Raw genomic sequence first — 288,358 nt, forward strand, 5'->3', positions numbered from 1 at the left:
TGAAATCCAAGAACCCCTCCTGCCTGCATCACATGCACTTTTCAACATTGGCCCCCTGCAATCCAGCCTCATCACAGCTCACCCTGGTCCCAGCAGCTGAAGAGTCACTGCTAGGAGCAGCCTGTGTCCTTGTTTGTGCTGCCTTTCTTCCTCGTGGTAAACAAGAACAAACTGTATCCACTGCTCATCTAGTTCTTTAAGGAAGTGGCTCGGACAATGAAACACGTATCACTAAGGTGCTAAACTGACAGAACAGGCTATGTATTGTAGGATACCAGTCTGGAACCGCTTAAGTGCTTGTTATTTTGATCCACAATTGTTTGCATTTGCTTTACTGAAAATCCCTTCACTGAAAGACAGAAGTATTTTTAAAAGTGCCAGACCTTGAAGGTCTGTCTAGGTTTGTCTCCATGAGGGGCAGATTCACGGAGGAAGCAGGAGAGCTGGATGCAGGGGTGCCTGAGCCCTTTCTGTGCCAGCCAGCTCAGACCCAGGAACCACAACCTGCCACCGCGAGCCCTTGCCAGGCCAGGGGTGCCCCAGGCAAGCGCACTGGGAATATGCTGTGCCCTGCGGAGCTGCAGCTCAGCTGGGTTTTGGCTGGGAGATCTCTGCCCGCCTCTCATTGCACAGCAAGGTGCAAGGAAAGGTAGGGACTGGACAGAGAAACCAATACATTAATCTTTTAAAAATCAGAAGGTGGGAATGTAGGAACGGAGGTGTAGGAGCAGGTGTTCACTGCCTACCTTTAATCTTTAATCCCCAATTTCCACAAGGGCGAGATGCCTCTGCAGCCTGGAGCCCTTGTCAGACTGACTCACCACAGTGGGAGTTGGGCAAAATGAGAGGGAAATAGGGAAGAAACGCTGTTTTCTAAACAAGGGAAGGGGAAATTGCCTCTGTTCCCAGCCAGGGTGGAAATAAGAAGAAACACTATTTTTTCCCCTGGGCAGTTTCTGTTGTCTTCACAGGGCTTTTGGTCAACACAAGCCTTGTTTACCAGTCTCTGTGAGCTAAATGCTCTGGGGCAACAATGCCACAAGGAGAAAACACACTAACAGAGCTTTTAACTAATTGCAAAATGTACCCAATTCTGTCCTGTTTCCCTGCCATCAGTTTCACTTCACCGTAAAACTGAAAGCACTTGCTCTGCCCCGTCAACTGAGCTCAGGACAGCCAGCAACTTGTAGCTTCTTGGAAGTAATGGTCATAGCTGCTTTGTCTTTTAATAGCAATAAAACGCCCAGAGCTGCCACTCTTCCCCAGCAAGGTCCACTGGGATGGCCTCAGTCTGCCCAAAGAGACAGGTGCAGGGAGCAGGGACACTACTGCTCATGGTCCCCATGAGATGTTAGCCCCATTCCAGTACTTCTGGGACAAGGGCAGAAACCTTGCGTGGGAGTTTTCATCCCATAAAACATGGCTCCTTTCAACTTGTGTAAAAACATGTTTATTATAAAAGGGACTTTGTGCAAAGATGTGATAACCTACCTTCTTTCTTCAGGGGTGAAGACCGCCAGTATAGACAAAAGGCTCGCCCAGGCAGCTTCTCCATGGGTTTGCATGAACTTGTTTGCAGTTCAGAGCAGAAGCACTCATGGGTTTGGGCTGACATCTAGTGTCAGTGTGGACGAGGCCAGAGAAACCAGCTCACTCATTTCTCCAAACATGTCAGGGGTGACTTGGAAGGAAGAAGGAAGTTGACATTTCTTTGGCTTAGTGCTTCTAATTTGGTTAGAGACCTGACCCATAAGCCCACAAGTACCTTTGTTCCATTAACTACTGAAGAAAATAATAATAATGGAACACTAAAAAAATATAAGTGAACAGGTAGTTTTAGGCCTGGAAATCATAAAAACAGCTCAGATTGCTTGGGTATGCTGTTGTCTCCTCATTTTGAAGCATCACAAAGACTAGCCACTGGTCTTGAGCAGTAGAGATTGTTTATAGGGAGGGAGACGCTTGATGACTTATTCTTGAACGGTTGGATATGGTTTCAAGGGACTTATCCCATCAAAGGTATTTTTATGACGAGTTTCAAGAAATCACACTGCCGCTGCCTTGATGTGTCATTATTTGCTTGTCAGCCACATCTCACGTGGCCTCATTCTTTTTATCCTCCCTTAACTGTTGCAAGATCTTTCCACAAAAGCCAGCGTACAAGTTCAAGTCAGTTCACCATCATACTGTCTCACTTTTAAGACACTTTCCTTGAAGACCTTCAGTGTTGGTCAGAAGCCATTCGTGGACTGAGCCCCTCCATGAATGTGTGGGGTGTGACAGGGATGGGCATTGTTCATCTGGCACAAGGAGAAAGAGAAAAGCAGCTTGTATGGATACTCAATACCTCTCAAAATCGTGTATTCAGGGATGAACTGAAAAAACCATGCAGCTCAGCTGTGAAAGTATTTCCTGAAAGATGCTTTGGGTGCTCAGGTTCACCCAAAAGCTCAAATTCACAAGACTGGAGGAATGACTGAACAAGTTCAAGGAAGAGACATTAAACGAGGATAATCAAGTGCAGAAAAGGGGCTCAGATAGTCCCTGAATTGTTGCAGGCAGGGAAAGTATCTGGGGGAAGTATCATCAAGTGCTTGCCCAGTTTTGATACTGTTCTGTAGGCATCTGGTTTTGGCCTCTGTCTGAGGGAGGGTGCTGGGCTGTAGATGACCCTTTGGTTGGGCCCAGAAGGGCTGTATGGGTATCACCTTGTATCACCATTTACCTGTGTTTTTTTTAATGTAGGTCTCCTCTAACACTTTCAAATGACACAGGCATTAAAAAGAAGTACTTTTGCCAAAGAAAGGCAGTTTGGGCTCTCTTCTAAATATATCCTTGCCCATGTTCCCATGTGAAAGCTGGATAGGCTCTTTGAAACTGCAGAAACTGGCAAAAGGGGAAAAAAGGGGTAGAGGAGAGGGACACAGGACAATCCTGCTTCAAGTTCACTTGGGAAGTTTGTCTTTATTTTTGCCCTGATGCTATTAGCAGGCATGTCGGCATTTCACACAGAAAGTCACCTCCTGCCCCGCTGCCCTGAGCACCAGCAGAAGACCTGGCTTCAGCTTTGCCCGACTTCCCATGTGCCCTTTGGGGGTCACCTCTCCCATGTGTGCCTCGTTTCTCCTCAATGGTCCCAACAGTGCCACCTTGACCATCCCCCTTATGTCTCTCGTAGATGAAGGCCGTTAGCTTTCCTTACGGTTAGAACCAGGCAGGTTACAACCTGTCTGGCACAGCAGGGTCAAGGTCCCAGTGGCAGCTTCAGAGGAATGACAACCACATCCCACCTGCGGTCACTCTCTGCTCCTCACCCCCTTTTTCCTAGACAGGTTTCCTTTCAGTTGTAACAGGCATTTTATCCAAAGCTGCAGAAACAGGATTCAGGCTTATGAATACATGAAGAAAGAGGAAAATGGTGCTCACGCTCTACTTTCCCCATGTAACTGCAAAGGAGTCTTGTGCAAGAGGGCTGCCTAAGTGCTGTTGGTCAAAGTCGGTGGTGTTTACACAGGAGTCAGCCAGATGGAGTCAGGGAGCAGATCTTACCATTCTGACAGTGCAGGCATCCTGCCGTTGAAGTTTAGAGTTCAGGAAGTTCCCTGCTATTGTTTAACCTTTAAAGACCTGGTCTCTCTTTTCAGATTCCCCATCAAATACATGTTTCAGACAACCAGGGATTTCGTACTTAAGCTCAGATGGTGCAGGACACCTTGTCCAACCAGAAAGTATTTGCTCTGTACACACACTTGAACTCCAGAAAGTACATGGAGATACTTTATATAACTTTGAACCATTTAAGGACAAAGTATTCCCTCATATTGTTTTAGTTATAGTGTATTTTACTTCATGCAGTGTTCAAATTATACACATATCTGCATTTATGGCCACTGTTTATATCTGATACAGTCCCTCTCCTTTTCTTCGTGCCACATTAATGATATTATTCTTTGCTGCTGTCATGTCACATGCAATACTCTTCCCCAGTATAAAACCAAAATAACAGAGAGTTGATCTTGGCATGTAGAAATGACCACTGCAAACAAACCTCTGAAGAAGAACAAGCCCTACACCAACCACTGCAGTTACTGAAAGCATCCATTACTGACAGACCTCCTCCCGGCTCAGCCCTGATGCTAAGGGGTACATTCCTATGATGGTGGATCCCCTGGGGTGAAAAGGGTCTGACATAGCATGAATAATATGCATCAAGGTTAATATCAAGGGTTTGGGGTTTCATAACCCTCTTCCATTATACCAAGGCCATCTTAGCACTCAAAGAATTAGAGACAAAAGCCTTCTTCCTGAGGAGCTCTCCTGACAGGCAGCTGCTGCTGGAGGTGCCCACTTGGGCCAACACTGCCTTTGCCATGGCAAACTATGGCAGAAGGGGCTATTCTGAAAGTGTACCTCAACTATAAAACCCGGTGCCTTGGCTCAAAAGAAGAATACAAAAACCACTTCTCTGTTACAGTGTATGATTTTAGAGCAATTGCTATAAAACACGACTGGTTTCATATTTCGTAAAACCATATAATGCTTTTGTTTTGAGGAAAGGGATACTAACAGCTGCAGAAGGGCCACATAAAACGCAACAGCTTTGGATGAGTAATCATGAGTTTCTGCCTACGGGTGATCCAGAATGAAACTTGGTTCAGAAACTGCTGCTTCCCTTCTCTTCTTCAGAAAAGGTTTCCCAAGCTCTCTTGATCAGTATCCCGTGGATGAAGTTGCTCAGACCAGTGTTTTGGCTGCTGAGAGGTGGCAACTTGCTTCCAGGGCGCTTTTGACTCTTGCCTGTTGGCTGGGGGCAGCGTTGCTGTTGTGGGAGGGACCCCCTGCATGGATAGTTTCTAAGGAAACCATCCCACACTGGGCTATAAGCAGCCTTTCCCCTCCAGTTTCCCATGTTCAGCTTCAGATGTGCTCAGAGCATTGTCACTAGGAATGTGTTTAATGGCTCATGCAACGTATCTTTAATTACTATTCATCCAGTGCCTTCCTGACAGATGCTCATGTCATACATTTTAAAATAAAATGCTTGTAATTCATCTTTAGGAAGTATTGGTCCAATTTTCCACTTGCAGGTTACTCCTGTGGCATATTCCACCGTGGCAGCAGTGCTATTGCTGGTGAGGACTGAATGAGTGGGGGACAGCGCCTGACCCCACAGCAATCCCAAGGGATGTGCCCGACCCCCATGCAATACTACTTCCCAAGTGAGAACGGATATTGGAAATCATCTTCCCAGCCTGTCATGAAGGCAGACCCATGAAGGATGCTGGAGATGCTGGGCATGAGAGATTGCCTGGGGAATGGCATGATGACCAGCAAGGGGCAGTGGGAGCTGCTGGCATATCAGATGAGAGACTGTGTCAGGGAGATCCGAGACAGTGTTGCCCACAGTGACTCCAGTGCTGTGCACAGAGCATGGAGAGTGGCTGGGGCACAGGAGGTGTTTCCGCAGCAGAGCACCATCTCCTGGATTTGGGCCTCGCACCCGGGCATGGAGACCACGGTACATCTCCAGTCCAGCCAGGGCAGAGGCAGTAACATTTGGATGCAGTTTGGGGTGCCCCATTAAAGCACCTTGTAAATCCATGCATGCAGTACTGGAAGTATTCCTGCTTAGCCTGAGACTCTGCTGCCTCTGAGCGGGTGCAACTGTTTCCAGCATGTGAAAGAAACTGCAGCTGTACAGGAGTATAACAAAATAAACCAAACTCCAAACAAGTGGAGAAAACAAGCTCTTAACCTTATTTCTTGGAAAAAAAAGATATAAATTTTCAAACGTTTCTTGCACCTGCTAAATGCATTAGCAGCAGTGTTGTATCTCAAATGGGCAGCTGCGATGAAAGAAAAATAGCTTCTTTGTGGTGATCTGGTGTGCTTGTGACAGCCATTCAGGAGATGATTTACTGCTCTGTGCTGGAAGCTGGACAGCCACACTCAGTGCTCACATGGCATGAGGTTGCTGTCCATCGTTTCCAAACTTCCTTGAAAGAGCTAAGTACTTTGTCACCCATTTTCTCTTTAAAAAAGCTACCAGAGCAGGGTTTTGCAGGTGTTGGCCATGCCAAGGAAAATAAGTCCTTACTGGGAATTGGAGGCAGAAGGCCATTGGCCCTGAAGGTTATTACAGGGTGTCCACTTCCAGCAGCTGACAGCACCATAGGAAATTTTAGAGGTTTTCTTGCTGCCACACAGTGGAATAGAACATCAGCATAATGTCAGGAGGGAAAACATAGAAAATATGAGCCATGTGCTATTAAAACAGATTAAGCAGAGAGCTTTGCTGGCGTCGGGCTGCACCAGGGGACTGGTGCTGGAGGAACAGCCCATGCTTTCCACTTCGGGGCCACCGACTACCTCTGCTCTGCCTATGTGGCCTTAGCCACACTTTTCCACTCTGCTTCATGGAAGATAGCCAGGAATGTGCCAAATGGGTTGCAGTCCAGAGCCTGGTACCGCAGTCCTGGTCAGCCCTGGCCCGGCGCAAACAAGAAGCCATTTTTTCAAATAGGTTTGGACTCAAAAATGTTGGGAGGCCATGGGTACTTCTGACATGGTATCTTCAGAAGAGACAGTGGTGGCCTCGAGCACTCGTAGGCACAGCCATGCTTCCCTGGAAACAAGGTGAAAATTAATTTGGGGAAGCATGAACTTCTCCACAGAGTGAAGCCCCCAGCTACAAGGCCTGGGATCAGACCTTGTTTTGGGTCAGTCAAGCAGCAGAAGTTTCATATTCAGTGCACGATAATCACCACTTTCCCATGCCTTTCTGTGGTGGCTGCTGAGAGTAAATGGCACATTATTTTGTCAAGATGCATGTGCTGTTTTCATGTCCTATTTGTTTTGGTGGTAAAAGAGGAATGATGAAAGAGGAAAGTTTTTACTGGTTAGCCTGAGCAGTGGAAAGGGCACGTTTCCACCTACCTGTCTCTGTCGGTGGTCAGTATGGTGCCTTCCAGCCCACCACCACTCCTTCTTGCCCTGTGTCGGCCTCATGTCCCCCAGTGTAGCTACAGAGCACAGTATGGGACAACAAGCCCCTGAAGCAATTTGGGTTCATGACAACCTTCCTTGCCCCCTGAAAGGGTGTTTGATCAGACAGCTGAGGTTGGAGCAGTCCCAGAAGAAAAGCACGTCCTGAGGCAAAAGTCTTGAGCCAGAAAGTTCATCTTGACCCGCTGGAAGATGGTTGCCCAAGAAGGAGCAAACCTTCCTACTGTTTATTTCTCTTCATTTCAGGTGATCAGAGATTTGTTTAGCTTCTTCTCAAAGAAAACCAGAGAGCCATTCAAAACTACCTACATCCTTAACTCCTCTGAGTCATTCTGGCTAAAGGGAACAACTCAAGATCAGCACACTGCAGTGGCCAGCCACTCAGGCTAAGGGGGCAACAGCATACGAGTACAGCCGTGCTTTACACATGTTCCCCCTTCACTTCTTTGCCAGTATATGGAGGGGCTGATCTGGGCTAGAGGAAAACCTGTGCCACCAGAAGATGTGCAAATAGCACCACAGGCAGGATCCCCTCTGTTGGAGGCAGCGAGGTCTCTCTGCAGGCAGGAGGTGGACCCGGCAGATCAGAGCCATTCACAGAGCAAGGGGAAAAGGAAACTGCAGGTTCTCCAGGTTTCCAGTTTCTCCTGGCAGCACAAAGGGGATGTGGGAGCTTCAGATATTTCTAGGAAAGGTGGGATCAGTTGCAAACATATTGACCTGAGGGTGTCCATACGAAGAGAAGAAAATTTTTATGTTGGGTAAAGTTAGAGTGTTAAAGAGGACCCTCCACACTGGGGACAGATTTCAGGGAAACAAAGGTATGATTTAACTCAAATGTACGATAAGCTGCTTGAACAGAAGAGCAGGATGTCAAACGATGGATTGTCTCCACTACTGGAGTTGGAAGATGTGATTATAAATCTCAGGAATGTGGCAGAAGAGCAGTGATCTAAAGCCACTATGTCGAGGCAACTCAGAAAGAGGATGCAAATATGGCATAGTGAATTCAGAGCAGACTAAAGTTGCTATGCCATGTCCACATCCCACTGAAGTCCTGCTGAAGTCTGCTTTGGGTTGCATTAAGTCAGAGCTAAATGGAACAGGAATCAAGACAATTTATCTCAGCCAGAGACCTGTGAAGTACCCAGGTGGAAAAATCAGATCAGGTCCCCCCAGGGCTGAGGGCTGTCCTAGCTCTTGTCCTCAGATAAAAAATTCCTGCAGTCATTGAGAGCAGCTCAAGCCCTAAGAGATATGTTAGGATTTCCTAACCTGAGCATTCAGCTAGAGAGAGAAAGTAATGCTGACCCTCATGTAAAGATATGACCTTGCCCTCCTATAGGAAAGGACGTCACTGATGGTATTTAGACAGGGATGGGACCTTACCTGTAAGAAAATCTGACGCAGATGCGGCTTTGCTTGAGAAGTTGTAGCTTGCTGATGGAGAAACACCCAAAGCTGGGAAACAGATATCCTGTAAATATTGCTCTACCCAGAGCACGGGCTGGGTTGTAAAACAGCTGTCTCTTCTCTGTGGAAGCAAATTCTCCAGAGGTGACTCAGCAGTCAGTGAGATGAGAACCAGATACCCATTGTTTCTTTGGATGATGAGCAAAGCCGAAACTTTAATATGTGTCCTCCAGGTGAGGGCTTCAACCTCCAGCATAGCCTTATTGATGAATGAGATACAGTAACTAAAAGCCAGGATCAATGACATCAAAAATATGAAAGCCAAAATGAACAAACTGCAGTGGCACATGACAAAAGCAACGGCAACTGTAGGCAACAACTTGGAAACTCTCTACAATACAGGGCATGTTCGCTGCAGGCAGCCTGGCAGAGGCCAGCCTTTGGGGCCTAATTATAAATATTCTCAGGTTAGCTTAAATAACTACTGTCAGAATAAAGGCCTTTTTCTTCATTAGGTCATGCTGCAAGCCCAACTCCCACAGTCCTTAAGCACTGAAGTTAAAGCTGAACTCTGTATAACCTCTGGGCTATAAAGGATGCCAAATGCAAAATATTTGGGAGTTTTAAAATGGTATTTTATCCTAGCCCTGGATAGTTTACTTTGTACATGTACTAAGTTCAAGCCAATGTTGTAAGTCTCTTTTGTGCTCCGTGTAGAAGTGTAGCAGAAAGATCAAACATAGAATATTATTTTATTCTTGGAAAGTAGGCACGTGGGCACTGATTCACCAGATATTTAGCCTCTCAAATTACCCCTCATTTAATGGGAAAATCTGAAATCTGAATACTTTGCTGAAATAGGTCTATATTTGGCTAGCACTAGATGACTGTAAGATTGTGCAAGATTGTTAGACTTTCAGCTCATACTGTCATCTTTTAAGCCTGCTGCTCAGTCAGGGTAATAAACTGGCAGAAACTGCTGTGCGGGTGACTGGTGGACATGCAGAATACCCTGTTGTTCTCTTGGAGGAGCCACTGGCATATGAATGCATGTGTTGAGCTCAATGTCCTGAGGAACATGTTAGTGTCAGGGCACAGCAGGATTAGTAACACCTACTTTATTTTGCTGATTATAATTTTATTTTGTATACTGAATAAATGAACTGATCTTGATCAACTTGCTTAGCTTGCCAAGTTTCCATCCCCACCCACATCATTGCACGTTTCTAGAATAGCAGTAAAATCCTTCACCACAGTCCTCCAACAATACAGGGAAACAACCAGACAGCAGAGCTGAAGCAGAAGACACAGTATCCAGTTACTTAGGACTATCTGGTTTTGCCATCTAGCAAATTTGGCTAGGTGATTTCAGCAAAGAAATACATTGCACAAGGTTTCCTCAATGAGGTAAAGACTCCTGCATTACAGGACACTGGCGTCCAGGCAAGCACCATCTTGGGCTAATTAAGTAATAACATTGCAGGGACATGAGTTAGAAATGTTCAGGAGGTACTGGAGGTGGAGATGAGTTGATATCCAAGAAAAACTCAAATCTTTTGGAAGGAGTGAAGGCTGGTTTCGGTCCAAGACAATGATATCCTCTCCCTGAGCCGGACGGTCCTGTGCTCAGGCTGACACACCACGGGGTGAGGAGGAGGTGGTCTTCTGCCACACGCAGACATGAGATGCCATCACCTGGTGCAGGCTTCCCAGTCTTTCCTGACATGAACTCCTACATATCTTCCAGTGGCAGAGGCTTACTGCGTAGCGAGTTTAAGCCCACTGGTGATGAGCTTCTTTTTCTTAATTGCCTCATGACCACTAGGAAGTAATTTATAAACCTCCGTGGTTCTGCAGGGTTTGAGTTAAAATTGTTATTTCAACCCACACTAGCCATATGAAACATGATTTTCCTTAGGGGCATCTTTTGGGGGTTTATTCCACATGATGTTTGCAGTCTCCTTCCCACCTCAGCCCTGCAGATGTGCAGCCTCTCCTACTGGCAGCAGCAGCTGGCAGATTTAGGGCATTGCTGACCATGTTCAGTCCTGTTGGAGACACGTCACTCCCTGCTGCCATCCCCTCAACCCTTTTCTTCTCTCCTTCACTATGAGTGTCCGCTGCAGCAGTTCAGATAATTTGGATGGTTTTGAAGTGGGGAGAATGAGCTGCAATTACTGCCCAAGAAAAACCATTAAGAGAAGATATGCTTGGAGGCCTGGGTGCTGGTCATGAAACAGCTGGGTTAAGAGAGGTACTAAGCAAAATACTTAAAAGGTTCTCCCACTGAATAAATACTCCTGTTCTTCACTCTTGGTAAGCACATAAAGTTCTAGGACTGCTGGAGCCAGTGGTCTTTGTGTTTCCCAGCCCTGGGTGAATTTTTTCCCTGTGAATTTATCCCACATATGTTTTTAACAGACATGTTCTTCAGAAACAAGGTGTTGCACACCTGAATGGTACTTTGATGTGAAGACCCACCTCCTTGGTTCATTCTAAACCTGATTTAGTTTCATTTAATGGAAGCACAGCCCATTCCCCAAGGAGAACATTGTTGGGGAGCATTCACAGGGAAGGGCAGTGCTGGTGATGATGCACCAAGCCCATGCGGCAAGGAAATTGGGAGACACTGAGGTTCCACAGGTTCGTTATGTTTCTTCAGCTCCACTAGATTTTTCTCAAATAGAAAAGTTATTAATATGACTCGTGACTGTCAGATGGAGTAAGAGATCTGGAGAACTGCTCTCCAAACACCACAATTGCCTGGACTGAGACACTTCAAAGAATATTTAACCAGCCCCTGCCTGTCCATCAGGGCCACCACTGTACCACTTTGATGTCCTCATTATCCAGCATCCAGATGCTTCCAGTCAGGCAAGTCTCATACCAGTCACGTAGGTTAGAGGAAAACTGTGCCTCAATTAGCTGTAAAAGATCACTGCTTTTCTCCAGGAAAACTGGAGTTTCTAGCTTTGAAATGATCTGTAGCTAACAAGTATGTGACTTTATCATACACATCTGTACACGACTGACAGCAAGAGCAACCCATTTCCTATGTCTTGAATTCCTCATGACTGAACTACTGCATACCAAAAGATTGCAGAAATAACTGACTTTATGTTAAATATCATCTAGAAAGATCTGATGGAGCAGCAGATGCCTTGCCTAATGTGCCACGCCATGCAGAAGCATTGGTGAGAATGTACAGTACAGGAGCAAAGAAGCTGATATCAAACTTCTGCAGCAAATTACTTCTACCAAGGTAAGACCTTCTGTCAGCTCAGAAAGCAGATGCATGGCATTGCCAAAGGTTTTCTGTGGAAGTCAGCAGAGGGGCTGGTACCACCTGTGATGTTTTCAGCTTGGTTTTGGTGGGGCAAAGAGGAAGAAGGACCTTAGTCCAACAGAGTTCTGACCTTAAAACTTCAGACTGGCACAAATCCTCTTCCTCTTCTTCAAAGAAATGCATGCAACTTATCATTCCCCTCAAGGCTTTATGCCTGGAGGTGGCCATGCCTTCTCTAATGAGAGAAAAGAAACAACCAAACAAGTAAGTCAGGCTGTGTTTGCTAAAGTGTTCAATTACTACTCTGTGTGAAGGAGAACAGGAACTGAAGAGGAATTACAAGCTGACAGTGAGTCATGTTATGCCTTCTTGTCTTTCTTCCAGAAGTGAAAGAAGGGCAAGCTTCCCCTTTAGATTCTTTAATTCACTGGGGAAAAGGGAAACCATGTTTTACTTTTAACAGCTTTTGTTCTTGTGTGTTGTCCTGGACCTAAGGGCACAGATAGAGCTGCGCTGGTGGGGAGGCTGGTACATCTGACAAGCCAGACTGAACCATCAGTGTGAGCCCAGAGAATTTTCCTTCATTTCTGTCATCATGCTTGTGATTTCTGCAGAACAAAAAAAAAAAGAAAAAAAGATTCAGGGACACTAGAGGCAGTTTGCCAGAAATGGAAAACTGCTTTCTGCCAAGAGGATTTCCTGAGCAATCTAAGTGGTTGAGGATCTTGTCTCAAACAAAGTTTGGATCAGTGGGGTATCTGCTTGAGCACAAACTGGGCTGAGGGATTTTATTTCCTTTATGCATGCTTCTTCTTAAACCTGGTCTTGAAGCTAACTAGTGAGGAATGCTCTCCCTGGACACCAGCTCAGGCTCTGATAGATTTTGTAAGAGCATTTGTATCAAAATATTGTTGTGCTGGAGTCTCCAAGGCCATCTGGGGCTTTGTGCAGACAGGGTGCTTACAAATGAATGTGAACCAAAGCAAATCAACATTGCCTGGCAGGGATGAAATGTATTGCTAGGGTCTGTCTCTGCCAAGCTAGACTGTTTGGCTCCAGTCCCACTCTTCGGGGGGATTGTCTGTCAAAACACAATTTGGTATTGTACAGCGTCATGGTTACATGGCTTACTACTCCTTTAACCCCTCTCAGGCCTTATGCTCTTGTTATTTTTTGAGTGGAAACCTGTGAATCCCAACTTCAAAGCAGACCTCAGGCTCTGGTACCTTGCACCAATTGCCCCTTGTGCTGCTGTGTAGGTTCAGGTAGCACTTTGTACCCTCACATGATGGAAACCTTGCTTCTTGGCCTAACCACCTCAAAAACCTGGTCATCCAGGTGGGAGTCCAGCTTGGATACTTGATTGAATCTCCTTAATTAACCCATTCCTTCATGAGCAGCAGCTGCTGCTTCTGTCAAGCCCTGCTGGCAAGTCCAGAGGCCACCCATCAGAGGACAAGCCAAAACATCAGTGTGAATGTCCTCATGGGTTTGCTCTCCCCACTTCTGGACATGTTTCTGAGTTCATTCAACGTAAGTATGGACATAGTAAATTACCACAGTGGCTTGGTCAAGACACGGCACTACAGGCAGCTCCAAGCCCATTACATACAGTTTTTGCTATAGTGGAAATTCTCAGTAAGCACTGGTAGAAGTGCTGTCTCTGAGCACAGGTTCTGCAGGGCCACCTCACATCCTGGAGGCCCAGTGAGGGGCAGCAGGAGGAGGACGTGCATATTCCCTTCAGGATGCGGGTGAAGAGGCAGATCCTCAGCTGACGCCCTGCCAAGGCTGGAGATGGCCGAGAAGAGTGGTGGGTCTCCATAGGTGTGACACATGGCACGTGCTGTCCTGCAGGCAGGCAGCTGCCTGCACCACTGCCCAGGCCGTCACGTCGCCCATCAGCCTAGCGCGCAACTGCAGCCTCATCCCCAGCGGGCAGGGCAGCGGCAGCCTTGCACAGGCTGGGACGCCAGTGAAACGCAGCCCAGCTGCCTAGGTCACGCAGCCTTGTGGCTTTCCCCTTGCGCTGCAGGATCTGGGTGTTTTCCTTCGAAGCTCAGTCTAGAGCACATTGGTACTGCCAGGTCTGCTGATGTCTGCTCCAGAGGCTGGGCTGTGGGTCTGGGACCTGTTATCATCCCAGCAGACTGGGGACTGCAGTCCATCTGTCCTTCTGGGCTGTACAGATGGCGCCAGGGCTCAGCTGTCTCTGACCGGAGGTGCAGCACAGCTGGGTTGGTTTTGCTGAGAAAACTGCTGCTGCACTGTGAAGAAATACATGAACTAAAGCCAGGTAAGATAAGAAAAGTCAAAACATAGACCGAATTAAAGTTGTCAAGACAATGATAGCTAGCAACGCAAGGCTTCAAAAGTAAATGCTATCTGAAAAGGGATAAACCCCTGAAGGGCTGGTTCTGTCACTATCTTGCTCTAAAGATCCCTGGGCTGGAGCGTAGAAATGCTCCGAGCTCTTGGCTCAAGTGTGAATGATGTGAGGGTACATCCCAAGTGCTGGGCTCCGAGATGGGGGATAGAAAAAGGGGCACATGAGAAAAAAAGGAAGGAAAAGAGTGGCTGGGCAAGTCATAGAGAGGGAGATGTCCACCAGGAGTGCATTTAGTCCACTGGCAGGGAGGCATGAGGAATTCAACTGAGAAGGTGAACACAAGCACAGCCAGCTGAAGAGCCTGAGCATCCTTGCTCAACTGCAGGCTCCCCCTCTGTCCTCTTCCACTGCCTAGAATGACTCCCTCCTACAGAAAATCCCAGCACCCCTTTCCTTGCAGGGCATCTTCTTGCTTGAGCTGGAAGCCCCATGGGAGAAGGGCAGGGACAGCATCTATCCAGCCATGTCCCGGGAGCAGTGACCTGCAGGCAGCTGCTTTGGCTCACGGGCACCAGCAGCCAGTACAAAGCTGTGCAAAAGGCAAGCCAGGACATGAAGGGGTTTTGCACGGGGGTAAATAAGCGTTTGGGGCAAGGGAAGCTGAAAGCCATCTTGCTGAGCTTTCATCAGCCCAGTGTTTGGTAAGAGGTGACTAGACACGCTGGACGTACAACTGGGAGCTTTGTAAGGAGCAAGCAGAGGTTCAGACATTCACGTCAGAGTGGAGGTCAGCCATTGCAACCTTCCCCAGGTGTGACGGGCTGTTCCCACGATGACTGAGACAACGCTATGAATTCCTTTTGTTTAGGAAAAACAAACACAATTCAATAAAGTGAGTTAATATGTAATTATAGCATACAACAGGTGCTGGCATTGCATTAGAGGTATAGTTAGGCTCCTGTGGCTGGCAGGAGAAGCAGCTGGTGGTGACTTGTGACTAAGCTGTGAACAATTTTTCATTTTTAATATGAAATTTGTCAGCACCCAGATCTTAATATCCCAATAATATCAACAGCCAGAAAATAAATGCATAATTTGTTCTGTCTAATGCTGAAAGTTAGATTTTTCTACTAGTGCATCAAGAGCTGTATTAGTCCCACGGCAGCACAGAACAAGTGGAGAGGACAGGGTCCTTTGCAGGGACTCGGGTCCATGTAGACGTGAGTTTGCTCAGACAGTGCTCTGCCGGTACAGCTGTGCCATCAAAATGCCAGACCCCAACTCACATCCTCCACCTCCCGAACCAGGGAGATGCTTTGCCTTAATCTCTGTCTGAGTTTCTATCACAAGCCACTGCCAGAAAGATACGAAGAAAGTGCACGTTCATGTGGCCAGAGATGTAACACTCCCTTTTAAAGAAAGCAGCCCCTCTCTGTCAGACCTCTGCAAGCCTCAGCCCTGGCACGGAGCTGGGCTGGCTGGCGAGACAAGCTCTGCTCTCTGCGAGTGAGCGGCTGTGGGAGCATGGCTGGGGGCTGCGCTCCCTCCTCGCCCAGGGCCAGCAGCCAGTGCTCCCTCCCTCATGCTCCCTCGGGTGGCTCTGCAGAACGTTCTGACAGGCTCCGTTTACTTTTGTGCTGTTTTCCCCATCGCCACGAAGCCTTTTTTCTGTAGCTGGGAAATACTGAGCTCTTCGCTCTGCTCGAAGTTAATCATCTGCTTGTAATTAACCTGTGACCTCCCACGCCTGCAGCTTGCGCGGGGCAGTGCTGCAGCTTTAACGCAAGCAGTGGAAGCAGGAGGGAGGACAGCAGTGCCAGGTCCGGCCCCGAAGCTGCTGCAGATCCCTCACTGCTGCCCAGCCCTGGCCCTGGCAGCGCTGCCCGCCATGGGGAGCCCCAACCTCCTGGCCGCCCTCCTCGCCGCCGCCATCGCCTCCCTCCTGCCGCTCTCCGCTGCCCCTTCGGCCCACCGCAAGCTCCTGGTGTTCCTGCTTGACGGCTTTCGCTTCGACTACATCGACGACAGTGAGCTGGAGGGTCTGCCGGGCTTTCGGGACATTGTGAACATGGGGGTGAAGGTGGATTACATGACCCCAGACTTCCCCAGCCTCTCCTACCCAAATTACTACACGCTGATGACAGGTGAGTACTTGCATTTCTGTGCTGTGCTGCTCCTTGGAGCTGCCAGCTCCCCGTGCTGAAGTGGAGGGCAGCTTCCCATTACATTTTCCTCCAAAGACAATGTAAAAATAACACAAGTCGTGCTTTTAGCTGGGAGTTTAAAAGCACTGCAGCATTACAGCTCAGTATTGGTTGTCTAAAACCTGCTCTGAACTTGGAAACGCCGCTTGGAGCTGATTTTTGAAGTCCCACTTTGCTCTCCCATGGTGCTGCCAGGTCCCTACCTGCTGCCACTGCAGCAGCACAGCCATCCAGGGCTCCCTGGTGGGAACACTGATGGGGGCTATGGCATATAGAGCATAAAAACGAGTGGCAAATGAATGGAAAATTAATACAGAACCTGCTCAGAGCCTTTCCAGTTAATAAAAAGGCGTGTAAACTAAGGGTGGCTAAGAGAAGAACTTTTTTTCAGTCACCAGGTCTGTTTTGGCATGCTCAGTGTTAAATTTATTTTCAAACTTAACAGACTTTCTGCTTTCACAGGTCTCTGTCTTAACTTTGCCCCAAGTCCTCATATCTGTAATAATCTGAAATAGCCAAATAGAAAAACATTAAGGATTTTTGCTTTTGCTCCCCTACCGTTTTTCTGAATACCCAGAAGAGGCTTTCAGAAAACTGAGATGATATAGTCATAGTTTTCATGATACTGAATTGCTTTTAATCTAAGTGGAGTGACACATGACTACATTGACACTGGGAAGGTGCCCAGAGTACAGCTGGGCCATTTCCATCAGAGAGAGACATCCTGGAAACAATGCTTAAGTAAAAAAAAAAAACCAAACAGAAAAGTTTTTCTGGAGTTTCTGACTGGATTTTTCTCCAGAATTATTTAACGAACAAGACCTTCCACCTAAAGGGAAGGAGTAAGAGAATCTGTACTCTCCTATGATATGTGGCATCTTCTACTGTCCCTGGAACAATACAGTGCCCAGTGGATCATATACCGCTTGCTGGGAAAGCAAATAGATGCCATTGTAAGACAAAAATCTGACATCAGTTGTGCCCAGCTTGTTTTGAAACCACTTAACCCCTTCCTCCCTCTCTCTCAAGAGAAACGCCTTGCTCATCTCTGAACAGCAAAGAGTACAAAACCACCACAGTTTCCTTTCATGACTTGGTGCAAATGCATGAATGCAGAGCAAATGTCATGACTGAAAATAGAGTCATCATTCTGCCCCAGACTATGTTCTTTAGGTGTATATAGGCAAACCAGCTTAACACTTCATGTGTGCAAAAAACCTTTGGATGGAGTTGTTAAAGAGAAGAGGGAAAGCAACTGCTTTTACTCCTTACCACATTTAATCATTACTCCTATTAAGTGCATATGCATAGAGTGAAGTCTATAATCAGCCTTTCAAGGAGTTTTGAAAACATCCTATTTTATACTCGCAAAGGAGTGTTGTTTTAGATGATGAAACACCACTACTAGACTTTTCACATTTTTAGGGTATCAGATTTTCTACACCCCAGCCTGAGGCAATGAGACAATCTATGAGACCAAACTCAACTCTTCTTGCAAGTCTCCTGGCCTTCATGATGAGCATCTCAATGCAAATACAACTTAACTGCAAATAACAATTCACCTTCATAACACATGAGTCACAGCAGTGTTAAACAGGTCAGGAACCAACTGAGGACTAAGTTTAGGTGATGAACATGCCCAAAGGAAGATACAAGTCTGCACTTGAGCCCTCGGGGTTTTAGTGTACTCCGTGGTTGCGTCCTGACGTGACAGCAGGGTAAATCCCATGGCTGCACTCTTCTTACTCCCAGTGCCATGGTGCAGTCTCCACAGAAAGGAGATGTCACATTTTAGATGATGGTAGGGTTAAGAGCGTGGGGCATGAGGCAGATGTAGCAGTAGCTGTGTTCAGTCTGCACACGTTTGATTCAGAAAGCTGGGACAGCTTTTGGAAAAAATGCAGCCATGGCAGGGTGACATAAGCATCACACTGTAGCGACCTGTGTGGGGACAGGCAAGTTACTGTCTCCCCATCGCTGCTATACAGGTTGGGAAAGCTTCCATCACATCTCACCGTTTATGTCTCTCTGCTGCAGGGAGAGGTCTGTAACTGGGTTTGCTTTCATTTGCAACTGGGATGTGTGGGACTTAAACGTTGTCACGGTTTCTTCTGGGAAATCAGGAACTACAAGAACAGGCTGTTCTTGTCTTGTCCTGAACTGCTGCATCACAAGCTGTTAAGAAACTCACATTTTAACCACCAAATTGTCATATTTTAGCATTTGTGAGTGCAGTTTCATAGCATATTGGCTTTTTTCAGCTAAATCAGCTTAATTTCTGGCCCCGCCTGCACACTCCCACCCCTGACTTGTTCATTATATCCCACCATTTTTTTAGATAAACACTCCAGTCCCTTCCTTATCTATTTGTTCACAAGGTCTTGTGGCCCCACATCCGTTCAGAAGCATATGTGACTGCCAGGTCCAGGACAGCGTGTGCTTGAAAACACAGCGGTTGGGATGTATTTCTCTCTTGCCCCTATCATTTGTGTGAGCAAGGCCTCTCCTTTCTGCATACCATCCTTCACCCAGTATCTGCCCGAGATTCACAACTAGACAAGGGTAGTTTTTACGGGGGATGTTTTCCTTCATTTCAGTGGCTTTGGAGGAGGACAGTGGACTCTCCTCCTTGGACACCATCACCACTGGGACAGGTCGGTCCCCTCAAATCTGAAGTTACCTCCTTCTCCTGCCCAGAGCTGCAGGTGGAGGTTATGGAGGTCAGCAGCATCTGCCCCACTGCATGTCAGTGCAGATGTCAACCTGCACCTATCAGCCCTGCCAGAAGGTAGCTTTCCCCTGCAACGGGAAACTAGCAAGCAGTAGTGCACAGCACAGCCGCCTGATTATCTGCAGGATTTTTTAGTCATTACATTTTACTCTACTGATTCTTTCAAGAAGGCAGCCTAACTGGATTTAGTATTCATGAGAAATAGCAAGTTTACTGAGCTTTTCAAGCTATAACCAAATAAATGCAACCATAACTGATGATCAAGAGCCATGGATCTAAAACCAACTAACTAATGTATGCTAATGCGAAGCATACCCCGTTTTGCTGAGACTAGGTGCTAGGTGAAGCACAGACACAGTAGAAGGAACAGGGCCCAGCTGAGGTAAACTAAACAGATTAAATTTGGAAAGGAAGCAGAGGGAGGGAGATGGCTTGCCTGTGGTCATGCAGTGCTGCAGGGTGGCCGCAGAGCTCTCCACAGCAAAGCCCCTTCCTACTTAAATCTGCTGCTGCTGTTAACCTGTAAGAAAGTATTTGCTGCAACTTCCTGGAGTGACGCAGAAAGCCTCAGCTCAAAGCCCAGGGCCTGCCTAGAGGTCTCTTCCCTTCCTCCACATCTACAGCAATTATGAGAAAGAAAAGCAGAGCATAGAAACAAGAGAAATGCTAATGGTTTGTCTTCTTCGTGTAAAGTTATTGTTTCAGAGCACGGGGGAAAGTTCCCATCTCCCTGTGAGCCAGGGCACTACATCATGACCCTCTGTTCTGGGACATCCCTTCACAGGCGCCCAGGCTACACCCACCATGCAGACCTAGGTCACACTGTCCTCCTCCAGCTTCCCTTGCTCAGCAGTGCCAGTACCCAAAGACACCACACGTCACAGCTGCCACCCAGCACCCTGCAGGGTCTCCCACCAGGGCCCGGCTGGGGTGGCAGTCACAGCTCAACAGAAAGGCAAAGCACTGCCCTCAATTAGCTGAAAGACAAATGGTGTTTGCTTGAAGAAGCACCAAACACCAGCCAAGTCATTGCTGAAGCAAAGGGATCTCACTGATATGCAACAGGAGATGTTGTTTTGCTACAAACATCTGGTGGTGTGCAAGGCAGCCCAAGGACACACCAAGGGTGTACTGGCTTAAAATCCCACTCTTCTTAAAGCAATCTTCTCTAACAACTTCATTCATGCCACCTTCCTCAGTTTTGGCTTCCACAGTGGTGTAAAGACTGGTTCTTGAGTGGCTGGGTCATTTTCTGAGCTGCTAGGCTGAATCCTATCTGGTGTGCTAGCTCTCCATGCGCCAGTTAGGATATTGCAGTTGTTGACCTGAAAGGCATGATATAAAGTGGTGAATTAGGTAAAAGGAGCTGTTGCTTCTGATACGTGTGTTTGAGAGAGCTTTGCAGGACTCAGTGTGGGCTTGGCAAGGGAGGGAAGAAGGTGTCCAAATACACGTATCCCAAAAGGCTCACTTAATGACACTGTGTGCTGTTTGTTTTGCAAAGAAAGTAATTAAGGCCACAAGCCACCTTGGGTTTTTATTCTGTGGGGAGTTTTTAATTTTTCCCATTCCTTGCCATGGCCTGGCTCTGCAGGGAGCTCTCATGCCAAGCTAAATGGAAAGTCTGAGGTCTTCCCCATTACAGCTGCAAGTACAAGTTATTGCTTCAGAGCCCTTCATGCCATATCTCTCCAGAAAAGCTGCTCATGCTGAGGGGTTTCGGTGTCCCTCACCTGCCAATCTGCAGGTGTTAGGGGGGGGTGCTGGGGGACTCCCTGGACCCCAGCTCTGCTGAAGCAACCCCAGCTCTGCTGAAGCAACCCCAGCTGAGGGCATGTAGGGGCCCCTCACATTTCCAGCCCCAACCAGCATAAACATGGATGGACGGTATCACATCTGAGCTGGAAACCCAGAGAGGATTTATTTTCCAAAATCCTAACAACAAATGAGATGTTTTCTGGCAGGTCCTCCATGCAGATGTGCCAGTCACCTGATAAGCTGTGCAGCCCCATGTCCAAGAGCTGTATTTCTCTTGGCCTCTGTGGGAGGTGGAGGGAGACCCTGCTTGCAGAGGTGGCGGGGGGGGAGCTGCTTGGAGAGGAACCGGCCAGGGGCCCCCATGTCCCTTTTTGGACAGGACCTGATCTTAAATACTTGGCAGAGAGGCTGGGAGGTCCCATGAAGCTTGCAGGATGGGGGAGGAGGTTGAACAGAGGTTGTTTCAAGTCTCCTGCACCCGAGGTGAGGACTGTAGTCTTTGCAGGGTTCTCCCACACTTGCAATAACTCAGTGATGGCATGTTTGAGGCTTCTCTAAAATATAAGGGGGATGTGTAGTGTTTCCCCAGCCATTGCAGCTCACCCTTGCCTGTGCCATCACCTTCTCCTCTGCATGACAGGAGGGAGAGGGGCAGCATGGCAGAGGTCCCAGAGATGGCTAACAGTCAAGGTCTACTCTGTCAGACTGGAGGTTTCACCCATCTTCCACATTTATGCCATCTTTCCTCCATTCCTCACTCTCAGTGTTGGCGTGCTTGACTGCTGAGAGGCTTTGGTGGATGACGCTGCTGTCTGATAAATAGCCAGTCTGCTGCTGTTTTCCCCTGAGCACAGCAAATCTCGATGTATGCCACAGCCAGTTTATTCCATGTTTTCTGGGAGCAAATGTCCTTTGGGCTCCCACCTTTGAAGTTCTTTGGAGTCTGGCTGATGTGTACATGTACTAGTATACTTATTGTGCTGTGAGAGGTCTCCAGGTTTACAGCACAGCATCTCCACTCTCCATCCACTTGGTACCCAGAGGAAGCCCCACCTGGTGATGGCTGTAGCAGATGCTTCTTTTCTGCTGCCCAGTTAATGGTATCCAGACTCCAGCCTGGTCCAGGAAAGGATGCTGGCAATTTCTGTTTAGCAGTTAAGCAAGCTTTTAACTACATAAACAATACTTGCATATTGTCTGAAGCATAAAAAATGGAGGGCTAGGAGTACAACCGGGTGCAGATGAACTGCAACTATCTCAACTTCACTGTCCAAGCCTAAAAAGCCATAAGGACACAGAGAGCATGATGAGTGACAAAGGAATAGGATTTTTTTATTTTTGCTCCTCTTTTAACCACCACAGATGCCAGCAACAGCAAAGATTTAAATGATTGTGTTTGTGACATACAGTTTTTAAATAAATACCCTCTTCTTTTTCTTGGATTCAGTAGCTTTCCATTTCTAAAATTGTGTGTTGGGAAGCAAAAGAGCACAAAGAAGTTTGTGGTAATACTCTTAACTGGCAGGGAAGGGGTACTATCCTAGCAAGGACAGGCTGGAGAAGAGAGTGGGAACCAGGAGGGTTTTTAATTTTCACATTCTTCATCTTGCTTTGTTTACTCGCCGCCTGCAGAAAGGCTGCAATGCCAAGTGCCAAGATTTTTCTCTTTCACACATACACAAAATGTTGTAAAAATCTGTGTTTGCTTTCTACCAGTTAAAAAAATGGAAACACTTTCAAAGTGGAGAACAGAAAGTTTTCTCTAGCACAAGTTCATATGCTACAAATTGAAGCACAGAGGTTTTCCCTTCTTACTAGCTACAACCTCACAGCTCACAACCAGTATACCTGCTACCAGCTATTCGCAGCAGTAAGTGGACATTCACATATATGGTATTTCTTTGCCCAGAGCTGAAGTCACAGCTGATGAACGGGAAACTGCCAGAGGCTCGTACCCTCTCTAGTGGTGCAGGCAGCAGCTTTGCCCATCGTTTTGTTCAGGTCCTCTGTAGTGCTTGGAGCTGCGGTGCCCTCAAGCCGTACCCAGCTGTGGGAGGTCAGGGGTCCCAGCCTGGTCCCTCAGCCCACCACTGCCACTCAGGTCAGGAGATCAGCTGACAGCTCGGAGCATCTCCTCTCCAGGGACACAAGACCTGCCTTACCACACAAGCAAGCACCTGCAAAGCCTAAGCTGGATGCTTTGGAAGCAATTTTCGTTCACCCCAGGCCTGGCTCCATTATGAAAGCATTGAATTAAGAGTTTCACGCTCTTATGAAATGAATCCCCTTCAGGGAAAAAAAATAATGCTCTGTATAGCAGAGATTTTTCTGTGCCTTTTGATGTGATCCTACTTGGATTGCAAAGTCTTGCCCGATGTAGGCTAAGGTGTTTCTGCTCTGGATCTGTCTGGTATAGGAGGTCATAAAAAAATTGGAAAGACTTTGCCAGAAAGCTCTTCTGGGAACATAAACTGTCTGTGCACATCTTGCAGGTACTGTTTTTGCTTGGGGGCCTGCAGATGGCAGGGCCACTTTGCCCAGACCAGCACTCCCCCCCTGACTTCTCATGAGCCCTGGTCTTCTCCAGGCCACTTCAGGTTTAGCACACAGGTTTTGTTTTTTCCCTGTGGTCTTTCTTTTCAAAGCAGGGCAGATGAGACCCAGCAGGGGAAAAGCAGAGCAGGGCATATATCAAAGCAGGCAGAACTGGGCTCTTCAGGATGCTCTGCTCACAGCAGGCTGGACTCAGTCCTTGGGGACAGCAACACCACGATAGTCTGCTTTGGAGTGGGAATACCATGCTGGTGACTTTTGAAGTCCTGCTCTCTTCCTCCTCATGGCAGGCAGCATGAGCAGAACAGGGCAAGACACCCAGCAGGTCTCCAGTGGGGTTGGAAGTGGGGTGAGAAGCTGATAAATGAGCAGGTCTAGGTTAAAATTTAAGTGGCTCTTCAAGCAAGGGAATAGCAGAGGAAAGACACTGGGGAGGGAAGAAAGGGGAGAAAGGGAGCAGCATGTCTCTCTTGGGCTGTTAAATCCTACCTACGTTACATCTGTGAAGCTGTTTGAGCGGAGGAACTTAGCTCTTCCTCAGCCTATATAGCCCCACGGCAGCCTGTGCTTGCATCTGCCCCCCTGGGAGTGGGGACATCATGGTGGGAGGAAAGGTCTCACAGTAGCAGCAAGGCATGCATATAATATTACACAGTACAGTAGATTTAGCTAAATGCATGGACTTATGTTCGTCATCAGGTGGATACCACGTGGGTACAGATTATTGTACCTTTGCTGTGCTGACTAATATACACACCATGGGTTCTATGATAAATCTGATTTGCTCAGTGCAGAGACTGTTTACCTCTGGTTTGTTGCCCGATGCGCCAGGTATAGCACTGCACATCTTCCACATGCTGCCTCTCTTTAAAAAAAAAAAGATGACTGAGTGTTTCAGAAGAGCATTTTCTCTTGTAGATTTAATGCAGATGGTCCCTGTATGATATATCATGCCTACTGGTGATCCTACACACTGTCCTGCAGTCAGTGAAAGACCACCAAAGAAAGAAGAGGTCATTCCTATAGCAAATGCTAGAGGAGCATACGCTCTGGTTTCCAAATCTCACATACGGTTAATGTAGGGTGCACAGCACTCAGCATTACTGTGCTATTGTTGTGGGTGGTCAAGTGGCTGCATGTTTTGTTGGTTTTCTTGGCTTTTTTTTTTTTTAATTTCATCTTTGTTTTGCAGAGATTCATTTGAATGCTGACAAAAGTGCCTGGAGACATGGGAATGTGCTTTAGACAAAGCCAATGCTGTAAGAAGTGTAGTGTCCAAGTAAGCTGTAGCACGCAGACTTGCAAATGCTTTTGCTGGCTCTCTTCCAGAAAGATACAGCAGTTATCATATTCCTGGGAACTATACCCTCTTTGTTTTCCTCTGTTGCTTGAGGAAAGGGTGCTTTTTACTACAATTGCAGTGAGGTTAAATAATGACATCTGTATGCTGAAATTGCTTTTTGCCCTGTTTCTACTTCTGAAACTCTTTAAGATAATGTTTGATTACAGAGGAAAGCTGCAGTAATGGAAGCAATAATAAATTCAGCGTGTTATGGTGTCTGTCTAACACCATGTTGCTATTTTGATAATTGTTAAAAAGGAGATCACCAAAAGATCATTTTCTCAGGCTGGAGAAAATAAGTTACAACAGGGGATGTAAAGAACTGGCGTTGTACATGTGACCCAAAAGAAATTTGAGAAGTGACCTTAATTCTGTGTATAAGTGTCTCTGGGGGGGCAGAAATGCCAGCTATTGCAGGGCTTTTTACTCCGGTGAGCAAGGCACAGAATAGCCATGGTTGAAGATTAACAAAAGTCAAAAATAGAATTGGAGACCAGACATATTTTTTGAACAGTGTTTACTGATGATCAATATTGGGACAAGCAACCCAAGGAAGAGATTGATTAGTTGGTTATTGATGTCTTCCAGGGAGGTCTGGGGTCTTTCTGGGACACAGACTTTAGGCAAGCAGACACGGATGGCTCCAGACACCATTAAATGGTCATGTCTTTTGGTCTGTCTGCTCATCTGATCGTCCCTTCTGGCCCTGTGAACCAGGAATGTCTGCAATGAAAATCGATGCCTTATAGTCTCTAGGCCTCTTTTTCAATATAAAAAAAGGAGAGTTGGAGTCCATAGAAGAATGAACTTGCCTGATGTGTAGATCAGAAGAATACTGTCCTCTGTATTAGTGCACAGTGTTCATTAAACTTCCCAGCAACTCTACAAAGAACAATCTCCATTCTGTTCCTTAGAGAGGTGGGCAAACTGACAGCAGACCTTAAATCCTATAGGGAGTTCACATCAGTAGCAGCTAGAGCTCATTGTTTTTATATGAAGACTACACTATACATCATACAAATACATGACCTAACATCTTGAGCACCAACCTGCAGGTTTCCCAGGCTGGCACCAGTTGCCTGCCTGCAGTTTAGCAGGTTGGTATATGCTCAGGAGTACGTGGATTTCAAGAAGGTGAAGAGACAGGGTTGTCCTCTAAGTAGGAAGACTGAGTTTTTGATGCACTATAGAGGCTTCCCTCTAGCTCTTTGAGACTTACAACAAAGAAAGCACTTGGCAGCCTAAAGAGGACAGATTACTGCCCATCCAATCTACCAGTTCTCCTATATTAAACCTGTTTGGTTTAATATGGTAAATAGTGACTGCCACAAATTGGGATTGCTTTTCTCCACTTGGGGGGAGGAAATGTTTTGCATAATTGAAATACTTTGTAGTAGGGAAGGAGAGTTCAAAATCCATTTCAAGATCACACGTGCCCAAAGTATACAGAGTCCTCTGCTCAAAGTGACACCTTTTCAAAACAAGCATACCACGGTTATTTCAGTTCTGATCACCACACTCGGTTTCACAGTAATCAAAGCCTGTTATCTGGATCCTTGCAGTATCGTGAGTCATCAGCTAATGATGACAGTGTCTCACATATGCATCAGTCATTGTTTTTTAAGGTATGGAAATCATGAACTCCCAGTACAACTTATTCTTCAACATTTCTTTTCCCATCTTTGGTTTATTCACCTGCAGATTAACTCTTAAAATACAGTATCTTCTCCTCTGACAGTAACAAGAAGTGGAAGACCTCTCTCAGCTATTATATACTAGTGCCTTGTAATATAAAATTGCCCAAGGGCCCCCAAGATGCAGTAAGAGGGCTGAAAATGTCTGATGAAATGATTGCTGTTCCCACAACCAAGAACAAAGTGTGTTCATTTAAAAACCAAGCAAACAAACAAACCATAGCAAAAAATAAAAGTAATATATAAAGGTTTTAGCCTAGTTTTTGCTTGTTTGTGGAAAAACAATGGGCCCTATGGCTAAAGGAGAGGGAAAATGTGAGTTTCCCAAACTTTATTCTGTTTCCAGATTGTGCTCTTATCCATTCCTGTTCATAGACTGCTTCTCGCAGCCCTCTGTGTCTGTGCACTGGTGGGTACCTTAAAATGGCCTTAGACTTCCAGATGTTGTGTGTGTAGAAGGAGCCAGGCATCAGACAAACATGTGGCACCCGCTTGGGCTGCCGCTGCCATGGGTTTGTGTGTGTAGACTGGGTACGACATGTTGAGCAGGCCATGGGGTGTTGGATTTGTTTCTTCTGGCCTCAGCTGTCTAAAAGTTGGCTGTATGAAGCTAAGTGAATGATCTTTCTCTACAATTAATAGGGAGAAATATGCATCTCCAGAGGATAACTCCTCCCGGATACCTTAGATGTCTATCTTAGGATGGCATGAATTGCTTTCTAGAGATGCCTCTTCTTCTTCATTGACTGTGAAGGGAACACAGGTGGCTGACAAGCTTCAGCAACTAACTTTTAGGTGGCTGAACTGGGGGTGGATAGAGAGCTACCTAGAGGACCTCAGTAAGAGGTAACAGAGTTCAGAAAAACGTATGAGTGGTTGCAAAGTAAGAGGTCCCTGAGTTCAAATCAGGGCTTTTCAGCTAATTTGCTGGATGATCCAGTGGTGGTGCTGGTGGTATCCTTCTGCTGGAGAACACCGATCTGATTGTGTTGATTTTTTTCTCTTCCCCCAAAGGTCGCCACTGTGAGGTCCATCAGATGATTGGAAACTATATGTGGGACCAAAAGGCAAATATATCTTTCGATATTGGTGTGAATAAAGAAAGCCTGCTGCCTCTCTGGTGGAATGGATCGGAGCCTTTGTGGGTCACAATGATGAAAGAAAAAAAGAACGTTTCCATGTACTACTGGCCAGGTTAGTATGCCAAGAATTGCTACTGTCTTAACAGTGCATCTTTACATCTAAGCACTCCATACGCTGTAGGATGACTCTTTAATATAGTTCTGAAATACAGACAAGAATTATGAGTGCTTTGCTAACCACTCATAGAAATGAATTATCTTTTCTTAGGCCATGACAATTTGCATATGCTTAGAAAGGAAAAGACTGAAGTGTCACTGGAGGTAGCTGTCCACTAAATGTTACCTTCAGGGGGGTGCTGGCTTGCAGACCATCCCCTCCTCCACCAAATTCTCGATCCTCTTGCCCACCTGTAGCTTCTGCTGTGCTGAATCGTTGCTCCATGAATGGTTCATGGAGCAACACTGTAGACCATGACACTGACCAAAGTTAAACAGTAACCATCCTCCCCCAATGCTTGGAAATTAGCAGCTGAGAGCTGAAGACGATCTACTGTGTAGGGACAGCAAAATCCAGATGAAAGCAAAGTATCCTTTGGTGAGCTGGAGTGAGCACTCTTGTCCTCCTTCATCATTAACTCAACTGGGGTCCCGGTTGCTCTGAATCTGAGCCATTCACTTGGAGGGACTTGGCCTTTTCATTCCTCATTTGTTGGATATTGGACAACTGAAATCACTAGGGATGTATAATAAAAAGTCTTTTTTAACAAACAGGAGTATACCCTTAGGCTGTCCATTTAAGAACCCACATGGAAATAAATGTTCCATCTGTGCAGCCAGACCAAATCTCTTACAAATTACCAAGCTTCTCAACTTGATCTTTAAACTCTGCTACCTAAGCAGCACCCCAATATCCTCATACGTGTAACTGCAGGCTAGAGGACCACATGTTAGAAGAGGTGTACTGAATACAGCCAGTGCCAGCGGGTAGGGCAGCGGCAGCTGACTCACATCGCGGGCTCCTGGCCAGCTCTTCTTCTGCATCCCAATGCACATGTGCCTGGTCACGCTCTTTCCATGCAACGTGTCTAATGGCATCCCACAAAAAAGGCCACAGTTCTCAGGAAAGGGAAGAAAGAGTGAACCAAGATGAAAAACATTGAAAACCCATCCAGACTGTTTCTACAGTACTGAAGAGGAAAAAGATCTGAGGGTGACAATATTGCATTATGGATTCAAAGGCAGTCCAAGGGATGGGAATTGCAGACCAGATATAATGGTTTGGATCGGCCCTCAAAAAAAAAGCTTCTTATTGGAGATCACATAAGTGACCTAACAGCAATGCAAATAGTAGGATATAGAAATTATACAAGAATGTAGACATTCTTCTAAAGATTTACAAAAACACCTGTTTCTGTAGACTATTCATTTTTAACTACTAATGTAACTGCACTGAATAGGTATAATTATATACTGAATAGATGTAACAGGCTACAGAGATCTACTGAAATCCAAAAGAATAGTATCACTTCCATTAAATGCCTTCAGATTTTACCTAGCTCCTTCATGTTGCACTTTGAGCAGTATCTCCCAGGGAGAAGACGTATGAGGTGTATATGTATGTATCCTGTATACATATGTGTACCCTTCACACGTACGTGTCTACTATTTCCAGTGAAAGTTGAAAGGAACAATAGAGCCTCCCTTTTCCCAGTGCTTATGCTGCCAAATGTATGCATCGACTCTCTTACGAAACAGAGGGGGAATTTTTTGCGTGAATCTGGTATTTTAGCTGTGAATGTGTACATCTGTCTATCATTAATTATTTATCTCTGACAGACAACCTTTGGCAAAGTCATCAGTGCCTCAGTTCAGCAAACGCATAAGCACATGCTTATTTTAAGGGTGTTCATGGTCTCAAAGGACGCGTTGGCCATACAGGGTCAGGCACAGGGCAGGAAGCCGGGTGAAACATAGAACTATTGAACTAAAACACAGGGCAGTTGGGCTGCAGTAGGACTCCAGGTGTAACTGGAGTAAACAGAAGTCACATCAAATGCGATAGTATTTATTACATTTTCCCTATATAATTTTTTGAACAGTTTTCTAGTTCCATAGTAAGGATGCAATCCTCTCTAAAAAATCTACATCTATTGTTTTAAAGCTTTAATTCTTAACAAGGCATTTGACTGTGGAGCAATGCCAAACAAAATGAAAGAAAAAATAAGGGTTTAATAACCAAGGTGGGGAGAGGTCCCACTGACATTTGCATTGCATATGACCTGCTATTAGTGATTAGCCTTCCAGCCTGAGGATATACTGCTGCTTGGTAATGAATCTTGCAAATTTGATAAAGATCCAAATAGGAAATGTTTGGGAAACTCTTAATAGGAACCGCAATGTACAGCCAAATTCATCACACTTTGTTCTGGAAGATGCTATTTTCTCTCTAGCCAGCGGTGAAGACAAATGAGACCGATCAAATGTAGCAGAAATGCACTGTGAATGCCAGCAAGCTGATTCCCAGGGTTAATTTACACCACTGCCATTTCCTTCTCAGAGCCAGTTCCAAGCTTTGCAAAGTCTGAACCCAAAATCTGCCACTTCATATTCTTCCCTGTGTTCCTCTCTCCTGCATAGTCAGTGCTTAAAGGAAGAAAATCCAGACCCCAGCAAACAGGGACACAGATCAGTAGGGCTGCCAGATGCGAACATCCATTCATCACAGCTTTATCTCTGAGCCCAACACAAACACAGCAAAGACAACTCATGGGCAGAATTCATCTGGGCTCTCCTGCCTCTAGAAGCAGAGGACCCAAAATACCATCGTGCCGGTGGTCCCTACCACCACTTCTGCCAAAATATAAGCACTTGGCTTGTAAGGACATTTTTCTTCTTTCTTCACAGTGTTTATAAGGCAGTTTCTGTTCTTCAAGGCATTCCTAGGGAAAAAGTCATGTATACTCCGACTGTTTGATTCCTAAGTGTAACAGGTAAGGCTGTACGTGGGGTGAAATGCACAGCCGCACGCCCAGGTTGCCTGTCTGAAGCACTGCAACTCCAGTGGATGGAGCAGCCCCAGGGGAGTGAGAGAGCATCCCAGCGGTACCACCAAAGCCAAAGCTTTATCGCACTCCTTATGGTCAGCCTGGTGGGTGATGTTACCCCAGACCCTCAAACTCTTTCATTTTCTGGCAGCCTATGCAACTGCTTCAGCTGAAGTGCAGTGACATCCTTTCTAAACACTGAAATGAGAGAAAGGGGAAAAAAAGGACCGTAAATCCAACTTTTTGCCATTTAAACACAACATTTACCAGACCGTAAAGCTAGTCTGGGAAGTTTTCAAAATCTTCTGTTATGACATGAAGTGTCCAACTGTTAAATCAATGTTTAGAAATGCAATTTAAAGTTGGCAGAGGTTTGGGTCTCTATGTCAGATAGATAAAGAGGAGCCTACATATATCACTGTGAAACAAGTCCTTATTCCTGCTCCAGTAGTTCAGGTTTTTAAATAAAGGTTTAGCGTAATACAAAACTGTGCAGAAAGGTATCTAACATTACATCATAGTAAATACAGCTCATCTATTTGTAATTTAACCAAGAAAAACTTAACATTCCCTTTGGCTCCAAATCTTTTAAAATTTTCTTTCCCATAATATTTAAATGAGAAAATTTACCATCTGTCCTGGCCTCTACCAAAATTAAATTTAAATATTTAAGGGTCTTCATGGCCAGTATTTTGGAACTGTAACAAGCCTTAACATCAAAAATCCAATTTTAAGTTCTGTTCATCACAAAAGATTAAAAAAAAAAAAAAAAAGAAAAAGAAAAAGGAAGCCCTTGTTATCTAAGCAGTCTGAATTTTCAGTGTTACTGCCAATGAACTGCACACTTGAAGACCAATATTTAGTGGCCAAAATTATTTCTAACTGTTGCTGCCTCTGTAGCCTTTTATGTCATGCTCATCACTTGACAATCTAGAAATAGCAAAGATATCTCAGCAACTAAAATATCCCAGATCCCCAATAGGTTAATGCTTCCAGTTAAAATTATCGCTTGAGTAATTCTGAGGAACATTATCTGAGAAAATTATAATCTGATGTCAGTATCTGAAGAGGAAAAAAGAGGCAAAATCATCATATTAGTCATTGGCTATGAGCAATCATCCACCCAAACTAAAATAATAGGCATTTCAAAATGCATACTTAACTTCTTGCCTGGCTTTGGAGCCAATCTTTCCCCAAACTCAAGTGTCAGAGGAGAAATTGGATCCGAAGTTCCAATTCAGTCCTGAAATACTAGCAAAGCCCACAGAGGATTACTGCCTCATCTCCAGCATCCAAGGTAGCTCTGAAAGCCCATGTTTTGCTGCTGGTAGCACCCAGGACATCATGCAAAAGACTGAAGCTGCATGCCCTCAGGGCAGGGGGCAAGGGCTCCTGCTTCCTGGAGATGACTTTAGGTCACTCATGGAATACATTTTTTGGATGATTTGGTTAGGTAGCAGCTGGGACCTGTCTCTGTTGTAGAATGTGATTTCTTGAAGGTACTGTGTACAAATGTATGGAAGTTTTACTATGGGACAGTATGGACAGTCAGTTCTTGTCAGGTAATCTGCAGTCTGTTCATCCAGGTTGCAGATTACTTTCACGGTGGGGAGATAAACACTGAAGTATCTCCATACAGAAAGGGGAAGACCAAGTCATATAAGTTTGGGGCAACAGGGGAAGAACAAAAAGTGAGCACCATCACACACTCCTACAATTTTTATTAACAAATAATTAGATAGAGGTTCAAAATTATCTAAACATGTTTTTACAGAAAAGTAAATTAATTGACTACATTTTATGTTTATTATTGCAAATAATTAATTCTTACAAACAATCATAATAGATAGAGTCCCTTGAAACACACAAAGAATTGGAGACCTGAGACCTGCTACCGTGGACCACTGGGTGAAGAGACTGAATCTGCCATATGTGCTAAGGCTCTTTAACTTTTGGAAAGGGTAGCCTCCATCTGACTTATCTGGCTTTCTACAAATCAGTGAAGATTTTTAAAAATTTCATAAGCTTAAATAGTTAAGTTTTTCTAACCTTTCACGATATTCCTGAGAAGTCACAATCAGAAGTCTCTTAGCCAGCTTAGCCTGCAAGCGGTGTGCTTTTCCCTGTGTCCCAGTCCTGAACCTCAGTGATGTCAGCCCATGCAGGCTGAGATGCAAGACACTGACAAATTCTCTTTGCTGAGTGTCCCACTAAGCAAACCACTGTAAATCATCTCTGAAGGCAGCTCTGCTTGCTCTGGTGCCCTCTCTGTACTTACACCTCCTGTGTCGTCTTCTTCACCCCCAAGAAATGAGTCAACTTATGACAGTCCTTAATGCTTATTCCTTTCATCCCAAAAGAGAAGCAAAGGGACCCAAGTGTGGGCAGATTCAGGCTATGGCTTAGAGTTGCCTTTTTGACCTAACTGTATTGCTGTATACAGAGACCATTTTGCAAGAGATCTCTTTCCTTTTTTTTGTCCTTGCACCCCAGGAGTACACCAGAAAAAGTCTAACTGTGATGGGAGGGCTCTGGGGATCTCAAAAGAAAATCTGCATGAATCCAGTGTTTCTGAAAGCACACTTCTTTTTAAATATTAATGTTATTCAGCAGCATAGTAACAGGAGAGCAAAAGGGCAAGAAAAACCACAAAAACATGTTTTTGTGTGTTCAGGGCCATGTTCTCCTGTAGGATTTGTTTCCATAAATTTCTGGGCCACAAAACAGACTGTATTTTGCAAGGAAGGCTGCAAGTTACCAAGAGAGTTAATTGGTTTATACTGTTTTAATAAGACGTCTTGGGAAAAAGATTTAATACTGAAGTGCCAGTATCACATAATAAAATATGGTTTATAGAGGATATTACGACGTAAGATACAGCGTGTCTAACTGGAAAGTATTTGCTGAACTTTCAGGGAACAATATCTAAATCTATTATGTTGGAAGCCTGGAAATGAGGGTATGTGGCCGCAGTAGTTAAAATGCAAACAAGCGAGTGATTTAGGTGGAAACCATCTGCCATGAGGCAATCCAGTTTTATTGTGGGAAGGTCACACAGAGACCTTCCTTTTAGAGAGGGAAATAAAATGATCCAATGTACAGTTTGCTACAAGCACTTCTCAAACCAATCTCTCTCCCCTTTTCCCTTCCCAACCACAAGGTTTCCTGCAGAGAAGGTGTAAGGTAAGTAATGTCACAGGGAATTTACAAACCTGAACCTGGACCCCACAGTGTGGGGTCTGTGATCAAGGTGAAACAGAAGAGCTTACCACATTTTTTCCTCACAGGTTGTGAGGTCGAAATCCTTGGAGTCAGACCAAGTTATTGCCGTGAGTACTTCAGTGTCCCAACAGACAAAAACTTTGCGGATGCTATCAGCGATGCTCTCCAGTCTTTGCGGTATGTCACTAGACTTCTGCAGTGTGGGGTTTCCTCTCTCAAGGATGAATATTTGGATTTACTATCAGCCTTGCTCTAGGGAGATTTTCAGGATTGGCTCCCAGGTAGGAAGATGGTGGCCAAGACTGCTTTATAGTACTGTCATAGAAACATCACTATAACAGAAATAGGCCTTTACATTAAGATCGGGGGAAAGATGTGCTCCTCTTTTCACATGTAGGTTACAACACAGAGGAGACATCCTGACTTACTATTTTTAATTTTTTGTTTCAAACAACTTCAAGATCAGTCTGTGAGTATCTGTTCACTGACCTGCAAGAACAGACGTTGAAATGCTTGGATTTAGAGAGAGCTCCTCGGAATGAGGAAATTCTGAAATTCAGCTCCAGTCACTTGTTTACCAATGCTTTGGTAAACCAAGAGACCAATGAGACCAATGCTTTGGCCCTTCTGCATTTTACAACATCTCAGGTGTGATGATTTTGAAGCGGGTGTTCATTTTGTACAAATATGAATAGAATAGAATAGAATAGAATAGAATAGAATAGAATAGAATAGAATAGAATAGAATAGAATAGAATAGAATAGAATAGAATAGAATAGAATAGAATAGAATAGAATAGAATAGAATAGTTCAGCTGGAAGGGACCTACAACGATCATCTAGCCCAAGTGATGGGAACAGTGGGAATACATCTCTCAGACAACTCTTAGGAAAAACATATGCTCCATGCACAGCTTTCCAGTTCCACCATCTCTCATCCAAATATTACCAAGGGACAATTCCACATAGGTTATAAAATCAGGGAAGATGGCACCACCACATGTGGAGCCAATATCTTACCTTAGCTATAACTAAGCTTCCTGTTTTAAAACCTTGTTGGCTCCACAGTTTATCCGAGCTCGAGAACTGCCATAGCGATATTGCTCCCAGTTGCTGAAGCCTGCTGTACAGATGCTCACAAATAACAGTGGTGTTCATAGCATGGGGCTTAGAGGGAAGCTGTCTCAGAACATGTGAGACATTTGATCCTGAAATGACTTAGTTTAGATTTTAAGAAAGTTATCTGCATGTGACATGAGGAGGTCATATGTGCCATAGGAAGCTTTCCGGAGCGTCTGCGACATGTCTAATTCAGCGTACAAAAAAGGGAATGGAAAACTGAATACAGACACCAGCTCTGACTTCTGGTGGAAACCCAGAATTACCATGGAAAGCTTTTTTGGTCAGGTATCATTTGGGAATGGGTCAATATATGCTTGAAGTTTCCTGCCTGGTTTCTATGAAGCAAGGTGCATAAGGTTGTTCAGGATGGTTTGCAGCTTTGTAATTGTGAACATGATTAAAAGCAAGGCACAACCTGTTAAAAGCTCCAGCCCTTCAAGCTGCTCTTTTGGATAGCTGGAGCCCATTGGAAACATTTCAATAGCTAATTCACCACAAGTCACAAGGCTGCTTGCTGCTGCCTTTGGTGGAAAAGAAGAAGAGGGCAGGGACACAGCAGTATTGGTGGGGCAGCTTGCAAGAGGCAAAAGCTGGTGATTTCAAGAAACGAGCCAACCCCTGCCACCACAACGTCTGCCATAAACACCAGCTACAGCCTGCTGAGGAGCCCAAATCCTACATATCGTCCTGGAGCTGCAGGAGGTCTGGTCTCTGGTGTCCATTTACACACCATCCCTCTTGAATTTCTGCCTAGGTTCCTTTTCTTTAAACTAAGTGCCCTGGCTGCAGCAAGGCAGGAAAGAGGAAAAAGGAACAATCACTGATAAAATTAACAGTCAGTTGTGGGTCTAAATACCGCAGGGACTTACAGTAAGAAAGGAGGGTAAGGAATTAACAGATTAAAAATCAAGTAGGTTTTCCTTACCCTTTCTCTCATTCATTCTCTTTGTCTAGTCCTTTAAAATTTAGCAAACAATTTTAAGTGCTGCTGGGCCAGCCCATAAGTAAAGCCTTTATTGTAGGCATATTCATTTAGCAGGAGTTAGCATCTCTGGGTGGAAGAGTCTTGAGATGGGTTTTATTGTCATCTAAATCTTTTGCAAGAGCTTCTGACTCTTGAAGCTGTTCAAAGGCTGACAAATATAGTGTGTTTCCTTTCCACACCCAAACTGATTGAAAAAGCCCATTAGGCTGAGTCTGGCACTAGCAATCTGTGGGAAAACAGCCTGTGGCAAGGGCACTCTGTTGCCTGGAGCAGTGCCTTGCTCAGTTGCCCTAATGACAGATAGTAGTAGTTAATGAACTGCACTTATGCTCCCACCATTAGCAAACCTTACAGGGACTTCAGGGTAGAGAGAGTAAGACCTCTATTGTGGCTTGGTGGCCTACAGGTTAACTTGAGTTTGGGTATGGGAATATCCTGACCCATCTTAACTTCACCGGGATCTAAGGGAGTTTTATCAATGCCCTCTGCAGGGGCAGGAGTACCTAACTCATCAGGGAGCCACTGAGCTCCTCTTGCAACCAAAGGAAACCATCCTTCAGGAATATTCTCTGGTCTCTTCAGACAGGTGCTTGAGACCATTATTTAGACCAAAAATATTCAGAACTAAGTCAAGCACCTGTTTTTGTCAAGTGAAACTAAAACCTCCCTGATATCTTTTCCATGACTATAATTTAAGGGCTGTTGTAATCTACCTACCTTCCTGGACAGGTGTCATGAAGTTTGCATGGTACTTGAAAAGTGTGTTGATAAAATTTAAAACCCTTTTTGGTACTGCCATCGATGCCATCCAGCTTTCTTCAGCAAGACTTCATTAGCCATTTCTTTTGAAAGTTACTGGTGATGGGAGAAGACAGGACTAACACAGTTAGAAAGACAGATTACTTCTCCCATGCAAACCATGATCAGAGATGCCTTGTTTTCATAGGCAAAAAATGGAAACAAAGTCAAACTCAGTCTTACAAGCGCTGAATGTGCTGTACCCAGTCCTGTAAACTCCTAAGCATACTGCATAACTGGAGCTTGTCCCATTGAAGTCATGTGCAAAGATGAACATTCATCCTTGCAGCACTGAGCCCTTGAGAAATCTCACCACAGACGAAATAAGACCACTTGTTTTGCACAATAAATTTTTTCTTAGCTTCTATTGTGATCGAAATGATCATTTAGTTACAGGTGAGAAGGCACAAAGCAATCTAAGTAGCTAATTAATACAGGCACTACAGCAGAAGAAAACTGTTTCAAAAGGTTCAATGAGTGTGTATGCAATATAGAAATTACAGGGTTAAATTTTAGAAATTAATTTATGCGTAATACAGATGGAAAATAATGCTTAAAATGAAATTGGGAGGAGGGAAGGGTTGCTTTATTTGAATGATTTTTAAATCATGAGAAGTGAGAAAGAACACTGTTATGCAGGGCCAGCGGTGGAGAAATTCCCACCACGGCAGAGACCTTCAGCTTCCTACAGGACTGCTCCTCTGAGGCCTTCAGCAAATTTACAAATGCAAATGACAAACCCTAATCCATTCATTTAGTCCCTCACCTCTGATTTTTTTCTCTGCTGTCTCACTCATTACACCAGACTACTCAGGTGTCTTTAATCAAAGAAGCTAGACTTGGCAGGACATCACACAGTCTTTTTGTAGGGATCTTGATCTGGGTGAGGGCATGTATTATGGATGGCATGCCTGGTCACATATTAAGTACAGTAGAAAACGACTGGGTTTGAACTTCATGAGCTCAGATTTGCGATTTTATCCACACGACTGCTCTTAGGGAGCTTACAGTGAACTGTAAAGTGGCCATGAAAATGTAATTAAGCACTGATGTATGCACAATCCCCACTAATTAGTCTGAGGCCATTCAGTGCAGAAACGTGTGATCAGCTAAACTTGTGTAACTCTAAGACTACCTTAGTTTTCTTTTGGTCATATTCCTGAATAAAAACCCATCTAAAATCTCACCTCAATTCATACCACTGGGGATTTTGCAAGGTCATGGAAAAGCACGTCCTGAGTTGACCTCAGTGGTTTGGAAGACCTCAAGCAGGAGAAAGCCAGAAGTGCCAAACTTTAATTAAAGCACATTTAACTGGTAATTCCCACAATACTTTTAATAAGGGCATTCAGCACAGAACTTAGTATTTCTTCTGGGTCTGTGTTTGTCATTAAAGGAAAAAACCTCCTTCCTAATTCAAAGAGGTAGTAGAAGACTGCCAGGCCAGCTTGTGTTTGCACATGGCAGTCTCTACCTGGCACCTCTGATAGGAGTCTCAAGCAAACCCAGGTGACCCCGAGCATGAATAATGAGCCCAGCCATGCAACAGCCAGTAGGAAAGCCCAGACTGGAAGCACAAAATGTTCCTCTGGGGTTTTGTGGCTCTACCCGCTGGTGAGGACAGTAATGCCAGCAGCCAGGAGGTGAATGCGCCCAGGTGGTCCCCATGTGCATCAGCCTCTCATCCTTCCCCTTCTTCCACCTCCAGCAATGGCAGCGCCGAAATGGCCGCAGTGTACTATGAGCGTATTGATGTGGAAGGCCACCACTATGGCCCTTTGTCCCAGCAGCGGAAAAACGCTTTGAAGGAGGTGGACAAAGCCTTGAGCAACATGATCACGCTCATCAAGGTGAGTGGCATCCAAAAACCCAGCTCCTGGGTGCATTTGGAAATGGCTTTTAAAACTGATCTTTGTGGCACTGCTGAGAGCCTATTTAATGCCTGCTAATTGGATGCATTGGCTGTAAACTTTTATTTCCTGAGCAACAAAGGCTACCAAGATCATGTGGAAGTTAAGGCACCATTCCCCTGATTTTTATTTTCATCAATGGCATTATAATCCTTCTAGTGGATTATTATACCGATAGCCCCAGGAAGCCATAAACCAATATACGTGTTGCTCTGTTTATAACTTGTGTTGCTGACTGGGCTTTGTAGTAGGTGAACAAATCAAAACTGCTCCTTTCCTAAGGTTTGTGGAATCAGACAATTAACTTTTATAGTGTTTTTTATGGCACCATTCAGAACTCAGTTCTTTAACCTTTGTTTTAAAAAACATTATCTAAATGATTTTGTACTGAGAAAGGAGAATACCAAGCTTTTGGGTAAATGTCAATTCTGTGAATATTTCTGACAATGATAAATGTGTGTTGGAGTTTTTCATGTGTTTCAATGAGGAGTGGAGTATGAATTTCCAATTTCACTAAAGTATAAAAGCTCTAATTCTAAGTGCTTGTGTTTGGGAAGGGAAAAGAGAAACACCCCTGCCACAGGTGGTACCATAACAAAGTTGCTCTTCCCCAGCCATTTTGGCCTACAGATGAAGAACAGTTGGATAAAATCCTGTCTAAGACAAACTGGGACTAGGATGTAGTGCCTGGTTATTTAGCAGGGGGGTGGATTTATTTTGGCAAATCTCTCTTTGGCACTAATTTCTCAGACTCTTCCAGGGTAGTGAGAGTGGACGTCCACCACTATGGATGGTGGCAAAGCACACTGCAGGGTGTTTGTGACAGTGCTCCTTCTGGCCCACTTCTACTCAATCAGTGGAGGTTAAACAGGAATTAAAATTTGCCAGCAGACAAAATGAAGTGCTTTCCCAGCCATAACAGCTGTCATTCACTCGCTTCACAGAGCATGGGCCTTCAGCATGACATCAATGTCCTCCTCTTCTCTGATCATGGGATGACAGACATCTCTTGGGCAGACAAAGTGATTGAGCTGAAAAACTATATCAATATGAGTGATACAATACAAATGAAGGACCGAGGTCCTGTTGTGAGCCTCTGGCCAGCTCCAGGAAAGCATGCAGAGGTAAGTACAGCTTATTCATATTTATTTAGTTTTGTGTTTCCTTGGTTTTTATGACAATTGTGTCTTTTGTTTGCTCGTAACATCCAAATTCCGCTTTCAGAGATGTGTTTAAAAATCATCCTGAGGCTCTTATTGGGAGTCAAACTTGGATCATGCTGGTTTCTGAAGAAAAGTCACACCAGGCAAATTAAAAAGCATGAACTTTCATCATCCTTTGGCACAGATATGTGCTTTCAAACCTCACTACTATGTGCTTCTGACAAATAGCTAAAAGATTTTAGCTCAAAATGCATTTTTAGGATTTTATATATATATTAGTTAATTTACTGACCCTCTAGCTAGGATTTTCAAATGATCTGGAGTAGGTCAGGCACTCACATTCCAGTAAACTCCCATAGAGTTTGAGGAATTAACTCCATTAGACCAAAATTACAAAATCTCCTTTGAAGAATTTTGATGAATAAGCATGTTGGATTGAATCAACCATAAAAGCTCAAGGCTAGAACTACAGGATTTTGAGGGACAAATTAAAACAATACATAAAAAAATTTGGAAACCACTTGAAAAGAATGAAAATGCACCATCTGTAACTAATAGACTAGTACATTATAGTTTAACCAGAAACCAATGCTTGAGAAGTTACTATTGCTGTCCTCAGAATATAGATGAATGGATGTACAAAATGGGCAGTCCATGCTCCAGGTGAGTAATTTTGTTTTCTATATTATATTTTAGCCAGTTCCGGATTATTGGAGCTTGTGCAATTTTTTTAAGAGAATATTTGCTAATTTTCACACCCAAACAGGCTCTCCAGGAATTGTATAGCTGTGATATTGTGACCGTTTCACATTAATGCCAGAATTGAAAATTGTCTTGGAGGCATGCATAAGCAAATCACTCAGGGTGCCTGCAGGGGATCACAGCGTTTATATATGCTCTCCTCCACTTTAACTCAGAGGTCCCTATTTTTGTAGGCCAGACCTTCAAACAGGGGCAAGTATAAGTTGGGACTTCATGCAGACATGGGGCTTCATCCGACAAAGCTCTTAAGCATATGCTTCTCCATTAAACAGCCTAATATCCCTAAGGAGAATAAATTACAATGCCTCATACCAGGGTTTTGTTTTCTTTCTTCACTTCTTTTTAGGACTGGAATGATGCTTTTATAAGTGAAATAAAGTTGATTTTCTGTTTCCCAATAGCCAGATTCCTTTATTCTGAATTCACTTTAAAGAGCCATGTTTAGGAATTAGATCGTATCATAACATAGTGGTTATCACCTTTAAGAGTTATGCCGTTTTGAAGCACCAGAAGTACTGGTGAAACACCAGGACCACTCTTTAGCCCAGGTCATGGTGGGAGGGTCTGGCTGAGTCATGCCATCACACCCTGGTGCTGTCCTTATGGCAACTGCATATCAATGCAAATCAATTGCACACATATACACACACAAGGGGGACTTAGCTAAAAGGCTAGTGAAGGACCTTTCATTCTTTGCAGAATTGAGCTGTTTATTCCTGGAGATTACTTATATTTAAGCAAAAGAGTGATATACACTCTGTGGACTCCAATAACCTCTTTCTTTATGGCATCTGAATATCTTCTTCAAGCATTTAGAATATTTTTCTGAATAATTTGGGGTTTAACTACATTTGTGTGATTATATTCCAGATGGTATGATTAATATTAATAAACCACTTGTATGGTATTGTGAAGCTTCAAAGCCACAGGCATTGGCTGATTAATCTCATGGCATCTTTATGAAGCAGAATAACTAAATACTATCAATCACTTTAATAGGGATTGACTGATTAAGTGTAAGAAACCCAGGTGAGATGACATTAATTGTTCACTTAAGAGCACAGAGAGAATGAGCGACAGAGGACAAAAGCAATATGCCTTTTCCGCATCTGTACCCACTCCACATGATGTCTTTGAGCATCAACTTACTTTACTGTCTCCTGTGATGGTTTTGTTTCTGCTGGTCTATCTCTGTAGGTTGATATAGTCACATGCATACATTTGTGAGTGTGTATATTATATATAATACACAAATTCATGTGTTCCTGTGTGTTTATGATCCAAGTTTTCAGAACCTTCTAAACTACATAAGCAGATTTTGCACAGCCATCATCTTTGGACCAGCGAAGCCCCAGTTTTAACATGCAGATGATTAGCCATTAAAGAGGATTAGTCATTTTACAAATTCAGGTGTTTCCATGTACCCATAGCTGTGTATATGCTCTTTACAGCTTATGGTGTCCTAACATTTGTTTTCTTTGCAGATATATCAAAAACTGAAAGCTGTGGAACACATGGACGTTTATAACATACAGGATATTCCAGACAGGTTTTTCTACAAAAAAGGAAAATTTGTGTCTCCACTAACTCTCGTGGCTGAGAAAGGATGGTTCATAGTAGAGGTAAAGTATAGAAGCAAAATACTTAGACATGAATGTATGAAAACAGTAAGAAAAATGTACAATTCTATGCTGGGCATTGAGTTAAAGTGTTACGTGATTTACTTGGGCTGACTACAAAACTAATGTCAAATATTACTGTGCTTAAAAGAGTCTAAAGGCATGGCAGCTATGTTGAAGGTAGACGAAGTTAAATAGTCAAGACTGTTCTTTTTTCTGTGTCATCATAAAGCAGGAGGAGTTTTAGTATTTCCCATTTCAGTTCTGTTGCTTTATTCCTTTTCCCCCTGCCCATCTACCTTCATCTCAGGCACAAAAAAAAAGTGTTTCCATTTCAAGACTTTACTATCCCTCCATTCAGCAGTACTTTGTGGCAACTTTTCCTTCTGCCTGGCTTCCCATACACCAGACTGTCCAAAAAATGCCCCATTTCTCCCAAGCCCTCCAGTCTCAAAAGAGTCAGACTGGGGTTTACTCCTCAGAGATATCTAGTGCACACACTGAAATCTGAGATTTTTCATACCAACTTATTTTGTTGTAACAAATTATTGTTGTTGTTATTATTTTGTACTTGTATCACTACTGAGCATCTCCACATTACAGATATTAACTGCACCTCACCACAGCTCAGAGGGTGAGGCAACTTATATATCTTCTAAGTGGGTAAACTGAGGAGCAGTACTAAGTGATTTGCCCAAGGCCATACATTAAATTGGTAAATTGGCAACAGAACCAAGGAGTCCTGTTTTTTTTCAGTGTCCCATCATAGCCATTGCCCATCACTGCCTTGCAAATTATGGCAATTCAGTTGAGCATCCTCTTTCATGACTCTCAGACCTATTGCTCACCAGGCTTTGCTCAAGGTGGTCCACACCACATTTCTCACTAGCCAACCTGACTTTAGGATAATAATTTCTACAGTTGAATAAAAATTCACCTCTAAAAAAACTTGATTGCTTTTGAGTACGGATGGGTGAGCACCACATTTCTGGTTTAAAAAAAAAAAAAAAAGTAAAAAAGCCGGAGTTAAGATTCAGACTTGTAAAGTAGGAATCCGAAACATTCCTGCCAAAATTATTTTTAAAAATTACAACTAAACTCTTTTGTACAGAAGTTCAACACAGAACATTTTTACATATTCTGTAAAAAAAATGCACTTTAAAAAAATCATTGAAACTCTGACAAACCTTAATAACAGTGCAGCAAACACTGCTGCTATGGTAATTATTTCTGTCTCTCTGCCCATTCCTTCCCATTGTTTCTGATTTTCAAAAATGTCCTCTCATTAATGCTGTCAGATTTTCCTTCTCCTTGGTACATTTTCATTATCTGTGAATGGGATGTGAAAATGAAAGTTTCCTGTCATATTTTTAAAGCAATAATTGAGCCTTCTATTATACTTCCTGCCCAAACCACTGAAGAGAGAATGTTCAGCTCTTCCCTATCATGCTCACAGGGTATTTTGACTCTGTTGGCTAACGGATAGCTATAAGCTGTTTGAAAAAGGGGTTTTTTTGAGAGACAAAGAGGATGTATCTGGAAAGTTGGTTTTTTTCCCCAGCAAGGAGCATAGGAACAAAAGCCCATCCACATTTTGGTTAAAGCAGGATGAGGAGGGATTTCGCACACCTCCAGCTGTACCGAAGCTAGTCTACTAGCATTATCTTGTTCCCTCGGCACAAGTGAGTGGTCCCCCTCCTTTGAGCAGAATTTCCCCCAGCTGCTCTCCTGCATGCAACAACGGTGTTAGCCCTCAGGGCTGTGTGATCACCCTGTACCCATCCCAGTGTACTTGCCCAGGTTTTAGGGAACAATTGCTGTACAGCTTCTAAACATGCACATGCAGGGAAAAGTTCGTCAGCAGTCCCAGACATGCCTGCTTCATTTGAGGAGCAGCGCTAGCCCAGGCTTAGGCTAAGCATGAAAAATTAATGTCTTGGTTGAGTCCTCTGTCCCATTTGGGTTTGCCAAGGCAGGCACGTGGGGGTGCTGCTGGCATCCTGGCCCCAAAGAAACCCCAGGGCTTTGTGGGGTTTGCTGTAAGCCTAGAAGGGTGCTGAGCTGCTTGCACAGCTCTTTCCCTCAAGCTACTGCTGTTAATGGCTCCATTTCATGAAGTCTCACTTCAGATGCAGTTGTGAAAGAAAGTAGTATGTTTTCTGACCCAACTAGCAGCAAAAATAATGAAAATGACTGCACCTTTGACTGCACATCTAACCGCGAGTAGGTATGTCCTGGTGCCTGGGTGGGTGATAGAAAGGCACACTACCTCCTGTGTTTGACATTCCTGGGGAAGCAGCTGAGTCCACAGCATCTGTCAGGACCATGGAGGGTGTAACTTCAGCAATGTCATGATACTGCCAAAGAAACACTACAAATTAGATGTGACTTGGCTTGTCTGGAGCTGATGCTAACAAATGCTGTACAGGTTGCCTAATGGTAAGCAGCCCAGTGACAATTAGTCCCAGGGAACCACAGTAAGCAGAGCCACAGCGTAAGGAGGTGCTATGGTAGGAAGAGAGGAAGGAGTCTATTTTCTCTGGCTTGCTCTGAGCGCTCTCAGTGAAATAGATGGGGACCAGGAAAGAGATTTAATTTGTCAGCTAAATTTGTTTAACTATCTGGTACATCTGCTGACTATTAGGTACAAAGAAACACAAGGGATACTCCGGGGGTTCCCCTGGAAAGCAGTCAGAAGAGGTACACACCAAAGCATCATCACTGCTGTCCTCAGCACTCCTGCACACGGCCAATTTTCTTCTTGGGCAGAGGACTAAAACAAAAATCAAACAAAATAAATTGTAAAGGGAAAGGGATCCTCAGTCAATCTGCTTCGCCATCTGCAGGGGTTCCAGCACCACTCACCCAGGGTGGGAATGGGGGAGACTCTGTTGGGGCATCTTCTGTGCTCCTGTGACAGCATGCGAAGTCCAGACCTGGCCACTTTAGGGAACTGTAGCTCCTTCCCTGCAACCATCAGAGAAATTAATGCCAGGGGCCTAACAAACTGTTAGCTGATGTTCTTCATCTAAGTGAAATTCCTGCCATAGTTTTGGGGATATCTGGAATGTAGTATCTGCTGCCATCCCTAGGAAGTATGGGACAAGAGAAACTCATGGAGAGGGTTGGTCCAGCATTCTGAGCAGCCCTAGGGTCTGCTGCTCCTGAGGGGGGCCAATAAATGGCACTATTGTAGGTAGTCTCTAAGAGCTGTAAATATGGAGCAGGAGAAAGTAAGGAAGGAATTTAAAAGTACAACTTAAGTGCAATATGGGTAAGGAAAAACAAGAATTATGATGACAAATTATTAAAGCATGGGTCCACTGAGCAGGGAGAGAAAACTGAGAATGGTCTATGCAAGGGAGAGGGGGACCCTCTTAGGCCTGAGCCTGTGTTCCATGGAAGGAACCTCATTGCTTTAATACTACAACAGGCATGGAGAATAAAGAAATAATAATTAGAAAGTATATAGTAGGGGTGATATTTGTATTGTTTAGGCTGACTAGTCAAAGGAAGCAAAAATGGATTCTTTTTCTATGGTACTAATGGCATGTCAGACAGAACAACACACCATTAAATCCACAGGACTGCGTGGCGCTGGATGGGAGATCACTGCTGCTGGCATGCAACAGAAGAGGGACACCACCTTGCTTACATGTGTCACATATGGTTGTAATACTTTGTGCTCACGGCAGAAATTTAGATGAGTGAGAGGCAGAAGGTTGTCCTCCCCGCTCAGCTGAGAGGTGGCTTACTTGCTGAGATGGCAAAGCCGGGGGTCACCCCTCCTGGCGATGAGGCCCTGTGCAGCTGATGGCACGGTGCAGGGGCCTGATGGAGTGGCACAGCACACAGAGACACACTGCGGCACCCCAGGCACAGCCTGGCAGGCGGGCACTAACCGCGCTCTGCTGTTGTTGCCCAGAGCAGGGACAAGCTACCCTTCTGGGAGAACGGGACGGGGAGGAAGGAGGCCTGGCAGAACGGCTGGCACGGCTATGACAACGAGCTCATGGACATGAGAGCCTTCTTCCTCGCGTATGGGCCAGGTACAGTGCCACCATCCCCAGTGTCCCATTACCCCCACAGCCCCATGGTCCCTGCCCCAGCATCTCTGCAGCCCCTCGCACGTCAGGACCCTGATGTGGCACTCTGCGACGCCCAAAGATTACAAATAGATGGCAGGATTTCCTCACTACAGCTGGATGCGGGAAGGTTTCTAGTTCTCTATCTGTTTTGTAGCTAGAGAAACAGGGCAGATAGATGCGAAGGGATTTGGTCAGCCCCTCTCCAACATCCCGGCGCAGCAACTCTTTGCCCTATTTTCCTAATTTTGGCCTGAATTTTAATTCTATTTGAAACAGAGGAATTCTCCCTTTGTTGGTGGATTCGAGCTCACTAACACAGAGCACTTTCTTTGGGAATGTTGCAGCATACCTCACCCACCTGTCCCATGGGCAGACACAAAACCCCTGGTTTCCACTTCAGCAGGCCTTTTAAACACTGCTGAGCACCAGGCTGCAAGTACAGACAGGAGAGAAAGCAAAGCAGAATATGCAATACAATTATTTCAAGCTATAAAATCTACCAAGCATACACAGTAAAGTAGCTCTTGTACTTAATAATTTTTAAATTTTTTTAGTTTTTAGAATAAAATTGGGCTAGAAGTAAAAATAATAAATAAAAACATTTAAAATGGCTTTGCTGAGCTATGTTGTAAATTGTATTGTGTGCCACATTCCAGCCTGCTGGGTAAGTCCTGGCAAAGGCAGAGGAGGCCTTGCCCCACAGCACCCTGTGTTTCAGGACCTCAGCCCCAAGTTGTATGACGCCAACTCCTCTCTTTTGCCCATTTTTGCTGCAGATTTCCGATCCAACTTCCGAGCACCTCCCATCAGATCCGTGGATATTTACAACATCATGTGCAGCCTGGCAGGAATACAGCCGCTGCCCAACAATGGCTCCTGGTCCAGGGTGGAGTGCATGCTCCGAAACACGGCCCCCGTGGCACCGCTCCTCCCCTGTGGCAGCTGCGCCCTGGCGCTAGCTCTGCTCTCCCTGTTCGCTGAGCAGATCTTACTGTGATCCCCAAACAATGTCAGTCAGTGTCACCAGCAACTCCATCTTTCTCTTTTCTTTTAAAGTTCTTCATTTGAATAATAGCTTCATTAATAGAGTGCTGTCCCCCACTCCTCCACTGTGCTCCACCAGGCGTGAATCTGACCCATCCTGCATTTACAGTGGTTATAATGCGAGGCCAAGTTTTCTGCTGCTCCAAACACAGTCAAGGAAGTCGGTGTCACTACTCTGGATTTACAGCACTGGCAATGAGAGCAGAATCCCGGCTGGCTATCTGGTGGGTGCACATGGCGACCTCTGAGCATCAAATGCATCTTACCCCAGCATCTTTAACGGAACCCTGGCTCCCGGTACTGAGAAGCTCAGTGGTGCATTTAATTGGGTTCTTTCTGATTCACTCCTTCATCTCCAGCTCCATCACCAGCAGAGCCCCACCTTCCCCTTACAGTGCCAGCCAAGGCCCATCTATACCAACCCGCCCTTCAAAGAGCCAAGCACTCTGCTGAGTGATCATAAATGCTGAGAGAGGTGGCTTGTTGGGAGAGCAGTAAGAGCATCCTACTTCTCTCAGCCTTTCCTTCTTCATTTTCCCCAAAGGGAGCCCTGGCCCTGCACACCTCCAGGGCCAGGCTTTCCTCATGGACCACAGCAGGGGGGAGGGTGGGGAAAGGGGAGAGTGATGGATATCTTCCACTTCAAAAACAGGAGGAAAGTGAAAAAGCATCTGGACACACAGGGGTCAAGGAGAAAGTAGGATGAGGAAGCCTAGCATTTTACAGCCTCTCTGCTTTTCCTGGTAAAGATAATATCATCTGCTCAGGTTTTGGGGTTTTGTATCCAGTTGCATTTCTGACGTTTTTCCAACACTTACTGCTTTTCTACCAGGTCTCGCTCTCTACACCTCTACCCAGTGAGCAGCATGTTCCCCTTTATTCTGCATCAGGGAGAGAGGTCTACACTGATGGATCTTCCACCTTCTCAGTTAATCCTATTTCCACCACGGGCTATCAAGCCCAAAGAAAGTTGTAATGGTAAAGTTAAATAGCAAGAGAGGATAGAAGTGTTGTCGGAGGTGCCTTTGGGAGTGCTCAGCACTATTTCTGATATACCTCTGAACCAGGAGCTTTCAGTGATAAACTGCCTTTGGAAGGATTTAGGTCCCTCCCCATGCAAAATAAACCTCTAGGACTTACTATTCTTATGGATCCAGAGTCAAGCACGATTCTGGTATGTGTGGTACAGTGAGTTTAACGGTGAATGATTACACCGTGGAAAAAAACCCAAACACCAAATTAAACTTGACAAAAGACTTCTGTAATAGCCGTAAAGATTTATGTAATGTGTTTTTAAAGCTCAAGTGAACCATCAAATCAATTGGGGGAAAAAAAGGGAGAAAATCAGTCTTTGTTATTAGACTGTTGAGTATAAAAGGCAATTTAGTGCTTTCGAAGCATTTGCAGTAGCTGTAAAACAAGCACCTATTGTTCAGAGTTCCCTGTTGCTCTTTAATGGACCAGGCTCAATGAATTCACTGGAGCACATTTTTAAAGCGAAAAAATTATCAGTATACAAGATAACCAAATGACTAAATTACCAAGTTTTGTTTGAAAATCAACAGGATAGATAGTCAGTGCCTGCTAATCCCTTCACAGCCTGCCATTTTAACTCTTACAGTGAAAAGAACCCAAGGACCTCTTACAGTAGAAAAGATCCTAAAAATATAAGGGTATATTCAGATTCTCAATTATACAAGCAGAAATTGGAAATAACAAATCAGATCCATTGAGTCATTCCAGGGATGGGCCATGACACATGAAAACAGCATTGCTCCTTGTGAGTACTTTGTGTAACTCATTTTTGTCACTGTCCACATGCAAATGCTGCAGAGTAAATCTTCTAATTGCAATATGATTTGTTTGACCTTAATGCCAGCATTGTGTGTACGGCAATACACCTCAAGAGATACTTGATCTGTAAAAGAGAAATCTGATGGTTGACCTACAAGAAGCTCTTTAGCTTCTGGAGAACTACAGCTGATTATTTTTTGAGAAGTGCATGTTTCTTTCTCAGAAATGTACCTCTGAATCAGTTCACATTCTCATTGAAAAATCAAGTGTCTTGACTCTTGCCTATTTTTCTGTATACTATGCAATGGAGGTGGGTGTATTTTAAAACTTATTTCTGAATGATGTTTTTATACAATGACTGATTGTGAATGAGTGAATAATTCCAAGAATGGTGTTAGAAAAAAAATGCATTTTTTTGTAAATACTGTAAGATTTTTGAAGAAAAAAAAAAAAGCCACCCCTGTAACACCTTGCCTTTCTTATTTGATTGCTGCATCAAAGTGTGATAAACAGTGTTTGAAGCTTGTGCCAGTTAATCATCAGAAAGATGAATGATAACATTGCTTAGAAATGGCGAAGTTGTCAGCACGTAAATTAGGGACATTAAATACATCACATAAGACACTGTATCTTGTATACGCAGTCCTTTTTTCCAGATGTATTTCTGTGTTTAACCTTTTGAACATCCATCCAGGGACAGGTAATTGACACTAGCAAGTGGACATGACAAATGCTTTTGCTCTCCTAAGAAGTGAGGTGACCCCTGGATGCTGTCTCCAGATCCACTTTTTCAAGCTCACCGTGTTACTGTCTCATCAGCTGCTTGCACAGAAGTCAGAGGTGCATTGTCACTGGTACCAGGGTTACCAGTTGGTTCAGGCTTTCTGGAGGCCTGATGATACACCCCACTTCCCAGCACAGGAGACACTTTCCCATCGGCCTCGACACTGGCCACATTCCTCCACAGGACTTCACAACTAAGGGATGAATTAAACATTTTATGGTGCTGGCCACCTTCCTTGTCTCCTAACTGCTCAGCAGAAGTCAAAACATCTGTCAGACATTAAACTCCACACCTCAGGGGCAGATGCAGACCAAATGAGCTCTGGGCACTGGGAAGTGAAAGGTATTGGAAAAGCTCCACATAACATTTCCCCCTCCTCTTTTTCCCTGTAAGGCTGCAGCAGAGAGGGCAAGCGGCTACAAATCCAATGGGAATTTTTAAAGAAAACATGGCCTAATGAAGGGAAGAGATTGGAACCCTCCATTTTAGCATGATGAGTCTTTAATAGTTGTTTTGAAATACAACTTGGAAAAACGTTTTCTGTATAGGTACTGAAACACATTTATGTTAAGGGAAGGTTGTTGTGGAGTGCTCAAAAATAAGAACGTTTCAGAAATACAGTTGACACCGCCATTCTCGAGCTTCGTACCGATGTTTATAGCTGTATAGATTATTCCAACAGAATTTGAATTACATGAGAGTCGCTATGGACTTGCAAACTGGTATGACATCCCAAACCTGGCAAGTCTGGACCAACGGCACCGTCTCCGCTTTACCAGCCCAATTTACCAGCCAGCCACCACGAGCTGCCCGCAGACCTGCCCCGCTCCCTCCCTAACCCTGCCCGCTGCCTGCTCGATGGCTCCCGCGGAGCGAGGCCAGCGCCTCGCCGCCACACAACCCCCCCCGCGGGGACGCCGTTTCCCGCGGCTCCCGCCGGCTCCCTGGCTGTCCGGGAAGTGCCACCCCCGGGGCGCGCAGATAAGCTCCTGCTTAGGAAGGCCCCGATCAGCCGCAGCACGGACATAACAGTATTTTCTCTGTGGGCCGGGCGGGCTGAGGAGCGGAGGCGCGGAGCGGCCCTCGGCGGGGAACGGCCCCACCGCACCTGGAAGTGCTGATCTCCCCACACGCTGCTTTTACGGCCTTGTTTGCCCCCCCCCCCCCCCTTTTTTTTTCGTGTCGACAGCCAGCAAGGCGGCGGCTGCAAAGGTGGCAGCCTCATAAATCGCGGCTGGGTTTGCCGGGGCAGGAGCGGGGGGGACCCCGTTTGGGGGGGGCGGCTGTCAGCGGGGACCCCGCGGGCGACCCCGGCCCGGCAGCGCCCCCTGGCGGCCGGCGGGCGCGGCAGCCTCAGGGCCTGGTGGCGCCCCGCCGCCCCCCGGAAGGGGAAGGGGGTGGGGGGCGGGAAACGCGGCCGTTCTGTGGGAACGGGGGGGGTGCGAGGGGGCAGCGCTGGGGTGGGAGGAATCAGTAAATGTCAGGCAGGAGGGCTGTAGTGAGCAAAGTAAGAATTGGGACTTTTCTTTCATTCTGTGTTTCTCATTACAGTTGTTTGGTTTCTCTTTCTCCCCTTTAATTCTCTGTTACCCTTGACTCCCTCCCACACCACCGAGGCCCCCCCCCAAACCTGCTGCCCCCACGTAGTTTCCTGAGCGAGCCTCCTGCCCTGTCTCCTGCCTGCTTCTGCCCTAATTTCAACAGGAGGATGAGTGGCCTCAAAGAGACCTGGGTGTTTCTGTGGCCCTTAATGATCCGTGACAGGAATCAGCTGGATGTACTTCCAAATACAGAGGACTTGGGCTGCATCTAGAGCTGCTTTTGTTGTTATTAAAGCCTGATCCCACTAGCTGGAAACAAAATATGCATGCAAAAGAGGGGAGCAGAGGGTGGCAGGGGTGAGCGGTGCAGCTCCTTGCTCTGTTACTCGTTCTCACAGCTACACTCTAGGGATCCTCCGGTTAGGCAGTCCCAGCAGTGCTGCTCAGGAGGACTCTGAGCCTTCATCAGATCAGGGGGACTCTGATTAAAGCAATAAAAGACAGCAAGGAAACAGGGAGGAGGGCTGAGGGGGCTGAGGCAGGGGAGACATGGTGCCCACCTCCCACGCCAGCATGGATCAGGGCTTAGCTGAACTCTGGGGAGCTTGTTTCGTTCCTCCCTTGGCCACAGCAAACACAGCATTTTAATATCAGGATTGTAGCATCCTTTGGGAACAAGGGGCACTGGAGTGTGCACAGGAACTTCCCCTGTGTCCCACACCGAGGGGTCACAGGCAGCTGGCCCCCAGATGTCAGCATCCTCCGCCGGGACTGCGTGGGCATCTCCCGCATGACCGCTTTTCTGTGATTGCAGGAATGGGCACTGACGGCTCTTGAGCAGCCTTCTGTTGTTCTCAAGAAATTAATAATATGTTAAAACATTACTCAGCACTTACATATATCACTTGGTGAATACTAACTGAGCCTCAAAATTGGCTGGAGACACTGGCATTGCTTCGTTTCCAGATAGAAGAAGGGAGACTGTTGCAAAGGCTGTGGAGTGCAGGCTGGGCTTGTGGGGTATCAGCCACAATTGCCACCAAATGCCCAGCTGACCTGCCGCTTGCATTGGGCTGCCTCTGTGTGAGGGTTCCCACCATGTAAATGTATATAACCGAGCCATGTGTCCATAACAGGTACTTTTAACCTTTCTTCAGTGGTCCAATGTGCTGCTCACCCTATGGCACTAGAACCACCAGTGCATTGGCAATCACTGTTTTGTGCTCCCCTCTTCAGGTTAGTTTTGCCCCTGCAGGCCATGGCTGTACACAGTAACAGGAGGAGCCTGCTACTGATTTCTGAGAGCAGCTTCCCGCCCTCTACATGAGCCCTGGGCAGAAAGAGGCTCTGGCAAATTCAAAATTAATTTTTTAAAAGTGCTTACTTGCCTGCCAATGTATCCATCCATCCATCCATCTGTAAATCTCTCTCTTCTTTGCTACTCCTTCCATGTCTTCCTCATATTGGTGGGGCTTTTGGGGGCAAGAGTTTGTTTCTTGCCAGAGTAGGTAGCACCATGGTTTTCAGCTTGCAGCTCACTGATTGTCCCTGAGGATCTGAGGGGTGGAAGAGGGGGTAACCCCAGCTGGCCACATCCTGCACCTTGGACACATCTGGGCTGAGAAGATGCTTTAAAAGAGAGGGGAAAGCACCCCTTGCCTAGCCATGGAGGGCTTCTCCAAGCATGGATCCAATAAGGAAATCACTTTGGGCTTAAAAATAAGGTTTTAAAGCAGCCTTCCCATAGCAGCTGTGAAGGAGGACAAAAAAAGGCTTAGTATTTTTTAAGGTGGAGTTCAAGCAGTTTATGAGCTGGATTATACAACCTGCTTCAGGGGCTGGATGGAATGACCTGGAACATCCCCTCCTGCCCTAATCTCAAATATTTCCTTACAATAACAGTTTTGACAAAGAAAAATAACTTTTTTTCCCCCTCTAAACAGAATAAATTTGAGAGAGCCCTGAACTTCCTTTGCATTTCATACAGCCCCTTTCTGCAAGGACAAATGGGATGAACAAACACAAGTCTCACTGACAAGATATTTAATATCCATGATGTGAGGAGCTTTCCAGCAAAAGACAGACTCTGTTTTATGCAGAAATAGCTGAATGCAGCCTGTAAAGGCCTGGCAATTAATCATGCATTTGAAGAAATACAACACAGTCATAGAGGCTGAATTTTAAATGCTTGCTGCTCCAGTTTGGACAGTGACAAATTAAGGCCCATACAAAAGCAGGTGTGGCTCTTGAAGAAGCCCTCTGAGGGCAATTAAAAATGGGAAACCAGCTGGTAAGTGTGCAGATGTGACAGCTAGAGCAGCTTAAGAAATTAATACAAAGGAGGATGATGGAGGAATTAATGGTGTAGGAACTGAGGTGAATGAAACAGGACCTGCTCTCCGAAGGGGGTTGCTCTGTGGTGGGTGAAGGGCCTCGTCACGTGGGATGGGCAAAGTTGTGACAGCCACGTGTCCCCGCTGCCCTGCAGAGCTGCCCTGTGCCTGCCACAGACAGGCTCCAAATGAAGCCCCCACCAAAGAACCTCACAAACTGCAGGAGCTGCTGCCCCGTGCGTCCCACAGCTTCCCCTGGTGCCCAGGGGAGAGCTGTGTTTGGGGATGTCTGAAGCTGATGGCCTGGGCACCTCCGAAAATATGTGTGGTACCCCGTGAAAAGGGGCTAAGATCAAGGCTGGATTTTCCCAAATAAGCTCCAATGAGAGACAGGTCTGCTCTGATCCAACAGGCAATATCCAGCCAGGTTTCACACACAGTGCTTCATTGTGTCCGATCAATTCAACGTCTCCAGTGTTCGCTGTTCTGAAGCAGTCAAGAAAATGGTTATTTTTCCCATTGAAAACACATAAAATAATTCAGATACATGTCAAATTATGAAGGATTTGTAATTTGCCGTTAGGGTTACCATTTAGGAAGTGTTAGCAGATTTATAAATAGTGCCATGAAAACAAACTATGAATCAGTACAAGCCAGAGCTCCTCATCCTGTTTGGAAAAGGATGCCACCATGATTGTCATCACAATTTCTCCATGCTGTTCTTCCCACATTTACTCCTACCTTGCCTCTCTCCATACATCCAGTGGGTGTGAGGTATCCCTGGGGCAGCATTTTGTAGAAATTGCCCTCTACCAAAGTGTAGACTGGGGGACTGGTCTCATTTGCCTCATCAAAGTCTGTTCTTCCAAAGTAATTTGTTGATACAAATCTCTTTCCTGCTGTGAATTATATGGGCTATTTCTCAGAAAAAGCTGTCAACACAGATTACTGTAGATGACTTGTTTGATTTTTCTCCCCCCTTGTCCATAGGAAAGGATTGCTTCCACTAACATAAAGCTTTGGCATACAATAATCCTTCTGGGAAGCTGAGCACAACAGTGTTTCATTTGAGGCTGCTGGTAGCATGGCAGAGTGGACAAGGTCTTTACCAGTTTCAGCCTCTAAGTAAAAAGAAAAAAATTTCTAGTGAAGAGCTGCTCAGCCCTCTGCCTGTGTTTGTGAGGCTGAGTATTTAAGCCACCTCTTTCTTGAAAAATAATCTTATTTTCATTAGCCCTATTTCCAGCACAGTGTTGATGAAGCATGGGAAATTTTCAGTGTAAAAGGAGTTCTTTTTCTGCATTCACCCCCACACTAGCCTTGCTGCTTGCCACCAGCATGGGTAGTAACAGCCCTAACTGTGCTGTCCTAGCCAGCATGCTAAATAATAAAGCAGGTGAGCAGCTTCATCAGGGGAAATAGCCATTCACAGTGCCTCTACGCTTGGACACAGATAGTCATTGCAGCACGGAGACCCAGTTCGGCCTAACAGCTTTCAGATTAAAAAGCACATCCTAAGACTGAATAATTTCTCTTATAATGAGCTCGACATCCAGGGCCTCGTCCAGAGAGAAGGGCCCCAGCCAGCCAGTAACAAAGTCGGCCACAAAATGCAGTCCTTACCAAAAATCTGGCAAAGGTGGGAAAAAGGAGGCAACCAGAGAGCCATGAATGCAGCCTGAGGCTCTACTGAGCACATAAACAGAATCTGCAGGGCAGAGACAGCCTCAACCAGTGTTTTTCTTCTGTTTGAAGGGATGGGAATGGGCTAATTTGGAGCTGGCAGTAGGTAACCAAAGAGAAGATATAAGATGAATCTTATATAATGATCTGAAACTGTTCTGCATCCCCCTTCTAGTTCCCTGTGACAACCATGGATAGAAACAGACGCCTCCGAGTGATGTTTAAAAGGTTTCATATACCAGTGTGGTAAATAGAGCCAGTGCCAAAACTTCCCTGACTCTGACAAGGGGCATGAGGAGAAGCAATTACTCATTGCTTATCCATCACCCTCCTGTCATCTGTTGTGTCTGGAGACTGCTGCCACGTGCAAACATCTGGGATGCATCACGGACTTTCTCCTGCTGGAGAGAGGAGATGGTTTTTTGGACACAAACTAAGATTGGAGGCGCTTTGCAGCCTTTGCAAGGGAACAAACAGCAAGTTACTGCACGTACAATAGGAACAGAGGGAAAGAAGGAAGAAGGTTTTATTCGAAGATGAATGTGAGAGCCTTGAGGGTGAGCAAAACCTTCATGAGCAGAAACCTCCTGTGCACATGGGGAGGGGGAAGGCTGATGGGCTGAGACAAGCAATTATGACTTGCATTTTAGGGGGCTGCCTGAGCAGAGGGGAATACCGCCAGGAGCACCGAACACCTCACTGGTTTTGCAAGCTGTGCCTAGTTCCTACCTAGAGGGTGAAGGATAGCAAGTTGTTCTTCAGGCCAGGAGTTAACCAGGAGTAAGGGAGGGCCATTGCTCTTGGACAGCAGAGAGGAGGAGCACCTGTGGCAGCGCTGCTAGGCAGGCCCTGCTGGGATCCCTCTCCATTCTCTTCCCACAGGGCTTCTTCCAGGATCCCACTCTGCCTGCAAATGGGGCACCTCCAGGGAGCCAGCCCCAGCTGCCCTCAGCAGCTGAGCTCCGTCCCAGCTCCTGGCTGGGCATCACTCAGGGACACCACTTCCTTACAGCACAACCACAGACACATGTTAGAATATTCCAGGATCAGTTGCTCTTTATTTTAGGTCTGTATAAACCATGAAGGCAGGCACATGTAGTTCCCCACCTCAGCTAGCTTTTGGGAGCCCAGGATCTTCAACCTCCATGTAATGCAAAGATCTTTTTTCTTCTGTCTTGAGCTGAAACCTTTCTTCTCAAACTGCTGGTCCCAACAGTGACTCCCCTGCTACTGAAGTACACCCTCACATTTCTCTGCCCTCTTTGAGCTTTCCTCTTTGTTTTAGTGAAATCTCTCGATTTTTTAAGCCCTGTTACTCTGATTCCCTCATTCTCCTTCTGGGAAAAAGCATCTACCCTCCTTCTGTTCCCCTGAAATTGCAGAGACTCCAATCTAGAAGAAATCTGGGCAGAAGATTGCTGGTTGCCTACTGACCCGCCAGTTCATGGAGACCCACAGCAGGGTTGCACCACTGTCCGCATTATCCATGGCACAAGGCAGCAGTCATGAGACACAGAATTCACGCACTACATGTCACTATAGTCTAGAGATTATTTTCTTCTTTTTTACCAAAAAATAAATGCCAACAGTCTTTCTTTTTAGCCTGACATGTGGTACTAACTCAGTCGCAATGTCTCAGTCTTGAGATTGAAGCTGGTGGTCTCAACTGGACCTGAGGATTAGTTAACCCTGCTACTAATCAGTGTCAAAAAGGCAGCTTCCTCCTCAGCAACATCCTAAGCAGCTCATTTTTAGAAAGACAAACAGTTCTGAAATCTGCAGTGGTCTAAATATTTTAAGATAATAGTCTTTTATTAGTTTCTGGTTCAAGGAAAGTCCACTTGTCTCCAGGCAAACATTTTAAACATAGTGAAACAGCTTTTCAAAACTGTTTGTCATTCTGTAAGGCTTTAGTTTTCTGCAATTTTTTTTTTTTTCACTTCTGTCTTCAAAAATAAGTGGGTTTCTCATTTTGGTTTTTTCTGTACAAACTGTGATTTGGTGAAACTGTTATCTCCTGTCTAACAGCAAAACATGAGAAATACTGTCCATACTGGGTTATAGGTAATAATAAAACTGTAACAGGTGAAGGGTCTGCCTTTAAGGAGGAACAATAAATACATTGGCTGCCTTAGGTCTGAGGACTCTTGAGTTTATTCATCGTGAATGAATAATAAATCTCCAGGGTCTGCTGGTGACTATTTACAAATAAAATTCTATGGTTGGAAGATAAAATTACTCTCTTCAGAAGTAAGTGGGGAAGAGGAGACAGGATGCTAGTACTGCCCGTGCTGCTGTGGAGGGCTCCCAGGGGCTCCCAGGCACAGGAGACAAGGGACAGCAGAGCAACAGCAGAGCTGAGGAGATTTTTGGGTTTCTTCTCCCACTGTGTGGGCTGTCTGTGTCCTTCCCCTCCATGGGATAAGGCAGACAGCCTGGGCTCTGATCGGGATCCCTCTGTGGGCTTTGTTCACTCCTCAGGCTGGGCAGCAGGGTGGCCTTGTGCACTTGCACCACGATGGCCAAAGTGGTCCCTGCCCCCCTCCTCCTCATGGTGCCTCCCCTGACTGATGCTTCTGCCACAGACTTTGGCTGACAGTGAGACCTCTGCCTCAGCCCAAAGTTTCCTGGGAGGTGTCAGGCAAGGTGTCTTGACACTCCTTTAGAAGAGAAAAAAATGTACTGAATTGTCTAGGGTTAAAAAAAAGAAAAAAAAAAGTGGTTGCTCTGAGCAGCTGAGTTTTACTGAGCAGCTCTACCAGGGCCATGCCTTAGATGAAGGTTATAGCTGGCCTGGTTACAAGCATATGAAAATCATCACCAGCTTGTGTCCAGCAGAAGCACATTAAACTGCAGCAGCTGGATGCTAAATAGGACTTCTCTGGCAGGTTCACTTTGGGCCCGAGCCAGAAGCAAGTGCTAAACTGGACAAAGAGCCTCTCCCCCCATGGCCTCCCCATGCAGGGGGTGAGCAGCAGCAAGGGGCTGGGGCTCTATAGCTCACCAGGGAGGGAGCCGAGAGCAGGGGTTCATTTCAAGGAGACTGGGGTGGGCTGGGCAACTGGCTGCAAGGAGCAGCTTTGTGGAGGGAGGAGGGGAGGCCTCCCTGCAGAGTCAGGCACGGCATTCGCCTGCTGTGGTCAGAAAGGCAAACGCCTTTCTCTGCTGTCCCCATCCCGGTCACTGCCCACAATCCTAAGGCACACCTAGCTCTGTGGTTTGCACTTCTGGGTCCTCGAGTTTGCAACCTTGATGGCTGCTCCTGGCAGTCACTGCCCTGCGGTACGTGTGCAGTGGCGTGCATGTGGTGGAGACCACGGCTCATGGGACATGGTTTGCATTAAATCCCTTCAATGCACCAGCTGCCCTGCAGAATTAGTTGCCTCGGTCCTTATTTTCCAAAACCCCAGCTAATAGGACCCAAAAGGGCCGCAGTGCCGTGGCTGTGCTCCTGATGTGCATCCTTTGGTGCAGAAGTTTTATCAGCAAGGGGTGCAGCCTGCCTGCACCAAGACCACTCTGCAATAGGAACTGCAGCACAGTGAGTGAGGGTGGGCAACCAGGAGAGCCCTTGCCAGAGCACAGTCCCGCTCAGAGCTAAAGCACTCACGCTGGTGTACCCTTCCACTTTTGCATGAGGAAAGCCTACACACATGGGAGAGGCTGCTGGCTCCTGGTTGTTTTCTCACTACTGAGTAGTGCAAAGTCTGAATGCACTGGAAGCTGCTTCTTTTGCAGCTTCCTACCAGACTGACCCTCTTTGGCACTTACTAGACAACCAGTCCAATTTTACCAGCGACAAGCAGAGGGACAAGAGGAGAGAGATGCATAAAAGTCAAAACAAAAGGCTCCAGCATTCCCTAAGAAAGCAAGCAAGCAAGCAAACAGGGTAACTATTCTAGTGTATACACAGACATGCTGGTAGATTTACTTACTGTGTTTGCTTACTTTCAAATAGCTGGCAGCATAGGGTTAGGTTTTCTGTGCTTATTAGGATGAGAGATAAGAAAAAAGATGTAAAAAAAAAGTACTTGGGATTTCCTGTTCCCAGGCCCCATTCATCACTTCTCTGACAGTTGGGCTAAAAATACTTTGTTAATCATAAGGACCTAAAGGCGTAGAAGGAAATTGCTTGCAAATGCAAGCTCAGCCATCTCAACACAAAACCACTGGCAGCTACTGAAGTCCCAGCATCTTTGACTTTGCTACAAAACCCTTCTCCCTTCACGTACCAGCTACAGTGAATGGCGGTGTCAGAGCAGTGGGCTCCCTCCTTGCAGTTTAGGAAAGGCTAGTAAGATGAGGCCATTTTCCTTGTAGCCAGTTCTGAGAAGCACAGCTGGATATTTTTATAATTGCTTTTCTAAGCATTTACCTGGGGCCTTGCTTGGTGACCTGAGGAAGACAAACATGACCTGTTGTTCTAGCGCTGTTCAGGGTTTTGGATCTCCTCTTTGAGCTCTCAAACCAGAGAGATGCTGGGCAGAAACGCACATAATCAAAAAAAGGAGCAGCAGTCAAAAGAAGGAAGAGAACAGACGGGACTAAAAGCAGGGGCATATTTATACTCCTAAACTTTTTTAAAATCACAAACCTGGAACAGCATGGCTTGAAGGGAAGTGCTGACAGGAGCACCTATCCTGAAGCAGCTGACAACCTTTTCTTCTCTGAGGTCTTTCTGATGAGCGGACAGAGCAAAAAAGTAACGGAGAAGTGGGGAAAAGACACTATAGGATTAGGATAACATTTTGAGAGGGGAGGGTGAGAAAAGGGGCAGAGGACATCTCATGTCAATTAATGCGAGGGAAAAAAGCCCAACCTGAAGGAGAAAAAACGTCAAAAAGGAGCAGAAGAGGAGGGGATTCTGAGAGATAGAAAAAAAGATAAAATGGAAGAAGGACATTATGGAAAATGAGTTGAGAGGAAAAAACTGACTCTAAAGAAACAGTGGAGAGGCTGATGGAGGAAAATTCCAGAGAGAAGAACTTTCAAAAATGTTGTCTTATAGATGTAAGATATCTGTAGATAGAGGTACGAAAATCCACGGTTTTGACTCAGTGCTCTCAGCAGAAAGGCACGATCCAACAGCAAGAGAATAGTTCTTCAGCCAAGTACTGGCCCTAGACACTTTAAGTATGTTATAGGCCACATTTCACTAAAAAGATGTCACTTGCTTACGATCTTCAGTTTCCCTGTTAACGGAACAAGTATAAAGAGAATTCAAGGCAGGTGTCTAAGCAGGTTTTGAAGTGCAAGGTGCGATGCGTTTGGACAACAGCAGTTTCTTTCTAGCTAATGATCAGCCTAATCCTATGGCCTGAAATACGAGCCCACCATCAGGACAGAAACAAAGCTCTCTGTGAGGGGGAAACAGTGCTGGCAAACTTCTCCAGAAATACTGAAAAGGCCTTGAAAATCTGAATCTGACCACCACCCACAACTGGCTTTGCCTGTGCAAGGCACTAGGTCAGTGCTGGCATAAAGCCCTAACCAAACCCTGCCTGGCTTTGGCTTTCTTCCCCTCTATAATTCAGAATTCACAATTTCAAGGAGATGGATTACAAAGTGAGAAGATGGATGAAGGGGAACCAGGCAAGACTACACATAGCATGGTAGTAGCATGTGCTACTAACAGGTGACAAGCCAAGGTGCTTATGACAGCACCTACTTCCAACAGACACTGCTTAGTTTTTTATCTTGTAAATCTTGTGAATACTCATAGCCAACCTTGGCAAACAGCAGTTCTCAAAGCAAAACTCTGGCAAAGCTCCTGGAGCCTAAACCTGCTCAGAACCTTCTTCCAGGTGGTGGTAGAGGGCAGGAAAATGGCACCTGCATGTTACACTGTCCACTGAGACCTTTCCAATCAGCTGCTGTCACAGTATGGAAAAAAAACTCGAGTAAATATTTTTAAGAATGTGAAAAAAACCTCCTTGCTAGAGCCCTTTCTCTTGGGTGTGTGCACCAGGTCCTCCTTTGGCTCATGAGGATGGAGAGGAGAGGAAAAGAGGGACCTGACACCTGTTGCTCTTGGCATCAGGATGCCCTAATGGACTTCTCATTTCCTGGAGCTCGGGTGCATCTCAGCCGGGTGCTCACGCTTTCAGTGGGGATCACACTCCCCCTGCACCCATCATCTTCACGTCCAGTCCAAACCAGGATGTTTCAAAATCAGTGAATTTTCTCCCCTTGTGCTCTTACTAGAATGGCTCAGAGACCTTTTATGAAGCGTACATGAACATAGCAAGTTGTTATGACCCTTGTTTTTCCGAGATTTCTTGTTTGTTGTGCAAGGTTTCCTAAGTGAGGGAGAGAAACAGTGTGTTAAACGGAAATGTAAGTATTTTCTCTAAAAACCACTGATAGGAGCAAAGAATCCACTTAAAACATATAACCAAATGTTATTTAATATCTTAAAAAGTAACACAATCCAAAATGGATATTTCACACAACACTACATAAACAACATGAACACAATATTACCATATGGAGGGACTTTCAAATATAGACTTACAAAAATCCCTGTCCTTTTTTTTCCTTTAAATTATTATACTAAGCATGACAAGTAATCATCATTTACAATATGGTACACCGACACAATAAAAACCATGTTACAAATGTGCTGTTATAAATCAGTAACGTTAGGGAAGACATTTCATGAACTGCAATTATTTCATATGAAATACTATACAATATAAACAGAACATCCATCTTGGATGACCTTTACAGCAACCAGAGACCAAGTAATTTTTAAATTTTTTTTTCAGTGCAAACACATTTATACAAGGCAGTCTTGGCTGCAAAACTCCCTTCTAACATACAGTAAGTCCCACTTGCATTTATTAACTCATTTAAACCTAATGCAACAGCCACATTCAGTCACTCACAGAAAATTACCTGCAGAATTATGATCCCTTTAAACTTAAGTCTCCTCCACCTATAAAAGTAACATCTGTGCCAATTACTCCAAGGGCCTTTTCATACTTCTGGGTGGGTATCCTTTGGGCGGCTCTAACTGCTATACAACGCAAGGGCAGCGTACCGCACGGAAAATCACCCTTCCGAGGTGGGGAACGCGTGGTGGCTGTCGCAGGCATCCCGGCTGTGCGTTTCACCAGGGATTCAACCCAGGCTGCCCCTCCAGAGCCAGGTGCGTGCGCGTGGCCTTCTGCTCCTTCTCTGCATTTAGTGTCTCGGGGCAGGGGGAGGAACACGGAAACCCTCAGCTCAGAACTGAGCTTCAATGGAGTTAACGACCCACTCCCATCTCCATCAGATCCACGGGAGATCAGGGGAGTTACGCCAGATTTACACCCGCATAACTGAAACCAACGTTTAGAGCGCCGCTATAAAAGAAGCGTGATAGTCCCATTTTCTTCTAGCACCAGCGTGGCTTTCGGTGGGTCCACTGCATGCTTCTCATGCAGTAATGATGCACTTTACTTATGCTGGGGGGAACATTTTAGATATATACCTTTTTTTTAAAGAATTTCGTAAAAAATAGAACTTTTCTCTCTAATACTGTACAGTTTTCTTCAGAAGAGCAAAGAGAATTGTAAACTGTGGGCGTGACACCAGATTAGGAGTGCTATTTGCTTTCTCAGCACAACCATTTGAGCAATTATGTTGGGAAAAGCTCTGTGAAATGTATTTGAAAAACAAATTTTTAATTAAAATAACTGTTTCTAAACCCACTGCTAGCAGTACTCATATGACTGAAAACTTGGGTTTTGGCACTGCTAATCCAAGAGGCTCTGCAGGACCACAAAGTAGTTTCTCTCTTATTTAAACAAACTGCACGCATCAAAAGAGAAACTTCAGAGTATAAACATGGAACACTTTGGTTAGCTATTAAACTTATTCCAGTAACTTTAAGAAAGCAACTGGTTAATCAATTAAGTCTGCAGACTCTTAGCCTTCATTTTTTCCAATGTGCCTGGACATGAAGCAGGATCAGTGAACTCTGCCTACCTCACGGACTCGCGAGGCTTAGCTGGTACCACGTCAAGAGCTTCGAGGCCCTCAGGCAAAAAGGAGTGATTTAAGTGCAAAGTATTATCCATGTTTATGATGGCCTCTGAATACTGGTTTGCTTGTTCTCTTTTCTAAAAACGACTACTGCTGGCAAGCACTTAGGCCACGGTTTTCATTAAAATATTTGTTTTCCAATACATTTTACTTTTTAAAGTTGAGGGAACATTGTTTCGTGTATAACGGACATCTTACAGTGGTGCAAGGAGTCAAATGGCTAATGATTTCTTACGATTTTTAACTGAAATACTTAAAATGTCAAAATTAGCTCAACTGATGATTGTATATTAATTTGCATCAGGATAGTGATACTAGGTTTGCTGAAAGAGGTGTTCAAAAATCGGGATTTGTATATAAATGTGATCTGCTTCGGTTCAACTGCCACTTTCTTCCTTTGGTTTTTGGAAGAATCCTTCTTTCTTCCCTCTTGAAAGGTGGCTTGTTGCAGCTGGCTACTTTTCAAATGCCAGCTTCATTTTTCTTGGAAACTCGCCCATGTTCTTTGAACAATAGGCACGTACCTCGAGTAGGGACCCTAATACTGCTCCCAGTAAAGTCAATTAAAGGCTGTTGGTAATTTCTATAGGAGCAAGTGTTTCAGATGCACACAATCTGGAGAACAGAGTGCGTATCATTAAAGGAAGAGCTGTTTTAACACCCTTGCCAGTTCAGAGAAACCACGACCTGAAATGTTGACAAAGATGGAGGCAGAATAGGGCCCAAAGTATTTGAAGGCTGCCAAGAAAATACCCAGAGTGTCTTCTGTTAAACCCCAAACTGTCAATCATATTTCACAGACTGTAGATGTTCCTAATTTGCTAAATTACAAATACATTTTCAAGTTCTACCAGGCAGAAATTTTAGCAGTAACTGGGGAGAGGATGGAAGGTTTCAGCCTCCCTTTCACTTTTATCCCAATTATGCAGCCTTGTCAAAGTCTTTAAGTCTGAAAGCCAGATTTTTAGTATTGTAGAAGGAAATTGTGGCAATGGAAACATGATGACTTCATACGCAAGCATTGACACACAAGAGAACGCCATGACCTAATGCTTCAAAGTTTTTAACCTTGCTTTGTACAATACACTTTTCATGTTGCTGCATTTCATCAAATTCATGGAGGTAGTTATATGTGTAAAAAAAATTACCATAAAAGTAACATGTTGTATTATAATAATACATATTAAGTGTGCAAAATGCCGACAGATTTGTGTTGACCCTTTACAGTTGAACACAACACAGATTCAACCTAATCTAACTCTGTAAACGTTAAATTGATACATTAGAAGAATGATAGATAAGCAACCATGTAATACAAGGCTATGATTTCATCAAAGGATTAGGGTGACATAAAGCACTCAAGCTCCACTCTTGTGGTTTTGTTACCAGAACCTCAAGATGGAATTTCCTTATATTCCATTGTTGATTTTTAAAAGAAAAAAAAAATTCAAGATTAGAACGTTTCTATTTGAAACTTCTGTTTACATTCCATATTCCAAGAGTCACATTAATATTGGTACAGTGCCATGTCAACATTAATATGACATTTATGTTGTCTGCTGGTCTCTGGGAACTTTAGGAAATAACATACTACACAGTTTATAGGTATGTACTATCATATTTTGTTGGAATTATGTCTTCTGTACAACCAGCTGCCTGCATAAATTCTGATTTGTTTGACAAACAAGTATTTCCCCCAAAGGTGAAATTTGTTTTTGCTGTTCATATTTTAATACTGCTGTTAGTACTTCAGATCATCACTGTAAATTTTATCGTTTCGACATTTTTATTTACTGAATTGATACATACTACTGATGTCAGAGCTCATCTCAGAAACAAAATCACAGTCAGCCACTGCATAGTATATGACAATTCCCCACAAAAACTCTGACTCTACAGTTCGCATGGAATAAGTACGGCTGGAGTTACATACTGAATAATAAGATGCGTCATGCAAAGCATTATATGGTAATTAGAGCACATCTTGGAAGGTATGATAAGGCAGAAGGCTAAAGGCCAAGTGACTTTGATAACCAACCAAAAGCACAATAATTTCCTTTATGTGCACTGAAAGGTCTTATTGCTCCTATGAAATGGAAATTATACACTGAAACCAAGGAAAACAGACCTGTGCATCGACTGGGTGTTCTTGACAGAACTGGAAACTGATTGTGTCCAGAGTTAGAGAGCTGTTTTGTAAGTAAATGAATTATATCCAACTGTGTAACATAAGGCTGAATCTTCAGTAAAGACTTCTGATGACAACAGAGAACATGAGTGAAGCTCAAAGGACTTTGTGTACAGAGTAATACATGTCACCAGAACCTGACGAACATACTGGTTTTTAGTATGTACAGTTGGGTTTCATACCTGTGTACTACAAGAGCTAGACAATGTAAATGTCCCTTTTCTATGCAACAATTTGGGCTGTTGAACATTTTACTACCTCTGTTATTCTTCCACCAATTCATCTGTTCCAAAAAAAAAAAAAAAAAAAAAAGAAAGAGTTAAATTTGGAGTCAGTTTGTTGCGCTACCAGGCTGCATGAGTAACAGAGCAGAATGTGGCCCTATACCTAAAAATTACTCTTGGAGTTTAACTATCCTTAGAAGTTACTCTGCAGTAATTAGCACAGTACTAATTACTTTGAAGTAACAGTTTAGGGGAAAGCAATTAGGATATACCATACCTACAGAATTCAGATTTCTACTGCCAACCATGTGGACACGTTTAATTTCTAGAAACTAGACATGTCCATAAAATGCTAAATTGCAAATAACATCCACTGAATAAAAAGGCCAGAAGTTTATAATTCTCTAAATTTTGTTCTCTGATAATCACTACAATGTATGCTATTTTTAATAGCCTAATTTAGGCACTCTATTTAATAAGCTACATAAAATAGATTTATGTCCTTCCACTAGAAAGAAATCAATTCTTCAGGCCATACTTGTCATTTATATCATAAAGAATATTTTTGTTCCAAGAAATTAATTATCCTGATTCCTATATTAATGGCAAGTTGCAATACCAGAAGTGACACAAGAATTAGATAATCTTTTTTAAATATTTGATTTATACTGAAGACATTTGTTATATTTTGTGTCACTCCATGTTGTGGCTCCATGACAGTTAAAACTTTCCCTTCCCTCCCCACTCCCCCCCTCTACGCAAAGGTCCACCTCCTCATTTGTGACTATGGAAGGTCAAGTAGCAAGTCTCAGTAAGTAAACGTCTCTCATACTTTTGAAACACAAAAGGAGAAGCCACCTCCCTTCCCACCCTCCATACTTAGAAAAAAATAAACCAAAACAAACCCCAAACCTCTTTTTACTCGCTTAAATGGGTATTTGCAAAATTGTGTCACAAAAACGCACAGTGAAAATGACTGATTAGTATTAATAATTCACAGATAGAGCTGAGGTCATCACTTATCATGTTTGGCATTGTTTTTCCTCATGGTGATCCTGGCTGGTTACTTTCAGCAGTGGCTCAGTTTTTGAAGTAAAAACGATCAACTCTGCAGCAGAGTTTTGCCTCTGACCAGGGGCATCACACATCTGTGGCATTTTTTTAAATGAAGTTGGCAACTGCATGGACGTTGAAAATGCAGATTACACTTACAGTGTCTAGACTTTCATATATGTGCTCAGTTACAATTAAGTGAAGCAAAAAGTGTACATATTATCCCTACTGCTATTCTGTCGCTACAGAGCCGCAAATGTGAAAAGCAATACCTTGAAATAAAGATTTCTTTGTTGCCCCTAGTCTACATAGCAGCACAGTTTAAGTAAACACTAAAACTGTGGTTGAGATGCTTTTTTATTTTTTCTCCAAAGATGTAAACATCAGTCCCAGTGTCGTAAACTTTGCTGTATAGGATGAGACAGACGATCCGAGGCAGGATGACTATCAGACACTAGTGACAGAAGCTTGCAGGCAGTTAGCAGGTTTCTGCAGTTTCTCAGCTTCACTGGTCGGCGGGTCTGCAGTGGCTCGGAAGTTGAACGTTGGGCCTGCGCCACCATGTGCGGGGCTCAGAGCAGGGTTCTGACGTCTGTTGCTTTCAACAATACTTGAAGTATTGGATGCCAGGCTCTCACGAGTACTAGAATGGAAAAGAAATATATATACACACTCATATATGACATGCCTATGTATCTATCCACCAGACAGGAAACGAGAATAGAGTGTTTTGTAACAGGCTTCCTGTGTTTGTATGTAATGTCACATCAGTGAACCATCTAATTTTGACGGTATACACATGTTCCTCCAAAACAGATTCCAGAGGTACTCAGCAGCCACCATACTGTAACACAGGTATAGCACTAAGCAGAGCTGAAGCTGTCACACAAACTGTAAGCTGAACCAGTATCAAGCATCTGGATTTTTCATTCAAGGAAACAGCTTCCATCTTGCAAGTGGAACATATTAATTTTCTTTCCTGCCTGGTGCATTTTTGCACAAAGTAACTTCATCAAATCAGCTCTGTTGACTAGGCAGAGCTAGAAAAGCAATCATGTAACACAGCTTCCTCTGTTGTCTCCTCTTCTACCTGTCTTTGTACACAAAATATTAACTCAAAATGCTACTTTACATTAAACCCACAATGTTTCTAAACACAAGGCTTCAATTTAGCTTTGCAGCTGAGACAATTGCAACTTACAAGACACTGAGAAATCTTAACTGCCTGGTCTGTGATCATGCCCTAAACAACTAGTGCTGCTATTTTATTCATAAAATGGACAACATTCCTTCAGTTCTAACGTATTGTTTATCCATGGCAGTGACAGGACACTGAGCACTTTTAAAGACTAAGCCTTTTAATGACACATCTAAATACAAACACAGAGGAGCCTGTGTTTTAGGCTACAGCTTTAAAAAAACTCAGCCAAGATATGCTAAGGCTAGTTTTGCCACTATTACTCATTTTGTTCTCTTTCCGCTTTTAATAATTTTTGATTTCCAAATAATGTCTTCATGTGAAGACAGAGGTTTGGGTTTTCAAATAGCCATGTGGCCCCTGGTCATGTACCCTTCACCTACATCCCTACTTCTTTGCAAAATGACATCACCACTGGCTATGGAGATGTTTACAGAGGACATCTAGAGGACTGAATGGGTTTATTCAATAAGAGCTAGAAACAAAGACACTAATGACAGAGTTTCATAGTCAGTTTAAAGCCAACCTAAATTTACCTGCTACTGAAAGGGGCAGCTCTTGCCTGCCTTGTGTGGACCTGACCCTGCCACATGTTCCTGCTGCTTCCCTGATGCTGAGCCTTGCAGCCAGCCACATCAGGGACCGCTCTCAGTTAAATACTAGCCCTAAGAAAAAAAAAAAAAAAGATTAGTGCTAGCATCAGGGGAAGAGTAGGAATATACAGCTTTGGATGTGGCAGGGGAGAACTGTGTCAGTGCATAGCATGGGAAGGAAGAAACACCTTGTGCAGTTGTAGGGCAGATTTAAATCATCTTAAACTGACTGAATCTGAAAAATCAATGTTGTTACGAAACTTGCATAAATCTTTTAAATTGATTGAAATCGTACTGATCATCTTCTGCCAATTATCACCTTATTGTCAGTAGTTCCTAACAGCTGTGATGGGTGAAGCACACAGTAAGAGATCTCTCTGAGCCGCAATGATGTATGGTGCACTTCTGTTGCTCATTTTTTGATTCCTCTCCCTCTGCTTTTTAATGAAAATAGATGCAACCTTTGTTTTCCAGATATTATTCGCTAATTGTATCATTCTTTATGGGATCACCAATTCCAGATCTTCAAACATTTTCAGTTCTGATATTACAAACTGACCATTACAACGTGTATACACAAAGACTAGTGAGAATTTTGCATGCAGAGTAATGCCAAAATTAGCTCTTCCTCTAGGTGACATAAGAACAGCAGTATTATATAAGCTATAAAAATAAAGGAATAAAATTAATATTGACAGCTAACATTTACTAATTTGCATAAAAGCAATGAACAAAATACTGTGACGCTGCTTTCCCAATGGTGATGTGTTCACGAATTTCATACACAAATTACTTTTGAAGTCAAATGACCACTGCAAATCTCTAACTACATCCTGTGAGTTTTTTTTAAATGCCCCTTTTTTCAATTTGCCACACTTTAAAAATATACTTTTTCTTTCACAGTGTGGAATTGGTAATCTTGATTCCCCAAGCAACACTGCACACTTCCATTTAAATGAAAAGATACCACCACACCTCATGAAGTTGAGAGTTACAACCTCAGTGGAGGCTAGAAGAGTATACCTGAGGGATATCACTACATGCATGTCCTGTTCTTATACTCTTCCCTAGGCATCTGCTAACGGACACTGTCAGATCTAGGTGAATCTTACCAGATGGATGCTGGATGTTTTTTTCTGTATTTCCTGGAAAAGGGCTGTGGAGTACATTTTTTGTTATAAGGTAGGAAAGTAATAACAGCATGGTAATTATAGCCAAAGGGCTAAATTCACCCTCAGTTCAATTTATTTTTATAGATTTATACACCAAAACTCAGCAAAATCATCCAATTTAATCATCTTGAAGCAAAACTCATTAAAAAGACTTTGAAATATCCAGACTATACACTGGTCCTGGTCTTACAAAACAAATACACATGAAAACCCTGTGGAACGTTGACTACTTTTTTTTTTTTTTTAAAGCTTACTTTATGTGGCCTTGCCAAAAAAAAGACATTTGTTAATAAGTTTCGGGTTTTTTTAAAAAAACGGGATGTGTGGAACACAATCATTATTAAAAGCTGCTTATCTATTTCCCTTTTGATCTAAACAAAGTGGTATAGCAGCACTAAATCCAGTATGCTCGCCATATTATCTTCTCTTGCTAGCTAAGTTTAAGATTAACATCAACAGAAATTTTAGCTTTTGTGTAAATAATTAGGGAAGGAAAGTCTGCCTTTGTGTTAACCAGAAACACAAGCTTGATATACAGCTAGCAAAATAGTAGTCTTAAGAACCGATTTTTATCCAGTTGACATCCTATCCTGAAGGTGAAATGCACTCTGCGGGGTGAGACAGTCTGAGCAAGAAGCAACCACCACCTTATACTCCCCCACAAAAACTGACTGCAAGTATAGAACTTCAACTAAAAGAAGAGATTACATTTAACAAAGAACAGCACAAATAGCCTCATACAACAATTGTATGTAAGAAAGATGCCAAGAATCTGCAGAACAATCGACAACAGGAACAAATTCAAAACCTTAAGTTTCTTTTTTAAGCTAGACTCAGTGTAAGTGGTACAATTTACTCAAATTATTTTTCAAATTTTTTACTCAGAAAAATTATACGTATGTTAAAAGCCTGCTCTAGTTTAATAATCACTGCATGCTCCAACAGGCCCAATAATTGCTGCCTTGTCATTAACATCAAGTGGGAGTAGCCATCAAATCCAAAGGAATTTATTCCAGAGAGACATGACTTTAACTGAAAATGAAGTTTAGCCCTGTGTAGAAGCAGGAAATCCTTCACATGCCTTTCTGGGAGCCTTTGCTATAGATTAAAAAAAATATGTAATTCTGAGGAATAAGAACACCTTTTACAGGGGAAAAAAATGACAAACCAACACAAAACCCAAAAAACCCCATTTTCTTTCACCTAATACAAATCCAGTCTTGGAGGTTTTATTTTTAAACACAGGCAATAAATAATTTAAGCTCAAGTATGACACTATAAGAGAACTACTACTGTAAATGATTTCTGTGTTCTTAGAGTCATTGTTCTGAACTCTGATGGGTTGCTATCCAGGGCAAACAAAACCAGTCAAGGTCCATTCCAGCAGGGACCTAGGACTGTCAGAGGTCAGAGAGAGAAGGAAGAAGGCTGAGTGAAGGATTCTTAACCTGGAAATGAGCTTGTGAAATCTCCAGGGCAGGGAACACACCAGCAACTCTCTCATCCCTACACCTGCAAGATTCCTAGCACACTGAGACTTCCATGATGTCTGAGATCCCTGGAATGGAAATGACTAACCAGCACCACCACTTGCAAACTTTTCCCAAGTGTATTAGGCAAGGCACCTCTCTCTCTGCTGATGCAGTGCTGGGTCACCTCTGAAGTTCAAACATCCTGAGCACTTTCAGCCTTGTGGGGCGAGTGGCTGTTCCAGTCTCACCAGTTTGGAATGGTGATAGATACACTTCAAAAATTTTTGAAGAAAACAAACAAAAAAGCCCAAACCCCCAAAAAATCACTTTTTTTTGCTTGTTTGTTTTTTCATCTGAGCCAAGGATTATGCCACCTAGTCATGTCTAGTCTTCCAATTAGTCTTGTTGATGGTATTTTAGAGGGAAAGGGAAGAGGGGGGGGAAGTATGCAGAAGCTCCTCTCTTCTATTCTAAATGCAAACACAAGTTTAATACAGAAAAAAAGGATACAGGAAGGTTTTCAGCAAACAGAAAATGAACTAATAGAGAGTCAATGCCGCACATGGTCATTGGTTTCTTACGGTATGTTGGGAAACCCACACATCTGGATAGCTGATTCCAGAGCTGTGGAAAATAGTCTGAAAACATGTGAAATTGTTTAATACAGCCCTACGTCCTGTCACCAATATCACACACACATTACTATAAATGGAACTTTCTAGTCTGTAAAGCTGCAATGAATGTGACAGTCCTACCGTGGAGAGTTGAACCCGCTGTCCACAGTAATGCTGCTGCTGTCCATGCTGTCCAGGCGGGCTGAGTGGGTGGCTCTCTGGTTGTTGCTATTTTCTGTTTCCTTCGGGGTGAGAAGAGTAAGATTTTTCTCAAACTTTCGCTGCAGATCTCTCTCCTTTTCTCTCTCTAGGAGCCATTGCATCGTACCAACATCATCCCTGTTCTTTTCTTCCTCAGCATTTTTGTTGGTTCCTTCCTCTGAGTCGTCGTCGTCAGACACATTGTAGTAGTCGAAGGAGGCCTCCTGGTTCCCAGTTGTCTCTTGCTGTCTCTGTGAAGCGGGAGTGACTTGTGTGACTGAGGTTACTATCGCTTGTTCAAGTTTCTCACATCTGACTGGCAACGTGTCAGGGGGGGTCTTTTGATGGGGCTTTAGCAGGGGTGTGCTAGACTTATGGTAACTATTCACAGAAAGAGTGTTGTGCAGGGGTTTAAAGAGTGTATCCTTGCTAAATATTTCTTTCCTTTTATCAAGGCTGCTTGACTCAGCGCTATGGTGTTGAACCAGCCGCCCGTTTGCAATCACCTCTGGAGTTTGGCCAGCAACCGCTGAACCACCGTTTGGGCCCTTTGGGGACTCCTCTTTGTGCACCCCAGGCTCCCTAGCAATATGTTGAGTCTGTCTTTCTGCAGGAGTCATTTTTTTGAGCCCATCTGTCCCTGTCAGCGTATCATGATCCTCTTTATTCTTTCCCAGTGGTGATGGAGCGGTAAGCACAGTCTCACTGGATGTGTTGCACTGAAAATAGTCATCAACTGCAGATTTTGTTGTGCAGGAGTTGAGCTCGCTATATGATGGCAAATTCTCTGCAGGCTTGCTTTGTTCCAATAGGCTACAAGAACTGGGGGTTTCTACGCTGCCACTAGCGATTTCAGGGATGCAAGTCTCTTTGTAGCTTGCAGATGAAATCAGAGCCCTTTGATGACTGAGAGACTGAGATGGCCTTAAAGTACTATCATCAATGTAAGTTTGGCTAGTCGTTTGGTCATCTGGGCTACAGCCTTCACCTATATCTTCAGGTGTGCCTAAAGTAGCTGAGCCCAGAGGTCCCTTGGAGTTATCCATGGATCTAGACCTTTCTTTAGCCTTACTGGACCGCTCATTCCTCGATCTTCTATCCTGTGTATGGCTGTGGCTCCGATGGACCTTGGAGTGGGAGCTTCCCCTGGAAGGTTCAGGGAAAGGCATTTCAGTTCTTCTTTTGGCCAGCTCACCAGACACGTCCCACTCTGGTGTCATGGGAAAGTGAGATTCAATCATGTTAGGATTGCTGTGCATTATAAAATTATCTCCCTTGTGTTCTATTATAAAACAGCCTTCCCGTGGGGATCGAGTCAAGGGATCATAGAACTCATACTCCCTTTCAGCAGGTATATCCAAATGAGAGCCATCTGATGGGTCTCCTTTGGACACCCGAGTCTTGCTGTGTGACCTCGATTTCCCATGAGACTTTCTGTGATTCCTGCTCTTTTTACTTCGTCCACTGTGGTGAGCTGAAGATCCTGCTTTGCTTCGTTGAGCTTTTTCTTCTTCAAGTTTCTTCATTAGTGCAGTGTGCCTCATGACATTTTCCACAGTCAAGTCTGGGTTAATGCGCCTGATAATCTCCATTTCTACCTCTCTAGGTATAGTGGTAGGGGTGTCCTCATCCCTTAGCGGCCACTCCTCTGGAGGAAACTGGGCAGAGAAATTTGCCAACTGTTTTGTCTTGTCCTTCTTAAAACTTAATCGGAATAATTTGAGTCCAAATTTCTTAGACTGCTTTTCTACATCCTTAGGCTTTGTGAGTGTCTCTGCTTTATAAGAAAAATTGACAGTACTTTTACTTTTCTCAGTAGGTGGGACCTGACATAACGAAGGAGGACAGTATGAGTCTTTACAGTCTTTTGCTGATTTCCTCTGTAGAGTAGATGCATGCATGCTGTGCATGTCTTCTCTGCAACAATGGCAGGAGTCGCAGTGGTTTTTGGGTAGTGTTCGGTCCCTGACGCATCCCGAGGTGGAGGGAGTTATAGTTCCTTGTTGTGGAGAGGTACATTGAGACCTGTCAGGTATCCTCTCATCCAAATGGTACCATTTACTGTTAGTTCTTATGAGAGATGGTGTTATGAAGTAAGTCTGTGGGGTTACAATGAAATAACCATCCGGAGTTGGGTATATTTTCCTCTCCCGCACAAGCATATTCAAGGTATGTCGAAGGATTTCTGGACTGGGTGTTGGAACTCCTAGAAATGACAGTAAAAACATATCAGGGAGTGCATAAAACCATGCAGGACTCTCTGGCTCCCCACTCCCCAGCAAAAAGCTGTTTCTTCCAATGTGCAAACTGGACTATGCTGAACAAACAACTTCAGTAAAGCACTTTGTTAGGCATTCTCTTGTCTGTTTTTCCACTTATCTCCTACACTTCAGACATATCAATTATTAATTAAATAGAAAGAAGGCCATTAATGGAGTATTTTTAAAAAAAAAAAAAAAAAGAGAGAACTAGTCACTTCCATTGCACAGGTGACCTTAAGCTACAAGATGGAATCACTGGAAATCAAAGGGTGTCAGGGGAAACATTTCACTTTTATTCTTCTTCCAACTAAATATTTATATTCCAATTCACCAGAACTATTTATTATAATGCCCAGTCATCTATAAAACAGTGGTTATTTGTATGCCTAAGTTGTTTTTCGATGGAAGAGTACTACACAGAAAAAAAACCATACTCCCAAACTGCCCCTTTATCACCAACTCGATTGAACTGACTTGCTCTCCCATTAAAACACGTTTCAACTATATCAGCTGCTCCAAAAAAGACATGCTTTGAATACCACAGTACATCTTACCCAAACAGACTTTTCCACTATGCTGGAAGTTATATATTTAGCTCCTAAAAATTTGCTTCTCAGAGTTCCTTGCCCTTTGTGTGAGATGTGAGGGACACTGCTTAAGTGCATATATCACATACCGAGAGAAGGACAAATATGACAACCTTCATCAATGCCACATTAGCCACATGGTAGACTTGGCATTGTGAGCCCGGTCCTTTCCACTACCACTACTCCTGCCGGCTTCAGCGGTGCAGGACCAACTCTTCAATACTTTATTGTATAATAACCAAGTTAGCATGCTGTGCATAGGAAAAAGTTCCATCTAGAGCTAAGGAAAGAAGTGGTTTATAGTTCACAAGCTAGTTAAAAAAAACCTGTTTATGCTGAATAAGAAATAAAAATCCTTCAAAATTTTCAGTGGAAAAAGCTATCTTCAATCAATACATTTTGTTGAACTAAAATGCATTTTAATTTTAATTTAATGCTGCGTACTGACCTGGTTTACATTTTTAGAACTAGAGAAATATTCTTCAAAAGTTTGGATGGTCTATTTTAAACTAAAGCTAATATTATTTACTCTGGTTCTTAGTTTTATTTTCAAGGAAACTGATTTAGAAAAAAAAAATAGAATTAGAGAGTAACTTAGGTTGAAAGGGACCTCATGAAGTCATCTGGTCAACACCCCTACTCATAGCCAGGCCAACTTAGATCAAGTTGGTCAGAGCCTTGTCAAGTCAAACTCTTGACTATCTTCAAGAACAGAAATTCCATGGAATCATGCATTCAAAAACATTTCAACAAAGTATATGCTTTTACAAAAATACTTCATGGAAAAATCTCAACCAGGTGTACCTGCCACAAACACAGTATCTTCAGTAGCACAATAGTCTCTGGTCACCAGTTCTTCTCCCACATGTCAAAGGCTGGAGCCTGCAAGCTCACCGATCTCCTTGTCTTAGCAAACATGAGGATGACAGCAAAGGCTCTGGCACTATGACCAACACTCCATCAAAAGATTAGCAACAAGAAATAGAGAAGTTGTACTAATTCCTTAACTCACCCTCTTCCTTGCTACTGGGTTGCAGGCAACATAGTAAGTATTCTTATGTCTGGCTTTGAATGTTGTTTGAATTTAGAGACATGACCATACTGCTCACATCCAGTAATATCTGTAACTAAAAATCTTACAATGGAAACAGCAAAGTGTTAGGAATAACATGGACACATGAGTGAAAGCAGTTACAACAGAGAAGGTTCCACGGAGGATTACATAGGGGCAGTAAATATATTTCATGCACAGTCCACAGAGCTGAAAGACTGGGGCCAATCCAGACAAAAGAAGTAAAGGAGATAAAGAAAGGATATAAGTTGAGAGAATGACACTGAAAATTGGAAATAATATGCAAATGAAATGGAGAATCAGGAATGTGCATTTTCTCCCTCAAATGTGGGTGTCCTCAATTTATGTGATAATTCTGTTGAGAGCAACAAAGACCCCCAGAACTGCTGGATGAGCAAACATGCCAGAAATAGCAACAGATGGGAAAAACTGAAATCCAGAGAGCTGGGGCAAAAAAAGGCTACCCCTCCCTAGCCCAGAGTCTCTCTGGACTGAAATGAACATGCCGAGCTTCCTCTGGATTGTGAGGCAGTGGCAACTGGAGAGCAGGCTGCCCTCCACATGAGCTTTCAGTAAAGCACAGGAAGATGAAGAGAGATTTCAATTTCCATAACAACCAGCAGTCATCATCTAACCTCTTCTTTCCTGCAGTAGAGCTGCTGTGTCTGCTTGGGTAACACCACCCCTTTTACATTATGCCTTACATCACCACAAGAAGAAGATGACCCCGAACTCAAGCTCACATACTTCTCCATCCTGTGCTGCAGGGTCCAAACCCGGTCCAACTGAGATGCACTTGCTGTGCAGCAGCCAAACTCTCTGCCTCTACAGAAACAACCTGACTGATCCATTGTATCTTTCAGGAGCTTACATGTAAATACGTCAACACATACTTACCTTTGTCTGCAAGAACTAGGTTCTTCATCCTTACTTTACTTAAAGACTTTTCTTAACATACTGTTTCAAGAACATTGGAACAAAAATAAAGGAGAGGAAAACATTCTCCTGGGAGTTCACAGAAAACTTAGGGAAAGAGATTGAAATGGGTCTTCTGATGTTCTACATTAACTTAGGCAAAAATGCATTGCAAATACATGGTAAAAATAACGATATGTATTTTTTCACCCAGTAAACCATAATGACTACAATGTGGTGGGTAAATGAGTAAATCACTGGATGCACAGTAGTTACATTAATTAAGTCCTGTGAATAGAGAATGTGCAGATAAACACCAATTAAAAAAAAATAGTGTGCCTGGGCAGTCGATGATGCTGTAAAGTTAATTGTGTCAGCCTTCTCCCTGGAGTTGGAGACTATTCCTTTTATCACTCCCAGCATACAGTACATCCCTGTGGTTCACTAAGCCAGCAGTGACGATGGCAGATGCAGACCTCTGGAGCACAGCATTGCCAGCTAATGCTAGCTGTGGGTTTTGTTCAGATTATCTTTCAGGTACTTAGAAAAGCAGAAACAGACCCAAACTTGAATTAGGCTTTCCTGCATGGTAGACAGGAGCAGTGACACTACTCTGGCTCCCATTGTTGCTATTTTAAATACAGATTTCCTGGCTTTCTCAAGACCTTTCCCTTTTCAGCAACCCGTCCACATCATGTCTGTACCTAACCTACCCCACTGCATTCAGGAGTCTCCTTATGGTCTCCCTTCCTCCATTAAATAGGAACAAGAGGAAAAAAAACAGTAGTTTAGAGACTCTAGCATTTAAAATATTGCATGACAGCAGTGGTGTTATTTAAGATTATGTAGTGGTTTAATAATTCAAAAGCAGAAACTGTCTGGACACTGAATCATCAGACATGTACATTTTCTGCATCTCAAGAGAGTCTACTATGCCATCCACTGAGCTTCCAGACAGAAGATTATGTCTTGTTTGCTGCTCACAAAGAAGACTGACCTAGAGTGAACTCAGTTAATGTAAGACACTTAAGTGCTACATATACATTTCACATATTTAAAGAGTGAACAGTTATAAAGGTGAACATCAGAGGAATTTGCCAGCTTTCAGAAAACTGTTCACTTCAAAAGCAACCTAGTCCAATACACACGTATTTCCTACACTGAAATTTTGAACACCTTAAAATGATTTTAATAAGTATGTGGGCAAAATTGGGGAAAAAAAGTCCTTACTAAAGGCAGCATAGACTAAGGCTTGATGTTTTCTTCAGCCAGGTTCATACAGATAAGAAGGTCTGGCTGCCATACACAGGAACAGAGGTTACATTCTTAGCTCCTTATACTAGATTTCAAAGATTTACATTTAATGTATAGGATTTAAACCACGGTCAATAAATTATAAAGTAGGGCTGTACAAACATCTCATTGTTTAATTCTAAGTTAGAATAATGGGAGCACGTGCAGCAGGAGTCCTCTTGCTTTTTTAAAAGCCTGACAAATAACAAAAGCCACAAATAAGATGTGCATTATCATTACAAACTTTTTCAATAAAATAAATTCATGAAAAATACATCTGAAGTAGTATTTAAATGGTGTTAAATCTGCTAAAATGATTTTCTCCTGAGCTGATGCTAAGGCTTAACAAGGGATAAAAGAAATACTCTGATTGGCTCATGAAATACTAGTTAAGGATGTGGAGTGGTTGCTATGTGATGTTATAAATAATTAGCATACCTTATTTCAGATAGAGCCGTGGCCCAGATTTATGCCTGCACAATGGCTCAGCAAACTAGAGGGCTAGACTGCAAGTGTAAGACCCTGCACTGAGGAAAGAGGTTTATTATTCTTAGGCAGTTTGAGAATAGCATCTGGGGTCTTAGGAAATTTACACACGCCACAAAACGCAGTGAAGCATCTGTTCATTAAAAAACAAACAACACAGGCAGACAAGTGCTGCTACAGGGTGAGATACAGAGAGGTTATGTGACAATGACAGATACATCTACACTGGAAATGCTCTCCTCTCTCTCAGAGCATCAGTACCTAATTTGGAAAAATAAACTATCAGAATATGGGAGGACATCAGATGTTTTAAAATAGCCACAGTGAATACAAGGGCTCAAAAAGTCATAGCTGATTTATGAGAGACTTTGGGCAGACAAGTGAAAAATATCACTCAGCACAAGAAGAGATTCTGTTTATTGGAAAGGACAACTTTTTTTATAAACCTCATACACTGGGACAACATGTATGTTTGCTATGTTAAACATGTCATGGCTGGGAGAGAAAGGCATTTCTCTAGAGAGGAGAAAAAATTGGACAACAAAGGGCAAGTTATTTATTTTTTCCAAATAATTTTCTTTATGTTTTGGGAATTGAAGTAGATAAAACAAGGCTCTCCTTTTTTTAATCTCAGACTTGAGAAATGCACATGTTCATGGCCAGTGGAAAAAAAAAGAGGCAGCAAGAGACTGTACTAACTTGCCTCAGGCTTCTGAGCAGAGTCTACACAATAATCCAGCCTGTTGAATTATTTTTGATGTATGGTTCTGTCCAGAAAGAACAGCACAAGACACCAAGTCAACTGATAATCACACTATCAGAAAACCCAAGGGATGCCACCAATAAATTATTGTTTCCACCATGCCATAATGTTTATATAAAAATATTGATAAATAATTGGAAAAATACTTGCTATCTATGGAACTCTTCTAGTACATAGCTATATAGAAAACATGACTTTGGAAAAAATCATCAAAATGAATTAAACTAGAATTATAATTGTGAATTTTGCTTTTTTTGCTTTCTATCCCTTACAGCTTTTACCACCATTTTCAAAACCAGCCAAGCATACTGAAAAATACCCCTGAAAAACAAAACCACAAATTGGAACAGAAAGCCAGTATTTAGAAACTATACTTGCAGTAATTTTTTCCAAAGTGCAAATATTAAATGTCAGACAGAATTGTTTATTCTGAACACAGCTCTCGATACAGAATTATATTTTAAAATCTCAGAACTTAGTACCAACTATAGCAAAAGCCATGTAACCTTCAAGGTTTTAAGTAACACTTGCTCCGAAATGTAAGCAAAAAAATTCAAAACATCAAAACATAGCTATGCTTAGGCTGCCTAGATGAGGCAGATGCATCAGTAGTTTTCCTACTGAAGCATGTTTAATTAGCTGCTTTTTACAGCTATAAAAGAGGGACAATAGAGTAGCTTGTTCAGAGAATTGTAAACTCAGGCACAAAATAGTTAAACAACTTGCCCAGGATCATACAAAGCACAAGTGAAAAAGTTGTGCTCTCCTGAGCAGTAAACCTCTGCCCAATGCTTTTACACCACATCTTGTCTCTACAAGATGCATTTTGCATGATTCACCAACTCCAGATACAGACTGCCAGTAGGGAAGTAGCATATTCAAGAGTACATTCTTAATATAGGTTTCCTTTTTTTGATGTTACAGTATCTTTAATCCAAGACGTTTTTGTTTTACCACTTAATAAATACTATCAAATGCAGACAAGAATATCTTCTGAACAGTACACCAGCATTTATGAACACAGCATGTGTATCTATGGCTCTCCAAACCTTTTAGTCATGGAGTTACCAAGTTTTTAAAAAAACCCCAAAACAACCAGATTTAAAGATTTTTTTCAAGCAAGGGCGGTACAGAAGCAAAACCCAGAACTGTGTCCAAGAAGGTTCTTAACACCCCTGGAAACCAGGCTGACAACCTCCTTTCAGTTTAAATATAACTTCTCCCTGAAGCAGGCACGTCATTGCCATTGGACTTTATTACTTGCATCAGGCCACAGCAGTTTTGAGAGCGTGTGCTAGGTGGAGGAAGACATGCAGTATGTAGAACACCTGCTCTTTAAGAGACAATGCTCTACACAGAGACATACCTCCATGAGGTTACCTCTGTGGATACTGGACAATGACACTTGAAATGATTGAATGATGTCAACAGAGCTCTTATGAGTTAGCTTACAACTGGCTTGAAAGCCACAAGGTGGAATAAGTCTGCTCTGGCTATGATGCATGCTTTGTTCTCTATAACTACTAAAGAAGTCCTAAACTCTTTAGACTATGATGATAAGGAAGGTTATTTTTTGAGAAAATAACAAAAAAGCTTATTCTGATACCAGTCTGAAAAAAAGAAACAAGCCAATACAGTTTGCTGTTTAGTACCTCAAGTAATTTTTAATAGCTACATAAAGTCAGGAATTAACCCTGCAACATGTATCTCACATGAATGGCCCTGTCAAAGAGAACTCAGTTCTATGTTTAAGAATAAAGAAAAGGTAGGATTAGAATCCTAAAGCCTCCTTTTACTTTTGGGTAGTATCCCAGGACTAATCAATATTCCCATGCAGAAAAGTGAAGAAAAACAGACTACCAAACACAAAAACTCCCTCTTTTAATTAAGCAAAAAAAATAAGCAACCTTTTGGGTAGGGATTGGGGATTCTTTAACTGCCCTTTTACAGACACGCACCCACCTGACCAATGACTCATTAATGTCCAGTTACCTGGGAAGCAGGTTGTTAGGTGCTCCATTAGTGCTTCTTGTGTGACTTGTTTCCGGGCAGAGTTCATTGCTGAGATGGCCAGGCAAAGGATTTCACCAAGTGGAATAAACTGTGACTGACTGATGGGAGACATGCTGATGGGTGATACATCACCTGGAAAAAGACAACAGATGTGCAATGAAGCGTGTTTAAAAATCTGCTCATAGAACAAGAATGCAGAGATACAATTGGAGAAGATGCACACAGGTCAGCTCTGTAGTTTTTGTACTAGGCTGGGAATAAAAGTCCTACAATGGAGAACCATCCAACAGCTTATTTCAAAACTTAGACATGGTGAGCTTTAGAAAATGGGAGATACACACTGTGCAGACATAGTTTCTCAAAGGGTACAATAGACAGATTCAGAAAAATGCCAACAAATTAACACTTACAGTTGCAAAACCTTTTGCTTGAATATCCTACTAGGTAACTGTGCAAACAAAATAGTTGCATGTATTTCTCTGGACATAAAAGGGGAGATTACATTCCCCTTTCAAAGGTTAGTAGTTACAGATCACCCACCATTTCCACTTGATAGAGTATTTTTTCTTAATAGTAACAAAGATCAGAAAAAAATGTTGCTAAGTTAATGAATAACATTTTCACTCTGGTGATAAAGTGCAGAACACTCTTTAGAGGCACAAAAGCATCAAACACCTTAAAATTGATACCCTCAACAAATCTCTCCTGGATCTACATGTCAAATTGTACAGACTACGTATTTATTAGAAGTTTTAACAGTTTCAGGATGGCTTGAACATTAACTGTTGTAACTTTTCTCATGTTGTCTTTAAAAATAATTCATTAACCCATTCTTTAAAAATTCATTGAAAGATCTTAAAAATTAAAGTTATAGGAGAAATTACAATTTGATAATACAAGCATGACTACACAAATACACATATATATGTGCATTTTAATGTACCTTATATAAATACAGAAATGCTTTTAGATTCTGCTCTGTACCTCCTCTTGAAGTGGTAACAGTTCCCCAATGATCTCAAACAGAAAGAAGCAGCAGGCTAAAAGATTTCCTTTGCCAGCGGAAAAGGAATAATAAAAAGTAACAGACAGAACAAGGGGTGCTTGACTACGAATCCTCTTCTGGCCACAGATCAGTCAATAGCCAGGGATTAAATTTTACCTAAGTGGCTTTGAAATCTCAGGAAAATCCCCCTATTTCTGCTGTCACAGAGCAATACCTTGTGATCAATTCAGGAACCAAACTACTGGAAATTAATTCAAATTCAAACTTTCCTCCACTATTTAGAGAATCTAATATTTGCCCTATTAATTCTATATTCCTATTATGTCTACTAGACAGGAACAGCAGTTTCTAAAACTGATTATCAAAATGCATTTAATCTTGCATTATACTTAGCACTTTAGAAAAAAAAAATTGGTGGGAGTAGCAAATCGCGTAACTGCTTCAGTGAGATTTATGAGCAATATTTTTCAATACAACAGCTGTACAATCTATTGTACAACAGTGATACACATTACCCAAACCACAGTGATTTAAAATACACATTTGTGCTACGCTGTCTCCTGATTGCTTCTGCTTCATCAGGCCTGACCAGATCAGTGCTGCAATCCCAACACAGCAGCATCCCTCCAGCTTCACAGTGCACCCCAAGATCCTCCTCACTGCTATCTGACCACAGAATGATGACCTTAAAATATAACCTTTTCTGGACATTTTTATTCATATTCACCTGAAAAATTCATGCCACGTGCTTTACAGACAATGGTAATCAAAAAGATCATAGGCAGCTTACAGGGAAACATCAGAGATGCGCTTTCACATGACTTGGGAGCAAACACCATTTGTCCCCTCATCATTTGAGAATGGATAAAGAACACCACAGTTATTATATTACTATTTACTAATTATACCTGCTATCAGCTTAAACTTGGTCATAGATGGATCTTTGTAATCAGCCAGACACTCAAGTTTACCAACTTCGATCACCAGTCACCATGCACTTTGTGTAGGAGATCAGTTGCTTTAATGATTAGTTTCATGACTAAAAAGCATCAAAATTATGATAAGAATTATGCAGATTTAGCTAAGCAATTTAAGAACTTGATGTCTTTTACACAGAGATGATCTGTGTCATGGGTATCTTTGTGAGCACTACTCAATTCAGTTCACTGCGATGTCATATGGATGAGCACATATTGCCCTCAGTTGAGGTTTAACCCTATCAGGTTCACTGGGCACTTAAATGGGCTCCCTGGGTAGCTTTAGGGGCATCCAGGCGAAAGAGAAGTAACTTCCTGAATGGTTTTATTTGGATCATCAAAGACCTGGCAACTTCTTAAACCAAAGCACCGTGGCAAGAGTATACTTGTGCCTACTCCCAGCCACATGCTCACACTGCCACCTACGCCGGCACCAGGATGGGAGAGCAGGAGGAAGACCTCTTTCTTTTCCTTACACGTGGAAGAATGATATTTAGGATGTAAGGAATGGGCCTTAATACCATAATCAGCTTCCTGAGTGGGAAAGGGACTTGTGGAGGGTTATACATGAAACCTAGTAAGTGCTGCTAATTAATGCAGGTTTGCTCTGCAGCCTCCCAGCTGGCCCCGGAAGGAGGCCTGGACAAGAACCCAAACCAGTCACTCTGCTCACCTCCAGGAGCAGCCCGTCCCTCTCCCCTGGCTGACAAGAGCCTGTGGAGATCCACCTCTGTGATGACTCACAGTCACGACTTGTTAACTTAAAACTGGCTAAGTACAAGTTAAGAAATAATAAAATTTACCTGGATTTTAGTAACCTTGCACTTTGCACAATCTTTCCTTTCAAAGCAGGCCTCCAGCATGGAATTGCTTTTCTAGGTTAGTGTGCAGAAAACATTCAGTCTGCACATTTGACCGCTGCCAGTTGGGCTCCTGTCAGTAGGAACAAGCCAAGACTTTCCACTGAAATACTAACTATACTTACCATAACTTATCAATATAAAACATTCAGTATCAGTTCCTTAATGTTAACACAATCTCTAGTGAAGCATGTTATAGTTAGTGTATGCCAGGGTAACACACATCCTGTTTGCAAATATTTGAGAGCTTAACAACCATTTAATTAACTATAAAGATGACTATAATTGCCTATAAAATCATAATTTAAAAGGCTTTAAATGCAGTAGAAATGACCAACAAATACTGGTTTATGAGAGAGTCTTTCTTTCTGTTTTGTAAGGGACTACTGCCAGTTAAGCCTTACTCTTCTCCACTGAGTGCTTTTCAACCTTCTTCACTATGACAAGGGAACTCTTGTTTCACCTCTGTTGTGCCAGAATTACCTCCATAGCTTGTCCATAACTATCTGCTGAAGATAATTACTGGCTCTTGGTTTAAAAAAGCTCACACATATCTGTAAAACTTTCAGCAGACCTAATGATGGAAAGCCAAACCCCCCTCACTCAGGGAGGCTCTAATTTGCCAAGTTTTATCTTAACTACCCTGTGGCTCTGGGAAATTACAAGCACTCTGTGGTTATAGTTAAGTGAACAAACTTCTTTGATGCACAACAACAGAATATATCTTGTGTCTACAAATTAATATATTAACATCAATTATGTGCATAAATACTGTTTAGCCTGTTGAACAGAAGGTTTACTACAACTTCTTTAGGAAAGATCTGCTTAAAAAAATCAAATATGCTTTTCCTAATTTTTCTTTTGAAGACCACATCACTTACATAAAACATCTAGCATATGGCTCTTGTTAGCTCTGACTGATGCTTGTCTCAAGCAGCTTTCTTTTGAAATCAAATTACTATCCTTGATTTTCATATGTTTATGTTCCCAATTAAATGAAAACTGGAGCTCAGAAAGCAGTTTTCACCAGCTGACTGCATGTTTTGTTTAAATATGATATATTTTTTTAAATTTTACATACATTTATTTTATATATAGTTTTAGCTCTGTTTCTGCAATGTCTTTCCAAACTTTTCTCTAAAGAATTTTAAAAAAACAACATTTTCTAGACTTCTTGTTTTAAGTGGCACTTAATTTTCAAAAATGTCTAAGCACATAACAAATAATTAATGGGATTTGTCCTCGTTTATGCCTTAGGGATTTGTAGCGCTACCCTGTGGGGAAAAAAATAATTATTGTTACTTAGAACAAAAGATTATGTAGCACATAAAATCAACACATAGCTCTTACATAGCACATTTCTTCAGTGGATTTCAAAACATTCTGAAAAACTGGGTAGCCATAACTATCCTTAACATACAGATGAGAAAGTGATAGTCTGTAACAGAGCTGGGAATGAAAATTCACAAATCCTGAACCCATATCAGCCGGAACCTTTCCTGTGCCAGTTTATTTAGTGTCTCTGTTCTCTGAAAGTCTGGGTACCCCCATCTTGGGAGAAAATGTGGTAGACTACATTCTACACCATGTATCATCAATTAAACTATCAACTACATACTGATGACAGAATTTTTATTAGTGATTCTGCTGCTGGAAAGAAGTGACCTGGAAGCCAAACTCCCTGCCTCATGAAGTTTGCAAGAAGATTGAAAATTCACCTCTTGACTTATAAATGGAACCAATTCAGTCAAGTCACTGTGAAGGAAAATTAAGGACATTACAGTGCAAAGCCACACTATATTAGAATTTATACACACAATTTCCCTGAAATGGGGAAGAGACCCTCTGATTACACTCTGTATCCTGTAAAATATAGGAAGCCAAAGCCCAGTTTCTCTTCTCCATTCAGCCTCTCAAAGCCTTTTTAACCTTTTGTTTCCTATGGATCAAGGCAAACTTTAAACATGATTTTTAGCCTGGTTTCCACAGGAAATTACACTTGCACAATCACAGTCTGTGTGCATGTATGTGCCAGACAGGTCGAGCCTCACTAGACAACAGAGATTCTAAAATGAGTGTTTGCTATGCATGCTCCATCTGCACAGAGCTTCAGGCATAGCCACCTCCCACTAGACAGGAGAGAATCCAGTCAAAAGACACTTGTCAAGGGAAATCTGACTTTACTACTTTTACTGCTTACAGAACTATGCTATTAACCATAAAACATCAAACTAGAGTACAGTAACTTCACAGCACCTCATGATTATTTATAGTGGTGGTTGCAACAGAAATCTCCTACAAAAAATTTCTTGCCAACAGCCTCTTCTGGTCAACACTCACCTAATGATTTCACTCAGCAAAGAACTACAGAAAGGTCCTTTTCAAACAGAAGGTAGCTAACAAAACCAAAACTACTGGTAATGGGAAAAAAAGGGGCTCTTCAGCCGAGAATATTATCACTTTTTTTCCAAGAAAACTGTAAATGAAAAGCCTCTTCTAGTAAAAGCACATTTTCAGATTTACTTAAAGAAGGAACAGATGCTGAAGAAATTAGATGTCTGGCCTGGGTTGCACATTACCCCTTTTTCCCCCAAACCCCAATGTGACTGAATCACTCTAATTATAGAATACTTACATAGATGTAGCAACAAAACCTATCTTATGTGAACTCACAACAATGATATATAATTGCCATTTTAAGCAGACGTTTCCACCTAATTAAACAACAAGAGGGAACAGGAAGAATATGCAGATTTCTGTGGTATTACCCAGATTACTCTGAAATACCTTGAATCTGCACTAGCACACTAACACAGAAAAGAACACATTTTACCAGCAAAATCTGAAATAAACTAGAAGGTGTGTTGCTTGCACTGTTCTCAGCCATAGCTAAATCATCCTTTTAAACCACATTTCCTGGAGTATTTTATGAACAAACCTGCAGGTTGTGTTTACTAGACAGTTACACATATCAGAGGACTGTTAACAATAAGAAGAAAATACATTAAAGATTCGTCCATTTATTCCTGTTTAAGAGCAGCTTAAACAAAGGTTTGACAAATGCAGTAACACACATTCGCTAACCAGCAAGCTCCTTCTGCACCTCTGCAGGCACACCAGAACATAGCTTCCCTTGTAGACACAGATCATGAACACTTCAAGAATGTGATCTGGCAATGTGACCACTCTGATTCTAACCAGCCCGAATAAAAACCAGCAACCTTAATAAAAACCAACCATATGACAAACGCTTGCCTTTGAACAAAGTTCTAGTCCCTTGCCAGTTACTAACTTCAACCATGTAAACTGATCATTTTAATCGTTCGGACCCAGCTAAAATCATGATTTCCAGGTTCACCAAGTGGCACTAACTTTCAGAAACAGGTGCTAAATTGCCCAGTCAGCAGACTTGTCTTACATGCATTCATCCTGTGTATTTCCTGTGATTTAAATTTCCTTTTCTTTGTTCATGTCCTGTGGCCAGCTGCCTCCTGATCCAAAGTGATATCCCAGCACATGCTGCAACCATGATCGTAAAGTTTCTGCTGGAGCACGGAACTTTCCCAGAGGATTCAGTTGAGATTTTGGTGGCGTTGCTTATCCTGGAAAGGAGGGTGGGACTGTGTTTTTTTAATATATTGTGTGCTTTAGAATGTGTTTCCTCAAACAGTATTTCTCAAATGCATCTTTTTAATAAATACCCATGTCTATATTCCTGGCACACAATATGTTAAAAAAGGGGGACTTACCTGAACCCTTATGGTTTGGTTCCATGCTCCAGTACAGTATCCAGAGTAGCTGTGATGTAACAACAATGTGCATACTGGGGCTTTATATCACTGTGGAAGGTGGCTGGCTGCAGCACAGGTCAGTGCCACAGGTCCTGAAAGAAGAAAAACAAAGCATGCTTTTAGGCAGTAATACGCTGAACACCCACCTCTTAAAGCAGGAAACCGGGGCTTCCAGAAAATAAAAAATAATGCAGTATCTATGCAGGTTCACTGAAAGGAATGCTATTTCACACAATTCTCACATAAACACAAGAAATAAATGGTTAAGAAATGACAGGGGAGGTGGAGGTAGAGAATCTAAAAGGGACTACAAATAGAACTCCCACACAGTGTTTTGAAAACATCTCTCTCCTTTTGCCCTACTTCCACGGAACGGTTGGAATCACGTTCTGACACCACCCCCTGTTCGGAAGGCACTCACAGTCTTCGCAAAGCACCTCTCCACTGCAGTGCCTCAGGATTCTGCAGTGTCACTCCTCTTCTCCCTGGCTCTCTGCAAAGTGAAGTCATAGGAATGGATCAGCCAACCTGACTTCTCACTACCCTGCCCAGAATCCTTTGTGAACTGAAATGAGTCATCGCTCTGAAAAAATCCACGGCGCAACGTTCCAGGTTTCTCCCTCCGTCTGCACTGGCTTCTTTGTCTTTGAAACGAAGTGCCTCTGCTTCTGGAACGATGCCCAGCTGCATTGTACAGGATAACAAGCCAGCCTCCTCATTAAGTGGACAAGAAAGCTATTTACATGCATTAGCAAAGACAAGTTAAAGCTTTAACCCTCTAGTCAAGACAAAAAAATTACCCCAACTGTATCTTCCTGATGTAATACACAACCCCCCAATACACAAAAACACAAATGCACAGACATACGTGCACACACACACTTACACAGAGCAGTATTTTCTTAAATTATTCACTATTTACCATGACACTTACCAGTTTTTACTCTTTTGATTAAAAAGAAAGATTTATTGTTCTTTGTCAGTCCTGAAGAATGCTGCAGACCTGCACGTAACAAACAGCTCTGCTGTACACTGGATCAAAGTTGTGCTGCTGCAAACTGTTTATCGAAAAATTAGCAGCAGTGGACAAGTTCTTGCAAGCTCATTTTTCATTCACCATTTGGGCTCACAACAAAGTGAGCCCTGAAACCATGCCAGACAGAAAATGTCAAACTGCTCCAAGTGCCGAGAGCCAGCAGAGCTGCTTCAGCTTCTGCTGCTACTGACAAAGAAGGTAATGCTCAGAACGAGGTCACTGTGTCAGGATCTCACTCCAGTGCTAGGTTTTCCCTTGCTTGGTGAGGATATGCTATGCTAAAGCATCAGGAAAACACAGAAGAAGAGGTAGGAATAGCGTGTGGTGAGAGACAGATGCTGCTGTTTTGGAGAAGCACTGTTAGTGGTTTGGGGATTTTCTTTTAAGAAGGAAACACTTTAAATTGCCTTTACCGCAAAAGAACTATTTCTAGTTGTGATCTAGTCATCAAAATGAGAAGACCGATATGCAGAACCGGAGGGGCAAACAAAAAAAGGAGTGCAGCCACGAGGCATTTCTTTAAAGGTTCCTGTATCCTAAGCACTCTGTAATAGTTTGGAGCATAATCCATAAAATCCTGAAACACAGCACTTTTAGGACTCACCTGTGCTGTGCTGGAGCAGGCAGTTCTTTTAGGTTCTCCCCTAAATGAACACACAGGTGTTGAGAACTAAATGAAATACAAAGGTCACCACCTCCCTATGCTGCAAGCCCATGCCTTACAACTACCCTGGCAGTGAAAAAGAGCCAAACCCAGCCTAAAACAGGTCGATGTGAGTGTTTCAAGAGGACAAGTAAAATAACTGTGTTACACAACTAACAAACATCACTTTTGTTTACAGGCCTATGGCGATTGTTACGTTTGTAAATTAGCCTCTTTATAATATGGCTTTGTTGCATAAGGTAAGCTGGGTGCTTTGCTACACCCATAGTTACACAGTAGCCAAGATGTTAACATTAAAAGCTGGGCTTTTGCTATACACACAGTCATCAATTTCTGTGTTCCCTGAAAGGCCTTATTCCAGGAAATCTTCCTGCAACGTTACAGGAGTTTTGCCTTCCCTGGGGCTGCAGGATCAGCCGCAAAGCCTCTAATGAATCCAGCTTGGCATGTGCAGTGTTTGGGTCCCCCAGGATCATCCTGCGGAAACTCTTGTTGTTTGTCTGCTAAGCCCACACCCACTTTACAGCAACGAAACTAATTCCAAGAAGAAAAATTTCTGTGGGCTTAAAGGTGAATTACCTAAAAGCACCTACTGAAAGACAAAAGGAGCGCTCCGATCTGCTTTTCCTTTCCACCAGACAACATACGTCCAAAGCTAAATGGCTGGGCTTCAGCATGCAGTGCTGTTTCACACACGTGCACAAGTTCTTGCAACAGTACTCATGCTACTGGCACCAAAGTTAAAATACCGGCAGAAGAAAGATGCAGGTAATACCACAACTCAAATACCCTTTTCTCTCTAATTTCTCTAGCACTTGGAACCCTAATTATATACTCAGGACCAGCCTGGCTACTCTGAACAGACTAATACAACTGCAAACTCTTTGAGTGAGACAATTCTTCTTGGACGTGTGATGCCCCGCAGACACCTAGAATGCACTGAGCGTGCACATGCACATACATCTTGTGTGCACACTCACCCAGGCATGCTCAATTTCTCAAATTCATCAGCACCATCACACAGTCCTTTAATCAGTATTGAGAACACCAAGAAGTGCCTGACACCTCAAGCATGGCAGAGAGCAAAAGTGAGAGACCAGCAGCAGGGAAAATGTAAATGAGAATGTTTAGAAGAGCTGAAGTGGATGCATAAACCAGTGCTGCCATCACCAGTGATGTTACTGCAGCATGACCTCACAGGAGGCAGACCTAGCCAAAATACCACATGCACTTCCCAATCAAGGCAGCTACTCTGTTCCTCCAACCCACATCTCCTCCCCAGCACATGGCAGAAGTTGGTACTGAAACAAAAGCTGTCTTATTGACAGTGTACGGCATGAATACACCATATACTTCTCTCCGTATAATTCCATGCATGCACATGCATCTGAATAGACCAGTAGAGAATACAGCATAGCCTGAGATCGATCTCCATCATACACTGAGAAAGCAGATGATGTAAAGATCCCATTTTCTTCCTTTGCACATGCATTGTGTTGAACACAGACTCCTTGTCAAACTCCACATTAGCCTGCATACATCCTTGAGCCCTCCTCCAAGCCAGGGCCTGGGATTCCCTCCCTTTGCCATAGCCCTTTCACCATCACCAGAGTGAAACTCAAGAGGAGAAAAAGAATCTGCAAGGCAGGAGGTGGGGGACAGAGAGCAAAAAAGGTTAAAAAAAAAACCAAACACATTGCCAAAAGAAGCCAGGAAGGTTATCAAGAGCATGAAAAAATTCAGACTAGCCTGTACCAGTTTCAGTGGATCCTGAATTTCAGAGGCTAAAATCAGCCATCAGCACTCAGCATTCAGAGTCTGTAGCTGCAGCGAGTACGGTCATCTACCATTATGATTACTTCTACAAGAACCAACTTCACAAAGCAGGAGGCACCGAAACACCAGACTGGGAACACAACCTGTGAACCCTGTGGCCCCAGAAGAAACCAGACTAAGGAACATCAGAAAGATACAAACTTACACTTACATTTCTTTAGGAAATCTCTTCATACTAAAAATTTTGACATATTAGTGCTCCACTAATAACAACTTACTTGCAGTATGCTAATAAGTTCCACTTGGCTTACCTGAACAAATCTCCTGCTTCTTTAAGAAATCACTTAGGAAAACACAAGAGGGACCATGAGCAGGGTATTAAATTCAGCAATATCCCAACAAGTAATGCCCATCTGTTTTCATGCTAATGTTTTCTAGGAACTTAAATACTCTTTCTTTTTCCCCCCCCAACTGCTTACACCCCAATTTATTTGCAGAGAACATACCTCCCCTCCTTCAAATTTCATTCCACTGGCTTTAAAAAAATCATGCTCTTTTCATGTTCTTTCATATGTCTGTCCCTCCTGTCCCTTTAATCTTTATAGAGGAGTCTTCAACATTTACTCTAACTTATGTAACTTTTCTTTAAAAAGCAATAACCAGAATTCTGCACCATATTCTCGTGCTCCAGCTAACCTCTCATCTGCATCAGGTACAAAAAACTGAAATTTCCATACTTTTAGTGGAAATACCCTGCCCTATATATAAGAATGAAATCTACTTTTTTTTCACGGCTGTGCTACACTGGTGGTTCACTGTCACCCCACAACTGGACAACCGATTCCAGGTATCTTTTTTATGCTGGCTGCAACTAATGAGTTTGAAGCAAATATTCCTGGGTTTGACTCCCAAGACCATGATCTTGCCCATGATACTTTAACAGCTCACTCTGTGGATATGATTAAGGATCTCTGACCATCCAATTCTTATTTGTTATCTATTTTTTAAGCATCTCCACTGTATCACATGCTAAAAAGTCACAAAAACTAAAATGAAAAACAAACAATACTTTAAATGCAGAAAAGAACCATAACCCAGTGCCACACATGCTAATACAACTACTCAGTAAACTGCATTTGAATGAACCCATCAAGTCTTAACAGGAAAAATAAAGCAACCCACAAAACTCACTCCCCCAAAAGCCCAGTAGCTAAAATAATTGTGTTTTAGAATTTGACTACTGAAAGATGGTTCTTAAAGTTATAGTTCACTGGAAAATATGTGATATTTTAAACCACACAGAAGAATTCTCTAACAGATTTTGCAGCTAGGACCATGGGACGAGAGGGGAGAAGGGTTTGGTTGTTTGGGGTTTTTTTGCATAGAAACCTGTTACTATTAATTTGATTAATGTTAAAGCTATATTGTCATCGACCACACCACCACTCTACCCCCTCAAAAACAAAGCCTGCCTGTTTTCTGGCAGCAAACAGTAAATGCAAGGTAAGATAGAAGCATTAAAAAAAAAATCTGATACTAGAGGAGATTTGGCAAGAGAGTGCGCACATGAGAAACAAAAGAAAAAAAACCAAACAATGATAAATCTAGATGTTTTCTTTTAGTGTGGAAATTTTATAAAGACAGAGAGAAATACTCCTTTACAAACACTCCTGAAAGCACAAAACATGGCTGTTGAAACATAACAATCAGCCTGTCTTAGCCACATGTTCTTCACTATCCTCTTCAGTTTAGCCAGAACACATTTTCAGTGTGGCTGGGGATGCAGCAAATATTCAGCAAGAGTCTAGTCAGCAGCTAAAATTCTTGAAAGGTGAAGGGATGATTAGCAATAACCCAACACCACAGTGCGCCCTCTCTCATTTATATTGACTGCTGTAACCGTAGAAGGATTTTCAGCCCAAAGCTGATACTGCAGTGGTTACAGCTTTTCAAACAAATAGTGATGACTGGCAGGTAACTTCAAGTTAAAATAAGAACCTGCAACACTGAACACAAGTCCCATGGTACTGCAGCAGCCTTTAACAGCCCAGTTTTTCCTGGCTAGGAGAGAACTGATGAAAAGGCCAGGCATGGAATCAATTAAAATAGTGCCGAAGTAGTTTTAAAAAGAAAAGGTTAGACACTCCAAAGACTTAGCAGTTGAGAGTTTACTGGGTCATTTTTTCCCCTGTGGTGGAAAGCAGAGTTTTCACTATGGCTGGAGTACATTTAAGAAGATGTACTTTAATGCTTATGACATCAAAATATCTTACACCCTAACACATTAGGTAGCTATACTAGAATATTCTGCCCCTATGCTCTACTTGCATGGGGTAAATGCAGTGGGCCTGTTTCCTGCAGTGGCTCAAAATACTTCCAAATTCTGTCCTTTGGTCTCCCCTGTGTGGGGATCAGCTGTGAGGATGGGAACATGGGAAATGCCATGGCACAACAGTTCAACAGTTCACAAAATCTGCTGCATCTCTCATGCTCATTAAGCATCTTAGAGGAAGCATCAGAAAACCAACTGCACACATTGCCACTAGTGTATACTGCATCTTAAAGGGAAATGCCCTTGTTCCAGACAGAAACTGTTCTTTTGAGATCCTCAAGGACCGGCAGCTTTTCAGTTTTTCTCCCAATTAATATGACTATCAGCAAATGCAGCGATCAAAAACTACCTCCCCAAATAAATGACAGTACCTGGAACCAGGGGTTCCCACAGTTCAACAACTCACTAGATTAAATGTTTCCTCCTATTCATTTCACATCGGTGTTGCTTCTTAATTTTATTGAGCACTCGTTTTATTACAGGAAGCAGTAAACCAAAACCCACAACAGGCATTTTACTGCTATTACAACAGTAACACCTCCCTACCTCCTGCTCTTTTCTTTTTTAAGTGAAATTTCAGGAATCTCCCTGAACATCTCCCTCTACATGAGCCATAAAACCAAACACAGTATCCAAAACAAGGATAAAATTATCAATTGCACAGACAGAGCATATCTAATTTACACAGTCATGTTTAGATTTTTAATTACCACCCCCCACTCATCTAACACGTTCACCACTGACTCCAGCAATGTGCAGGCCATGCCCCTAAAAAAGTATGAAACCTAACATATTTGAGCACGTTCTTTTCAGTGTTCACTGCAACGCCTTACACTACGTTGCTGATGTCACCATTTTGCAGAATTGCTCAGCTGTTTTACTCAGCTGTCACTGGTGCCTTCTGAAGTCCTCCTCAGCAGTCTTAATGAACCTGAACAACTGTGATCTGACAGACAGGGTTACCACTTCATCCTTCCATCCTTCAGATTTCTAATATAGCTATTAAACCCCAAACATTTGGTATTGATCCCTGCTGCACAGAACACTGCTAATCCTTTCCAGGGACCAGAACTGGTTGTTCATTTTTCTCCTTTGTAATCTAAACAGCTTGACAAGACTTTTCTCTTGGACTTTCACCAATCATTTATAAAGCACTAGAGCATGGAAGAGTCCTTGTGCTCCCCAAGTGTCGCTATGACCCAGTTTTCTGAAAGATGAGAGCACATAAAAATAGTTGTGTCTTTGCCCTCTTATTCAGTATAGAGAGACCTAAACTAGGCTATCAAGACTAGATTTCTGAGACAATCTCAGAAGCTGCTGCTGATCTCAACTTACATTGAACATAGCCCTTACATTGGGATAATTTCTTGAACAAATTTGGCAAGTAACTACTGGACACACAGAGAAAATCACATATTACAAGATTTTGAGATCAAAGCATAGGGGATGTATAAATCCAAGCTCTGAATGACTACTTTTTATGCCATAGCAAGATAATATTTTATTAACACACATTAAAACAACAACAAAAAGTCATTCCTTATCTTGTCATTATGTTGTCATTCCTATTCTGGACCATAAGAAAAAAGAACTTACAGTCACCGCCATATTCTTTCAACAAGCTACTCCCACAGGCAGTACTTTAACTCACCAGAGCTTATGGGCCCAGGGGCATGACTCCTATTTAAAAGGACAAAAAGTGTCTCTGTCAGAGCCAGAGCTTGACACGGCTCTCTGATTCAAAAGCATTTCTGTTCATCAGTAAACACTTCATTGCATATGGTGAAGGGGATGGTGCATGCCCCTCTCCTTACCTGGCCACACGCTTTCGGAGGCTGGAACTGCTGCACAGACCAGTCCTTGGAAATGCCTACTGGGGATGCAAATAGCCCTAAGAGCATTTTTTGAAACCTCTGCTTTTCCTCCTGCCTGTTTGGTAGCTACAAGTTTTAGTCTTAAAGAGCTGATATAGGGACTACTTAAAGAAAAACCTAGGCTATAAAGATTGAATTAGCAGCAGCAGAAAATTGGCAATAAAACCAAGAAACAACATAAGAAAGAAAAAACACAGGAAATTTAAAAGGAAATGTTAAGAAAGAGATTATTTTTGTTTGATTCCCAAAGCAGGCGATGCAGCATATGTGATGCTAATGATGAAAGAAGACTTGTTAAAAGAATCCAAATGCTTAGAGGGGCTAAACGGAAGCGGGACTAATAACCAAATGATAAATAAAATTAGTACCTCCAGCTGTAGGAAGGCTGGGAAAATACAAGGGTCTACAGGGTTGCTGGAATAAGCAAAGTGGGAACGTCTGCATGTATCAGTGAAGAAAGAAGTGAACAAAAGGACAGTTGTTTTGTGAAGGCCAATCTGCATGTGCTCTGCATCCACTTGGTGCTTGCCTTTGTTTTGTTTTCTAGGCTGACCTTCACCCCACACCACACAAAGGATTCAATGAAAGCCTACGTTCAAAGCCTCAATGAAAAGCCTGAAAGAACAAACATATCTTGCACTGCAGCCCAAAGCCTGAGCCCAAGTGCCAGTGACCCAGTAGCAGGAGCATCCCCAGCAGCTCAGGCATGAGCCAGAGCCCCTGGCTCTGGCCGAGGGAACCTGTATCGTGCGGTGGCTTTGAATGAGCCCTCCCAGTTTTTAGAACAGGCAGAACAGCCAAGAAGAAACATTTAGCTTGTTCTCCAAAGGGTTGCTCCTAAGCTTTTATGATGAAAGATCAAAGCCAGGGGAAGGATGGGAGCTTACAGGACAGTAAAGAAAGTTGAGAGTAAATCAGTAGTGTGCATGCTGATAAGGCACACATGCAGCATCCTTCCACTGAGGGAGCATGCTAACAGCTTGGGTAGTTTGAACCAAAACATGTGAAAGCAGTTAAGCATGTCATCACCAACACTGTTTTTAGAAGTGTTCTGCTGCTTTATGAGAAGCAGTTAAAAACACACACGCACATGTAGTTTCATAGAAAGAAGGTGTAATCCACAAGAACTTGAAAACGCCATGCTGCCCAAAGCGCATCCTGCATGCCATGTGTGGTCTGCAAAGCCTCTACATAAGGCTTGTGATGTTTTTCTTTTAATTGTGGTATTGTATTTTAATTCTGGTACTACATTTAATCGAGGTATTGCAACGTGGATTTGTTATGCCGCATCCAGTTTGGTACCCTCTCTGAACATAATTTGGGGAACATCTGTGTAACAGGGATAAGATGAAAACTGACCTCAGGGCTTTGGTCTAAAAGTAATTTACTGCCAGAATTATCTTGGTGTAATTATACATATGTAAATCCCCATTTATTCTGGAATCAGATAGGGGTTTTTTTAACGTGATTTAGTTTATACAACTTCCAAAAGTTGTATCAATGGGGGCAGTTGTACATGCATAATCCTGCTAAATTCCTCTGCATGACCTTTCATACACGCATTAAAAAGTGAAAATTAAAAATTGAATAATCAATAGTAAAAATAAAATACTAATTTTATTAGCAGTAAGAATGTGTCTTCCTGTTGTTCAATCATATGCTCCCTAGTGTATTCAAAAAGTAAATATTAAAACAAAGGAATTATCCTTTTCTTTTACTAATATTTTTTCCTGGGTTCCGATAGCTTAACTCTTAAAGAGTAGATAACCACTGACATTTAGAGTTGCAAGTACTATTTCTCTAAAAACTTCCTGTTATGGACAAAGGCAGAGATATTAAAGGAGCCAAATTTGGTTCCTATTGCCATATGTTGTTTTTAATAGTCACAGCTTGAGTTTCAAAACTGATGTAGATCTGCACTTCCCTTTATCTCCATTGAGTGCTGCTGTACTCTCAGTACTTCTGAAAATCAGGACAGTTACTTAGGAGCCTAATTTTAGGCACTCATTTCTGGAACCTGGCATAAAAGCTCTGACTTGAAAATGTGAAAAGAATCCATACACATAAGCTATTTAGGAACAACTGAAACTCTTGGACACAATGCTTGAAGTTACGTATCTCCTTCATGCTTCCATTTATAAATAAAATCCTAGAAGTCTACTTTAGGGCATAAAGATTTGAATGTGATTTACATGTCTTTTGCCTGGCCTCTGACAGATTTTTTTCGATGCAAGTTTTCATATAATTAGCATTTCCAAGAGAAGTTTTGGGTTTGCAAAATTATACTCTTAAGATGAAGTAAAGAGGGATACAGAGTAAAGAGTTCTTGGTTTTAGAGAAAATAGTTCTGGTATTCAGAGTCATTTCCTCATGGTATCTTTGGAGACTGAGGATGTAAAAGCCTTGTGTAACTTCCCAGCGACATTTTCCTCCTGATAACATAACTTCTTTCAAGGGCAGGAGTAACCTTGCCAAACATAATCACCATGAATTTTCCCCTCATACGCAGCCTCTGACTGTATCATTCATCACCTACGCAGACAGACATTATGCAAGCCTGTTTGCCACACACTGCTCCTTAGGAAGTGCTTGCAGAACACCAGAGGTACATAAACTCTCCCCCAGGCCTCCAGAGAGTGGGCCATCTCCTTCAACTACCGCTTCCCCCAACAGTGAAGTCACAGTGCTGGCTTTGTGATATCACAGCACTCTCCATAGCAACAGCCTATGAGGTCACAAATAAAGGATTATCACTTTGCTGCAGGATTAAGGGAACTAAGAAGCTGGTCTTCAGGAAGATGGATTTTACTTCAAATAATGAGAATTAGGAGAATACTGAAAGTAAACAGGTTGTAAATTGTCTTTGTCTGGTATACACCTTTTTTTCAACAATACTGTAAAATAAGATATTGCTTTGTTTGACAGCTCCCAAGTAATGGAGTGAACTGCAGGCTGCCTCTTGAGCTATTACATGAGAAATGAATCCTGAAACAACTTCCATATCTCTTGACTCCTCAGTCATTTGATTTTGCAAGTGCAGACAACACTCAGACCACTCTCCTCTCTAACTGTCTGCTGGTTAGCTCATTCACAGGTGTTCAAAGCAGGCAGTAAGTTCCAGAAAGTTACCAAAAAAACCCAGGAAAGGAAGTCTGGAAACATCTTGCCTTAGCCCACCTTACTGTTTAGGCAAAGATTTGTGAAACCAGGAGTCTATGTTCCTAAGAAAGACTGAAAAAAATATGCATTGTAAGTTACTGTGCTTCAAAATCTTGTTTAAAATGCAAAAAAAAAAAAAAAAAAGTGATTATTTAAAAGAATCTTCCCTGCAAAATATACTTCCAGTTATAGGAATCTTTACTGCAAACATTCCTGTTAGAATAAAACACTTGTACAAATAATTTCATGACACTCTTAGTGGTTCATTTTTTTTCAACAGTATCTGGTTTAGTCCCCAGTGAATACCCTGTTTAAAAGTTTTGTAAAATACAGAATTCCAGAATCTGTTTGTAACTATTCTAAAACCTTTATCTCCCCACTTCCCCATCATCGAGCAAATAAAAAATAGCACAAATACAATCACTCGACGAATGCTTCCTGGCCCCTCAAGGAACCGCTGAGGCTTCCGTGCAACCATCCAGAGCACAAATTAAAAGTTAATTTGGTTTCAGCTTTTAAAGGGAGTTATAGTCCATCAGGGGAGGGGGGAATGAAAGGAAGGGTGATAACAGGTGAGAACAGCCTCACTACATTATTTGCAGAAATCCTATGCTCCAAGCACGCTTGCACATGAAAACACTTCACCCGTATTTTTGAAGCAGTTGCCCACTTTTCCAGATGCCTGGCAACTCAGGCTGCCTGATGTCTGGAAACTAGCTACTGCATGCATATAGGCTCATCTCACATGTGCAGCAGGTCCAACACATCAGGTGTACTGTGCAGGCATAATTTATCTGTCAGGGACTGTCCCAGATTTTAAGATTAAGATCTAAAAAATCCTAAAACAGCCTGGTTTGTAATAAAACCTGAGCTGTGATACAACCATCAAAGCAGTTGTAGTGTGAGAGCATATCGCAACTTCAGGAAAATTTTGAGTAGCTTACTAGAGCTGGATGGAGAGACTTCCAACGTTATGAGTGCAGGCACTAATACCAATTTCCATTCCAGGACAGGACGAAAACATTGGACAACTTTGCAGTAGCTGATCAAAACTTAACCTGAAGCCTCACCCACCAGTCTGGAAAATTTAGATCTCTATTTTGCGGTTAGACAACTGTTAAAAACGTCGAGAAAAAAAATAAGGTAGGCAGACTGATAAGATGTTTCACAGTGTTTTGAATATGCTTTGAAATTTTGTAACCTATTTAAAACATTATTTCTTTGCCCTCCAGCAGTAGCAATAAAGAATCTCAAAGGAAGTGCTTAGGTATACCAGATTTACTCGCTTTGCCACTAACCTCTACAACGCTCTAGGCCTGTAAATAACGGCCGAATTCAGCCGTGCTGTAAGACACTACCGCCTTCAAACGAACGGTGTACTTAGGCCAGAGCCGGGTTCGACCCGGACCATCTCGTTAAACCGGCACTGAAGAGAAACCTTCGGCCTTTACCAGAACGGTAGTTTTCTAGCGGCCCGCTACAGCACAACGCATGCTTAACCGCCAAGACACCCCGTGCTGATCCCGAATACAAAGGGCAAAGCACCATCCACGCTTCCCGGGGCGGAAGAGCAGCCCCGCCGGTACAACCGGCCCGCCCGGGCCCTCCTTCCCTCCCAACCGACACCCCCCGTGCCAGCGATGGGGGCGCGCAGAGCGACCACCCACCGCCCCGCGCTGCCGCTGCTGACGAAGCTTTTATTGTGCAGCAAAGCGGGTAATCGACTCAAACGGAGAAGCAACGCGGCCCGGCGCGGCGCGGCACGACGCGGCAGCCTCCCGGCGACGCCGGTACCTCACCAGCGGCACCTCCCGGCGGCGCTGAGGCGCGGCCGCCCCGCCCCGCCGCCGTCCCGGCATGCCCCGCGCGGGGGCACGGCCGCCCGTCGCCAAGGCAACGCGTGGCGGCAACGTGAGGGGCTCGTCGCCAGCACCTCCCTTCCTGCATCTCAAAGGAAATCTGGCAACGTTGCAGGGTCCCCAAAACAAGTAACAAAAGCAGTATATACCCAGTTCGAAGATGCGACATTACTCCTACCTTTGCACTACACAGTTTCAACCAAAACCGGAGGCAGGGTTTTCCTTCAGCAAAGGCCACCTGCACCCCTGCCATTTTGGATGCTGGAGCAGTTCCCACGGGACATGCACCTCTGTGTGCTACTGCTGCCTCAGGAACCGCCTGGGTCCCAGCCAGGTGGAGCTCAGAAACAAAAATGGTTTTTGTTGATTGGCTTCTTTGGGCTTGGGGTTGTAGAGTTTCTTTGTGTAGTTGTTTGAGGCTGGAGATTTTACATGGTGGTAAAGCAGATTTCCATCTAATTCCCCTATCGTCACTCTGTCCTCATGAGAAACCTTCCCACCTGAAGCAAGGGCGTGGCAGGGGCTTGGTGCTTAAAAAAGCACAAAACTCCCTTTGCCTCCCCAGGGGCAGTGTGACGGGACGTGTACTGCTGATGCCAGAAGTAAATCTGAACAGTCACTGCTATCAAATCCACCCTCTTCTTCAAAAGGCTAAACCCTTCCAGTATTTTATGGAACTTTTTAACTCAACATGACTTCACAATTGATCCAAGGTTTTTGTTGTTTTGGTTTTGAAGTTTAAGAAGGTAAAACAAAGGACCACAGCAAAATACTCCCCCCTGGCTGCTACTGAAGTAGAATCTAAACTTGTACAGAAGCTCAGGCCAATTTTGCACCTTCTTAAAAATAAGTTGTTGTCTAAAAAAGACAACCATAAAGGAAATGTTTTTGCACAAGAAGGGTAGAAAGACCCGCTAACTCTATCTTGAATAGAAGCAGGAGCTTCTAAGACCCAAACATGCTTTATAAAGATAGTGACTAGCACACATGCTGAAAACCAAAGCTGTAGAACAAATCAGAAAGCTAAAACAAACCACATTCTCCATCTCTCTTGATTCTGCTTATTAAATGATATCTGACTATATAGTCTTAAAAAAAAACCCAAAAGGAAATATCAAAAGCCATCAGGACAATTAGTTTATAAAGGCAAATCACAGAGTAACAAAAGGTTCCTGCTGTGGATTCTGAGGATGAATTTGAACTTTTAACGTGGGCTGAAGGCTCTCTTCGCAAGCGTAAATGGGCATCTTGTTTTTTAGGGCTGGTGTGTCTCATGGTCCACAGGCATCAGCAACATGTACAGCCTAACCACACCAAGCTGATAACTGTTTACGAGGAAGCTAAAGCAGTATTTGTGTCACAGTAACACTGTGTTTGGGATACAGCTGATGCAAGCGCTGGTAAGACATGGGAGGTCTGCAGCATGCTGTGGTCAAGAATCAGCACCATGACCTCATCCTTCTCCAGCACTCTGGCCCAAGGGAAGCTGAGATCAGAATAGCAGCCAATTAACCACTGATTCAGCCTGCATTTCAATGTTCTCCCCTTTATGAGCTCACTCATCATTTGAATTACTTAAGGAAGCTGCACAAATGTTTTTATTCTAGACATACAACCCATTACTGGAGCTGGCTAACTTGAAAGAAATGGTAACTTTCTGCTTGAGCAATGGAAAAAAAGATCAAGAAGGTAATGCAGCAGAGCAATACCAATTTTGAAACGGAACTGCCACCACTCTAAGCAAGACGGAACTGCTGCATGGCAGCACAAGTGCTAGGATCTCCCTCGCCCTGCAACTACACACTGGAAATGCACACACAGTCCACAAGACTACAGGCACAGCCCTTTCATACTAAAAAAATAGCTGAAAGAGTGAAAAACAAACCAAAACAAAACAAACCCAAGCTGCTATAAATCCTATTCTCCCATGCCAGGCAGTATAAATGCTGGCAATCGTCTTTCCTTCACTAATGCCACTGAAGCCCATCACTTCCTCTACAGGTCAGGTATGAGGAAATGCTTCTTTAGCGGGTGACATCAGCAGTGTCTTGCATTTTATAAGATCTGGAAGAAGACCGGCCCTGCCCCAAGGAGTTCACAGCCTAGTTCAGACAGAGACAACACGTTTCAGATACAATCTATGAGGCCTTGAAAGCATGAGATCACTTCCTCCTTGTGATCTTCAGCTTTACATACTTATCAATTTCTTCTATTTAAAAGGTTCCTTTGAAAAAAAAAAAAAAGTCTCATAATGATTTTATCAGTTTTACTATTTGGCTTTGGGACCAACCATGTACCTTCAGTTATTAAACATTCATTATTCCCTTTTCCTCAAGTACAGGAGGAAGAACCTGGCAAACAACCAGTGAAGACAACATGACTGACAATAGCTTACAGCTAAACTAGCAACTGCTCAACCAAATTGCACAATCCATAGAAGATGTGCCATGACTATTAGCTTAAGGATGATAAGCCTACAATCAAAAGCCATCCTTTCTATTGGCATCTCCTGTTTGTATTTAAAGAAAATAAGGAAAAATCTGGTGCTCACATATTCCTGCCATATCTGAAAGCAAAGGATTCCTTAGGTTTCTCCACATAGTTTGTTAACTGGAAGCCTGGAATGATGTAACTACTACCTCCACATACAGGATTTGCCGAGATACTAAAATTCTGCATTTGTGCTGGAAGCTTACAGATGTTTTTGCTCTTCTCTCCTTCAGTGCTAAAAAGGAAAGATTATAGCAAAGACTAAACTAGGCTAGGCACTCAATTTGTTACGACTTCCCACCTCTCTCAGATGCAGGTTCAAAAATGTCAACCTGAACTGAACTAACATGATCATCAAGCACATTAGTTACAGCAAGAACCAAATTTGAGGCCCTGCACTGACCTCACTGAGTAAGAACTCCAGGAGAAGATCCTCAAACAGCACACCCGGATTCTTCCAGCCACCAGGAAAAGCTCCAGGACAGGTCCAGCACACCTAACTCCTGCAGGCTAATCATCAGGATTCCCTAAATGGCACCAGGAAAACAGCTTTGATTCAAAAGCAAGGGGTGGTCAAGATCACAGAATCATTCAGGTTGGAAAAGACCCTTGGGATCATCGAGTCCAACCATCAGCCCTACTCTACGAAGTTCTCCCCTACACCATATCCCCCAGCATCTCATCCAAACGACCCTTAAACACATCCAGGGATGGTGACTCCACCACCTCCCTGGGCAGCCTATTCCACTGTCTGACCACTCTTTCTGTGAAAAATTTTTTCCTAATGTCCAGTCTGAACCTCCCCTGTTGCAGTTTAAAGCCATTCCCTCTTTTTCTATCATCAATTACCTGTGAGAAGAGACCAGCACCAACCTCTCTGCAATGTCCTTTCAGGCAGTTGTACAGAGTGGTGAGGTCTCCCCTCAGCCTTCTCCTCCTCAAACTAAACAGTCCCAGCTCCTTCAATTGCTCCTCACAGGATTTGTTCTCCAGGCCCCTCACCAGCTTCACTGCCCTCCTCTGCACTCGCTCCAGCACCTCGATATCTCTCTCGTATTGAGGTGCCCAAAACTGGACACAATACTCAAGGTGTGGTCTCACCAGTGCAGAGTACAGGGGGACTATCACCTCCCTACTTCTGCTGGTCACACTATTTCTAATACACGCCAGGATGTCGCTGGCTTTCTTGGCCACCTGGGCACACTGCTGGCTCATGTTCAGCTGCTTGTCAATTAGAACCCCCAGATCCTTCTCTTCCAGACAGTTCTCCAGCCACACCTCCCCACGCCTGTAGCGATGCATGGGGTTGTTGTGGCCCAAGTGCAGGACCTGGCACTTGGCCTTCTTGAAGCTCATCCCGTTAACGGCCCACCGACCCAATCTATCCAAGTCTCTCTGTAGAGCCTCCCTGTCTTCATGCAGATCGACATTCCCACTTAACTTGGTGTCATCTGCGAACTTACTGATGATACACTCTATGTCCTTATCAAGATCATCAAGAAAGACGTTAAACAGAAATAGTCCCAACACCGAGCCCTGAGGAACACCACTTGTGACCAGCCTCCAGCTGGATTTAACCCCACTGACCACCACTCTCTGGAACCATCCAGCCAGCCAGTGCTTGACCCAACAGACCGTATGCTCATCCAGGCCATGAGCAGCCAGATTTTCTATGAGAATTCTATGGGGAACTGTGTTGGAATGGATGATGGAAAGATGATGGAAAGCTACCTGACACATTTGTGGTGTAGTCAGTGCTGTGACTGTAACTGATAGAAATGTGCCTGGGTCAGCTTCACACTACTCATATGGGGAAAGTCCCTGACCATTCAAATAGTTTTCACAGTCTGTGTGAAACACTGTGTTGCAGCAGTTACACTGCTTATGTTGACAGAGCTGACTAGGTCAGAGTTAGCTCTGGCCTGCCTATACAAAATGAAGTCATGCTTACAGCCCCTAGTACTCAGCATATCCTAGATATATGCTTGGCCCTTTTAGACTTTATTTTATTTTGAAATCTAAGCATCTGGAAAACCTTACTGAATAGTTTACGCAAAATGGTCTCTCCCATGTCAGAAATCTTCCATTTATAACAGAGAGATAGGGTTAAACAGGCAATAAAAAACCCATACATACCCATATTGCCCTTGAAACACTCATGTCAAATGCATACATTAGAAATTATATACTCTTGTCTGGGCTTAAAACCTTACTAGGAAATCAGGTGCTTTTAGTAGGCCAAACATGTAAGTTGGCAGTAGAACCAGAACCAAACTCCCTTCAACAGCCCTGGAGAAGCTGAGCCACATGCTCAAAATTGGCTCACAGCACTCAACCCCTGTTCAGCCACACTGCCAACAGGTATGTTTGGGTAAGCCTCAAAAAGACCAAACCATCCCAGCCTGACCTACAGCAGAAAACAAAGTCACTGCTAACAACTATTTTCAGCTAGATCCTCTAGATTTATACTGAAAATGCTGTTGACTGTATGTCATCACTGCTACTTCAGATGGCATGAGGAATCCATCACCACGCTGGTGACGTTTTGTGGTACTTCTCCTTTGTTCACAGCAAACAGGAAGCCCTTAGACAAGTCATTGTTTGTCAAATCATTCATAGATGCCTAACTGCACAATAAAGCTAACCAATCTAAAGGCTAACCATTGCTATCCTCACCCAGGACAGTCAGCATTTATGGTTGACCTTTCCCTGTGAGTTAGTTTAGGGAGCTAACCCAGCAGAAGGCTAGTCCTGCCAAAAACCCCTGAATATTTTATGCCAAACCCTGACTGGGTGCCCTGTTAGGACAGAGGAGGCCCTGTCTCAGGCCAAAGTAAGAGGCAGTAGCCCACAGGAAATGCAGGTATGGAGAAGGAGGACCTGCTGCTCTGGGGGCCACTAGTTATATGTAAGAACTGTTCAGTTATCATGAAACTGCATCCACTCACCACAAAAATGACTGACACAGTCACCACTCTGACAGCAAGTCCTCTGTGACAGCTGGAATTTTGAAAGGGCTTTAAAAAGTCTTACTAAATTCCATCTGTTTTAATGGCAGCTGGGTTCAGGTGTATCAGCACTGGTTTTATCTACAAAGGGCAAGTTTTGCAAAAGCAAGCATGGTTTGTCATATCCAACAGACCATCAAGACTTGAACAAAGTAAGGACGCATAGCTGGAATAAACAAGGATATAAGTACCAAGCACACATTCCAAGAATGTGTTTAAAAATAGTGCTGTTCTGACAGAGACAGCATGTACCCATTTTCATCAGTAGTACCAAGGATCTGTTAAAAACGATCACCAGCAATGACTGAGTTTTCCAAGGAACATGGTCTATCGGACATCAGATACCAACCATTCTAGAGGAAAATAACATGCAGCAGAAGACAGGCAGAATCCTGCATTTCTCCACCCACTGAGTATGTCCCCAAAACACAGACAATGCACAGACAGAAAGAATGGCTTCACATGAGTGATGTCCTACTGTGTAGAATACAGCTCCACTTATACTAAAATGTATCAGAAAACCATATTGATATTGTGAAATATTAATTTTGTAGAGGGGGGAAAATATTTTTACAAATGTCAGAACTTCCTGTTACTGCATTCCTACATGAAGTGTTTCCTTCTCTCCCTTCAAATGTTTGTTCTGAAAGGCTGCATTAGGTAGCGTATTATTTAAAACATTTAAACAGTCAAATTTGAAATAAAACAGTCTGACCCTGCTGGAATTATTTCATCTGATCTAAAAATACGGGGTTTAGGATTTTCTTCCACGTGAAATTTGACTACTTTGGAGTTCTGCTTCAAATCAGAAAACGATTTCCTTAGAATCCGAAAACCTCCACAAAACAGAGCTTCTGTCTACTAGTCAACCATATGTAAGCCTCAAGTTTTACAACACAAGTTTCAGCATATGTCCTTACAAGAATATCCAGTATCATGTATTTCCTCATGCGAAACTTGAGAATCTTAACACATTAGTTTCAACTGAAAACTTTCATTCAGTCTGAGCAGGATTTGAACTTGAAGCAGTTTTGCCTTGTTCTGCATCTCAATCCCTGCTTTCTTAATTTATCTTGCAAACGCAACACTTGATTGATTTACATGTGTTTATAAATATGTATGTGCAACTCAGAGTAGGAAAGCAGCAACACTATTACATCAGCCTCAACACCTGCACCATGTTGACTAAAGCAGATTTTTCTTACTAATTTCTTATTAATGTCTAACTTCCCAGTCTTACAAACTCTTTACTTCTCTGCCAGTAACAGAAATCATGCTGATCCTGAATTGTAATTTCCAGTGTGACTAGAGAGGCAGGTCTTAAAGAAAAAAAAAAAAAAAAAAAAAAAAAAAAAAAAAAAAAGAAAAACAGTGAAAATATCTAACAAATATTCTTACAATTTTTATAATGACATTTGCCCCAAGTGCCCATTTGTGTGGAAAATGTTTAAATTGTTCCATTTTAAAAAGTCTACAGTCCTAAGGGAGCTTTTAGACTTATGTACAAAACATTTTCATGCAGATTGAGGGCATTAAGCACTTCATGCATGCAAAAAAAAAAAAGCTTGAAGAAAAGTTTCAAAAAGAAAGCAGGAATATTTTAAGTCTGAGACAGCGATCTTGTCCATCACGCTCACAGAGAAAACAAAACTGCAAAGAAACCAAAAGGAAACAGCTGATGAACTACAGAACAGATTCCTTCCAAAGACTTAGTCAGCATCTAATGTAAATGACTGTCACAATAATTCTTCTTCTAATCTAAAATGTAGACCTTAAAAAACAACTCATTTGCACAACAGAATTTTACCACTCTTTATGCTAAGCTATGTGTTTAGACAGCAAGGATCCAAGAGAGCCAGCGCTGGGAGAGACACTCACCATGCATCACCCAGAAAACAGCACTGTTTCAGCAAAAAGAAAATTCAAACAGGAACTGAGATTGCTAGCCATGACAGCAGTGGGGTAATGGCACAGCCTTCTAACAGAAACAGTAGGGACCAAATCCGGTTTTAAAAGGGATCTAGAGTCATTTGTGAAAACGTTTCACAGTTACTTGCAGCAGTAGCAAGAGATGGGACTCAAAGACCCCAAATGCACCTGTCTTCAGATTCAGGCCCCTACCAGCTGTGGGAACACTGCTAGCTGGAGAAGCATCTGAATACCTGGAAGACAGGCTACAAAGGAGCAAGCATTAAGACAAACTCCTGCAGCGCAGCAGGACTGCTTTGGAAATGTTTATTTTTAATTTCAAATCTTGATTCTGAAGTGATAAAGACAAGCCCCAAGCAAAGGAACCAGAACGGCAATGTCTAGAGCATGATTTCATTCTCCCCACCTTGTGAATTGCTTATCAGCTCGGAAGGACACTGTCAAGCTTAGCAGCCCAGGCTTGCTGCTGGAAGAATGTGGAGCTAGCAGGGTTTTTCAGGTCAGGCTGGGGCCTGGTACAAGGCTGCAGATTTAGCAACTTGAGTGAGTGAGGCAGTAGTCTCAGGAGCAGACAATTTGCTCCTAGAAATAAGATCTGGAGTGCCTAACCAAGCATTTCTGTAGGAAGAGATTGCCAGTCCTCAGTTTGTTCTGACTTTGATGTTCAAGGGATCAGAAAGAGTAAGCTTTCTGTAAGTGAACAAATCATACTAAGAAAACATTCTGTGTCACCAGTTTCTAATACATACAAAAATACTCTGGAAAAATGAGTTTTAGTTGCTGCATGGCAAAAACTCCAAGACTGTCTTAAAGATCTGCTACTGTTTTGCCTTGAAGCTCATCAACACTCAAAGCCCATGAAAAGCTGGCATATTCTCACTGCTAGTGAACATATCAAATAGGATTAATAAACAAGCATTGTGAAAAGAGGATCTAAGCGGTGGGCAGGTTCTTGAAACCTGGACACAACATTCAGGCAATTTGTCTGTTGTGTCTGTGATCTTATGCCTGAGCTCTGTGGTCAAGAATATAGATTATTTGCAAGGCTTTCTACTGTCTCTTATTGGAGGCCCAGATCCTTAATAGCAACATTTAATATTAATCATCTATTACCAAGATGTAAATAAGCAAGTCCTACAACATTCTTATTGCCTGTCACAAAGACAAGCACCTAACACCAGCTGTTTTAAATGGAAATTTAATGATGGATAGTGTCTCACAAAACAAGGTAGACATACCACTGGGAATGTCCCCATGCCTCTGTTGTATAGGATGCATCATTCTTGTAACAGTCGGAGCTATTCATTAACCAGCTACTAGTGGAAAAAAAATAAAGCATCCATGAAAAAGTAATGCCAACTTTTTGAAAGTGCAGTAAACTAAGACAGATAAACTTTAAGAGGCAGAAAAGGATTTTAGCTAGAAATTTCACCCTGAACTACTTTATCTAACTGTATCTCATACCTTGTAGAGAGCTGCCACAAAAATCCAGGTAGATTCTGAGCATGTGGAAAGGGAAAAAAAAAAAAAAAGAAAATTATGATTCAGGAATACCATGGATGAAGCCATGCAGCTTCTTCAGAAGAGAATCCCTCATCTTGGAAGTTGATTTTGTGCTGCCTTCTATTACAAACCCAAAGGATGCACAGAAAACTGTACAAGTGAAAGTGATTTAAAATGTGTTTCTAATTATGCTGGAATGAGGAGCTGCTTGTGGAGTTATTCACACAAACTATTTCCGTTTGTTAAAGCCATTATCCTGATATTCTGACTACTCCCCCCCCTTAAAAAAAAATCCAAGAAGACTGAGAACTATTTAAACATTTTGATATGACAAATGCCAGACTCCAAAACACGTAAATGTGCTTGAACAATGCACTTAAAACTCTCATCCCAGTACCTTACCTCTTCAAATAAACCTCCCTGAGCTCATTCAAAATGCAAGCACTTTAAACATGCAAACAGCTTTCTAGCTCTCATAAGAAGATAATGAATCACAAAGTTAACTTTTTGCTTTCAAGACAACTCTCAATCATTGCTTCAGTGATTTTGCTTTCAGCCTCACCCTATCCCGAACCTGGTGTGCTCTGCTCCAGAACACACACAGAGATCAGAAAGGCTTTGCTTAAGATTCAGAAAGAAGATAAAAAGTATGAGTGATTACAAGTGTGCTCTATCCTGCCTGAAAGGATGGGGGAGAGATGACTGTGTTGGGGGGGAGCAAAAGAGCACACATGATACAATGAGAAAGGGGAAATGTTCTTCCAGAATGAGATGGAAGATTAAGAAGGGGGGGGGGGGGGGGTTAGATCTGAAGAGTTATGAAGAAAATAAAGAGACAAACTGGCAGTTTTTAAATTCCTGGGAGAAAGCACATCCACAGCATTAGGGAAAGGGATGTATTTTTTTAAAATTTAAGCTAAAAGACAAAGAAAGATTTAAAGGAGAAAGTGAGAGAAAGATACCTATCCTGAGGGTGTTCCCAGCAGACACTGACACCATGAAGCCCTGGCATGTAAAGGGGAAGGTATCTGGAAAATGCTTTTCCTCCAAAGAAAAACTGGACAAGTCTATGATTGGGGCAAGCAAACAACATCAGCACAATGGGCCTGTTGGCTATTCAGACCAAAAAGACAAAACTACCAAGCTCTTGACCACAGGAAAGGAAGGGGTGGCCATTTGGGGATGACGCATGAAAACCACAGCAGAAGCCCTAGGCTGACCCACACCGCTAAGTAGGCTGAGCATCCTGAACACATTTTCCAAGCATCTACTTGGATACAGGCCTGGGCTGCTGGCCTGGGGGATGGCAGGACTGAAAGTGGGGTGGAACCCACAGCCTCCAAATGCTGCTCAGCACTTCCAGTCGCAGGACAACCTGGTGCAGAGAGGAGGGATTTCTACCCAAGCTACTGCAGAAGTCAGAATACCTTCCAGGCAGCAGCACCCTCACTTCATCCCCACGACCTGCCATCCAAAATCAATTCCCAAGAAGTCTTTTTTGGGTTGGTGGTTTGTTTTTTTTTTTAATTTTCTTTTTCTTTCTTGGTTCATTCTTCATTCTCAGCATGTAATTAAGGTTCAAAGTGAAGAAAGAAGGGGAACCAGCTCTGTGTCAGCTATTAGCTCAACATCCTGTTAATATCCACCCATAACCTCTCCCAGTCTAGGCATGTACCACCTGAGAACTCTTCATTAAGAAGAAGCTCAAGACAGTTTATGAGACCCCAGGTAGATAAATTTTCCAGTAGTGACTCCATGGGTTACCAATCTCCATTTCGTGTTATACATTTAGTTATACAGGCAAAAAATAACGTCTCCTGTGAATACATAACCAGGTATTATACTTTATTTCCACAAACCCTATCCTCCTCATACCAGGGCCTGTACCCCCCACATGAGGAATATAAGCTCAGTTATGAGAAGCTTTGTTTTCCCATACACTAGGACATCGTTTATTTTACACATTTAAAGCACAACACAACTGAATACAGGCAGCTAGAATTACCTCAAAAGTTTTATTATTTTTTTTTTCCTTACAGTTCTTTTACTTGTTAACAAATTGGGTTAGTTTCATGGTCTACGGGTGTCAGTGCTCAGAAAAGAAAGAAAAGATCAGCAAGTTACAGTCACAGCTTTTAACAAGTTCTTAAAGTTCCTTAAAACCTCCTAAAACAAGTAACACGTCCCCATCACCTAGCACAGTGATCTGTATTGAACATGTGCCACAACAGCATATGCACACCATTTCCCTTATAGCACTGCTCACTCAAGTCAAGCTGACATGCGAGAATACGGTACCCCACATTTCCATTTTTTCCCCTCTTCCCAGCCTCGGTGATGACAGGTAGCAGGTCTGTAACCCAGCTTTGTCTTGAACATTCCCCAGGCAAACACTACTGAGTCTAGCCTTGAAGACGTCATGGAGGACTTCACTAGCCACTGAGGCTATTTGGGTAGCCACAGTGATTTAGAGGCAGGCAGGCAATTCCCAGTTTTGCCTTCTGCTTTCCCAAGGTCTTGGGAAAACAAGGACTAATATCAAACCACTAGAGAGAGGTAACCTAAATGCTAAAAAACATACTACATCCTTGATGCTGACAGGACTGCTCATTTCAGAATGGATGGGCTCCGTCTATCTTCCCAACATTTTTTTCCATGTATATACATACTCCCTAACACACACAGAGGTTCTCATCATAAGAAAATGGTTGAATGACAGAAGGTTAAGAATCATTCCTATCTCTTTTTTTTCTTGTTGATATTTTTTAAACAAAAATCAATTCAGTTTATGCATCATTTATGGAGGCTGTTTTTAATTCCACTGTTCTGCACGTAACTACAAGGATAGGGAAGGTAATGGCCCTGCTGCAAAAAAGGGAATAAAAGCTCCCAGAGGATGATTTATTCCACACTCCCCAAATGCCAAAGTGAGATCTTCTTGCAAACTATAGTTAATAATCTGGATTCTTCTTTGCTGCATTATTATTTCACTGACAGAATTTACTGGCAGTATAAAATGTAGAATATTTTACTCTGCATATATTTTTCGTCTCCATCTTTTTTTGCATCTTACTTATCTTTGAGCACATTGTTTAGAGCCTAAGGCTTCACAGCATTTACAATCCTTTATTTTCTGTGCCCAGCACAACGGGTACCCAATTGCAATACAAATAAATAATTACAATAAGAATAAATCGACTTTTTCTCTTCAGCTGCACACCAGGCATGTGAACTTCAGTGAAGTCTATGTGCTTGCAGAGCCAAGACTTGAATTTCTGGTCATGGGCAGGTCATTGTCAAAAGAAAGGGAGAGCTGTGTTGGGTTGGGATAGAGAGGAAGGGTCAAGTCCAAGACTTACCCAGCAGAGGTCAGGCTAAACCAAAATTTCACCATCATTATGGGTCCTAAGAAATTGTCTCCTTAGGTCCTTCCCACTGTTTCCCCTCAGAATCAGCCAGTAAGTTATTTCTACAATGTGACAGATACCTACAAGTTACTGTGAGAAGTTATTTAAATCAGCAAAGGCTCAAGTTTGTTGGCCAAAATACTCTTGAAAAAGACTGAGACCAAACTATCCGACACCAAATATTTGAAGACCTCAACATTATTGTTGGGAAAAAATGTATCAATTCAACAAAATAAGAATGAAAATCTATTGTAGCAATATCAGTAAAACATTGTATTTGATCTCTAAGAATATTTCAACTGCATTTTGCTCAGAGACACAAAGCATAGTAAATGCTTGTAAAAATATGTATTCATATGGATATTCTATTCATGACAGTGTTCACAGGGAAATCATGAAGGGTCTCAGAGTTTGGGAGTCATCTGTCCACAGAATCAAAACAAGAGCATCACTTATGTGATTTAACCCATAGCACAAAACAAGGAAGACAAAAAACACTTAAAGCAAGAATCATGGAAATAAGAGTAAAGTAAGCCTGCATAATGTGCTCATATGCATGACAAAGAATCTATATAGGCCCCCACAGCTTTCACTTAAAAATGTAAAAACACCACAAAAGTCTAACAAAGCAGATGTAGACCATGTTCAGTACCATAGTACACCGCATTGAAATAAACTAAATGGTATAGAACAAAAAAACCCCACAGAAAAGTTAAAAAAAAAAGTGCAGAATCAACTATGTCTGTGAATTTGTGATATACATACATACATGCAAACATGTATTATTTGTTGAATAAACTTTTCTTCTACAGACAACATAAGTGCTGGGGGAGAGGTTTGGAGCAGGTGAGAAAGACTCTAGCATGGGTAATATGTTCAGTACCATTTCTTATGACAGCTAATACTAGAATATTGCAGACAAAGCTAATCACACCCTGAACATTGTTTAAATCAAGGGGTTTGACACATCATCCAACACTAAGTAGGGCAAGCTGCAATATCGCATTTCACAGGGGAAGACATCAGAGCTGTTACGCAGCTGCTACCTTAGGTATGTAAGGAAGGAAAGCACCATAAGTTTGGCTTGGGCAGAGTTGGTGGGCAGAGGGTTGTTTTATGTTTAAAATGTGTAAATTTACAATCCAGGGCACTTTTCTTGTTGCAGCACAGACATCTAGCACACTAGGTTATGCTCTGGTCTCCTCTCTGCTGCCTACTGGAGAACACCTGGTGAAGGCAACTTTGAATCCCCTTCAGACTTCCCACCCTTGCCCTGGCTCTGTGGTCTCAGCAGGGTTTGATTGTAACTGTCTCCCTGAAGCTCCATGGCATGCAAGTCTTATCCAGGAATATACCTTCTTTTTTTCCCCAATAGTCACCCTATTTAGGGCTTGTGTGCTGTCCTCTAAAGGCATCCCTAAGACTGCTTTCCAGTTTCTGCACTGAGAACAGTTTTCCTCCAGGCAGATCAGGAGCTTAAAAAGCTGCCCCTCTATTCCTCTTGCTCTACATTAAGGGGATACGTACAGTCTAAATGTTCCAAATGACTACATTTAAAGCACAACTAGAACTGACTTGCAACCCACCTGTATTGATATTTACACTTTGATGGAGGGTTGCATTCAAGCTTCATCTGTGCAGGAAGTTGAAAAGAAAACGACCCCCCTTCAAGGGAAATGTATAGTGCAATGCAAAGTTCCAAAATCACTGCTGCATTATTACAGGGCACACAAATAGTTTTATCCATGTAACATATGCACAAACCTTTCAGCTCTGAGTAAGAAAGAAAAACATGGTTATGTAAGATACTGCAGGGATGCCAGAAATGGTTCTTTTCTAAACAGAACCCACACCGTACGTTTCTTTAGCGTGCAATTCCTGCAAAGATGGAAATGACTACATGCAAAGTCCTAGAGAAGTAACTTACAAACTGTTATATTTATTAGTCCAGCAACAGTTTCAACTGAGAATGAAATGAAATACAAAATGCGTCGTGGAATGATTAGTAAATACTACTGTTAACCTTTAAATACCTCTTCTGCAAAGCAAGAATCAATTACAGTAATTGCAAAAGCTGGAGCAGTCTCTGACGTGACCTGAAAACCATCTACTAGAACTTGGGATGAAGTCAAAAGGGAGACACAACGCATGACATGAAAACAAGACAGACACCACCACTGGTCCTCCAGACACAGCCCATTCATCTGGGCATCCAGCAGACAATTTTGTTTCTGACTGCTATGCCGGTCACCCTTGTTCCATCTCCCAGCTAGTGATTAATCACTCTTCTGTGCAGCAATTCATCCAAGGCAAACCTTGGAAACAGAAAGGCACTGTGGGAATCTTACGCTTCACTTTTTAAGTGCCTTCCTCTACTGGTGAAACTGGAAGTAGTAAAGCCATGTGGTATCACAAGATAGTATTTCTGACTTCTGAAAGATATCCAAGACCTTGTGGTAGAGAGAAAAAAAACCAACCCAACACATTATGCGTCTTCATATTAACTACTTAGTTGCCACTGAATACTTACTACATCATATATATAGTTCAATGAAAGTTTCTTCAATGAAAGAGAAACACTTTTCAAAACCAAACCTACAACAAACATGTTGCACAAGTAACACTCAGTTTTGTGACGATGTGTGCTGATATCCCAGCTCAGCCCTGGCTGCACTTTGCCAGCCACAGAGCTGCCTCCTTATACTCTGCTTTTCCAGTCTGGAATTCACTACACTGCTGCTATCACCACTTTGTCGTCCTCCTCCATGCTCTTTTTGACAGCTCTTGTTAAAAACTAGCCAAAATGTAAGCTTGGCTTAGACAGGCAAATTACCTCACTTGTATGAAGGCAATCACCAAGCCTGCCTCAGTAAATTAAATTTACAATAATAATAAAACAATGAGAACCATTCTTATGGGCACATCTGAAATCTGGTGCTAGCTATGAGACGCAGCCTTGGCTAACTAGCACAGGTCCACCTCAGGAGGCAAAATGCACAGGATGTGAGAACAATTTTTCTTCCTTCTGCTTTGTTTATTCTTGATAATGTCACTACATACTTTCTTGGGTTATTCCATCAACTGGACACAAAACTGCACAAAAAATGAGAACAATGATACAGAAGTATTATGTAATCAACAAAATCAGTATTTGTGCAGTTAAAGCAAGAAATGGCATAAACCAGACCTAGATTAACAAAATACACTTCTAGGTAAGATCATTAATGACAAAAATGGGTAGCCCCTGAATTAGGAGTACAGTTTATTTTAGCATGGGTTTCAAGCTTTTGCTTAAGGACAGTATGATTTTCATGTACTATTCCCTAACAAAATTTACTTTCATTTAAAAGGCATTGTTTGTGCACAAATATTCAACTCCACTTAAGAGAAACATCCTGTATTCAAGATGAAGAGGTTGGAATATAATCACCTGAGACCCCTTCCACTCTGAATTTTCCTCTCATCTTGATCCTCCAGGTGTTCAGTTGGATGCCAATTTGTACAGGCTACTGGGATGATTGGAGTCAGGGTCTGGAATCCAAGACCTGCACACTCCTACTGAAAATACATATCAATTCTCATGCTAAACTTTCAATGCATGTCATGCAACAGTCAACAGCAAATCAGTATCAGGTCTCAAATTTGCAAACTCTGATATACCTGTATCCTGTGACTCATACCATCACCTTGGATGTGTTAGCAACACTGGTTCAATTAACCAAAAGTGTAGAATCTGGGCCTTAATGCTATCAACTTATGTATATTTTGAATAGAATATTTATAATGAAAACTCAACAGTCAAATTAAGTAGAGTTCTTGTTGTCCTTCCTAATGCATCTTTAGATTTTGCTGATGATGTTAAAGGGTTTTGTGCATGTTTCAGATTTTCTCCTTTGTTCTGCTGGCAGGACCAGGGAAGTCCCAGAGCTGAGACTGGTGGAGAAGCAGTGTTCCCAAGGACTGTACAACAGAGCAGTGTTTCCTAAAGTAGGTTATGTGAAGGACGAGCAGAAAGGCACAAGAGGGAGGGGTGACTGTGGAAAATATGGATGATGTCATCCTTAGGATGAGCAGACCTTTGAAAATATATGGTAATGATTTATTTTCCTAGTGGGTGCTATACTTCCAAAAGTTGGGGAAAATGCAGACCTATCCCAGTGTTTTCTTGTTTAACTGAATCCTTTTAACAAAGTAGTTCTGGAAATGTGGACAACCTGGTTATAAATGGCCACATGCTTAGCCTTTGTCTTAAGCCTATGCCCAGATGACCCATTTTGCACATTTCAACCAAGAATAAAGTGACCTCATTTTCAGAAGTGCTGAGCACCAGCTGTTCCTATTGTGTTCACAAGCTGCACTATAAGTTCCTGTTTTCAAATTCTTGACCTCAAAAGAATTTTGAGGCAGCGGAGTGATTATATGTTCTTCCACTTGTCATATGCCTATTTATTTGAGTTCAAATATACAAGTCTGACTAAACTACTTTAAAATCCTGAATGCTCTGAATTAGAACAAGTATTCTTGCCACTGGAACATAAGTGCAACATAAGTGAGCCACGTGATTTAAAAAAATTTTTTTTTTTTGCCCAGAAGAATGACTAGATTAAAGGTCAGGGTATTTCAACCTTAACTCTTAAGTTTCTTTTTTCTTTTCCTTCTTTTTAATGAATGGCTTAAGAATGGAGGAAAGGTAGCATCCCAGATCATTTAACACCTGGGTTTATATTTCAGGGATGAAGTTTCTTTGCTACCTGCTATATAGTTAAGTCAACAAATTCAAGATCATTTTACTACAGTTGTCAGCTAGTGACTTTTACACAACAAACATGCATTTGCCTCTAAATAGTTTTAAACTGTTACTTCAGCATACCACTGTCATGTTGGAAGCCAAAATATCTTATTGCTTGTGCAAAAAATAAACACAATTACCTTATCTCTGCCCCCTAAACCCTAAGGCTTCAAATCAGCAGAAACAACAAAACTTACCCACAAATAACAAAATGAGCCATGCCAATGATCAGTGTACAATATTTGGTTTTGAACTTTAATTTAAACTCCTTTTTAATAAAAAGGTAGCAAGAAAAACTCAAAATATATCCAATTTTCTACAACTTCTTGTTGTGTCTTTGCTGAGAAGATGTTCTGATTTGCATTAAGCTGAATGCACTCTACAGATCACAGTATAACATCCTGACTAGGTGTGAGGGAAGTACCAATACTTCTGGGTGCAAGTAAATGTGTCCATATAAAGAGAACACATATATACACGCCACCTGGCAATTAAAAAAATCATAAATATTCTCTCTCCAATTACAGTATTTAATATTCACAGTAAGTAACTTGAAGAGCAAATGCTTGTAGTCAAAAATCCAATAGGTCTTGATACCTTGCTGATGTTGACTAGCCAGAGCTCTGTTTTGATTCCTCTGTAAAAACAAACTTGGTTTTGCTTCCTGAAACCTCCAAAGCCTCACACTTCAAGCTCTGCCTACATGATACGATAGCAGAAAGTAAAGTTGTGTGAAGGGACCTTTCCTGAAAGCAGGGTCATTGGTTGGGGGCAGAAAGCCCCAAAGAGGTGAGGGTGAAATAAAGGCAGGAGGGTCTTCAGGGTAAAGGCCAGGAGCAAAAATGTCTTGCTGCTGCACAGATGGACTCTCATCCGAGAGAGCCGGAGGTAAAGCAGATGTGCTGGTAGCTCTAAATCAGTGGCTCAATCTGGGTTTCTGAAATTCTCATACTTGCCGACATCTTACAGGTCAAACTTCCTACAAACATCACTATCTGAGAGCTGCTGGCAAAGTGCACAGGAAGAGGTGAAAGTTTTCTTTTGGAAATAACTCCGAATAGAGCCATTCACTGTCAGGACACCAACAGTCCTGAGATGTTTGAGGGTGTTTTAGAGGACACCTTAGGATATCAATAAAGGAAATAAATAAAAACGTAGTCTCTTTCTCTTGGTGACACAATCTTTGAAATGCAACTTGCTTTCTCAGTGAGAGGAAGGTTTGTCAGTGTCATTTTGAGAAAAAAAATGGCTATAAATCCTACAAAAACACAGCTTATAAATCCCTCGATATGTCAGTGCTTTCAGCTTCAGGGTTCCTGAGCTATTTCTCTACTTTCATTTGTCTGACTGCTCCTTCAAGTACCTCAACTCAGCTCCTTCCAGGCAGACTCAACTCCCCTTTGTAAAACAGATGCTAAGCTATTTCTCTCAAGAGTTAGGGGCATGATCAAAATTTCTACAACGTCATATTGGACCTGAGGTTCCACTTGACCAATGTCTGGAGAGGCAAGGCTAGAAGGGTAGTAAAAAAAAAAAAAATCACAACACGGAAGCTGGTGAAGTACTGTTAAATGTGGAAGGTGGTATTAAGAAGCTAGGAACCAGCACTTGAATACCACCAAGTTGCTGGGTTCCTTGTCTCTTTGGCTACAAAGTACCACCTGCTTCTTTGGCTTCACTGGTCCCAATAGGGAGCAAAATTTAGGAATTTTGACACTGAACTTTCTACTTATTCCCAACTGCAATTATGGAGAGTGAAAGGAAAGAGTGAAGAGACTGAGAAGGGAAAGGAAAAAAAAAAGTTAACCTTTGATTAGTCAAGATGAGAAGAACAGGAACTTCAAGACTGCTAGATTTGAAATCAAAAAGAAACCACTTAAAAGCATGTGCGCTTACCGTTAAGACCATAAAAAACACACTTCCGCTTGTTCCGTACTGCTGATGCTTTGAGAACCACCAGAAAGCACATCCCACCTTTGACCTCCAAAGCCAGACTGCAGTATTTCCGAGGTTTGCTCTACTGGTGAGCCACAGGGTATTTGCTAATGTCACATGAAGAACTGGCTGGTCTTGTTTGATGAACAAGAAGAAAAGCTATAAAGCCAATATTATTTTGTTCCCTAATGTTATTACTCCATGTAAACTATAGCTGCAATCACAGTGAAGACATCATTGCAAACAAGAGATCATATTATCTTCTATAATCACAAAAGTGAGGACAAGCAACGTAAGAATCCAACTTCTGTGGTTCACACATGAAAAGAAAAAATCTCTGTCATTTTAAACTACACAGCAAACATGAATTTATCGGAACGCAAGCTACAAAATCAGGTTATGCCTTTTGCTCTTCACAGAACAAACACAATAAAATAAATGCACATGTACCAAGGAAGATCTGAGCGTAACTACAATTTCTAGATCTCTAAAAACAAACCATGCCTCGCTATATTCTCACTGCTGCTCTGAGCTGGTTTCAGGCAGCTTTTACAAGTATACAGCAGGAGCCATGAGACATCCAACAAATTAGCTAATGGTATTCCCATCCATTCACAAATGCTTGGTCAGACAAGCTTGGTGGCAGGCCATCAGCTCCTCGTCCTACCACTCTGCCCCTGACCACGGAAACAGCAACTCCACTGTTGTCAGAGCCCTCTGTCACTCTGAAAGAGGTGACGAGATGGGGGTGCAAGGTTTACACTCATACGGTATAAATATTTCCTTCAGAAGACTTCCAAAAATGGCAAAGTTGAGATGCAAATGCTAAAGAGAATGTTTAAGTGCAACTACAAACATCAGCTCTTTGCAATTAAACTCATTAGACTTTGGTCTTTTCCTTCCGACTACATTATTTTTGTGTCTTCAAAGATAAAAGTAGTCAGGCAAAAAAAAAAATACCCAAAATGCTCACACATAAAACCCAGCTGCTTAGCATATTTCATTACCACACTGACTTCAAAAATACTGAGCCATTTAAACCTGCAAGCCACTTGGCTTTAGCTAGAGATAAGTGCCTGAGATAAGAGAGGTATAATTGTTCAGTGTAATACTGTAGCATGTTTTATATAAACATTTGCTAACACTGCACTTCATATATTCTGTTTCAGAGTTGTGAAATGCTGCTGAATGTTCCAACTTTATTTGTGGCCTGTTCCTTTAATATCTACACATCCAGGGTTCTCCTTGATCCTGAATTAAACGAATTATCCTATACCCTAAGTAGAAAGGGGCACTTACACTTTGCAACAGAAAGCATAGCCTACAGGTTTCTAGCAGTTACCCAGATTTATTCCTCTCCATTGCTGAAGAGGCAGAGGGAAAACCTTAAAAGAATGTGTTAGTGAAGAGCTCTGAAATTGGGATTAACAAGACCTTTTGCTCTAAATAAAATGCTTAGGGTTTAACCATAAATTTTCTATAACCTAACTATTAAGTAAATACTCTTAAGTTAGGGCCCCCATATATTTCTAGACGACATGTTTGTAGACTTTTTGGGGTGTCTGGTTTCACGATGGAATGTGTGGTGTGACACTGCTGTCTCTCTTTGCCCTGCACTGTCAGTTCTTCCACATCATAACTCTTGGATGGTATCAAGCAAATTTGACAGAGGGGGAGCAGTCTCAAAGATCTTATATGTTCTCACAAGTTTTGGTGACCCATCACAAGGTGTACTGAGGAAAGACTGAAACCAAAGCTCAGCCATACAAAGAGACATCAGAGTACCCACAAGGGAGAGAAGCTCTATGAAAGAAAGCAATGGGAAAACACAGCTCAAAAACTTCCTGGCTTTCTTCACTTTAATAGGTAGTTGTGAATAACTACTGGAGAAAGCCCTGCAGCCTCCACTCAGAGGAATCTCCCTCTGAACACTTGAGCTTCCTACCTGCTTCACTCTTGCTTCACTTAAGTATCAGCTTAAGTATTAAGCTTCACTTAAGTACCAAACTTCCTGTCCTCCTAACTATCCGTAAAATCAAGGGGAGGGACTGTCATACTGCAATGACAGCAAGTCACAGCTCAGGATCACAGAAGGGAAAGGTAAACTCCAGGGTGTCACACCATAGCACGTTTCAGCAAGGCATGACATCTTACCACAAAATCTGGCACCTTGCCCTGATTTTAGCATTGTCTGCAAGTAATACTCAGCAATAACTGCTTCAGGCTCCAGTTCTTCCCCTTCCCTCACCTACATGTAATCAATTTCCTGTGAGAATCCCAGTGTTACACAGTGGTTAACAACACTTCTGCAGATGAAACTAGAAGTGACAAATTCAAAGACTGCTGAGAGAGAATTTTTGAATTTTTTTAAACTAAAATCTATTACTAAAATTTCATCACTTTTCTATAACTTTTACTGGTTTGCATTCTATGTTTTCTACCATTTGCATTGTTTTTCCAATGTTTATATTTTAGTCTTGCTAGGAAACACATCTGCAACATCAATTACAATTACTAAAAGCATGCACATCTAAATTAAACACCTGTGGATGTACACAAAGCATAAACAAAATACCCTCGCACTGGTATATAATATAGTATCCCCAAATGGAGTATATGAAATGGGTGTGCTCTGATGCTGTATTAACAGGAGGAATATCAAAACTTCACCAGAAGGGTGAAGATTAAAGAGAGCAGTCTTAAAAAGAACATAAGGTAAAACTATATATAACCTATATTATATAAATATATTATGACACTCAGCACGTGCAGTAAAGTTGCACATACACAGCAAACATGAGTCCCATGAGTGTCACTGAGTGTGCATACAGTGTCCCTTGGGAGGGCTGGACCACATGTGGTGCACACACAGAACATCACTGGAAGAACTACCACATGCAGTTGTCTCCATCCACGTTTACACAACACACCTGAAATCTATTTCAGAAAACATATTTCTATGATGCTGGTCTATGAATTAACAGGGCTTGAGGACATAAGTTTGATGGATGCTTTGGCAGCTCTGCAGACAGATGATGGCAACCAGACAGGTGCTCAGCTCTATGTTCCGCCATCATTTTCAAAGGCAGCCTATTTGCCAAGCACATGGATGGAGTCAGTTCAGGCCCAGATGCAAATCCAGGTATGTGGATTCTGAAACCTGAACAGTCAAATTTAACAGCCTTCAGAGATGGAGCTCCACCTGGGGATGCATGAGGAGCCAACCGAGACCTCATGGGTCACAATTAAAGGCAGGGCAGGGACAGGTGGGGATCTGCTATACTTGATCTCATGAACAAGGAGGGGCTGGTGGGGAATGTGAAGATCAAGGGCAGCCTTGGCTGCAGTGACCATGAAATGGTGGAGTTCAAGATCCTTAGGGCAGCAAGGAGGGTGCACAGCAAGCTCACTACCCTGCACTTCAGGAGAGCAGACTTTGGCCTCTTCAGGGATCTGGTTGGCAGAGTAGCATGGGATAAGGCCCTGGAGGGAGGAGTGGCCCAAAAAAGTTGGTTAATGTTCAAGGATCACCTCCTCCAAGCTCAGGAGCGACGCATCCTGATAAAGAGAAAGTTGGGTAAGAACACCAGGAGGCCTGCATGGATGAACAAGGAGATCCTGAACAAGATCAAACATAAAAAGGAAGCCTACAGAGCATGGAGGCAGGCCTGGGAGGAATACAGAGAAACTGTCTGAGCAGCCAGGGATCGAGCTAGTAAGGCCAAAGCCCTGTTAGAATTAAATCTGGCCAGGGATGTCAGGGCAACAAGAAAAAGCTTCTATAGGTATGTTGGTGACAAAAGGAAGACTAGGGAAAATGTGGGCCCTCTCCAAAGGAAACGGGAGACCTGGCTACTCAGGATATGGAGAAGGCTGAGGTATTCAATAAGTTTTTTGCCTCAGTCTTCATCAGCAAGGGCTCCAGCCACACTGCCCAAGTCACAGAAGGCAAAGGTGGTGTCTGGCAGAATGAAGAACTGCCCACTGTAGAAGATCAGGTTCGAGACCATCTAAGGAACCTGAAGGTGCACAAGTCCATGGGACCTGATCAGATGCATCCATGGGTCCTGAGGGAACCAGCGGATGAAGTGGCTGAGCCACTATCCGTCACATTTGAGAAGTCGTGGCAGTCCGGTGAAGTTCCCACTGACTGGAAAAGGAGAAACATAACACCATTTTTAAAAAGGGAAAAAAGGAAGACCCTGGAACTACAGGCCAGTCGGTCTTACCTCTGTGGCCAGAAAGATCATGGAGCGGATCCTCCTGGAAACTATGCTTGGGCACATGGAAAATAGGGAGGTGACTGGTGGCAACAAACATGGCTTCACTAAGGGCAAATCGTGCCTGTCAAATTTGGTGCCCTTCCACGACAGGGTTACAGCACTGATGGATAAAGGAAGACCGAATGATGTCATCTACCTGGATTTGTGCAAAGCATTTGACACTGTCCCACATGACATCCTTGTCTATAAACTAGAAACATGGATCTGATGGATGGACCACTCAGTGAATAAGGAATTAGCTGGATGGTTACACTCAAACAGCTGCAGTCAACAGCTCAATGTCCAAGTGGAAAGCAGTGATGAGTGGCATTCCTTGGGGGTTAGTACTGGGACCAGTGCTGATTAACATCTTTGTTGGCAACATGGACAGTGGGATTGAGTGCAGCCTCAGCAAGTTTGCTGACGACACCAAGCTGTGTGGTGCGGTCAACACGCTGGAGGGAAGGGATGTGCCATCCAGAGGGACCTGGACAGGCTTGAGATGTGGGACCGTGCAAACCTCATGAAGTTCAACAAGACCAAGTGCAAGGTCCTGCACATGGGTCAGGGCAATCCCAAGCACAAATACAGGCTGGACAAAGAGTGGATTGAGAGCAGCCCTGTGGAGAAGGACTTGGGGTTCATGGTTTACGAGAAGTTCAACATGACCTGGCAATGTGCGTCTGCAGCCCAGAAAGCCAGCCATATCCTGGGCTGCATCAAGAGCAGCGTGGCCAGCGGGTTGAGGGAGGGGATTCTCCCCTCTACTCTGCTCTCGTGAGATCCCCACTTGGGAGTGGCAGGGTCCAGCTCTGGGACCCCCAACATAAGAAGGACATGGACCTGCTTGAGTGGGTCCAGAGAAGGGCCATGAGGACAATCAGGAGGCTGGAGCACCTCCCCTATGAGGACAGGCTGAGAGAGTTGGGGTTGTTCAGCCTAGAGAAGAGAAGGCTCTGGGGAGACCTTACAGCAGCCTTCCAGTACTTAAAGGGGCCTACAGGAAAGATGGGGAGGGACTCTTTATCAGGGCATGTAGTGGTAGGACAAGGAGTAATGGTTTTAAACTGAAAGAGGGTAAATTTAGATTAGATATAAGGAAGAAATTCTCTACTGTGAGGGTGGTGAGGCACTGGAACAGGTTGCCCAGAGCAGTTGTGGCTGCCCCCTCCCTGGTGGTGTTCAAGGCCAGGCTGGATGGGGCTTTGAGCAACCTGATCTAGTGGAAGGGGTCCCTGCCCATGGCAGGGGAGTTGGAACTAGATGGTCTTTAAGATCCCTTCCAACCCAAGCTATTCTATGAGTCTATGTTGAATGTTTGGCTCCTGCCAAAAACAGTACTTTCACTGAGACACCCAAGGTGTCAGAAGCTCAGGAGGCCATGCTGGAAAGTTATGGCCTTTAGCTACTAGCTGAACAATTACCTCTCAACCAAGATTAATCTTGTGAGCCAGTCAACACCTCCAAAATAAGGAAAGGGGATACCTTGGAGACATGAAACGTTAGGATCCACTTCTGCAGTATTTTCTCAGGACAACTCTGTCCTGAAACAGCAGTTCTGCCTTATTAATAAGCGAAAGACTTGGAAACAACTAGTATCTCGGCACTAGATCCTGTTTGCAATGTGAATCGGAGTTGACATTTTTGGAATGTCAAGAGTTGATATAACAAGAAACTCCTGCTTAATGTAAGCCTTTAATCTAGGCACATGTCACTTTGCGATGAGAGAGCTCATGATGCCCAGAATTCAGAGGGGAAGGAAAGGGAGGGACTAAGGGAATAAAACTAAGTGAAAGAAGGAATAAGCAGAATTACAGAAATAATTAACAAATGTTTCTTTCATGACTTCAGAAGAGGATGTGTGATGACGTGAATACTATTAATATCCCAGTTATAGGAATCTGGAATTTGCATGTGTTGTATTTGGAGAGAGGGGATTGATGTTGCCTCTCGACCTAACAGCTGATCTTCCACCATCAAAAATACCAAGAGCCTCAAAACCTTCTTCACATGTGCGTATATTCGTCATTAGCACAAATGCTCCAGTACAGGACAGGATAAGACCTGACGCCAGTTTAATATTGATAATGCACACAACTCAGGGCTGCCACAGGGCAGCTCCTCATATACAAGGTGAGCAGTTTTCACTCCCCTAATATTCCCACAGGTACCACAGAGTATATCTGCAAGAGAAACCTTTTGAGGACTAAACAAACCACACTGCCCAAACCAGCTGGAAGTGGGGAAGCACCACAGGCACTGGCTCTCTTCTTCCACTTCCCTGGGCACCTGTTTGTGGTCACAGTTGGACACAGCAGAATAGGCAAGAGAGATCTGGGTCTCAACTGGCATGGGCACTCTTGGGTTCCCATTTGTGGTAAAAAAAGGAAAATTTTCCACACTCCTTCCAGCTCTTGCCGGAAAACTGTCATCAAAAACCGTCATTGCATAGCAACATATACCAGAGCAGCTTTTAGATTTTTTTTCTCTTTGCTGGTCCCTCATAACAAAATAGCCCTCCCAGTGTTATGCATAGCAATCACATACACACATCCACTTAGGCGTATAAAACACAGATTAAATGCTCTGATCTGAAAAGTTGGGTTTGAAGCCAATTTGCTACCAGAGATAACATTACAGTTCCCAAGGGCAGCTGTGCTGCCAGACAATTTTGCCACACCTATCATTGACAGAGCTTGGTTTGACACCAATCCATGAGTAAAATTCAACATCAGCATCATTTTGTATGCTTTCTCATTGCTTGGAATACACTGTCCTATTCAACTGCCCCATTAACTAGGGAATGAATTATGATGACACAGGCAGATAAAGCTTTCTTCCCCTTAACTTTTTTAGCTTACCTTTTCATGACTTAACTCTAAATGCAAGTTACAGTGAAACACTTCATTTTACTGTAGTACACTTCTTGAAGGTGTGAAAAAGGGAACTGCTAGGATAAAAAGGGATAACCATGAAAAGCTGAGTGCACTGTATTGCTGCGTGCCTATGACTCTATTTGGAACAATCAGCACTGGGATGAAAACTGAATGAGACTATCATCTATCTGGTAGGCAGAAAAAAGTTGCATCAATTATTAGCTTCTGAAATGAGCTCAGACACACACAAGTGAAGGAGCGATGGTCCTGATGTAAATCCAGTGAGCTAAATGACTTAAATTGAAATCTAAGAGTGAGCTGGGGAAACGTACTTCTCGTGGCCAGGATGCAAGAATACAAGCCTGCTCTGGCAGAACAGCAACTCTGCCTACGACTCCTCTTTTTGTTCGCTGCCATCACACCCACCCTTGTTTCTGGAAAGCCTGCCCCAGTTTCTCTACCTGTCCAATCTGTAGTCCTTATTCAAAGACAAACTTCAATTAAAAGGGAGCATTACTCAGCAGTTACAGCTGTGCCCTCCTCAGCCTTTCCAATTCCCTGATGTAGGCAAAGACTTATGTGAAGAGAGATGGCTATGTGCATCGTTCAGGGAAGCAGCACTGCTGGGAGTTAAGGTTTCCTACCTGAACAGTCAACCAAAAATGTGTGCGCTTTTCCCACTAAAGAACAGAATTGGACCCTTGGGGACTTAGTGTGCATTCTCATGTTTAAGCTTTCGCACACATGCACAGAGCATGGGTTTGCTACATATAAAATTTAATAAACTTACATAAACTATGCTTTACTGTGCTGCACAGGGCAATATGGCAGACCACGTATCTAATGAAAAGTTATCACCTGTGGCTTTAAAATAAACAATACTTTACATAACTACTTCACCCTCTTGTACAAAGAGGTAGTTAAGAACATGGTTTTTAAAATAAGGTTTCCAAAAGATGCCTTAATTTTACACTCACGGTTACTGGATAATATTTCTGCAATGAAAATAATTACACAGACTGAACCCAAGATTGACTCAAAGGAAAACATCTCATGATTTTAGGAAAAAAAAAAAAAAAAAAGTTTCATTTAGAGATGGCTATACCTCTTTCCAGAGGAATCCTAAAAAGTTGTTCAGAAACTGAGACTTCATTAGAGCAGGCTGGAAAAAAATGCAGAAAACTGTTCTTTGCTCCTGTATTCTGTGAAAATGTCCCAACCAGATCTATTCTTATGCAGACATGCCATGCAAATATGATTTCAAGATTTCACTCCTGAATTTCAATGCCTATGGAAGAACGCTTGTCCCATACAGAAGCCCAAATGCTTTTCACTGAGCCCTGGTCTCACAGCACATCCATACAATGATCCTATTGACTAAGTGTATACATATGTACCACTCCTCATAATTTCCCTAAGATTTTTCAATGTTTTCATCACAAAACAATGTAACATGTACAACTAAAACATTTGTACCTAAAGAGCAAGAAAGTAACTACATCCATCCACAGTGAAAGCAGAGACTAAAGACCTAGTAACATATTACAAACCCCTGAATATTCCCCCAAAGATGGATTTGCTTTATTCATAATTTTGGACTGGACTAGTGCAAAGGGAGGGAGTGAGTGCATGAACAAACAGCAGTGAGCCATGTTGCTCCCACCCATGATCCCGTCTCTGCATCAGTAAATCTGCCCTTTAGCACCAGAGGCTGAGGGACCACTTGGACCTTGGGTGAACTTTCCGTGGCCAGTGGAATCTGCCCTCCATTTCTCAAAAAAGATGTGCTGCAGACATGCCCAATTTACATATGGGAGTCGCAGCTGTTTCAAACTTAATGTTAAAGCCAATAAACCTTTTCCTCTTAAGTTTTTGTTCCCTCTATTCACCCAGCCAGCCATGCAGCATTTACACCTAAACACACACAAATCTTAAGAAAAACTTGTAAAAAGTATCTCCGTTTCACCCTGTTTAAAAAAACATTTAGTTTAAGGCTTATGTGTAGTAAAACAAGGTCACTGTATGATCCAAGAATGTAAATTCTCAGGAGAGCAGAATTTAGAACACCCTATGAAAATGAAGAATAGTACTTTGCTCTAAAACGCTGTGAAAATTTAAGAGGCAAAGTTAGTTAAGTACCACAATGAAATTTAATACATCATCTTTACTGGCTTATAAGATAAACGGTCCAATTTATAGCATTTAAATCCTTATCACATATGGTCAGAAGTTCATCTTCTGAAACTAGGTCACAGGTCATCAACAGGAAATTCATAGGAAATTATGAAGGAAATTAAAAAAACACAAATGGGCAAGAAAACTAGTTTATATAATCTAGGTTCTCCCAGCACAGCTTCCTGTGTTATGATGAACTCAGCTTTCATACTGAACTTTGCCTTTTCCAGGCCACATTAAGTAAGTATTTCTGAATTGTCTATTATACTCTTTGGATCTCAAAATGTTGAGGTCAACTTCACTACAAAGGGCCATTCATTTTTTTTCTTTAAACACTACAACTTGGAAAGAAAATAGTAGCTGGAAAAGGTGTTTTGATATCACTAAATGCAGATTTCTACTTGTTATCAGCATCTCAAGAACGTGTGTGTGAAATGCTTCATGGACATGCATACCACACTGAGGAGAGCACCCAAATTCAAGAAGATATTCTTGTATTGCTTCAGTCCCAGCATCCCAGTCAAACTACAGCTGCATTCTCCATCACGTTTGGGAAGATCACGATTAGTGTCCAGGAGCCTGTTCTACTCTAATGTTAGACATACTTTTCAAAATAGAAGCCCTGGTCAATAAGGCATAAGAAAGAGGGCTACAGTTCATCTAGGCTATCTGGACAACTTTGGTAAAGAAAACCTGCTAAACAGAAGCAGTTACTGCTTAATTGTTTCAGCTGAAAGCCAAAGCCTGCCACGTACTGCCTAGCTACCAATACCTCTAACAGATCACAGAGAAACAAAAGTTAGGAGTAACTTTACAAGACAGATACAAAATGAAAGACTTGCAAGATGCCTCTGCTGTCTCTCTTCTTGCTACTTTCATTAAATAAAAAGACCTAGTATAAATACGTTCAACTTCTCATTCATTCTTTTTCACAATACCTGAAATCCATGTGCAATACACTGGCCATCCCTGCTCTCAAGAATCAGGTCCACATAAAAGTTCACAAATTAAAAGCAGTTCCTCAAATAAATTGTTCATTCTTTCCCTTTCGTGTTCTGCTTCCACACCCTATCAGATCCAATAAAACCATTGAGATGTTTTTTCAACACCACAACTTGAAATTTCTAATAAATTCTGCATTTGTAGCTATCTCGTACAGATAGCATTTCCCACCGAAGCAACAAGAACCACTCCTATGCTTTAAAAATTATAGAAATCACATCATCTACAATTTGATGAAAAACAGAACTTTCTTTGGGTTGTGAGGAGTTGGTTGACAAGGTAGAAGTGATAACTGTACTGAATAACAATCATTCCACATCATTTACTGCTGGTATTATAAACAGGCTTTCTTTTTCAGCTTGCAGGAAGGCGAGATGGAAAATTCTTATGAACACCGTGGTGTGCAAAAGTTGATCTGAACGCTGGATTTCACTTGCAGAATGAGGACTGCTCTGTTCACACTGAATACACCTGGTTTTGGATGTTCATTCTTACCCACTGTTATCAATTCAAAGCCTGGGTTGAGATAGGACCTTTTTTGTGACGGGCAACATTACAGTACAAAATAAAGGAGACAGTTCTTCTACCGAACAGATTACAATCTGAGTGTAGGGAACTGGAGAAACAGTTAAAAGTGCCCAGGAAAACAAAGATGGCCACAACTGGGAACACCTCCCTCACCTTCTGACTTACCCAGTAATTTTAACCTCTCTTTGGAGGAAGGAAAAGGAAAACTTGCTATCCTTTTTATAATGAATTGAAGCCTGCTGAAAATCAAGTTTTCTTGTTTCGGTTACCTTTTGCAAACTGCTTAAAAGCTGCCAACAGAGCCCAGGGCTCTGTCTAAACTAGACTGCTCTACCCACTCCATCATGTTGTACGCCCAAATAGGCTTCCTGTAAAGCCAGGTCTTCCTTTTTTCTTTTTTTTCCCCCCTCTCCTCCACAGTCTATTTGAGCAAGATAATTCCAGCACCTATATGTCATCCAAGAGTGAAATACAAAACAGCATGAGCAGAACAGCCAACTCGATAAATGTGCTGAAAAAAGCAAATCAGCAGCTATAAACAACTTTCATACCCTCCTCATAGCTACAGGCAATCACTTGGGAGCAACAAATGCTGGTTTGGGAGAGTTTTGCAGCTTCCATATTCAAGCATTTTCCCTAGGACTACTCTGATTGCCACTGGCCTTGATACCAAAAATTATTGCAAAGACAAGTACAGAGGCACACAGAGATTTCTAGAGAAGCTTTTAAGCCTCATTTCTGCTTCCTGTTCTCATATTTAATCTACCTAGAAAAAAAATAAAATACCTATAACTGAAAGTGTTCTGGTTAAGTTCAGGCATTCAGGTCTCAGTTTCAACAGTCATTACTCCTTTTCCTTTTTCTGGTGACAATTAACCCCAATGGTTAGGCAGAATTGCATGAAGTATTCATTTGATACTTCTTATAAAAGGCAAACCATATTTCTAGGCTCAGATTTACATCTACTCCACCAAACCCATCAAATACCCAGTTTTGATAACTTAATGGTAGCTTTATCATTTAAAATCATGTAATGTATCATGCTTTTGAAGAAAAAAACCCACACAATTAATATTGTATTATTTAGCAATTCTTACACAAGTTCTAAATTAGCTGACAACTTTTGATCATGGCTTTAATACTGCCTGGCCTCTTCCAACCAGGTAAAAGCATGCTCAAGAACAGTCAAGAGTAATTGTATCTGAAAATTTTTTTCAGCACTGCTTTACTTGACTCATGGCCCAGAGTTAGGTGGCAGGATATTCATTCAGTTTTAATGCTGTTCACAGAGATATTCTATAACCTGCTATGGGTTATGAAGCAGTCACGCTAAAGAAGCTCCCCGGAACACTGAAAAGAAACCCCCAGTTTTTGGAGGACTTCCACAATGGGCTTAGCAAAATATCACCTTTTTAGTCTTCATACCCAATTGTGCTTATACGTCTTTAGACTGTGCAAAGAACATTACAAAGATGGTAGTTTACTCTGGGATGAACTCTCCTGCATACAAATGAAGGCCTATTGTTGCTCACAACTGAGCAGGTCACTGGGTAAACCAAGGTGATCCACAAAATCCTCACATTTCAGCCTCCTCCAACAAGTAATGCATTTTGCAAAGACATGGCTGCTATTCAATTCCAAAATGGCAAGATATTCAACACCCTTTGGGTTTTATCAACTGTTGCCAACAAAGACAGAGTATAACTTCTACACCTGTGAAAGACTGGGAGCTATTTGTGATGAATCAGTACTGTGTTTGTTCTGAATCCTTGTCTGTTCTAGGAAGAGGAGCTTCCTCTATCTTCAGTAGGCTATCGTGATGTCTAGTGTACACATAACAATCACAAGACTACTGGAAAACACACCTAGAAAAGTATTTGAACTCAGACTGAAACCGCTGCGCAAACGCCAATGAGAGGACACCCTTTGATGACCTGATCCTGGAGCACTTCTGTGCACCCCGATCTGACTGAAGGTCCAAGAAACCAGCAGAGAGAACACACGGACTTTGAATGCAAACAGCAACAGAGGCTGGGGAGGAAAAACAACCTGAAATTTAGCTCTGCAGGGAAGAGTGCTTTGAACTGAGATAGAAACGTGAACAGGTCTAGGTAAGACAGGCACACACAGAGACTTCTGTTTCCTATTTTACTAATGCCATGAACAAAAACGCCACTCTGGATCCCCTTGCTCATAGGTCACAGCAGCCAGGAAGAACAGCAGGTACTCAAATGCAGTTTGGTCAGCTGAATGCACAAGCAGTACACAGGACATTGTCCACAGCTTGGTCTAAAAGTGAATTTATGGATATGCAGAAAATATCTTGGTATCTGGTGGGAAAGGACCAGGCGTGGAGACACTGGCTAACACACAGGCATGGGCACAGCACTGTATGCGAGTTAATAGTGCACAGGCAACCACAGGGTTCAACAGAAGGAGGAGAGAGAAGATTGTCTTTTGTATTAGTTTAGGCAAGAAACCAGAGGGAAAAACAAAATGAGATAGAAACTGTGCCAAAAAGGACTGGTCCATGGACTTGGACCAAGTTTGTGGTCTGCAGACAGAGCACACTTAGACCCTCCTCCCCGATCAGGATGCAGTGAAAGCTCCTGTTTCTCTGTCAAGGTAAGTGGATGTCCCAGAGGCCAAAAGGGACTGAAAGGCACAGCGAGCCCAGGAACAACTTCCCAAGCAATAAAACAAGCATAGCCCCTGAAGTAACTGAAAAGAGTGACCCACTTGGGTTCACCACGTCAGCACAGGCTGAAGTAAAGGAGACAGAGCATGAGCCAGGAGGCAAAGCTAGCCCTGCTAGCCACTGACACCTACACGCTCTCAGTTTTTACTGTCCCACTAATGGGTCTGGTCTAAGACAGCCTAAAACTACTCTGAATTCAGGGAGGCAAAGAGATCACATTACTGTTAAGCAGATGAATTGGAAGGTGTTTCTTAACACCACACTGAGAGAAAAAGAAGGTGATGCAATACTGATTATACCATTAAATATTAATTACAATACAGCTACTTTCAAGCTAGAACATATTTCTTTAGATAACTGAATTAAGGGACAGGAGAACTGAACGAGCTTCAAGGCTTTGCATGTATCAGTCATTTCTCAATTATGTTAAACTGAGTTCTTCATATCATGCATTGTTATCTCCAAACACTAATTTTTTTTAGAGTTAGAGGTTCAAGCTTAAAAAAAAAGAAAAATACGGAGGATTCCCAAATTTGTTCAGAATGACTCCCAAGATCCTTCTTACTGTTCAACGAGGCTGAAGAGGCAGTCCTAGACCTTCCATCAAACATCCTTGAAACTGAGAATGAGGATATCTTTTCCTCCTACAAATATTAATTTGCACACAGATACCATCAGTTGGATAGCAGTGCTACATGCTTCTCTCCTTTCCCTTCTGCTTCAACTTGGTAATCAAACTCCAGTAACACCAAGCAACATCAAGACTAAATTTTACCCTTCAACTTTGGAGCGCTGAAACCTCTGCAAGGAAATTTTATAGCAAAGAGCAATAAAGTAACTGCAAACTTTTCAGAAGGTAACCTGCAAATAAGAATGCTTTGGAATTAGATTTTACCAGTGTAGAAAGCTCTTCAGACATTCCTTCATGCTGCCTGTGTTGGACTGTTACCCTACACCACCACCAACTCAAACTGACACTTTACCTCCAACACCAAGATCTTCAATTAAACGTAGCTCAAGAAAGGCTGCGGAAAAAGTTATTTCTTTCCAGAGCACTACTCAGTTCTGGTAACATTTAATGGCTGGGTCAAACACAGGGTGCAGTTCCTCTCTCCACTCAAACAAAATCCAGGATTTGCCTTTGTTCTTTAGGAGGGAAAAAAAGAAAAAAAAGCAAGAAGCTTCCAACATTTCAAAAGCTATACATATTATTTTGTGTGACTGTTTGAGGCCCTCCTAAGCTGTATCCTGCTTGGCAGTTTCATACGATTTCTTTATTTTCCCTTCATTTAAGCAGCAATCTATCAAAAACTTCAAGTATATTTCCCCTTTTTCAGTAACATATATGAATTTTATAGGATTCCAACTTTTCAACATCTCTTTTCATGCAAGGTCAAAGCTCTACATTGTTGTAGTTTTCTTTTTCAGTGTTTTTTCTCCAAGACAGTCCTCCAGTGGGAAATTAATATTCCACATGAACAATGAACTCCTTGCACGGCCTTTGAACCTAGTGGTTGCTAGGAGGCCTAAAGAAACCCTGGAGTACAAACGATTTAATAGCATGTATCAAGAGATTATTCAGCAGTAAAAATGTGTGATTTTCTAAATTCCCTGCTTTTTTCCCTCCTTAATTCCATCTCCCTTCATCCATCAAACAATCTTTAATTTCAGATGAATTGCATCTGCATCAATTTTCTATAATTATGGGCAGTTTGTTCCCCAAGTATTGAAAACGTGACTGCCAGACACCAATGCTGCTACTAATCAAGCAAATATTAAACTGGTCCTTACTCAGTTTTACTGAAAAGGCTGCTTAAAATTGGGTGTGCTTCACTACTCTAGCATGAGGTTTGCACTTCCATTATAAACATGGTTCTGCTTAGAGACTGTATTTTACCCAAAACACCACAGCATTGACTGCAACACCATTACTCAGTATTTTTCTGTGCTGAAAGAAATATATATACAATTCTCCACGCCTCAGTCAGGCATACTTGAATATTAACTTTGCAAGCTTTTTAGCATCTTGACTGTCTGCTTTTTCATATTTCCCCAAGCAGAGTAATTGAGGCAAAACTCCAAGGTTTCTTTCCCACCCTCCACCCCCTCCCAAACAATGTAGCATTTAATTAAAAGAGAACCACAACAGTGCTAATAGTGATGAGGTTAAATGGTTGGATAAACAGAATGCAGTCCTCTGAAAAGCCCATGTGTTTCAGGACACTTTCTCCCATACAACGTTCTGGGTGACAAAGAATGCATTTGTGTTCCTGATCCCCACAACTTTTACACCAGAGGACTTCCTATAGACTTCCTGCAAGAAAGAGAGTTTCCTTCAAATAGTGAGAAGTGTTTAGATACAGTAGCCATTCCTCCCAAAACTAATATTTGGAAACGCAGTGGACAAGGATCCTTTAAAAATAAATGAATGTGGAAACTATCCATCAAGAGAGAACAATTGCATTTCCAGCTAAAAGCCTAAGTTGTTTGTTTATTTTAATTTTCAATATATTCTCCCTCCAACAACTTTAGCAAATTACTCAAACTAAACATGACATTTGTCCTTCAGTTGTTGCAATTGAAATCAACATGCTGTATATTCATAAACACGGTATTCTGAGGGTCTGGAGATTACGTTAAAACATGTATAGCAGATTACAGATCTATCCCCTCCCCACCCCCACTGAGGACACAGGTATCTGCCAAAAAATGCAGGGTGACACATCTGATTCTGCAGATCTGTGCTGGTGTTTGACCGTCTGGTTGGATTGTACCAATCTTGCCAAGATCAAGCTTTTACAGAGCCAGACTGCTTCCCTGAAGAATTAAAAACAAGCAAAAAACCACACTGCTTGGCACAAAATGCTCACGTGAGCTCCTTCTCTTTTAAATATGGGCTTCCACACTGAAAGAAAGGCCTCAAAGTATGAACTTCAACAGAACTGACACAGTATATCTTACAGTGGGAATATCAGGACGTTCATGCAGAACAACAAAAATCTTCGCAGTATGGACAGCTTTGGCTTTCCAGCCGCTTTCAGGTACTGCAGCAGCAATGAAACAAAACAACTCCTTCACCAGCACCATTCTCCTCTTCTTCAGCTGTTCAAGCATAAATTATCGTTGTCATTTCCTCTCAATATGTGGCTTCCCAGGAAAGGGAAAAATCAGAGTGGCTATTGCCAAAATAGCACAATGTTCTTACACAGGCAGATTTTTCAATAAATGCATATTATTTCCCTTGTGCTTGGGCATTAAAGAAAGAACAGTCACAAGACATTTTTTTTAATAATATGAGAAACCAAACCTGACTAAAGAAGTATGTTTATTAGGGCCAGAGATAGGAAAGTGAGCATGTAACTGACAACCACAATCTTTGGCTCAATCTTTGCAGCAAAAATGAGGGGGGAAATGGGGCACAGGGCTGGAAACGTTTTCAGTAATGCAAAATAAATACCTTCATTTTCTCCCTTTCCTTCTTTTTCTCCTTTAAAGGAATCTGTCTACTCAACCTAAATTGAGCTTCAAAGGGAAAACATGCCTTTATGATAAACTGGAATTTGCCATCATAGTAATGAAACGTTATTTCCGATCATCACAATAAGCAGGCAGCAGAACAACAAAGGAGGTTTCCAGGATTTTCCCCTCCCCATCAGCATATTCCCAAGTCTTTTTTCAGGTGTTTATGAAATCTCTGAATTCCAAGGCCATTAAGATGCATTTCAGGATGGAGCAGCTTCCATTAACAGTACCGAGGCTTTCCGAAACCGCACCAGCACTCCATCAGAGGCCAAGCCTCTCCTCGATGCCTGCCTTTCCCTGCGCTGTTTTTTGTTTTGTTTGCGCTCTTTCCCATGCACAAACATGTTGGTGCAGTGTCCATTATTTCCCTACAGCCTCCCTTGAAAGCAATCGACAAATGAATATACGTGCACGTGTGTGTTCCCCCACATACACAGGTCTGGTCTCCTTCTACACCTCGAATAACAAATGCAAATGTGTTTACAGTCATTTTCACCAAAGCGTGCTTTGCCTCTGCAGAAACATGCAGCTGAAACCCGGAGAGCCTGTAACAAGGCGAGAGCACTTGCAATCACAGGTGATCCTTTTCCTTTCCAAAATGGAAAAACACGAAAGCCCAATGAGTTAACTAGAGTTAACTGCATTTAGAGGGGAATGTGTGGGGCAGCAGTAAATATCCAACACATGCTTTTACGCACAAAAGGAGCAAAGGGCTCCATGCTCTGTGCGCCCAGTCATTTTTATCTGCCTTTCCACCACAGAGAGACACGACCGTTTTCCTGGTACATTTATTTCACTCGACTAATGGATTTTAAACACCATATTGCAAGGGCCCCGCTGTGAATCTTGCAGAGGTACAAAATGGTGGATGTATGCTTTTTTTTTTTCATTACTCATAACAACTTAGGCTCCCGGTGGCAGGCTCCCCTCCGTACCCACCAACACAGCGTTCCCGGCCAGACACGCATCCCGCACCAGCCTCGCAATAAAACCCTCTCGCACACACAAATTACATTACGAACCTGATGTCATGTAGCCCCGTGACGCCTGGGAAATAAAAGCTGGTGGGAAGTGTTTGTGCAGCCGGTAGTCCTTCTCGCTGCGGGACCTCATGCGGTCTGAGGCCCGGTCGGAGAAGTCGGAGCTAGGCCAGGCCCGCCGCAAGGTCGTACTCCGCGTCTTCTTCATGCTGAGGCTGCCCGAGCCTAGTCCTCCCGCCGCAGCATGGGTCAGGCCTTGCGGCTCGCCGGGTGCGCGCTGCCTGGCATCAGCCGAGCGCCGGTATCGCCGGGGCACAACCTGCGCGCATCTCGCCGCTACCTCTTCTAGGGCGCCGGCCGCAGGTCCCTTCCTTTTTTTTTTTTTTTCCCCTCGAATGATCCAATTTTACACACGTCCCACAATGCATTACACTTCATTTGCAATCGGTCCAGCTTACAGCTCCCAGATTCGGGTGGAGGAAAGGCACGTTATATGGCTTCTCAAGCAAAAAACGGGGGGGCGGGAGGGGGGCGGGGGTGGGGACGAGAGATGTGCAGCGTAGGAGCTCGGGGGTCCCGAACAATGGCCCGATTCAGCCTGGCCGTGCTTAGCCAACTGTGAGCCGCGACACAAAAGGCCCAAACAAACGAGGAAAACCCCGCGGCCGCCGGCTGCGACCCCGACCGCGGCGCGCCCGGCGCTGGGGAGGCGGCGGCAGTTCCCGGCGCGGCGGGAGGAGCAGCGAGAGGAGGAGCGACGGGAGGAGGAAAAGAGCAGGAGGAGGAGGAGGAAGAGGAGGGAGGACCCACAGGCGCCTCTCCCGGCCGCGGGACCGGCGGAAGCAGCCAGGACCCCCCCCCCGCCGCAGCCCCCCTCAGGCCCGAGGCGCCCGGGCGGCCGGCAGCGTCCCGCGGCCCCCGGCAGCGTCGCGCCTCGCCATGGCCGACCCCCGCCCGCCCGTCCCCGGGGCTGGACCGCCGCCGGCTTCGCGCTAGGGGCGGCCGGTGCGGGGCCCGAGGCCACCGGGGAGGCCGCTGGCCGCCCCGCCCGCCTGCCCGGCCCGCCCGCCGCCCTCCCTCCGCCCCGCCGCGCCGCGAGCAGCTGCTGCTGGAGCGCCGGGCGCCGCGCTGCCGCCTAGGCGCATGCTAGTCCCGGCACGGCCAGCGGGTCCCGCCGGGCTCCGCGCCCCCCCCTGCGGCGCCGACCGGGGCTCAGGCCGGCTCGCAGGCACCCGCGTACGAAGCCCCGTGCACCGCGGGCGGGCCAGACCCCCTCCCGCCCGCGTCCGCTCCGCCTCCTTTCCGTTCGTCCGTCCGTCTGTCCGTTCGTCCTTCCTGGCTGTGGCTCTTGCGGGGGAGCCCCGGGGCCGGGCCGGGGCAGGCGGGCGCTGGGCACCCTGCAGCGCCGGCACCGGGCGCCGCCCGCGGCAGCCAGTGAGGAGGGGGCAGCGGCGCGCACCGCCCCGAGCGGCGGGAAGGAGCGGGAGGGCGGACGTGGTGGCGAGGCCCGCTGGGCCTCCTCTCCCGGCTCCTTCGGGCACCGCTCCCGCCCCGGGCCAACCTCGGGGCGAACGGATACAGCGAGGGGAAGCGTGCCGGGGGCGATCTGTATCCCCGCGCACCCCTGCGTGGGGCCGGTGGGGTTCAGCCACGCATCCTCCCTCAGGGCGCCTTCTTTCCCCCTCAGTGCCTGAAGGGCCGCCGCTTCTCGGCTCCCCCCGGGAGGGCCTGGTCACTCACGCCACCATGTTAAAAAAACATTGCACCCCACAAGGACATCCAGGACGCCCGGCCTACACACCTGCCCCTGGGAAGGAGGTCGCCCACCCTCCCGCCCCTGTGGCACCTGTATCAGCGCCCAGGGTGTGCCATCTTGAACCAGGCCAGGCCACCACAGAAGTAGTTTTATGAACGCTAGTTAACCAAAACTGCAAAGGGACTCAGTGTCTCCTCTATGAGACAGCTCTGAGCACACTTGATGTCAGGTGGTGCCAGAGTTACCAACAGAGACAACTGCAATGCAGGGATTTGAAAATGTTGCTAATAAATTACTTGCATTTACATTTGTATAAGTATTTAACCTTTCTTACTTTTCTAAGAGCATGGAAAATCAGAGGGCTGTGATTTTGTCAGTAACTGAAAATTTTCAATAGTGGTGAACCAGTAAAAGGATGACCGTTGGTGAATTAATTGAACAACAAAGCCAGTGGACCTTGAGACATTATCCCTCTGCTGCCTTGCTGCACAGCTTTGGGTTAATCACTTCAGCACCCACCTCAGCTCGCCTGGTTCTACTACTGTGGGCAGAACACACACCAAAGACTCATTCAGGATTTCATACGCAGCCATCCCTTTCACATGAGTAGAAATTATGTGAATGAAACCCAGCAAGAACATTGAAAATTAAATTCTATGGGGTCCTCTCTCATTCAGTCTCATCTCCTTCCAATTGTGTGAAAAGCCATCAAGCATGACATGTTTCCATTGATACTCTGTATACTGGTAGCAACAGGAAAAAGTAAGATGAGCAAAAAAAATGGCCTGGAGCTCCACTAATAAAAATATAAGATACTTTCCATCATGCAACTTACTCATCTAGCAATTTACTCATCAACCTACACAAAGCTTATAATAGAGCACGTTTTCACCCTCAGACCAGAAAAAACTTCTAGAATTGTTCAACTTTTCTCATCAAAGGTTGAGACAGATTGGTTAGCACTACCTAGCTAAGCCAAACCTAAAAAACCTACCCATTTTACCAGATATAAAAGCAAATTAAACTCTACCCAGGAGTGTAAACTCTCATTCCACTGTCTGAAAGTTGAATGAATGATGGCTATGCATTTCCAGCTGTCAAAAATTGGTTGGATATAGCTGGCCAGCTAACTTCAACCTACAGCTGAACTAAACTCAACCTTTCTCCTAGTCTAGACACAGCCCTAGATATCAATCTGTTCCATTAAAAAAGACATGACGCAAGAGACAAATAGGAATAAGCAATGAGGAGGAAAAATGAGGTCAAGAAGTAGTAGAAAGACAGAACAAAGCAGGGACATATACACACACACAAGACCACAGTGATCCTTACGCTGGCTTTCTGCATAATTATTCCCAACTAAAAATATTTGAGTCTAGTTTCAGAGATATTCTAACAAATACCAAATCAAAAACCAGGGCATAGCTATGCAACTGTTGGGTAAAGCAAACATATCCCAATTCTTTTTGAGCAATTTGCTGTGCACTAATGAACCGGTAACCGTGCACAGAAATCTTTCAAGTACTTTTAATTTATTTCATTTGTACACTTGCAGGAATTGTCATGAGAGTAATACAGTACATACGATTAACACATGGTATCTTCTGCTTATTGATTATAGGAATCAGACTAGTTCATAGTTTTGGGCACAGATAACAGGATTCATTTTCATTGTGTGATAATTTTAAGCAAGTAATAATTTGCTCCTACAACTATGAAAAGTTACTTTTATATTAAAATGGGGGGAGAAGGGAATCACAGGAATAAGCAATCCATCTAGCAAGGTCAACTTTGCCTTCCCAAACGTGGGGAGATTTGTTTAAAAGCAATTTTGGAGGCCTCCTCTCAGTACTGAGACATTGTTCCTGTGGTCAGCTAAAACGCTTTGTATTCAATCTTTTCACAGTTATCTTATTCAGTTTCAGCTTAAAGTTTTCTGACATTGTATCTGAAAGAGTTCTTCTCTTTGAAGAGAGGAATTCAGAGCAAGTTTCCTCCTGCTTTTGCACTGTTTGAAGTCAAGTGTTGTTACTGGGATGAATCAAATACATAATTAAAGACCAAGTTTAAGTTTTGGCTGTTTTCTTTGGAAAAAGAGCTAGAATTGCGAGTACAATTGATTTTTTGCTTCAGTGGCCAAACTGAAATAAAATAATTTTCTTCATATGAACTAAAAGCTAAAATTTGAGGGCTTTAAAAAAAACCCCAACATTTTATTCTTAGACATTTAAATTTTTTTTTTTTTTTAATAAAAGAAAATAAATGTCTGGATTCATATGGCTATGTTAGAGCAGGGTAAGGAAGTAAGAGTTCACAGCTACAAATGGCTGTCCTGCTTGGTGAACAATAGTACAGTACCCTTATAAGTACAGTTTGAAATAAATAAAAATACGCTGTTTAATCCAACAGTTCCAACAGGGGCAGGGAGGACCAATTTTCTTTGGCTGAAGCCACTGGGAAATTCTGCCTTAATTTACAAATATTTTTGCCTACCTGTTACACAGTTGTAAAGTTTTGCCCAATTGTAAAAAGAAGTCTGGATATAGTCTGATGGAGCTTGCTAGGAATAAGGAAAAATCATAGAATCACAGAATGGTTTGGGTTAGAAGGGGCCTTAAAGACCATCTAGCTTCAACCCCCCCTGCCATAGGCAGGGACACCTTCCGCTAGATCAGGTTGCTCAAAGCCCCGTCCAACCTGGCCTTGAACACCACCAGGAAGGGGGCAGCCACAGCTTCTCTGGGCAACCTGTGCTAGTGTCTCACCACTCACAGTAAAGAATTTCTTCCTTATATCTAATCTAAATTTACCCTCTTTCAGTTTAAAACCATTACTCCTTGTCCTACCACTACATGCCCTGATAAAGAGTCCCTCTCCAGCTTTCCTGTAGGCCCCTTTAAGTACTGGAAGGCTGCTCTAAGGTCTCCCCATAAGCTTCTCTTCTCCAGGCTGAACAAGCCCAACTCTCTCAGCCTGTCCTCATAGGGGAGGTGCTCCAGCCCCCTGATTGTCCTCATGGCCCTTCTCTGACCCACTCAAGCAGGTCCATGTCCTTCTTCTGTTGGGGGTCCCAGAGCTGGACACAGTACTGCAGGTGGGGTCTCACGAGAGTGGAGTAGAGGGGGAGAATCCCCTCATTCAACCTGCTGGCCACACTTCTCTTGATGCAGCCCAGGATACGGTTGGTTTTCTGGGTTGCAGATGCACACTGCTGGCTCACAGTCGGTTTTCCGTTCACTAATACCCCCAAGTCCTTCTCCACAGGGCTGCTCTCAATCCACTCTTTGCCCAGCCTGTGTTTGTGCTTGGGATCGCCTCAACCCACATGCAGGACCTTGTACTTGGCCTTGTTGAACTTCATGAGGTTTGCACAGGCCCACCTCTCAAGCCTGTCCAGGTCCCTCTGGATGGCACATCCCTTCCGTCCAGCGTGTTGACCGCACCACACAGCTTGGTGTTGTCAGCAAACTTGCTGAGGGTGCACTCAATCACCACCCTGCTTCAATCCAAATTCATATGGAACCTGAAGGCTTCTGGAGAAGCAATTTAAAATCTTAGCTTCTGAAAACCTTCTGTGCTATCTTTTAAAAAGTGAGAAAACATATATTACTAAGGATATCTATTATATATGATTTTCATAAACACTCATTTACTAGTTGCTAAGCAGGTCTGTTCCCATTTTATAGATGGAAAATGGCAAAAAGAAAAGGATATAACTGGCCCAGAAGAGTGTAGCAAATCAGTGGCAAATACATTGTTAAAACTCAAGGGTCCTAGCTTCCACTTCATGGTTTTATTTTCCTCAGTTGAAAAATAATAATTATGTAGCAGAGTACAATATGGTGAGCTCTCTCTCTATATATATATATTTCTCTGCATGTGTGTGTGTGCATGTGTGCTTGTGCACGTGTGCATTATATGGTAATTGTTCTCGTGTAATGTGGTATTTCAGGTTTAAGTTGAGGCTACTTCTTTTTTCTTCCCCATGACAAACAAGTTTTCATAGGGGAGAGCAGCAGGCTTCAGTAGCAGGGTGGGCTGCCGTTACCGCCTCAGCTTGACAGGCTTGGGGACTGACTGCGTAAGGTTTTCAAATGAAATAAGCATGCAAACCAAACACTAAAATAAAAATGGCAAAACAATAGGACACACAAGGAGGAAGGCAATCCCTCTCTTCACTAAGACAAGCTACACCTCTAAAATCATCATCTCTCAAACTATGCATTCAAAGCTTGGGTTCTCCCTTACTCTGTCACTACCTTGCCTGTTGCACATAGTTAAGTGGCTGCCTCACAGGGAGGAAACTAAAAGGGCTTCGCTTTATTGTTGTCAGCTGAGATGGTGTCTGACAAGCACCCAACACCACCAGAAGAACCAACACTGTCAAGATGCTGAGTGCTCAGCACAGAGCCTTGTGGCTTTACTCTCTGCAGGTCTATGATGAGTCCTTTCCTAGTCCCCAGCTTCAGAAACAAAGACTACAAATAGTGTTGATATTACTGGGACACAGGGGAGACTTTGCCCTAATGCAGGCCACAGTCACCGGCAGCCAGGTAAAACAGGGAGCACAGGGTCATTTTGTGGCCTATGAAAACAAAACCATCAAATTCTATAACTTTTTAAAAGGTGGAGAAATGATGCTGCAAGATGCTTGGAAGTGAGAGAGGGAGAGCAGAAAGGAATAAATAGAAAATGAAGAGGGAAAAAAGCCTGTAGTACAAATAGTTGAAAAGTAGTAAAGCAGAGGGGAGAAAGGAAAGTTGAGCACGAGAAGAGGTGGAAAAAATGTAATTAAGAACTTGGGAAAAACACCAAACTCGGACATAACATCACAGGCCTTGGCAATATATGGTTTTACTAGATCTACAGCTCTGCATAATAGCATTCCTGAGAAAATACATTACCTGCATTTCTAATATTAATAAATAAATCCATGACAGGAGAAAATTGTCCACTGCATAAGCTCACCATTTTCATGTGTGGATTCTTTTGTCTCTGTATTACAAATGTGAAGAACTCAGACTCTGAAAAAGATAGTTTTGTGCAATCCCTTACTGGTTAAGGAGGTCTGGCAACAAGCTGCAACTGTCCTTGGCTGTAGGAAGCACTAGTTTTCTCTTCCAGGTCTTTGTAACTGGATATACTGGCAAGAACAAAGCAGAAAATTCATGATGCAGCGCATCCTCTTTCATAGCAGCCCTTAAGACTTCTGACACTAACACTATTAATTTGTCTCCTCTCACTAGGACTCGTTGTTACTCAAATATGCAGAAACCAAGTACTTGTAATCCGTGCTTGTGGTCCAGGTCACAAAATAAGGCAGCCTCTCTTGATGGATTTATTGGCAAGGGAAAAGTCGGGCTTGATCAGACAACCCTCTCTCCTTGGAGAGAGCATTTGAGAAACTCCACCAAAAAGGGAAAGAAAAATCCCAAGTGCAAAGGTGTAAGTGAAAAAACTTCCAAATATAAAAAAAGGAAAATGTTTCAGAGCCTATCACAGGCAAGTCTTCAGTCTAACTCCAGAATATTATCAAGTTGTGTTATACTATGGTAGTAATCCTGGCTTAATTACAGCACCTCTTAAACTAGTTTCGGATCATATTTCTCCCACTGTTATGCTTTGGGAATGTCTGATGACAGGAACGCAGTACTGCTGCTGCACACATGCTGTAGCTCACCAATTCATTTTTCTGTGTGCTGGCTTATGCGCTGTGGTATTTATTTTAACTTGCATGACTTTTAAGAAAAACCTGACTCTGTTATGAGAAGAAAGGCTCCCCTGGCTTTTTTTTCATGCCAGACCATCTGACTGCATTTGTGCTTCCTCTGCACGGAAGACAATTGATGCAGAAGGGTTTTAAATCTGGGTACCCAAGACTACTAAAAACACACCAAAAGGAACATAGGCTGTAGGATATACAGCCTTCACTATGATGCATGCTTTTCCTCTCCTATTATCACTGACTCAAAGCTGGTTAGTTAAAACGGATGGAAGCTAGGCTTGTAACTCCTCAGTGCACAAAACTAACTGGGGAGGTAGGCAAGCCATGAGTCCTGCACAGATTTTCACACAGTCAAGCATTTATTAAACCTCTCACATATAACAGAATTCAAAAACTTGGAAAAGTAGAGTTAGGGCAACTCAATTCATTCACTGACTGCTCTTCCAAAGGATATAGTAGTAAAAGATGTGCCAAAAATGTTGGCCTCAACTTTCTTGTTTTCCACTGGTGTCACATATCGTTAGTACCGTGGTATTTAAGTAACATACTGATATATGGAGGCCAGCTGTACTGTAAGTTAGAAAGACAGACTATCCTTCTGCTTCCAGAGTTGAAAAAACAAAGAGCGATAAGTAGCCCATTAAACCCACCAGCAGTAAAAGCCATTACAGATTATGTTTTTAAAAACTAATTCATATATCTCTGTGTCTCTTCTCGTTCCTCCACAGAGCCTGTGTTTCTGCTTTACGCTCGTGTAACACCTCACGAGACTGCGAAGATGGCACTAAGCACAAGCAGGCCTTGGGCTCTGCTGAAGCTCCTGGGTGCTACAGCAACACAAACAACAAGATCCTGCATGTCAGGTAGGTACCTTTAAAGGAAAAATCCATTGAGAAAGAAAAGAAAGCCCTTGGCTATAGCAAGTGGGCCCTGTTTTGCATGTTGCATGGCTATTATTTATCAGTGTATATTGTATCAGTATATTAACTCTAAATTCTTGTCTGGAAGAATTACTTGCCATACACAAAACTGAACAAAGCACCGCAAACATGTTGCAAACAGGACAATGAACATATTTGATGGGCAGTCCTAAAAACTGAAGCAGCATACCAAGGCAACTAGATCCCAGCAGCTGGTATAACTCCACAGAGCATTTGCTGAACAACTCAGTACTAATCTCCCTCTCAAAATTCTTGCTTATACAGCTGTACAATATAGTCAGTATATTTTATAGATGTGTATATATAGCATGTATAACAGGCAGAGATCTTAAAAACCTTGGAAAAGTTGGGAGGCCTGAAAATAGGCTACTCCACCCTTTGTAAACAACCTCTTGTCATGAATTTACTTCCATATGTGCATGAAGCTCTGCCTATATTAAAAAGGCTTTCAAAATAGTGGTTTAGCACTGAAAATGTATGGTTCCCACCCATCAGTTTGAAGAGAATGAAAGCAAGAGACAAACCCAAGAGTGAAAAAGCACTGATTCATCACCTCACAGAAAAGTAATTCAATTACTTGGATATTTTATTATAGTCTTAGATTCAGAGGCTGTCTCACTGCCATATACTGGTATTTGAGCAGGAAAAAACTCTAGAGAGAAATCATAAACACAGACAGAAATTAGATGACTCAACACATGCCTGACCCAAAGGCTTCCAGAAAATCAATGCAAAACTATCAGCCTGCATGTTCTCTGGACCAGACTGCAGTGTTGCAGAGTCAGTTTGTTCCCACGAAGGTGGTACTCTTTAGGCATTGGTTTTCAGTGGGACCCTGGAGCTTCTCTGTTCTCTTCTGATGCCGCAGTAGTGCCGATCAGAAGGAAGACTCCACTCCTGGGACAGATACCCTGCCTATTCCTGGTTACCACAGCTTATCGCCACCTTCTGCTTGGCTTTTGAAGCTCTGACATTACCCACCTGTGTGCACCCAGAGACAATTTCCCATTGCCCTGTTCAGATGAAGGTTTATGCAGGCACCACTTGCACTTGCCTCTCTGTAGAAGTTGTTCTGAGCATTTCTCCTGAGTGCAGAGATTTTTGTATTCTAGTAGAGGAACAAGAAAAAACATTTTATAGTACTGGGTCTCAAACTTCTTCCATCACCTTGTAAGAAAGTTGAATTCTTCAGCTGGGGACTAGTCCAACAGAATAATTTTTGTCTAAGTGATGCCCTACATAACAGTGCAATCTGTTAAAGCAAATGTATCAACCACAGGGAGCTCTACTACTTTTATCTATCTATAGATACATCCTTCTATATTACTGGGTGGCTGTCAGTTGCTTTGTTATTAATTAATTTGTTTTTAAATATGAAGAGGGACTTAAATCCAGCAGAGCACTGTTACCTCCTAGATTTTCTGAAGGTCAGTTCAAGGTCTTTAACTCCTGTGTGGAGATAAGCAGAAGGGAGCAGCACCCAAAGCCTCACCTTAGCAAAATGCTTCTAACATAGCACTTGAGTGTCACACTGGATATAAGAACAGTCTCTGGTGTGAATTCTTCAACCTACAACTTTCCTACTAGAGTCAAGGCTGAGAACAAGTGAAACATGTAGATGCTATGAAGAAAAATATCCCCTATTACAAAGGAGTATCACTGCAATAGCCAAGTTGAAATAGTGAAATTAAGTAAAATAAAATCAAATTAGAAAAATAAAGAAAAAAATCTCCTCTCTAATTCTGAAAAGCATACTCCTCACTCCCACCACACAAGCGTACTTACAACCTTTAAAGCATGTGAATGGCACTGACATAAGATAAGGTTTCTTTCAAAATGCTTTTCATATTATAATGAATTTTTGTAAGGCATAGAGAACCACTTATACTTAATATTTCTGGAAATCCAAAAAGATCTTTTTCAAAAGAAACAAACTTCTTAAGTAAGTCAATTTACTTAAGTGAAGGTGAAATTTCCTAAGCATTAGAATTCTATTTGAAAGAATCACGTACAAAATGAAGAGCTAGAAAATCTTTAGTCTTTATTAAAACTGATCACTATTGAGCTGAACTCAATACCTACACAAGCCAACTGTGGTAAATCTTATTAGTTATGGTGCTCACCTCGGAAACTCTTGCAAGGAGTCACCATGTTTCTACACATAAAAATTTCAAGTGCTCTTTACCCCCAGCTATTCCAGGAATCAACAAATACTCAGAACAAACATTTCTTAGGTTCTAGCAGAAAGTAAAAGAAACGCCATATGCAAGTGCTCAGCGACCTTTGATGTTTTTCTTGATGGGGGAGATGTTTGGTAACCTTTCCATCTCTCAGACATGAGGTAGATCAGGCAATCTGCCTTCACAACTGGCAGATTTCAGATTTGTCAGAGCATGATGCTAGTGCCAAATTGTTTTTGTCTTCCTTCCTCTCCAAAGATGGATCTTACTATTACCCCAGCTGATGGAACCAAGACAAAATAACCACAGACATCCAGGACTGAAACAATGATAAACTATCTAAGAAGGCATTCAAGTGCCCTCAGTTGTCCAAGAAGTAAAAAGTTATAAAAACAGGTACTTCTTTTTATTGCCCCCATCCCCATATCATTGCTGTGGTACTTAAAAAACCACAAACCCTATGGATTTCTACCCACCACACAGCAATTACTGAAATAACAAAGAATTGGAAAAAAGTATTTCCAAAGCCTGATGCTATTACTGCGCTGCCAATGAAAAAACTCTCACTAACACTCCTTAAGTCTATCCTTCTGCACTCCTAATCTGAACACAAAAGGTTGGGTTTAAACACACACACACACACACACACACACACACACCCCCCAACCCAAGATTAAAACCGCCTGCAGTTTTCAGCTTCAGGCCAGCAATGACAATACTTTAAATCCTTGGCTACTGGCTTCATGAAGACATAGCCTACAGACAGTCCCCCAAAGTTCTTTGAAATGTTAAATACAAAGCAGGAGGAGGTCATAAAGGAAATATTCCTTATAAAAGGAATGGATATCATATGCAGGCTTTTCAAATACATTTCTCAGTTGTTTTGCTTTCAGCCACCATATTCTCAATCCTGCATTGTCTGAAGCTTTTGAAATAAAATTCAGGAATTAGATGAAATACACAAATTAGTGCTGTAAACAGCTGCCAATATATATGTTAGCTCTCATAAATCTCTCCAACGTATATTGTATTCTACTTATCTGGAAAGACTAATTATTTACCTAATAAATGGACCTACAGCAATTATCAAAAACCCTGCCACTTAAAAGTAACATATAGGTTTTGTTCCATAATCTTCTGTAGCATCTGCCCAATTATTTCAATACAAGCCAGTGTGGTTCCCTGCTGCACTGGAAATCCAGCTATCTTTCTGCCAAGAGCCTTCCAGTACACACAAAAGGAACGAGGATTGCGAGAGATCTGTTTTATCCCCTTTTATCCCATAAACTAACAGGCCTTTTCTCCGTTGCAATTTTTCTCAACAAATATAGGCAGGAGGATGGGATTTTCAAGGTAGTTAAAAAAAAAACTCAGTTTAGCATACCAGCTTTGACAAGCACTGTCAGCTTAAACTATGAGAGAGTCGCTTGCAGAGTAGGGAGCAGGCAAGCACAACAGTGTCCTGCCACTGACATAGGCCCCAGCTGGAAGTGATGAGGTTTGCGGTTCAAAACTGTTGGTAGATGGTCAAGTATTCCTTGCATTCCCCTGGAGGTAAACAGGGTGGTAGGAGTTTTATTTCCGGCCCCTGCCCTACCCTGAACACTCAGTGCCTCTCCTTCCTCATTTGGGTATCTTAAACTCAGTGAAAAATTAGTTTTATATTCATTTTGAAGAACTTGTGTTTGGTTTGCTTGTCTCGTAAGGTCTCACAAGCCCAGTCCATAGCCTAGCTTCTGGCTAGATGCTCCACTAGACATCCATAGAAACATCCCTGTCCAGATTTACAGATTGTGTAGTTGAGGAGGAACGTAACCGGTTGCCACAGTGATGTCCACAGTCTGAGGAGTCCTTTGGACTTTCTGTCTCATGAAAGGTACCAAGAGTTAAAAAATCCCTAATTATAGATGAAGTGGTTAATGGAAGCAAGCGCTCCAGCCAGCTGCGAATGCGTGTTTAAATCAGTGGTGATCCTGAAGAACCAGGCTACTGCAGTTTGCAAATTAGTGTAGCCCAGCCCACAGAAACTGCCATTGCTGTGACTGTGCATGTTTGACAAGCTGCTGTCCTCTGCTTCTAGACATACTATTTGGGTACCTTCACAGAAATATTCCAGCTACAGAAAAGGCCTGAAAGGTTATAGCAAGCTCAGGAACATCACATGCTTTTGGCAAGGTGAGATGGAGGAGGATGAAAGGCAAAGGAGGGTAAGCAGAAGAATTATTCTTCCTTGATGATTAAACAAGCACAGAAACTATGATTACAGATCACAGACATCTTTTATAACATGCCAAACTAGCACACAGAAGAATATACCTCAATAATTCAGTTGCACAGGCAGTATTGGCTCTCCACAGTTTGAAAGCAGACGGGGATCTTCTGAAACTGCCTTAGGCTAGTGAAGCAGGACAAAGCCTTTGAAGTACACTGGAGAACAGGCACTGCTGGACATAGCCCTGGCAGGCAAAAATGCTCCTGGTATTCAATTCTCATTCTTCATGGCAGGAATCAACACAAGATACATAGTGATCTCTGCCTGTCTGTTGGACTCCTTACCTCTATAAAACAAGCAAGAACAAACTCCAGATAGTTGTAACCTGCACCTAGGCTTCAGCAAAGTGTGCAGCTAGAAAAATGTCCCTAGAGGAACCCTGGTAGGTAGGTAGTTCATTGTTGGAGGAGATCAGGTCCACAGAATTTCCTAGGAGTCAGAAGCAATGACTCACAAACACAGTTCGGGCTTGCCTTGACTCACACTGCTTGCAATATCAACTACAGTCAGTCAGCCTGGCTTGTCCAAGAGAAAAAAAAAAAATCAGTATGAAACAAAAATATTAGTATTCTCTGTCCTCAACTAAAGTAACCAACCACCCATTAGTTGCAAAAGCATACTGATGATTCAATATTAATATATTTTTTAAAATGCACCTATTTTTGATGAGTAAGATTTCTTGTCAATTTTAATGAGACATACATTAACACTATAAAAGTATAAATTTTTTTTCATAACTATGCTATCAAGAATTCATTTAAATATTTAGTTCTACTTCTTGTTTTGGTGTAACCAGTTAGAGAAGTTTCCAACACATTTTACTTTTTCCCTATTTAATGAAAAAAACCACGACAAAAAACCAAACAAGAACACTGATCTTTGACCACATGACTACAATAATGCAGACTCCTTTTTTAGCAAGTTGAGATGTTGAGCAGGCCACTTCGAAAGAGGTAAGATCTTGATTCAGAGGGTGTCTGAACAGATTCCTATTATTACCACTTCGAAAGAGGTAAGATCTTCATTCAGAAGGTGTCTGAACAGATTCCTATTTATCTGTACCACTTCAGAAAACTGCATTCTCCCTGATTGCTACGCCCTGAAAAACAATGCAAAGCCCAGCGATTTCAGAACAAAGAGACTGAGAGAAGCCATGGCTAGAAACACAAATTTCACCATATCCATCTTCTAATAACAATATTCCACCACCTCTGGAACAATTCGGTAAGAAATGCAAACCTTCTAACTCATAAAATAATGTCTAAGAAAAGAAATCTGAGCTTACCAACTGTGAGAAAATCCAGTGGTCAAAAACAAGCACAATTTCAAGAAAACTTTCAGACTACCTTTGCCCTCTCAAAGAAAAAAAAAAAGGTGACATTACATACCTTTAATGTAAAGAACTGCACAAGTCCTTTCCACAACAGGATGCATAGCTTTACAGTCAGTTATGGAGATGTATCCAGCAACCTGAATACAAATTACTACAGGTACTACAAGCAGGAACATCTCCCAGGTGATGGAGGCAAGTTATTGGGTACTGAACGCTCCTGAAGAAACTATGTTTAACTATGTTTGAACCTATTCCCGCACAAGCTAGTGTTCCACATTCACCCAAAAGGGTAATTACTGATTTTAGATTAAAAGTAAATAACTTCAGTAACAAAACAGTAATTCTGACAAACTGGATAAATCATGTTCATCATTCATGTATGAGTTCATGGTTTGCTTGACTTTTTTGGAAGTCAACTTTTTCTTGGATATGATGATTTTCATGGTCAGAAACAAAACATAATCACCCATCATTCCCAAGGATGACTGCAACAACTGAATTATCTGAAGATGACAAGCTGAAGCTCTCTGTGATACATTTTAGTATCCGAAAAGCAGGCAAGGAAAACAATGTCGCAGAGAGAAACAGATGGCCAATGAGTTATCACTCTCGGTCTGATGACTTATGTGGGCTGAACTTGTTTATTTACTCACATATTTGCAAAAAAGAAACTTTCCTTATGTTAGCGGCAGCTATATTATATATTATGTATAAGTTATATACACAGTACATACCACTACCTACACACAACGTCAAAGGATCAAGTATATACCCTCAAATTACCAAGTGTTCTCCTGCAATGACAAAAGTCACAGTTGACCCTTCCCAGGGCCAGGAGTTAAAAACTGGTATGTCTAACACCACAGCTCAAGAAAGGGTTAAAAGGGGATCACAGAGTTACAACTGCCCTGCTCACTGGCTTGGAGTCAGGACAGAAGTAGCTTGGAGTTTTCCAGAGCAAGGAAGTGAGCCTTTAATTACTGGCTATACTCTTTACATTATCCAGGAACTGCTACATCTGCCTGTTCACTACCCCCTCTTGATGCAACCCCTGTGCTAACCCTGCATGATGCATGATGAAACCATTGTCATATGGTCCTGAAGCAACAGGCACTATTTGTGTGTCAGCGAGCCCTGTCATATGAACCAGCCTTGAAAATACAGATTCTTAGATCATCTCACCTCCTCTTTAGGATTGTTCTCATTATCTTCTGGGCATAGAAAAATAATGCAGCCTTTCTAAGCACATAATATCCAATTATGTATAAATACAATGTTGGGAAAAGAATTAAAATATTTTAGCTGACAAATTAGCTGCTGAAAATCAGGAAAGAAAGGTCAGTGTGTGACCATTTAACCCCCTGAAAATCACCAGAAGTATTTTCTGTCTGCAAGTTACAGTTAATGCTACTGCCCTCAGCTACGGTTAATAACCAGCCTTACAACTGTAAGGTCTATTGGTAACCACCTCCTAGACCGTGTTTTCTGGACAAAGAGCTTTTACATTATTTTACCACTAGCAAAAGTTTCACTGTGTTCTTCTACTGCAACTAAAGTGAGTAAAGGATTAAAAGTAGTTGGTGTATTTTTACATACTGGCAAGAGTCCTGAAAGTACAGCAAGACATTTTTCAGTAGATTATTTGAATTACCAGGATATAAATGTGATGCAGGATGTACTTATCGGCACCCTCACAGATCAGTATGTGCTGAAAAGATCCACACAGGACGGCTGCATGTATCAGCCAGTTACGGATCAGATCCTCTTCACATTTTCACATCCATAGGTATATTACCATGGGGATGGACAGGGAAGCCTCTCTGAATAAACTACTGAGCTCCAAACAACTCCTTTTGCAACAAGTACCCATGCAGTCCCGAGGACTTCAACAGGACCGTGGGTACAGCAGATCCCACAGCAGCAGCCCAGAGACAAGCCCGAAAGAATGAAGCAGGTATGGTGTGAGAAAGCCAGGCTCCGAGCAGGAACACTCACATCTGACCCATCAACATCTGGTGCAAGACAGCCCAGCGATGTCTCTTGTGCAGCATCTGAGCCTTTGTGTCAGTGTAGAAAAGTCTACCCCCATCCCTCCACCCACTCTGTGGTGTAGGAAGTGTTACACAGACAGACTCATGAACACCATCTGCTTAACTGTAGCATTTGACTCCCTTCCTCCAGCATATAATAGTCTGAAATGGTCTAGGTGCACTAACACAATTCTACATTTTCCACTTCTATATGTTGTGAAGAAAAAAAGTCAAAACGCACTTTTCATCTCCCACAACATTGCTCTTAGTTTTCTAACTGAATTTGCTTGCACTGTTTCTTTAAAAAAAAAAAAAAAAAGGAAACAAATTCTGTGGGAGCATGAAGTTTAACTAGAAGAAACTCTTACTGCAACAAATATTAACAGGCATAAATATGCACAATACTGACATTTGTACAGGAATGTAAAGTCTACACAGGAAACAACTTTTTTTTTTTTTTTTGGTGGCATCTTTATTCATTCTACTATGAGGAAAGAACACTAAATTTCATGCATTAATCCAAATACAATGAAAACTTCAATCTAGACCAGGAAAAAACCCCTTCTTCCTAAATATGTGAAATCACTAGCCATCTTTTTCCTATTCATATCCACATTTTAAAATTAAAAGAAAAAAAGAACAAAAGTATTTCCAAGTACTTGGGTTGTCATGTCATGTGGGGTTTATTAATCCCACATGACAGTGCAGTCAATTAATTACAGAACATATTACTGACAGCATTTCTGTAGTTTGGAATACAAGTGACTGAAATAGCCTCCCAGCACACTGGGAGATATGACAGCTAGTTAGACAGAGGCACACAATATAGTACTCTCCATTTTTAAAAGCTGTCCAGTGATTTCACTTGCCTCATCTTTCACAGTGAAAAGGACGATAGTTTTAAATTTATTTTTCACAGAAGTCCAAAGTCCCACAACTGCAAATGCAGCCACTTGACTCTCACTGGGCTTCCGCATCCCGGGAAAAGACAAGGAAAAAATTAGTCCCCAGCAGGCTCCAACCAAGAGTCCTAAAGGGGAACATGCCGGCACGCTGCTTGCTCTCCAGAGCATCCCAGGGAGCTCACCCAGCACCACACAGGGAGCAGAGTTAGAAACAACACTTGCATCTCCTAGTGCCAGCCCTGCATCCTAACAAGAGATCAAAAAGGTGTTCCTCATGCACGTATTATCTGTGGGCTATATGTCAGCTTTCTCTAAACTGACATGCATAGGTAGGACAGGGTAGCTTTTGAGACACACAGATACAAATGATCCCGATCTTTTAGTTATCTTTAATGCTAAACTATCTGTACAATCTCCCCTGAAAAAGACTAATTAAAAGGATTTTATTTTTTTGCTCAACTCTAAGATAAAACAGCTTTGTCTGACGTGGGGAACAATGGCATAGGAAAAGAGAAACATACTTTAAACTTAGCAGTGATTTAAGGCAGGAAGAAGAATGAAGACTGCTCACAGGGCTCATTACCACACCAAAACCTTTCACCTGTAAGAGGAAGCCCCACCAGCCCCAGGCTCATGCAGCGATCAGCTTACATCTGAAAACTCGTTCTGCCCCACCTCAGCCCAGTTCCCAGCGGGCATGCCTGCGTGCCTCTAGACCATCCCACCGGTCCCACCACCGGCACTTTCTGCTCAGAGCTAGAAAGAAGGGAAAAGCAGAAGGATTTGAAATACTGATGCTTATCTGAAACCATATACACAAATAACCAAAAGGGCCCACTCCAAGCAAGGGGGTTGCTTTTGATTCTCATAGAAGACTGCAGTTGCCAAACTAAGAAACATATGAAATGTTAAATGAAATGCAAAAGGATGACACAATTTGATACAGAGTATTTGCATGTGGACAGGACTGGCTTGTTTGAAATGATTAAAGCAATGCAGATCAAACCTCGGAGGGTGTACTTCTGAGCGCTCTCCCAAGCCTGGGCAGGCCAGCCGGCCACAGTAAAACGCAGCCAAGGGAAAAGCTGTTCCTCCAGAGGCTGGCAAAAATACAGCACGCACCACTCACCAGAAGCTAGTGCTTGCTTGCTCCAGGCATCCACAGCATCTTGGTACCCCCTGGCATTTCCACACCCTGCCCTGTGCCCAGCTCTCCCAGGCAGACGCGGGGAAGATGAGCCCTGCTCAGGCAGGGGAACGTCCCACCAGCAGGCTGGTGCGCCTCATCTTCCTGTGCAAAGCCCTGCATGACCCACAGCTGCGATGAGATGGGCTCCCCCTGCTCAGCAAAACCCCATCAGTGCAGGGTTAGGAAGATTACATGGCCGCTAAATGAAAGACTCCCTTCAAAGACGTTGAGCCTTGCCTTTGATGCCGGCAGTACTCTGCTGGATGGAGATGCAGCGAGTGCAGGATGTGCAGTGTAATTACCTGCTGGGACTGGGTGCCTTTCTGCTAGAAGACAAGACTGGACTTACTACTGTGGCCACAGGACTCCTATAATGAACACACATTAATTTAGTCCAGAATTCTACATTTCGGTCATTTGAATAGCAGATAGCATTTGTAACCTGATCAAACACTTGACTGTCAGGATAACATGTTAAAGAAAGCAACTATTCAACTTAGTATTCTAACATCCTGCAAACTGGAGATCTATTAGTAGAACCGACAGAATACAGGAGATCAGTGGGAGGAAATATTAATATCACAACTATTCAGTTGATACCATTTTAGTGAGCTATTCAACAACAAAAAAAAAAAAAAAAAAAAGAGAAGGTAGCATTTTAAAACAGTTAGAGAAACACATTCTTAAGTGAGGCCTGAAAGCCATCTGAATAAATACAGCAGAAGTCTTCCACAGGTGTGGATTTATAACTATGATTTATATTCTGATAGCCAAGCAATGAATGCAGTTTGTCAGGCACCTGAAACTCCTTTATATTTATGATTCATTTGCACAAGAACTGCTTTCAACAGCTTCATTTTTTAAAATCTGAATTATAAGACCACTGAAATAGAAGAAAGCACCCAGCAATCCCCAATACATATTGAGACCAATATTCAGCCTTCTAAAGAGGCCAGAAGTGCACAGCCAGGGAAGAATAAGGCAGCATTCATACCTCTCCCTAATAATCTCTGTGTCTCCCTGCATTTTCAGCTCAAGGGAGTTACTGTCCCTGCTATGATTCCTCTATCAAGTAGTCTCTGTGAGACCTCCCTGCCAAGGGCTTGCCCAGTCTCCCCATCAGCCTATGTAAACTTCTTGCACCCACAGCATCAGTCAGCCAGAACTCCTGCATGTTACTCCATCTGGCATGAAGAATCACCGCCTCTTTCTTTCGAACCCAGCTCCCTTCATTTTTATTTCCCCCCAAAATTATTTTGGCCATGACAAACAGTACCTGGATGAGCAACATCTTTAATGTGTATCACATGATGCATTATGGCTAGAAACTGAAGCATACATGTTGTTGCACCTTATGATCATGTCGTCTTTATATACTAGCACAGATTTATACAACATTATTGACCTTATCTGATTTGATGGGATAGTGGCTACTGGGCACTTCAAAGAGTTTTATTTTTTGAGGATAGAATTGCTCTCAATATAGAAAGAATTCAGCAGTGGAATTGTTGAATACTGGAATTTATAACCAAGATTGCATGCACAAACATGCATGACAAAGGCTGACCACAATATGCTCTTTCTTCAGAGAAGAAACAGTTCACCTCCTCATCTCTTACTGTGAAGAATGTTTTCATCCCTGATGTGTTGTATTTAAATACAGTGGACTCTTGCCTTATTTTAATTTATTTCTGAACCAGGCAAGTTGAATGTACTCAAGAGATGGTAGTGATATAAACTACTTTTTAGTGTAGGGTTATGAAACTTGCAGTGAACCATCCCACACACTTTTTATATCAGACAGCTTTCCAGAAAAGTTATTTTAGATTATTTTTCTGTTGAAAAGTGGTTATGGCATTGCACAAAATATCCTGCCTGTAGAAATAATGAAAATATTTCAGTCTGCAATCCTGTAGTTGTTGCTCTAGGTTGGCAAATTCTTCAAACTCTAACCCTTTTTTTTTCTAGGAGTTTACCTACACCATCATTGCAGGATGAGGGATCTGTCTAGGTCTTCCCCAGTATCATCACAATTGTGCCTGGAAACTTATAAGGAGTCACAGTGACAGGGATGACTGCAGGTGAACTCAAAAAATGAGTATAACGTTTGATTTTTTTTCAAAACATGTAAAACTGCTGACAGACTGCCCTTGCATAGGCCATTTCTCCAGATTTTTTGAAGACACAAAGGAAAAGAATCTGACAAAGGCACACAAAAAAGTACTAGACAATAACTGAGACACACAAGAAGTATTCTTAAGACAGATCTCTGGGTAATGAAGGAAGAAAATGCAGAATTTTGCTGTACTTTAAAAGCTGAGCACCACATAGTGCCCTCTGCTGCATACAGAGGTAATAGGCGAAGCACCACTGAACAATGATATCATTTAATATTAAACAACACGGTATGTTGTATGCACGACAAATATTTATTTCCTTAATTACATTTGTTTTTCTAAAAATACTAATAAATTATGCAAACATCTTCAGTACCAGCTTAGAGCAGATGTTTTTTTACACACTCTTCCCATCTAGTATCCTGTGTTCTGTCTGCGAGCAAGCTGTCAACTCGCCTCCCACACCTACAGAGTGGGAAATTCATACTGAGAGTGAGCCGAGATGCTGGGTGACTGGAGGGGAGTAGTGTACAGCACCCTCAGCATGAGACTTAATCACGAGACACTCATGATGGCTAAACAGCTCAGTGGGACATGGTCTACACACTGCCCTCGCCGCTCCCCCTAAATTCAAGTGAGCCGGAAGTGCCCATCTCTCCCTACTCTCAGTTAAAAGAAACAAAACAAAGAAAAACAAACATAAGGGAAGGCCAAACCTCTGATGTAATTTTCAACTTCCAAATAAATGTGCATTAACAGTCTATAAGAGGTCCTTCACGCACAACATGAAAGAGGTAAATACAGACTGGAGGAACCACAAGCCTGAAGAGGATTTATTGATTGTCACACAGAACCAGGGAGGTCTCCTAATGTGGAATACAAATATTTAATCTGATTCTGAAATCTTATCTGCTGCCTTTAAGAAGATTAACAGAAATTGTCTTGCAGCAGACTATGAATTCTGATCCACTTCATGAACTAGGAATATTTTCCAGAAGCAAAGCTGATGCATTTAAACTAGTTTATTAGGATTCTACTCAAAATCAAATTCAACAAAGTTGATCAAGATAAAAACCTGTTCAAGGAAGTTAGGTCATAAAAAACATGTTATTTGCATGTATACATGTTGCATGAAACAGGCATGTCACATGCATGCACAGACATGAAAATGTAAGGTATCCTATTTTACGAGACATGAAATATTCCAGGTCTCCACACTGATCTTGAACAAACAACTGGCATGAAGATGTTATGGTAGAATAATTCTTTCTAGAAAAAAAAAAGTTTTCCCAAACTGATAATCTCTGCTGGAATGAAAAGAGATATTGTGAAGAAGAGGGAAGAATTCATACATATGTCCTTTTTTCTGTCTTGCAGACAGCTAATATCATCTCTGTGCTTGGTTCTGCCCTATGAATCTATGTAACTGGCCAAGTTTCAGGCTTCTCCTTCATTTTTCCTTTAAATAAAGTGACAAGAAAAGGGAAGTACAGCCAGCTGGCTTGCTGCGGCTGCCTTCCCTCCCCCGGAGGAAAGCGAGGGAGCTGTCCTTCTATTTCTTTCATTTCTGCCCATAAGCTAAGATGGCAATGTGCCAGATAGCCCAGTCCTGAGTTTTCCATATGTTTTTCCCAGAAATCTGTGGGCTCCAGTAGGGTCTATCTGAAGTTAGAAGAGCACGGTAGGCACTACAGTGGAGGAGGGGGAAGACCTCTGCCATCTCTCCCTCCTCCTACAAGTTCCCCCTGACAATCCCATGTGAGACGAGCTGTTGGGGCTCTGCTTCGTGGTCACGAGCCACCCCAGCCAGCTTGTCCTGCAGCCCTGCTGAATGCACAGCATCTCTGCTGGGCTACAGGAATAACGCGACAGTGATGCCAAATATTCATTTAGAGAAGGGCTGAGAAGCATCACACGTCAGGCAACCCTCGAGCATTTGGCAGGTCTGCTTTAGATCTGTGTTGGCTGGTTGAATTCAGCCTGCTCCTGTTTAAAACAAGCTAACCTGCATTTCATCATTAAGTAGGGCTTCAGCTGGGAGCAGTCAGTGCAATGAAACCAACCCAGCAGCATGTAATGCCAACATTCCTGCTTTTTTCTCAATAGTCAATTCATAGTGAAGCTACCAAGCATCGGTTGAACATTATCTCTTTGCTATTAGCCCCAGGGCTTTTACCTGAGATGTAAAATAAGTCAAATAACCTTGCATTTGTCATGAGCAAAGAGTATGCACACAGTTGCAGCACCTCATCTAACTCAATCTGAGCCTTTAATCTAGATGAGACCTTGATTCAAGGGCAACCCAAATCAGTCCTCAAGTACAACACTGTGTGGGCTTCTGCTTGCTACCCAAGAAGGTAATGTAATGCACCACTTGTATGTGTGAATGCCTGTATCTTTCCTGTAGTCAATGAAAAATTTTAATTATATTTTCATGATGAAAAAGTCCAAAGGACATTGCTCTTTTAAGACTCTATGTTAATTCTTTACATTACCTAGAGCAGAAATACCTCTCTCTCACACAGAATGGTACAGGATCACAAACACTTGGGCCTGTTGCCTCCCAAGCTCATGGGAACCCTATGCGCCAGAACCATCAGCAGGGCATGAGTACTTCATAACCATTATTTTTGCACATAATAACCGCAGTCACAAAATGAGTCTCCCCTACAGCAAAAATAAAGTGTTTAACAAGGATCCTTGCATAATGTCAGGTAAAGCATGTTAGTTTCCAGAAGATACCCAGTTGGTGAGAAGATGTATGAACACCCGAGGCAATGCAATAATGCCACAAGTACACTGCCATAAGACACCCTTCCTAGTACAACAGCCCAGATTCAAGTGGTCCTCACTGTATTTTCCCACATACACCTACTTTGTAGCTAGAATGAAGCAGAAGTCCTAGGGAAAAACATGGTATGTGGTCATATATTCTCTCCTGCTCTCAGCTCTAAAATGCCAACAGTAACACATACTTCCCTAAACTTCTGTGATCATAGAGACAGAAAACAGTCATGTATGTTCTGGTACAGAGATAGTGAGGTCCATACACATACCCCAAAACAGTCTTTGTCCATCATAACCCAGATGCAGGAGAGTGTCAAAACTTAAGGTTGTACCAGAAATTTTAAGTTTGCCATTTCTTAAGCTGAGAGTGGTTGCCTTCAGAGTTTTAACTTTAGGTTTCAGCATATAAATTCCTATGGGATCTTAAGGAAAATAGGCTGCTAATTAACGTGCATATGCACACCCTACACTATAGGTGTACAGCCCTAAATATCTGCTTTCTTACATTGTGGAAAGCCATTATTCCAGAACATATTGCCCTGATGGGCTTCGCTACTGAAAGCTAATGTCACATTACCTCTATCACTGCTGCCACCAAGAGTACCTTGTGCCAAGTTTACAGACTTTAAAAGTTATTCTTTCTTCTTTTTTTTCATCTTCAGCCAAAACACTAATTTTCTGTGCGATATACTCAGGAATATATATACAGAATACTTGATGGCACCAGCAACTACTACATGACACTCATCAAAAACTATAGCAAAAAAATCTTCAGATTAGACAGGTTACATTTGGATGTTGCCTGTTGAACTTGATCCTGAACTTCAGCACACATGTTCTCCTCTTAAAGCAACATCAGATGATAGGGAAAGGCTGTGGTTACTCTGGGAGGAAGCAGGAACAAGATAGAGCTGCATCCCCAGCACTGAATGTAGGGCCTGGAGGGTGCTCCTGGGCAACTCCCAGCTGGAAGATGAGAGACTCTTTTATCACTTGGTGCCCTTCAGCAAGGTACTCCGGGTATGTGCTGGGAAGCTCTTCTTCATCTCACTATTTCCTAGGCAAACCCAGAGCTGTTCTGGCTGCTGCTCCTTTGAAGGCTGCATGGCCAGACAGAGTACATATTTTCTGGCACATCTAAAGTTTTCTCAAGGGATGTAGGCCATGGTAAGAAAATTTTCACTTTCTAGCTCTCTCTTGGTAAGAGCAGAACTTCCCAAGTCAAAGAAGAGATGCTGCCCTAAGCAAAAGGCAATATATATGCTGGTGCAAACAAAACCAGTTTTAGAGTTCTTCTCCCCCACCTCCTGCTTCCCCTAAAAAAAATGAAAAAAAAAAAAAAAATTGTACATAACGCAGTGCATTTGGTGGCCTAAATATAGGTGTTACCAGATTCCCCACTGACGCAAAGAGGTCATAACTTGAGAAGGTGAGAAAACAACTTAAGCTTCCATATGAAAAATCGACCTGGAACAATTAACCTGAGAATGGCACCAGGACGATGTCCCAGAAAGCTCATTTCCAAGACAAGTTTCTACCGGGAAAAGTTTACTTTTCCTGCGGAGAGTAAGTTCTCACATTTACACTTGACTCAGTGAATTCATTTGGACATGCAATACTCTCAGAACCCATCTGAAAAAACAACTGCTTTTTGCTACCATGTTCTTACATCATTTCCTAACCTCCTTTTACAGATGCTAGGAATAACATGCCACCATATCCAGTAGTATTGGCATCTGCCTCCAGTATAGAGAAAGGAAAACTTTGTTACACACTTGCAAAACCATTGAGGTCCCTTGAGAAATATCCTTGCCTTCCAGGATACTGCCTGCTTCTCACACTGATACCTAATTACCACGCACCACTCCCGATCTTCTTTACAGGTTTTTGATACACTTAAAAATGCTTTCTTCAACTATAATCAGTGTTCTTAACACTTCTTTTTCTTAAATGTGAGAAGTAAAACACCATACTGTGTTCTGTCCTTCAATAAAATTGCCTACACAACTACTTTTGACCTATGAGTGCTTGTTCTCTCCCAATTTTCTCTGTAAACCCACACACATAAGACAAATAGATTATTTTTTTTTTTTTTGATTAGCCGTCTGCTGGATCTATATTAACGCAGACAAAACACATGAAAAAGTTATAAACCAAAGAAAGAGAGGCATATAAATGGGCTTTCACTAACCTTTTGTCAGGGTGGGGAAGCTGAAATGGCCTGCGAAGGTTGAGCCAAATTTGCTCCCATCGGCTGGTGAGCAAGTGAGCAAGCAGGGAGAGCTAGTGGCAGGGAAGGGAGGAGGAGCGTACCAGGGCAGATGAGTGGTTAGCTACTAAATTAGAGAATAAGCAGCTAGGAATTGCAAATAACTGTACACCGTCTGGGAAGCGGAGAGGAAGAGTTATTTTCTACCAAACTGCCCTGAACTGTCAAACATCTGCATTTTTCACTCTGCAAGGGTCTCTGCCCCCCCTGCATGCCAGCAGAAGGCTTCTCCACAGCACCTGCAGAACATGGCTTTTCACTGGGAATACCAGCTCAGTTTGCAGGGAAGCACAGGGAGCTGGTGTGTGTGCACACACCTCTGACCTACACCTTTGCTACCCAATTTTCTGTTAGAACATACCTCTGATGACTGTAACACCCTAAAACTTGTAACTATGAAGCTGAATGCATTTTCATCATGGATGGATGGTTGTGGGTGAAGTAACTTTTAAAAGCAAAATGGCTAGAGACCTTTCACAACCAGAATCTCAGATGTCATTTGAAAAGCCAAGAGGATTCAGATTCAAACCCAACAGATTCAAACCTGATCAAGATTGTGCTAAAGCCAAAACAGCAGAGACCTTAATTTTCCAGTCAATTCTCATATAGGAGAAGAGATCGTGAGGGTTGCCAGTGGGGGCAAAAAACTTCTCATAGTCCTCAAAACATTTCTGGTTTAATATAACTGAAATCTGGTGAGAATAATCAACCATTATTTATGGCACTTTTTAGCAAAATCTTGCAGGATGTGCTCACAAGATTGCAGCGTCACTGAAGCAAATTAATCATGGTCTAGCCCCCAGCCCACATGAAAATAATACCTCCTCATACCATCTCTGAGTAAAATTAATAGCCTTACAGCACCCCATCCTACTTTAACTGCTCTTTTTATTCCCATTTCCATTCATAGAAGTAATACTTAAACCTCTTTTTCAGCAGACTGTTTCTTCCTTGTTTTCTGTAATCATCATCTACCTCAAATTGCATTACAAGGGAACAGGTCATAGCATCACCATGCCCCACTGCCTCCTCCAGCAGCGTCCTCTGCCCTGCATTGTACATGAATCCTTGCTTAGTGGTTAGCATTAAGCTTTCATGTTAGTGACTAGCCTATAGCTCTGAGAGTCTTCGGTGCCTTGCCCAGGTTTAGCAAATAATTACATCGTTAAGTGTTTCTGCTTTAGTTGATCCTAAGACTCAAATTCTTTTCTCCTAGCAGAAATGCAAATACATATTGAAGTAAAATGCATCTTTTCCATTACAATTTCTAGCTGTGCCATCTTCTACCAGTTGGTTCCAGTATTTCTGTTTCCTGGGCTCTTTGTAGCTGACATTTCTCTTTAAACCCCTACAGTTCTATAGCATGGGAACACCAAATTTATTTCTACACTCCTCTCGGACCATTTTTGATGGCAGAAGTGTTACACGCAGTCTTAACACACCTTCAGTCTGCAGCCCATCTATTCTCTGGATATTAAGGGGGACTTTGCTTTACAGTTCAGTCAAACCAACACGTTTAAATGAGTAAAGGGAAGTAAAAAAAAAAAAAAAAAAAGGATAGTTCTATAACATAATTGCATACTTATAAATAGCATGTTTTCCATGTGTGTCAGATATCAAATAGCTTAATGACAACTGATAACTGGCTGATTTCTGCAATCTGCCATCAGCTGCTATTTTCAAGAGAACAGAAGCTATTCCTAATACCACAGTAGAACTCCACTTAGTTGTGTAGGAAGCTTACATTTTTCAACCAGATGGCAGGTATATACTATTTTAACCAAAATCCTGTTTTAAGAACAGCGGTCAATATAATGACAGTGCTTGACAAGCCAAGAGGCATACGAAAGTAGATAACTACATAATATCATTTAGTATTGCCCTTTAAAAAAATAACATACTTATGAACGGCAACAGATGGGCCAGGCAATCAGGCTGCATGACCTCATTTACCGGGAAAAAAAAAAAAAAAGTGTTTTGTTTGGTTTTTTAATTAAACTTCAGCCTTTATTTCCAAAATATACTTTGTAAAAGTTGGATGTGATTCTTCCCATGCATGTATCAAGCCAAAAAGCCTCTGCTCCCTGAGTCAAGCAGGGACAAAAGCTGTTCAGCTGCATTATAGTGTGATTAATCCACATGACTGCATTAACACCCAATAGAGGGAAAAAGCCACCTCTAGAATACAGGGTTTGATATGATACAAATAAGTCGTTGTTAAAGATCTCTGTCATTAGAGCAATGTCTACCTTACTTACACCAGCATTTCTATTGCAGCAGAAGACATTATCCTGTTCTGTTTTGCTGCCATCTCTTAAATAGCCACAGCAAAGAGTAGCTGTGAAATCCAGTTTACATCTTGCAGGAGCAAATAACTCCACATTTTTAATAGGCAAGAATTCAGAACTGCCTTAGCCTGCACACATCTTCTCTTCTTTCCCCATTCTGGTAACAATATCAGCCCCTTTTTGGATCTGACCCACTGCAGCCTCATATTGCTGCCCCTAACAAAGAACATGGTTTGCCCCTCTGTACTTACATTATGTCTGGGGTCCTCTCTTCAAATACAAATGAAGAATCAAGAGAAGTAGACTCTGGGTGACTAAGCAGCACACTGAAGAACCCCAGGTGATCACCGCAGCTTCTCCTCTCTTTCGTGTCAGAGACTTCGCTTGTATTCAAAGCTAATTTGAGTGGAGAAGATCCAGTGTCCTACCAGTGAAACACACTGAGCCTTTGAATCCTCTAAAGCCCTACCAAAGCATTTAGGAGTAGCTGTCTGTATATTTACTTTTGCCTTTTTTTGGATGCATGCCTATGCGAGAAGGAAGCAAACTCTCTTTATATTTCACACCCATTCACACTGCATTTTTTCAGGGTGTTGCTAAAAGGAAAAAAAAATCCCAAGCTAGTTCAGCTCCAAATGGCCAACCACACAATCATTTATTTTCCTCTGGTTATTCTGACTGGATTATTTTCCCACACGCTCCTGATGTGGTGAATGACTTGTCTAAGCAAGCAAGATAATGCTTTAGGCAGCACATTAGAAAATGCAATTGCGCAGGGAGCCCAATAGGCACCTCCTGGCCTGCATCCTGCCCGGCGAGGCTTGGCTTTCCATCCCCAGCTGAGGCTTTGGGAGGTGCCCACCTCACCAAAGGCTTACGCTGGGGATCTTGGGCACAACATGAGGTGATGCTACAACACCCCCATGCCCCAGCCCTGTGTCCAAAGGCAAACAGCAAGAATTACTTCTGCCAGCAGCAGACACCAAGGTTCAGCCCTGCTATTAACCACATTGACAGCTACCACGTCACCAATCCAGGGCAGACTATTTCAGTCAGGACAGATGTATAGCTTACTGGGGAGAAAGGAGGACAGCCTGGGAGCACCACAGTCCCTATTCTATCATTTAGATGTGACTGTGGCAAAAAGGTTAGGGAAAACCATGACAGAAGGGGTTGGACTGTTTCTCGCCCCCCTGGTTGGCAGGATGGCTTTGTTTGCCCCACACCTACCCCCAAAAGAGGACAAAGCAGGTCCTCATCCCTCACACCCACCTCTTCATGGCAGGGAGTGCCATGCAGAAGTGTCCCAGGCTTGTGGGGTCATTGCTTACACTGCCTCCTAAATGAAAAGAGTCTCAGGAACATCTTCTACAGAGCAAGAGAATGATGGCACCTATTTACCTCTGACCAGCTCTGACTGCTCCAAGTGCCAGGTGGTAATGAACAGCAAATTACCAAGAGTGTCCTGGAACAGGTTTCCCAGCAGGGCGGTGCCATCCACATCCCTGGAGGCATTCAAAGACCTGATGGGATCAAGCCCTGAGTAACTGGGTCTGATCTCACAGCTGGCCCTGCCCTGAGCAGGAGGTTGCACCAGAGACCTCCTGAGGTCCCTTCCTACCTGACTTCTCCTGGGATCCTCTTCTGTTTGACCTTCTCACTCAAACCATTGCACTGCTGACTATCCTGTCCAGCAAGTTCTCACAAGCCCAGCACCCTCACCAGGATTTCAGGGCCAATTCACTACAAAGGCACAGCAAGGTACCCTCCTCCAGCCAGGAAGGTCTCCAGACCAAGGTTCTCCTAATAGCCCCCACTGAAGAGCTCCTAACACATACAGGGTTGGGAGCCAAGAAGTGCAGAGATAAACAACGTCTCAGCTATAAAGAAGTATTTTTAGATTTCTCTTTAAGCTTTTACTTTTACTACTTTCTCTGTAAGCTTTTACTGCTCAGTTTACTTTTTTTGCATTAAAAAAAAAAAATCTGTATGGATCCAGAAAGAATAAAAGACATCCCTTTTTAGTATTTAGAAAAACTGTGTCACATTAAAATCTTAACTGGAATTGGGAGTGAGTTTTACAAGTGGCAATAATGAAACAATGCTGAGAAGGAGCACCCTGACACCTCTTTTCACAGGCTCTTCACTTGAAATTGCAATTCCAGTGATCTAGGTATGAAGACAATTCTGACATTAAAAAAAAAAAAAGTTGTTGTAATAAAAGAAAACGCTGGTTTCAGGTTTTGGGGAGATCCTGAATAACAGGTATGCCTGAACCACAGAGTACACCCCAGCAGCTGGCAGGATGGGTCTGTCACATCCCACCGCTCAGAAGCGCAGAGTGGCTTGGTATCTTCTCCTGGGCAGGAGCACAGTTAGGGGCTATGGTGAGGTAGGAACACAAGCTAGTCCTGCATCCCAAGAGCTGCAGCATCTCACAGCGCCAAGTCAATCTGGCTTCCTTCCATCTGACTCATGCCCACGTACCAACGCAGCTGGTGCATGGCTGTGCAGGGAGGGAAGCCACATTTCTGCCCTAAGGGAAAGCTTGATTCATGCTAAAAGGTATACTGGTCTGGATCTCAGGAGAGGTATCTGCCCGTTCTCGTCAACACTAAGGTTGTTTAGCTCCTTCCCAGTGCCCAACCCAATAGCCTTGGCAGTTTGGGTACATCACACCTGAGCAGCAGTGGTCCCACAAGGGGCAAAGTGATTTATGGACCTCAGATGTTCAGAGGCCCCAGATCCCATTTAAAGTTTCACAGCAGGAGAGGAAAGGGAAAAAGAGATGAAGAAAAAATACAGACAGATAGTAGCTCTGTTATCATTGCTGAAGCTCGTTTAAAGACAGTACTTTTCTACACTGCAGTCACATTTCCAGTTCCTTCGCAGACCTACCTGGAGGGACGAAATAATTTGCATCTATCTTTTCCCAACATTCCACATATTATTTGCATTTATCGTGAAAGGGTGGAGAATAATAGTGCTTAGTGCAAGAAATAAATACATTTAAAAAACAAATCAGTCAGCGCTGCCAGTCAGACAGATGCAAAAGTTGACAAAATACAGCCTTTCATTATTTTTTCATTCCAACCAATGCACAAAATACATGAAATATAAAAGAGTGCCTCACACAGATTTTTCCAGCTGAATGGAGCTTTGACAGTCAAGAACACTACATTTTTCACATAATAAAATGTGATTTTCCATCAATTGTACCAGTAATGAAAATGTAACATACAGCACAATCCCTTGAAAGCCAAGAAGTCAAAGCCAAGGGTGAGGCTGAAAGTTGCAAAACAGGGAGCCTCAAGGAAAAAGAAGCGGGAGATAGAGAAGAACTGGTCCCCCGCCATTCATTTACTCTTCTACCAATGCCCCCCCAAAAAGGGCTCCCCCTCCTCCCGTTCCTGGTGTTCAATGGAAGAAGCAGACAGACCAAAACCATCCATCTGGTTCCCATCACAGGAAAGACTGCTTAGGCTAGCTCCTGCCAAAGCCTGTCATTAGCAATCAGCATGAGAGAGAGCATGAGAAAACACAGCACAGCTAAGACAACAAACCTAATAACTTTTAATACGCTAATCATAACAACAGTACTCAATTTTGCTCTTTATAAAAATATACAGGAGTCCAATGGGTCATCCCAGTAGCCTCATTTTATCAGAGAAATTAATGTAACAGGCAATACAAATGTTATTTTCTTCTGGCATGGTATATCCATCAGCACCTATTAGAAGCATCTACAGAAGTGAAATATGGCAAAGAAAGATGATTTGATTAAGCGGGTGCAAAAACCTTGCTACCCATTAATATACTTTGTCTCCTTTTAGCCACAGCATAATAGACATGGCATTTAAAACCTGATGCAGCCACTATAATCCAAGATCTACTATTTTATGACAGCTGGAGAGATGACCATCAAACTGCCCATGTTCTCTTGCCACAGAAGTTCAGCACAACCCTTCCCACCTCCCCTAGCCTAGCCAACCTGGCAGAGCAATGCCAGCATTTCCACAATTTCCACAAAGACACCACCCTTCTTGCATATCATCCTTTAAGATCTATTTTATCACTGTTTCATTTCAGGTGACCAGGAAAAAAAAACAACAAAAACCAACCCCACATCCACATGGTCTATAGCCATACCTCCCACAGCTGCTGCCACAGGGAGTGAAGACCTGCAGAGGTATTAGGACCTTGTACTGCTGGACACTGCACACAGATGAAGGCAGTGCTGCCAGCTGGACTTTTCAGCCACAGCTTTTCCCCCCCCTCAGGAATATAATCCCACACACCCTAATTACTGAATAAGAGTGTCTGTCAATTACCTATCCAAAGTAAGTAAATCTGACTGGGGTCAAAAACGATCTGCCAGTAGGGAACAGAGAGGGGCAGCAAGCTCTAAAGCCTTTGCAATTCTCCAAACCTGCCTCAAGCCTCAAACCAGACCCTGCAGGAGCTCATTCTCCTCCCCAGAGGCAACACAGACTCCTTGATCAAAGCATTTGTCCAGCTCTCTATGAGCCACATTTTCCCCCTTCACTTCAACAACAGCTGCCCTTGCTCCACTGGCTCAATCCTGTCATCATGGAAGAGCACATCGGAGCAGATGAACACTTTGGGATCTCCTGGAGAGCAACCTGAGATCAACTCTGCATCACAATGCCTCCCCTGAACTCCCTGCACGAGAGTAACGGCAACATCACGGCAACATCCCGACCAGCACTTGCATAGCTGCAATCAAAGCTGCCGAGTTTCTTTTTAAAGACCCCCCCTCCCTCCAGAACCCTGTACTAGGAGTAGGGGACAGAGATGGAAAATGGGGAAGAAGCCTCCTTCGTTAAGAATTTCCATGTCTCTGCCTAAAGATGACATGGCTCCAACTCCCTCAGGACTGTCCCCATGCACATCACTGTCACCTGGCTTGCCTCTCAAGCTTCCTCCTTTTGTTAGGCTGTTCCCACGCAGATCTAAGAATATCCTGAACAGGTAAGTGAATACAAATAACAGCTCTTTCTTCCTCCTTTCAGGAAACTATTTCCCCATTTTTTTCTCTCATCTTCCTGCTGCGGTATTTAGCTCTAAATGTTAATGACCCATTTAAGAAGGGGAAAGCGTCTTCTAGGAATGACTTGCCCTGGGCTATTCCATGGGCTGCTCAGAAGTGAATCTCATCATTTACACCCTCTTCAGTCGAAGAGGAATATTCCCAGGACCAAAGGAAAGCACAGCTAGACACAGATGTAAAGGGAGGGGAGATTTTCTTTGTCTCATTCTCTCTCGCACGTTTTGCTGTATTTATTATCCTAGTGCTTTAGAAAGTAAACATCACTGGGAGATCAGAGCTGAGCCCCAGCCCAAGCCTGCTCTGACTTGCTGCCAGATAATCAATGAGAAACTTTTCAAAACGTCTTTTTTCTTCCCCTTTGTGGCACAGGGACATTTATGTCTCAGCCCTCTATGCTGAAGCTAACACAAGCCTCCAAAGGGTCAGACAGGCATCGGTGCCACAGCCCAAGGTGGGACCACAGGAGAGGGAAAGGAGGCAGCACCACTGCAGGAGCTGGGCCAACGTCAGTCCTCATCCCTGACCTGGCTGGGCTCCATCACACCTCCTGCTCTTCATTGCTGCTGTCTTGACTTGACACTGCACGCTCACCTGTGGGTTGGTAAAAGGCTACGTGCCGGTTTGACTCCTTCAGGTTGCTCACTGGATATCGGGGACCATTCCCCCTCCCAGGAATGAGGTGCACAACTGTGGGACACAAGTAGGAACCAGCCACAGGGCACTGCATGTCCAAGAGATTTGGCGATCAGGATGAGATGGAGAATGAGGACAGACAGCTCTGTGAAAAGCCGGAGGAGCAGCTTTGATGAAAGAGATAGGGTAGAAACAGAAGTTGACCCCTAAAAAGGAAGAACAAAAAAGGCTGTGGAAGAGTAGCCCAGACGCTGAAGACCCAGCAGTTATGATGGGGGAAGAAACAATCAGGCTACTGCTGATGGATGAGAGTTCAGTTTCTCTCCTAGATCTCCCATCATAAGAAGATGGAAAAGGGTGTGTCAAAAACCCTCAGGAACAAGAGCTAGTAGAAATGTATCTTCCTTTTACCCCTAAAAGTCATGGATCAAGAAAGCTTTGCCTCCCTTTCACCATTCTTCTCATCTCTGAAACATTTTCCTGCAGTCTTTCCACTCTGTAAACTTTTACTTTACAATAGCAGAAGATACTGCTTATAGAAAGCTAGCCTGTTGTTTAGACACAGTCGTTCAAACCTAAACAATATAAAAAGGAAAAAAAGCGGAGAGGAAGAGACAGGCAGATGGCAGTGAGCTGTGCAGACAGGCATTGCAGGCCGAGTGTTATGGCAACATGCTGCAGCACGGTTTGCCAGAACTTCTAATTCCCTATTTTTTACAAGCCTAAAAATGCAAATACAAAGTCTCACTGTGAGGCAAAAAGTTGGGAGCTCAAGTTTCATCTCAGAACTACATTCCTAGTGCTGTCATACATAAGATTATAAAAATAATACAACTATATTGAAAAATCTGATTTGGTGTGCCTCTAAATGAAAAATAATATAAAATGATAAAAAACAAAATAATAAAAAATAATTAAAAAACCCCACAAAATAATAAACAATAAAATAAAATAATAAAACTAAAATCATAAATAATAAACAAGATTAAATGATAAAAATAAAATAATAATAAACAATAAAATCATAAACAATAAAATAAAATATACATTTTGGAGAGGTAAAAAAGGGAAGAAAAGTATAAAACATGCTTTTCATCAATTGACCACATGTTTGTTTTTAAGTGATTACATATATATCATTTTCACAAAAGTGTTCACCCAAAATTCATTAAAGCTTCTGAATGTGAAGGAGTACCTTAATACTGTTGGGTTACAATACATTTGAAAAATTGCTTTGGACAGTTTTTAAATGCATAATGCTTGCTGTTATATACACTATATGCACTATGCTTAATAGGATAGCACTCAACAACTGTAAAAATATATCCAGGGATATTCACATTAGAAAAAAAAAGTATTTCTCTTCCCTTTCACTTGAAATTACTGAAAGCCCCAATGGGGCAGGCTGCAAGGAAAGGGCAAGCACCCAGAGACACCTTCCCCAAGCATGCCAAGCATCCAGGCTCCACAATCTGAGCCCTCCCCAGAGCTCAGCTGCCATCCGGGCATCTCAGCTGTGATGAACTATCCTCATTAACGGTGAACTTCTTTGTTTTGATGAGGTAAACGAATAACTATGTTTGTGCCCGAAGTGGACTATAAATCACCAAGGCATTTAGCCACTTAACTCAGTGCTGTCAAATACACTTTGCAATGGCCAAACACAATTTGTATGATAAATTTATGCAGCTGAAGTTTTCAGACCACCAGTAACTTCTGCCTTAAAACCCTCACAACTGAGAACAAAGATAAGAGAGAAGGGACAAAAAAGAAAACAGGGAATAATATAAGTACCAGTGACCTAAAGTGTCACAGATTTCCCAGAGAATGTGATAAGCAGAGGCAGAATAAAATAATTTAGAGCTAAAAAGGCAGAGGTAATACTTTCAACTTAGCATTTCTGCAATCTTGTGCTGTGTCAGCAGAAAGACCAGTGCTCACAGAAAATGGTGCAAAACACGGGATCTCTTGAGGCCAATCTGATCCAATCTGCAGATCAGATTTGGAAGGGGATCTGCCTCGGTCCCCCGCTGGGGCTGGACACGCGTCCATCACCGCTGTTTCAGCTCAGCTTGACTCATGTGGGGCTTGTCCGCGGAGCCGCCGCACGGGCTGGTGCCAAAGATCAAAAAAAAAAAAAAAAGAGCGCCACGGCGCATCGCCTCCCTCTTCCCTTCTACTGAGACGATTTTAACCTTCAAAAAAAAAAAAAAAAAAAAATGGATCTTTCTCCTCTGCCGGCCCAGCCAGCAGAGACCACGTCTGTGGGGAAGCCGATGAACCCAGGGCTGCGCCATCCCCGCGCCTGGAGGGGCCTCTAGCGGCACCCGCTGCCGCACAGCCCCCCGGCCCCTCCACCCCGGCAAGGGGCTCCCCGACAGCACCCCTCTCCCCACCCACCCCAACAGCAGCTGCTCCACCCGATTTCTGCTTTTTAAGCAGTTATCACTCCCAACCATCGCTTTCCCTGCGTCAGCGATCCTGCTGTTTTTAAGCAAACACCGAGGATGCGAGAGCTGTTGCTGCTGGCTTTGTGAGCTGCGCACGTCATCCATATTCACCCATGCAGGGAATGCGTTCACAACATCCCCACGCACTCCACAGACTTCGCTTTCCAGAACTGGCCCCTGGAGTTGGTGAAAATGCAACTGCAAAACGAGTCGGTGCTGGCGAGGCTGCAGATCAACCGACGGCTGCCACCCAAGCTGCCGACACCAGCCCCAGGACCACTGGACACCGCAGCTCTTTCCACAGCCTGCTTGCCAAGGGCTCGCCATCTCGCCTCCCCCCAACCCCTGACCACTGGAAGAGGCACCCCAGCAACTGAAGGGCCAGCATGCCTGGGGTGAGCAGGCTCCAGCCAGCACAGAAAACCTTTATTTTATCTGATTTTTCTTCCAGTTTCCTGCAATGAAATCTGGATTTGCAACACAATCTCGGGTCAAGTCATATAGTCTCTCAATGTTCACCCATCAATTTGGGAAAGGGGGATAATGGTGAAGCTGAAGGGTAGGATGACTTCAGGGCTGTATTTCCTGCATCACAGACAACCACCCCACTCGCCCTCCCAGTCCTCCCCCACAGGGATGCAATTAGGCAGGCAGAAGTCAATTGCTTATGGAAACATTTGCTGCTACAGGATTTCCCACTAGCACCAAGTTTAGCACAGTCACAGTGGAGTCCCTTTTTTACTCCCATTTAGAAGTGGAATACCAAAGGGAGTGCCAGCTCAGGCCACACTACACACTACTCCGAAGGCCATGTTTATGGGTAATGTCACTAAATAAGGTTGTTCAGGTGGGAAGGGACCTTGGGAAGTCTCCAGCCTCCTGCTGAAAGCAGGGCCAACCCTGACTTGACGTGAGGTTGCAGAGGGCTTGGTCCAGCGAGGCCTTGAAAACCTCCAAGGACGCAGCTCCTAGACCCCCTCTGGGCAATTTGTCAATGCTTAATTATCCTCATGGAGATTTTATTTTTTTAATATTGTCAGAAAATCCCATTTCAGTTTGCAACCATCGTCCCTTGGAGCCTAGCTCCATCTTTTCATTAACTTCCCCATAGGCAGGGACAGGCTGCTGTAAGGTCCCCCCCGAGCCATCTCCTCTCCATGCTGAACAAGCCCCTGTCCCTCAGCCTCTTTCACAACATGTGCACCAGGTCCCTGACCATCAGATAACCCAGTAATTCGATTGTTTTACATGATGCATTACTCATACTTTATAGAAACTAATGCAAATGCTAAAACATGTGTGAAGCCACATGTTAGAGATTCAATAGTTCTCTAATAAAACAGCAACAAACTTACCAACTATGCATTTGCTAAAGGGAAGGCAGACAGCAGAGATCATCTATAGTTTAAAAAAGGGGCAAGTCTCCTGCAAGGCAGCAGAGGGAACCTACTTACCATTTTTCACATGCCTCACTGAAATACACATGAATATACTTAACTCCTTGAAAACTTAATGCCTTCAATATGAGTCATGCTCCAAAATGCTAGCGTGTTTTATACCAAAACAGTTTGCTGATTCACATACCAAACAGGAGTGTAATGCTCATTCGATGCAGGTAAATTATTTGTAGCAAGACAGATGTCATATTAGAAAAATACACGCTGTGGTCCAAGAGACGGTGTTCAGTGCCCAGCACTTGAGGAAAACTAGAATGATTAGCACCTTTGTATACATTGACGGAAATGGCAATAATTAAATATTATGAGGCCTGAATAAAACTCCCAGGTGAAGGAAGCACAGGAGGTGTATCTGGCCAGCCTGAGAGGTCACTCTGGCAGCAGCCCTCCTCCTCTGCTACAGCCACAAGCCACATCCATAGGCAGAGCTGCTACGAAGTGACAGCCGGAGTGAGTACTGCACCCCAGCCCAGTTTGTGTACACATTCTGGTGCCCTGGCAAGTCATTGCTGTATACGTGGGAAATTCAGCCTCTGTGCAAAATTACTTCAGCACCCAGTGAGCTGCCACTGTCAAGAGCTGCCACACAAAAGTAGGGACAAACACAGCACCCTGGCTCAGGGACACCAAATAAAACTCACAGATAGTTGCTTTTCTGCAATCCAGGAAGACAACACCAAAACCACCCAGCCAGACAGGTTAGCTGGCTACTCTGCTCCCCTGCATCAGAATCAGGATTTCCAAGCTGGAAAGATGAGTTGTCACCATTTCAGAGCTGCACGGAGACATGATGAAATCACCACCCATCGACCTCAGATAACCTCACCCACACACCATGACAGGCTCCAAAGAAACTTGACAAAGACAAAAATTAATACCACCCTTATTCTGGATGCAAAAAAAAAAGTTATTGTTCTTTTTCTTTACATTTCTGGGGACATCATTTGGAAGCTTATCTTCAACTAGCAGCTAACCACTGATGTTTTTCCCATTGGTTACATTTCAAAGAGAAAAGCATCACACTAGTTCAGAACAAGGAGGTATCAGAACAGTGAGCCGGACAGGCTGTCTGTGAACTACAAACCTATCGATCTGGAAGACACTTTCAGCTGTGATCAATTGCTATTTTTCAAACTAACCAATGCAGAAAAAGTCTCCATTACCATTCAGCCTGCCAAAGCATACTCGAACTGCTCTGACATGTTACGCTGGAATTAAAACAAAGAGTTATTTCTGGTTTGTTTTATTTCCTTGCTAATGTAGCAGCTGTTTTAGGATCCTTTGCTGAGAGCAGCTACCTTTTGCTGAGAGCTAATAAAGTTAACATCAAAAGCAGTTGTGCCCTGGACCAGACTGATGCCAGGGGTCAGGTGGAAGCTGCAGGGCTGAGCAATACAGCACACTGTGTTCAGCACTGACATGCTGTTTAAAGCATGGACAAGATACTATAGATTCTGTACTAACCAGAAGTAAGTTAAAACTGTCAGTACATTTGGGAGGTTGCTTACTGAACAAGATAGGCTTCCCCAGGTTTTAAAGGCTGCTTGTTAGCTACTTTCTGCTTGGCTACCCAGTGGGGGCGTATAGAGGTTAATAGCTGTGCCTACTGGCAGCGGGTCACTGCTAGACCAGTGTTAACCACTACCTGTCTATCTCTGTTCCTGAGAGCCTTATGGGAGAAGTCAGCTAGGCATAAAGCAAGGTTACAAACGGGGAGCATGTGAGATGGATGCTGATGCTGTGTCCTGGGACTGTGGGGGTAATCTGCAGTGCTGGGGAGTAGCAGGGAGCCCTCCTTCCTCCAGCTCCGGGGATCTCTGCAGTCCAGTGTCACACAGGTTGGATGGCAAATACACCTTGCTGATCCTCTGCCACCCCACAGCTCTGAGCATCTTGGGGTACTTCGGGAAGGAGGGCGTGAGGCACCGATGCCCTGCCAGCCTTGGACGGAACAAGCAAGAGGTAACGAATTCAGTGTTAAGGGCAGCAGCAGGCCTGGGGCAAGCAAAGATGAGTCCCACCTTGTGTGCAAGAGGCTACCAAAAGGCTTTGAGAACAACCCACTGCACCATGGCAGGACGAGGGTCTGGACACCAAATGCCACAGAACAACAGAGAGACTCCCGCCGGCTCGAGCGTGTTCGCAGCATGAGAGGCATCGCAGCACCCTGCCGGAACCAGGACCTGGCTACAAAGGGCTGGCAACCAGGGTGCTAATTCATAATGCATCCGTAAACACCTTTATTTTTCTGGAGCTACATCAAGGTCTGGAAGCAGAAAAAACAGTTACTCCAAACCAAAACTTGGCATAGTGTCCCTGCTCGTGATTATTTAAGAGCCAACACATTCCCAGGACAGTTAATAGCACTGTGCTCTGCTTAGAAAGGAGGACTCCACAGAAACAAAAGTGGAATAAATGGGGAGGCAGCAGTACCACCAAAACACCGAAGTTGCAGTTACAAAGGATTGCAAATGGGTCAGGGGTCAATGACACACAGCTTTTGCAAAGACCACCAAAGCAAGGACTTGGGGGATATCATAGGCATAGCTTGAGAGGCAGCTATTTCTCTCTGCTCAGCAGCTGTGGGTCTTCAGATGGAGACTTTGCCCAGCCTGGGAAATAACCCTTTCAGAAAAGGGTGGGCACCTTTGGGATAGAGTCCAAGAAGCAATCAACAAGAGCCAAAAAACATCTGGAGACTAGATCTATAGGTAAAAGCTCAGAAGTTTAAGAGAAGGTTACAGAGGTGGCAAATACATCCTGAGACCAGATAACTGTATGAAAAGGATAGTCATCAGTTGTTGTACTGCATGAAGAAGAACAAAACCCTACTCTACACCTAATAAGTTTTGAGGGTATTATGAAAAATCTTTCTGACTACATGGGGAATAAAGGCCTGGCACAGGATTTGTTGATGGGTGGTGAAATTACCCTCATCAGAGGTTTTGAAGATAAACATCTATCTTTCTTGGGGGCAAGTAGATAGATTACAAGATATCTTGAAGTCCCTTCTGGACCTGAATTTCTAGAAGTACTCCAGTTCCCCTTTCTTGTCAGTAGGCACTGATTATTAGCCTTAAAAAAAAATAATTAAAAAAAATTAAAATCTTATCCTTCATTTAGTTTTGTGATGCTAATTCTCATTTTCTCCCTTCTTTTTTTACTATTTTATTGAGTCATTAGACCATACCTCTGTATCAAACCTCAATGAACAGAATTTCTTGTGTTCATATGTATAATGAACATGGTGGATACAGAAAACATCAGCCCTGCCAGCTTTATAACCAAATACATTGAATTACTCCATAGCAGCATACCCTTGAGTCTTGCACAATACCCAAAGATACTGGCTTATCAAAAACACATAGAGAATTTTGCTGAGCAGTGGAAAGAAGGTCAGAGGTGAGGGACAGCAGTAGATAATTCAAAGATTTAAAACAAATATGTAATAGTCAAATCTGTTTCCTGTTTCCAGAGGTAAAGGAATTTCCTGTTTCCAGCACTGGCTATTTAAAGAAAATCCTGACAGCAGAGGGGTTGGGGTTGTTGGTTTTTTTCTGATAATGCCAAATAAAATAAATTAATAGGGCCAGTGTTCCTGAGCACATTCTTTGAAGAGGAGTGGCTGCTCGTTTGTGAGCCGCACAGATCACAACGCTGCCAGGTGCCTCAGTGGCTGGGCTCTGCCGCAGCACCAGCAATGGAGGAGGAGGAGAAAGGCTTAGCAAGCACCTGCAGCCTCTGCATAAGGGCTCTGCCATCAGCCTCTTCTTTCAGCCCATGCCATAAACACTGAGGTCAATCCAGACTGACTAGTAGGTACATGGGAACAGCAAAGGGGCCCTACAGCCAGCTCCAAATCTCAGCTGCTGCAATTACTCAGCGAAATACCCAAAGACTTCTCTTCTGCAAGCATGAAGCTGGATGCTTTTCATTCCAGCTGTTTTTACAGATTAGTCAGTCAAGGAGAAAGGAAAAAAAAGAAATCCTAGATTGTTCACTTGTGGAGTATTTCTGCCATGTTGTCATTTTAGTGGTTTTCATCTCTGCTCCAGGGCAGTTCAAACAGGTTAAAAAAAAAAAAAAAGGGGGGGGGGGCAGGGAGAGAGATATCTCTTCAGTTCACACTAGCAGTTGAATGTATGCTTTAGTGTAACATTTAGCAAGGCACTATAGGGAGAACGTTTGCTCACTTTCAAACCAATTGAAAGGTACAGTCCTGATGATAACTGCAGGAGACCTCTGACCTCTCCGCTGTGAGAAAAAGGTTTGAAATTGGAAGTACAGTTGTGTTGTACACTCTGCATTTTGAAAACTTGATTGTCTCAATTTTACATAGTTATAGTTGCCTTTTTTTTTAAAAAAAAAAAAAAGAAAAAAAAGTTACATTTGCAGGTTTTCAGCACTTAAGAAGTGAAATTCTGTCCAGGTCAGTCCAGAGGAAGAAAAAGCTTCACGGCCATTTGTAATGTTTTGCAGCAGGATTTCATAGTGATTTGCAAAGGAAAATCAAACCAGTTGGGTTGCAGAGGGGTTAGCTGGGCCCAAGACTTACATGCAGGAGATCATGAAGGTAGAGGGAAGTTGGTGCTACTTTTGCAATGGGACAGAAATGGGTGGTGTGACACCCACCAGTCTGCTCAGCCCACATGCACACAGGCTTGTGGCTAGGAACCGTGTCAGGGTGGTAGAACAAAAAATACACAATAAGGTATTTTTAGTGATGCAAGGCAGCTGTGACCAGCCTTCTCCTTCCTGCCCTCCACGGGCCCAATTTGTTCTTCCATACCTAAAGTGACATGGGGCTCGTAGCTGCACAGTTCTAGCCTTCATCTTGATCAAGGAGCCCAAAGCAAAAATGTTAGTGCTCTGCAATTGTCCTGATCAGTCTGAGAAGTTCCACCAGTCTTCATAACACAAGGGTTTCCTGAGGGTCCTCTTATTCCTGACTTCACAGGAACACATAGACTTACCCATCTACCAGTTACGCAAAGCACGTTTAAGCAGGCACAAATCTGGGGGAGAGGAAGGGAGTTGAACAGGATTGCCACTAACAACCCTTCAGCTCCCTTGCATCACTCCTGTGATTAAGGGAACCAGAAAGATTTGTTATGGGGAAATGTGAGGAGTGTCCAAACCGAAACAGGGGAGCAGGAGGCAAAGGCAAATGGGTAAAGGAAAGGGGCTAATGCTTTCTGTAGCTACCACTTCAGGCTACACATAGTGCTGGCTTGGCAATGGTAGCTTTGGATGGGAGCAATATTCAAAAAATGTTGCTTCAGATTTTTACAACATTGAAATTAAACATTATTCTGTTATTGACATTATCTCGGCTGTGAAATATTTGGGGCATTTGAGTTAATGCTCAGACAAGTGTCCAAGGGATTGAAAGACCAGATTTCCTGCCATTTTGCACGGAGAAACAGATGCTGAATGGAAACACACCTGCTCACCCCAGCTGCCAAAACCCAAACTGCCTATTGCAAAAACTTAGTGCATTTTTCCTGGACACTTTTTCCAACTGTTTCCTGGTAGGTAATGACATCCAGCAACATCACAGGAATAGCAGTGTTTAAGGGTCATGGTAATAGCACCACCCATACGAACCAGTGCAAAATTTGTACTCCAGATCCATTCCCACGGGGGATGCTTTTACCCCACTGCACTCCCAGTTTGCAGGTTTTCTGCGCACAAACAAAAGCCATCCTCAGCACGAGCAGTCTGCAAGGGACAGCCTTCCTGCGGCCGGCACCAAGGAGGGCTGGCATAAAGATCAGCAAAATGGCCTTGTGGCAACACCGTCTTGCTGAGCCTGCTCAGAGGTGGCCGGTCCATATGATGGTTTACCTGAGAGACTGCCATGGGCAGCCCTGAACATGGAAGCTCCTGGTTTGACGTGAAATCCTCTTTCTAACATCCTTGACAGCCCAACGCTTCTGAGCTGGACTTTCAGAGAGGGCCAGGCATAACCAGGCTAAGGAGACCCAGGAAGGTCTGCAAGAACTTTTTACAGTGGCATTTGATTTTCTTTCCACAAGTTAGAAGACCTTCTTGCAGCCAGTACCTACCACAGGGCTTGGTCAGAGTTGTAAAGCCATCGTGTCCATCCAGCCACTCAGGAGTTGCAAACATTATTGCATGCATTTCACAGAGACTATGGTTTTTGCCACAGTGCCGTAGGACTCCCAGTGTGCAACCACAGCAGCACTCCCAGGATCTCAGGGCCTGAAAAGGCGGTGAGCTTGGGACATGTTCAAACAGCTCCAAACCATCACAGATGCTAAAAGGCAAATTCTCACCTCCTTGCTCACTCTCCCTGTAGAGGAATACCAAGCTAGCCGTGTCAATCCCCTGACAGTATCGCCAAGAGCCACATGAGACATTTCCTATCAGAGAAGGACCAAGCTGCCTCCTGAACAAGTGTCCCTCAGAAACAGAGCAGACATTGAAACAAGCCTGCAGAATTATGCCCAAAAGTCAGGATAATACATCACAAGTAGCAGTAAGTTAGTCAGTGATCTGAAGCACCAAACCTCTGAGACCTGCAGTCATTCAGGAAGTCTGGAAGAAGGCAAAATTAACTCTGATTTCAAAAGCAGCAGAGCAAGTGCAAGCTTGACAGCAAGCACTCTACAGCTCCTGACCTTCTGAAAATATTGGAAAAAGTATTACGCAGGGGGAAAAAAAAATATTTCAAAAAACAGTACATGCTTAGACTGCCTCTACCCTACCATTTTACAGCTGAGCACTTCCCAACATACCTCTCCCATGAGGTGGAGGTGGCTGGCAGGGCCAAGAAAGGAGGGCTCCTGAGGCCAGTGGTAATGACCTAAGTGACATGACTAATGAGAGCAGGAATCAGTAAGCCTTGCTTACACGCTCCCCATCATCACTGCTAACACCAGTGGGAAGCATCTGCCAAGAAAAATCTGGTCTAGACCACAGCAAGGCATGGAGCTGCCTACCAGCTGGGGAGTGCAGCCACAGATGCTTCCAGTTCCATTTCTCATTCACTCCACCAGACTACAACACCTTGCTTCATTGGGAGAAAACATATGCAGAGGAACCAGACGTGATGTTTTCTTTTCAATGTCAAAACAACAGACAGGAGCAAGTTTCTCCACTTCTTGGCATATAGACTGTGTCACACAGAACGCAAATGATGACACCAGGTATTAAATTGAGGGCTTGCTGAATGGGAGTTTTTAAGTGTGGCATGCTGCAGGGTTTTCCTCCCTCACCATGTACAACTAATGGCCTGGATCCTGCATATTTCTGGCTTTCTGCACTGTGATTTAATGCCACAGTGACTTCAGTCTGAACTAGTAAGACAGCTTGCACACCAAGAAAATATTTAACTAATATTTTAAAAAAGTTCTGGGTTTGGGTTTTCAGCATAACTGAAAAAAAAATTAAAATCGTGGTTTGTAGATGAGGTGCTTGAAAAAGTTATTGTGAGATATTCTAACACCATTCCTGCAAAAACTTGGTGATCATCATGAATTACTCAGTGCACAGATAATTCTCCAAACCTAGGTATCTGCAGACCATACGCATTAGCAGAATCTAGATCAAAGTTATTCAGGCCATTCAGATAAACAAGCAATTGATTATGGCATCAAAACCAAGTACAGGGTCACTTTCTCCTTGTTCTTTTACAGCTAAAACAATTTCATTATATGTACTTAAATTTTTAAGTCCTGTTGAGATACTATTTACCTTTAATAACTTCCATTTCACAGAGGAGCTGTGGAGGTCAGTCAGCTCTAAGAGACAAGAAGATAGGGAGCACACGGAGGGAGGGTGGCAGCTTACACATGCAGAAAAGAAACATCATCAGCATCATCTCCACACAACAGGAAAGCAAAACAGTAATGAAACTGGAAAAGGGGAAAAGCAGTGGAGGAAGCAAATAATATGTCACATAGGCCACACTATGCAGAAAAATGGCTAGACTGAAACTAGCTCACAAGACATCAGCAACACTCTGATACTGAGACTTTTTTCAGACCACACCAATGAATTTATATTTCACCTACCTCAGAGAAAAATCAGGGTTCTCCATTTTATCTGAAGGACATAACTTTGTTACTGGAAGATACCACTATTGGCATACACTGGATAAGCACAACGAAATCAAATAAAAGATGCAAGGCAACAGGACAAAAACATGAAAGAGAGAGTGAAGATTTCATCAGTTGCTGGATGGCAAAGCAACTTAGGGCTTCTCAGTGTTAGGGGCACTCTGAACTATTTATACTTGATATTCATTTTACCTAACTGTGCTCTCATATTTATATCTATGCAAACCTTTTGGACCACTACCAGCTCCCCAAACTTTTCAGGGAGCAACGTGCGACCCCGCAACCAGATTTCTCCTTGAAGACATGATAAAGATTGACTTTCAAGATCAGCTCCAAATCCCTTAAAATTTCCTCATTGATTGCCTACTGCTTTCAGGCCAAGCTGCCTTAAATCAGGAGACTGAGGAATAACTAATAACAACAGGTCTTACATCTTGAAACTGTCTCCTCCTACATGCAGTTTCTACAGTGAGACCAGGACGCACCATATATTCCTTAAACCCAAGGCATAAGCCTTTGCCTATAGGCTTGGTATAGCTGGTGTAACGCTACAGCACAACATAATCCTTTGTACAATTGCTTCATATTACACTTTCTTTTAAGTTACTGGTTTATTTGCAGGGTTTAAACATTTACTTTTAAATGGGAAGATTTAAAATATACATATAATATCTAATATACATACAATATCTATACCTATCCTCACAAGATCACAACAGGTCTGGATAGCATACTCATCACTATCAGCCCTCTAGGGGCTGGTTTAGCCTGCCTCCAAAATTTCAAAGTCCCTTCCAAAGCAGATTCCTCCTGTACAAAGTTTAATACTGTAAAAAGTAGTAAAAACATGCTATATGTGTTCACAGAGTGTGTCTTAGGACCCCAAATGTGAAAGGTCATTCACCTGCAATTTATTAGTGAAGGAGAAATTACTATTCCCATTCCCCATTCCCACATCATGAAGGGAAATGGAGGCTCCAATATGCCTTGACCGAACCCCAAACAGCAACTTCTCAGGGCTGACGGACATGGATTTCACCACGTACCTATGACAACAGTTTACATGGATTAGATGGTTTGACTCACTTCTCTTTTGAAATATTAATACAGCTTCAAATTCCCTAGGAAGCAGCACTGCCCATGAATTCCGGCTCCCTGGTCAGAAGAAGAAAATTTTGCTTTATTCAAGTTCAAAGCATGCTTCCTCCCCTGCAAGTTTTCACTCCCTTCTCACCCTTTGACGTGGCCAGCTGGCTAATGCCAGCTGTATTTGCCAGCTGGCCATAGGTCATGGCCCAACTGGGCAGGCTAGCACCACTGCCTGGGTGCTGCCCAGATAGACGTGGGAAGCCCAGGTTTCCCAATTACAGGTGTTCCCATTGTATGGTCAGACAAATTGAGTACAAGCAATAGGCCAAATAATTAAATAGCAAGCTCATATTTGGTGCTTTTCATCTGTATGCTCCAAACACATTAAAAGAGAAGTAGTGTATTATTATTGCCATTTGCAGTATGAGGAAACTTGAGGCATGGAGAGATGAATTTCCCTACTATGTTCACATAGTGGGTTGAAACAAAGCTTGGGAGGGGACCTGTTAGCACAAGTTTGAACCTAAATAGCAAAGAAAATGAAGTTGTTATCTGCATTCCATCGACTGCTGTACCATATGGTTAGACATGGGCACGAGTCCAAGCTAAGCACCCAAACGATTCCTTCAGCTCTAATGTAACAAACAAAACCCAAAACTCGCGTCCTCGTATTAATCAGAGTAATCCTTTAAGCTTTGTCTGCGTTTCTGCTGACACTATGTTATGAGGACCTATGCTGAAAATTTAACTAAGGATAAACTCAGCAGATGAGCATAGTCTCTAACATTACATATACCTGATCCCATCTTTCCAAACTTCTCAGCTTCTGAGAGGAGGTTTTTTTACATGTCTACAGGCTCTTTCCATTCCTGGTAAGATGGTATTTTAAAGTATGTTTTAACAAAGGTCTTACTAAGAGCAACTTGGTTCCTGATTACATCTCTAGCACATGTCAGGAAGATACTGCACACGCTAATTACTCTCTAGCAAAATCAGAGATTCTGAGATTTAATAATTGAGTGTCTGCGATACAAGAGCTAGCAAGTCTTTTATTATTAAGTATTGTACAGTTTACCAAATAGAAGAAAAAGGAAATGAAAGCCAGATATAAACTGTCTTTATTTCCTTTGAAAACTGCTTTGTTCTGCTGCCCCACTGCTTGAAGTATATGACCTCATGTACACCAAGAAATGGGGAAAATGAACCAGGGGACGAAGGACAGGAGAGGGAAACCTTTACCTGGGTGCCCTGTGCTGACAGGCTGGATATGCAGAGATTTTTTCTATGTTTAAAATCACACTTCCTTGGGTTTCTGCTCTCAAAACTAGGATCAAGTCATCCTGGGTTGCAAACTCTGCCCTCAGAGACCTGCCAGAGTGCCTCCAAGGAAAAGCAGGGAGAAAACAAAGGGTGATACCACGATTGTTCCAATGACTCTGAAATCTGACAAGCATGTCCAAGACAGAATGAATGCAGCAACGCTACTTCATGCCTCACATCCAGGGGCTTTTCCTCCTCTGTATTTTAACAGTTCAGGCATTTAACCCAAGAAACAGCAGTGACAATGTTCACTGTGCATCTAGAGGGGGGGAAAGCGGGTACATCGACAAAAGGCTGTTTCTCCAAGAAAGCCTACTTTCTTTTTATGCCTTTCATAAATTCACAGACACCCTTGCAATTAATTTCCAAAGTGCCCCTTTTTTTTTTCCTTACAAAGGTCAGTATAAGAATTTAACCTCACTGACAGGCAATTTAACACCAGGGATGAGTTCACTGGAGTTGTTAATAAATAAAGAACCGAATAGGATGCTGTGCACTTCCCAGGACAGACTGAAATGTGGAAGCACCCTTATCTAGAAGGGTGCCTGCCTGCCTTAGACCACAGGAGAACTAAGGGAACAACAAAAACAGAGTCATTATTGTGAGGCTGAGCATTCACAGGGGGCAGGAGATGCTGAAGAAAAAGTATCTCCATGCAAAGGTTATGAAGGTATTCAGAGGAGGCAACCACCAAGGGTATTTCAATATGGCAAAAGTAACACCCAGCTAACCCAGAAAGACACTGCAGATACGCACGAGTGAGCCCTTCCTCGCCAGCTTGACAGGGAAGGGTAACGTGGGGGACGATACCTGGCTCAGCAGATGGAAGGAAAATTAGGAGGAGTCAGGAGCAGCTGAAGGAGGCATGCCAAGAGGCAGCGACAGCAAAGATCCAGTGCAGGTGATCCGATGGTTGCACAGGCTAAAGACCTGGGGGAAATAGGGATGCTGTATATGTATGCATGTGTGCATGTGTGTCTGCGTCAGGTAAGCCAGCAGGAAGGAGGTCTCAGCGATGACGACGAGAGGTAATTACAGCCTGCAAAGGTCTGAGCTCGTAAAGACTGAATTAGATTTCCTCGAAAGTTTGTAACCAAAGATTGTGCACCTAGTCCGGACGCATGGGATGAGCAAGAGCCAGAGACTGAAGAATTACTCACTACATGCCCAAATGGGATGGGGCAGGCAAAAATTGTGGAGGGATTAAGAAATGGTGTTTGGGAGGGAGGGTAAGGAGATGGCTCATACCACTAGTAAGCTACACACAGAGGAACGTCACAAGAAAGACAATGAAAGGTTAAACAGAAAGAGATGAACAAGGGAGAGCAGGCAAGCAATATGGAAACAATAGCCGAGACTCTGGACAGGCTGGTGTACAGCAGGCAAGGGGCCTGACTAAACAGAGAGCCAACAGGAACATGCAGGACAGCCCAGAAAAGGGGCAGAAAGAACTGAACCAAGGAGGTGTCGGCAGGACAGCCAGAGAAGTCAAAGAAGATCACGGGATAAGAAAAGAGGAGAATCGAAAACAAAGCACCCAAACAGGGATGGTGAAAAGTACTGACCTGACCAAGAAAGGGTCGTGAGAGAAAAGATGTGAATGTAAAGAAGAGTTCAAAGAGAAAAGGTTCCTCATGCCCAGGAGAAAGAATATAGCAAAAACAGAGGAAAAAAGCCTAAAAGTTTTATATAGTGTTAATACCAGAATCCCAAACAGAGGTAGCCCACAGGCACAGAAGTTAGGAGTTTATATAGGTGTTTTGCCTTCTGCCTGACCCTGAAATACTTCAAACCAAACATACTCATTTTGCGTTTAAACTCTGCTCACCTTCCCACCTCTCTGCAGAGGAAAACTAAAGCCTGCCAAGATCCCTTTTACTTCATGATTTCCTTTCTCATTGCACCATGGGGCTGAACCAGCATAGCAACAAGATTCAGAGAGATCCATGTTTATTTCCGTATGCCATGTAGGGCGCAGTCCAATCAGAACAACGATGACAATTGTTTCCTACAATTATTACCATGTTTCACACCCTTTCCTCTGGGTTATGAAAAGCAGCACCCCTTCCTCAACAACAGCTTCAGCCAGTTTCCTTCCTCACCAGAGACCTGCAGATGTTCAGCATCTTTCTGGGTTTGTCACTACTGTCCCAGCCCCCTTCCCCCTCACTAAAGAAATGGGTTTCATTTTCTAACAGAAACAACTCAGTCCACAATTTCATTTGAAGAAAATAATTCACTTGGCACTTGTTAAAATAATTTATAAAAACATTTCAAAAATCTCATTTACACCATTTTCGCCCCACTCAGAGTCAAACTTTGGTTCTTCTTTAAGCCGTTACTAATTTCTGGCAGAAAGCCGCATCTTGCCTGTCACAAGAAATCACAAGGTTGGGTGTTTTTCTGCAAAGCAAAGGGCACTGATCTCCTGCATGCCTTCGGCAAGGAAGGTTTTGGGTTTAGCTTCCTCATCACTTCAGGATGCTACAACATTTACTACTCCCTTGATGACACTACTAGTTATTTTTAAAAGAATGGTCATTTTACCACTACAAATAAATTTCCAAAATTTCAAATGCACTAATTTAGACAGAAGGGATTTCCTAACCTCTTAATGCAATTCTGCACTTGCTTAGTGTCCTCTATCCATAGATCTTCCAGGGATGGATAAACAGGGAGCCAGAGAGCACCAGCCATTTTCAATAGCTCTCCAACAACATCCCTATCAAAGTCACTCCAAGGGAAAGCCATAACAATAGAAGGGCACGCAACAAAGACTTCAACTTTATTTTAATTTTGTAGATGAAGGAGGTTGAAACAAAAGACACAGTTTGTTTCCCTGAGGCCTGAAAGGTCAGTCACAGCTCACAAGGAAAGCTGTGGATTGTGTGAGATCCTAAAATAAAATACTTCAAACCAAGCAGACACACTTTGCAGGCCACATTTAAAGTCCGTGCACCTTCTCACCATTCTGTAAGTGAAAATAAACAGTTTCATAGGAGAAAAATGCTTTATCTCAGTTAGACAGAAACACCCCATACATTGATGGGGATGATTTGAGGAGAGCTAGGCAGAGGTTTGCACCAAGTGGCAAAAAACCTCTTCAAATAACAGTGTAAATTGGATGTTCTGGGACCAGAAATCTTCTTTTTCAGTATAAAGGTAGTCTGATAGCTAAAAGACACTTACAGGCACCATCTTTGCCAGACATTTCGCATCCACAGGCCCAAACACATCCCACCTTGGATCTGGCTCCAGCTCCAGCTTCCTGACCCACCTCCTCTCACTCCCTTCCAGGTAACACTCTCTTAATTATAACCGAGTTAAAATAGCTAAACGGCCACTAGCAGGCTAATAATGACAACACACCTACGTGCCTAATTTCACAAGATTACATCAAGCATTCCTCGGCGAGCTGAAACTGCTCACACAACTGCAGGGGGAAGATGGTGGCAAGTTCAGCTCTTAACCAAAAGTTGTGTATTTTACAGGAGAGAGAAAGCAGAAGGAGCAAGGTCCTGTAACACCTTTAAATGAGGTCACAGGAGCAAAATATGGCTATTTCTTAGCCTTCGTTACCTGTCAGATAGGTCTAAAATGCAGCCCAGTTTGACAGCAGCACTTAACCATCCTGCATTCTTCACCAAGATAATTATGCCCATAATAACTGAACCTCAGCTCTGCACTGCGTCAAAGGGTTTTACCTTTTGTAACATAAACTCAAGAAATGTCTTAGAGCAAAATGAGTTAAGCTTTACCAGTCAGCCAGCACGACGCACATATCTCCACTTCCATAAGGCAACTAATAAGCTGGACAATGATAGAAGCGAGAGAGAGGGCAAAACCAGTATGTTTATATACATCAATGCATTTTTCTAGATTGCTGCCCTGTAACAAAAAAGCTCACCCAAAGCAAAGATAAAGGCCCTATTTCATAAAGCTCTGCCACTATTTTAGAAGCTTAGGTTAGTACCCATAACGCCAACAGAACCACACTGGGATAAATTCTCTAAAATACTCGGCAAAGCAACCCTACACAATGGCAAGGAAAGCCACTGGATTCCACACTAATACATTTTGCCTCATCTGAGCTTTTTAATGGGAAAGGAAAGTTTGGATGGAAAGAGGACTGAGAACCCAAAATCCAATGATAAAACCCATCTCCTCAAGAAGCCACTCCTTGCCTATTCTGTTCAAGTTTTGATCATTAAATACTCCATATCCAATATTACATTAAACTTGCAAATTATGTCTAAATCTTCAAGACGGGGTCTTTTCAACATTCTGCTTTCAACATGAAGGCTGAAGCACTGGAACCTCAGCTACATCAGGGCATATGGCTACCACCACAGCACAATATACACACATACATGTACAAGACCCAGAGAGTAACTTGCATTGGCTTTCCTCTCCAAATAAATGTATATCCCAACTGTTATTTTCAGTTTTACTATATCTGTCCAATTCCTTTCCTTCCATTCTCTCTTCCCTCTGTTCTCCATAACACTGAGTTAACAGTAGACATGTCCCACACAGAGATGCTGTCTCTCTGCCACCAATCTGGCTGGCTGGGCCAGCTGGGTCACACAAAGGACTAAGCTCTGACATTAGGATTTGCTTCCAAAAGTTTTAGTTTTCTTAAGCTTGAAGGCTTGATTCCCTTGCATGAAAGTTACAGCATAAATCCTTTTTAATATACAATCCTACTCTGCTTTTACAGGTATCGGTGCAATAAATGCTCTGTCAAAAATCTGGTTTTGTGCACTGCCCAGCAGACTGAAGCATAAGGGAGTGATTATCTCAAAGCACCCCCTGGGATTTAAAGCCTTCTCCTAGGATGCGGTATTTCACAAGGCATGTTGCCACGGTAGGACGTGGTCTGGGTGAGCCACACTAGCAGATGCAAGAAAAGAAACAAGGGTGTGATTTTGAGAATAATATTCAATCACGCTGAAGCCACCACAGCAAAGAAAAGTTATTGCGAAGGACTAATTATTCAAAAATTTCTTCTTTCTCCTCAGACTGCCATGCCAACATCAGCAAGCCTTGTTCCTAACACTGTCGTCAGCCTGTCTTGCACACAAGCACAGTGGCTAAGGGGGCAGTACCTCACATGCTCAGCTTCCCCTCTCACTACCCCAACAAATTGTCAACACCCTATGTGGGCTGGGCCTTATGCCCCGATCTGCAGGAGTGAGCCCTTTCTCCGTCCCCACCACTCCTGATTTTTGCCACGTTAAAGATGTGCATGGCTCAGCTATTTGTTTTCTTTAGGGCTGGCAAAGCAAAGCAATTCTTGGGGACACCCCATTATAGGGGTCAACGCAAGGTAAGTTGCAGAAGCACGCTGATGAGCTCTTCATTCAGCTTGTTGCAACCCCATGAAACCACCCCTTGAGCAGGTCTGTGCAGAGAAAGATTTCCAAATAACTACTTCTCAAACCACCACATAAGATGGTGTAAGAAAGGCCTCTCTCAAGTGAGCGTCTAGTTACCTGGTGTTCCCTATGTTATTTATAGAGGACCCAGCTACTGCATTCCTTCCTACTACCTGTTAAATATAACCCTATACAATAAGCCAAAATTGGGAAATCATTCTCATTGGTGTACCCAACCTTAAGGAATAATACCAACAGAAAGCAAGCCCACTATGACTGTTTCATGCTATGTTATTTGCCACACTCAATTATTCCACCAGGAACATTAAAAAACAAACAAACAAAACCCCAAAACCACCTAAGCAGCAATCAGAAATGAGCAGAAATCCTAAATGAGACCCTATGTGAAACCCTATGTTCCACAAGAGTTCAGCAGGTATATGTTTACTTGTCAAATAGTTTCACTTTTTTTTTTCTTTTATTGGAGGTATTAATGAATTGTGTTATCTTTGTTCTGCTTGTACTTTTCAAAAGAGGTGACAAAAGAATTCTCCCCACCTCCCTACATTACACGTTATCCCAAATGTTTGTACTTTATGGTCACGCTATGGAAAATATTCACATGAGTAATCACACCAAAGCCATTATAACTACCCCTATGAAGAAACATTTAATCTCCTCTTCGGGCATTTGCAGAGATCAGGACCCAAAAACCACTACTGTGCTGCACTCAGTTTGTTCCAAGCTCAGCATTTTTAAGTAAAACAGTCCATTTTTAAATGAATACCCTGACACCAAGAACCCCTAGCTTCACGTAGGTCCTTACAACTCTATAATAAGCTCTTGGGAGGTCCCCGGGTTTTTCTTTCAGCGACAGGGTAAATTCCACAGACTCACTTTTCTGGTCCTCGAAGCAAATTATCAGATGAAGAAAATGATGTGTCTGTAAAAGTAGAAGGAAGATCGTATAATAGGTGGCATACCAGTGCGCTGACCCCCTTCAACCCACGATGGGGAATTCAGACGCAGCATTTCCAGGCTGGGATCTTTTGCCCAATGCAGCCCGTGCTTTGGCTTTCAGCGAGAAGGGCTCCCTGTCTCCAGTGCCTACTGCCCACCTTCTCAGCCAAGTCAAACCGTGGATGGCAAACTCTCACTGCTCTAAGACCACAGGCAAGGTACTTTCACCTGGCCCCTGGGACTTAGCGACCACCAGCACTACACAGAGCAGAAAAGGGAGCGTCTCCACACGTGACTTCTCCTGTGAACTCTTCTGGGAGCCACCTGTGGCTACAGAAGCCAAATCTGGGTTAGTCACAGGGGGAGCTACGCAAGGCCTGACAGCACACAAAGAAGTTCTTGTGTATACCAGATTTTTCTTCTGTGACTGTATCTATTTACTTTTGAACAGAAGAAAACTTTCAGGTTTTGGGGTAAAAGGTTGTTTTGTTAGGATTTGTTTTAGTTTGGTTTTTCGTTTCATTTTTTTAAGAGAAATCTTTCATATAAGATATAGAGGATGCTAAAAGATTAAAACATTACTTTCTCATTGTTTTACTATGTTTTCTGAAAAAGTAGCTCATTTGTTTCAAGCTTACCTCCTACTAATTTAATTTCATGCTCCCAAATCCTTACATCAGAAAAGACAGAAAAACATCATTGTTCCACTCATTTTCTCCACAAGACTTGTAATTCAATCAGCTTCCACAACACAGCTGCTCCATGCTTTGGAGCACACTTGCTACCTTTCATTGCATCTTTTCTAGTTCTCTGGCTTTTCTCATGTGCTTGCTTTCTTTTTTTTTTCTTTGGTGGTGGGTTTTTCCAACTTGGGGAAACAAACCACGCAGCATTCAACATACCTATGTACCACAGTGGTTACACATTAATATCCTATCATCTTCAGTTTTATTTTCTATTTCTTAAACCATAAGTTTATGGAAGAAAAAAAAAAATTATACATTAAGTTCAAAACAAACTGGTAAAACACTATAAATTTCAAAAAATCAAAGAGGAAGCCTAAGTTCCTGCCTTTGTTTCTGCAGTTTTCTATTTACCTTTGTTATCAACTCGAGTATGTTTTTCAAATGTTTTTCTATCCTTTAGACAGAAAATTCTCGAGTACTTGGGCTGCTGCCTAAAGAAGGCTGAGCAAAAACCTTTGGTCCAGTTGTCTTTTCAGCCAGAATAAATACAGAAGAGCTCCTCCAGTGGAAAAGGTGTGACCTTCAAAAAAAAAACAAACCCCAACTGTAGTTACAAAGGTAATTCACACCCTTGCATTTAAACATACCTAACAAACATGTTCTTAAAAGGAACAAAGACATTTTAATTGTGTTTGCTGTGCATCTGAGTTGTTAGTGTTGTCCAGTCATCGGCATTGAACTCCCGGTCAGGAGTACCAGGAGCGTGGGATGCCCAGCGCCACCACCATAAACAATAATACACTCACTGACACCCAGCACAAACATGGGATGTGGAAGGGAGAAAGAGTTCATTTAAATGAGTGGCAAATGGACTAAGAGAAGGAAATACAAACTGCACCAACAATAATCCTTTTAACACAACATCTATATTTTTCCCTTACTTGTATACAATATGCAGTAATAAATTTCAGAAACTTCCAAAGAAACAGGATGATGCTTTTATTTTCAAGAAGTCAGGAGCGAGCAGCATGAGATAGCTTGCCCAGTCACTGCTAGCTAGTCAGAAAGAAAGAAAAAAGATAGGAGTCTATTCTTTGATCAAGTCACTAAAGCTATCTAATAAAGCCAAAAAATAGACTCCTATCTAACAAAGTCAGGCGTGCCCTTACCAATGTCTTTGTCAGACAGGCAGCTTTGGATTCTACATTTAGAAAATCTTGTATATAATTGCCTGGGCTTGCAAATGCCACTATATGGTATTTCTAACAATGCTTTGGGCAGCATATTTTGTATGAGTTATACCATCAGGAAAGGTATACAATCTCATTCAACTGGCAGCAAACTTCACTTACACACACACACACTTTTGAACTGTTTAAATGTAAAGCAGAATAACTGGAACACATGAGTAAAGAATTTCTTGGGTTTATCCCACCGTATCTTCTACAATTCACCTGAAACCAGCCACTTATGGCACTACAAAGAAAGCTAGTTTGTTCAGAAGACAATATAAAAATGTATTTACTCTTGCTAGCAACTAAATAACATTAATATTCAACTTTACCAGCAGCCTTCATAGTTAGCCTGGAGTAACAGTAAAAAGTAAACAGTAAAAAGAGAGGAAATAGGTATTAGAAGAAAGGGTAAGACAAATCACAAAATCTGTGTTTTCATATGTTCTTTCTCTCCATAGCTTGAGCATCTCTATTTCTCATTTTACTAGAAACACAATCTAACTCCTACTGTCACTGGAAAATTTGCACTGATGGAAAAAAAAGTTGGATCTTTTATATAAGATGGGATGGGAGGTGATACAGAGAAATGATTACTTGTTTTAAGACTTATTTACTTATAGAAAACTGCTTAGCAACTTATTTACTTACTTATAGCAACTTACAGTATTACTTATAGTATTTTTTAACATTGCTAAGAATCCTGCTTGCCCAGATTGTTCTGTGGAATTTTATCAAGGACTACTGTGTCCACCAAAACAAAGCAGTTTACTGTGAAAATCTACCAAGAACTGCAGTGTTCAGCAAAATATCATGTTTTTGTCCTTGAGGAACAGGTGTGCTCTAACTAGTTGGGCCTCGGTAATGAGTAAAGATAGCCATATACGGGTTGTAGAAGTTTCATTGGTTCCCTTAAATAAGATAGGATGAGTAAACCAGCTGAAAAACATTTTTGTTGTTCAAGAAATTGGCCAAGAGAATCTGCGCATGCTCCGGGGCAAAAACAAGGTGAGAGAGACTACGAGCCTTCCTCCCAAAGACCCCCGGAGACGCCCCCCAGGAGGCAATGCGCAGGCGCAAAGATAACATAAACTGCTGACACCAGCCTTTCGAACTAACCCAGCCTTACTCATGCATATGGATATTTGTGTTATGTAATCCAATGAATATGTATATCCACACTCTGTAAGTTTTGGGTAAAAAGTGCTGTTGGTGTGCAAGCTTTGTGGAGAAATCCCCTTGTACCCCGGCCGGAGTAAAACATACCTGCTTTATAACTCTATTTCGAGTTGTAGAGTCTTTTTTCCGCAAATCTGAGGCTCTATAGTTATCAAGCTTGCCTCCCTCCAGCAACCCACGAGGGTTTAGGTTACAGCTCCTAAGCACAAGGGTCATCCATCTACTTGGTTTCTTCCTTTAACTAGTCCCTTTCCAGATCCACTGTGGTGTAGACACCCAAATCTGCTGACCAGCCACAGTGAACACAACCAGTCTTACCCAGCATCAGGACCAGATTAACAGATCTGTTGTATTAGGAATTGTAGTAGATGAGCCAAAGAGCTTACAAACGTTGTATGTTTTCTGTGGGTTTTGTGACATCACAGTTTAAACAAAAATACATAACTAGTTTCTTTTCTTTTTTATAATTTATTCAGAAGATTAATTCTCTTCGAGTCAATGAAGCACGTATTTTCATAGCCCAGAGGGTATCCATCAGGCTGCAGAAACCCTGAAATTAAGGTGTGAATGGTCAATGTCTCCTCCTCCCCTCTATTCACCAAGACCAACTTCAAGGCCCGCAGCCCCCATTGAGTGCTTTCTGTTAAAAGGCTGAGATAAGAATGAAAGGAAGGAGATAAGAAGGAAATGCTCACTAACAAGAGTAGTTTGTGAGTCTAAAGCTAGACTGAAAACATTTAATGAGCTGAGTAAAAAGGCTGTGGTTGCAAAAGGAGCAGATCAACTGCACTCACAAAAGAAGTGGGAAAATGAGGTTATGAGAGAAAGAAAGAGCACTTGGTTACTTTGTCTTCTATAACTTCCATTTACCGAGTCATTACAACCTAATTTCTCAGCATTTAAAATTAAAGAAAGGGCAGGCTTACTGGCCATTTCAAAAGATCTACCACAATTACATAAAGCAGCTATTGCTGGGTTTCTGGTAAAAAAAAAAAGAAAATTAAACCATGGATTAAGTGGCTGGCAAAAAAAAAAAAAAGTCTTTCGCAAGAACAACCAGTGCGGTGAGATCCTCCTATAAAAAGCCACTGACTACTATATGGCTCTGTCGATCACCTTAAGGATCTGTCAAAAGACAAATACGGCTGAGGCAGGACATTTTGTGCGGGCTTTTGTGCTTTTGGTTGGTTGGTTGTTTTTTTAAAGAACAAGCACATTGCAACCGAAGGCACCAGCTGCCTCATCCTGTTCATAGCTCTGCATTCAAGAAGGTATTCCATTTGCCTCAAAGAAGCCGGTGTCCAAACAGCATGGGTGGAAGAGCCAGCCAAACAGAGCTGTGTGCTCCCAGGTCTCCCATTACGCAGAGCAACTGGAGGCAGGAGGACCAGGGGAACCTGTTATGCAGGAGCCAGTTACAAAAGGACATGTCCGCAGCAAAACATGCAGGAAATGTGGAAATCGTCCACGAAATCCACCAGAGTTGCTGTTAGCTGCTGCCATCTTCAACAGAGCATTACATGTTAGATGAAGGGAACAACATGGCCCAATGTCATGACTGTGAGCAGAAGGTTGGACCAGAGGTCTCTGGAGGGCCCTTCCCACGCAAATTACCTTACCATCCCACAAATATCTGTCTGCAGACTAATGCAGAGAAAATAAATCTGCAGGTCCACAGCAATTTAACCCAATCCCTCTCCCCCCCCCGCCACCGCAGGTCAGGTTTTTGCCTTTGAGCTGGCTCACTGTGGCCTCCTGTGTCAGAATAAAAGGGAGAGAAAAGGCTGGGAGACCTTCCTAGTGCTGACCCGCCCCAGCTCAAACCACTGTGGCAGTGCAGATACAGAGGGAAGTTTGGTTCTTGCTAAAAATGATAAAGAGGGACTATACTCCTGTAGTCAAACATTTGAAAATGGACCTGCACCTTCCTCAATGAAGAGGAAGCAGAGATAAAAAAGCCAAGTTAGGGACAACACTGGTAAAGACTGACTCAAGCACTTTCCATGGCTACCCTGTTAGGTCCCAGCAGATGGTTTCTCAACCCTGTTGCTCCCACACTGTTTGGCACCATGCTTTGCCTTAACCATCTCATGTTTTTAAGGGTCAAAACCATGCCATTTACAAAACTGTGGTCTGACTTCAAAGCAAAATAGCACCATATCCACTCCAAGAGCCAACTTTTGAAGGCTCAGCCACAGCTAGGACCAAATGCAGCCAATGACATTTCTGGAGCCATCAGGAGAGACAAGATGTCTCCAGGGAAGGTGGAAATTGTAGAAGCAGCTAGAGCAGAGCCAACAGAAGAATGACAATGCTGCAAGCAGTGAGGTGGCAGGTAGGCTGGGAAGGGACAGGCTTTTATCGACACTTCATCAGGCTGGTGTGATCCTGGCACAAAGCCACCGGTGGAGAGGAAGACAAGAGCTTGCATGCTGTCTCAAGCTTTTAAGCAGAGAGATAGCATTGAGAAAAGGTCAGTCACAGATAAAGGTAAAAGCCACACTTGCTAAGTTCACAGAAAAAGAAATTAAAAAGGCAGGAAGAGAAAAGCCCTGAGGAATTCACTGCAACAGCTCAGTTTGTAAAGGAAGGTTACATTATCCCAACGCTGCAGTGTAGTCTAGATAAACCTGAGTTATCTTTAATCTAAGGATTTAAGTCACGGCAGCAGCTCATCAGAGGCTGCCTGAGCAGCAAGGGTAGTTAGCCACTGCTGAAAACCATAATTATTGCTGGAGTTGAAGAATGCAAACCATACCTGAGCTGGCTAGCTCAAAACTAGCTCAGATACATTTATGTTCAGCTGCAACACGTGCAGGAAAAAAAACAGGGAGCCTAACGATGAAACAAAGCTTGGTCATCTTGCAAAGGAGCTGAGACCTGTGGTTTTAGGAAGGGAAAACTCCACAAGATACCACCACCCTTGCTTTTCCAGGATGACAATAGGTCACTTCCTCAGATGTACTTCTGGGTGTTGCCACAGAGAGAAGAGAAACAGACAGTACTGTAAAACGTGCTTCAGTAGAAGATGCAGAGTTGCCTTCAGGTGCAAATCTCATCTTTTTTTATCATAACTAGGAAAGAACAAGCCTGCGAGAAATCATATACATTACTAAAACCTGTAAGAAACATAACATGAGAATCATTATTTTGCAGTTTAGTGAAAGAAACACCGTATAAACCATTACAGGCTCGAGTTCCCTTCTGCAATACAATCACTGCTGGCATTTTCACAGCATATACCAAGAGTGCAAGACTACAGACTGGGACGGCCTAGTCTTACATCCACTGACTCAATAGGCCCTGCACTCATTTTCCTAATGAACAACCAGAGCAAATAAAGTAAGGATGGCCATTTATGAAGTATTACGTGTTTATGGCTCCAGACTCAAGCCAAACACATATCTCAGTATGTGTGATTGCAAACTCACCATAGCTCTACTAAAGCTTTCAAAGACTTATGTATGCAACGCATTCATGAAGCAAGCTGAGGGGTGCCACAGCAAGTAATTACTACAGCCCAAGCAGTGAGAAAACAGGTAAAGCAAATCCAGGCAGGTTTTGAGCAAGAATTCTTTGCCCAGTTGCCTATTTACAGATTACCTCTCATTCATGAGGAACCTCGTATGCGAGTGTAATTATCTAGGGGTTTGCACTGTGAGAGTACCTACAGACTTCAGCCCCGGGTCAGCACTGCAATGTCCAGACATCAATCTGACAGAGCCACCAAGTTTTCTGCCCCAAAGCACTTCTGCTGTCAAACACAAGACAAGAAGCAACTTTTGGACCAAGCTTTCCAGCATGCAGCCCTCGAAGTGCCAGCCATCCCTGTACACGGTTAGGCAGGCTGCTCCAAAAGTTACCACCGCAGGTGTCCTCGAAGCTAAGAGAAGAGGAAAAGGTGCAGAGCAAGCACTGAGGTTCAGGGTAGCTGCCACAGATGATGAATGGTGAACTATGAGAAGGGAAGGTTTGATGAAGTCTGCAGCACACTGGTAGGGGAGCACAAGCTTCAGTTGCACAGGTACCTGCACACTCAGGTGTTAAATGGTGGGCTTGGTGAGGTCAGTGGTTTTCAACTTGGAGTCCGCAGAACCCCAAGTGATCTGTGAACTCCTTTCCAAAAGGTCTACAGAAAGAGAAAAGTGAAAAGCGCTGCTTATATTTGCTGCATTTCCACGAAAGTCAGCAATCTGCAAACTAAAGAAAGCTGAGTACCATTACACTAACGGTTATTGCTCACTGGAACAGGAGGCAATGTAAATGATTCAAAGCAATGGAAAATCCTCAGGAATTGGAAATGGGTGCACAAGCCACTGAGCAAAAGAAACAAGAAAAAAATTAAAATAGCATGTCCCAGTTGTTCAACATTTTCCTAGCTAGTGGGAAAAAAGTTATGTCAAAATTATTTCCTTTTTACCGCCCGTCACTCATCACAAAAATCAACTCAAGTCTGTAGCTCACATTTCTTCCATCTCACAAGATGATTGGTGTCTAGTGGCTCCCAACAGGCAGAATATGTTTTGGCCTCTCTCTCAACACAAACATTGAAGAGATTGGAACGACGGCACTGGGATTAATTTAAGTAACCACTGAAACACAAAGCCCAACAATTATCTGAGCAGAAAAATTAAGACGACTCATATGCACTGGCACACAGATAAATCTGCTTTCTGTCTTAAAGATCAAATATGTCATTGAATGAGACTAGTTATTGACAGAAAAAAGCAGAACAATGATAGATGTAGTAATTCTGACACTAAAACATTTTACAGCCATACTACACTTGAAAGGTAGCCAAGAAGCAAGTTCCTACAGACCTTCCAACAGCTATTCAGCATTAGCTTCACTGAGGAGCTCTAGCTGTACACCTCTAACAAAGACAAACTAACAATCAGAAAATATCTTGGAAACAAAACCAAAGAACTTGAATTAATAAGAAATCTTTAAACTAAAGGTTACAAGCTAGTGCCATAAATAAAAATCACAAGATGATAGCCACTAATTCCAGCCCAAGGAAAGAAACCAGAATGACTGTAGCCTACTTTTTGTGACTTCATCTTTACTGACAAAGTATTAATTAAGACTTCCTCTTCATACTTTTATTGAAGTAGTATTAATTAAGGCTTCCTCTTTGTACTTTTCCTGAAGGCACCTACAGACCCTGGGTGAACTCTTCTGCTGTTTATTTTTCAAAGGATTGTACACAGTAAAAATAAAAATGCAAAGAATACTAGTCCTGATTTTACAAGCTTAATTCTCAAAGTGCTCCCAGCTTAGATGCAGATGACCCATGCTGGGATTAACCAGGAAAAGATTCCTCTGGCTCATCTCTTAACAACAGTCAGGCAAATACAAGAACATACAACATGCCTACATTTAAAAATGTGAGTCCTCCCACCAAACTCAGACTTAACTTACTATGTGAACATGTGGGCATCTGCATCTTGTTGAATCAAGACCAGTCAAAGTTATGGGAAACCTCTGTTCATACAGCACTTAAAACATTAGATACACCCTCACACACATATCTATATGAAGGAAATCTAGCTGAAAATCGCCCTAAGTGTCTACTGTGGAATGCTTAAGCACACAAAATTTATTTGAGAAACACTGCAAAGCTTCACAGACCTACGAGTCCTATATTCCACCAACTCCACCTTACAGGCACCTCCCAATCTGCTGAAAGATGGAGATGATACCATGTAGCTAGACCTCCCAGGAAAATGCATTAGGTACTGTCAAAGTCTCCACTTTCAATAGAGCAGACCTGACACCTATCAGACTTGCTTCCCTACCACCTGAAGCACTACATCCAAGAAAGATTATCTGTTCATGTCACTAAAACCATGGCCGACCTCCCTTCTCTTTTGGTCTCCCACTCCTTCCAGATGTTCATATTCATAAAGGAGGCTTCTCTACATGGCTAATGTCTGGTCTGAAGATGCCAGTTTGAAAAATATACTTGTTTCTAGAGCATCTAAAGTTGTAGAGACTGGAAGTTATTTTCCTGCTCCATGTTTACCCACTGTTTACCGCTTTGTGACGTTGTTCTCTGCAGCTTCTCACAAAACCAACGTTTTCCTCTTTAACTGCATAGGATTTTTCAATCAATAACACCAAGAAAGCATTTCTTTTTAACCAAAAGGATAATTGTGACAAATTAGCAATGAGGGCAGGAAAGCTCAGTGTCCTCAAAGATTTTTTCAGCCCCATTTCAGAAACAGTGGGTGAATGTGCCCCTTTAACATCTCTTTTCTCAAATTAAACTAGGGAGAAAATTCCCACCCTTTTCTTTAGTTTTTTAATAACCCTTCCTGCTAATAATGTCTACAATGTTAGATACTGTCTTTGCTTTAAAATAGACCTTAAAATCCTGCTTCTCAACTGGTTAAACGGCCTTGTGAACATGTGGCTAATTAGCACATCCCTACAGCCCAGGCAAGTTGCTGACTTCTCACAGCACAACACCAGGAACCTGAAAACCTCTGTTCAGGCTCATCCTACTGTCCACAATTTGCTCCTCCTTTGACTTAAATAGCCATATAAACACCAAGTATGTGACAGTACATCAAGACCTCCTTCCTCTACTTTCCTTTGCAGCACTATGGATGTTTCACCCTCTTCTTCTGTCCAGAGCAGCCTGAACCACCCTGCTGGACAGGAGCCATTTGCAAAGCCTCACCGGGAGGCTTCTGCTAGCAGGCAAGCTGAGTGGATGAAAATCTTTGCACGGGTGCTGACCTACTTCTGGCTTCAGAAGCTACAGCATCTCAACAGCACCCTCAGATTAAGCAAGGTGTACGGGTTTCCCTGAGCGGAGATGGTGGAGACAAAAGAGGCCCTTCAGGGAAGCCCAAAGAAAACACTTGGCTTGCTCTTAATGCCAGCTATTGTTATTTCATCTGTCAATGAAAAGGGAACTTGTCTGGGCACTAACCCTGCAATACGCTCAATCAGGAGAGCAAACATTTAATGCCGGTCTGCCAGAGTGGGAGGCAAGGGCAAAGTCCACTCCCACACAGGCTGAGGAAGGGCTGGAAGGCTCAAGGGCAGGCTGAGCATGATTGGCAGCTAAATAACACACCAAGAATCCTTTGATTAAAACACCCCCTTAAAAGAAAGGGAAAAAAAAAAAAAACAACAACAAAACAAAACCCCCAAATCCCCATCCCCAGAACAAAAAAAAAAAAAAAAACACCACACCAAACGTACAGAAGTTCACTGCAGCATCACATGGAGCTTACAGGACTTTGGTTACCTCTCTAGAATTTAAACACAATAAATTAACAGGCAGTGATAAATCCCATTTATGTTGGGTTGATCTCTTTGGGAAGGGCATCAGTAATGAACTGTATGCGTTGCTACTGGCACAGCTGCAGGGCTCTATAAACTCATTGACCCAAGGATAGAAGTAAGACAATGTAAGTAGACACAATATATTTATTAGGCTATTAAGTCTTCCTCACCTGGAGAAAGGCTGATGTATCCAGAAAACTATCTATTTCTTCCATATTCTTTCCATATAGAAAGATATCCATGCATATTATGACCAAAGTAGAAAAAACAACTACAGCCTGAAAGAATGAATATTCATTTGTCTTTCTTCTTAAGCTAAAAGTTTCACTAGACTTGGTATAGTCCTTTTTTAAAGGACAAAAAAAAAAGTTCCCATTTTTAAAATACTCATAGCCCCATAATAATACCTAAGACTCTGCTGCCAAAGCTCGAACACACTGGCAGCACCTAGCTTCTTCTAATGCTAACACCTTGCAAGTTCTACAGCTGCAGTGTTAAACATGATCCTTGCAGTCTCACTCCTCGAGAGCCTCCGAACACCCAGTGAGAGGTGCTGCGTTACTGCACACACAACTTCAAGGTGGCAGATAAGCAGGAGTGACTGGACCTGCGGTTACTGGTGAGGATGGACACAGCGAAGCGCTGCCCCACTACCAATGCAGGGACCAAGCCACTGCTCAGCCACAGTCCAGCCCCAGGTCTTCCCCTCCCAAAACACACCTTTCTTCCCCTTCTGTTGGCACCAGGAGGAGGAATCGGCCTCCCCTGTGGCCAGCCTAGTCCTGCTGACCACTGCATTTTAGGCCATGTTATTGGGAAAACCACTGGGACTTGTCACCTTCCAAGAGCCCTCCTCCGCTCTTTCAGTGAGATTCCCTGTACTGGGGACAGCAATGGGCCCTTTGGCATCCTCATTCTCCTCCAAAGGCAAGCATGAGCTAGCATATGTACCTTCTGAAGCACTAACAGCTAGCAAAAACTGCTTTAAAACTTCATGGAGGTACCCAAATCATGCTCTTCAAATAGCAACATTTTTCACTGTCACAGTGATTTTGTAAAGAACCAAGTTTGGAGTCATTTCCTAGAGTTTAAGTGAATTGGTTTGCCTTTCTTAAAGAGCAATCTTTGATACACCTGCATAACCCTTTGTTAATCATCTGATAATGGCATTCAAGGTTAAGCTAAAGGGCTGCTGTATTTTACTCAGACTTCTGCTGTTTCAGTGTCCCATCCCACCCCCCCACAGAAGAACAACAATGAATTCTCATATTGCATGGGTTAGAAGTATATCCAGCTCCAGAAAACACACTACAGAAGTCATTATATTGTGCATATTTACGTGCACAGTATAGTGACTTTCTTTCATAAGAAAATGAAAAATAGGCAATATTACAACCATGGCTTTTCTGCTACAGAAAAAAAGCAACTAGAAGAACCACTATGCAGATTCCCTGGGTAGTTATCAACCTTTGAATGCGTGCTCTATTGCTATTGTGGCTCAGAACAGGAGCCCAATTAAAAAAGGAGCTGTGAAGACCTGCTCAAATGTCAATGGGAAAGCACTTTGTTTCATCAAAATATACGTGTTTGTACATTCTTAACATTCAGATATTTCTCCTCAGAGGTCTCAGGTGAAATCCCAGGTCATAAACTGAGGGATCAAGTACACCGGACAGAAGAAAGCATGTTTACATATTAGGTGAAGGGATTTTATTCCAAGAAGAACATAATAGCCTTAAAAACCTTTCCAGAACGGGCCCACCCAGGGAGCAGTTTCGATACTGGAAACTGGAGACTGCAATAACATTTCCAGCCATCAACATCATTAGAAAATAATCAAAACATTTATGCTTTTGTATTTAAACCAAAGAAACAAAGTTTGTAGAGAGCTTGAATTTTCAGAACCCCATTAAATTTCTGCTACTGCTACAGAAGTTCCTCCCATCCCCACGTTTCACAGCCACAGTTTCTGAAGGGGAAACCACCATCTGGTTGCAGATTTTATTTTCTTCGAACACTTCAGCCTTTCCTTGACCACCAAAAGAAAAGAGAAGCCTGGCCATGGTATGTTTGTCAAAGCCAAGGGAAGGTGTGATGTTGCTCAGAAGGTAGTTTTGGATGCCAAGAGTCTTGGAGGACACCCAATCTGTCTGGGTTGCATCTTTGCTGCTGCCCTCTCTAAACGGATGTCTTGAATGCAGACGAGAACGTGGTAAAGCTTTAGCATGCCCTACCCAGGGGACAAGCTGTAATTCTGCTGGCCAGCAGAAAGAAGGACAGGTTCACCATCCGGATGAATGGCCTGAGGCAACAGCACCAGAAGAGCTGGGAGAGAGCGCCAACTTCATTACCGCGCCATTTACAAAGGAGTCGAATCAAAAACCTGTCACTCAAGCCCAATGATAGCAGTGATTTCATACACAGCTGACCTTCCTGTAGCATCGCTGCCCTAAATGCACATTTCTCCAGGAATCAAAACAAACCCATTTCAAGCTAAATTTTAAACTGTGGGAACATGTGTAGAAGGTGTGAACTTAGCCCACTAAAATCATTACAAGTTGATAATCTGATAAATAAAATATTAAGCAACGTGCCTCTAACTAGCAAATTACAAAGACGGGACAAAGTTGGGAATGCATTACTGAGTTTTCGTGCTGCAAAACCACAAAGAGGAGCAGGCAGGACGGGGGTGCCTGTGGCTGATGGCCCTGTGGCCATCCCTTGTCATGGCCCCCAGACACCCCATCCACCTCAGCCTTTTTAAAACCAAAAATTACTATGTACAAAAGAGGAGCAGGACAGATGGAAAGGTGATTTAGCGAGCGGCCTGGCAGCACATGATGCTGGCAGCTCAGGAGCCCATTTAAGCACTGGGAGTAACACCTGACAAGGGCTTCATTCAGTGCACACCCTCTGCACCGCTCCCCAGCAAAGACAAGGGCCCTTTGAGGAGGGAAATGAGGAGTGTTTAATTAAAGACCAGACCCTCACTCACAGATAAAGAGATGGAGAGAGTGAGGGCCCTAGTGCCACTTGTGCTTCCGCAGAGCCCCACAGCTGAGGGCTGCTCTCCTGCTCTCGGCCACCACAGTTCCCTTACAGCATCACTACTTCGTACGGAGTGTACACTTAACTTGCAAGGCTGGATGACTTATTTGCTACCAGGAAGTACTCTACCATACAATGGCAGTCTTTGTGGGGTGGAAGGAGGTGGGGAGACAGTACTAGCTGGCCATTAACTTTATACATCCTTCCCTTGAGTTGCACAATGAATACCATGCGTCAGTTTGACTTTTTCAAGAGAAGCTTCTTCGAGAAAAAAAAATAAAAAGAAATTACATTTAATAGGTCATATCTTTCCTTCCTGTGTTTTTTATTTTCACAATACATTTTAAACAACCTGCATTAGTCTTGCAGACTATCCACAGCTTTCTTTAAAGAGCAAACAGCATTTCTGACTCCTAGATTTCACTCTCCAAAACACAAGCACAAACGACATACTGAGAAATCAGGCACTTTACATGCAGTCCATACTCATTTAGCTCTTGCCTCTTTCTCCCGAGTTTCTAAAAGCTGCTTTTACAAAGTACATTAAGGGCCCAATCCGACACTTCTGAGCAGTGAAGTTCTTTGCTCAAAGTTGGGAGTAAATTCATAAGCACCTCTGCCAGGCCATTAGCTTAATTTTACCTTCTGTTGGGGTTTTTTTAAGGCTGCAGTAACCACCTCACAAATATAAAAAGTGCTTAGTGGATCTCTAACCAGCTCTAAGTTGGGGTGGGACAGAAGGAGAAATTGTAGTTTACATCCCCTGAAGTTCCCATGGTAATACCACGAGGCATACAAAAGGTGTAGATGACTGTGCAGTAAACTCATCCTCAGAGGTTTTATTACTATGAAACTTAATGCTCCCTCACTGAAAAGAAATTTTTATTATATAAAGGAGATAATTGGGAGGAAAAAAGACAATTCACGGTTTATGACTGGGTATAGATGAATAACATTTAATGTCCAACAGTCTACACTGCACCATAATCATCCGCTAATGACTGGAAAACTCACGGTGAAAATTACTGAACCTAAACTGGTGGGGTGTTAATTTAATTTTTGGTGGCAAGAGAGAACATGGCAGGGAGAGAAAAGAAAGGGAGCACTTAGCTCCAGCTCCCAGCGCAGCAAAAAAACGTTTCCCCGCCTATGCCTGGCCGAGCAGGAACAATGCACAACAGCCCGGCCCTGCCGACTTTGCTGAATTATAACTCCTGCTAGTTAGTTTAATTATTGCACATACATTTCTTGAAAACTCCATTTGAAACATCAGCTTCTAATTGGAGAAATTGCTCTGGGCATGAACGAATGGTTATTATAAAGTTTGGTCACTTCTTTTCAAGCAATCATTAGAAAAGGGCACGGCCCTTCCATGAAGCGTATGAAAACCTCTCAAAGATGCCCATTGTCCGAGACTCAGAATCAAGTGCAAAAGATAGAGAAAGAAGTCTCAGCTGGGAACACAAAAGGCAATGAAGACACGAAAACAAGGTAGAGCATCCTGCTACACCAGCAGCGCCTTGCGTGGAAGAGCTGAAAGGGGAAAAAAAAAAGCTCAGCTTACAGGATGACAAATATTAGTGGGTGCAAATGGAAGGTGTGTCAAAGACAGAAATCTTATTAAAATAAGAACGCTTATTAAAGACTTAAGTTGCAAAAGCCTTGCAAAGTTACAAGAAAGCTTCAAATCACTCTTACCAAAGACAACGAATTTCATCACGGGACCCACAGGTTTGCATAAGGTTTCCTTGACCCTCTAAATCAGCATATTTAGCATGCGCTGGTTTGGGGGTTTTGTTTATTCAAAGACTGCTCAGGTTTCCCAAAGCTCTCTCTTTAATTTAAAAACCTAGATACACCCACCAGTTTCCTAATACCTGAGTAACTCTGATCATCACAAAAATGGACACTGAGCAAGCTTTTATGGTGTAACCATTTAGTTTAAGAAAACTAGCAAAGAAGTTTTAAAGTCACACATGAAACACTTTATCCCCTGTATCCTCAAGCCCTGAGCTGTCAGCACTAAAGCAACTTTCTGATGTGCTTCATATTCCTGCCCTATTTTGTAGTAGGGCCTAATTTTACAGTTCAAGAGTTGAATCTCGACACTGAAATCCCACGTGGATTTGAATCCATTTACTTTCTGGCCCAGATACACCTGCACCAAGCATATTAGGACTGTCCAGTCTCTGATAACTACAGATTACACTTTCATGAACTTTTCATTATCAAGCCAGGGTGACTTAAAGGTGGGAAAACTATTCAGCAACGAGTCTCTTCCTGGTTTATATTTTACAATCCCAGCAGCAGAAAACACGCTATGCATTTTAGAGGTTTAGTATTCCCTCCTCCTCACCAGCTACTTTTTCCTCCAGTTATTATCTCCATGGCCATCACAACCCATTAGTCATCAGACTAGCTGAGCCTCTGGACCACAACGAACAAGAAATGTCAGAAACACCAAAAGTCAGGCTGCAGTCATAACTTCTGGGTCACATTAGCACTTAACGATGCAAGTGAGGGGAAGCATTGTTCAAAAGTCTCCAGTACCTGTGCATAGAGGTCATGCAGCCAAGAAGAGGAGGCATTTCTGCCCCTTGCCAGGCAGCAGTGGGATGCTGGGACATGCTCCCCACACCGCTCTGGGGCAGGCAGCTTGTTGTCCAGCTACCCCAACCCAGCCAGGCTGCAGGGGCAGGTGGGGCAGAAAGCCATCCCCACCTTTCTGCAAGCAGCCAGACAACCCAGAGAAAAGGCCAGAACTGACCCCATGGTCTGCCACAGCATTGCCCAAGTACCCCAATGGCTCTGGGGTGCAGAGCTAGAGCCCTCTGCTCATTCCCATGCACCCCCTCACTGCTATGCTCTGCCATAGCACCCCCCTATTCCACTACAGCGTGGGGCCTACAGGCTGGGCCAGAGCAGCAGAAAACAGCAGCTTCACTTTCATCAAAAATACCATGCCACTTTTTCCCCTTGACCCCATCAGTTATTTATTAACAGTAGTAAAATATTACTGTTCCTCACCTCCCAGCCAGGCAGGGTTTCCTCTCAGCCCAAGATACCCACCAGTTTTTTTAAAAAGCTGAAGAGTATGGAGCCTTTTTCTTTTTGTCTGTAGGTGTACTGTTCACTGCTTTAATGCTGCAAAGTGAAGAATAAAGTGTGAGAGAGCTCCTAAGTAAGTCATGGCCATTTACACGTTAGGCACCTAATTATGTTGAAAATACAATTACACACATTTCAGCAGATGATCATGCCCACGGGCCAGGCCCGTTACTTTGATTCTTCTTTAACTACCTAACTTTACAGTAAATGCAAGTTGAATCTACTTAGATAAAAGACCTGAATTATCAGTCTGGGTGTGGAAAAAAGACAGTGAAAAAAATTTAAAAAAAAAAAAAAAAAATCAATGTTCCCATCTCATTTAACACAGTTAAGGACACTGCACAACAGGTCCCTGCTCTTCTTTCATACCCTTTAATCAAATACTGAGAGGCATTTTCTATTTTTAAAGTCAAATTAAAACTTTTGGCTCCAGTCTTTTGTAAATTCATAGTGAAGATAACCCCCCAAGGAATGCATATTATTTACACACCAGTGAGCTTACTTATTAACGCGGACTTCTAGCAAAAGTTGTGTTTCCGTATCTTAAAACAGGCCACAAAGACCTGTTTACATTCCATGTCTGGCTTTAATAATATCAAGGTCAGAGCGCACCCTTCAACGGTCCTCCTGTGCAGTGGCCTGAGGAATGTCGCCCAATGGGTAGGGTCCAGGGACACCCCAAAAATCAAACACTGACCCTTACACTCCATCAAGCAACGGCACCCATTCGGGAGCTCTTCCTCCTCGGTCCAGCTGGAGCCAAAAAGCCCACATGAGCTACACTGAGCAGCTGGCACTCACCGCTGCCTGCATCTCTATGCTTACCACCACACTTTGTTCCAAAAGGAAAAGCATAAGCATTTAACAGACTTGGGTGGAAAGCACATGCAGGTTCTCTCCCCTTGTTTGCTGGCCACAAATAGCAATTCTATCCAAACCTCAGCACAACCCAAGTCCACTACCTGCCTATCAACTTTTTATTCTCCTCTAAATATTGGTGGGATGCAGAAAACTCTTCCATCACCAGAATAGGATTTACCACCTGCTATTCAACACTCATTTGTTGTCAGAGGTTCACAGGGAATTCCTCTACAATGAGGAAAAAAGGTCCATCAACTCATTTTTAAATGGGCAACTTGTCCTGAGCGTCCCCCTCAGCATGAAGAAACTGTAATATTCAAATAAGTTTGATGGGGAAATAGTGAGTGACAGCAAGTGTCTGAAAACTGTGTGAGAAGCAAGACTGCAGATGAACAGAAGTGATCAGACTCTGTTCTGCCTATTCCAGAAGGACAGCGACAGCTAAATACATTCAAAACCGAGATTAAAAAAAAAATAAACTAAGACACACCAAATATTCAAGCTCCATTCTTTGCAGAAATTTTACTCAGATCATTTTTTAAAAGAAATTTATGAGAGCATCCTGTTTTGAGAATCTGAACCTCCCAGTGCAGAGCAAACATCTCCAGCTCTGTGACATGTTCCAGGTGCCTGCCGCATAAGACACAGATGATAGAAGTTGTCCATACGGAAAAGGCACCGTCACCACTGCAGCAGCTGTGGGAAGCAACGAGACCTTGACAGCAATAAAACAAACACTCACAATTTGTCTTCTCTCCATAAGAGAAGGTTGACGTTTCAAGCTGTGAAGGCTGAAAGTTACCTTAAATCCTAAGGAAAACTTCAGGTCTGTTGCTCTTCACGACTACCCAGTATATACAACAAATAGCCACAGTTTTATTTCTTGTTTTGGTGGGGGAGGTTTTTGCGTTAAAGTAAGTGCTACAAAAATTTTTTCTGTCCATGCTATTTTTTTTCCCCGAAGAGATATGCACCTTCCTAGGCCGCACTGCACACAAGCAGGACTCCCGTGGGGGATCACACCGTAACTGGAATCTTCAGCCCACTGCGGCATAACAGACTTGCCATTTACTGCTCCAAAAGCCACCTGTCCTGCACTGCAAAAGAACCATACATTCCTCATCTCCCACTCCTGCTTCTTGTTGTGGAAGGCGCCTTCACAGCAATACCGTGACACAAGTTCGAGCTACCAAGCTGATCCAAATATAAAGTGAAATAATTGGTTTGGCAAGCCTAGAAATGCTAAAATGAAGTTTTAAAATTTCGAATGCTAGAAATTACTATTTTTAAGGAACTGATTATAACTCTAATTAAAAGCTTGCACTCTTTGTAAGTGTTAGCAGTTACTCCCGAATTGTGTAAAGGTCCCGTAGCTCAGGAGGATGCGGGACCCCTCGGCAGCGGAACGCCCGCGAAAAGCATGCCCGAGGAGCGAGCCGCCAAAGGACAGCAGGCATCTCCCCCTGTTTCCAAAACCTACAACTTATGGTTTTAACCTCGCCCGCCGAAGGAAACGGGGGAACGCACCGCTCCAACCCGTCCATACAGCTGCCGCCCGCAGCTCTTCCTGCGAACCCCAGCGACTCGCAGCGCATCCTCGGAACGCCGCCGCTCGCCCCTTCCGCGCCCATCCACTTTTGGGGGCGCAGATCCCGCGGCGCGGCGGGGCCGGGCCCCCCCTTCCGCCCCCCCAGCCCCTGACCCCGGCGGCGGGCGCTCCGGGGGCAGCTTCTCCGCGGGGCCGCCGCCGCGCTCGTCCCCGGCCCGGCCCTGGGAGGGGGAGGGACACCACCCCCCCCCCCCGTCCCCCCGGCGGCACCTACCCAGGCACTTGATGTGGAAGCCGCTGGGGGGCTTGAGGGAGCGGCGCGCCCAGCCCTGCCGCAGCACCTCCAGGTGCTCCTCCTTGCCCTGCACCAGCAGCACCTGCTCGTCGATCCAGCCCAGGAAGAAGGTCTCGGCCACCGCCGCCGTGGCCCGCCGGTCCCAGAAGTGCTGCATGTTCTCCCGCTTGAAGTCCGCGAAGATCTCGTAGCCGATGCGGTGGCGGCCCAGCTCCGCCGCCGGCCCCGCGCCGCCGCCGCCCCCCGGCCGCCCCCCGGCCGCGGCGCCCAGCACGATGGCCAGGGAGTGCGGGGCGATCTGCAGGCACCGCTCCGCCCTGCGCGGCATGGCCGCTCACCGCCCGCCGCCGGGCAGGGGCAGGGGCAGGGGCACGGGCAGGGACATGCCTTCCCGCAGCCGCGCTGCCTCCCGCGGCCGGCTGTCCGCTCTCCGCGCCGCTCCGCCCCGGCCCGGGCCGCTCCGCCCCCGGCACACCCCCGGCGCGGCGCGGCGCGGTCCGGCACCGCCGGCGAGGCGGGCACGTTCTCCCGCGGGTGCCGGCCCCTCAGCGGGCAGCGGCCGTCGCCTCCCGGCGGGAAGCCCACGGCCTCTCCCGCCCCCCCAGCACGGTAGCGGCAGCACCGTCCCCGCTGCGTGTCCCGGCTGGCGGTGCTGGCTTCCCGGCACCCTCCGGTCCCGGGAAACCTCACCCTTCCCTCCCCGGCGTGAAACACGGGGGCATCCCGCAGCCACTTCCAGACCATCCCAGCGAGTCTCACGGTCGTTATATTTGTGCTTCTTCCGGCGGCCACACGGCTGTGGGTAAAATACACAGCGAGCAGCACTGACCCCGCTGCACCCAAACGTCCACAACCACCTTCTGCACCCGTAGTAATCCTGTGTCACTTTGTGTCTGAGGCGTACTGAAGTCTGATCGTGATAGAGCCAGTGCAAGGTTCGCTCTTGACTTTGGTGACTTTTTTCCAGCAGTTTAATATTTTGCCTCCTTTGTGCTCCAGGTCACCGGCTGCCCGTGAGGCTCGAGGGAGAGCTCAGCAAAAATGGGCCATGCACGAGCAGAAATGGAGGGACCCAGGTCCTTCCCCACAGAGCCCGGCCTGGGCCGCGTGTCGAGGTGGTAGGTGGTTGCTGAGCTGTAGGCGCCAGTTGCGCCAGTTACACCTGACGGAAAGCGGATTGAGGGACCTCACCAACATCTCCCAAAGACCACAGCAAAACCAAGTCTCTCATCGCTGAAAGTGGCGCTCGAGTTCCTCAACTGGCTGTGACCGTTGGTCGCCTTGGCACTGGGCGGACCACGCGGACCATGCGGGTGGCTCCGGCAGTGCCCTCGCCTCGCCCCGGGGAGTGGGGCACTGTGGCACGGAGCAAACGGGCAGCAAAGCATGGGAATGCACCGGAAAGGCGAAGGACGCAAGGAAGAAAACTGCTGTAGAGAAGAGGGGCAAAAGCAGAGGCAGAGGAGGGGAGAGCGAGAGGAAAGAAGAGGCAGTGGCCACTCTGCTGGGCAGTGGTTTAAGAGCTGCAACTGAAGAGGCTACAGCCACCACCGTATGCTGTGCATGAGCTACAGTGTTTTACTGAGTGCACTCACAGCAACATCCCTTGGCACTTTTGGCCTCCTTAAACTGCCACCCATTCGGTTCTAACTTCATTCAAATCCCATGGCACTCTCCATCTAGTTTCATCCATTTCCTTCTCCAGGACACAGGCTCCTCTGATATTCCTGCTCCCTACTTCTTGGGTTTCATCCAGTGCTGTCTAGGCACTGTACCAAGGAAGGTCAAATTTACAGCATCCCGAAAAGATTTACGAGGAAGAAAGCTGGAAAGTTTCTTATGAAACCAACTCTATCAAAGGGGAAATCAGAGGTAAAATGAATTGTCCAGAATCACAGTGAGTCATTTTGAGCCAGGAACAGAACCTAAGCTGGCTAGCAAGTTTCTAACCCCTTCCCAAATGTCCAGCACAGCGAGATCTCAAAATGTCCCTCACCTCAGCCAGCAATAGTTTTCAAAGGAGCACTTTCACATTGTCATTCAGCCCTAAGCTTTGCAAGAAGACCCCCGGCATCCTCATTGTCCTCCAAACTGCTTCCCAAAGTTCACCTGAGCCGTTGATTGCCTGTTAAAAGAGCTAGTCTTAGTTGTTGAAACTACTGTCATGATCTTGTCATACTCGTGTTATTCTTACCTTGTGCCTTCCTCCTCTCTGCATTATATCAGTCTTTTATCTTGCCCATCATACTTGCATTTCAGTTCTCCTGGGCAGGGCTCACCTTTGTGTTGCCTTTGTGTGGAGCTCATCACTTTGACATCTCAACCGCTGATCAGAGTCACCAGGTAACTTAAGGGCTTGGATGGGTTTTCAGTTTTTATTCCTAACTGCAAGAACAAAGGAGCCAAATTAAACCTTTTGGCTGTTTTTAGGTTTCTGCACCAGATATGTACTGAGTGCTTAGAAGCAGGGCCCCACATTTTACCTGCAGCCCCCAAATCCCAAGTGCTGGCTCAATCTGTGATCCTTCTGCTGTCTCTGGAAAAAGCGCATGTTCAGCCTGGCGTGCCTGGCAGCCTTCAGTCATGGCATTGGCGTTGCTCTCTCCATTAGCTGAGCTCCTTTTCCTTTCAATATTAATTTCTGAAGCAATTGGTATGGCGAAACAGGCCACGCAGTCATTTTCCTCCCCCTGCAAGGGTTTTGCAGTAACACTTGTGGGCTGTCAACATCTTCCCTAATTCCTGGCTTGTTCTCCTGTAAAGGCTAATCCTCAACCTGCTGATCCTCTCCCACCCTGCTTTCATCACCTCTTCCCTTGCACCGCTTTATGCCTCTCCCCGGCACTCGCAGGCTGGCCCTCCCTCCCTCCATCCACATGCCACCCCTCTCTGCAGCTTGCACAGATGTGATGTCACACACAAGTGTAGTGACAAGGTAATGAAAGAGAGTATGCTATAATTTGTCCATGTGGCACAAATCAAAACACCGTGCACTAGGGATTAGGTGCCATCCCCATAAAAGCCCATGCCAGGATTGCCTGAGCCGGACCTTGAGGTCCCGGTTAAGAGCCTCCCCTTGTTTCAAGGGTCTGGGGAAAGGCTGTGGACAGCAAGTATGTGCTGAGTAAATTGTTCATCATTCATTATTCCCCTTTTTTTTTCCCATCTCATTACTGATTCAAATGATTTTTTTCCTCAGAATTTTGGGGGGTTTGGCATATTTACATTTTGTTGCTTGCCAGTTTGGCGTTGAACAGCATCTCCTTCCTTTTCATTCACTCTCATTTCAAGGGAATTCTTACAAGCAATGAAGATCTATAGCCAGACTAAAGCTGATCTGGTATTTCCCAGTAGAAATACAAGCAAGAACACAGCCTACAATCTTCTTAAGGCCAAGTAATGAAAGCAGGTGAAGTGGAACTCCTAAGCGCTTCTGAAGTGTTTGGAAAGGCAGAAGTTTACCTTGCTAGCGGGGCAAAACCCCTGAAGATATAGACACGTCTCTTTGAAATGCATCAGCAGAGGCAGGAGGTCTGCAGCAAATAGTGTCGTTTATTCTAGGTAGGAGCAGAAAGCTGAACAAACCTGAGGGAGCTGTGTTCTCTGGCTGTCTGTACTGATCCAGGGCTCAGGTGTGGTATCCTGACTGCTGCCAACGTCACCTTATTAAAAACTCTCTGGGAAAAGAATAGTCCCCCAGAATTCATCCAAGGCCACAGAATGAAAGAAAGGAAAAGAGAGGCTGAGGTGAAATATATATATTTAATGGTGGTTGTGCATCCTTAGTTTGTACGTAGTAAGGCAAGTTACACAGTTTCACAGCTTATGTAGTATGTCAGCAAGTGATTGGCTTCAGATGCAGTATTCAGGCACCAAGTCAGCAAATGCCTTACTCAGGATTTCTTCTGTGAGAGGTTTTGAAAGAGTATTTCCTATCAGAAAACTATTTTTAAAATCCCTCTATTGGTTTTATACAAGAAGAAACAATACCTTCCCTCCTCACTGTCTGTCCAGTGTTGCTAACTGGCGAGAGAGTCCTGCATGCTTCCCAGCCAAGTGACCTCCTTTCCAGGAAGAAGCTACTCTTACCATTACATGGACTTTCAGGTGGCTGAAGTGTGTTTGGCAAGAAACTGCCGAGACATTGCAGAACTACCAGCTACAGGATGCCTGGGCTTTTTTTGAACATAGATGCATCATGTGGAAGGCTGACGGAAGCTGGAGACTCACACCAGCGGCCCAGTGACACAGAGCTCAGTGCGACTGCCATTGTCAAATACGGCATTTACCACAGCCCTGGCGAGACCAGAGCTTACAGACCTCCATAATAAATTTTGAGAAGAATTTCCCCCTCCTCCTACCCGAGTCAAGAGCTACATGAGCCCGGCCGGACTTGCTTGAACACAGAGTCGATGTAAACTGACTCTGGCTTCTGGCTTTGCTGCTGTGGATGTGCAGATAGAAGGGGGGCCAGGAGCAGGTATGTCCATAACACAGGGGCCAGATGCTCTTCTTGTCATACCCTGAGATAAACCAGGAGCAATCTCAGAAGAGTGAATGCTGTAAAACAATAGAAATCATGAACAGTGATGGTGACTTGCATCTAAGAAAAGCAAGACTATGGAAGACAGGTGTTAAAACTCTTTCCTGAAGTGCAGCAGATTTTGTAAGTAAATAGAGCTTTCCATTTGCCTGGTTTACATCACGTTGAAGACACGGATTTGCCGCCAAGAATTCCTAAAACAGCACTTCATTTAGCTTTACCTTTTTGCTTTGGTAAACAGTTTTTGTAATACTGGGATAATACTTCTCACATTTGTGAAGTCCCTTGAGACCTGCTATTAAAAATCATCCCAGGAATGGCTGTTTGACGGTCTCTGCTCTGGTAAGAGCCTAGTATTTCTGTGCTTGATTGTGTCCTGCCATCCTTCATCAGGAAGCCCTGCTCAGAAGTCCTTGCTTAGGCAAAGTTCCCAGTGAAGTCAATGGGAGTTTCCCACGTGAGGAGTGATGAGCTAGGTCTAAACTAAACACCCAACTAATAAGCAGCATAGGAAACAGCTGACTGCATCATTTTTAAGCTCTGCGCTTTCACCTGATTCACACTTGCTGGCATCAAGAAGGATCCCGGGGGCAGGATGCGACCCAAGGGAGGAGAGGAGATCCCTGGCATAGCAGGCGTGCCTATCTTCCTCTTCAGGAGAATCTTTGAGAACGGTATTAAATCTTTGCAATGAGCTGACTACTGCTTGGATAGGTGAGCTGGTAGGTAGACAATTATCTATTATCTGCTTAACAATAGCCTACACATACTGGTGAAGTTACACTGATCAGGAGAAAAATCACTTCCTAGCAGACGTGGAAAACAAGTTCCCACTTTGCTCACAGGACACGTATAATACAGGGTATAAGTCTCTCACATTCAGACTCAGGTGCCTACATTTAGACACTGCACCAAAAGCCTCAGATTGCAAAGACCTTTGATTGTATTTATTTATGAGGTTGCAAAGAGGGAAATAAGACTTACAGATGTTATGAAGCCAAAAAGCTGCTAAACAGCTCAACACAACAGTGCAGGTAAATGAGGCCAGAACAGACTCCCTGCATGGGAAATTCTTGGCTGGAAATTAATAAGGAGGGAAGAGAAGGGTATGTTTATATCTTAACCCTCTAAATATATTTGTCTAGAGTAGAGAAATTTTAACGTGCCTTCCAACCTATAATTGTCTCTTATCTGCTATGACATTGATGGTTGCTTTTGGGCCAGATTACAGTCAGACACTAAGGCGGGAGTTTAGATGATGTATTTGACAGGGACAGGATTTTACTTCAAACTCTGCAGTTCTGCTCTGTTGGAGCCATAAAGGACTCACTACTTGCAGGTAAGATACAATTTTAATTTTGGAAATGGCAAACCAGTTTTCCTAAATTATCTGCTTGTGGCATTGCCTTGCAAGACCTGCTGGAAACACATTCAGGCAGCTCAGGTGCTGATATACCAAAAGAACTGGGTTTTGGTTTTATGATTCCCCTACCAGTAATGGAAAGAAACTGTGAAGGAAATGGCCATTAATTTTCATGAGCACTCTGGAAGAAAGAGCAATAAAATCTATTTCTCTTCTCCTTTTCATATTTCCTCTCACAGCCCATGGCCTGAAGCATGGGAGCTCTGCTGACTCCTGACCCAGCCAAGCAAAGGTGTGAGGCTGATCCCAGGCGGTTCTCACGTTGCCAAGTTAATGACCCCAAAGTCAGCCCAAGGAGATCAGAAGGTCTCCACCAGCCATGGCATTTTCATCTCAAATTTCTCTGCTTTGAATAGATGTGTTTTCCTCCTACTGCCCCTTCTCATGTAGTACAAGGCAAGTCCTGTGAATAAGTGCTGCAGGCAGTGCAGTTGCACTTGGGAGAATGAAATTACAGTGAAATATGTGTACCCCTAAGAGTATGAAGATGTAAATGGCATACATAGGCAAAGCGAGGTAAAGGGAAATCCTTGTTCATGTGACATGCGTAGCCGAGAGCTCAACCTGTATTGGCTCGATTTTCCTGTAGGGACAGGGACAAAAAGCAGAGAGTGCTGACCCTGCACTTTCATTTTGCAAGTATATTCTGAACCTAAGCAAGAAGGTGAGGTAGGCAGAGCTGACCACATCTAAATGAACAATTGAATGAACTCTTCCACCTTCTAGAAGGGTTTAAGCAGGGGCTGCTATTGTAATACCCCTCTGGGGGGAAAAAAGAAAAGAAAAAATTAAAAAAAAATTTGAAAGATAACTCTGTGCAACAAGCCACTCTGCAGGCAGGGTGATCAGCACACAGGGTGCAGGAACCAGAGCTGGTCATGGGCTTTGAGAGCAGCCTTGGCTTGGAACTGTAGGTGATGAGTGGGCATCAGTCTCAGTAAACAGCTCTGATGTGGGCTTGAAAAGGTTAGGAATACCAGGTTTCTAACCAAACCTGGAGCTATAAAATACTTCATTGGTGGGAACCATACAGTCCATCCCTGCAGGCAGGGGTGAGGCACCTTCACCGGTGCCCCAGGCATGGGGGAAGCTGGCACAGGGCACTGGAGGACTAGTTGATGCATGTTGGCTTCTGAGAGAACCCCTCATTGGCACAGATCTGGGGAGGCTTTCCCAGATCAGAGGATGGGGAAGCTCCATGGTCATTTTGGCACAGCATTTTTTGGATGACAACGTCTCCTTTCTGACTGGGCAAAGGAAAAGTGACCGGTGTTGCTGACTGGGTAAAAGCCCCTTGAGAATTTACCTTGCCTTTCAGGCAAGCACCCATACTGATAAAGTAAATCAAGACACAAAGAGGCTTCACCTGTGCCAAGACACTCTTGCTTTTCCTGCCAGAAAGCACAAGCTGGCTGGCGGGCTCACTTTCTGTAACCAGCTGGTGACATCTTCCCATTGTCTGTGCATCGATCCACTGACCATGACTCAGTTCGGAAAACGTGAACCAGGCTCATAGCCTTACTCTGGGGTCCCCCAAACGAGGGTTGTCTCTTTCCAAACCCTAGAGCTTTGCAGGAAGAGGATTTTTGCACTCAAGCAAGAAAAAAAATGCCTGTGTGAAGGGGGACTAACATCTACCACCGTCTTTGTGCTTAGGGGAAGGCTGGATGTAGCAAAGGATGTTGGATGACGTGCCTGCCTTGGGTTTTAATTCACTGCTCTTGCTCGCTGCTTCTCCAGCTGCTAACATCCTACCAGCGTGTGTTTAACACATCTGTGTCTTTTCTTGATCAGGATACCAATTTTTGATGTTTCTTTGCTTGGTACAGATGCTTCTGGAAAAGAACAACATAGCTCTGAGAAAGAAATTCCCACCATGTGGGATTTTTTTCTTTTTCCTTTTTACAGAAATTTCTTATTCAGTTTGCTCTGTTCAATATTCTTCTCTCTTTTCACTTCACTTCAGGCCTTAAGTTTCTTGTCCTCAATGAGCTAGTTCAGTCAAAGCCATGCTTGGTTTACAAGTATGTAAGTAGCAGGCAGCTTAGAGCTGCCTACAATAAACAATTATTACTTTAAAAAACGGTCTGATACCTGTTATGATGTGGTTCAAATCATCCCCTTTTGCTCTTTTAACTGGTGAGGGGTGGTGAAATAGCCCAGCGAATGCTCATGTGCATGGGAAGGGAGGTAACAGCCACCTTCTCCAGCAGGACCAGCTGCAGCTTTTCCAGCACTGGTTTTGTACTTGTTGGGCGAATGCCAAGAACTGGCACACATCAAGATTATGGTGTCTGCCAGCCATTGGCTAGCTTATCCGCTCCTCTATCATTTTCCTTTCACTCAGAGCAAAGAGAGAAATATGAAGGTTGATGAGCTAGATGCTCACTTTCAGGTCCCCTTTGGCAACATGGAGTTAGTGAAACAAGTGGTGGGGTGGGTGTAAGAGAATTTATTCCTTGTTTAATAGCCCTTCATTATAGCTGAGCCTTCTGTGTAAATGGCAATTTGACTCCCATCTCCTGAACACTGCTTCCTTGTATTAGACTTTTTATAATAGCTGTAATTATAGATGCAAGCTTTGCTTTTATTTTATGGGAGCCGAGGTAAACCAGGAGTCTGGTGTCACAACTGGTGATCCTCAAGTACAGCCAAGTCTGTGAGGCAGCATCTCCAAATGGCGGGGTTTGATGGGTCAGTCATGGCAAAGAGCTGCGGGTTTCCTTGCTAGCTCTGCCCGCGCTCGGGACTGATCTCTCTCACAGGCATCTTCAGCAGCCATCCTGCTGCTCTTCTGCCTCTTCCCTTTGCCTCAGCTTGTCAGGATTAGACAGTTTAACCAATGACCCCAGCTGTCATCAATCTCAATATTGAATGCACTGAGATAATACAGGCAATTCTCTGCTCTGTGAAGACAGGCATTTATGAAGTATTTGTGAAACCATTTTAGCTAAAGAAGACAGACAGCTCTATTTTGTGCCTAATATTGCCTGACAGGTGTGGACACACCCTGGGATAACTCTCTTGTCATCCCAACTGGAAGGTCAAGAGTCTACATTTGACAGAGAGAATCGCCTTTGGCACTCCAACAGAAAAATGAAAACAGAGCAGCATGCAGAAAAAAACAACAAACCCCTTTGTAAACCAGGTGTGCAGATTTAATATTTCCCAGAGCTTAATTCCTTTTAAATCTTGTAGCTCCTCTTTGAAGATTATCCATGGGCCCAACACCAGACTAAACCAGAAAGTTTAGCTTTTGTTCTTTTGTTAGCCATTATTGGCTTATTGTTTTAAACATCTCAGGCATGGTAAGCAGTGGCTATCTCTCCACTACGCTCCTCTTTTCTCCCTTCCTCCCCATGCAGCACCACCCATCTTCCCTCCTCTGCCTCATTCATTTTCATGCTTTCCCTAGGGATCTCCATGTGATGCCACCCCATGTTTCCCTGTCATCCCCAGCACGCAGCAGAGGTCAACTGTGAAAGAAGAGAGCAGGGACTGGCCTCAGTCACCATGGCTCCTGGGGGAAATCCCAGCCCCACAAGGATGCAGAGGGTTGGCTCAGATGGAAAGTTCACCAAGACCTCAAGAGCTTGGTAGCAGGGCTGTAAGATGTACCAGGAAATAGACTGAGTTCTCCTGGGTTATTTCTTGGGCTGGTGCAAATTTCAGCAGCTAAATCTGAGCCCACTTCATTGGCAAGTGTCAGACCCAAGAGAAAACATAATTTCCTGCTAAAGTAGTAAAGGTGACTTTTATAAACAAATTTTGTCTTGGTTTTCATGAAAATGAGGTTGTCTGTTTATAAAAAATGGACACATTGCTGCTTCATATTTGTGCAGAAGAGAGTTACATGATAATAGCCAAAAATCAGATAATTTCTTTGCAAGGAAGAGGTGGGAATGAGTAATTTTTACCATGGGTTTTATGGGAGGAGCTTTGCCAGGGTATGTGGTAGATTTAGAAAAAAACTACTTAGGCCTTTCCTTCTCTTTGCTGTAGGAAATGCTGCAAGTTAGAGAACCTAACAGCCAGCTTTTGTACTCCTGCTTCCACATCCTGAAAGAGCACATTCAGAGATGCTGCAGCTATAGACCGTGGTCAGCCCATACTTGACCTTGTGGTCCTTTTTGAGGCTAATCTACTGTTGCTCTCAAAGGGTGGATGGCTTTGGGCGGTTCATACCGACACGGGCATGAAGAAGGCATGAGTTTATTGGAAGGGAGGAGGAGGGAGGAAACTTCAGGGTTTCCTTATTTCCTTTTCAGCTCATGCTGCTTTTCTGTATGAAACACTCTAGGCAGTGCACCTGCAAAGACCCCCATGGAGAACAGAGCTGGATGTAACCCTGCTCCGACTGGCTGGCAGCTGTGGCAATCCCGCTTCAGCAGGTGCCACCAGACAGTGCTGTACAGAGGGCATCCGGAGCAGTTGGGTTGACTGCTGCTAATCTCAGCCTCCATGACTTCTGTTTTCAAACTTGTCATCTTTTTGACATGCAGAGCAATATGCATGGAATATGTGGGCACCCACAGGGCTCTGGCAGAGAGTCCTGTGCCTTGCCCCACACCCTTACCCATGGGCACCCTCGGGGGAAATCTGAAAGCACAGAGGAGTATAGCTGACAGCAGAGCAAGAATGGTCGCACATGGAACTCACTGAAAACCAAGGATGGAAGAAGTTCAGCTGACAATGTTGGGATAATGAGGGACCTAGCAGACGCACTGCTCCACCAGAGCTGGTGTAGGTGGCCCCTGGAGCTTGGCCTCCATTCCAACATCTTTCCCTTCTTCAGGGCCAGAGGAAAAGAAGGGGAAGAAGGAGGTGGCAGCCAGGCCAGGGTAGAGAGGAGATGGCTGGGCCATCTCTCTTCCTGGGGGTCAAAGCCCTGAGCAAGACTTCTTCAGGCCCCAAAGCAGGCAGCAGTACTTCACAGCTGGTGGTCCTCACTCCTCCCCATCTTGTGCCTTCCACTTTCCATGGCCTATCAGGTTTTTCTTTCACACTGTTTAACCATTGCAGCCCCCAGCATTCAGGTTTTCCCATAGCGCTGCATTAATCTTTCAACAGATCTGGTCCTTTATCCCCCATTTAAGAAGATTTATGAACATTTTACTGCTCTTATTTTACAGTAATGTCCTTCTTTGCCTCAGCTGAGCTGAGGTGTGATTACTTCCACTTGATCCCTGTGCAAACCTGGGAGACAGGTGTCTGTTTCTGCTTGGGAGCACAGCAGATGCCCCCTGGATTCCATGGCAGCATGCCTACCAGGGAAGGAGCAGCAGTATATGTTACCATAGGCATCTTGATCTTGTGTCCAGCCCTGGACTGGGCTGTGGCCATGGCTGCGTGCCTTGGCAGTATGGGCATATTCCAGATGTGCATGAAGCCTTGCCGAGGGCTGGTAGGGCAGAGTATCTTGCTCATGTGCATTCTCTGAATGGCAACCGCTTGATTGCAAGGAAAATACATAGGTAAGTCCTTAGCAGCACCTGGTTCACCCCTTCACCAATCAGCCCTCAGCAGCAGTGCTCCAGGCTATAGCACTCACGTTCATACCCCATCATGGCTTAGCTTGAGGAGGAGCTGGGGTTCATCCCTGCCAGGGGTCAGGGAAAGCCCCAAGGGACATCGCCTGCCGCAGGGGATGTGAGGCCGTGCAAGGGTTCAGGGTGGCCTGGCTGTGGCCGCTGGTGCGTGCTGTCTGCAGGAGCCCCTACACCTCCCTCGTGCAGTGCAAACAGCTCAGAGCACACTAGAAACTAAACATGATAGAGAAGCAGAAAAATACAAGATTTATGTAAGTTTTGGAGGCTTGTCTTGCTGTAAATAGCTGTACAAAATCAATCACGGATGTGCATATACCCTTAGGAGACTTTATAAGAGAGGCATCCCTGCAGCACACCCCCTCCTTCCAACAGCAGTGCAAACTGTGGCTCCGGGACACAGCAAACACAGAGCATAGCTCACCATGCAGGACCTGTCTGTTCACCACACAACCAGTTCCTGTTCTTGGTGCTAGCTGGCTTTCCAAGGCAAGGGCAAGGAAAATACCCAGCTGATTTGGAAATGCCATGTGGTAACTAAAATGTAATTTCATTATTTTGCAAGTTATCAGCAGAACAGGTGAAGGTCAGTACAATGTCTGAGCAACAGCACAGGGTGGGAAGGGAGCCTGGGGCATGCCTTAGTCCTGTGGGCTGCAGATTGGCTTGACTTCCAACACAAATCCATAGCGCAGACCAAGTGCACCAGTGCTATTGGGAGAAAGACAGTCTACAAGCAAGAAAATGAAGTTTTAATCAAGTATTTACCAAGTGTCATTAACCCAAGGAGAACTGAGAGCTTCCTAGAAAGTTGTTTCTGTGAGGCTTAGTGGAGTGCAAGTGGAAAAGACCATCCTTTTCTTTTTTACAATGAAAAAAATCACCATACTTAAGAAACTGCAGCATGGGCTGTAGCTGCCCCAGGAACATGTGCTTGGGGAGTGCCCGGCAGCTTGCTCCTGAGCGGGCAGGAGCAGTGTCTTCCTTCCAGCCTGGGGGTAGAGGAAACTCCAGGAGATCCAGATCCTGGTTTGCAGGGGACAGCCATTTGTTTTAGAGCCTAAGAAGGCATGTTACTTGCAGTAAGGCCATACAGCAGAGTTCAAACAGCCAACATTTGTTGATCTCCTCATATGGATAAATTTACAAAACATCAAATTAATTTACCTAGAAATAGGACAGCAATTGCAAGCCGAAGTTTACCACAATGATTTGCATTACAGTAACAAACATGAAGCTTAATCACACCTGTACATCTCTGTTTCCCTATAGAAAATGCTATGCCCTCTCATCATCATGGGTAGCTGCTAATTGATAGTGCTTGTAAGTAATGCAGTTTTTCCCCTAGCAATGAAATCCCAGGTAAATCCCACATGCTTTGCTCGGCAGTACACATTTCATCCCATGGGGTAACCCTGGCACAAATAGAATCATGCCAGATTCCCCCATGTGCAAAATAGGCACAGCTCCTTTCTGGTCAGTGAGGCAGCATCAGGTCACTCCTGCAAAGAGCACAGCCTCTTAAGGACATGTAACTAACCTAGGAAATAGAAAAACATTTCTGTTAAAATTATCCTGTGTACTCAGCAGTACCCGGCTGAGGGGAATAAGAGCATTACTCTCTCACTACTTAAAAACTCCTTCACTGAATTCATTAATCATTCTTATCAGCATCCCCTTCGTTCCTGGGCTATAAGCATATTTGAACTAAGAACTTCTCAAGTCCAAAACCACCCTAAGTATCATGAGTATCTTCAAGGTCATAAATTAATGCAGGCAATTGTTATGTTACCTACATAAAAGTCTTCAGTGGAGGAGCAGTGACCCTGAGAGAGATGCTTCATTAAAAGATAACATTTGTCTGACCTCTCTGCAACCTCCTGGCCAGTTAAATGTCTTATAAACAGGCTATTTTGTAGCAGGTAGAGAACAATTAACATTTTCCTTGTTATAAAGAGGCTGGTAGTTGAAAACTGGACTAAAATATCTTTGTTTTGGTTTTAGCTTTCTAATGTTGGCCCACAGAAAACCACCATACAAAAAGCCAAATAGTAAGAATTCTAATATTTTCAAGTCATTTCTAATTTCCTTCCCTCTGTGATTACCATATATGTTTTGATATTTATTACAGCTGTTTGCTTTGTCACTTGTGAACTGTCTTGAGAGAGCACAGCTCTTACAGGGAATCTGTTACTGAGCACGTATGTCCGGGTACCAAACTTCCAGATGTTAAGGTGGGATTCTCTGATGTCAATACAAAACAGAGGATGTCTGTTTATATATATATATATATGCACACACACACACACGTGTGTGTACATATATGCTTACACCAGGCTTATAGCTGGTGACTCTGAGAGAGACAGGGTACTGGCTGCTGTGAAGCATCTCCATGGTTTTGCTTACTGTTTAGGGCTGAAGCAGGCACTTTGAATACCCCCAGCTGAGGCTGCAAGGCAGTCACTCCTACTTCTACCGTCACAAAAACAGGTGGCAAGAAGATTTCTAATATGGCATCATGAAATCAAATGGTGCAGAAAAATCAGGCTAAGTTCATCCCATGCAGCAGGCTAATGGAATATCTTCTGTGCAGGTCAGGGAACTGAAATACAAAGGGTTTTATCCTCATTTGGGTATTCATTGCTTTTTTACTGGAATTTATTTATTTCACTAGCATATATACATTTATGTATATATAAAAGTTACATAATAAGAACCATCTAGATTCAATACATTACAATAATTACTTATTAAAATAGTTTGGGAAATTAATAATTTAAGTACTGGTGGTCAAAAAAATATTCAAGTATAGGAAATCAAATATTTTTAAAAGTTCAAGCTTCTCCTTTAATGACTTTATTCAAAAAACCACAGTAATTGCTAAAGCGTGCAGATAAGACAGAAAAGCTAAACATTTACATGCAAAATGGTTTACAGGGAGAAAGTACGTGCATGTTCTAAAGTAGAAATACTGTTTGAAGATGAAGAGTTAAACTTTTAGAAAGAATAATTGAAATGTCAGCCTGAAGGTCAGCTTCAAATCTCCCAATGGAATCAAATACTATGTAGCAACTCCTAAATGCAGGCAAAAAAATGACAGCTACGTGTTTACATTTACTTTCCAGGGAGAAATTTTTGACTTCCAGATCTCCCTGTCCCACCAACAAGTTCAGACTATGGTAACTAGCACGCATAGTTAACATAGTTTTGCATTGATACAACACATCCTATCAGCATGGCTATACAAACTTCATTGCCTTTGCACAATATCATGTTCCCCAGCAAATTATCTAGAGATCTGGCAAGGAAATTTGACATAATTTTCTTGAAAAAGCTAGAATAAAATATTTGCATTCTGTTCAGGTGAGGGAGTTTCTACTGTCTTGAATAAATCTTTTAGGCATTTTAAAATTCTATTTAAATACATAAATGCCTGTGTTTAGTTATCCAACACTTGACATCTCTTTGGAAGTAAGAAAACTGACAACACTGAGAAATGTAGAGTTTTGCTTTCTTAAATTCTGATTTGTTCCTATTAGTATTTGTGACATATGCTCCTTCCTCACCTCCCCCAGAATTAAAACTGCTTCTGTAAGGCTTGCAAAGACAAAGGACAAACAAGATTAATCAAGCTTATTCTTTTTCATTTAGCTTATCATGCTCAAGTCTACCTAATGTGACACGCTGCAATGTGAAATGGTCTTGCCTTTCATGAAGTTTCACTGGCAACAAGACAATGAACGTGAAGCCTTCTGCAGTAAAAGTCGAGGAAGATTAGTTACTTCTAACATGAGGGGCTTTAAGATATATGACCAAATATGTGTCCACCAAGGTGGGAGGCTTTCCCAGCTCTGGATGACAGCCCTTGGGGTGTGAAAGAAGAGGTGGTTCAGAAACTGGATAAAAAAAGGAACAGAGCTCTTTTGGATGAATTGTCTAGAAGGGTCAGAATTGCTTTCTCCCAGGAGGACTTTGAAATAGAGGAGAAAGAGCGAGCTACCATCTTTCACATGCCCATGTATGTGATCATGCACGCAGGTCACACACCATGAAAAAGCCACAGTTAATTGGTAGGTAACCATCCTTTCTCCTGTGAGCTGCTGTCCCTATGCCTAGTCACGCTGCAGGGGACACTGACTGGTCTCCACTGGTCTCTGCAAAGGCAAGTCTCAGAGCTACATTAAGACTGGAAACTTTTCCACAGCAGGATAGTACCTATACACATTCCCATGCAGGGCAATGCCAAGCAGTACTCCCTCCTAGTCCAGAGACTGGGGGAGCTCTCTCAGAGAAGGCTTTTATCACAGAAATCTATGAGCACAGTCTCACAGCAGGTCCCAATGCAATCTGCAGTAGAAACAAAATAAGGGTTTTCCCAGGTGTGCTTTGCCCTGAACAAGCAGAAAGCTAAGACATGTCTGGCATCCAAGGTGCAAAGGACATTTTAGCTGTAGAGTTCTGGGATCCAGGAAAGGCAGCAGACGAATTAGTTCCCTGACTAATTGCAAAAATCAGAGCTCATTCTGGAGAAAGCTTGCAGAACTTTGAGAAAAAAACATATCAGGAAATACAACAATATAAAGGAGATCAAACAGAAGGTCACAGTGATCTCTGGAAGCAAGTACTACCTATCTACACAGGCAAGCAAGCAAGCATGCTGCCTGGGTTTGAAGGGAACCTTCGAGTGATCTTTTTGAGAAGCATGGACCTCCCTCCTGCTGACCCCCCTCTGCCAGCAGAGGAAGGGCAGTCATGTTCTGCCTGGATGGCATCTTTGCCAGTAGAGAGAGATGACATCTCCGAAGCAGAGCAGAACAGCTGGGATAAGTTTTGACAAGTTTGCATATTTCAGGACCAGTGTGTATCGATATTATCTGAAGTCACCTTTTTTTCAATATCTTTTTGATATTATCTGAGGTCACCAATTGTTTTTGGAGACCACACAGAGGTGTAGCCCAGCATACTAGCCCTTGAATTTACCAGGATTAAACAGGTTGCAGGTGGCACATAGGGGTTTACTCATCCTCATTTAAAAAAAAAAAAAAACAACAAACCACCAAACCAACAAAAAACCTGAAAAAATACTAGGGTTTACTTAGCAGAAGCCTCAAAGCAGTTGAAACTTTTTTCCTCTTATCTAGTTTGATGAGACTACAGTACCCAGAACCATCATGCAGAGAGCTCTAGAGAACCAATTCTCTAAAATGATTTTATATGCTATATAAACATTTTCTGAATCTTCTTTAAGCACAATGGCTAATTGAGGTATAACCTAATTTTTATTGACCATACAACTCACTTTCAGCAGCACTTTTACAGCCATTCAACAACCATGTTCCTGGTGAGATGTGTTATAGTCATGAACTATTTTACAAACCAGGTTAGTAGAAGCTGCCTCAGTACCCCACTGAGCAAATGTCTGTCAGGGCACACCTGATACCCTGAAAACTGAGAGGTGCAAAGCAATCTGCGTAACTATCCAGAATTTGAGAAAGCTGAACACAGTCACAAGTCCTGCACAGGTCTCCATCCTCCACTTCAGTTAACCAGGTGAAATGCTTAGTCCTTGGAATAGAGCAGAGACTACTGCTATCAGCACTATCAGTCTCTTGTCAAAAGCATCCCTGGAGGAGGACTGGAAAGGTAGGATACCCACATTCACTGTTGCTCTCCTTTAGCCTAACTTCTTCACTGAAAAGACATGAAGGAGCGGGAGCTCATTGTTTCTCGGAAAAGGAAGTAGCAGAGCAGGTTTAAGGAATGAGGTGCTTTTGATATGGTTGTTTCTTCTTCCTACTCTACACATGGCAACATCAAAGCACTCAAAGTGACTGATAAGGCAGAAGTATTCCTACCTAGAGACTTCCAATTTCCCAAGTAAAGGCAGAGAAAGCATGGAAGCATCTTGTTCATTAGGACATGCAAAAAAATGAAAGCTGGTAAAACCTCCAAAACCCCTGTATAAATCAACGATCTGAGAAGACATCATGCAAGATGCTAAGAACTGATCAGGAATTAAAATCCTTTCTTTTAATCTTTCACTTCTCCTGAACTTCTTATAACTAGAGTTTAGTGGTCACAAGCGATGAAGAAGTGATAGAGTACCTTTCTTTGCTCCAGACTTCAGTGTAGGCCAGGAGATCTGAGGTGATGGGACATGTTCCTCCCCTCTCACGCACTTGGTAGCATAAAAGGGGAGGAAACAATACCGCTAGGGCTCAGCCTCCAGCTCACTAGCAGTCTGAACATGTTGATCTCAAACTTTTTTCACTGAAAGCTATTTTTAAACTAGTCTAAAAGTAGTTTCTCTTTTCTTTGATGCTTAATTAGTTCCAATTAAAACAGACTATGTTTAAATAGTATATGTTCAAGTTTGAATGGTGCTCATCAAAATACAGTAAACGATAAAAAACTGCACTTAAAAAGGGCATATATATTTCAGTGTATCTCCTCAAGACTTCCAAAGGGATTTGGGTTATGAATCACAAACATTCCCCTCAGCATTAGAGTCTTATGAGTCAGGAAGATAGTCATCGTTAATCACTTCTCAAGCATTTTTAACAAGGTGGTTCCTGCTTGCTGCATGTTTTCATTCACGTCAGTCATTTACATAGCATAAAAGGTGTGCCTAGCACTTTACAAACAACTAAGACAAAAATCTTTGCTTTGTAGTGTTTACAGCTACAATAAGATCACACAGAACAAAAGATTCTCTTTGCAAATGAAAAAAAGAATAGAAATTACAACTATGGCAAAGTAGCAAGTAATTTTTTTTTCCATGGTGTTAGATTAAGTTTGCATTTCTGTATTTCTGTACTATTTTTATACAGTTCCTACTTTTACTACTCACCATTTTAAGTAGAAACCTATTTACACAATTCACTTAAGACTTTAATATCATTGTAACCATGAAAGCATTTTATGCCATCCCCTTTCTCAAAGGAATGCAAATCACTATTTTGCTGTTAGACTGTTTCAGGGGAGGAAAAAAGGCACCCCAGTTCTCCACTGAACACTTACACCACTTGCATCAACATGTCTTTTAAGAAGCAGGAGCAGAGATGCCAGAGTTGCTGTAATCTGAGTGGCTACTCAGAAGAAGGAAAAAAAAAATCTGGAAATGAAACACATTTTCCACTTAAAAAAAAAGAGATAAGACACTTATTCCATGACTGCCACTTAGTTAATGATATTTAGGCAAAGAATAAGGAAGGTTTCATTTGATCTTCCCAGCATGGTTTGTCAGCCGTCATCTTTTCCCCCACTATACACTGAACAATCATCATAATATGACTATATCTGCACTCCATGGAAAAGCTGTATACGCTCATGCATATTTTTTCAGGACTGCCAATTAGCCTACAGTCCTTTCACTGGTAAGGAATGTTTACATGCTTCTCTAATCCTTCTCTCCAAGTATTACAGCTGTTATTTTGGACTTCAGTGCCATAATGAATGTATCAGCCTGCAGGACAGACCAGAGTAATGAGACAACAGCTGTGAAAACAATGCAATTAAGGACACAGTTTCAGAAGTACTCTGTTACAAGCTGTTTATTAGAACTTCACTTTGACAATAAATAAGGTATTTCCCAAGCAATCAAAATGTAATTATTTAGAAAGTTAAACAACTGAGGTTTTCACAATGCATTTTTATATATACATGATTTACTGTATTTTAAACACCAGTTCATCCAGAGCTGTATGACAGTAGGATGTCCATTCCTTAAATTCACACAGCAGGAGACTACCAAGACATATCTTTAATCTGGAAGCTGTGTGTGTAAAAATAATTCAAAATCATGTATCAGCTTCAGGTTGAATAATCCAACTGTAATGAATTAATCTCTCTGTTCATTAGGCTAGCTGCTGAATTCAAATTTGGATGTATGGCTTACATAGAAGAAATAGTGCCTTTTAGATTTATGGTTTTAAAGAACTAGTAAGCCACTCAATTCCAACAGTACAACGTAACCATTTGTAGTTTACTGTGCTACTGCACACCCTGTTCTGCCCTCAATAGAAGTGGCATAGAACAAACTTCTGTAAATGATGGTCATTTTCAATGTTGTAAATCTTGGTTAAGTACAACCTTTGCACTTCAGCTTACTGTTAATTATGAAAATTTTGGTTTTGGTCACATGAATTAGCATTTCTTCACTTAAATACTCAAGCCATTTATATGCCTTAATAATACTTTTAGGAGTTTGACATTCAAAGTTAACTTCAAAAGAATGTTCCTGTTAAATAAAGCACCAAGTTTTCCCCATACATTTATTCCTTAAAGAAAGTCTACGAAAGACTAGGTTTTTTTAAAACATTAGTTTGCTAAGAGTTGTAATTGAAAAATAAAATTTAATTCTTATGGTTTGATCAAAGCCATGTTTCCAAAGTGAGCTTTACATACTCTGTGCAACATCCCATTTTCTTTAAGTGCAGAGGTACAGGCGTCAGTTATGCAGCTGCAATCGAGTTATCATCTGCTTGACGACCCTGAGGCTTTAAGAAAATAAAGACAGAGAATTAAGAAAAACCCAAAACACCACCTCACACACACAAAAGACTAAGGCTGTTATAAACCTCACTTTGCAATACACTGTGTTGATCAAAGTAGCTCTGGTACACAAGTGTACCACATCTTTACTCCTAATGGTTTCCAATAGTAGCACAAACACAGAGGACATCTAACTTGAAGTTTCAGTTTGGCCCAGTGAGCACTTGGTAAAGGCCTCAGCTCCTTACCTGCCCTATTAAATGCCAAGAGCATCTCTGTACACATTTGGACAGCCTAGCACAAGGCCTGGCTGATCAGAGTTCCAAGTATTACTGCAGTATGAAAAGCTGATAATTATCAATGCATAAAACAGGAATGAGACTGACAGTTTCTTGGAGGAATTTTAAGCAGAATCACTAGATATGGAAGAGAGCAAGGAGGAAGTTTTATAGAAGAAAGGCATCCTTACAATAAGGTTTTTTGAGGTCCTGACAACTCCAAAGCAAAAGCAAACAATTGTGAAGCCTGAGAGATTCCATAGGAGCATTTAAAACACCATGCTTTTGAGGAAAAAAGCCTTTTGTATTGACTTAGGAGAACATCTTGACAAGCAATCTAGAAGAACCATTGATTGACAGCATATGCAAAAAGTAAATTCTGCCTATCTTTTTTGGCTAAAAAAATTGAGAGAATGCCAGGCCTGTTTCCTGGAAACAGGATTACAGATGTCTGAACAAGTCTATCTCAAGTCATATAAACAAACTCTTCAGGCTCCTTGCTTGCTAAGAGTCTGACTAAAAAGTGAATACAATATTCTGGAGACAGCAGCAGTGGAATGAGAAAGCATTGTTTTTAGGCAACTGGATTGAAACGATTCTTAAAAAGTCAAAAGGAGCCTGTGATCTATTTTTCATTACATGATTGAATTGTCTTCAATCATACCTTTTAAAAAAAATCTGGACTGATCAATTCACTGAGAGGATGTGTTTTTAGAATTTCTTTAGGGAGGTGTGGGATGCTACAGTGTTTCTGAACATAGTTATATGGGTTGCTCAAACACTTATTTTCAGAAGTGCTACAAATTATGGTATAAAGTCTTTAATTACATTTAGCTCACTCCCTTGTGGTCAAAATACAGACAACTTTAAAACTCACTTTACAGAGTAAAGTCATGGAGTAAAAAGGACACGCTAAGCACATTCAGCTAATTTGTCTAATGGTAACTAAATACCTGTTGCACTTAAACAGATTTCATAAGGATTTTGACAACACCAATGCAACCCAAGATTTTTCAAAGCAAGTAACTCTGTTACAAGATGGCCATTTGAGTCTGCTTAGAAACACTCAAGTTTGAATAGAGCTCCCGTGGTAGACCCTAGAAACTGAGGAACCCCACAGGGAACCTTTAAACACAAGGCACTTCCCACAGTCTTACCTTTACAAAAATGTGTGTCGGTATGAATCGTCTGAGCAACTGATTAGTGAAGTTTGGGAATCGCAGCAAGTTAACATGAAGAGATGGTAACTGCTGATATCCAGCCATCAGAGGATAGAAGTTATACAACATTTCCTGCTGTGTGCCAGGAAGGATTCTTAATCGGATCTTAAAGAACATAAAAAAAAGCCACAAACATAGTTAAGTTCTGTGACCAAAAGTACTTCTCTGTTCACTTTCCATTTATACACTGTTTACTTTCTGAAGTTGGAAAGAATGCAACTACTTTCCTATTCTAGTTAAACTATTACTTCTACACTGAACCACCATGTTACCCATAAACAATATGACAAACGGCTCCTAGTCAGGCTTCCATTTAGCCCTTCTTTAAATGGAGCCTGAATCCATGTGTTCTTCCAGACAGAATTTACCATACTTTAAACATCTAAAAAACAGTAAGTTTGTCCTCTCTGCACATCACTAAGTCTAATCAATGCATTCTTCACTACCAGGTAAGCCAGCAGGATCCGTAGATGTGAGAATTTTGTACCTGTTTAAGGCCAGAGAACATGAAGGCATCACTAGGTTCCACTGACACCTCCACATCCTGGACTAAGTTGGTCTTATTTTGCAGGTGATATCTGACAGGTAGGGATTCTCGGACTCGACCAAACGATGGCAGATCTTTAGGAAAAAAAAAAAGTAATCAATCTCAAATACAAAATACATTTTAAAGTTCCATCCCAAAGTCTACCGCAAAGAGCAGTGAAGAGTTTGAAGATACAATAACTAGGCATCTAAAGCCTTTCTGACAAGGTTTTTCAGAAAAAGATTAAAGAAATTTATTACAACTTTTCAATTATACTTCTTCAACATCTAGGTACAAAACCACTAACTGCTAACACTGTCCAGGAATGCTAGTTAGGAAGTCACTTTGGTTGCTGCTGAGCATTTTCAGCTTACCAAAATCTTGTCAGATACTGTCAGGAAACTCCTTCAAATTGTAACAGGAAAAGATGGTGGAAGAGTCTCAGTACAAATGAACATGAACGGAGGAAAGCACAGGAATTCTGTGCATTCAGCGAGCTCTCCAGTCCCCCTCTGCTCTTGTGCAGGTGAAATGCTAGAAGAGAAACAGTTCACCTGCCCGCAAGCAGCTCCAATTCTCCAGGCTGTTTCTTTCCTGAGATGCAGCCAGGTCGTGGGCGGATGGAACAATTCCTGCCATAGGTGTCTAGAGAAACCTACTGGGAATGTAGCATCAGCAGAAATAACTCTGGTCTCTGTGCTGCCATGTAACACAGGTTGATCTATTGACAGCTTTTAAGAGAATGCATTCGTGTAACTACCTTCCAGTCTTCCCTTGAGTTGAAGAGGGTAAAGAGGAGCAAGACTCAAGGCAGTCTAAGTGATTATACAGTTTCTTTCACTAGCTCCATAATATCCAGCACCAGTTTTCTGTCTTTTGCTATGGTAAATGCAAGCTCCGGACACTGTAAAACTTTGGCAGTCTTTAAAAACCAGAAACTCTAACAGGGACATATATGTTGCCAAATTAATATTACCTGCATTAACATGGAGAGGAATGCTCTCTACAATCACATGCGGCAGAGTGATGACTGTATTAACAACAGGTACACTTTCCACAGGTGAACTTCTGCAGGAAAAAGTCAAACGCAGACCACGTTGAAAGTTAAACAACAAAGTATCAAGTGAGTACATCAAAAAAACATTACTTATATGTGACTAAACTAAAATTACAGTCATTTCAGTCAAGGAAAGAAATCCTAAATCCTTACATTGGATTGTTTGAAGTGAGAAAAAGAAGTGCCATGGAGCTAAAATAGCAGAGGTGAGCGAGAACACTAAACAGCTCTAAAACTAAATAAAAGCAAACTAGAAGAAAGATATATGTCAACATTTGTCTTTGAAAATTGAGTGAATACATAAACCCACAATCTAGGGTGGGAAAACAGTTAGTTTTCCCATTTAAAAAGTTTTTTTGTTTCTATCACAAAACTATTCCTTTGACTTGGCTTCTCAAGTGAAGTATTTCATGACTGAAGAAAACAGGGAATAGAAGGTGACAAAACAGCTCTAATTGACATCAGATCTTACAAAGACAGCTTCATAGAATGTTAAAACCATAGCCACATAATATTTATCTCTTAAGTGAAATATGTATTTATTCAGAAGTCTAACAAGCTAAGCAGGAATTAGTAAGGTCCGAATTCTAGACAGTGCTTGCTACAGGAAGATCCAAAACTAAAAAAGCCAACACCCCCTCACAGCCCTCAACTCATCATCACCCCTAAAACCAAGTTAACTTATTTCCTCTCCCCATCCAGGCCAGAGATACTTACCTCTTCCAGGAGATGATATAACATCCAGTTGCCACTCCACTAGCATTAGTAACTGGAGGACATCGAAGGCAAAAGCACTCACTGGCACTCTCACCTGTCTGTAAAACAACTATCAGCAAGATTTTGTTAAAATCAAAGTGTAATCATTCCTGCAGAAGCCACCCAGTCTAAAAATCCAATATGACACTAACACAAGTGTTCACGCAGAAAGGCCTTTGAAGTGTTCTGCAAACTATACAATAAAGATTGTGAAGTATCCCAGTATATAAAAGGGTGACATATACAAATATCTGACAGTTTACTTTTTGAACAGCATTATGAGATCTTTCATGTATACACAGAATAAGTCATTGCAAATTTAGAGTTCATGCACCAAAAAAGCAAAATAACACCAATTCAAATTTTACACTTCTCCCACAGCAAATTCCAAGACATAAGCACAAATGTCTCTCATGTTTTAAAATTAAAATGAACACAAACATTTCTCCTCTTCCACTCAAATGGATGACAGGTGGGGAAGAGAGGGAACACAAGAAAAACCTACTGGCTTCCAGTTTTCACTTTTTTTTTCCCCCCACTTCCCACCCCCCCCCCACCCCTTTGAATGAACTAAAAGAAGCGCCTTTTCACTTGGAGTGGGTTTTTAAAAAAATACTAATAAGTGTTTCAATCATTCAAAATAATAATTAATATTTATTAAGTCTTACAAGGAAAAAAATAAATAAAATCAACCAAAAGGTGGACAGCTGAATAGCTGGTATCTGAGGGGGTTCATGCCTCCTGGCAGTTAGCTCTTTAGGAGCGTCAGCTAGACACCACGAAGCACAAGGTGCCAGAGTTAAAGATGAAATCTCATAGTTTGAAGACAAAAGGACCTGGGAAATAATTGCTTTTTGCCAAGTAACCCTTGAATCTATAAGAGGAACTACAGTCTTGCAAGTCCTTTATTACATGGGTAGACAGCTGCCCCACAATCAGGCTGCAAGCCAGACTGCCTCGTTTTATTCCAAGTTTTGATAGAATACACACATTTTCACATCTCTGACTCAGCAAATGCAGAGACAATGTCTTGTTGGAAGATTCTGGATCAGCTCTACTGCTAAGTACTCCATTTATATGGCTTTAAAGCTAACATACTGAACTCTTAAAGGCTGAAATCAGTTAAATGTAAAAAAAAAAATCTTACAGATAAGTTATTAAATTGTGTTAGTAGATGCTTACTTCTAACTGTTCTTTATAGCCTACCCTGTCTAGCTTCACATTTTTCAGCTTCATGACTGCAATCATGCACATGGATCACTTCAGCCTTTGGATGCTGCCTCTATCACATGGTAAAGTGTTTGCATTCCAGAAAGCATATGTTGTCCATAAACACTGGAAATATTCAGTCTCTTTTCATATGGATATCTAAGAAGTTGCACATCAGAAGTACTTTCAAGTGCTTTCCCTTACATCTGTTATATTCAGAGTTTTGGTTACCATCTATCATTCAAGTCCGCTTACTTGATCCAGTGCAGAACTACATTTTGAAGCATACTGCTAAATTGTGTGAAGCATACTTGTCTAAGTTGTGTTCTGGTAAGCAACTACAGTATTAAGCAGCTTTCTTCCATTTAGAGTTTGATAAGCAAAAGTTGCTTAAAATGTTCCCCTTTCTTATTTCCAACTTATGCAGAAAGTATCCTCCTGATAGTGAGCATAATCTAAGAAAACTTACCATTCTCCACATAAGATTCCAGTTGATCTACCGGGGTCATGGAAGCTGACAGCTGTAGCTGGCTGGTCACAATAGTGAGAGGCCACGGAGAGGCACTCAGGATGTCTGTCATCAGTAAAAATGGTATATCTGCAAATACTCTGTCCAAGTGCTCCAACTGTCAAAAACAGACACAAGATCTGGCTGTTTCTAACTAAATGGGGTGCAACCATTGAAAGCGGTGCGATTTCAAAATATCAACTTTTCAAACATGTACCTTTGTGGAGACAAATTTGACAGCAACATCAAAAGGAAATACTGTTTCTATGGTTACAGTTTCATCCTGTATAGGGGTGGGAAGAAGAGGGGGAAAAAGTTATATTCAGTTTCAGAACTGGCTACTGATATCAAAGGTTACTAACGTAAAATTACTTTTAATCATCGTTTTAACAAAGTCCTCTCCAGGGCAGTATGTATCTGTAGTTATTTTTAAAGAACAAATATAGAAAGGTTTTCTTCTGATTATACTTATGAAGCTGCTCACCCTAAATTGGGCTACCATACTGCTGATTTAGCATTTTTTCTATCTAGTAGAAATGCTTCTAAGAAACTTAGAATTACAGCCTTTAGACTGAGAATGTTCCTTGTATTTCATGAATGTATCTCCAACAATTGGTGCATCTTTACATCCTACCCGGTGGCACTTGCAGAGTATTTCTTTCCCCTCAACGACAGTGTTGATTAAGTAAGAAACGTAAACCAGAAACATTCTTGCACCGACCGTTCCACAACGAATGTATATTGGTTTTTCCAGCTGCAAAATAAAGGACACAACATGAGCCAAGCCATACCTAAAATACACTAATTAGGCCTAGAGTTGTCCAAAATTTGTTAGCCATCTTACTTGGTCCAAGAGGGCAATAGTAGAATAGATATTATTTTGACCATAAAGAATCTCCTCCAGTGCATGATCTTAATCATGCAGTGTATGATTTTAATCAGAGCAGCACAGCTCCAGTTGCTGTGCTACTGGTGATTGTCTGTTACTTAACAGTACAAGAAAAAAGAGCCATTACTATGTAATATATGATACACCCAACTTCTAATTTACTAGTCACAGTTTCAGCTTGGTGCAACATCTGCATATGTCATGCTCTACCATGTTGAATCACACTTGCTGACTATTGTCTACTGTCCATTAGGCAGTGCGTTTAAGTAACAGTTGAGACCTATCTCATTTTATTTATCTGTCAGCTGTATCATCAATCCCAGAACACACCTTATTCCCAAATTTAGTCTGAAATGGGATCTAGCTAAAGAAATAAACTGCCAGTAAACAATAGGTAAAATATGCCATAAGTATTTCATTTATTCGTTCAGATATCTGAAACTGAATATAGGTCCTTTTTTGAGAGTCTTGTATTAGTTGATCCCTGTTTTCTTAACTGTCACATAGAAAGAAGGTTTTAAGCCTCCACCTTTTGTCCTGGTTGCAAGTCTCCTACAGGGATATCAGGAAGCAGGGCAGGAAAGGAGTCATCACATGTGTCTGTTCCACGAAGAGTAACCTGAGTTTTCTGAGTCAAGTTGGCATCTTGGCCTAGGATTAAAAAACAGTCTTTATATCTACCCAGGCTTACATCACTGAAGCATGAAAGCAATAACTAAAAATTCCAAGATACTCAAGGAATTAACATTGTTCATTTGATTGAGGGAAGCTTTCAAAAGTACCAGCAGAGGATAGATTTGACAACACCTGACTTGGAGGGATCATATCCTGTAAGGTTTTTGTTTCATCTATTTAGGCCAGGAAAAAAAAAAAATCTCAAGAATCAGAAATCATATCTAGATGTTCCCTACCATATACAAAAACATAACATGATTATGTGATCAAAGTTCTTCTTGGTATTTTTACAAAGTAAACCACAAGTTTCACAGTTCTGTGATTCTTCCGTTTTCAAGAGCATGGCTTAATGATTTTACATTTTTTTAAAACTGTTCTTCAGTGTTGAAACTGTTGAAACAGTGTTGAACTGTTCTTTTCAGTGTTGAAAATACATAAAAAACCAAATGTATAGATGTTAAATTATACCATTCTTCAGTCAGATATTCTAGAATAATGGCATTACTGCAATTGTGGGATAATTTTCAAAGCAAACCAAGCCACATCTTGCCAAAGAATTGCAACTGGGGAAAAAATATATCACCTTACCTACAAATGAAATGTCACATTTCAATTGTTTTTTTAATGTAATCAGGAAGCCCACAATGACCTTGCATATCACATGTTAAGAGTCAAGATCAAGGACGGGGGGGAAGGGGGGGGTGGGGGAAATGAAGACCGATTATTAAACACTGCTTTAGGAGCCAAGCCCAAACATCTAATTAAATAAGCTTAAAGAACATTATACTGACTTTAATGAACCATACAATCATATAGGGAATGTGGTTCTATTTCAGAGTACACAGCACATATTGCATCCTACATGTTAGTGACTTAGAAATTATTTTTACCTTTTAGGATAATTGCTACAAATAGGCATACCAACTATAACATATTGAAAAGTGTCAGCAATAACTACATACTAGGACTATATAGCAATAACTAGGACTTAACCATACAATATTTGCACTTTTTCCTTTTCAGTCAAAGGAATACTGTCTCAGTTCTCCACCACTTCCTAGATTTCGAGTGCTTTAAAAACTAAACCACATTATCCATGATGGGGGAAAAAACCAGGAGTGGGTGGGGGAGAAAACCCACAAAGACTATACTTAGAAAGCACTGTCTAATGCTTTCACCTCAACAAGAAAAAGATCTACCTCTTGGGAAAAGAAAAAATTAGTTATAAGTGAGTAAATTAAATAAAAGGTTAGGAAGGCATACAAAAAACTTCTGTGTTTTCTTCCAAACTTGTAAAGACTTATGTTTTGAAAATACCCACGTAAACACTGCTGACAAGTAGTGGTTAAGATAACAATAACTGAATGAATCTGTAAGCTCTTGTTATTACCACTAATATCTCATCATTTCCAACTTTCATTTTGGTTTGATTCTTAATCACTGCTTCTCTGCATTGCATTAAGAACAAGGAGTCAATTAGGAGACTGTTAGATTAAAAGAAAATAACCCCAAATACCTGGCTTTAAACCTGCTGTAAGCTTAACATCTTTGGCCACTGTCTCCTCATGTGACTGGACTGTCACAATCAAACAATACATTTCATTAGTCAGGGCAGGAGGTTCATGACGGAGCTGAACAGAAATGTTTGGCACTCTAGAAATAATCCTTTAAGAGAAAAAACTTGGTTATTGTATGTTTTTTAAATAACAAGTTTTAAGCCTAGTTTGAAAGAGATTAACATAGTCTACTGTCTAAGAGAGTTCTGACAACTGGTGGCCTATTCAACTAGGAGACATGAGATTCCCAAAAAGCAACATGATGGGAACAACTCTATAAAACCAGTTTGGTACCCTGGTAATAAGCATTAATGGTTCAGATGTTCTGCCAGGAAAGAAAAAAAAAGCACCCTCATCAACAGCAATCAGATTTAATCCTTTTGAATACATCTAACTTAGCATTAGGCTATTCATTAATAATTATTTTCCAATACAGTTTCTTAGACATTCTTTGTTTGTGTGATGGCTTTTGTAAGAGAATAACACTACCTAGTTTGCACAAAAACCTGGGAAACGTCTGCCGAGCGAAGTTTGGTGAAGGTGAAAATGTAAGCATAGCTGGTACGCTCAGAGATTAATGCAAGCTTTTTCTGTACTTCTAGCTACCTGAAGTCTCAAAAGTTATAAAGAATTAAGATAGCATTTATCCTCAGTTAAGCAAAGACATATTGAAAAAGCTCATATTAAAGAAGTCCCAACAAGTCTTTCTTCTTCAAGCACAGTGATCAGGACTTCACAGGAGACTCACAATGATACATCATATGTATTTTCAAGCTTTTACTCACATAGTGCTTGCCTGAACAGTCAAACTGTCCCAGTGCACTTCATTATCTGGAAGCTTAGGTCTTCGCCTGAAGGAACGTGCTGCCTGCAATGCTTCTTGAGATGAAGCAGCATCTCCACCTCCTCCACGCCAGTTCAGAATCACACATCGGCCAGATTCACTTCCCAGGATCAAATCCACAGAGGTGATCTGACAGACACAAATTTAAACACATACCAGTAACTGTGTTCTTACAGTAGGTGATCTGAAGACATAGTTTTTCCAACAGACACATCTTTATTATGCCTGTATATCACCAAAAAGCTTCTGGCAGCTTTGCAGACTGAAAACACCTCACTACTCCATGATTTCATTTAACAAAACAGTGGAAGTATCTAAGCTCTCATGTGTGCAGGGTAGTATTTTGTAGTTTCCTATCATCCCATAGCGCTATAGCACTCCTCCTCACAACTTTTTTGTTTTTTTAACATATTACACATATTTAAACAGACAAACAAACTTGAAGCAATACTTAAGTTTGTGACAATTTTTTGCTTTGGTATTGTCAATAAAATTTTACTCTCATTTTTGGTACTCAGTTTCAAGAATTCAAACATTTGGAACTGCAGTGGCATTAGTAACTGGTGCCAGATGAGAGGCAACTTTGTAGTTTTGAGTTCTCTGTAAGCATGAGTAAGAAAGGTGCAAAACAAACTGACAAACCTCAATCTTCTTTCCTACATCTTCAGTTTTTGCAACAAATTTGAAAGTGAACTTTCTTGTTTTTCCAGGGACTAAGCACATTGTTCCTTGCGATGACTGTTCTAGAATATCACTTTTTTGATAGGCTTCTTCTACCACACAGTATTGGTTGTAATCCTACAGCGGAGGAGTGGGGAAAGAAGTTGATAAACCCAGACTTAAGACATCTGTAGAGAGTAACGGTAGTATAGCAAATGTTAAGGCTCTGTGTTACTGGATCAAACCATATGGGTTCTTGCTACTTTTCAGGCTACTGAAGTTAGACTTCACAAGTTAATTACTATGCAATTCTTGACACAAGGTATCCATTACATTAATGTAACTTTATGCAAGAACATGAAGAGAAATAAGGCATTAAAATGATCCTTCTGAAACTTTAGAGAGCTTCATAGAAAAACAAATATATGATAGACGAACTAATCAAACTGTATTTGGGAGTTTTATCACAGTATCAATATACTTGTCAAAAGTGATAGATAATGTAAACACCCCATCTTTTCAACTTACATATTAACATAATTTTTTGGAAAAGAACTTTTGAATTTTTATGTTTAAAAACACTAATAAATATTATTCTATTCTTATAATAAGCTTCTGTCACTAGGTCATAGATAGATAGAACATAGTTACCTGATTATTGAAACTGATGCAGAGCTTAGAAAACCTGATAGGATGAGGACAATCAGCTCTCAAGTATACATCAAACTGCACAGGAACATCAACATGAAAACTAGGAGCAAGAAATTTTGCTTTGCACTGCACTGGAATTAAAAAAAACAAAAACAAAAACAAGAAAACCCCCACCAAGAAGTAAGTGTTAAACACAAATTATGACATTAAATTTCAGAAGCACACTCTTTGAATAATTGTGGTAAGGATTGTTTTGTGTATACTCTTCAAACTTTGGATGCATGTAAGTGGGACAAATTTGGCTACTAACACCGTCACAGAAAGCTGCGACACTTAATAATCCTGTACATTTAGATACACCACTTCTGCAGGCAATGCCCACTCACATCCCCCTTTCTATGGGGAGTATTACTTTGCACACATCTGCCCTCTTTCCTCAGAATCATACTTCTGCCACACTGTTGTCTTTCAAAAAGCAAGGGTTTACTACTTCTACCATGTTTAAAGGCAGCCTCAGCTGGAAGTTCAGAGGTTTGTCCCCCCTCAGACATGATGCTCAAAGGATTTTTCTTTAGTCATCCATACTGGGGATAAGAGATCACTGGCTTCTCTGATGATTTCTTATCTTACTAATTTAGATGAAGAACAAAGCAGTGATGAAATGAGAGCTTCAGTGTTGCTGGCTTTAATATACACTTTGCATTTTCTCCTAATTAATTATTTTCAAGCTATAACTACATCAAAATTTATAATCTCGTGTAAATTTACTTTCTTACTTACCAAACGGTATAAAATCTTGGACTTCTATTGTAAAAACATTACTGCCTGCCAAGGAAACACGGTCAGCCCACAATTTTTGTGATGCTTTCACAGCAGCAGTGTCACAATCAGGTTCAGGATCAGGGCTTTCATTCTGTATCCAGATAGAAGATCATAAACAACAATAAAAGAAGGTGACTAAACAATGACCACTCAAGATTATTTAAAAGGATAATAGGAATTCTGCCACTTACCATTAGAACTTTTATCAGATTTTTTTCTATTCGAGACTTCTGATCTTCTTTAAGAGTAGATGCTAGCAAAAAGAACAAACAAAAATTGTAAGACAGAAACAAGTCCCTTTTTTTTTTTTTAAATTTAAGAATAAATCTTTCATTTAGATTGCATCTTTCAAAAGACACATTCTGGGGGAAAAAATTCTAACATCCATCTACCAGTAATGAACAATTCATTAACTTTTCAGAACTTCTCCCATTTTGTTTCCTCTTACTTCCACTGGAACTAAGTAAAATATTTGAAATGCTTGTCTAACCAAGTATTTTTCGGTTAGACAAGAGTTTCATAATTTATCAGAGGAAAACCCCAAGAGAATAACGCCTATACCTTCCTGCTATTTATGTTTAAAAATTGAAGAAACAGTAGAAAAGTCTGGTACATTCAAAGTGGCAGCCTCAAATAATGTTAGAAACAACAACTAGAGAAAGTGACAGGAAGAAAAAAGGACCAAAATAAGCACCCTTCTCTTGAAGATGAAGAAAGGTGGGTTGTGTCACTGGCTATGCTTTAATACAAAGCAGAGTAGCCTGGCTAGCTAAAAGAAGATGCAAACTCATTTTTACCATACCTACCCTAGTAGTAGTATTAGCAATTTAGGGCACAAAAAGGATTATTTCTGCAGTGTAAGTAACAGATGTTATAAGAAGCAGAGTGCTTGCATTACTGTGCAGCCACCCTATGTCACTTTTTTTTTTTCCCCTAAAAGATACCACATGCATATTTCATCAGCAGAGTTCTAGTAAAAAGTCTAAGAGAAGCACATCTCGGATTTTAAAGTCCAGAAGAATGGTGTTAGCTATGTTACTTACTAGGAAAAATGTTCTTCCCCTTTAGGTATATTACAGTTCTTTCCTCAACCCAAAGCTTAGGAAGCTTCTGTTTCATTATTTGAACAGTCTCAAATGAAGCTCTGTGCCTCAGATATCCTGACACAGTCTGAATGCAAGGAATTTTATAATAGAAGATCAAGAAAATTCAGCTTCCAGCATATGAGAGAAGGTAGTAAAAATTCAGCACAGGTATACAGTTATTTTGTAGCTAAATTATTTGAAGTACTGTAAGTACTGTGTCTGACTGATTTGTCAGATTTTCAGATACTTTAATTTCTCTGTATAGGCTGAGTATTTTCCTTAAAAGAATACCTCTACCAAGTAGCTCTAAAGAGTACGTTATATAATCTTTTAGCTGGGCCATCAGATATGAACACTTGAGAGCTGTCGTCAATATGGAAGTGAGAAGAGTCCACCATCCTTCACTGCGATATTCACACATAACATAATCCAAGAGCCTACAACACAGTAAAATTGAGAGAAAAACAAGTTATACACACCAATATTTCTTAGAAGCTCACATTTATTTGGTATCATTAATACAAAATTCATCCTCACCAGTACAAATGCTAGATTAAAATCAAATCTGCTGTTTACACATGGAAATGATGTACTGAAGACAGTATGAAATTATTGTAAAGTAACACATTTATTCCATGAATTTTTTATTTCAGGCTAGAACAACTTTCACAAGAGAACAACAGGAAAACTCACCCATCTTCACATAAAGAACTAGCAAGACAGCAACTGGACAGAATACTCTTAGTCCAGCATTGCATTAAAAATATGCTTTGAGTATGTGGTAAGTTTTAAGAAAAACTAAACCAAAGCCCCACATAAAGTCCCTTTCCACACTGAAGAATTTTAATGTTCCTTAAGCAGAGGTATTTCTTTTCCCTCCTACCTCCTATCCTCTGCTCCCTTCAAAGGTTTTGAAGTTTTACAAACAACACGTGCAACAATCTTTATCAAGCAAAACTGCACATCTTAATATGTTTTTAATACTGAGCAATGTTTACTATTACTAGAAAAGCAGAGAAGTGAATTTTTTTAAACTCTGTTCACCTGTTCAAGACCAGAGAAAAAAATTTACCTAAACAAAAATAAAAAATGTTCATTTGTATAACATTAGGCTTGATACCAACTGATCTGCTTATTCTCTCCTCCATGTAGCTTCCAGTCACCTAGTAATAACAGTAAACACATCCCTCCTACCTCAAACATGCTCCTTTTACAACATGTGATCTTTGAAACCTAATTAATGAAAACACTGTGGGACTCCTACTTAACATGACCACTGTTTCCCCTTAAAAATACAGAAAAACTAAGCAGTAAAGATGGTAGCTGTACTTCAGCACTATGCTTCCCTAGCTCTGTAGTCATTAATAGCAGAAAACTACACCAATAAAAATAATTAGTTTTGCTAAATTGCTGGTATATAAGCAAAAATTAAATTCAGCTGCATTTTCATGTTTTTTGAATTTTGTCACTATAAATTCTGTAATAAAAATGTAACTATATTCTCATTGCAGTAGCAGGCAAGTTTCAGAAATCACTTCTGGAAGAAAGAGACAGACAGCACTCAATCAGTGAGCTAGAAATATTTGCCTAGTAAGGCAAATCCCCACAACAGCTTACAGCAGGAATTTTTTTTACTCTAATAACTGACTCATCATATCTGTTTTGCTTTTTTTAATATAAGTGGAGTTCATAGACTCCAAAGCTTGTGCTTCAATCAAATCCAGGTACAAGGAGCATCTTAGATGAGCTTCCAACATTATTCCATAGCAATAAGACATGGGGACTTAGTGAGAAGATTAGCATGTAAAAGCAGCAGTCATGGATGATACTCACTTCAAAGCTTTGGCATAATCTTTAGCGTAGTAATATTCTTCTCCCATTTGAACCACTGATTAAAAAAAATAAAAATAGGAGTGTTCCAGATCAATACCGTAAGTCTTTGCAAAATTAATTAAAAAAAAAATGCATCTGATTATCTATACTCACTCAAGTGACTTTTCATTCTCGGACATTTGTATTTCTTGAACTGCGCGACAGCATTACTCAACAAAGTGATTATTAGCTCCTAAAAGATAAGACCATTACTGATATCATTATATATGCAAACATTAGGATAATGTTAGAAAACAGATTTTTTTTTTTGTAGAATAAAACTTACCGAGTGAAGGACATTTTTCTCTTTCAACTGTAGGGATAAAATCCCCATCTTCTCCTTTTCAGGATCAGAAAGATCAAAGCCTGCATAAGACAATGAAAAATCCATGAAATTGGAATTTTGTCCAGACCCAAAAGGGAGCTATTTATGTGGCGAGCTATACGCAATGCAAGCTCCAACTGAAGCACGCTCAAACTCCCAAACATTCTTTTATCTAGGAGACAGATGTATCGCTTTAAGAACTCATCCATCCTCTGTGTTCTCCAAGGGAAATTCTGGAACAAATATCTTGCCTTTTGTTTAAAAGAAGTTATCTGGAGCTACCCAAAAATAGCAAGCTACAGTAAGACGACCTAGTCTTTAGACCGCATCTATTAACATTTAAAGTATGTATGTTAAGACAAATTTGTAGCCCTTTTCATATCTGAGCTCAAGTAAGGTTTCAAGCTTATGTTCCTCTAGCAGTAGAGAACGCCAACATATGAAGAACTATATAGGGCTTTAAAAGACTATAAACTCTTACTGGAACCAAAAAACCTGAATATATTAACAGGTGAAGTTTCTCTTCATCTTAAACTATTTAACCTTGGCAGTAGATTCTAGCTAATTTTAAAACAGTAACATTTGAAGATAAAAGAGGTTAGGCAGTACTGTATTTACAGTAAATGAAATAGTCTTTTAAAGAGGGCAGTGATAAAGTGGCAAATCCCAAAGGATATGCAGAGAATAAAGGAGACCAAATAGAGAGGAAGAAAGGGAAATAAACCCACAGTCAACAATGAAGATCTCAGAACTGCAGGTGTATTCATACATAGCTCAAAGCTGTACATTTGAAGCCTGAATTTCTGAGAAAACATCCTCCTTAACAGGAAAACCACAAATTCCTTTCTTAGATTAAAATCTGATTTAAGAGATCACATCCTCTCAATCTGTTTCAAAACCCAAAAAGCTTTTTCAAATAAAAAAAAAAAAAAAAAAGAGGTCATGAGTTCCTGTCTACAGTTGACAAGATACACTATGGACGGCAAGATGAATTTGTAACAATCATATTCAGGGTCATCATTATCTTTGCTGCATCGCGTTCTCCAACTTCTCTTCCCAGGAGTGCATTTCACTGCAGTCAAGCATTCCTGCAGCACACTGATTACAGGTAGCTGAGGCAACAATAGAAACAAAGCAGCAGCAGCAGCGCTTCAGTACGGGCTACTTTGCTGAAGAGCTGATCCTGCATAAATTTGAGGTTCATTTTTCTATTTGTTGTAGAGATCAAACACACTTTCTGCACTCCCAGTCAACATCTGTTTAAGTCATACCACCAACTATCAAGAGTGTGGTCCCAGCCCTGCGTCTGTCTCAGTGGAAAAGGGATTACATGCTGATGCCCACTAAATCAGCTGGCAGCATCAGCAGCTGAAGTAGTTTGTCCAAACTCCACAGATACAAGACAGAAACTTACTTAATATTCCCTGCCGCCATGGTCTTTGCCCATAGAAGTCAAGCACTCCAGTTTGCGTTTCCAGGGGATCCGGATTGGGGTATATCACAGAGGACTGTAAATTCAGCAAATATATTAATAAAAAAGGGTTCATGTTTCATTTTAAAACATTAAAAGCTATTTGATGCTCCAATACACATGCACATAAAAGAAAAAATTTGCTTTAAAACATATAACCTTTCTGATCACCTGTATAAAAACAGTACTTCAGGAAACCCAAACATTTAAACACTTCTCATTCAGTCTGACATCCTGCTTCATACACCTTCATTCATCTCAAATACTGTTAAAGAATAACTGGATAATCCTTTTTAAAATTAGTTCCTAACAAGATGATTCAAGAACAACAAATAAATAGCATCAACAGGAACATTTTTAAATAATGGGGACATGACAGCTGGAGAGTAGCTACATATAATTAGCATGTATGCTTAATCGACTACAGAGACCGATTCTCCGTACAAGCCTTTCTGCCAGACAAGTGTCAAAAACACCCCCCCAAAACAACACCAACCACCCACCACCCATACACACTCTAATACTAATGGTCTTGCTCCTCTGCTTCCTGCAAGTCACCAGATACAGTGCATGTATAGACAAATAGACCAGAAAAACAAAACGGTAAGTTTTCAAGTATCCACAGATGTAGAAAGTATACTATTTTTTATAATTATCTTTTAAATGTCAGAACTAGTGTTTATTTTATTACAAACAACACATCTGTTCTGGAGTAACTTTTCCAATACATAACTGGATTGAGAGCAGCCCAGAGAATAAGAACTTGGGGGTATTAGTGAGTGGAAAACTGATGATGAGCCAGCAATGTGCACTCATAGCCCAGAAAGCCAACTGTATCCTGGGCTGCATCAAGAGAAGTGTGGCCAGCAGGTCGAGGGAAGGGATTCTCCCCCTCTACTCTGCTCTTGTGAGACCCCACCTGCAGTACTGTGTCCAGCTCTGGGGCGCCCAACATAAGAAGGACATGGACCTGCTCGAGTGGGTCCAGAGGAGGCCACGAAGATGATCAGGGGGCTGGAGCACCTCCCCTATGAGGACAGGCTGAGAGAGTTGGGGTTGTTCAGCCTGGAGAAGAAAAGGCTCCAGGGAGACCTTATAGTGGCCTTCTAGTATTTAAAGGGGGCCTACAGGAAAGACGGGGAGGGACTCTTTATCAGGGAGTGTAGTGGTGGGACGAGGGGTAATGGTTTTAAACTGAAAGGAGGTAGATTTAGACTAGGTATAAGCAAGAAATTCTTTACTGTGAGGGCGGTGAGACACAGGAACAGGTTGCCCAGAGAAGCTGTGGCTGCCCCCTCCCTGATGGTGTTCAAGGCCAGGTTGGATGGGGCTTTGAGCAACGTGATCTAGTGGAAGGTGTCCCTGCCCATGGCAGGGGGGTTGGAACTAGATGATTTTTAAGGTCCCTTCCAACCCAAACCATTCTGTGATTCTATGATAACAAACACTTGTAACGTTAGTAAGCATCAGAAAAACACATATCCTTTCCTTGGATTTCGTTTACACATATTACAGATTATTCCACTACCATTTGAGACTAAAACATTAGCTATTTTACTAGCTGGTTACTTGCAAAGTATCTTCTCCCCTCCCAACTTACATCATGGTTACAAAGCATACTTGCTAGTTGTTTCCGTTCCTGTGCATAGTAGGCTGCCTGCTGGTAGTAGAAACCTGGATTCTGAGTTTGAATTGCTGTCAATCCCAGCTTAATTGCTTCATCAAACAAGTCACCAAAAGCCTGAAACCTATTAAAAAATTTCATAACTGAGATTATGTACAGAACAGCAATTTGAACTGAAAGGTACACTTCAATTAAAAGTTCTGGTTAGTCTTAAGACAAATGATACCTCTCTGAACTTTTGCATCAAAGTTCTAGGCTGCATTTGTGTCGGACCCTGCTCATTCCCAGAGAAAAGTGGTCGATAATCAATGCAAAACAGAGTAACAGTATACAGTTTTTATGATCTAGTGTACCTCTCTCTTAGATAAAGAGCTCAGAATTTGTATCTTGCCTAGACAAGTAAAACAGTGAACTCCACAAGGTTATATAAGAACCAGAAACATTACTAAGCAAAAGCATACTGTTTAGACATCCAGGCAGCATGTTCAAAAGCCAGTTCTGCACTTCCTATTTTTTTCTTGCACAAGTCAATATGCTTCCTGAACTGAGCAATTGCATCCAGTGGAGTATTATGCTGAAAACAGAGGCGACAGATCTAGAAGAAATCAAAATAAGAGGAAAAAAAAATAACTGTTAGGCTGCTAATGATTAGCTTTCAAAAAAACCCCAAAAATGCCACTCACAAAAAAAATAAACTAATTTTATGTATTTCTGAAGAGGTCAAATTCAAGACAGAACTGCAGAGCCACTCGGAAAATTATTATCTTTGAAGCCTGCAGCCTGCAAATGGAACCTGATGGAGTCCAACTCCAAGATTGTTGTAAATGGTGGAATATTTTTGTTTTACCTAAAAGCCCCCAAAATACCACAAAAATATGGTCGGGTTCTTAAAGAGTTCAGAAGTCTTCCCGAGTCTGAGTGTAATTGGTATTCCACTGATAGCTGTTTCTAATTCATCTCTTTAAAACCAATATAAAATGGAACATTTAAACCTTTACATATTAAAGATGCATCAACTTGGTTTTTTTTCTTTTTTTTAAGTAAAGGTTATCAACACTTGTTACCTTATAGTTTATAAATCCTGCCATGGTCTTGATTTCCAGCATGTTTGTTTCATGAGCCCTCAGTTCATGCACAAGATTATAGGCAGTTCTGTAATTTCTAAGCAGAAATACTTGAATTAGAGTTAAATCATACAAGATAACACATTTTAAGAACAGGATGGCCAACAGCAGAAAACAGCCTTCCAATCAAAGTGTTCTTCTCAGAGAAGAACTCTCCCCTTACACACATTTAAATAATTTTGCATTTGGGAAAATATTTATCATAGTCTATAGCTTAGCAGTGATTTGGGTAGAGAGGGTGGTGGAAGATTACATGAGTCTTACTTGAGAGCATTCTGCGTATCCTGTTTCAGCTCACTGAAGAATGCTATTTTGAACTGGTGTCTAACAAATAAAAGCTGCAAAACACAACCAGTGTCCATCATTCATAAACATCCAAACATACCTGTTACCTACAAAGCAGATACAGGTGATAATTTCAGAGGTTTACATAATATAGCAGTTGACTTGAAAAACTGACTATGCAACTGTTTCCTAATAGTTCCCTTGGCCGCCATGATGCAGCAGTGATCTTTCAGCAGATTTAATGTGTTCCAAGCCTTTTACTCTGGAACAGGCAAGAGGCTTTGTAACACCCCAAACTCTCTACACCAGTAGTGTTGATTATTGGTTTGGAGCTCACTGGTTGGACCCCATCTTCCAAGAGACAGAAGCTGGCAATCGCAACAGAATGTTGTGTGTCTGATATTTAACAATTTGAAAAGCAAAAGTTAAAAGTTGCACTTGATTTGGCTTTTTAAGCACAAAATGTCTAAGGGAAGCACTTCCCACAAATTGTCAAGATACTACATTCAAATAGGTTAAACCATATAGATAAAACTTTTTTTTTTTTTTTTTTTTTAAATCAGAGAACTTCATTTTTGGGCTGCAGCTCTTCCTCTAAGGAAGATGTGAGGAAGACAAATAAACATAAGACCTAAACCAATCAAAATCAAAGTTTAAGTTGCAGAAAATCAAACCAGACTTACTTTCTATACCAAGAGAAGGCATCTCAACTTAGAAGGGAGAGAATAAAAATGTTTAAGATTAACCCACCCTTATTTTCATGTTTTAACATACAATATGACTTGCACAGTATTTAAAAAAATAGGGTAACATTACCTGATGAGTGGTTTTGTTCAAGAACTCCTTATGAGTTTTAACTCTTCGTATTTCTGTATAATAGTAAGTCTGTGCATGCTCGTAGAAAGCATTTTCCAACCTGCAACAAAGTTGCTTGTAAGTTTCACTTAGTTTCTCCCACATACAAAGAAATTCTGAAGTTCTTCAGAATAAGTTACTTCTAATCATGCTTATTTTAGGGTTGGCAAAGTAGCCGGAGGTATTACCAAACTCTTCTGTAAGTTACCCCACTGGGTAAGTCTGCAGACAAAAACCCTTCAAACAAAATCTCATACAGGGGTAGCAAGAAGTAGAACGAGTAGGCTCGACAGCTTTATATATTGATTTCTCATACAACAATCTCTAGTATTTAACATTAAAAAATCTGAGGATAAGCTGTTCAGATTTTGCAAGGCAATAGAAATTGGAGACATGCCTCAGTCAAAGCAAGCAAGCCTTGCTGAGGCTCCTGGGATCAGTCTGAACAGGTCAAGATCTTATTTGTTGGACTGTGGGGGGAGGAGTGGGAAGGGAAAAAATAACAGTAAATAAAATTATGAGGGCACAGACTAGGTTTCATCATTCTGTCCAAACATCAACAGCTACCAGTGTTGCAGAGGTAACAGTTGAACTTGTGTTTGCAAGATAAATAGCCCAATGGCAAGTCACAGGGTGAGAAGAGAAAGACCAAGAGGCCCAGAACACTGAATACAGTATGAGGTGGAGGGGGATCTAAGAAGCATATGTTGTATGATCAAATTATAAGTAGTAAAATCAACTACAGCAAGAACAGAATCCAGGAGAGGAAGGAATACATTCAATAGCACTGACCCACACAGGAAATAAAGGATGAAGTACCAGTTCTGTGATTTGGCCAAGAAGAAATCTTTGACCAGGGCAGATCACAACTTGTGTTCTGCTTGCCATGTGACAGAGAGGATGGTGACAAAAACAATGGGACAGACCAATGGGCAGCAATTGTTAACAATGAGTTCAGTCACAAAAAGAAGACAAGATAAATTAAGTCTACCTATCATACTTATTTTAGCATTATATTATGGCTGTATAAGAAAAGGCAATCCAGCCAAGGCATAAAAAAACCCCAATATTCTTTTTCACTACTATGAAATCTCAATTAAAAATTTTAAAAGAAAGATTTGATACCAGGAATTCTGACATAATTATATGTTCAAACATTTATTTATTTTTTTTTTTAAATGTACATGAAGAGCTATTAATCCCTAATGATATAGCCTTATCTTCAAATTTGGAGACAGTTGCAAATCTCATATCAAAATACAACTATATGCAGTTTGCAAAGGCTTACACCAGTTAACGTGCAGTAAAGATTCCCTCTTTAGCAGTAACAAATACTTGGGAAAATAGCTACAATCTCCTTTCAGGTAGTTGTAGGGAGCAGTAAGGTCTCCCTCAGCCTCCTTCTCTCCAGACTACACAACCCCAGTTCCCTCAGCTGCTCCTCATAAGACTTGTGCTCTAGACCCTTCACCAGCCTCGTTGCTCTTTGGACACACTCCAGCACCTCAATGTCTTCCCTGTAGTGAGGGGCCCAAAACTGAACACAGTATTTGAGGTGCGGCCTCACCCAGAACCGAGTACAGGCGGACCATCACTTCCCTAGTCCTGCTGGCCAAGCTATTTCTGATACAAGCCAGGATGCCATTGGCCTTCTTGGCCACCTGGGCACACTGCTGGCTCATGTTCAGCTGGCTGTCAATCAACACTCCCAGGTCCCTCTCTGACTGGCAGCTCTCCAGCCACTCCTCCCCAAGCCTGTAGCGCTGCTGGGGGTTGTTGTGGCCGAATTGCAGCACCCGGCATTTGGCCTTATTGAAGCTCATACAGTTGGCCTTAGCCCATCGCTCCAGCCTGTCCAGATCTCTCTGCAGAGCCTCCCTACCCTCGAGCAGATCAACACTCCCACCCAACTTGGTGTCATCTGCAAACTTACTGAGGGTGCCCTCGATCCCCTCATCCAGATCACTGATAAACAAATTAAAGAGAACTGGGTGACCAGCCACCAACTGGATTTAACTCCATTCACCACAATTCTTTGGGCTCGGCCATATAGCCAGTTTTTTTACCCAGCAAAGAGTACACCTGTCCAAGCCATAAGGAGACAGTTCTCCATGAGAATGCTGTGGGAAATGGTGTCAAAGGCTTTACTAAAGTCTAGGTAGACAACATCCACAGCCTTTCCCTCATCCACTAAGCGGGTCACCTTGTCACAGAAGGAGATGAGGTTAGCCAAGCAAGACCTGCCTTTCATAAACCCGTGCTGACTGGGCCTGATCACCTGGTTGTCCTGTACATGCCATGTGATGGCACTCAAGATAATCTCCTCTATAACCTTCCCCAGCACTGATGTCAGGCTGACAGGCCTGTAGTTCCCCAGATCCTCCTTCCGGCCCTTCTTGTAGATGGGCATCACATTTGCTAACTTGCAGTCAACCGGGACCTCCCCAGTTAGCCAGGACTGCTGATAAATGATGGAAGGTGGCTTGGCGAGCACTTCTGCCAGCTCCCTCAGTACCTTTGGGTGGATCCCATCCAGTCCCACAAACCTGTGTGTCTAAGTGCTGGAGCAGGTCACTAACCATTTCACATTGGATTACGGGGGCTTCATTCTGCTCCCCCTTCCCGTCTTCCAGGTCAGGGTCTGCGTACCCAGAGAACAACTGGTCCTACTATTAAAGACTGAGGAAAAGAGGGCATTAAGTACCTCAGTCTTTTCTTTATCCTTTGTATCCTATCTTTTCCCCTGCATCCAATAAAGATCGAGATTCTCTTTAGCCCTCCTTTTGTTGCTAATGTATTCATAGAAACATTTTTAATTGTCTGTTACAGCAGTAGCCAGATTAAGTTCTAGCTGGGCTTTGGCCCTTCTAATTTTCTCCCTGCATAACCTCACAACATCCTGTAGTCCTGAGTTGCCTGCTCCTTCTTCCAAAGGTCATAAACTCGCCTTTTTTTCCTGAGTTCCATCCAAAGCTCTCTATTCAGCCAGGCCAATCTTCTCCACCAGCTCATCTTTCGGCACATAGGGAAAGCCTGCTCCTGCTCATTTAAGATTTCCTTCTTGAAGAATGTGCAGCCTTCCTGGACTCCTTTGCCCTTCAGGACTGCCTCCTAAGGGACTTGGTCAATCAGTCTCCTAGACAGGCCGCAGTCTGCCCTCCAGAAGTCCAAGATAGTAGTTCTGCTGACCCCTCTCCTTACCTCTCCAATAATCAAAACCCACCATTTCATGATAAATATGCCCAGGACTGCCTCCAACCATCACATCACCCACAAGTCCTCTCTGTTCACAAACAACAGGTGCAGTGGGGCGCCTTCCCTAGCTGGCTCACTCCCCAGCTGTGTCACGAAGTTATTTTACACACACTCCAGGAACCTCCTAGACTGTTTCCTTTCTGCTGTATTGTATTTCCAGCAGACACTTGGTAAGTTCAAGTCCCCCACAAGAACAAGGGCTACTGATTGTGAGATTTCTCCCAGCTGCTTACAGAATATTTCATCTGCCTCTTCATCCTGGTTGGGTGGTCTATAACAGACTCCCAGCCATGATATCTGCCTTGTTGGCCTTCCCCTGTATACTTACCCATTAAACACTCAACTCGATTGTCACCATCATCAAGCTCTAGACAACTAGCACACTCCCTAACATACAGGGCTACCCCACCTTCCTTGCCTATCCCTTCTGAAGATTTTATAGCCATCCATTGCAGCACTCCAGTTGTGCAAGTCATTCGACCATTTTCCGTGATGGCAACTATTTCATAGTTTTCCTGCTGCACAATGGCTTCCAGCTCCTCCTGTTTGTTGCCCATGCTGAATGCATTGGCGTAGATGCACTTCAGCTGAGCTATTGATCCTGTAACCATTTTTAGGGGAGAAGCCCCAATTCCTATGTGATCATTCTCAGGCACTTCCATGGTTTCCAACACACCAATAACCCTTGAGTCTTTGCTACTGCATGGATCTCCGTCCCCTACCTCCACTGAGGTGGCAGACCGAAGGACCTAGCCAGCTCACCATCCCTCAAACACTGGTGTGCCACTCCCAGGCTTATCTCTAGTGAGCCTGGTTTCTTATCCCTTTCCCCTTTCAAGTCTAGTTTAAAGCTCTTTCAATGAGCCCTGCTAACACTTGTGCAAGGATCCTTTTCCCCTTGGAGACAGGTGGACCCCATCTGTTGCCCGCAGGCCTGGTATCAAGAACCGACCCATGACCAGCAAACAGAGCAAAACATCAATTAGCAAACAGAGCAAAACAGTGTTTTACAGTCACTTACCTTATAATATAACCAACAAGATGATCAGTGTGTGGAAGTACAAAGAGGGATTTTCCAGAAAGGTCACAAGCGTTACATAAAGCTGATGCCCTCTCTGATGCAATAACATCTTCCCCTAGTGAAGTCAAGTAAAGCACAAGTAAGCAGTATGCGGTGCTGCAATGTCAAACTGACCAGTACAGGTATGAAAAAATCTAATACATATAAAACAAAGACTACATTCTTTCTTCTTTCATAGTACTACATGCTTCATCCAGCAGATCACATTGCAGAAAATTTCTGGGAGTGGCTTAGCTAGCAATAACCTACAAGTAAGCTTTTTATCTCTCTCACAGAATTAAATATCCTATGTCTTGAGAAAGGTAATAGCATCCAGAAAAGACAAATTTAAAAAGCAGGTAAAAAAACCCCAAAAAACCCCAAAAAGTAGTTTGCCAGACACTAGTGAGTATGCAGCTACAGCTGAAGCAGCAGCTCTACAGAAATATAAGGTTAAAACCGTGTTAAAACGGTTCACATCTCTAGTTGACTCCAAAATTTTATTGATTAAGGCTGAGCTAAACTAAACTGCTTCCATAGGTACCAAATACCCTTCCTCAACATTCTCATTTCTTTTACAGCTTTTCTTGATATCAAACAAGGTTTAAAATGCAACTTGCTTACAAGGAGACATGTCACATGTATTAGACTAGCAAACCCTTTCTAGTACTGTGTATCAAAAGATGGACTTGGACTTAAGGGGGAGAAGTTAAGGATAAAAGTATCAAATGTTTAGAGTCAACTGCCCTGAGTACCCTTTCCCTCTGTACACCTTCCTGGAGCCACAATGCATTTAATGTATGTAGATGACATTAGATTAAAAACTGCAGATAATGGGAGAAATGATAGTCAGCTCAATCCATCAGACCTTCTGAAAAACGATATCACAAGTGTGCACAGTTTTCTAGTACCTGGAGGTAATGGTGTTTTTTTCTGAATCAAAACCACAGCAACTTTCGTATTTCTTCCCTGCAAACTTTGCCTAAAATAAAAACAACACAGCATAGCATCAAGGTTTCGCTTCTTATTTCTGAATTATCAGAACAAAATGAGATTTCGGTCTAGATGGAAGCATTGAAAGAGTGTTATATAGGGAAAAAAAAACAACAAACAACATGCTGCATCATCCACAGAATGCTGTCTTCCCTTTTTTGTTCAGATGGGACAGAATAATTGTGCTGAGTTTAGCAAGAAAAACTTCAGGCGCTGTTTTTACTTAAGTAACTTTTACAAACAGACCGTTAAAAAAAAGTTTCTTTACTGTCAGTTTTATGTTAAAAAGCAAAGTTCAAATTCTCCTTAATTTATATCTAAGAAAAAAAAATATTTGTATGTTTTAGAATGTAAAAAGGATTCTGCAATTCACACTTACCATTAGCTTGTAGTACATTACGAACCAAGTGAAAAAACTCTACCTGACAATTTCAACTCGAGTAGCACATTCCGACTGTTTTTCTTTCCATTGTGGCTCATCCCAGTCTAGTTCATAGAACACCACCACAAGTGCTGGAACCAAATTCAGGTGTTTGTTCATCCAACCAGTCTTCAGGATTCCTTTTGGAATATACCATTCATAGGATGTCCTCTGAAAATATTGAGGTTATTAAAGCAAGCTACCAAATCCAGTTACGGGCATCTATAGCAGGAGAAAGGGAATTGCCTCTACATTCTTGTCACTTGAGCATGTTTGTCATCTTTCCTTTAACATTCTTCCCCTCAAGCCTTTGCTTCCTATTGAGTAAGACATACCCCTCCTTACCTAGCATCCAGGGCCTAATGTCTGAGATACCATCAACAAAGAACAGATTCCATTTCTGTTCCAAACTGTTTCTCCAAAGAATAACTGGAGAAAAAGGTCAAGTTCAGAAGCATGCTTCACACACTTTCATGAAATATTAGGCTCAATTTAAAAGGGGACTCTCAAACAGAGCCAGGACAAAATCAGTTTGGATTCTTGTTCTTTGCCAGCATCACAGAATTATGTAGTTTTCCAAGAGTTAAACCCATTGACATTGCTTCTTAACTGCCATTGCAAAGCAGAAAGCAGAGCAGAGATATTCTTTCTGCTGCATTTCATTTAAAGGCTTTATGCTTTGTCAGAATACGTTTCTCCAGAGTTAAACTTCGGGTTTCATTAAAGCTCAAATTTTACAAGTGTACCTTAACGCTGAGTAAATGAACAGCAAGTACTTTACAAAGTAAATCATATTGGCTTTCTCTGCTTCTGGCTTATGAGCCAAGGCACCCTGTTTTCCTCTGCATCCCTAACACCCCATCACGACGCCCTTGGCTTCCCCTTAGTCCTGACAATTTTTCTCAGACTTCCAGCTCCCACGCTTCCCCTCCAACAGCGGGGGAAGAGACGAAAGGCTGGCTGAGCGTTAAGCAGTGCCAGTGCTGCTCAGCTGCCTGCAAACCAGGCAGCTCAGCCCAGCCCCTTGCTACGGCCCTTCCCCTCAGGAGCCACCAACTCCCACATCCCCCCCCGGGCCTGCCGCTGGCTTTCGCTGCGCGGGCAGAAGCTTGAACTCCGTGAGGGGCCGGGCCCGCCAGGACGGGGAGCAGCCGGGGCACACGCCGCTCGCTACCTTCGTCCTGCACTTGGGGTACTCGTGGTCGCCGGGGAGCACTTTGAAGGAGATGGGGACGCGGTCGGCTCTCCGGTTGGCGCAGAAGGCGTCCCACACGGCCCGGTGCACGGCGTTGTACACCACGTCCAAGCCGGTGAGGGTGACAAACGCCATGGGCCGGCAGCACAGCTCCACCGGGAAGTCCCACTGCGTCGGGGTCATCCTGCGCCCGGGCAGGCGGCCTGCGAGGCGGCAGGAGGGTGGCTCTCAGCGCGGCGCCTCTGCGGCCCAGGCCGGCCGCTCCTCCCCGGCCCAGCCCGCCCCGGCTGCAGGAGCTTCGCGCGGCTCCGCCGGGCACTGACACGGAGCCGGGCCCGTCCCTCCGCGGGGCGCCGCTCACTGCCGCGGGCTGGAGCTAGGCGCCGGGCAGCGGCAGCCGGGAGCAGTCGCGGGATGTGTCGCGGGCAGGGAGAGGGAGGGCCGCCGCCTCAGGAAGCGAGCGACGGGCATCAGAAGGGCAGCAGAAACGACCAATCAGCGCCTCCGCTCCACCGCCGGGCCAGTCAGGGAGCGCCCGGGAGAGACGTCACTGGAAAAGGAGCCACTTAGCTAAAGAAGGAAGAGAGGCGAGACAGTGGATCCGGCCAGTGGGAAGACAGGGAGGAGGTGACGACGGGAAGAAGGGACCAATAGCAGCGAGCGACCGGGTGACCCGTGCTTCCCTCAGGGGAGGTGTGTCCGTCGGGCGGGGCCGCTCGGGCCTCCCCGTGCGACACCGGCGGGGTCGCGCCGCGCCAGCGAGGCCCGCCCAGCCCCGGCGGCGGTGAGGTGGGACGGGGGGGATCCCCGCGGCGCGCGCGCGCGCGCCATGGCGGCCAACGAGGACCAGGAGGTGAGAGCCCCGGGCCCTGCCCGCGCGGAGCGGGCAGGCCGTGAGGCGCCGCTGCCTGAGGGAGAGCCGGCCCAGGAGACTCCCGCAGCGCGGCCGGGGCCGGGAGGGAGCCTCCGTGTGGGGAGAGGGGCCCGGGGGGGAGGCGACCCGGGTGGCGGGGAGCGGGAGGGAAGAGCCGGCCGCTTCAGCGGGCGAGGAGGTGGGGAGGAGGGAGCCGGGCGGCGGCGGGGCTGGGGGGGCCGGGGGGAGGGCGGGAAACCGGCGGAGCCGTGCACAGCTTCGCAAACCGACCGCGGTTAGGCGCGAGCTTCGTGTTCGGGCTGAAATCGGTAACCTCCTTCTGTGCTTCTTGCTGCAGATGGAGCTGGAAGCGCTGCGCTCTATCTACGAGGGGGACCTGTGCTTCAGGGAGCTTAGCCCGGTTTCCTTCCAGTACAGGGTAAGGCGAGGTGAAGGTCTGCGAGTCGCTGCAGCTCAGGCTTCGCCCTGAAGTTCTGTCCTGTAGTTGATGGACTGTGGTTTTTCTAAAACAAACGGGTATACAATGTGCAGTAAAGGCTAGAGCTGTAGGCCGTTCTTTCAGGATCTTTGGTACGATGATGCTTGATAGCACAATGCTTCATGTTTAGGAACCTGTTCCCAGTGCGGGTTTATTATCCCTTAGCTAGGCGTCCTACTTACACATCTGTGTACTGCATAGCCAGAACTGTCAAACTGGCTGAAGGAGCCAGCCTGCTGACTAGTACTTAAACTAGCTGGTCAGAAATGTCACTTATAGAGACCTTTGTATTTAAAACTTTGAACCTCCCTTATTGCTCAGTTACAAGGTTCTAGTCTCTTGTTCAGAGGCAGTTGACATGCCTTGTCTACCTGCTAAAGAGAAAATCCACAAAATGCTTTGGGTGTGTGCACTGATACAGTCTGCTCAGGAGACATACAAGGAGTTCTGAGCTTGAGATATGCAATTAGATTCTGGCATTAAATTCTTGCCAGCTTTCTTAAATGCGAAAACCTGAAAGTTCTTCTGAGCATGGACTGAGGTAGATCTTTGGATCTTTGGATTTTATTGATGAAAACTTAGGCACTCATGGGACAGAAGGGAGATTTATGAAAATGCAGTATGCCTGTAGTGGGGAGGAGGCATCTAAAATCACCTTTTTGTGACTTTTCAAATAACTTCAGAATAACATCAGTAATTGTAATGAGATATAGATCAGTTTAATTAATAGCACTTGAATCCCATCCATGTAAGTGCAGCCTTCCTCTACTGATAGGACCATTCTTAGTAAATTTAATTTCCTCAAAAGAATAAATGTGACACGCGTACAAGTCTACAGTGTATCATTCTACATTTTTTACTGGCTTTGGTCATTGCTGATTTTTATTAGATGAAAAATAATTGTCAGAAGTTAGGAGAACTCCATTTAAATACTGTAAAACTTAGTGTCAGACAAAGGCAATAATACATCTTTCCCATGAAGAAGAATTTGTATTATGAGAAGGCATAATTCAAGTAAGAACATGAGAAGGTAGAATTTGAATGCCATTTTTCTGAGCCTCATGTCTCCCATGTCTCACATACAGAATAGAGCTGTTTTGTAATTAGTGTGCTATGAAATGGAGATTGAAGAAATATTTTTCAAATGTTGAGAAAATGTAGCACCATCGTTTAACGTAAAGCTACACAGCTTTTAGGTTTCACTGACAAGGAGAAGGAGCATGGTCATGCAGCTTTCTGTCTGGATTTGCTCAGTGAACAGTTGACAGCACTTTCCTGAGAGAACTCTGTAAACCTTACCACCACTTCTTGGTAGCAATGGGAAGTGGAGTGCAGCACTGTATATGACGTCTTGAAAAATGTTGCAGATTCTTGATTTAAAGTCTTACTTATTTCACCTCTGAAACAGATGCTTCTGAGTTAGTCCACTGTGCTGAAACAGACACTGTAAATAAAAAAGGACCAACTTTTTTTTTTTTTTTTTTAAGTACAGTAGCCTTACCTTGGTTAGGACTTGTGGCTACACTTCGTTCCATGCAATTTGATGAAGCCAAATTTTGACTATTCTGTAATGAGGGAAATAAGGGAGAATTTTTGGGTTATTTCAGAATACAGATTTAAGCAACTTTGTCACGTTCGTTTTCCAAATCCTTGTGTGAAACAGTTATTTCTGTTTGTATAGTATGCCTTTGGTAGCACCTGTAGTAGTTTTAAATTTTTAAAAAATTATTTCTTTTTTATTTAACATGATTGTAAGGATTGTGTATGTAATTTGAGTTCACTAAATTGGTTTGATGTGCATGATTACTTATATTAAAGCGTGCTTTTTTTAATGCTGTGATTTTTTAATCCAGTGTCATTCTACCGACTTCTTAAGTCTTTTTCTACTCATTCTTTCTTATAGTGAAATATCTGTAGGGCTGGGACATAAATATTGAAATTCTTACCTATTATTTTTGCTGTCTTAGGTCACTAGTTTATCTTCATGTTTATTTCAACACTGTTTTGTGGTTTGCTTTCATGTTCTGAGCTTGGATGTGGGGACAGCGGTTAAAAAGAAGGCTTCTTTTCAGTTCTCATATATGATTGTGTAATGTTTGGCTTGCAGATTCTACAAGCAGTAGCTTTTAAAACCAAGCAATTAAAAAAAAATAAATAAAGTCAGCTTTGAATGTTTCTGCTGTTTTTTCTAAGACGAAAACTGCAGGGTAGAGGTTAATATTGATGTCAAAAATGTAGTGCTTTTTCTAGATAACAGCTTTATTTTCTAACTGATAACTTTATGAAAATAGTTGTTATCTTATGGAGTTTGGATAGTCTTAAAGAAGTGAAAGACTTTCATATTGTCATTGTAAACCATAATAAGTGACTGGAAACTGTTGATTTATACAGGTTTTTCTTTCCCTTCAGATAGGCGAAAGTGGAGATCCTAAAGCCTTTCTAATAGAAGTTTCTTGGCCAGAAACATATCCACAAACAGCACCAGTCATATCGATGGATGCTTTTTTCAACAACACAATGTAAGTATTTATGACAGCTTATCTCCCTAGCCTTGTATGTGGGGGCTCTTTAGTTGACAAGCTTTTCTTCATCTGTCTAGATCACAGTTGCGTTTTATGATTTCTTTTAGATCTTCAGCTATTAAACAAAGTATATTGGATAAGTTAATGGTAGAAGTTGAAGCAAATCTTGGAACTGCTATGACATACACACTTTTTGAATATGCCAAAGATAATAAAGAGGTGTTCATGGAAAATCAGCCGGTTAACACTGTGGTAAGTAGACAATTCAGATTTTAATATCTGGCTTTTAAAATTGCAAAAAAATGGTCATTACAGCTCTAAATACTTCATAACTCTGCCTTTAAGTTGTTAATCAGTATATTGGATATACACATTAGTGGCTAAACAGTGACACACAGTGTATGGTGTCACAATCATCTGTGGTCATAGTTGTTATATTTAACTATTATTTTGCTGTTATACCAAAATGCTTGTGAGCTGCAGTTCTGTCCCACAGAGTAACATAAAAATGGAGACTTGGAGCAGAAGCAAAACTAAAAAGAGCTGATTAAAGGCATGTGCTGGGGGTGGGAGGGTAGCAAATTACTGCAACCTTCCTGGGATGCAATGGATTGTGTAAGTGCCTCTCCAGGGTCTTGAATGAGTCAGGCTGGGTCTATTTGTGGCTTCTGAGTTGTGTAAGTGCATTATTGGCCATTGTAGTGCTGCAGATTTGCTTTGAGGAAGAAGGAATGCTTTCCATGCTTGGGAAGTCTGAATCCCTTCAAAACTAAATCACACTCCATGACTAAATTTAGAAAGTGTAAGAGGTGCCCTTTGCAACTCTGAAAAGGAATAATTCCAGTCCCCAACACATGTTTTTTAAAATGCCAGTCATGATTATATGTTGATTAAAAGCTGCAGACTGCTGACAGAATTGCTTCTTTCTGACAGTCAAGATATTTCAGAATGTCAGGTTTGGTAATCACACACAGAGCTATCTGTTCAACTGATATGCAAAATATTAACAACCATTTTTATCCTTCTCAGACTTCAGTAAGCAATAGTATTGCAATTGGAACTCCTGATGTGCCAGCAAGTAAGAAAAAAGATAAAAAGGAGCAGTTATCCAAAACCCAGAAACGAAAACTAGCCGATAAAACAGGTTTGCTCACTATAATATTGTTTTGTTTCAGCAGTATGAGAATCCAGATTATATAGCAGTGACATCTTGCTAGAGTCAGAATCAGTAGTCATTTGTTTATATTAACTACTTTAAGTCTGTGGTCTCTGTTTTGCTTGTTTTAGATGAATTACTCTCGCCTGAGATGTTAATTGTGGTCAAAGCAACTTCCTATAGAGTAGGGATTTCAAGATGTCATTGGTTTTGTTTTATTTTTTTATTTCAATTTGGACAAAAGCGCAATTTTCAAAAAATACTTGTGGGAGGAGAGCATTTGGGACTTCTACAAATTCACTTTCAAAAAAGACATGGTTTGTTGATGGGCCCCCATGAATAATTCACGTTATTAAAAATGTAATTTCTAAATGAAAGTATTTGTTTTGGAACCCAAAATAAAACATTTAATTTAGTTTGTATCTTCGAAATAGAGGTGCTTCTGCAGATACTTTATGCTTTCAATGAAATGGTAGGTTTTTGATTGAAGTGTTCAATATTTCAGCTAATCCTGCTGAGGGCTTTTATGTGTTCAACCTTAATCTTTTATAATGATCTGGATAATACTATCCTCTTGCAGCAATATGTTTTACCCTGTGATAGCAATTTCTGCATTTAATTTACCTAACCTAATGTATAATTGGCAGATTAAATGTTGACAGTATCGAGGAAAAGCTGCGTAAAATTTTGTTCTTTGACAGAATGCACCGTTGCTGGTCAGCCCAGCGCATGTTGGAGTTGCCTTCTAAATTAAATGTCAGATGGACTGAGGTGTTTTTATTTAACCAGAATTACTTTAAAGAACAAGATGTGTTTAAGACATTAATATCTGGTTTTGTCCTCATGGCTTTGTAGTGGAGAAATTAAGGGGTTTGGATCTTTAGAATTTTGCATGTTGATTTTAAAGAAAGCTAAAGATTCCCCTTAGCTTGTGTGTTGAAAATAAAACCTTCTTTTCTGCAGATAACAAAGGGGAGCTTCCGCGAGGATGGAACTGGGTGGACGTAATTAAGGTAACATGACTGTATTATATGCAGTATTTTGAAAATGCTGCATATGTACATTAAAAATAATTTGTACTTATGGATGAAGAAAACTAATCTGATTTTTTTTTTTTTTTTTTTTTGCTTTTCTTGGTTTGGATTTGACTGTGGTGTCTGATTCATTTCTATATGCATCCAGCATGTAAGTATTTTCAAGTTATCTTTTTTTAAAGTTAAAAAGATTTTCAAGAAATAGTAAGAATTGTTGCTCATTTTGGATTGTAATTTACATATTTCTCAAATGTGTTAAAATGCTTAGTCCTGAATGTTAGAGAAAGACTTTGATTCCTCTTTGAACTTTGTTGGTTTAGTATTTCTTTTTTCTTTATTGAGCAATTAAATTTTAATCTTATGATGAGAGAGCTGTGCTAGCCAAATGGACTTCAAATATTCTGTCTTCACATGGCAACAAGATGTAAAATAAAGTTAGTGGTGCTGCCAGGTTCTGGAGGGCAGTGGATAAGTAAGCAGAACAAGGGAGCTGTCCCAAGTAGGAGCACCTTGCTGTCTCCTACAAGCCTGAGCATTCTCTGTCACAACTCCTCCAGTGAATAATTTTTTTCTACTTGCTCCCTCAGCATTGATTTCTTCCACCCTCTTGTCTTTGCTGATTCAGTGGAAATCAGTGTAGCCATTTGACAATTCTGAAAACAAACTATTTTATTTTACGCAACTATAAGTAATTCTTGGCGTAAGACCTAACACCAGTTCCAATTGTTAAATAAGAGCAAGTAAATGATGATGGTGGGTTTGGGCAGAGTTCTTCTGACTTAAAAGTGGCTATTTGTAGTGGATGTCTTGGATTCTAGATAGATTTCATGATAGATGCACTACATTTAATAATTATAAACTTAGATTTTAAAAGTGAGAAATAGTGGGTTAATGTCTCTTTTTGCATTGCGTAAATTTCTATATGGGAATTCTCTCAGAGATGTCTGGAGGTACTTTTTCCGTTACTTCATCTTTTTTATTTTGGAGAGCTGGTGACGGAGTCTTCAAGTTATATAGAAACAGTACCCTGAGGTTTTTCTGGGGGTTTGTGTTGGTGGTTTTTTTAAATCAACTTTCATGTTCAGGAAATAAGCTCATTTAGTGTTTAAGCTTAAGAAATATTTTTTTACGCTTCTCAGTCTCTTGGTACAGTAGCACAATCAGTCTGTATTATTAATTAAATATACATGTGTTCTATGTAAGATGGAGATAATGTTCTTGTTTCCTAATAAATGGAATGACAGTCTAAACTTTGAATACTTTCTTTTTGTGTCTCTTTTATAGTTAAGCAAAACTGGTTCTAAAGATGATGAATAAAGGACTTTGGTACAAGGAAACTCCACCTTTTAATACAGTACAGTTTTGGGTCACCATCTTTCTCTTAATAACTTTCATATTTGTTGAAGTAAACATTTTCTAAAGCTCAATTTCCTAACTCACAAATCTAGTCACACAAGTTTATCTAGAGACTATGTGGTCTTCTCTGGAAAAAAAAAAACAAACAAACTTGCCTTAAATGAAGGTTAGAATGTGACAAAGGATATAGAGAGCCAATGTGGTGAAGTGAATAGTGCTATATGCAGTGTTTTATTAATTTATATTTTACTCTGTAGTAAAATCCTGTTATAGTGAACCCAATGATATTGTAAACATTTCCTGATGTTCTTATTCCAACTGAAGAAAAAAGCACTATAACAGTGATTGGTCACTTGACAACATAATTCATCACAATAAATTATTCCATGGAAACAAGACCTTTGTCATTTGTTTATCTAATATGAACGTAGAAGGAGAACATAAAAATTGTTACATTGCAATACTAGAGCTTGTGGTCCCGTTTTCACTAGTTACTGGCTGAAATAGTAAATACTAGCAAAAGCAAGGCCAGATATTCTAGTCTGCTCAAAAATGAGTGGTTATAGCAGGAGTATGTCATCTTTATTCTCTGCAATACCCATCTGTTAGTCTTTCTCCAGTGTGCATCTTTACAGAAGGTTGGATGTGTGAGGGGAGGGAAAAGTGCTTTCTTGCACGTCTCAATGAGTGTCGGGATTTTGTAGCTCTTTCATTGGAGAAATGGGCATTCCTTGGAGGGGTTTGCTGACTGAGTGGTGGGACAGTGGAAGTCAGCACTCTGCCAGATGTGTTGGGAGAACTTTTTTTTTCCTAGAAAGAGAAGTCATCTTTACTATATGAACGGTTACTGAATACGAGATGCCTTAATGTCCTTTATTATTTTTGTTTGTTTTGAGATGAACTTTAATAAATGCCTATTTATCTGCTGTGTTATGTGTTTATTTTTTTTTAAATTGTGTATTGCCTACTCCACTTCTAGGGCCAAGTTTGAGCTTGCAAAGGGTTTTCAATAACAAAGAAAGCATTCTTAAAAATTGGTGGAAGAATTGTATCTTCCCTCTTTTGGTATGTGTTTGCATGTTCTTCAGGGTAGCTGTGTTTGTTGTTAACATGAGGGCCGGTCATTCCACTGAGAGTCAGGAGAATATCCATTACGTTCAGTACACACAGCAAGTCCAGTGCACACGCTAGGTATAGCATTTGGTGAGAGGCATGTTAGAGGCGCAGGCTGGATGCTCTGATCAGTGGTGTTAAGAGCCTTTGTAACCGATAGAGGATAGTTTACGTGACTGCCATATTAGGACTTCGGTTGATGGAGTGGAAGTGTTTATGCTACTGTCTGTGTCAGGAGATATATGCAACATACATTAATATAGTTCTCTTAAATTCTCTGAAATTATTTCTGTTTTACCAAAGGAGGATAAACTAATTATATTGCAAAATTCCTGCTTGTCTTCATATATATATTTTTATATATATATATATATATATAAAAAGAGAAAAAGGTTACATGAAATCTTGTGACTGCAGGTGAAGGAAAAAAATTGAATTTGTTCTGTGGTTTTCACTCTTCTGAAGAGACTGTGACGAGATCTGAAAGAGAAATATCATCTGTACTGCTGTTACCCAAGAAGAAACTGTAGCGTTTACTGAAACACTCAAGTTACAATCAGTAAATGTATGTGCTTCCTAGATAAGGAAAATACTGTTAGTTCTTAATTCTTCATTTCAGAAAGTCATGATTTCTCTTTGAACTCAACTCACGTTTAGTAAAAGCCAGCAAAGTATACAAGGGAGGACTTTTTCCAGATGATGCAGTCTTGCCTTTGACATAAACTGGAGGCTTATGGCTGCAGTCTGAGCAAGAGTGTCTGGCAGAGAGTAACACTGCGGGGAGAGGTTGCTCTGGTAGTACATGGTGAGCCTGTATCAGGGAAGGGCATTTAGCTTTAGCCTCTGCCAGCATCAGAATGGGCAGGACTTTTTCTATTCACAAGTTTTCTAGCAGGAATTGACTTGTCTTTGCTAGTATCCTTGGTGTATAAATCAAGTTGCCATGACAATTTATCTGAGTAGATTAGTTAGGGAGGGTAGGGGAAGGACAAATGAGAAACACATCTCTTGCTCTTATAGTGTTACTGTGTGTAACAGCAAACTTGTTAACCTTGTGAAATGCCTGGTTTTTCAGCTCCTAAGCTGCCTATAAATCACATGCTCTTGTGAAGATATCCAAGCAATCTTCTCTAGTTCAGTTAGTAAACATGTTTGTTTGAAAGTCTACTTTCAAGGGAAGTATTTTGCATTGGGAATTTTTGTATTGGTTCCTTGCATCTGTGTAAATTTTGAAACGTAGTTTGTGTTGTTAAACCATTTTCTTGTATGATGTGATGGTTGGAACAGGGTCATTTCAAGAATCTAGATACTTGGTATTATGGAGAGGCCTAAGCACTGACAACTGAGGGGAGGGAAAATGTAATGATTCTTATTAAGAAAGACACAACTGTAAGTAGAGATCATGACTACTGAGGAGTTCTAAACACTGTTGAAATTCAATAGACCTCCACCACGACCTTTTTTAAAGTAAAATCCACTGGCAGTAGAAAAAGGGTGGTTTATGCTTTATTTCAGTAGGGCAAAAGTCTGTTGATTGTAGGGCTACACCACCTATTTAAATTAATGGGTTTTGCAGTAGAGCTTTGGTTGGCCTCAGAAGACAAGTGACAATACTAGTAACAGTAAAGTAAAAGGAGCAAGTGTCCAAAATACAGGATGATTAAAATGGAATTTGTCAGTTTACAAAATTTTCCATACTACATGGATACTAATTGCCTTTCTGAAGCACTAGTTGAAAGGGCTTTTTAAAAAAATACTTTTTATATATAGTGTTGTTGCAGTAACCGCTTGGAAATCTCATCTGATCAAGCATAGCTTACTTTTTTCCCTTTTTCAAATTTATCTCTCAGAATCTTTCCTTGGGGCAAATTTGGTGCAGAAAATTGAGGTAGCAATACCAATGCTCAAATGAAGTTTCCTTTTTTTAACCGAAATTTAATCTAAAATATTTTTTCTCTTCAGTCTTTTAGTATGGATTTGAATTGGTTAATATCCCTAATGTCTTTGAAAGTTAATTAATTTTAAGCTATGCTTTTTTTTTTCTTCCAAGACTTTTCTCAGCAGGTGATTATTCTGTGGTTTGTTTGCTGGCTGTTGAGGAGGTGGGGAGTCTCTTGCTCCCCTTTTTTTTCCCTCCATCAGTCCTTAAGGTGCCCTGGAGCACATCACTAGGCAGTGCGCTTTCCAGCCTCAATTTACAGGAGCTATTAGCATAGGATGTGTGCAGGTTTTGGTATCTCTAAAACATATTGACCTCTTTCTGTTGTTGATTATGGGTATTTGAAGAACACACACACAAAAAAAAGTATAGCCGAGGACACAAGAACTATCACTATCATGTTGGTATTTTATACTTTAGTCTGGATGAAGCTTCAAAGAAGTCTTTAGTTGTATTTGTATGATGTTAAACACAGGTTCATTCAGTGCTGTTAGTACCAAGACCAAAGATCTTTGTGTATCTGTAGTGTATCAAGTCCCAGGGAATAATGCAGACTGCCTTTAAGTGTGTTGGGTGGAGGGATGACAGCTGTGACTAACCAGCAGTGTGTACCTCACCCATCCTGCTCACCCCCTTGGTCGGCCTAGCACAGCTGACACTGAAATCAAGGCTGCTAATGTCTGCAGTACTGCTGCAACTGGTTGTAGGTGGGGTGACTAGATAAAGCATGCTCAAACGATGAGCAATTAGATTTTGATGAGGAAAAGAACAGTAGGAAAAAAGCCAGCATTTCTTCATATAGGACCTTTGGTAGACATGCAGACAGAGGGAGACTATACTTCTTTTGTCTGAGGCAATACAAGTGGTTTTGTACTGTGAATTTTGTGCTGTGAAAATCATTGAACTGGTCTGAACCAGAAGTACTTCCCTTTTGGAAATTGTTTCCTTCAGCTATGTTTTGTGTCTTATAGTACGGCACCCTAAGCACTTGTACTTAACGGAAGAATGAAGCGGGGAGGAAATGTTCATTCAACAGAGAAAATAGCAGAAGTGTGAGAATTCTGGGTGGACTGGAGGAGGAAGTGGAGGGGGAAAAAACACCCTCATATGCAAAACTAGAAGAGCATAGGGGATAAATCTTTATTGCCGCAGGACAATACAACAAAAAAGCTAAGCTTATGGTTGCAGAGCTATAAATTCTGACATGAGGTTGGGTTACGGTAAAAGACAAGAGGATTGTAGATTTTCTTTCTGTCACTGTCACCTATTCTTTCACCAACATGGATTTGGCTTCATCTCAGTGAGTCTGCTCCATGGTTGTCTGACTGTTATGCTTCCTGATACTCTCTTTCTGAGCCCGTGGAAGCAACCTCCAAAAGTCTGGTGTACTCTCAGAAATAAGACAAAACATATTGACTAGGCCCTGGAAAATCATGTTAGAATTTTTGATGTGGGTGAAAGAAAGAATTAACTGTTTCTCTTCTTTCTCCTTCATTCAGAGCAAAATGAGGAGTGACTCCAAATGGCTGAATTACACAAGACATATGAGAATCTATATCCAGACACGCGTGCCCTATGCCAGACTGAAAGTTTGTCTGTCTAGTTTAAAGTTTTACGTAGCTATCCCTTGTTGCTGTGTCTCAGCATTCATGCTTGTGGTTGCTACAGTTGTATTTGTTTTAAGTATTCATGTTTACAATAAGGCAGAAATTTGAAAACTCTTACTGTGATTGCCTACTGCAAGTTGCTTATGTTGTGAGATGGAATAAGGTCACAGCAATGAGAAAGAAAGCCAAATTATAACTGTGCAGCCTTAGTGGAGAGGAGTGGGGTTGTGTGGGTGTCTCTGAGGGCATAATTGCTTCTGCAGTATCTTTATTACTGGTAATGATCAGTGAAAGGGAAAAGTCAGTCTAGGATGAGTTTGGAAGATATCATTCAAGAAAAGATAATCTTTTCCTTCTCAAACAATTATCTGTTATAGTGTCACTGAGAGGTGATAAACATAAACAGAGTCTTGTATGGAGTCACTCTTCAGAGCAGGATCTTACTTTAAATCAAGTAAGTGTCTCTGTCAGTAATGCATTTTATGATTTCCTGCAGGAAAAATGAACGTGAAGCAGCTCTAAAGAGCTGCTGTCTCCACTGTAGGGAACCATTTGATCCCTACTTACAGGGAAAACTATGGTTCAATTGACCTTGAGGAGAGATTTATAATAGGACAGGGAAAATGTAGCAGCCCATTCATAAAAAGTACATGGGCTCTACAGATGGTAACAAATTTGCATTATCAGTTTTATATTTTTCTCTGAAGATCAGCACTAGAATATTACCAGGTTTTAATTAACTGGCATACAAAATGATTATGATTTTTTTTCCCTCATGCCATATGTCTTTAGATGATAAAAGTACAGGATGTAGTATAGAAATTTATTTCCTAGATTAAAATAGTGCTAAAGTTACGAATCCACTCAAAAGAAGGAAATCAGTCTTACTCAGAAGTAAGGATGTGCCAAAATTAAACTGCCTATGTGATATTTATATGAGAAAGAATGCATAGGAAGATTTTCCTTCTGTGGCTACATGGTTTTGGGGTTTTGTTTGTGGGGTTGTTTTCCCCTGGTAGTGTGTGATGGTTTAACCCCTGCCGGGGTCTGAGACCACGCGGCCGCTGCCCCTCCCCCACAAAGGGAGTGAAATACAAAGCCCCAAGACTGAAATAAGGAAAGGTTTAATACAGCAGTGCAACAGCAACACAACAAACAACAACAATAACAGTGATAACAATGAACAGAGCAAAGTATATACCAATACAGCAAAGAGAGAACCGGCTGTGCCAACCCACACGATCACCGATTCTTCCCGTGCTCACGCCAGGGTGTGACGTCAGCATGATATATGAATAACCCGGCTAGAGCTTCCCCCCCACTGCTGGGGAAACTTAACCCTATCCTGGCTAAACCAGGACATAATCCACCCCTTTATTCTATACCATGTGTGTCACATCCAGCTGCCATTTAGCAATTAGCATTGACAAAGAAAAATTAACGAAAGCACAGTATAACTCACGGTGCGTTTTCATCCACAATCAAGTCCCCTTCTGGTACGCATCGGACCTCTCCATCCTTCTGCATCACCCACCAGGTGCACCCAGGTCCTTGAGCAAAAATGATCCCGTGGATGGGTTTGCCTTTGCCCGGCGAAAGACTAACCCAGACCGTTTTTCCCAACATGTCCCTCATGCGCACCACAGGGACTTTATCCCCGTCTACAACACGTGGAAGTTTTGACTGAGCCGGGCCAGCTCGATTGGCAGATCCTCTTGTGTTCACTAACCAAGTGGCCTTTGTCGGATGTGTGTCCCACTGTTTGAAGGTTCCACCCCCCATTGCTCTCAATGTAGTTTTTAACAGTCCATTGTAGCGCTCGATCTTCCCAGAGGCTGGTGCGTGGTAGGGGATGTGGTAGACCCACTCAATGCCGTGTTCTTCTGCCCAGACATTTATGAGGTTATTTCGGAAGTGAGTCCCATTGTCTGACTCAATCCTCTCTGGGGTGCTGTGTCGCCACAGGACTTGCTTTTCAAGGCCCAGGATGGTATTTCGGGCGGTGGCGTGGGACACTGGATAAGTTTCGAGCCACCCAGTGGTTGCTTCCACCATTGTGAGCACGTGGCGCTTGCCTCGGCGGGTCTGTGGCAGTGTGATGTAGTCGATCTGCCAGGCCTCTCCATATTTATATTTCATCCATCAATCTTCATTCCACTGGGGCTTCACCCGTTTGGCTTGTTTGATTGCAGCACATGTCTCACATCCATGGATGATCTCTGCGATGGTGTCAATGGTGAGGTCCACCCCTCGATCTCGAGCCCACCTATATGTTGCATCTCTGCCTTGGTGGCCCGAGGTCTCATGGGCCCACCGGGCTATGAACGGTTCACCTTTATGCTGCCAGTCCAAGTCCACCTGAGCCACTTCAATCTTAGCAGCTTGGTCCGCCTGCTGGTTATGTTGATGTTCATCAGTGGCTTGACTCTTGGGTATATGGGTGTCCACACGGCGCACCTTCACAACGAGGTTCTCTACCCGGGCTGCAATGTCCTGCCATACTTCAGCGGCCCAGATGGGTCTGCCCTTGCGTTGCCAGTTGTTCTGTTTCCATTGCTGCAACCACATCCACAGGGCACTTGCCATCACCCATGAGTCAGTGTAGATATAGAGCCTCGGCCACTTTTCTCGCTCAGCAATCTCCAAAGCCAATTGGATGGCTTTCACCTCTGCGAACTGGCTCGATTCACCTTGTCCCTCAACAGCTTCAGTGGTTTCTCGTGTGGGATGCTACACCGCAGCCTTCCATCGTTGATGTTTTCCCACAATGCAGCAAGACCCATCAGTGAACAGGGCATATCGTTTCTCTTCCTCTGGCAGCTCGTTATATGGTGGGGCCTCCTCAGCACGTTTCACCTCTTGTTCTGGTGACATCCCAGCATCCTTGCTCTCTGGCCAGTTTATGATCATTTCCACTAATCCTGGGGGGTCGAGGTTCCCTATTCGAGCCCGTTGTGTTATCAACGCAACCCATTTACTCCACGTGGCATCTGTTGCATGATGTGTGGAGGGAGCCTTTCCTTTGAACATCCATCCCAGCACCGGCAGTCGGGGTGCCAGGAGGAGCTGTGTCTCAGTGCCGACCACTTCTGAGGCAGCTCGAGTTCCTTCGTACGCTGCCAGTATCTCCTTCTCAGTCAGGGTATAGTTAGCTTCAGAGCCTTTGTATCCCTGGCTCCAAAAGCCTAGAGGTCAGCCTCGGGATTCCCCATCTGCTCTCTGCCAAAGGCTCCAGGAAGGGCCGTTCTCCCCGGCTGTGGTGTAGAGCACGTTCTTAATCTCCTGCCCTGTCCGGACTGGCCCGAGGGCCACTGCCTGGGTAATCTCTTGCTTAATTTGTTCAAAAGCTTGTTGTTGCTCTGGGCCCCATTTAAAATAATTTTTCTTGCGGGTTACGTGGTAGAGAGGGCTCACAATCAGGCTGTAGTTTGGGACGTGCATCCTCCAGAACCCCACAGCACCCAGGAAAGACTGAGTCTCCTTTTTGATGGTTGGTGGGGCCATGGCTGTTATCTTGTTTATCACCTCCATTGGGATGTGGCGACGCCCATCTTGCCATTTTATTCCTAGGAACTGAATCTCCCTTCCAGGCCCCTTAACTTTCTGTTTGCTTGATGGCAAAACCAGCCTTCAGGAGGATTCCAATTATCTTCTTTCCTTTCTCAAAGACTTCCTCAGCTGTGTTCCCCCATACAATGATATCATCAATGAACTGTAGGTGTTCTGGAGCCCCACCTTTCTCCAGTGCAGTATGGACCAGTCTATGGCAAATGGTGGAGCTGTGTTTCCACCCCTGGGGCAATCGATTCCAGGTGTACTGGATACCCCTCCAAGTGAACGCAAACTGTGGCCTGCACTCTGGTGCTATTGGAATGGAGAAAAATGCGTTAGCGATGTCAATCGTGGCGTACCACTTGGCTGCCTTCGACCCCAGCTCATACTGGAGCTCTAGCATGTCCGGCACTGCAGCACTCATCGCTGGCGTAACTTCATTCAGGCCACGGTAGTCCACGGTTAGTCTCCATTCGCCATTAGGTTTTCTCACTGGCCATATAGGGCTGTTGAAAGGTGAATGAGTCTTGCTGATCACCTTCTGGCTTTCCAGTCGATGGATCAGCTGATGGATGGGGACCAGGGAATCTTGATTAGTGCGGTACTGCTTCCGGTGCACCGTCTTGGTGGCAAATGGCACTCGCTGCTCTTCAACCTCAAGCAACCCCACCACTGAGGGGTCCTCTGAGAGGCCGGGTAAGGTGGACAATTGCTCAACCTCCTCCAGGGCAGCTATACCAAAGGCCCACTGGTACCCTTTTGGGTCTTTAAAGTACCCTCTCCTGAGGTAGTCTATACCTAGGATGCACGGGGCATCTGGGCCAGTCACAATGGGGTGCTTATGCCAGTCCTTCCCAGTTAAGCTTACTTCAGCTTCTAATAGGGTCAGCTGTTGGGACCCCCCTGTCACTCCAGAGATGCAGATGGATTCGACCCCACTGTGGCTTGATGGCATCAAGGTGCACTGTGCGCCAGTGTCTACCAAGGCCTTATATTCTTGTGGTTCTGATGTGCCAGGCCATCGGATCCACACCTTCCAGTAAATCCGATTATCCTTTTCCTCCACCTGGCTGGAGGCAGGGCCCCTCTAATCCTGCTCACCATCACTCACTTGATCTAAGAGTGACTCCTACAAGAATGACTTCCTGGTCCCCTCAAGAGGGTCAAGCATACTGTTGGCCATTCTATTCTGTCTGGGGGATTTCCGACTAGACACTGGAGCTGCATCTCTCTTGGAAGACTCCCCTTTCATGGTGGTCTTCCCTTTCAGTTGCTGTACTCGTGCAGCTAGGGCGGGAGTGGGCTGTCCATGCCACCTTCTCATGTTTTCCCCATGGTCGCGGAGGAAGAACCACAGGGTGCCCCGTGGTGTATGTCTTCCACTGCCCTTCTCTTGGGTGGGGAAGCGCCTGCTTCTAATAGCTGAGACATCGGCCCGTGCAGGTGGAACATAGGACATGTCCTGTTCCACTTTCTGGAGCCTCTGAGACAGTTCCTCTACAGCTGAAACCAAAGCATGTTGGGAGGAAGGGAGACTTCCCTCATATTGCCGGAGCTGGATAATCACTTCATCCACTGTCTGAGTCTGCGTGTCTTGCCGCCAGGATGCTACTGCTAATGCTTGGAATGTCCCTCTGGTCCACTTTGCAGGAACTTCCGCCACATCAGCTGTGTGCAAGGGGCCTGATCTGGACCCATTGGTGACTGCTCATCATTCAGATCACCATAGATCATGTCAAACACAGCCAATTCCCTGAGTCTTTGAATGCCTTTCTCCATGTCGGTCCACTTGCCTAACCGACATAGAGCATCATCCTTGTAGGGGTACCTCTCCCTCACACCGAGCAGGAGTCGCCTCCAAAGGCTGAGGGTTTGAGCCTGTTTCCTTATTGCCTTGTCAATACCAGCCTGCTTGGCTAAAGGTCCCAGCTGCTTGGCCTCTCTCCCCTCCAATTCCAAACCAGCAGCTCCACTATCCCAGCATCGGAGCAGCCAGGTGCAAATTTGCTCGCCTGGACTGCGGCTAAAATCCTTCCACATATCTCGCAATTCACTGAGGGATAGAGATTGGATGATTACCTCCGGCTCTTCCTCCTGCTCTCATGATGGGCCTGGTTCATTATCACCCTGTACATTGCAAGGGGATTTTTTGGTATATTTGGTTTTCCGTATCGGGGAGACTGATATTGGTACTGCTTGTCCCTCTGGCTCTGCTGCTGTGCTTGTGGAGGCGACTGGTACTGGCACTGCCTGTCCCCCTGGCCCAGCTGCTGTACCAGCAGGTTCACTTTCAGATTCTGCAGCCCCTTCTCCCCCTTGAGGGCAGTGAACAGTGTTAAAGATGACACGGTAAGCATGGGCAAGCCCCCAGCACATCACAAGGATTTGTGTCTCCCCCCAGCACATCGCAAGGATTTGTGTCTCCCGGGGTTTGTCAGATTGGCAGGACACCTTTTCCAAATGCTCCACCAATTTATCAGGACTCTCCATTTGTTCGGGAGTGAAATCCCAAAGCATTGGGGGTGACCACTGACTCAGGCACTTGCCCGTCTTTTCCCACACACCTTGCCATTTATAACTATCTGCCCTCAGGGCAGGTTTCCGGGTGGTGCTATTGTTGGAGAAGTACCGCATGGCCCAAAACAAGATCTGGCAGACATTTAGAAAGCATTGTGCCACGAACACAGTGGCCTGGATGCTCCAGGGATAGCTGAAACTCTCAAAACCCGAGAGGATCTCTTCCCCTGGCTCACCCATAGAGGGGGTGAGACCCCAAACAAAAGACCAGGCAGCAAACAGGTACCAGTTCACCCCCACAAGCAGCGATATGAGCCCATTATAAGCAGACAGTAACCAGTACAGCAAAACAAGACCCTTGGCACATTTTCCACCAAGAACAAACACCAGCACTGGGAACACACAGGGGATATAAGGATTAATCCAGCCCCACCACCCAAGCAAATTGGCCAGCATTGCAAATGTTCCTTATCAAACAATACAAATAAAAACAGAAAAAAAAAATTACACCTAACAGATTGCTCTAACACACCTTCTCCTTTTGTCCTTATTTCAGTCTTCTCCAGCCCCACGTTGGAGCGCCAAAGTTGTGATAGTTTAGCCCCTGCCGTGGTCTGAGACCACGCGGCCGCTGCCCCTCCCCCACAAAGGGAGTGAAATACAAAGCCCCGAGACTGAGATAAGGAAAGGTTTAATACAGCAGAGCAATAGCAACACAACAAACAATAACAATAACAATAACAGTAATAGTGATAACAATGAACAGAGCAAAATATATACCGATACAGCAGTGAGAGAACCGGCTGCGCCAACCCACGCGATCACCGATTCTTCCCGCGCTCACGCCAGGGTGTGACGTCAGCATGATATATGAATAACCCGGCTAGAGCTTCCCCCCACTGCTGGGGAAACTTAACCATATCCTGGCTAAACCAGGACATAATGTCCAAGCAGATGCTTAGTGCTTTGCTTCCTAGCATCCCTGTTAGTAGGAAAGCAGTACAAAAGCCTGAGTTTTAATATGCTCCTAAATCTGAAAAGGGAAGAAAGTTTTTGCTTAAAGAAGTAAATAAAGTAACGGGACCATCCCTGGAACAAAGTGGACATTTGTCATAAGATGACCAGGTACAGAAGTAAATGAATTTGCTTTAATAAAACTGACTGGATCTGAGTGGCTTTAGTGCCTGCTTCAGAGCCTGTCTCCATGCAGTGGATCTGTGATATAGAAATGCTTATGGATAATTTTAGGTTGACTGTATAGCTACAGACCATGTGATTAAGCATTGCTTTCAATAAATTTGTGTTACAAAAGTCAGTGCAGATTCTAATGTATTGTTAATGAGCTCTAGTTCCATCCCTTTTCATTTGATGGAAGGAGAGGAGATACAATGCTTACTTCTCTGGGACGAAAGAAATCCACATGTATGCTGTCAACGAAGGCTACCTGGGCTTGGTTAACAAGCATTACAACTGGGCTGAAGGTTAAAAAGCCAAAGTTCTAGAAGACAATTGTTGTGGCTTATATGAATGTGGGTCCACTATTTTTGTATATTCCTTTCTTTGTTAACTTGCTTATTGTGATGTTTAAAATGTTCTGAATGCAAGCAGATATATTAGCTTCTTAACTAGTGTGTATATATGTCAACTAGCTTTTCAGTCAAATTTATTCAAGAGCAGTTAGCATGTCTTTCCTAATTTCTTGGCACAATGAGAGTTCTCTAACTCTTTTCATGGTGCATACTTACAGATAATATCCCTCCCCTGGTTTTCTTCCCAGTGTGGGCAAAAAGTGGTACTCGGCATCACTGTGTGTTTCCTTCATAGCTTTTATATAGAAAGGTATATTTGGTGGGGGAGGAAGAAAAAAATTAATATAAACTACTGATTGGTACTGATGCTTCACATCTGGAACTAATTAGGAAAATCTGTGTCATACTGCATATAATATAATGCACAAACTACAGTATGTCTCCTTCCTGATTTATTTTCTCCTGTTTTAAATGTATATACTTGAGGCCTCTACTGCAACCTCTGACTGGTAAAGATTGGGCAGAATCTCTTCAGGATCATCACAGTAATCTTTGTTTCACAGACATAAGCCCTACTCTGTTAGATGCTGTATCAATGAACTCAAAGGAAGCAGGAGTGGTCAGTGTCTTGCAGGATCAGGAAATGGGGAAGAAACGGATTCTATGAGGAGACATATGCTAGATATGAAAAGCGAACACTGAACTTTTGGATATCTGTTCAGGGAGAGAAGATGACAGAAGTATTGAAGAGGTGAAAGAAGGAGGGAGGAACAGCTTGAGGTCTGGAGCCTTAAGAACATGGTTGGTTACTCTTCTAAAAAATACAGTTGATAAACATGCATTGTTTCTCCATGTGATAAAACTTCTCTAAGGTATTTTAAAATATGATATAATATTTTTGAAGGTGTTAAACCATTCAGGGGAGGAAAGAACATCACCAGAAGAAAGTTATACACAGGAGCAAATCTGGAAGTTTTTATTTGAAGCTGTGAGATTCTTGTATACCAAGCAAATGCCATTTACATTATGTGAAAAGATGGAGACAACTCTAAAATCTAGCTTCATCTTTCCTGCCAGATTCTGAGTAGCTTAATATTTTGAGTGTTGCAAGCTCACAATTTTATCTGTTGGAAGGAGGGTAGTGCACAAAATTTGGATTTAGATGTACATTTTGCACATGCAAGTTTGGCTCATCGGTATTTAAATCTCCAATTAAAGTGTGTATTGTGAGCAGAATGGTTAAAATGTTATTTGCCATGCTTGTGCATACGTGCTCAATTTTGGTAAGGTGCATCATTACATCATTATCACTTAAGTTATGAATGTACGAAGTATATCATACCCTGTAAGAATATCTGTCTTATTTAAGAAATATTTATCCTCTGACTCATTCAGAGCTTTTGTTGCCATCAAATGCAGCAAAATAATCAAAACTGCAATGATTTTTTATTACAACCACCTGATCTCGTGCTTATTTGTGCTAGAATCAGAGGTAGAAAGAAATGCATTAATGGAAGAATCCTATCCTCAATTATACATTTAATGTAAAGAAAGAGGTTGTAGCTCCAGCTGATGGACCTGAGGGTGGGGGCTTCGGTGCTGTCAGGAGTGATGACCACAATGTTTTACTACATCTGGAAATTTTGAAGTTGTCAAGAGCTGAGACATCAAACATTTGTTGTAATATTTACAGGATCTTTTTATTTAATTTTGGAATTCAATTGAATTTATATTTTTAGGGTACAAGTGTATTACTGGTTTTATTATATAAAGAAAGGGCATACTGTAAACCTAGAATGCAAAAGAAGAAGGGATAGCGAAGCAAACTGTTGACTGATACACAGTATAAGAAACCTGTTAGGTTGGCTTTTGTGCTGTATGTAAATCAGGGTTGTATTTGTCTCCTTTGTGTATGTATTCCTTTTTTCATTGCTTTCAGGTTTTTGTTGGGCAAAAGCCTGATGATCCTGTCATCCCAGGAATATTATGAAAGAAAAACTTAGAATTAATTAGAGGTATAATTGGAAGAATGAAGCTGAAATAATGCAAGAGCAGAGTATGTTAAGTGCTGCATCTCATGAGGAATCAAAAGAGTCAGTTCTGACTGAAAAAGCAGTGCAGACGGATGATAATCAGGCAGGTGTTACTCAACACTTTTTGGGAACTGGCAAATCATCAAAAGAAAATACAACTGAAATTCACTCTAGCAGAGAATTGGACTCAAACAATTCAGATGAGCAGGATCTGTTTCATGTGTCATCTTCATTCCTCAAGCATAAACCTGCCATTGAATGTCACAAAGAACTGCAGCTTCTTAACCGGTGGTACAGACAAGATGAAAATTTTGTTTCAAGTATTTACAAACTGCAGCCTACCAGGTTAGTGCTGAGTTTCTTCTATTCAGAAGTTGTTTGGTAAAGGAATAAACATGGTTTTCCTTGCAATCCATTAAGGACATGAATTTATTCTTCATTAGTCTGAAAGTGGTTCACTTCTTTAATCACTGGAAGTTTTGTTGCTAAGCACTTGCATGAAAGAAATACTAAGTCAGAAGAGTTTCCTTCAACATTATATCCCACAAATGAATAGTATTTTTAAATGAGCAGCAGTGCTTTTCTCATTATAGTATGAAGTGCAGCATTAGAAGGTATCATTTGAAGGAAAATTTCCCCTGAATCTTTATTAATTAGGCTGATAACACTGTCATCAAATAGGCACATGAGATTTTAACCCCATCTTAGAGATGGTGTAGCTGAGGCCCAGTTGAGATATATACTTGTTAAAACAGAGGTAATAAGACTTAAACCTGTATCTGTCCATCTGCCAAACTGTGCGGCAATTTGGTAGGCTAGAGCTGCACCTACCTGAAGTAATGTTCTTTAATCTTGTTTTATGATTAGAGCAGCTTCTAATTTTCCAGTGTGTTCTCACAGCTTGTCTTCATAGCACATTTTACAGGGGTATTTTCAGCAGTGATCCCGCACACAGGCAGCAAGCTAAGAGCAAATGGCTGAGCTCTTTCCAGAAACTACACAAGATATTTCGAGTATGCTCCACTTAACCTCAGGGAGGAAGCGTCCACTGAGCTGCTTGAGACAGGTGAGGCTAGAAATGCAAAATGAAGAGAAGGGCACTCCACTGGAATGATCAACAATACATTTTTTCCTAAAAGAAGGAGAAAGGTTAGTTTCAGTAATAAAATAAGTTAAAGGAGTTAGAGACATCACCGGTTTTGGCGCTCCTCAGAATCTTGTGGTAGGACAAGCAATACTTAAGTGAGTGTGTTACTGCTGTAATAAATAGGTAAAATAGACAGAACTTCAAAGACATTACTTCTCAATAACCCTGAATGCCTATTCCTGTTCAATGTACTGTTTAGTCCACTTAAACATATGTAACTCCTTCTACAATCTGCACGCAACTCTTTAGGCTCTACTAGAGGAGCAAAAAGCCTGGAGTTTGGCCAAACAAAATAAAACACATGCTGTGAAATTCTGTTTAACTGCAGAGAATAAAATTACTACTGCAGAATAAGCTTAATAATGCAATAATAATTTAACATAAAACCGATGCATTTCGTTTTTTACAAATAGATCTTTTCTAGTTTTCACATGAAGAACAGAGGAAAATAAAATGTTTTCTCTGAGGTTGAAAATGGTTGTGCATCAGAGCTGAGAAAGTAATTTAGTGCTTCTTTCTGCCACCCTTTCCACAGTATGGTGCTCATAGTGCTTAGATGAGCAGTTAAATTATTTAGAGAGATTATAAAGCTATTAGCTTTCAATCCAGTAAAGAAAGTTGCTCCTTGTGGGATATCTTTGGGGTTCTTTATGTATTTGAAGACTACCCCTGTTGGTTAGTGGTTAGGATGACTTAGATCAGTTTAGTTCTTAATCAGTCCTTGTGGCAATTTCCCCATTAATCAGAGTGGTTTGTTGACGTTCTTGGCCTGCCCTCCACTTTGTTGATACCTTTCCCTAGTGTTTTAGAAATAAACTCAGGTTCTTATGGCAGAGCCACACTTGATCACAGATTATTAATGCCCTGTTTCATAGAAAGAACAAATCTTCGAGTTTAGCACCTAGAATGACACAGGTCTTTTCTTGTATCATGTTGTGATGTAGACATTTCTACACTCTTTCAATTCTACCCTTTCACAGCATTATTGTCTTGCAACTTTTTTCCATCACTTAACACGTTTTCCATTATGTTACCCTGACCCAGACCAATTAATTAAATTCCAATCAACAATTTTTTTTATCAGAGTTTGTTAGAAGTTTTCACAGGTTTGTAGTAGGGTCTGTGTTGCTGCAAGCATACCATTATCTTTACTGTCATCCTCATGCATGCTGTGTTCTCTTCCAGCATAATCTTTTAATAAATACTTTTGATGGTAACTTTTAAAAATAGAGTTAAGAATTAGAACATTTTTTTTCCTCTCAAGTCTTGCAGCAAGAGGTTGATCAAGGATTCAGGGGTCTCCAGAAGATCACTGTTACTGCTTCAAGAGGAAGACCTGTGACTTAGACTACAACCTGTCAAGCAAGCAGGCTTCATGTTTTGACATCCACCTTGTGAAAACATAGGTTAATGAATGGAAGTATGAAACACATCAGAATGTCATAGAAAGCATCCATGCACAGGTATGCCTACCATCACTTTATTCACCTCTGCCCTGGATGCTGGGGATTTCTTTTCATCATGTTCTAGAGCTTTAAACAAGGAAAAATTGAAGATCACAATAGTTTTTGTCTTGTCTTGAGTGTAACTCTGTATTTTTAAAGGTGCATCCTAAACCTGCAGTACTTTTGTACTCCCAAGTCAGGTGCCTTCTAAATACCTTCTCCAAGTTCCCTTCTTTCAGCTTGGTTTTCCCACTTAGGTGTTTCTGCTGATGTTCTTTATCTCTCTCCCTTAATTGGCTGCCATCTTCTAAGACTTCCTGAAGACCAGTCTTCAGTTTGCTTTGCCTGTTACCTCAATTCTCAGTATTCAGGAAAGGCTATACAGAGGAGAGTCCATGTCACTTTAAATCCTTAGAGATGCATGCTGAATTGGAGTGATGTAGAAGGCTGACACATCATTCTTAATTTGCCCTGGATACCCAACTTCATCAGCAATCCCATCAGAAATGGTGAGATTGGCATGGAATTAAGGTAATGTGAATCAAGAATCAAAGTCTTATCAGCAGTTGTTAATTTATGTTTAATTAAAATCTATATCTGCTCATTTATTGCTATTAATTCTTTGAGTTAGTAACAAACTCAGCTGTGTTTCCCAAATCTGAAGAAGCCAAGGAAAGTATTAGGCATGGCCTAGAATAACTCTTTTTCTCTTAACTGTAAAATGAGATCTAAGTGGACTCATTCAGCATTGAGGTTTCAGGGATGCTTTTCTATTATATGAACTCACAGACAGAACACTGGATTAATCTGTTGAGAAAAGGTGTAACACCAGATATGATGTATCTATTTTTGGCTTCACTTTATCTTAATTCTTCCTTTCAACCCTCATCTTAGATCACCTTTCTTGTCTATGGATATGTGTTCCGGGCTTTACAAGTTTGTAAAACAAGAAGTACATTATTGAGCTCTGTGTTTTCTTCCTACCTAACCCCCTTTATCTCCTCTTTTGCATCTCAGTGAAACAGATTTGTCCATTGCTTGTCTTATCCTCCAACATACTCAAAGCACGAACACAGAATGTTACTTTCTTTTCTTGTTGCAAACCTAAAATTGTCAGGTAGAAATAGTAATGCACAAGCTATCATCTAGGATTGTTAGAAATTAATTTATTATGACTTGTGCAGAAAAACATATTTATCAGTGTACTGGATATAATGCAGACATTACTTCATAGTATCAAGATTTATCACTGGTTGCCTTTCAGTATGTTTTGATTCAACTAGTTTCCATGCTTGATAGGTTTATTCTCTCTATTTAGCATCATCACACCAAAATCTATAAGAAAAATGTAACCTAGGGCAAAGATGGAATTGAACCCATCAACAGCAGATCCTGTTCCTTCTACCTTGAACGCCTACACAACGACTTTCAGAAAATTGTCATCACCCAATTCCATTGGTCAGCTCTTGACAAGGACCTTGTCTGAGGAAAAGCAACAAAGATCAGAAGATGTAGGAGCAGCAGACAAAAAGCTGTGTTTTTTAAGTACTCTGAAAAGTTACAGTGAAAAAATCCCCTTGTATTTAAGTGAGTCTGAAAATGGTCTTGAGACTAACAAAAACATGGGCAATTTACCTGGTGTGAAGTGAGATGTTTCTAGTCAGCTGACAGCACACTGCTTACCATGTGAGGATAATGTTTACAATATATTTTCATTTTATTAATAGAACAACTGAAGAATAATTAGAAAATCAGCTTGGTAGATTTGGGGAAAAATAAACCCTTAAACTAAATTTTGCCTTTCCTGTTAATTTTTTTATTCCTTTGTCTCCATGTGACACTTAATATGAATATATAGGAATATTTTGTTGTTTGCAACTGTATTTGCAACCCAGCTATTGGGTTGTACACTAAATGTCATACTAGAGACTTTGACATCTATCTTTGAATGTGCCTAGAGTTAACTAGGGCAGTTGAAGATAATGGCGTATTTTGTGTGTACTTACAAAGGGCCTGTCTCTGCAATTTTATGAAGAATTTGTAGATAGGGTTTAAGAACATAGTTTGCATATTAGGTAACTTTCATGTGTACTTCCAATGTCATTATGAAATAATGGTGTTTGGGTTTGCTGCTCAGGGACCAGGAAGAGTTAGTTATTTACTTGTAAGACTGCTGGTAGTTTTGAAAATAAAGGAAAAGGAAAATGTGTTTAGTGAAGGCTTTCTCTCTTTATATTTACCTAGAATGAGCGATTCCAAGTTTTTCTTCAGAAATGCTACATGTCAGGAGGAAAAGGGAAGTGTTTACAATGGGGATGAGGAAATTCTGGTACAGGTTCAGCAGGGTTGAACTGTGAGTTCAACAGCAAGCTGCTGTTTATTTTATGTTCGTCGGCACACAGTTAAGTAGAACATGGTGTGGTGCAGAAAACTTGGAATATCTCACCTGTCTGTAAAAATTGATGAGGTTTTTTCCTTTTGAGAGTAGCTGTTTGCTTTCTTTTCCTTGTTCTGCACCCCCCCCCCCCCCAATGGGTTCAAAAGTATACGTGTGATTTACCTTAGTAATACCCCAACAGTTTATTAAGGGAGTCCTCCGTACCATTGTAAGAAGGGACACCATTTTCAGTGCTGCAGTGCTCTACAGTCTAGAGCTTGGGATCTGAACACTAACGATTTTCTGTGCCATCTCAGTTACTGCCACCATTCATCTGCTCTTACCCCAGCTTGCCTCAGTGTTTCAAGGAAAGACAAAACACCTTCCCTCTCTTAAATATATCTCATCTCAAATATGTCTAATACGTGTCTATATGCACAAATATATCAGTATCTGAGAGCAGAAGGTTATGTACATAAGAGGAGGAGCAGCCTTGCTCCTGAGCCCTACAGATGAGTGCCAGAATCATGAGATTTGCTTATATGTATTATCTTAGCACAGAACTACGAGTGTTGTACAGGTTGATATAAAACCATTCTGTTTCCAGTCCATGATACACAAGCAGGAGGATTCATGAATTTACAGATTAATTAGCCAGAAGAGACTACTTGGAGGATTTTATTAATAGAACATGGACAATAGACTACATGGAGAATCCAGTCCTACATGTCTACAAACAAGTCAGTCTGTACTGTATATGACTTGCATGTAAGCCCCTCACCCCATAAAAGCCTTATGTTAGTTAATGTTAGTTAATGTAAGATGCAAACATATGAAGCAGCATAAGGGGAGAGGGAACTATTTAAAATAATTCTAGGAGAGTTTTCTAGGGTATTTCATCCATTGCTTAGCATTCCAATTAAAACTAGTGAAGAGCTTCTGATATCAGATCCTCATTTGTACCTGGAAGTTGGCTAGTTTCCTTTTTAAAAGGAGGAAAATATTAATTAGAAAGAAATGTCTCTTATAAATTCTACAGTTTTCTTTCAGGATGAATGCTGTAATGTGAAATACATGCCTGCAGATTAGTTATCGTAGAATCATAGAATAGTTTGGGTTGAAAGAGACCTTTAAAGGTCATCTAGTCCAATCCCCCTGCAATGAGCAGGGACATCTTCAACTAGAACAGGTTGCTCAAAGCCCCGTCCAGCCTGACCTTGAATGTAACCTGGGATGGGGCATCTACCACCTCTCTGGGAAACCTGTTCCAGTGTTTCAGCACCCTCATTATAAAAAATTTCTTCCTTAAATCTAATCTACATCTAGCCTGTTTTAGTTTAAAACAATTACACCTTGTCCTATCACAACAGTCCTTCTAAAATGTCTGTCCCCATCTCTCCTGTAGGCCCCCTTTAAGTACTAGAAGGCCACTATAAGGTCTCCCTGGAGCCTTTTCTTCTCCAGGCTGAACAACCCCACCTCTCTCAGCCTGTCCTCATAGGGGAGGTGCTCCAGCCCCCTGATCATCTTCATGGCCTCCTCTGGACCCGCTTGAGCAGGTCCATGTCTTATGTTGGTGGCCCCAGAGCTGGACACAGTACTGCAGGTGGGGTCTCACAAGAGCAGAGTAGAGGGGGAGAATCCCCTCCCTCAACCTGCTGGCCACACTGCTCTTGATGCAGCCCAGGATACGGTTGGCTTTCTGGGATGCAAGTGAACATTGCCAGCTCATGTCCAGCTTTTCATCCACTGAGTTGTCTTTAAATATGATGTAACTCCATAAGCAATTTGATGAATAGACTATACAGTTGTTTAAGTTGGTCCTATGCCTGAACAATACGGACTTGATTCCACTGAAGAACATGAAGTCATGTGACCATTCTTACCCCAAATGTTCTCACACTCCATCACTGTTTTCTGATGGGAACATTGTTATTTTTCCAACAAAACAACTGTCAGTATGTGTTTCAGATCAACAAGTAATCTTCTGAAATTAAAAAAAAAAAATTTAACACAGAGATCCAAGAGTTATAATTTGATTTATTGGTGCCACTGGTGAGAGCAGAAAGTACAATTAATTCTAAGCCTCTGCTATCAGATTGCTGATGTTTGGAAAATTTCCATGCATTTTTATGAGGTAACCAAAATTTCAGCAGTTTTGTAGTGCAGAGATTGCTGGTGCTTATTCTAATATTATAATTATCACAAATTGCCATTATCATAACCCATGTATTTGGGATACTGCAATATAATGTGCACATTGTTCTTGTGGAAGGACTTAGATTTGTGCCCAAGAATATAAATTATAAAATATGCTTTAATTTTCAGTTGTTTCAACTGGTAAATGTGTAAACGTGTATGATTTGTAGGTAAGATATCACAGATTTAGAAGCATATTTCTCTTTTCCACTGGAACTAAACTCCTTGTAACAAATAAAAAATCTTTGGGGTGTGACATTTGTGAGAGAATGAGTATTTTCTGAATCCTGAAAACAAAAATATTTTTGAGAAAGGATATCAAACTCTAGGCCTCAAAGTATCAGTCAAGAACAGAAATCAAAGCGATTGTTCTCGTCAAAAAGAATAGTGTTTAACTAGTTCCTTATTTTAATCAACTTTAGGTGCTGAAAATAGATTTCTGCCTGGACTAAAACCCCCTTCTCTTTTCTTCTCTGAATTTGAAGGGAGTTCAGTTCTGGCAGGAACCTTGCATCTTCCTCTTTTCAGGATGAATGTGTCAAGTTGCAGCTTAAAGCTCTGATCTCATTTATAATCATTACTCAGCTGGTGTACTTCTGTGTATTTTGAGAAAAATATAGCAATCTGTGTGTTGTTTTGTTTCGTGGTGGTTACCTTTACCAGTAGTTGCTGTTCTCTGGAGTGTGCGTTACCCACCAGAGGGAGCTGAAGCCAAGAACTGTCAGATTTTCGTGGAATCACTTAGGTTGGAAAAGACCGGTAGGATCACTGAGTCCAACCATTAACCTAACACTACCAAGTCCACCACTAAACCATGTCCCTGAACGCCATGTCTACATGTCTTGTAAATAACTCAAGGGATGGTGACTCAACCACTTCCCTGGACAGCCTGTTCCAATGCTTGACAA

At 42.6% G+C, this 288,358-nt stretch overlaps 4 protein-coding genes across 8 annotated transcripts; 2 read left to right on the top strand and 2 right to left on the bottom strand.

Moving 5' to 3' along the window:
* The first annotated feature begins 15,680 nt into the window (after positions 1-15,680).
* On the top strand, positions 15,681-49,575 carry ENPP6 (ectonucleotide pyrophosphatase/phosphodiesterase 6). The gene is made up of 8 exons (XM_074822753.1): positions 15,681-16,177; positions 27,330-27,509; positions 33,729-33,840; positions 38,277-38,418; positions 39,423-39,602; positions 41,888-42,025; positions 45,948-46,071; positions 46,887-49,575. Exons 1-8 carry the CDS (start codon positions 15,922-15,924, stop codon positions 47,105-47,107), a joined length of 1,353 nt encoding a protein of 450 aa, XP_074678854.1. The 5' UTR covers positions 15,681-15,921; the 3' UTR covers positions 47,108-49,575.
* Positions 49,576-61,665: 12,090 nt separating this feature from the next.
* STOX2 (storkhead box 2) lies at positions 61,666-211,679 on the bottom strand. Of its 5 annotated transcripts, none has more exons than XM_074822754.1 (4): positions 211,331-211,679; positions 81,402-81,554; positions 71,973-74,238; positions 61,666-67,425 (listed from the first exon to the last, which is right to left on the bottom strand). In XM_074822754.1, the coding sequence occupies exons 1-4, from the start codon at positions 211,677-211,679 to the stop codon at positions 67,230-67,232; spliced, it is 2,964 nt and encodes a 987-aa protein (XP_074678855.1). In that variant the 3' UTR covers positions 61,666-67,229. The 5 variants fall into 5 exon arrangements, with proteins under 5 accessions (XP_074678855.1, XP_074678856.1, XP_074678858.1 ...); XM_074822755.1 differs by lacking the exon at positions 211,331-211,679 and adding an exon at positions 137,903-138,626; XM_074822757.1 differs by lacking the exon at positions 211,331-211,679 and adding an exon at positions 88,478-88,524.
* An 18,710-nt stretch (positions 211,680-230,389) lies between these two features.
* On the bottom strand, positions 230,390-259,251 carry TRAPPC11 (trafficking protein particle complex subunit 11). The gene is made up of 29 exons (XM_074822759.1): positions 258,552-259,251; positions 257,379-257,548; positions 256,875-256,945; positions 255,925-256,039; positions 251,610-251,709; positions 250,773-250,846; positions 250,449-250,545; positions 249,846-249,979; positions 249,361-249,508; positions 247,704-247,797; positions 246,251-246,330; positions 246,079-246,157; positions 245,926-245,980; positions 244,384-244,529; positions 243,199-243,260; positions 242,966-243,098; positions 242,186-242,316; positions 241,517-241,672; positions 240,816-241,003; positions 239,991-240,139; positions 238,329-238,450; positions 237,545-237,664; positions 237,128-237,193; positions 236,872-237,028; positions 235,155-235,263; positions 234,357-234,448; positions 233,342-233,475; positions 232,792-232,959; positions 230,390-231,361 (listed from the first exon to the last, which is right to left on the bottom strand). Exons 1-29 carry the CDS (start codon positions 258,753-258,755, stop codon positions 231,317-231,319), a joined length of 3,399 nt encoding a protein of 1,132 aa, XP_074678860.1. The 5' UTR covers positions 258,756-259,251; the 3' UTR covers positions 230,390-231,316.
* A 21-nt stretch (positions 259,252-259,272) lies between these two features.
* On the top strand, positions 259,273-266,919 carry RWDD4 (RWD domain containing 4). Its single transcript, XM_074822761.1, has 7 exons — positions 259,273-259,425; positions 259,784-259,864; positions 262,334-262,443; positions 262,554-262,698; positions 263,476-263,590; positions 264,566-264,615; positions 264,785-266,919. The coding sequence occupies exons 1-7, from the start codon at positions 259,402-259,404 to the stop codon at positions 264,839-264,841; spliced, it is 582 nt and encodes a 193-aa protein (XP_074678862.1). The 5' UTR covers positions 259,273-259,401; the 3' UTR covers positions 264,842-266,919.
* The last annotated feature ends 21,439 nt before the right edge of the window (positions 266,920-288,358 follow it).

This window comes from Strix aluco, chromosome 4 (assembly GCF_031877795.1).
Source record: "Strix aluco isolate bStrAlu1 chromosome 4, bStrAlu1.hap1, whole genome shotgun sequence".
Classification (NCBI taxonomy): domain Eukaryota; kingdom Metazoa; phylum Chordata; class Aves; order Strigiformes; family Strigidae; genus Strix; species Strix aluco.

Excerpts from the sequence above, each read along its gene's own strand:
- ENPP6 (XM_074822753.1), top strand. The coding sequence starts at position 15,922 with ATGGGGAGCCCCAACCTCCTGGCCGCCCTCCTCGCCGCCGCCATCGCC. Across the intron at positions 38,419-39,422 it reads ACATGATCACGCTCATCAAG|AGCATGGGCCTTCAGCATGA; the intron begins GTGAGTGGCATC and ends CTCGCTTCACAG. Across the intron at positions 46,072-46,886 it reads CTTCCTCGCGTATGGGCCAG|ATTTCCGATCCAACTTCCGA; the intron begins GTACAGTGCCAC and ends TTTTTGCTGCAG.
- STOX2 (XM_074822754.1), bottom strand. The coding sequence starts at position 211,679 with ATGCCGCGCAGGGCGGAGCGGTGCCTGCAGATCGCCCCGCACTCCCTG. Across the intron at positions 81,555-211,330 it reads CTTCCACATCAAGTGCCTGG|GTGATGTATCACCCATCAGC; the intron begins GTAGGTGCCGCC and ends GTCTTTTTCCAG. Across the intron at positions 74,239-81,401 it reads CCTAACAACCTGCTTCCCAG|GAGTTCCAACACCCAGTCCA; the intron begins GTAACTGGACAT and ends TGTCATTTCTAG.
- TRAPPC11 (XM_074822759.1), bottom strand. The coding sequence starts at position 258,755 with ATGACCCCGACGCAGTGGGACTTCCCGGTGGAGCTGTGCTGCCGGCCC. Across the intron at positions 241,004-241,516 it reads ATGTAGGAAAGAAGATTGAG|ATCACCTCTGTGGATTTGAT; the intron begins GTTTGTCAGTTT and ends TGTGTCTGTCAG. Across the intron at positions 235,264-236,871 it reads GGAATCTTATGTGGAGAATG|TTGTTTTACAGACAGGTGAG; the intron begins GTAAGTTTTCTT and ends TCTTGCTGATAG.
- RWDD4 (XM_074822761.1), top strand. The coding sequence starts at position 259,402 with ATGGCGGCCAACGAGGACCAGGAG. Across the intron at positions 259,426-259,783 it reads CGGCCAACGAGGACCAGGAG|ATGGAGCTGGAAGCGCTGCG; the intron begins GTGAGAGCCCCG and ends TTCTTGCTGCAG. Across the intron at positions 259,865-262,333 it reads CGGTTTCCTTCCAGTACAGG|ATAGGCGAAAGTGGAGATCC; the intron begins GTAAGGCGAGGT and ends CTTTCCCTTCAG.